The 243793-nt window shown below is 37.4% G+C and overlaps 5 protein-coding genes across 17 annotated transcripts; 2 read left to right on the top strand and 3 right to left on the bottom strand.

Moving 5' to 3' along the window:
* The first annotated feature begins 5824 nt into the window (after positions 1–5824).
* On the top strand, positions 5825–18140 carry LOC117328020. 3 transcript variants are annotated; one of them, XM_033885334.1, is made up of 6 exons: positions 5828–5985; positions 12161–12535; positions 12914–13285; positions 14190–14294; positions 15174–15264; positions 17060–18140. In XM_033885334.1, the coding sequence occupies exons 1-6, from the start codon at positions 5925–5927 to the stop codon at positions 17343–17345; spliced, it is 1290 nt and encodes a 429-aa protein (XP_033741225.1). In that variant the 5' UTR covers positions 5828–5924; the 3' UTR covers positions 17346–18140. The 3 variants fall into 3 exon arrangements, with proteins under 3 accessions (XP_033741226.1, XP_033741225.1, XP_033741224.1); XM_033885333.1 differs by having other exon boundaries at positions 5830–5985; positions 15171–15264; XM_033885335.1 differs by lacking the exon at positions 15174–15264 and having other exon boundaries at positions 5825–5985.
* Positions 18138–24338, bottom strand: LOC117328021 (small nuclear ribonucleoprotein E). The gene is made up of 5 exons (XM_033885336.1): positions 24158–24338; positions 23191–23217; positions 22761–22823; positions 21978–22056; positions 18138–18925 (listed from the first exon to the last, which is right to left on the bottom strand). The coding sequence occupies exons 1-5, from the start codon at positions 24206–24208 to the stop codon at positions 18873–18875; spliced, it is 273 nt and encodes a 90-aa protein (XP_033741227.1). The 5' UTR covers positions 24209–24338; the 3' UTR covers positions 18138–18872.
* A 3351-nt stretch (positions 24339–27689) lies between these two features.
* On the top strand, positions 27690–52998 carry LOC117328019 (calcyphosin-2-like). Of its 3 annotated transcripts, none has more exons than XM_033885330.1 (19): positions 27690–27780; positions 29441–29620; positions 29991–30055; positions 30276–30386; positions 32287–32353; positions 33248–33391; positions 33771–33899; positions 34086–34268; positions 34617–34684; positions 36190–36288; positions 39074–39148; positions 41037–41129; positions 41390–41483; positions 42829–42947; positions 45324–45427; positions 46331–46485; positions 47596–47715; positions 48081–48180; positions 50755–52998. In XM_033885330.1, exons 2-19 carry the CDS (start codon positions 29492–29494, stop codon positions 50928–50930), a joined length of 2031 nt encoding a protein of 676 aa, XP_033741221.1. In that variant the 5' UTR covers positions 27690–27780; positions 29441–29491; the 3' UTR covers positions 50931–52998. The 3 variants fall into 3 exon arrangements, with proteins under 3 accessions (XP_033741221.1, XP_033741220.1, XP_033741222.1); XM_033885329.1 differs by having other exon boundaries at positions 27690–27785; XM_033885331.1 differs by lacking the exon at positions 33248–33391 and having other exon boundaries at positions 27690–27785.
* Positions 52999–123020, bottom strand: LOC117328017 (ABC transporter F family member 4-like). 9 transcript variants are annotated; one of them, XR_004532783.1, is made up of 25 exons: positions 122657–123019; positions 120617–120985; positions 117373–117527; positions 107676–107868; positions 95313–95404; positions 92223–93542; positions 90932–90955; positions 89309–89321; positions 87698–87744; positions 87237–87293; positions 85631–85711; positions 84979–85169; positions 82989–83093; positions 80502–80640; positions 80195–80295; positions 79812–79988; positions 79349–79444; positions 70592–70609; positions 66766–67086; positions 60571–60639; positions 59748–59860; positions 58174–58276; positions 57716–57909; positions 55380–56568; positions 52999–55311 (listed from the first exon to the last, which is right to left on the bottom strand). XR_004532783.1 is itself a non-coding variant. In XM_033885326.1 (25 exons), the coding sequence occupies exons 6-25, from the start codon at positions 93193–93195 to the stop codon at positions 56505–56507; spliced, it is 2436 nt and encodes an 811-aa protein (XP_033741217.1). In that variant the 5' UTR covers positions 93196–93542; positions 95313–95404; positions 107676–107868; positions 117373–117527; positions 120617–120985; positions 122657–123018; the 3' UTR covers positions 52999–56504. The 9 variants fall into 9 exon arrangements, 8 of the variants coding, with proteins under 8 accessions (XP_033741217.1, XP_033741218.1, XP_033741215.1 ...); XM_033885326.1 differs by having other exon boundaries at positions 52999–56568; positions 92223–92708; positions 93159–93542; positions 122657–123018; XM_033885327.1 differs by having other exon boundaries at positions 52999–56568; positions 92223–92708; positions 93213–93542; positions 122657–123018.
* A 12445-nt stretch (positions 123021–135465) lies between these two features.
* On the bottom strand, positions 135466–199261 carry LOC117328016 (synaptotagmin-12-like). The gene is made up of 9 exons (XM_033885320.1): positions 199070–199261; positions 170107–170389; positions 164790–164955; positions 163866–164001; positions 161939–162068; positions 156600–156812; positions 153181–153301; positions 142239–142372; positions 135466–137296 (listed from the first exon to the last, which is right to left on the bottom strand). The coding sequence occupies exons 2-9, from the start codon at positions 170272–170274 to the stop codon at positions 137126–137128; spliced, it is 1239 nt and encodes a 412-aa protein (XP_033741211.1). The 5' UTR covers positions 170275–170389; positions 199070–199261; the 3' UTR covers positions 135466–137125.
* Between the last annotated feature and the right edge of the window lie 44532 nt (positions 199262–243793).

Below are 243793 nucleotides of genomic sequence, written 5' to 3'. Positions count from 1 at the left end.
TCAGCTATCTCTTAGAATATACCTTAAGTTCTTGATCAGCTATCTCTTAGAGTGTACCTGTAAGTCCTTGATCAGCTATCTCTTAGAATATACCTTAAGTTCTTGATCAGCTTTCTCTTAGAGTGTACCTGTAAGTTCTTGATCAGCTATCTCTTAGAATGTTCCTATAAAATCTTGATCAGCTATCTCTTAGAATGTTCCTATAAACTCTTGATCAGCTATCTCTTAGAATGTACCTGTAAGTTCTAGATCAGCTATCTCTTAGAGTGTACCTGTAAGTTCTTGATCAGCTATCTCTTAGAGTGTACCTGTAAGTCCTTGATCAGCTATCTCTTAGAATATACCTTAAGTTCTTGATCAGCTTTCTCTTAGAGTGTACCTGTAAGTTCTTGATCAGCTATCTCTTAGAATGTTCCTATAAAATCTTGATCAGCTATCTCTTAGAATGTTCCTATAAACTCTTGATCAGCTATCTCTTAGAATGTTCCTATAAACTCTTGATCAGCTATCTCTTAGAATGTTCCTATAAAATCTTGATCAGCTATCTCTTAGAATGTTCCTATAAACTCTTGATCAGCTATCTCTTAGAATGTTCCTATAAACTCTTGATCAGCTATCTCTTAGAATGTTCCTATAAACTCTTGATCAGCTATCTCTTAGAATGTACCTTAAGTTCTTGATCAGCTATCTCTTAGAGTGTACCTGTATGTTCTTGATCAGCTATCTCTTAGAGTGTACCTGTAAGTTCTTGATCAGCTATCTCTTAGAGTGTACCTGTAAGTCCTTGATCAGCTATCTCTTAGAATATACCTTAAGTTCTTGATCAGCTTTCTCTTAGAGTGTACCTGTAAGTTCTTGATCAGCTATCTCTTAGAATGTTCCTATAAAATCTTGATCAGCTATCTCTTAGAATGTTCCTATAAACTCTTGATCAGCTATCTCTTAGAATGTACTTGTAAGTTCTTGATCAGCTATCTCTTAGAGTGCACCTGTAAGTTCTTGATCAGCTATCTCTTAGAGTGAACCTGTAAGTTCTTGATCAGCTATCTCTTAGACTGTACATGTAAGTTCTTGATCAGCTATCTCTTAGAATGTACCTGTAAGTTCTTGATCAGCTATCTCTTAGAATGTACCTGTAAGTCCTTGATCAGCTATCTCTTAGAATGTACCTTAAGTTCTTGATCAGCTTTCTCTTAGAGTGTACCTGTAAGTTCTTGATCAGCTATCTCTTAGAATGTTCCTATAAAATCTTGATCAGCTATCTCTTAGAATGTTCCTATAAACTCTTGATCAGCTATCTCTTAGAATGTACTTGTAAGTTCTTGATCAGCTATCTCTTAGAGTGTACCTGTAAGTTCTTGATCAGCTATCTCTTAGACTGTACATGTAAGTTCTTGATCAGCTATCTCTTAGACTGTACATGTAAGTTCTTGATCAGCTATCTCTTAGAGTGTACCTGTAAGTTCTTGATCAGCTATCTCTTAGAATGTTCCTGTAAGTTCTTGATCAGCTATCTCTTAGAGTGTACCTGTAAGTTCTTGATCAGCTATCTCTTAGAATGTTCCTGTAAGTTCTTGATCAGCTATCTCTTAGAATGTACATGTAAGTACTTGATCAGCTATCTCTTAGAGTGTACCTGTAAGTTCTTGATCAGCTATCTCTTAGAGTGTACCTGTAAGTTCTTGATCAGCTATCTCTTAGAGTGTACCTGTAAGTTCTAGATCAGCTATCTCTTAGAGTGTACCTGTAAGTTCTTGATCAGCTATCTCCTCAGAGTGTACCCGAGCTCTCTCTGATAGTGTACTAAAGTTATCAAACCTGTAAAAGGACTAGGGCAACCAAATATTTTACTATATGTTATACTAGTGACTCCACCCTTCATTCGCTCATTTGAAGTTCAAATGATGTGAAATTTATATAATTTTCAGCTACCTGATAAATGATATCATTGTATAGGTTTGGTGGCAAATAACAGCACGTGGGCATTCGAGAGACATTAACCCTGATATTTACAGTGGCCTTTTTGCACCTATAATTCTATGTCATTCTATTTTCAGTAGGAGTGTATATTTTTGTATTTCAAGTCTAAGACATTACTCTTTATTCTCGTATATATGAAGTACCTGTTCCATATGTTAATTAGATTACTCAAGAAAACACAGTAGCTACAAAGCTGAGAAACAGATTTTCGTTAGGGACTTGGTTCAAGTGAAACAGCAGCAGTTGATTGGCTAGTATTCTCACAATATCCGGAATGTAACCATTTTGACAAGTCCTTTCAAGTAATATATGGATTGATTTTTAATGAAAGCACATATTAATTGATTCACCGAAACAGAATGTGAATCAGATTAAAAATGACAGAGATATGACAATCTTTTATCGACCACAATTCAAAAAATAACTCGAAATTGCACATAAAAGGGTTCTACTCCTTTATCTATGCACATGAAGGCTTGATTTTCGGCACATTGATAGCATGAATGGCTGGCTACAAATGTTATGCTTTTCTTTGAACTTCATTTAAGGTCACAGGGGTCAAATGCTTTTTTTTATAAATTCAAAATTCTTTCAAAAGGTTTATTTGGGTCACATTTACAAGAACCTGCTCGTATGAAGGTGTGTGCAACAATTCAAGGTCATCAAAAATAACGCAGACATGGCACTTTGAATGTTTCCCTGCTAAAATTCAAAATCTTCCAAAAATTGCAATTCAAATTATTCCTTTCATTATGTGACACATATAAACTTGATGATTAGCACATCTACAGCATGAGCTACTTCCTGGAAAAGTTATGCAAATAGTTTACCATGACCAGCAAAGTTCAAGGTCACAGAAATCAAATAACCGGTCAAAGAACGGAAGTGAAGAGGAACCATAGATATCAAAACGACAGACAGATTGGTAACATATCCTGAGATCACTTCCTGGATGTAAAGTCCATTTTTTGGGTCAAATTGACTGGAATTTAAAAAACTGCTCAAGTCCCAGATTTGGTAGAATCCAAATTTTAAAATACTCTTCATAGATGTCAAGGTCTTAAGGTAATTGATCAAAGTTGTAAATTTCATGGCCCCTAGGTTTCATGTTTCTCCCTGGAGAGGTGCTAAACTTTACTATATTTTATGTAGGAATATCAATCACAATTTAATGGAAATCATTCAAATTTGGTTAGAATTATGTGAACGGGCGAAACTATACTACACTTGATAAAGGAACTGTTTAGAAATACATTGTAAATACATAGAAGAACGTTTAAGACCTATAGGCCTCTTATTTAGCAATATAATATAAACATTTACTACTCATTCTACAGAGTATATATATGTATATGCCATATTTGAGTGATATTCACAACCACCATTTGCATTTCAAAGTCAAAATAAAAACAATGTTTATACATATCATAAAGTCAATCTGGTCAAACCAATGCTCCTATTTTATGCTTTAGACACTTGTAAGCAAAACGACATGACTATTTTGTGCAATATAAGCGATGCAAATAAGCTAATCATGTCCCCATGAAACGTGCATTTTTCGCATGTTTTCTGGAAATTTACAACCAGCTTAACAAATTACATGTCAGCGTCACGTCCCACGGTTTGCCATGGTATATACTAAAAGTTCATCATGTTACTTCTGTGAAATTGCACCATAGTAGAATTTAAAGGCTTGTAAAATATCCTTGTTTTGACTTGATTAGCTGTTTGGATGCTTCTTAAGTACTAGATCAACATTTTCCCAAGAATAAATGACAACTTGTCTTCCAAAACACTTCACTCAAACGTCTTGGGCTTGATTAGTGTAGCACTAAATCTTGCACCTATCTCGATAATCATAGCGATTACATCATCAGGCTCTGTTCCGGTATTGACAACCTTTAGTTACATATCAACAGGACTATCTGTCATTATTTATCCCGATAACAATGTGTATATACTATTTACTGGGATAGAGAATATTGTGTTTAATCTCCATTACACCTGGCTCGATTTTATCTCGATCACCACTGAAATAGATATTCGTTTTTTTGTTTTTTTTTCTCTCGTTTTGTTTGTTTGTTTTTTTGAAAATGGTTTTGCTCTAAATGGGGTCTAAAAGTGAGGAATAGTTTATGAGTTATGTTCGTTGACAATCTAGCCCGATGTGACATTAGATACAGGTTCGAATCCCGGCGCTAGGGATAACTTATTTAATAATATACAGTTAGTAGTTCGAATCCCGGCGCTAGGGATAACTTATTTAATAATATACAGTTAGTAGTTCGAATCCCGGCGCTAGGGATAACTTATTTAATAATATACAGTTAGTAGTTCGAATCCCGGCGCTAGGGATAACTTATTTAATAATATACAGTTAGTAGTTCGAATCCCGGCGCTAGGGATAACTTATTTAATAATATACAGTTAGTAGTTCGAATCCCGGCGCTAGGGATAACTTATTTAATAATATACAGTTAGTAGCTGATATGGATTCCTCCAATGAGAGGACTAATGTCGCCAAATATCAGAAGGTTCCTGCTTTAACACTGAGGACGATTGTATGTTGGCCTTTATGCTTCTAGGGCTAAGGGTGTTTTATGTTCTTTTATTCGATTGCCAATTTCAATTTGTATTAGTTTTAATAATTTGCAGAAACTACAGAGAACATTGTGTGTCTCTGATTTTTTATACAGGTATGCAATTGTTTAACTATGGTGGCATGGATCTGCCATCACATAACGAGATAATTTTGTCAACATAGTGAGATAAATATACCATATAGCGAGATAATAAAACGACATAGCGAGATAAAACAACCGACATAGCGAGATAATTTAATGCGTTTACGAAGTCGCTATCTCGACATCTCGCCGCATTAGATGCTACTACTGACATGGATTTTTTTCTTGTCAACGTCACGTGACCCCCATTCGGAAGTTCAGCACGCCAGTGCACACGAGGCTTGGACAGGGAAGCTGAACGACCCAACACCTACAACAAACAGGTAAACTGAATTTCCGAATTGAGGTCACGTGACGTTGACAAGAAAAAATCCATGTCAGTAGTAGCATCTAATGCGGCGAGATGTCGAGATAGCGACTTCATAAACGCATTAAATTATCTCGCTATGTCGGTTGTTTTATATCGCTATGTCGTTTCAATATCTCGCTATATGGTATATTTATCTCGCTATGTTGACAAAATTATCTCGTTATGTGATGGCAGATCCATGCCACCATATTTAACATATAAGTAAGAAATGGTGCATCTTCGCTAGCCAAGGCTTCTGATTACGTTACGCTTCACGAACCGTGGAGCGTAACGTAATCAGAAGCCTTGGCTAGCGAAGATGGAAATGGTGATGAAAATAGACAGATACGGCGCCTTTTACAGTACGTAACGCTGTCGAATTGAAGACATCAGTTAGCTTGTCGTGTCATTATAATGCTATATTTAAACAGCATTTCCTTTAGTTTTGCGAGTAAGTGTATTATGTAACCTGTTACTATATTGTGGGTAGTGTATTTGTCGTCCCCGCGGCTACAACAGGATATGTTAGTCTATTGAACAAGATAACGTGTCAAATTATTCGGAATGGCAAACTGAAAAGTTGTATAAAGCACAAAGATACAAAAATAAACACTAAATCAGTACAATATACATAGTAATACGCCATACATGGCATTCACCGTCTGGTAAATGACACTTCTATAACTATCGTAACCAGCGACCTTTATCACTAATTTGCCTGTTGTTGGTTAGTACAGTAACGACTGGTACCCGGTTGATAATCCTGATCTATATCTCCAGTGCACAACGAAAACCCCCGTGGAGAGACCCGGGTGTAAGCCAGCTGATAACCTATTACGTTGGTGACAATGGCTGGATCCCGTGGAGAGACCCGGGTGTAAGCCAGCTGATAACCTATTACGTTGGTGACAATGGCTGGATACAAGGATGTAGTGTTGGTTACCCTCTTGTATTTTGTGATCACATCCGCAGGCAAGTAATCCTTTTTGTTTTATCTGTGGATAATGCATACTGTTTAAAAACTGTCAGATATATATCGTGTATGTTTTGCGTAGAAGTGTTGAAATCGACGGTTCGTCAAATTATTTTTCTGCTACCAGACTCGCAACACCAATAATCTATTTTTTATGTGCCGTCATAACTTTGTGACGTCATCTATACATTGACGTCAACAATGAAATAGGCTGCAAACTTTACATTAATTTCCGTTTGATACGAAATCACTGTCCTATTTGTGTCAATATATGTACACACTTGTTCCGATATGATTTGTTGGAGTTCATCCAGCTAGTTTAATCGTAATCAGCATTGAATAAAGACAACATGTAAATAATCGGCATAGATAGTAATGATTATCTATTTCAAAGAGCCATCATTCTCATTTGTAACGAGGGCATCACTGACCTTCCTGTTTCAATTTGGCCTCGGAAATGTAATCATTGCTTCAGTCAAGAAGACTTCTCTCTATTTACGTCACTTATTAGGTAATACCACATTAACGAATACGAACGGGAATCGGTAATACAACGACGCTCCCTAGTGTACAATTAGAAGACCTCACAGACAATCCTGTTAGCGGTTGATTTGCCTCGTTGACTTGTGATAGCTATTTTACTAGTTAAATAAAAATATAAACCCAGGAAGATATATGAATGATATGATGCGCATTTTCAAACCAGAAATGAATGCAAATCATCCAAGAAAGGTAAGATTTCTAATCAAATGTAAAGAGACGATTTTTTTTCCGCGCTCATACGAGAGAACCACGCCAACTTATACAAGTTTTTAATAACCCCATGACCCAGATATACTTCAGACCGAATATTTCTCCGCAGAATTATGTCCCTAGTAGAGTACATTCTACCTCTACTGTATGATTCGTAAGTGGAGTCTATATACGTTCTCCTCTCATGTTGTCTCCCTCGACATGGTCTCACTTCTGGCCCTAGCTGAGCGATCATTTTAATGTATTCTATCCTCTGACTGAGACTAACCAAAAGCCTGGGAAATAAAATAGGTACGACTCCCCACTTGATGTTCTGCTTTAAGACGCCTTGAGGAGTCGAAGACTGATTCGCCAATAGTCTGAGTTTCTTCTGATCCGATAGTTGCAAGCCAAGCCATTATCTCCAAAATATCCGCCGGTCTGGTCAGTCGGGTTTCTTCGCACGTTGTTAGTTGCGTCATCCTATCTTGTCCGGATGTGGTATTTCAGTGTGATGACACTATAAAAGTGTCCATAAATGACCACATAATTCGTGGACACTGTTCCAAATAACTTTGTGTGCGTTCATGGTGTTGGGAACCACGTCATTCGCTCCGTTTTCCCCAGCGATGCCTCAGGTCACATAAATCGTGATGAAGCCATGAAAACACAAGAGAACAGATAATTATTTTTGTAATTAAGATATTGATATATGGACACAGAGGCTTCAAGATTGTGTTGATAAGGAATCTTCATAAACTTCTCTACTAAATTAATATTATTTCTTCTGTTGAACTATGTCTGATGGCAGAATATTGGGCCTCTGTTACTCAAGAAGGCTTGAGATAAATAGGTTAGCATTCAAAGCTAACATAAATTTACATTTTTATGGTTAATTCGCTTGATATTCATCCAAATATACTATATCGAGGTTCATCACTTCCCTGAAAGGGCTGCGCCTTCAAGAAAATGATAGTGTTACTAAGTGAACCAGGAAGTCCTCCACAGGTAAGTTTGTTATCAGCCTGGACCACGGCATCATCAGACGATAACTCGCTACAACACGTGTCCACAAGGATCTCGGAATCTATTATGACTGGGTGTTTGTTTGAGCTCCTCCTGATGTTTGAAGTTTTATCGCATAAGCTCACACCACCAAAAATGCCGGTGTTCAACACATTTATCATTTTCCTTTCACTAGCTTTAACATAGACAAAATCCCCCTCCACCTTTTCAATTACATATCAGACATGATTTCCTCACAAAAACCTTATAGATCACGGGAATTTTATTTATTATTATCGTTATTCTCTCTCTTTTTTCCCCCCTTTTTTTTTTGCTGTATTTTTGGGTAAAAAGCTTTCGATTCCGAGAAATCAATTTTTGTATCTTTATTACTTCTCCAATTGATTTTAAAATAAGGTACAGTCAAATTGGAATACATTACAGTACATAATGCATGTATATGACAGATGCAATTTGTTTGTAATGTATCAATATTTACACCTGTCTATAATGTATACAGAGTGCTTCCATACGAAAACCCAATAGGGTCATTTTGAAATGTAAACTAAAAAAAATATATCTCGTTAAAACGCGATAGTTATCTCATTAAAACGCGATAACTATATCATTAAAACGCGTAAGTATAATTTTATCTAATTAAAACGCAATAACTACCGCGTTAAAACGCGATCATTATCTCGTTAAAACGAGTTAGTTATCTCGTTAAAACGCGATAATTATCTCGTTAAAACGAGTTAGTTATCTCGTTAAAACGCGATAATTATCTTGTTAAAACGAGTTAGTTATCTCGTTAAAACGCGATAGATATCATGTTAATACACGATAATTTTCTAGCTAAAACACGTTAGTTATATCGTCCAAACGTCATTAATACAGCTGAAGGTTAGATGTAGTCACGAAATCTTTGATTTTGTTTGTGAAGAATCTTTCTGAAGAAGGTAGTTAGAAAATGGAGAAGGAGAAGGCAAGTCACTGTCTCTTTATTCTGTCTCTAACACTGATATGCTGATGCTTACTTCATGTTAGCAAAAACATGTACGCTAGTGCCTTGTTTTGAAAGAGGGACAACGCATGACGTCATGCTTGTCAACACAGGTAAAACAGGTAACTTCCATATCCATCCAAAAGAGTTTATCATTGTGGTAGCACTTTTAGTAAAGTGATTGAAAATAACGTCAGGGCTTTTCACTGAAACAAATTCAAAATGCATGAAATTGTGAGAGAGTGACACAAGGCCATATTGTTATCTGAAAGCAAACCCCGGCTAGTCCAGCTCCAATATCCTCGCTGGTATGTGTCTGTCAGCAAGGAGAGAGTTTAGGTCGCTAAAGGTTAGTTTAAACAGCCTTAGTGAGATAAGGGCATACATTAATGTGTCAGGTGGTTTTAATACTTCACTTAGAATAATCAGTTTTATGTGGCTGCATATTGTTTCCAGTGGCGTAGGAAGTCGTCAAAAAGTGGGGGGACAACATTTTTTTTAACCTTAAATTTTACACACTAAACAAATCGTATGCCATCTCCGCAAAATTAGCCAATAATTATCATTTCAACATCCCGTGATAGTTTTGATAATTTATGTAGTACAAAATAAGTTATTTACGCAAATCAGAATATATATATTAAATATAGCAAAACATAATCACCAGGCCCGCCCAGGGCGGGGGGGTCCAGTAATTTAGTAATAATGCGAGCGCCGTAGGCGCGAGACGATTTTTTTTTTGCGGGGTCCGAGGGGCCGCCCAGCGGGTCCAGGGCAGCGCCCTGATATGGGGTCAAGGGGGTCTAAGCCCTCCGCGGAAAATGAATATAGTACATTTCCAATAATTCGGGATCAGGCGCGGATCCAGGAGTTTTCGAAAGGGGGGTCCAGTAATTAAGTGATCATGCGAGCGCCGTAGGCGCGAGCCGATTTTTTTTTACTTTTTGCGAGAGGTCTGGGGGCCGCCCAGCGGGTCCCAGGGTGGCGAAGCCCCCCTGTAGATCTGCAATCGAAAGGGGGGCCAGTAATTTAGTGATAAAGCGAGCGCCGTAGGCGCGATCCGATTTTTTTTTGTGTATTTCCTCGTACCTGTCGGTAATAAGTATCACTCTATTCACGTTAAAACCGCGCATTCTTCTTCATGTTGTGTTTCTGTCTTTTTTCTCATTATGAACTCAATTAACTTCACAAATTATTATCAACTTATTGAATCTATGTGATGAAGTTGAGCAAAATTTCTTATAAAGATATAAATATTGACTTACCAGGCTGTTGCACAGGTCTGAGGATTGATATACTAGTATAAAAGTCGGAATGTTCCGGATGTACAAGATAAAGTTTTTATCGTTGCCTTCAAGAAAACATTATCGGTTCGGAAATATACAGATATTTATCGAAATGAATATATAAATTCGCGTTTTATCCCCTTTTTTTAGATTTTGGATGTCAAAAAGTGGGGGGGGCAAAAAGATATGTTTGCCCCCCCACTGAAAAAAGTGGGGGGGGGGGGGGCAATTGCCCCCCCTGCCCCCCCGCTTCCTACGCCACTGGTTTCACCCTCGATACCCAGGGGTTGCGTCAACCTTCGCTTCCTACACTCCTGGAATATGTCATGGCAAAAACTGAAGGCACGCTCAGGTGAAAAAAAAACCTAACCAATCGCTAGGCTGCATGTCTGTCCTTTGAAGAATACAAAGGACCCGACACTGACTTCAAAGCCTGTCATTTTTTACCGTTATGTGACCACGAGATGCTTTTGGTGTACATCAAATCAACAGGTGTAGGCCATATGGAATTATTTACAAACACTAGGTCTGCTTGGCAACCATGTTGTTTTTAACATCGACATGTTTAACGAGATAACTAACTCGTTTTAACGGGATAGATAACGCGTTTTAACTAGATAATTATCGCGTTTTAACGAGATACATATTTTTATTTTGCTTTTCAAAATGAACCGAATAGGCTTTCGTACTTCCATACTATCACTCTATTAAACATATGTTTGATTATTAATGGAAAAAATACTGAAATGTTCAGTGAATTTTGGAGTTTGCTTACTATACTGACAAAGCAGGAAAGATAATTACATGTAATTCTTGTATTGTTCTTATATTTTCTAATCGTGCACTATTGTTTTACAAGTTCACTGTCATTATGTTTGAATTCTTATTATTTTTCTTACTCGGAAAATTGACGTGCAAGCAACTGCATAATTCTGTCAATAATACCTAACCAACTGTCATCAATACCTCAATTAGTTCAGGGTACAGACACCGTCGACCTCTATTAGTTCAGGGTACAGACACCGTCAACCTCTATTAGTTCAGGGTACAGACACCGTCAACCTCTATTAGTTCAGGGTACAGACACCGTCAACTTCTATTAGTTCAGGGTACAGACACCGTCAACCTCTATTAGTTCAGGTTAAAGACGTCGTCAACCTCTATTAGTTCAGGGTACAGACACCGTCAACTTCTATTAGTTCAGGGTACAGACACCGTCAACCTCTATTAGTTCAGGGTACAGACACCGTCAACCTCTATTAGTTCAGGGTACAGACACCGTCACCTTCTATTAGTTCAGGGTACAGACACCGTCAACCTCTATTAGTTCAGGGTACAGACACCGTCAACCTCTATTAGTTCAGGGTACAGACACCGTCAAACTCTATTAGTTCAGGGTACAGACACCGTCAACCTCTATTAGTTCAGGGTACAGACGCCGTCAACCTCTATAAGTTCAGGTTACAGACACCGTCGACCTCTATTAGTTCAGGTTAAAGACGTCGTCAACCTCTATTAGTTCAGGGTACAGACACCGTCAACCTCTATTAGTTCAGGTTAAAGACGCCGTCAACCTCTATAAGTTCAGGGTACAGACACCGTCAACCTCTATTACTTCAGGTTAAAGACGTCGTCAACCTCTATTAGTTCAGGGTACAGACACCGTCAACCTCTATTAGTTCAGGGTACAGACGCCGTCAACCTCTATTAGTTCAGGGTACACAATTCCGTAATTACAATTGATTTTTGTATACACTATTTCATCATTACAGTTGATTTTTGTATACACTTTATACCATCATTACAGTTGATTTTTGTATACACTATTTCATCATTACAGTTGATTTTTGTATACACTATATACCATCATTGCAGTTGATTTTTGTATACACTATTTCATCATTACAGTTGATTTTTGTATACACTTTATTCCATCATTTCCGTTGATTTTTGTATACACTATTTCATCATTACAGTTGATTTTTGTATACACTATTTCATCATTACAGTTGATTTTTGTATACACTATTCCGTTATTACAGTAGATCTTTGTACAATTTTCCGTCATTTTGTATACACTATTCCATCATTGCAGACGTGTTTGTACATTTTTCATCATTATTTTTGGATTACATACTTTCGTTACAGATGACAAAACCAGTACTAACAACTATGAAATCCAAGCATGTTACTCCAAGAGGTTCTTTCCCAAGTGTAATGATGGTGAAAGGATGGCTCTCCTTGATGTAAGGTATGGGGTGAAAACTCAATCAGCTGTTTGTCCATCCATTAAAACCAAAAGAGCAGAACAGAATCAATCATGTTGTTTATTTCAAAAAGGTGACTGTTTAGTGCCAATGACAAAATACGCCGTCATACATCAATATTATGCTGCCTTTTCTGGCTATACAGTACCACTATCTCAGCCCAAGGTAGTCTGGCGGCGAATTGAAAATGACGACAACTGTACAGTTGGTAGAGCATTCTCTAATTTCCTGTCCATGAAATACCAATGTATTTCAGGTAAGTGATACTGTTTGTCTACCTATACCAGTTTCCTATATATGCTCTATGTAACTTCTCATGAGAAGGTTCCATATGGTTCCCGTGCAATCTGTACCATTGTCACCGGCAACCTGTAACAAACTTTAGGACAACACCGTACATAAAACATATATGCACGATCTTAACTTTGTGTTACAACTCAACTGAAATCGAATTAGAGCCTGTATTTTTACTTCACAAAGTAACTGATATTTCGTTATGTTGATGAACACAAGTTCAAGGTATCTTTGCATACCAGTAAATGAAATAGAAAACATAGGCGTTACACAAATTCCTAACCCACAGTCTAGTTTGTTGTATTCTGCATTGTTATGTAGAAATTATGTCCAATTACAGATGACACGCTGATCATCATGGCGGATTCTGCTTCTCGGTCTGGTCAACTCATCTCCACAATGTACCCAATTATAGGAGGAGAGGATGCTCGCGAGTACAGTACATGTACCGTCACTGGCGGCCAGTCAGGACTCGATGTCTATGCTCTGGACATACGTCTTGAATGTTATACTGGGTATGAGAATGTAACTTGCATCGGCAACCATACGTTAACATTTACGGACGGAGAACAGACTAAAAAGTTAGTCAGTGAGACTAACACAGTGCTAGGCCAACGTCACTTGATCTTTAGCACAAATGAAGCAAGTATGACATTCACCTTTCAACGTGATGATGGGTCTCGTCCACAAATGGTTTGGTTTGAGGTTCAAAGTAAGTACTTGTACATAATCATATTATCAATTTTATAATTTTAAGCGTTTTCATTAAAGCCACATGATATGGCGTCATCTAGTATCAAAGTCTTTTCATTATGTTTATCTTTTAAAGGAATTATCAGATTTTGATGAAACGTGTAGACTTATTACCCAACCCCCCTCGGTCAAGTTTGATTATCGTCATATTCCGTGCATATTTAATGAGGCTGTTGTGATCCGATTGGCTGTTTGCTTACCGCGTATCTTTTGAAGGAGTTATCATATTTTGATGAAACCTGCTTGGTAACCCCTTCGCTCCACTTTTAATGAGGCTGCTGTGATCTGATTGGCTAATTGCTTTCCGCATGATGTCTTTAGAAGGAATTATCAGATTCTGATGAAACGTGTTTGGTAGACTTATTACCTAGCTAAACCCCTCGCTCAAGTTTGATTATCGTAATATTCGGTGCATATATAATGAGGCTGTTGTGATCTGATTGGATAATTGCTTTCCGCATGATATCTTTTGAAGGAATTATCAGATTTTGATGAAACTTGTTTGGTAGACTTATTACCTAACCCCCTCGCTCAAGTTTGATTATCGGTATATTCCTTACATATTTAAACCATATTTAGTTAGAACTATCTAGTAGAAAGAAAGGGAGTAATTGAATTGTTTCTAATCATGTTGATTACTGCCAGTGGAACTTGATGACTGAACACAAATACATGCTATGATTCAAAATGTTATGTCTATGTGTTTCATGTTTTTTATGCATGTTGCCCACTTTAATTTCATGTTAAATAATATTTGCACGGACGGGGAATATTGACGACTACATCCTTGTTTACGTTTCTTGTAACTTTTTGTGTTGTGGATTTTCTGAAATATTCACCCTAAAAGAAAATAACTGCCACAGGTAGGAAAGCTGCTGCGACAATAACTGTCCGCTGTAACGAACCTGAAGTAATTACACCCGGAGATCAGACTACAAGCAACACAACATCAACAGCAAACGAACCAGGTAACACCAGTGATACAGCATTCCTTATAAAACATGTACAAACGAGAATATATGCCAAGATATACCCAATGAAAATAACTTTGAAAGTTTTGATTTCATAGAAAGAACTTCCGTTACAAACCTAATAATAACTAAGATGAATTCAACCCATATAGCGTGTCTCGCCTATCCCGATTTGTCAGCATTATTGTAGGCTTAAAATTCACACAAATTTCTGTATCCCCCCCCCCCACACACACACACACAAAGCAAATGCTCTGTTCATAAAGTTCATAAAGTAATATACAAAATAAAATTTACGTGGGTTTCGTCCAGATGCTCATATACCCGGTAACAATGCAACAAAATACCAGGATTGGTTGGAATAGCACCGACATTTTTAGAGAAAACTTATATAAACACACACTCAAAAGGAAGTTCATATTCCGAGCATCCCTGAGTTCCAGTCAGTGGACCAAACATTTTGGATGATATTCCTTAAAGTGAAGGGGGTGTCGAGGTGTGCACTGTGTGATCTAACTATATACCTAGTGTGGTTAAAATTGAACTTCCACTTTTTAAGAAATGGAGAACATTCAGTAAAATGTTGATGACGCTGTCGGGAAAGTAACTGTACACCAGTCTCTCATCCATGATTTTTTATATTTTGTTTTTTTTTGGTCATGGGTAGAATTTGGCTTAAAATAAACATATTGAACAAAAAAAAATGCATCAACAGTTACAGGTAATATTTTTGGGGGGATCATCCTTCACATAATCATAATTTTCTGAAAATCTAGTTCACATGATATCTTTTGTGTTGATCATCAGAACACTTCACATAGTCTTGTAAATATATTCTTTTTCCAACAGTTGATTAAGTTTCTTTTTTTTCAGAAGTTGACAGTCTTCCGATTATCATTGGAGTAGTCATTGGGGTTGTTGTTCTCCTTGTTGTAGTCATCGTCATCTTCAGATGGTACAGAAGAAGGTATCTTATGATTATCACACCTCACATACATGTACACAGTATGAACATATATAATGCTACATAAGTGATTTCAATGAAAATGAAATTCAAATATTTGCATGCCACATATGGTATTTCATTAGCACTAGCTGCAGAACTAAATTTATCTCCACGTAGAAATTATTCTGAGGGTATACTGTATAGTTCAGGAAATATTTACACTGCATAAATAACTAGTGTCATCTGATATTGACTAGGTGTATGTCGTGTGACTGGATTTGTTCCTATTCTGGTCAGAGATGCATGTAGTACGAGATTAAGGGTGGTGTAACTGGATTTGTTACTGTTCGGGTCAGAGATAGTATGTGACTTGGTGTGGTGTAACTGGATTTGTTACTGTTCGGGCCAGAGATAGTACGTGACTGGGTGTGGTGTAACTGTTCGGGCCAGAGATAGTATGTGACTGGGTGTGGTGTAACTGTTCGGGCCAGAGATAGTACGTGACTTGGTGTGGTGTAACTGGATTTGTTCCTGTTCGGGCCAGAGATAGTACGTGACTTGGTGTGGTGTAACTGGATTTGTTCCTGTTCGGGCCAGAGATAGTACGTGACTTGGTGTGGTGGTAAACTGGATTTGTTCCTGTTCGGGCCAGAGATAGTACGTGACTTGGTGTGGTGTAACTGGATTTGTTCCTGTTCGGGCCAGAGATAGTACGTGACTTGGTGTGGTGTAACTGGATTTGTTCCTGTTCGGGCCAGAGATAGTACGTGACTTGATGTGGTGTAACTGGATTTGTTCCTGTTCGGGCCAGAGATAGTACGTGACTTGGTGTGGTGTAACTGGATTTGTTCCTGTTCGGGCCAGAGATAGTACGTGACTTGGTGTGGTGTAACTGGATTTGTTACTGTTCGGGCCAGAGATAGTACGTGACTTGGTGTGGTGTAACTGGATTTGTTACTGTTCGGGCCAGAGATAGTACGTGACTTGGTGTGGTGTAACTGGATTTGTTACTGTTCGGGCCAGAGATAGTATGTGACTTGGTGTGGTGTAACTTGATTTGTTACTGTTCGGGCCAGAGATAGTATGTGACTTGGTGTGGTGTAACTTGATTTGTTACTGTTCGGGCCAGAGATAGTACGTGACTTGGTGTGGTGTAACTGGATTTGTTCCTGTTCGGGCCAGAGATAGTACGTGACTTGGTGTGGTGTAACTGGATTTGTTCCTGTTCGGGCCAGAGATAGTACGTGACTTGGTGTGGTGTAACTGGATGTGTTCCTGTTAGGGCCAGAGATAGTATGTGACTTGGTGTGGTGTAACTGGATGTGTTCCTGTTAGGGCCAGAGATAGTACGTGACTTGGTGTGGTGTAACTTGATTTGTTACTGTTCGGGCCGGAGATAGTACGTGACTTGGTGTGGTGTAACTGGATTTGTTCCTGTTCAGGCCAGAGATAGTACGTGACTTGGTGTGGTGTAACTGGATTTGTTCCTGTTCAGGCCAGAGATAGTATGTGACTTGGTGTGGTGTAACTTGATTTGTTACTGTTCGGGCCGGAGATAGTACGTGACTTGGTGTGGTGTAACTGGATTTGTTACTGTTCAGGCCAGAGATAGTACGTGACTTGGTGTGGTTTTACTGGATTTGTTCCTGTTAGGGCCAGAGATAGTATGTGTTCCTTTTCAGGTCAAAGGTAGCATGTGTCTTGCTGTGGTATAACTATCTAATAACTGGATGTTTATGTTCACGTCTCAATACTGGATTTGTTCATGTTCAGGTCTACAATAGGTGTTGTTTAACTAGATTTGTTCTTGTTCTAGGTCAGAAAAGGCAGAGGCAGACGCACTTGCTGACTATAGAAGGAGAATCGACCAAAAGAACTCTGATGTGCAGACAAAGCAAGTACGACCAAATGATCACAACAAAGCCAAACATCAGAAACCAAAAATCGAACAAAAAGCTCAACATGGCATGAATGATCAACAGAGGAGAAAAAAGTTTAACATAAATTCTCCAAAAGGTTTGGAAACGAGTATGAACGACCCTGTCTACCATGATGTCACCATCCCCAGTCAACGACTGAGAAGAGCAGAGGATAAACATTAACACTATCAGTAGTGATATATGGTTCTTCTGATACCACAATGACATAATATTTAGAATACAACAAAGGCATAATATTAGGATGCCACAATGACATAAAATTTAGGATGCCACAATGACATTTTTTCGGATGCCACATTGGCATAATATTTAGGATGCCACAGTGATATACCAATTAGGATGCCACAGTGACATAATATTAGGATGCCACAGTGACGTAATATTTAGGATACCACAACGGCATAATATTAGGATGCCACAGTGACATAATATTAGGATGCCCCAATGACATAAAATTTTGGATGCCACATTGACATATTTCGGATGCCACATTGACATAATGTTTAGGATGGCACAGTGATATACCAATTAGGATGCCACAGCGACATAATATCTAGGATGCCACAGCGACATAATATCTAGGATGCCACAGCGACATAATATCTAGGATGCCACAGCGACATAATATTTGGGATACCACAGTGACATGGAATTTAGGATGCTACTGTAACAATCTTTGTGCCATTATGGAATATTTACGATCCCAGACATGATTTTATGTTGTCAGCATATTACCATCTTTGTGATATGATCTTAAGGATGTCATAGTGAGATCATATCAGGGATGTCGTTACATAACATCGTCATTTTTTCTATATACACTGTATTTCATTCTTCGGGATTCCACTGTGACATTATGATTTGAACAATACAGTAACATGATTGATGTGGGTACCCATAACCTATATTTGTTTGCAGATCTGAACAGGTTCAAGAAATAATAAAATGAAAATATCTTTTCTCTCTTCTTTTACTTACTTCACATAACAATAGAAAACATTTCGACATCTTCACACACAAAAAAAATGTGTACAAAATAAAAACAGAAAAGACATTAAAATATTGTCAAAACTGTCATTTTGTTAATACCAGTAATAAAACAATCCAAAACGACAGAGATTCCCCTTCAGAATTTCTTTGTTTACTAATCTTGACAATTTATAGGTTCCGCCATACATGGTGAAGTATTGAAGGCAGCACAACTGATCCAGTATTAAACAGAAATTCTTGGTTTATTTTCTGGTTTATTCCCAGGTGAAGCTTCCCAAGATTCTGATATATATCTACCTCTGTAAGTAAAATAACCATAATATAAGTTCGAACACAAACTCAGTCACTGCTATTAACAATTCTGGTCCGTTCCATAACGACACTTGAACATGAAAATGAATTCAACACAGATTTAAGGTTGGTTCACATGATTTCTCAAAAATATAAAAATCATAATGTGATTTGAAGATGATGATGAGAGCTGCTGCTATGTAATGATGAGTAGTTGTGACAGGCCTTGCCATAACTTCATACACCCCACTGGGTATGGAATCTCCAGACTTCTCCGAAGGAAAAGATCTTTCTCAACTATATCAAATCCTATATCCCTCTCAATGCTTCCATTCACGGATTCACTCCCCAGTCATCCTTGTGTTCTGTTTTCAATAAATGTTTGTACGAGTCATGATTGTTGTTGTATCACTGCACTTGTTGTATCAATGTGATATTGTCTCCCTTTAGAAGGATTCGTCCTGAAATTATAAAACAATTTTTATACAATCTGTACCAAAAATTGACATTTACAAGGTAATAATCAAAATTTTAGATATAAATTCTGTGTCAAACATGAAAACCGAGGGTTGGAGCAACCATAGGCAGGGCTTTTCTGAGGGCTTTTTGGGGCCGTTAATGGGCCCATTTCCAATTGGAATTATTTCATTTAAAAGCAAAATTTCCTGTTTACTCCTGAAAAAATCTTTCTCAATTCACAAATTTTCTTCCCAAAAAGAGACAAAACGACCCCATCCCAAACCAGTGAGAAAAAGCCCTGATAGGCCAATTTGATGTGGAAATGAGATGACAAGATAAAATTCTTAATAAACAAAAAGCATTTTTTCAAAAAGAGTACATTGGGGTTGAACAATATATATGCACATTGAATGCAATATGGTGTTAATACTATTTTGCATTAAAGCCAGACCTTATGAGTTGTTATGTGGCATGCTTTAACCCATCTTCGCTAGCCAAGGCTTCTGATTACGTTACACTCCACGAACCCTTGGCGGATATAGTCGTGTTCAAACCGTCGCGCCCTGGAATCCCAGGGCACCCAATCAAATCGCGTTTTACATTCTGGCTTGGTTTCGCAGTAAACAAAAAATGCGGCACCCAGTACAGAGCTACATTGCCGACTATGTCATGGCATTTTACCTAAATACAAAAATCACAATCTTTGGGGGAACATTCGCAGTGTTTGATCAATTCATATAAGTCATTGATCACATATCTCATCGAAATGACACCAAACATCGATGTGTGTTTGTAAACATCACCGATGAAGTAACTCGGTAAGGCTTGTTTTGATTGGTCGAAAATTTCATGCGTGAAGGGTGGTAATTTCGAATCACCGCTAGAGGGCCAGAACTGACGCCTATATCCGCCAAGGGTTCGTGGAGTGTAACGTAATCAGAAGCCTTGGCTAGCGAAGATGGCTTTAACCCTCACCTGTCATTACAAACTCAATTTTCTACCAGTGATCAGAACTTATGTCTCCAACTTATTACACTGAAAGTGCAAGCTAACAATATGCCCATGGGCCATAAACTGTCACCTGAAAATATTTCTGTAAATTTGACCCTTTTTGACCCCACCCATTAGCCCCTGGGGGCCAATAATAGCCTTCAAAAAGGGTTTATAAAGCCTACCAAGTTTCAAAGAAATCTGTCAAACAATGAATGAAATCTCAAGAAAAAAGGCCATATAAAAGTAATCAGTTGGTAATCAGGCCAATTTCTGAAACAAGAGGCCCATAGGGCCGGAATCGCTCACCTGGTTGGATTTGACCAAACGTCAGAATAATTATCATGTTCAATTTGTTAAAACAAAGCTTTATTTGTCAATCTTGAACGATGCTATATATGGTTATAGTGTGGGGATCCCAACTGCTTTAAAGAAATAACGAAATCCAGACTCTCTAAGGGTCTGAATTAAAGACCTCAAGGAATGTTTTAACAACAAGATTGTGTTTAAAGAAACAAAGTCCCTTAGGGTAGGGAAAGACCCTTGGGCCTATTTTTACATCAGAATTGTGTTTATCCCTTAACGTCCAGCAATGCTATACATGGTTATGGGATGGAGGGTCACAGCACAACCATTTATGCAAAATCTGTTCCCCTTTCCCCAAGGATGCTTCTGACCAAATTGTTTTCAAATCCATTCATAACTTCATTACTAGTAGTGGTTTCTCTATTTGACTCCGCCCCTTTGGGGTCAGAGTCACCATTTATGCAAAATCTGTTTCCCTTTCTCCAAGGATGTTTCTGACCAAATTTGGTTAAAATCCACTATGTATTTTATTTATGACTAGTAGCGATTCAAAGCAAATGTTGACGGAAGGCCTGTCATGGCATAAGGTAGCACACTACAGTAGGACAGCCTGGCCATGTGCAATTTTTTTGTTAAGCAAATAACTCCTCTATTATGATATGCATAAAAAATGAAAAAATAAATGTACACTATAATTGGTATATTCAGTATGAAGTAGTACAAACAGGCTTCACATTTGTTAAAACAAAAATTAATAAATTGGTTCCGGATTTTAAAGTGTGTTTACACAGGAAATGGATGCCCACAGTAAAGGTGAGATAGCGGAAAAACTTAATTTACAACATATGTCAAAACAAGATTAATTCTGTCTTTGGGATAGAGATATTTAATTTTAAATAGGTTTCAGAAAAAAAATTGTGTAGAGAATTGTGGTATTTTGGGTCAAATATCATAATATTTTGCATTTTTTGAGCATTTTTTAAGCTGTTACCATAGTATTCACAGCTCTAAAAATCACAGAAAATATCAGTTAACTCATCCTTCAGAGCTGTATTAAAATTGCAAATGTTGTACAGATGACAAATATATATACTTTATTAGAGTTTATATGTAGGGTTAACTGGCAATGTTTACATATCTAAGACATGTGTCATATTTTTCAAAATTGGGCATTTTTACTGTACACTGCTACCTAAGCTCACCAGACCTTTGGTCTAGGTGAGCTAAAAATGGATGAGGGAGGGTACTATTTTTTTAACCATTATATATCATTGGATACAAAACAGATGCAGGCATTTTTTAAAATTTCTCATTCACATCAAAATGTAAATATAATAAATCGTTTGAAGCAAATTCTGTGTAATGGCATTCATTCAGTTTGTTGGGAAACATCCATGTTCAAACTGACATGGACCCATCTTTTATCGAAGTGTATAGTTCTGCCATTTTACAAGCTTTCAAAAATCCCACGAGTATATTCTGTGGCAGTATCATTGTTGATACTTAACAATTCTGCACACCTTGTGTACACAGATATCAAAGCCTTCTGCGTGGAGATAGTAGCGCTTGTAACTGCTTTTCGTTCAAATGCTTGAACTGGAATGCGGAACAATTTTTTTCTGGATTTTACGGGCGAACTACTATTTTTGCAAAATGCAGGGAAATAAAACTGTTTTACACTGTACTCTTTCAAAAAGATAAAAGTGCTGGAATATTCTACTTTCAGGATATACTACAACAAAGAATAAGCATCCTTACCCAGTGTTTTCCTTGTCTTTGTTTTCATGTGAACTTCTTCAGCTTCATCCAACACTAGATTCATGTATTCATCAAATCCCTGTTAAAAATACAATGCTGTATCACACAAGTGTATACAATTTCTGCATGAACTAGAACTGTGGCCAGGATGGCTGACTAATATACTTCAATACACCCTGATCTCCACTCTGCCCAAAATACACGTTGATCAAAATAAAAAGGGGCAAAATAGCAGCTCAAAATATCAATGTGCTTACTACATCATTGATGAACTAATGTAAAACTGTATGACGATTGACGAGTTGTCTAAAAAATATTCTTTTTATGACGATTGACGAGTTGTCTAAAAAATATTCTTTTTATAATCATAGTAAAAGGGCATAACTGCAATAAATAAATATGTTATGAAAATTCGAAAAATCGGAAGAGGTACCAACCTCAGTGTACCATCAGTAATAAAGTTATCCAGACAAGATTCAGTCTAGATCTACAATCATAAATAAAAGGGGGCATAATTGCCGAAGAAATATTTGCATCCAAAAAAATAAACACAGACAACCTGATTCAAGTATACCCCCACCTACTGTGTTGTTGCGGGGCATATAACAAGAAAGATTATTAATCTAATATTTGATACAATAAAGGGAGACAAGCATAATATATTATAATATCATACTCAACAGGAATGAATGCTATTTTCAATGGACAGTGTTTTATGCAATAAATAGTTTTCTGTTGATGATGTTATGACTTCATTGAGCACATCACTATCTCAATACTCACCACAATACATCCCTCTATTCTAAGGTTGGTCTGTTCATATAGCCAAACTTGAATCCGAGATCTCTGTAATGTTACAAGTGAAATGACCTGTCATATACATGCACAATGAATCTATATTGAAAAGAGAATTAAGTTGATTACATAAACAATTTACTATTATTACTACATAGCAAACTGTATAATGACTGTGTCTGTGTGGTATGCATTACTGGCAGTTCTAGGCTGTGTCATCACTTCATCCTTATAGATTGAATCAAAACATTAAGTACAGATTTGGTAAAATACTAAAAAATTAACTTGGTTATGATCGATGGGTACACACAGATTCATTGTAATACAAATGAAAAAGGAAATGATCAACTTAGACATATGTAGAAAGTTTATAATCCTTGTTAAACTGGATTTAATACAGTTCATACCAGATACTTACATTTTGCAAATATCTGAAAATCAAGTTCTGTTCAGAGTCAAGGGAAAAATAACACAAAGCATGCAGGGTTTGCTTATACTTTAAAATTACCATTTTGTTCCTTTACATGTATTCAGCATCATTGAAATGATGATGTCTTATTAAGATTTTTGTCTATTTCAGCAGTGCTATGTAGCATAGTTTAATGTAAAATAAAGCTACTCATGTTACGATAAACCTCCGATTAATTCGAACATGCAGAAAGTTCGAACAGAACACACATTTTTTTCTAGAAAAAACAATAAATTTTTACCGCATGGTACGCGAGCGCTTGAACCATTGGGCAAAAATTCCAGACATTAGACTTGAGGGCCCAACGCTGCTAATTTTACGTTATATATACATTTTTGTCTTGACAGTTTGTTTTTTGGCGATTTTGATTTCGTTTTTACTCCCTTTAAAAATCGAGAACTGTTCAAACAAATGTTGTTTATAATATAAGCAAAAGCGTGGACTGCAACAGTATTCCAAAAACAGCATCCACAGAAAAGCAACAATGCCAGAATGAGTATAATGCTCTTTCAAAAGACCAGCTAATCCGAAGGCTTATGATGTAGATAGTGTCTTTAAAGGTGGTGATCTATCTACATATATATACTCAGTATAGCAACATGGTCAGAAAATTCGAAGAGACGATATTAGAAACGAAGCGAAGAAACTGACCACAAATCACTATACAAACGAATACAAAATGTAGATCTCACAGAGAAGTATGTCTAAAGAATGTCTTGACTGATTTCAAAGAAATGTACAGTATCTGAGAATGGTAATACGTGATATTGGCGGAATAACCACAACACGAACACCCCCCCCCCCCCCCCCCCCTTTAATTTCCATCAGAACACGTGAGTAAAATCAAAATGTGCACGCAATGATATCATACTAGTTATTAAAATGCATATCAATTAAGCATATATTCAAAGGATACAATGGGTTGCACCATCACTTTCTGTACTTTAGGTCCGCCTTTGTACGCCATGGTTGGTAATGTGTGTTGGATAATGATAAACAATACAAAACGTTGAAGAAGCGAAGCCGGGAAAATGGCGGAACCTTTGTTGTTCTCGCGAGATCGTGATTATAAGCAATGGCCCATTAGCAGGTAAAATATATCCGGATTAATGACCAGTAAGTTGATAAAATTTGTATTGCAATTTAAATTGTAAAATAAATAAAGAGTACAGTAAGTGTCTTCTGTCTAAATATGTATGATATGGTGTGTCAAATTGTAAAATAATACACATCGTAGGTCAGGCCCCCAACACGGTTGACATAGGACGGTATGGGGCGCCGTTTTACTATTTATATCCATTTGGTGATATCACCTATTCAAATGAGTGATATCACTTAAGAACTTTTTAAAGTGATATCACCTATTCGAATAGGTGATATCACTGATTGAATAGGTGATATCACCAAATGGGAATAAATAGTAAAACGGCGCCCCATAGGACCGTGGGTTGAGAATTCGTCCCTATCACGGGGACTTGAGAATTGGTTATAATCTACATTTATTTGGACCTTCCCTAGTGTATATAGCACATTTTGAGACGTTTTGGGTTGGCAAGATAAAAAATGACACCCCGGTGTTCATATATGGGGGTGTCATGGACATACGACATTTAGATTTTGAATGTTTTGAACTAGACATATGACATTTAGATTTTGAATGTTGTGTTACTGGACATACGACATATGACTGTTAGATTTTGAATGTTGTGTTACTGGACATATGCCATTTAGATTTTTGAATGTTATTATGTAACTGGACATTCGACATATGACAGTTAGATTTTGTATGTTATGTAACTGAGCATTCGACATATGACATTTAGACTTTGAATGTTGTGTTACTGGACATATGCCATTTAGATTTTGAATGTTATTATGTAACTGGACATTCGACATATGACATTTAGATTTTTGAATGTTATTATGTAACTGGACATTCGACATATGACAGTTAGATTTTGAATGTTGTGTTACTGGACATACGACATATGACATTTAGACTTTGAATGTTGTGTAGCACGACATATGACATTTAGATTTTGAATGTTATGTAACTGGACATTCGACATATGACATTTAGATTTTGCGTAACTGGACATATGACATTTTGATTTTGAATGTCGTTTGACTGGACATACGGCATATGTCATTTAGATTTTGAATGTTGTGTGACTGGACATACGACATATGTCATTTAGATTTTGAATGTAGTTTGACTGGACATACGGCTATGTCATTTAGATTTTGAATGTTGTGTGACTGGACATACGACATATGACATTTAGATTTTGAATGTAGTTTGACTTGACATACGGCATATGTCATTTAGATTTCAAATTTTGTGCAGCTCGACTTTCAACATTCAAAGGTAATCACTGGCCAACGGGGGAACTTTTGGATGTCGTGTGGCTCCACATACGACATTTCGTATTTTTTGACAATGGGGGACATCAATGGCCACATTAAGGGGGGCCTTGCTGATCTGTCAGTGTTCTAGTTACATTTTCTTAAATAGGACTCCCTTGTAACATGGAGGGTCTATGGAAGGTTAATCCAGGCAGACAAGGATATAAGACCAGCTACACATACTGTACTATAACTGATTATCATGTCCCTGTGAATTCAAGGCCATTTTCAGAAGCCTTGGCTCGCGAAGATGATCATGGTCAACTTGGTTGGAATCACGTAATCAAGCTTTACTGGTAGTTTGAAACGCGCAAAATTTCTGTCTGCATATCACGCTCCACTCGCTGGGAATCACGTGATCACGCTTCATTCTTGAAGTTTTGCCGCGCGAAACTGCATTTCCTTGTTTATGATGTTTTTAAAGAAATAATAATCTGATATCAGACACATTATTATACATTGCAAATATTTCGAATTCTAGTTTGATATCAAAGAATGAAAATTATTGATATCAGAAAATAATGAATAAACCAGACTTCTAGTGATTATCAATGTGAAATAACGAATGGAGGACCACATTGGACTATTAGAAATTGCAGAAGTCTGTACATACATGGCATGTCAGTACACGTACACGACCACGTGACGTCATTGGAATATCGTTGACGTATACAATATATCTGGGGACCAATCATATAGCTCCAAGGTCACAAACAACGGGAGTTTACCACAAACAATACGGGAGCTTCGAGATAGTGAAAACGACGTAAAATTACGTGGTTTGAGTACGATTCTACCGGATTGTCTCACCTTCTGCTGATTGTGACGTCATATTTTGGAGGGAATATCATAAACAAACCGCGTAATTTAACGTCATTTTCGCTATCTTGAAACTCCCGTATTAAACCAAGCCCAAACATCCTATGGCCACATGGAGTAACAATATCAAAATTATCAAGATTATATGACGAACGGACAAATCATTACTATACGACAGTATATGTAGAGCTTCAATGCCTACTCGATCAGAGGAGGGCACTTACAGTGAGAGAGGCGATCAAAGATCCCATGCATTTTTTAAGCTTGTGTTGAACAGTCAATTTTCAACAGACCATCCGTGGAAAATTTACCTTTTAAGCTGTCATTTTTCCAACAACACGACTCATTTACAGCGGCATTTAGGGTCCATATTCAACGTCGAAAACTGATCTAGGATTAATTTTCAACGAGGATCCATTTTCAACGATGCATCGGCCATATAACCTTAGACCCGAGGTGCGTGGTTCGACGTACACTCCATAACCCCCTGTCGGTTTTTGTCTCGGAAAGCTGAGAATTGGACTGGTCTGTATTGTCATGGCTGTGTTCTTTGGCAAGAAACTTGACCCTAATTGCTCAGAAATGCACACGACGGGCCTCCCGTATGTTGATCACTGAGGTAGGCACCAACTACTACAAGGGAAGGAACCCCTCCTCAAATAAACACTGGCTGTTCACGGGGCGATAAACCCAGCAAACAAACAAACGTGTACAAGAAAACTGACATTAAATGAAAATATATAAAAATATATTTATTAAAATGTTACCCTAAACTAAATATAAAATTACTGAAATCTTCTAACAAATGAGTCACTTTGCGAGCATCACTGTTCTTTGTGCCTATAACGATTAAAAAAAATCCTTTAAGAAAATTAGGATTAACAAATCAACAAATCGACGTTTCGTTCATTTTAGTCACTCATTTATGTAAATTTGCTCTCAAAATGAATAGACAATTATTCTTGTTGTCATTATAATAATTCCGAAATTATCCATTTCCGTAATAAGCTTGTATTACTATAACCAATATTAAACTTCCGGTTATTCTGCACATTTATTTATTTTCTTGCATCCATTTTTCACATTGACTGATTATTCAACGGTTTTATATCATCTAGAATATGAACATATTTTTCTGTATTTTTGTTGATGAATAGAGATAATTTTATATATTTAAAATTTTTTTTATATCTTCATTATACTGTGAGCCTGTTTTGCATACCGTTGTTTACTTCCGGTAATGGACGACGAAAAAAGTTAAAGACGCCGACTGCATAGAGACTGAAGAGATTTCAGTATTTGGCTGCATAACAGGTTTGGTGTGTTTCAACTTAGAAAAATCTTAATGATCCTTTTTAATTGATTTGCTTAATATTCAATACACTAAAGTTACAGCTATAGAAACTTAAGATTTAGTAAACACCAGATACCACAGGCACAACACCAGCTCGGCAATAGACGATCCACAAACTACACTCAACCCTGACTCCGTCTCACTCAAGAAGCCTCATCATGATTACGCCACTCTTAAGAGAGATACTGAACAATTTTATCATTATTTTAATCAGTGTAAATAAGTCTGGAAGTGTACATACCTGTATAGACTTTTAATTACCCTCAATTACATACGCTACATAAGCTGTAGTGGTGCCTCGCAAAGTCAACGAGGGAATCTACCAAAGAACCTGAACCTGAATGGCAAGCACTACACACACGCCTATACACAGGAATCATTCCACCCCTCCCCCCCTTTTTTTTTTTTTTTTTACAAAATTGTACACCAAATCGTAGATATGACAAGGTAACACCATGGAATCTCTTTCCAACAACAGCAGTACAATGCACAATACTAAAGGAATTCAAGACACACATACCATATACATTAATACAACCCTAGCTAGAAGCCCTCATCACACAATAAAACATACAGCTGTTTTTATCTGTACCCCGCCCAAATTAAAAAAATACTGTAAATAACCCCCTTCCGCCTCTGTTCAGGACCCCGAGGGCATAAGTATCAACGTTGATGGAGCCCATGTAAGCTAAAAATGAAGTATTCTGACAAAGTCTGCAGGTGGAGCAAAACTAAGTGACTGATCAAGTTGTGTCAGATGACAGATCAATAGTGCTAAACACTTACCTAACAGCATTGTTTGGTCAGTGAATGCTACTGTATCTGCAATAGCATTGGTTTTGCAGGAGTCCTTGGTATGATGACCATCTACGATTTTTGTTGAGTAACATTCGAAGTCTTTCATAATATCTCCACAAGTATCTCAAACACTTGTGATGCCTCCTTAAACAAAGGATAAACATTTTGCATTAATTTTCATAACTGATCGTGTGATTTTCTTGGAATCCCACAACTAATATCACTTAACATGATTTAACATCATTCTCCAGTCATTCTAAATTGACTTTCTCCTGTCATTCTAAATTGACTGGACTGCACCGATACATGTATATGTGTTAGTCAGGAACTGGGTCCTGAACAATTATTTGGCTATATATATATATACATATACCCATTTTCCTGTTATTTTTAATTGTGTGATATTTCATTAGGTACTGTATGCAGTCTGTTAAAGTAACATACCGAGCGGTACTCCAAAAAGAGACCATGATAAGGCTTCAAAAATCTTTTTGCATCTTTGACAATTTTTTTTAGCCAATGATGATGGTCAGTGTAAGCAGACTATATATATCTCAGCAAGAATTAAAAGTTAATTGGAATAAGTAACCTGTTTGAAAGATAACCTCACTATTTGCTGTGCGATTGAGCTCTTATGAAAAGCCTACATTTTACACAATACAAAAATTAGATACTTTCAAATATTAATTGTGACAGTTGTAATTTATCAATATGCATAAAAAAATAACATGCATGTTGAGACATCATTCATTTCAATTTTGGTAAATATGTACAATAAATGTTCTATATACTCATACTAAAATAACACAATTAATATTTCAGACTATGAAGTGTATTGAGATGGAGTAAAGCTACAAGTTAAGAACTGAAACCATGAATTCTATTTTGGGCGGATCACCTGCTCCTGTCGCATATGAACGGAATATACCAGGGAGTGCAAGACGACCGTCCAGTGGCAGACCTCCCAGTGCTAAACCCAACACCTCACGCAACCCAATCACAGTAAAAAATTAGCTCTTTACCTCACACAAGTCACTTCAACATATAGCAATAAATATGTATAAAGCAACCTATACAAATTAAAAAGTAAATATAGTCCATAATTACCTATTTTGTATTGTTGGTTTAGGCCTGTTACTCCTTCATTATATATTTTCTTTGAATTCATAAAATATAAGATTTCATATCACCTTGTTCTGTGATCATTAATGTCGTGTTAAAATTCAGATACATGATCAACTCAGTACACATGATCCTTTCATGTGATTGATATTTAATTATTGTAAATTTGTTTATGCATGTCCAATTATACAATTTTCAGTTGTTACTCAACAGATGACTAGATGAAATATCTACATGTGATGTTTTTAAGGGAGAGGTGCATGAGAATCGGCCCGTATCAAGACAAGTATCCAGACCAGAAAGTCGTCCACAAGGGTGTGTAGCTGTGTTATTTTAACCAGACCTTGAGTCTTCAGGGACATGGGTTGAATCTGATTTAATTACACCACTTACAGTTAAATGTAACACAAACAATGATGTATCAGTAGTTGTTTTGTTGGACACTTATTTAAATGTAGCCTATAAATGAAACATATCATTTCCTTAATCATCAAGGTTAAATAAATTTCCTTTTCCAAAACAAATTTTGTTTCAGTGTTCCAGCTTTGAATTTGAATTGCTTCACAAGAGATGCTGAGGTGACTCGTCCAATTCGTGTGGATGACTATGCCTTAGACACACCAGGTTCTGCTGGCACTTCTGTTAGGTACGGATAAATGGTCAGAATGCATGTTGTTTATAAACTTCGTTGTTACCTGATATTTCAGAAATCATAAAATTAAAACACATTTATACCGTAAATGTTTGTGTATAGTGCACACTTTTTTCAGAAATTGACAAATGAAAAAAAATCCACTGCACACTATATGCAGGAACAAGCCTTTGCCAATCAGATCCATGGATGTCATGAATATGATTTGAGATTTGTAATCGTTTCCCTCAACAGTAGGATTATGATTTAATACTTCAATATATAAAGCATTTAGTAAGTAAATATTGAACAAATAATCAAGGAAATGAATAGTTATTTTGATGTTTAATTCCTTGAAATTGTATATCTATCAGCAATTATGTGGATTTATCTCAGTCGATTGTGAGCCACACATGTTCCGCACACATACGATCTCACTTGAGCAAGTTGCTGTATTCGGGTCCAAAATGATGTATAATGACTCAATAAACATCAAACAAAACTTTAAATGATATGTCAGTACTAAGTTAATTCATCACTCTTATAAATCACCTCGTAAATCCAGAGCTTTGCAAGAAACTGATAACAGTTAACTGTAACAGCACGCATGCACAATTCAGCAAGGATAACACTAATGCCTTGATCTCGTGCAGCAGTCACTGATGTACTGGCCCTATAAATTACGATCTGACTGAAAACTGCTCTAATTCATCGTTTGCACTATAAAATTTAGCCAGTCGACATGTTTATTTCATTGATATAAAAGTAGTGACCAGCACACAGACAGCAGAATTGTTTCTGTATACAAAATGGCTGCCAGTGTTATATAAAGTAGCCTAAAGTACTCAACTTACTAGTCAATCTTGTTATAACTGGGTTTAATTAGCTTTGTATATACCATGTATAAATACCACAAATGATCATACTTGCCTGCAAATCACAAGGTAATTGAGGGTAGGATTAATTATTTTGTTTGTACAAACATCATAAATGAGACTGCTCCAATAGGCAATCTCACGGGCCTATCGGGATATAATGTAAATAACCTATCAATCCAATGTGTCAAATCTGACCGGTGATTCCAATTAAATGTTATAATGTAGCTTTGGTAACTTACAGATTCCTACCTGTTATGCTGTAGAATTCAGCTACCAGGCAGTTACTAAACAAAAAAGATTTGAACCTCAATAAATTACCTGCGCACTTTACAAGAGTGCACACTAAACGGGAATATTTACGGTAGTAGTAGTTCTTAGGTTTTGTAATACATTGGAATTAAAAAGGAAGAATTTTACAAAAATGTAGATTGGACCTCAAAGGAATTTCCAACAAAAAACACAATATAAACAAATGACTTCATTGTTTATGTTGAATTCCTTGTTTACAGACAAGAATCTGTTAGGATAATAAGGAGTTAAACATGCATAATAAGTTTGATGATGATGGTTATCATAGTAAATGTATCTAAAGAATCGCCTGGTCTTTTAAAGAAGGTGGACTGAATGGACATTCTCAGGGTATGCGACAGATACATTGATATAACCTCCCAACATTTACATTAGGATAGCATCAAACTACTGTTGTTTTCTTTCGTTTCCGATTATAAACCTAAACAAAAGTAAGTCCTCACTCCCTGGGTGAGGGTTATTTCTGTAACTTGTTGCTTCAAAAATTCAAAAGATGACAAACTCATCCAACACATGTACATGTTTACACCGTAATGATTTATGGATTTCAATTCTGTTGATTTCATTACGATTTTATCAACTAAATGAACAGGATTAACTCAGAGATGGGCTTCTAGAAATAAAACTCCAAAAAAGCACAGAGTAGATTATGGAACAGCCAAATAGGTAGTGTTTGTTGTTGATAAGGTTATCTCTGATGTTGACATATTTTGTAATTTACCATTTAGTTGGGGCACACCATGTGGAACAGACAGAAGTGAGTTCAAGTCTGCCCGAGCACAGCATCAGTACGATGTAAGTACAATAGTCACACATATTAGTCCATACCTACATCAGGATGTATAACATCCTCAAGCCTTTGTTGATTTTGAAGCTTAAGAAGAAGAATTTTAATCTCACATAAATGTAAAGTGTATGTATTTTTTATCTTGTAATTATCACCATGGTTGTGAGAACCATTAATGATTGTAACCAGATCTATATTTGTAGTCTGATCAATCTCCATTATATATGTATGACTCCACAATCATTTATATCTGTCATTATAAAATTATCACAATGTCAGTATTAAGTATCATGATCTAAATTAGGAAAATGAAGGTGACTTTCAGCAGAAGTGAGAACTGTTTTAGAATGAAAAACTTATCTAAAGGTAATGCGATGGATATAAAATCAAGTGAAATCCATTTATAACTTTTCCGCTGTATCAAGTTAAAGGTATTATTGCATTTAAAATGACAATGGCCATAAAATGTTTTCTAAATATCAGGTTTAGATAACTTGGCCGAGATCAGATAATTCCTCTGATTGATATGGTGTCAACAACTTACATAACCTTACTACATAACCTTACTACATAACCTTACTACATAACCTTACTAGTGTGTAACATAACCTTACTACATAACCTTACTACATAACCTTACTACATAACCTTACTAAAACATTTCGTTTGGTCTAACAACTGCATACACACAAACTTAATGTGTAAGTTTATTAAAAATAACAAACATTAGCTGATTTACAAGTTACATGGAAATAGTTAGTATTAATAAATTACCAACAACTTAGAAAACACAAATCTCTAATACACTTAGCTGTACACATAACTTACCCTGTAACATCACATTTAACACTCAGAATATAAAAACATAAACCATCTTACTAATATTCTAACCTGCCTTACAGTCCTGGGGGCGGGGTGAGGCAGCATCTAGGGGGCAGGGCAATGGGAGGAGCAGTCGACCTGAGGACGTCCCAGAACTTAAGCTGGGAGAAGATCTACAACCAAGGTCAAAGGTCAAGACACCTAAACCTAAGACACCCAAAGAGGTACCCACATGATTCTATCATACCGACAAATTGACAGATATCAGGAAAATGATGTTAGTGTGTTAGATTGATTAACAGATTGATACTTGAACTAACTGGTAATAGAAATTAACATTCACAGGACATATGTACTAATATACTGTTCTACCTCATTGATTTACACAAATTTCTGTTTCATAGAGATAGTACACTATATATTTAAAAAAAAAATTCCAGCTTAAGATTGTTTTGTTATTTTTCCTACCACTTTTTGTGTTATACCAGTTTTAATCCGTTCTTTAACTTAGTGGATGAATGATAATTAAAATTTTATGTAAAATCATGTATATTCTGAGGCTGACCTGTACACTAGTATGTCAGTTTGGCATTGTTGCTTCAGCCATCTGCCTGGGACAAAGTTCCACTTCCAGACGAGTTGCCTCCTCCCTCCGCCAAACACCAACAGATGTATAAACAGTACGAGAATGAGATGAAACACTCCTACAGGACTAAAGGTTACGTGACAGAGGTATGTTTAATCGTAGCAGAATCTTCTTCGTAAAGTGACAAACAGCAAAATGGAAACAGATTAATTTATTATTGTTTTTTATTTTGTTTTTAATTTTGACATATGTATAACTTAATTTCCATCAAAGCAGGAAAGTGCTACAGGAGGAAGCTGTCCGGTATTGTCTACGGATTCTTTTTTTTCCAGGAAGATGTAGACAGAGAAGTTGCAGTGATGAAACATGCCCGTCCAGTAACGTATGGTGATGTACGAGATGAGGTGGATCGGGAGGATTTAGGGGATAGCGCCGACGAAGACGATGTCATTGATTATCAGTGGGCAAGTCAGAAATCCTACTCCACGAAACAAATCCTGAAGAAGATGGATGCGGTTAGTATTCGAATGTAATACAGATTTATCTATAGATAATAGTAAAGTGAGGTAAATGTCTGATTCCATAGCTTTTTGTTTACTCACTTTTGAAATAGACATCCGCAATATCATTTGAGATTTGTTTTTTCTGTCAGCTGTTACAAACTTAACCTTTTAAATACTGGTACATGAACATAAACATACAACCTCATCATTTAGGAAAACTGCAGTTATTAAGTTTGAAGGTTCATACTACTAATATCAAAATAGTGAACATTTATTGAATATTTGACATCTGTTATGAAAATTGATAAAAAAAATCTGTTATTGGAGACTTTAAGGAAAGTTTGTGATAATATTTTTTAGGAGGAGATGCTGGAATTCAACAAAAAGCAGAAGTTGATTGAGACAGTCATGGTAGATCAGCTGTCAAGGTAGTGTTAATTAACCTGTGTTGATGGACTAACATATATGGTATCAGTGTTTTACCTGTATTGATGGACTGACATTGTACCTATGTTTTACCTGTGTTGATGACTAACATATATGGTACCAATGTTTTACCTGTGTTGATGGACTGACATATATGGTATCAGTGTTTTACCTGTGTTGATGGACTGACATTGTACCTATGTTTTACCTGTGTTGATGGACTGACATACAAGGTACCAGTGTTTTACCTGTGTTGATGACTGACATATATGGTATCAGTGTTTTACCTGTGTTGATGGACTGACATTGTACCTATGTTTTACCTGTGTTGATGGACTGACATGGTACCTATGTTTTACCTGTGTTGATGACTGACATATATGGTACCAGTGTTTTACCTGTGTTGATGGACAGACATATATGGTACCAATGTTTTACCTGTGTTGATGGACTGACATATATGGTATCAGTGTTTTACCTGTGTTGATGGACTGACATTGTACCTATGTTTTACCTGTGTTGATGGACTGACATACAAGGTACCAGTGTTTTACCTGTGTTGATGACTGACATATATGGTACCTATGTTTTACCTGTGTTGATGGACTGACATGGTACCTATATTTTACCTGTGTTGATGGACTGACATATATGGTACCAGTGTTTTACCTGTGTTGATGGACTGACATATATGGTATCAGTGTTTTACCTGTGTTGATGGACTGACATATATGGTATCAGTGTTTTACCTGTGTTGATGGACAGACATATATGGTTGCCAGACTGTTTTACCTGTGTTGATGGACAGACATATATGGTACCAGTGTTTTACCTGTGTTGATGGACAGACATATATTTTACCAGTGTTTTACCTGTGTTGATGGACAGACATATATGGTACCAATGTTTTACCTGTGTTGATGGACAGACATATATGGTACCAGTGATGTCTTCTGCTCTGTTTCAGTTTTGAAAACGGGATGTTTCCCCTAGCTAAAGCGGGATGTTTCCCCTAGCTAAATCGGAATGTTTCCCTTAGCTAAATCAGGATGTTTTCCCTAGCTAAAACGGGATGTTTCCCATGGCTAAAAAGGGTGTTATGTTACCAAAATGAAGAAAATAACAAGAATATCTTCCAGTATTACAGAAAATATTACTATACTTTCCCAATCTAAGCAGGCACAGACTGTTGTAAAGTTCATGTAGAAATAAACTGGTACTGGACAGGTTTTACTGAATACCAAGTTGTTAGAGACTGTCCAGACAACCTTCTTGTGATTATTGGGTTTTTCCTGTAACAGAATGTAATATTACTATTTGGTCAGATTTTGTAACAGAAATGTCGTATTTTCCTATTGGATTGATTAAAAAATTAATGCATTTATTTTCCTGGAACAATACATCTGAAAAAATCTCTTATTACAAACACCTGTCATAACAATGCTGTTATAATCTAAAAATGAAAAATATTATTTTGAGTGATGTGTTGTGATTGTTTTATCTACAGGGCTGTGATCAGTGACCCAGATCAGAACACCAGGAGTTCCAGCAGGATGGCTGACACCCGTCGAGCTCGGGGGTCCAACAGGTCTTTACATGACTCGAAGTAGGTCCACTCACTTTTTATACTGCTGTCAAATTTGGAGTATTATGGTATGGCGTTGTTTGGCGTAAACTTTCATTTGTTCGGTGATCTCCTACATTTTTCACCAATCCCTTTCAAACTTGGTATATATTATGATCCTGATATGCAGTTGTGTCTTCCTGGAAAGAATTTTGATTTGGCTGTTTTGGGAAAGTTATTCCCATTTGTTCCTTTCAGTATTCAATTTTTTCCCCTGGTAATGAGGCCTGTTAATATTGTAATAGTTCAGTATGGCTAACATCCTGTTAATATTGTAATAGTTCAGTATGGCTAACATCCTGTTAATATTGTAACAGTTCAGTATGACTAACATCCTGTTAATATTGTAACAGTTCAGTATGACTAACATCCTGTTATTAGGCCTGTTAATATTGTAATAGTTCAGTATGGCTAACATCCTGTTATTAGGCCTGTTAATATTGTAACAGTTCAGTATGGCTAACATCCTGTTAATATTGTAACAGTTCAGTATGGCTGACGTCCTGTTAATATTGTAATAGTTCAGTATGGCTGACGTCCTGTTAATATTGTAATAGTTCAGTATGACTGACGTCCTGTTAATATTGTAATAGTTCAGTATGACTAACATCCTGTTAATATTGTAATAGTTCAGTATGGCTAACATCCTGTTAATATTGTAACAGATCAGTATGGCTAACATCCTGTTAATATTGTAACAGTTCAGTTTGACTGACGTCCTGTTAATGTTGTAATAGTTCAGTATGACTGACGTCCTGTTAATATTGTAATAGTTCAGTATGACTGACGTCCTGTTAATATTGTAATAGTTCAGTATGACTGACGTCTTGTTAATATTGTAACAGTTCAGTATGACTAACATCCTGTTAATATTGTAATAGTTCAGTATGGCTGACATCCTGTTAATATTGTAATAGTTCAGTATGACTGACGTCCTGTTAATATTGTAATAGTTCAGTATGACTGACGTCCTGTTAATATTGTAATAGTTCAGTATGGCTGACATCCTGTTAATATTGTAACAGTTCAGTATGACTAACATCCTGTTAATATTGTAATAGTTCAGTATGGCTGACATCCTGTTAATATTGTAACAGTTCAGTTTGACTAACATCCTGTTAATATTGTAATAGTTCAGTATGACTGACGTCCTGTTAATATTGTAATAGTTCAGTATGACTGACGTCCTGTTAATATTGTAATAGTTCAGTATGACTGACGTCTTGTTAATATTGTAATAGTTCAGTATGACTGACGTCCTGTTAATATTGTAACAGTTCAGTATGACTAACATCCTGTTAATATTGTAATAGTTCAGTATGACTGACGTCCTGTTAATATTGTAATAGTTCAGTATGACTGACATCCTGTTAATATTGTAACAGTTCAGTATGGCTAACATCCTGTTAATATTGTAATAGTTCAGTATGACTAACATCCTGTTAATATTGTAATAGTTCAGTATGACTAACATCCTGTTAATATTGTAATAGTTCAGTATGACTGACGTCCTGTTAATATTGTAATAGTTCAGTATGACTAACATCCTGTTAATATTGTAATAGTTCAGTATGACTAACATCCTGTTAATATTGTAATAGTTCAGTATGACTAACATCCTGTTAATATTGTAATAGTTCAGTATGACTAACATCCTGTTAATATTGTAATAGTTCAGTATGACTAACATCCTGTTAATATTGTAATAGTTCAGTATGACTAACATCCTGTTAATATTGTAATAGTTCAGTATGACTGACGTCCTGTTAATATTGTAATAGTTCAGTATGACTAACATCCTGTTAATATTGTAACAGTTCAGTATGACTGACATCCTGTTAATATTGTAACAGTTCAGTATGACTGACGTCCTGTTAATATTGTAATAGTTCAGTATGACTGACGTCCTGTTAATATTGTAATAGTTCAGTATGACTGACGTCCTGTTAATATTGTAATAGTTCAGTATGGCTGACGTCCTGTTAATATTGTAACAGTTCAGTATGGCTGACATCCTGTTAATATTGTAACAGTTCAGTATGACTGACGTCCTGTTAATATTGTAATAGTTCAGTATGACTGACGTCCTGTTAATATTGTAATAGTTCAGTATGACTGACGTCCTGTTAATATTGTAATAGTTCAGTATGGCTGACGTCCTGTTAATATTGTAATAGTTCAGTATGGCTGACGTCCTGTTAATATTGTAATAGTTAAGTATGACTAACATCCTGTTAATATTGTAATAGTTCAGTATGACTGACGTCCTGTTAATATTGTAATAGTTCAGTATGGCTAACATCCTGTTAATATTGTAATAGTTCAGTATGACTAACGTCCTGTTAATATTGTAACAGTTCAGTATGGCTGACGTCCTGTTAATATTGTAATAGTTCAGTATGGCTGACATCCTGTTAATATTGTAATAGTTCAGTATGACTAACATCCTGTTAATATTGTAATAGTTCAGTATGACTAACATCCTGTTAATATTGTAATAGTTCAGTATGGCTAACATCCTGTTAATATTGTAATAGTTCAGTATGACTAACATCCTGTTAATATTGTAATAGTTCAGTATGGCTGACGTCCTGTTAATATTGTAATAGTTCAATATGACTGACGTCCTGTTATTAGACCTGTTAATATTGTAATACTTCAGTATGGCTAACATCCTCATATTATGCTTTAAGCAACAGACAAATTATTTATATGAACATACCTCATTCCACATGATTGTAAATTTGTGAATATTTTTGTGTTTCAGAGTGAAAACCAAAAATACAGCCACGGAAAAACTTTTGTCCCAGAGAATTCGCTTTGGTGCTAGGGTGGTTACCAGGTAGGTTACATGTAGTAGCCAGGTAGGGTGGTTACCAGGGAGGGTGGTTACCAGGTAGGTTAGTTGCCAGGTAGGGTAGTTACCAGAGAGGGTGGTTACCAGGGAGGGTGGTTACCAGGTAGGGTGGCTACCAGGTAGGGTGGCTACCAGGTAGGGTGGTTACTAGGTAGGGTGGTTACCAGGTAAGGTGGTTACCAGGCAGGGTGGTTACCAGGCTGGGTGGTTACCAGGATGGGGTGGTTACCAGGTAGGATGGTTACCAGGTAGGGTGGTTACCAGGTAGGGTGGTTACCAGGCAGGGTGGTTACCAGGAAGGGTGGTTACCAGGCAGGGTGGTTACCAGGTAGGGTGGTTACCAGGTAGGGTGGTTACCTTGGAGGGTGGTTACCAGTAGGGTGGTTACCAGGTAGGGTGGTTACCAGGGAGGGTGGTTACCAGGCATGGTGGTTACAGGGAGGGTGGTTACCAGGCAGGGTGGTTACCAGGTAGGGTGGTTACCAGGTAGGGTTGTTACCAGGCAGGGTGGTTACCAGGTAGGGTGGTTACCAGGTAGGGTGGTTACCAGGTAGGGTGGTTACCAGGGAGGGTGGTTACCTTGGAGGGTGGTTACCAGGTAGGGTGGTTACCAGGGAGGGTGGTTACCAGGCATGGTGGTTACAGGGAGGGTGGTTACCAGGCAGGGTGGTTACCAGGTAGGGTGGTTACCAGGTAGGGTGGTTACCAGGTAGGGTGGTTACCAGGTAGGGTTGTTACCTGATAGAGGTGGTTACCAGGTAGGGTGGTTACCTTGGAGGGTGGTTACCAGGTAGGGTGGTTACCTTGGAGGGTGGTTACCAGTAGGGTGGCTACCAGGTAGGGTGGTTACCAGGGAGGGTGGTTACCAGGCAGGGTGGTTACCATGACGGTGGTTACCAGGCAGGGTGGTTACCAGGTAGGGTGGTTACTCGGTAGGGTGGTTACCAGGTAGGGTGGTTACCAGGTAGGGTGGTTACCAGGTAGGGTGGTTACCTTGGAGGGTGGTTACCAGTAGGGTGGTTACCAGGGAGGGTGGTTACCAGGCAGGGTGGTTACCAGGCAGGGTGGTTACCAGGCAGGGTGGTTACCAGGGAGGGTGGTTACCAGGTAGGGTGGTTACCAGGTAGGGTGGTTACCAGGTAGGGTGGTTACCAGGGAGGGTGGTTACCAGGGAGGGTGGTTACCAGGTAGGTTAGTAGCCAGGTAGGGTGGTTACCAGGGAGGGTGGTTACCAGGTAGAATGGTTACCTTGGAGGGTGGTTACCAGGGAGGGTGGTTACCTGATAGAGGTTGTTACTGGGTAGTAGTTGTTACTGGGTAGTAGTTGTTACTGGGTAGTAGTTTAAAGGTAGTTGTTAATACAGTTACACAATAATGAAAGTAAGATTGGTCATTTAAATTTAGATGTTTCATCTACATATATTCACATTTTTATCATCCCCCGCATTCACCGAAATGGATATCAATATGCATTCAGCATCTGTCCGGTTGTCAGGCTTCTTTTTTTCTTCAAACTTAATAACAAAGTTAAATGCCTTAAGGGCTTTTAAATTACCAGACGTTATTTGGCTGGGTTATGGCCAAATATTTTCTGAAAATCTTCAAACTTTAGTAACGTAATTCATGGTAGAGTTTGGTAATGATAGATGAGACGAGAAGTCTTGCAATGGTGTCCTAATATGCGAGGAAAGTTGGGGGAAATAAATTCCACATATTTGCTTGTTTGAAATTGTGATAAAAAAGGATATCGAAAGATAATATATTTATTTTTAAACTTGATACTGTGGTGCTAATCATTGTTTGACATTCAATTGTTAGTACTCATGTATATTTAAACATCAGCTATCTTAATGTTTATGTTTCACTGTTTTAGGAATGGGCATGATGCAATGAGAGAACTGACTGGATTTTACTTCAGCTCTGATAATACATTAACGATATATGAGTTCAGACAGTTTGGTAAAAGGTGAACATGATTTTATTCACTCATAATATTATACATAAAAACCTTTACAGTGTATTTGGTATTCCTGGTAATTATTGCATAACAAAAATATTTTGAATTATTATTGAGTTGCTCTGGATGATACTGTATTTCATATTGAAAACACATGTCATAATAAAGTTATAAATGAATGTTACAGTATCATAAAAAATATTTCACTTTGTAATTTTCCTTAGTTTAATTGGCTTTCACTCAGAAGTATTTATCTTTGTAACTTCCAGTGCAAAGGCTTTGCCATTCATCGTTCGAGGTAAATACTGCCATGTACACGGGCCACGGAAGGATGAGCCGTATACTTTAGCAGACATTTCACAGGTATACTTAAAAATCATTCATTATTGTATCAAATATTGACGAAAATTTCAAAACAGAAATTATTTTGAATTCATAAAAAGATGGTGTTAAATGGTATTCACAATATATATCATGAGCATGTCTGATTTGTTCATATTTTCATAAGTGCGTAGCATGAGTAACAATATACATATATACGATATATATAGTACATTTCGAATAAGGCCTAAAACTGCTTTTATCAAAATTTTCTTTACCTGCCTCTTGGAAAGAATGTAGCTAGACCAATGCGTCGAAATGACAAGTGAATGAGTCAGCTGATCGGGATAAGTGTGTATTTCAAAATATTCATACATTGAAAAATATACTTCCACATTAAAAAATATATTAACAGTAATAAACAACACTGATGAACTCCAGTTGGTGTTTATCAATTCCTAAAGCACAATATGTTATTCACTATTTACATAAATAGTGTAGTTGGATGTAGATATTTAATGATAATAAAACACAGTCCATCTGGTATTACTGCTCCCATGCCAAAGTGACTGATGGAAATTAGTTCTGGCCAAACCTTATATTGTCACTGCTCATTACTGCAGTGAAAATATAAATTTGTTTTACCTTGTTTCTTATGATGACAGTATCTCATAGAGTGTCAAAACAATTTGTTTGGTTTTTGTCATTGTCACTAGGTACTTGCGATGAAATACAGTGTATTGTAATTTTAAAAACATTTTTTAAAAACAATGTTTGAAATGTTTAAAAGTCATATGCTAACAAAAAATTCTTTTTAGATTGGCTCAGAGATGAGATATTTGATCACTATTTTTAGGAAAAGTTTAAGTTGTCAGATTTCTTGTGCTGTAGATATTCCAGGTATTTCATCAAACATGTTACATTTTATGGCTTCCCTTTGTATTCTTCAGATAAACTTCTTAAATATTTTGACTATAAAAACTTTTATATAATCAATTTTCTAAGAGTGTAATATTGTAGGGTATTCAATTAATCTTGCCTTAGTTAAGTAATCTCATGACTAGTTCAGTTAACTAAACAATATAGTGCTGATTTAATATTAATCAAAAATCTTGTCTACATGTCAATATAATCTATTCTGATTTAAAAATTATAGATCAAATAAGGTTTATCTAGATTTATCACAGCACTATTTATTCTTGTTTTATTTGTAAAGAAATTTTTTTTTCACTCACTTCCAAAGATATAGGAAACAAAACACTGTAGACAGTTTACCATGTGTACGAAGTACCCACTTAAATTTACTATTGGTATCTGACAGAACACCTCAGGACCTTCTGTATTATTAACAGCCCAGATAATTTTCCTGTCATTACTTTATTGCCAGGGTTCCACGCTAATAATCCCTTCTGAAGGCCAACACTCCTTACCAGACACACTGAAGAGACAGGATCTGATTTATTTCACCCTGACAGACGTGGAGGAAGAGGACAAACAAAATGCTCTGTAGGTCTAATGTTACTGTGTCTGGCAGGTATTATGAGTTAACAGTCTGGTATCTCCCAGGTATTATGAGTTAACAGTCTGGTATCTCCCAGGTATTATGAGTTAACGGTCTGGTATCTCCCAAGTATTATGAGTTAACAGTCTGGTATCTCCCAAGTATTATGAGTTAACAGTCTGGTATCTCCCAAGTATTATGAGTTTACAGTCTGGTATCTCCCAAGTATTATGAGTTAACAGTCTGGTATCTCCCAGGTATTATGAGTTAACAGTCTGGTATCTCCCAAGTATTATGAGTTAACAGTCTGGTATCTCCCAGGTATTATGAGTTAACAGTCTGGTATCTCCCAGGTATTATGAGTTAACAGTCTGGTATCTCCCAGGTATTATGAGTTAACAATCTCCTATCTCCCAGGTATTATGAGTTAACAGTCTGGTATCTCCCAGGTATTATGAGTTAACAGTCTGGTATCTCCCAGGTATTATGAGTTAACAGTCTGGTATCTCCCAAGTATTATGAGTTAACAGTCTGGTATCTCCCAGGTATTATGAGTTAACAATCTCCTATCTCCCAGGTATTATGAGTTAACAGTCTGGTATCTCCCAGGTATTATGAGTTTACAGTCTGGTATCTCCCAGGTATTATGAGTTAACAGTCTGGTATCTCCCAGGTATTATGAGTTAACAGTCTGGTATCTCCCAGGTATTATGAGTTAACAGTCTGGTATCTCCCAGGTATTATGAGTTAACAGTCTGGTATCTCCCAGGTATTATGAGTTAACAGTCTGGTATCTCCCAGGTATTATGAGTTAACAGTCTGTTATCTCCCAAGTGTTATGAGTTAACAGTCTGGTATCTCCCAGGCATTATGAGTTAACAGTCTGGTATCTCCCAGGTATTATGAGTTAACAGTCTGGTATCTCCCAGGTATTATGAGTTAACAGTCTGGTATCTCCCAGGTATTATGAGTTAACAGTCTAGTATCTCCCAGGTATTATGAGTTTACAGTCTGGTATCTCCCAGGTATTATGAGTTAACGGTCTGGTATCTCCCAAGTATTATGAGTTAACAGTCTGGTATCTCCCAAGTATTATGAGTTAACAGTCTGGTATCTCCCAAGTATTATGAGTTTACAGTCTGGTATCTCCCAAGTATTATGAGTTAACAGTCTGGTATCTCCCAGGTATTATGAGTTAACAGTCTGGTATCTCCCAAGTATTATGAGTTAACAGTCTGGTATCTCCCAGGTATTATGAGTTAACAGTCTGGTATCTCCCAAGTATTATGAGTTAACAGTCTGGTATCTCCCAGGTATTATGAGTTAACAGTCTGGTATCTCCCAGGTATTATGAGTTAACAGTCTGGTATCTCCCAAGTATTATGAGTTAACAGTCTGGTATCTCCCAGGTATTATGAGTTAACAATCTCCTATCTCCCAGGTATTATGAGTTAACAGTCTGGTATCTCCCAGGTATTATGAGTTTACAGTCTGGTATCTCCCAGGTATTATGAGTTAACAGTCTGGTATCTCCCAGGTATTATGAGTTAACAGTCTGGTATCTCCCAGGTATTATGAGTTAACAGTCTGGTATCTCCCAGGTATTATGAGTTAACAGTCTGGTATCTCCCAGGTATTATGAGTTAACAGTCTCCTATCTCCCATGTATTATGAGTTAACAGTCTGGTATCTCCCAGGTATTATGAGTTAACAGTCTGGTATCTCCCAGGTATTATGAGTTAACAGTCTGGTATCTCCCAGGTATTATGAGTTAACAATCTCCTATCTCCCAGGTATTATGAGTTAACAGTCTGGTATCTCCCAGGTATTATGAGTTAACAGTCTCCTATCTCCCATGTATTATGAGTTAACAGTCTGGTATCTCCCAGGTATTATGAGTTAACAGTCTGGTATCTCCCAGGTATTATGAGTTAACAGTCTCCTATCTCCCATGTATTATGAGTTTACAGTCTGGTATCTCCCATGTATTATGAGTTAACAGTCTGGTATCTCCCAGGTATTATGAGTTAACAGTCTGGTATCTCCCAGGTATTATGAGTTAACAGTCTGGTATCTCCCAGGTATTATGAGTTAACAGTCTGGTATCTCCCAGGTATTATGAGTTAACAGTCTGGCATCTCCCAGGTATTATGAGTTAACAGTCTCCTATCTCCCAGGTATTATGAGTTAACAGTCTGGTATCTCCCAGGTATTATGAGTTAACAGTCTGGTATCTCCCAGGTATTATGAGTTAACAGTCTGTTATCTCCCATGTATTATGAATTAACAGGTGATTTTCTTTATTAATATATATCCAGGAAATACTTTGATTACTTTGGTGTAGATTCTAGAAACTGTAATGAATTTTATTTTGCTTTCAGTTTAAGTGATGTTCGGCCTTCAGCAAGAATGGATGCCTATGCTAAGCTCCATATACAGAACAAACATGAGTACGAAGATCGTATCTTCTTGTCAACTCTCCAAGGTGAGGAGGCATTGTCCACAAAATATCTGTTGTTATTGAAGACTTAGTTGTTTGTGTTATATGTCATCAATACATGTTTTTTTCCCTTTTAGTCTTTCACTTAATACACGGAATAAACAAAAACTTTCCAGTCAAAATTGAATTGTAATTTCATATACAACGTGATATTCTTTGTGAAATGACTAATTAGATCACCGGCTGTGAGTAACTGTGAGCTAATGCTGTACCCACGATGTCGGTGTCCCACCCCACATTAAAGTTTTTGGAAAGCTTGTAAGTCCAAAAGTATACACCTCACACTAATTAGATCACCGGCTGTGAGTAACTGTGAGCTAATGCTGTACCCACGATGTCGGTGTCCCACCCCACATTAAAGTTTTTGGAAAGCTTGTAAGTCCAAAAGTATACACCTCACACCCTTCTTATTTGGTTTATACATTCAGTAGAGGTCCAAGAGTGTTGTTATAGCAAACACATGCAGAAAAAAAAGTGTTTTCTTTTTCTATTTTACCATTTTGTGGACTTGAGTTTTTTGGCACCAGAACCCACTTTAAAGATTTTGGGGTAAGTTTTTGGTAAGCTTGTAAGTCCACACCCTTCTAATTTGGTTTATACATCCATTAGAGGTCTAGGAGTGATATTATGTGACATGCAATTTCAAAATGACATGCTTATACATACATAAAAAATGACTGCATAGTGTGATTGCTGCTGCCAGTGAGCTTTGCAATTATTGATTGCACTTGTATTCTTTCTCAGTGCATGGATAGACCACATTTTTAGTGTCCAAATTTGTCCAAGTGATTTGTTCAAATACATACCATGTCATTATGGGAGCCTTTGTTAAAATATCTAAAAAATATCTATAGACAGTCACATTAAATACCATCAATGTTTTAATAGCTGAAGTGAGGAAAAAGCTGAAAAAGAGAGGTGTTAGGACGATGACAGGCCTCGGGCGACACTACAGAAAGGTTGACAAGAGGGGTACAGGAGTACTCTACAAGTACGAACTAGAAGAGGGCATCATCAAGTTCCGTATAGACCTTACACCTGATGTATGTATGAATGATATTAAGTGTTTTGTTGTTCTATCTCCATTGTTAGCCTGTTATCTGTTCAGTTTTCCCTGTCTGAACTATCTCCATTGTTAGCCTGTTATCTGTTCAGTTTTCCCTGTCTGAACTATCTCCATTGATAACCTGTTATCTGTTCAGTTTTACCTGTCTGAACTATCTCCATTGATAGCCTGTTATCTGTTCAGTTTTCCCTGTCTGAACTATCTCCATTGATAACCTGTTATCTGTTCAGTTTTACCTGTCTGAACTATCTCCATTGATAACCTGTTATCTGTTCAGTTTTACCTGTCTGAACTATCTCCATTGATAACAAGTTATCTGTTCAGCTTTACCTGTCTGAACTCTCTCCATTGATAACTTGTTATCTGTTCAGCTTTACCTGTCTGAACTAACTCCATTGATAACCTGTTATCTGTTCAGTTATACCTGTCTGAACTATCTCCATTGATAACCTGTTATCTGTTTTATTTTCCCTGTCTGATCTCAATTGAGAGTGTGTGTTTGCTGCAACTGAAACAATGTTAACCCAGACAAGTTAAGGTTTAAAATTAAAAAATGATCACTGTTACAACAATGCCTAGCCTTTTCTTAGCAGCATCCCACATGAAAATGAAGGTGAATAAGTTAAGAATTTCAGTGAAAAAAGTAAATGCACTTGAAAAATATCTTGAAATTTTGTTCCCACTGTAAACACTCTTGATAGAATATTAACATTTATTACATTTTTACCAGTGAAATATCAAAAATTATTCATTCTATAAAAGTGATATTTTTCATATGATATTTTTCACATTCTTCAAAATATATTGTTAGATCATTTTACAAAAAAATGTCGTAATATTTAACTGTTTTTGCCAGATAAATACTGATATCCTCAGTGAAAAAAGTGCTAAAAAAATTGTAGTTTTTACAAGAACTTGTTAAGTGTTGATTTAATGTCTGAAAATGTAAGGTCAGATAATACCCTGTTAATGGCAAATTCAGTAGAAGAGTAGTTTTTTATGTTGGTTTATTTCTGATTATTAAATCGTGTGACTTTACACTAATAAATAATAAGGTATTCATATCAATGTTTCCATTAATATCCAGCAACTTGATGGCGTGTTCGAGATTTTGGATCCAGAGGAGCGAGGAGAGCTCGACTATACAGTTTATATCCATGGTGTAATCGGCACAATGAACGAGTATCGCAAGGCCCTTGTCAGGAAGGTATGTGATTATTTCATTGTATGGAAAATACAAAGATAACAATAAAAGAAGTGTTGTCTTAGCAGCGATTTGCTTGGACAGTCTTAGAAGAATTATTGTTATTTATTTCAGTATTTCACTCTTGTCCAGGGATCTTCTGACTTTTTGATTTCTTCTTATGCAGTATTTGGAGAGAGCCGTATCATCTTGTTACATTTTCCTAGTGGTCACATTTTATTACATGAATCTATATCTCTTCTACATTGTTAAATTTTAACTGTGTAGAGGTGGATAGTAAACGTATTCAAGATACTTTCTGTAATGAATTTTTTCTATAGAAATGTAGCTACAAAATTTTGAAAATTTTTCAACATATTTTTTGTCAGGCTTTTAGGAAAATTGATGCAGGTAAAAGAGGTAGGATCACTCTAAATGAGATCAAGAAATTTTTCAACTCAAGTTTCCGGCCACATCTACACCCAGCAAGTAAGTACCAAATTCCCAGGGGTTCTCTACATTACAGAGATCTGACCTTTGTTGATAATCCTGATAAAACATTGTAAATGACAATAAATATAGAGATTTGCAGATGGTCATTATACATGGCTGGTACTCAAATTCCACAGTGATGGGGTCTGTGTTGGTATTAGTCTGTTTGTCTCTCACCCACAAACTGTCCACACAATTCCCCTAAACTACATGGTCGATTTTAAGTTCATATGCATAATCAGTATACTGTGTAGCTATGCATCTCATTTTTCATCAGATTGTCATGGTTACAAAACTGTGCAAACTAGTATTAAGCCCATAATATCTGTAATAAAGTGATTTTCTTCAAACATGGAATGCAGGTGTAATAAGGGATGACTTATAAATCAATTTATTTTATAATAATACACACATTAAGTGATAGAAAACCAACACATAGTCCGCAGTGTTCACCCAATGTAAAAACAATCTGTTACTACGCTTCACTACATCGCCTGTAAAAGACATCTACATTATTTTGATCTATGTAATAAACTTCGTATTTCGATCTATACAATATAAACTTTGTATTTTGATCTATATAATATAAACTTCTTATTTTGATCTTTTCGTAGTGGACAGACAGTGATAGAGTAGAAATTGTTGCTATGTCGTGTTCTATAACATTTCATGTAGGGGAACATAATTGTTATTGTGAAGGACCTCGTAGGTGACTGATGGTAAATGTTTTGTTGTTGTGAAGGACCTAGTAGGTGACTGATGGTAAATGTTTTGTTGTGAAGGACCTAGTAGGTGACTGATGGTAAATGTTTTGTTGTTGTGAAGGACCTAGTAGGTGACTGATGGTAAATATTTTGTTGTTGTGAAGGACCTAGTAGGTGACTGATGGTATATGTTTTGTTGTGAAGGACCTAGTAGGTGACTGATGGTAAATGTTTTGTTGTTGTGAAGGACCTAGTAGGTGACTGATAGTAAATGTTTTGTTGTTGTGAAGGACCTAGTAGGTGACTGATGGTAAATGTTTTGTTGTTGTGAAGGACCTAGTAGGTGACTCATGGTAAATGTTTTGTTGTTGTGAAGGACCTAGTAGGTGACTGATGGTAAATATTTTGTTGTTGTGAAGGACCTAGTAGGTGACTGATGGTAAATGTTTTGTTGTGAAGGACCTAGTAGGTGACTGGTGGTAAATGTTTTGTTGTTGTGAAGGACCTAGTAGGTGACTGATGGTAAATGTTTTGTTGTGAAGGACCTAGTAGGTGACTGATAGTAAATGTTTTGTTGTGAAGGACCTAGTAGGTGACTGATGGTAAATGTTTTGTTGTTGTGAAGGACCTAGTAGGTGACTGATGGTAAATGTTTTGTTGTTGTGAAGGACCTAGTAGGTGACTGATGGTAAATGTTTTGTTGTGAAGGACCTAGTAGGTGACTCATGGTAAATGTTTTGTTGTTGTGAAGGACCTAGTAGGTGACTCATGGTAAATGTTTTGTTGTGAAGGACCTAGTAGGTGACTGATGGTAAATGTTTTGTTGTGAAGGACCTAGTAGGTGACTGATGGTAAATGTTTTGTTGTGAAGGACCTAGTAGGTGACTCATGGTAAATGTTTTGTTGTTGTGAAGGACCTAGTTGGTGACTGATGGTAAATGTTTTGTTGTGAAGGACCTAGTAGGTGACTCATGGTAAATGTTTTGTTGTTGTGAAGGACCTAGTAGGTGACTGATTGTAAATGTTTTGTTGTGAAGGACCTAGTTGGTGACTCATGGTAAATGTTTTGTTTTGAAGGACCTAGTAGGTGATTGATGGTAAATGTTTTGTTGTGAAGGACCTAGTAGGTGACTCATAGTAAATGTTTTGTTGTGAAGGACCTAGTAGGTGACTCATGGTAAATGTTTTGTTGTTGTGAAGGACCTAGTTGGTGACTGATGGTAAATGCTTTGTTGTGAAGGACCTAGTAGGTGACTCATGCTAAATGTTTTGTTGTTGTGAAGGACCTAGTAGGTGACTCATGGTAAATGTTTTGTTGTTGTGAAGGACCTAGTAGATGACTCATAGTAAATGTTTTGTTGTTGTGAAGGACCTAGTAGGTGACTGATGGTAAATGTTTTGTTGTTGTGAAGGACCTAGTAGGTGACTCATGGTAAATGTTTTGTTGTTGTGAAGGACCTAGTAGGTGACTCATAGTAAATGTTTTGTTGTTGTGAAGGACCTTGTAGGTGACTCATAGTAAATGTTTTGTTGTTGTGAAGGACCTAGTAGGTGACTCATAGTAAATGTTTTGTTGTGAAGGACCTAGTTGGTGACTGATGGTAAATGTTTTGTTGTGAAGGACCTAGTAGGTGACTCATAGTAAATGTTTTGTTGTTGTGAAGGACCTAGTAGGTGACTCATAGTAAATGTTTTGTTGTGAAGGACCTAGTTGGTGACTGATGGTAAATGTTTTGTTGTGAAGGACCTAGTAGGTGACTCGTGGTAAATGTTTTGTTGTGAAGGACCTAGTAGGTGTCTCATGGTAAATGTTTTGTTGTGAAGGACCTAGTAGGTGACTGATGGTAAATGTTTTGTATATTTTCAGTCTCGGGTGATCCATCTAAAAGTGCACTTCATGCCTTCATTGAAAATGTACAGGAGAGTTCAAGCCAGGAGGAAGTCACCTACGAGGAATTTGAGGATTACTACGAAGGTCTCAGTATAGCTGTGGATAGTGATGATGACTTCGCCAACATTCTCCGCAACACATGGAGTATATAAACTGTCACTGGAAATTAAGATTTAAGATATTGCATATGTTTATTCGGCGAGATCGTAATCATATTTTCTTTCATCTTGTGTAGATTTTGCTTTTAAATGTTGGTAACATTAACAATCGTTAAGAGATGTTTAGCCACAACATTACCAGAGCATCTTTAACTGATGACATTAGATATAAGATTATTTTTCACTGGAGACAATTTAGATGTACCTAATGAATATATTATTTTTGTCATCAATGTCTGAACATTTGAGGTGATATTCTCATTCAGAATTGGTATTCAGACAGTTTAGCTTCGTGTCTGACATAAGTACAGTCATGATATGGTGGGTTTTTTATCATCTGTAAAATGTCGTCTTTATATTAGGCTATTGGTTCTACTGGTGCTGAAACAATAGGTTTTTTAACCATTGTACAATGCTTATTAATTATTCAGGTTTTTTTTTAATGCAAGTCATTTCAAAATTGTTAAATGAAGCTTGATAATCTTCAGTATATTTTCTTATTGTTTTACTCCAGACTGTATAGAACCTAGAAATGTGTAGTTATGTGGGAGGTACATTAGTATGATGCTTTTAATCAAATACACCAAACCATCAACTTTTTTTATCTGTATGGACCAAATCTCTTCATAAGAACTTCTGTTTATAGAGTATCATTTATATGTTGGATGTTGAAATGAAACCAGAAGGTATTAAATTCCTATTAAGCTTCATAGAAATTAGGAAGTTGTAGAATACTGTAATATCTTGTGATTTTATTGATATTTTATGTGAACTACATTGTTTGTATTTACATTCCGAGAGTTAATTTTGATGAAACTATCTTGCTTGTGTTTATTTTAGGCTTGAGAAGGGGGCTGTGTTGGTTGAGTGGTAAAGGTATCCTAACACTTTATCACTAGCCCTCCACCTCTGGGTCACAAGTTTGAAACCCATGTGGGGCAATTGTCTGGTACTGACCGTAGGCCGATATTATTTCTCCGCGTACTCCGGATTTCCTCCATCTTCAAAGCCTAGCACGTCAATATAGGCTTGGATTCACTGTAATGAATATATCCGTTCAGATAATATTACACATTCCTCCCTAAGGCTGCGATTCCTGCTATTTATAGGCCTGATATGGCCGACCTTTCACAGGGATTTTTTACGCTGAATGGTATACAAAGGCCCATTTTTTGCCTTCGTCTCAGATTTTATTTAAACTCTATGTTTTGTAATGTGTATAAATGTGTCGTGATGGTATACTGATATGTAATTAATCTGTGCACTTCTAAGTATGGAATATTGGCCTTCTACAGCTTTTCACATCTGATGTGCTCTTTATATATCATAAAGTATACGGCTAACCTCATGATGATATTTAAGGCTGTACCATGTTGTTTAACATTTACTTGATTATGATACATTGTACCCATCCCGAGATGATCCTCTGTGTACATGTCTCTGGTTAGCAGACTCTTATCAAAACCAGGGTTGGACTAACAAATGTTGTCTTACCTTGCTGTTGGAAAATTATAGGTGGGGTGAATTGTCCTACACAGTTAATTTGTCTGCAATTTGAATAGGGTAAATGTTTTCATTGAAGACAGATCATTGTAAGCTAGTCCGAGTTTAGTAGTGAGCAGTGTTTGTATTGTAAACTGTCAGGTACATCACAATAAGTTTTTGACATTCCAGAACCCATCTATTAAGTAATATATATATCCTGTACAAATAAGATACAGTTTCTCTGCTCAGGAGTGTGATGTCAATATGTTGTGTTACTTTTGTGTCAGAAAAGGTAACTTATTGGCTAAATATGGAGAAGTGATGAAACAACACTCAACTGTTCCTTTGAACTGATGGCTGTTTATCCTTTTATCATTTGGTTGCAGAGAGCTGATGACATGAGAAGCATTTCGTTATGTACTAAACCGGTAAATTTACCGGTATGTATACTGTAAACTTAATCCTTATCAGCTTTCAGCATGATAACTGCAAAAATAAGATCACCACTAAAACATGTGCGTTTACAGTATATATACAAGTAACATAAAGCTCAATTAGAATAAACAATAACCCAGTATTCTAGTTGTATTGTTCTTTATTTACCAGTATTTTATGACCTAGTTAATAGATAACAGTGCAGTGTATACATGAAGCAGGAAACTGGAGTGTATCTGAGCATTGATGGACGGACAGGTGCCACACTGTACAGAGGTGTGGCGACACCTACAAGGCAAGGGCACATAATCCAGGAAAAAGTCTACCATAACATGATACAACAAAAGCATTTTAAGATTTATTATAGCTAATCAATCAAATATATAATAAATCAGTAAAACCTGGTGATGGCTGATTTGATTGTTGATTTCACCAGGGAATGGTCTTGTTGAATGAAGAACTAGTTCATAACAATATTTTTAAAGGACATACCTGACAAAGTTTTAAAATTACAAGTCTGACACAATACTGGTGTTTGAGATAGGAAATCTTATAAAAGTGCCATTGATTGCACATCTATAACTACATGTTCTAGTGAGAATAATGTTAAAATCACTATTGCACAATGGTTAATTTATTAACAGTAAAATAAAGGAACAATGGTTACAGTAAAGTGTGCTCTATCGCAGATATCCCAAGACCCACGGAATTCAAAAGTGTTAAAAGAATAAATATAAGAAAAAATGAAAATTTTGTAAGATATCGAAGCTTATAAAAATAATTAGCAAATGTATGAATATATTAAGCATATTCAAAAATATAAGTCAATTTGATAGCTATAACACAATATATATATTATAACAAATGAAACAAATTGCCCAACAGGCCTGAATCACTCGCCTGATCGTCAGCTTATGATGGCCTTGACCTCAAACTGATACAATTGTAAAATCAATATCGTAACACTGGGGCTTCGATATTCGGTAACAATTTCACATTTGACCCATATGACTTCAAGTATAAGTAAATCAATGCCTTTCATTCGAACAAATCGGCCCTTGTTCCTCTCTGACCCAATATCATTACCCTGGGCCTAATGAGAATATATGAAGTGGTTGAAAGATTTTAGCCACCTGAGTCCTGTGACCCTGAATGTAGGTCAAGGCACCATTTTGGACAAGTTTGTTGTTCAGTAGAACTTCATCCTAATATCATGACAATGAACCTCTTTGTTATCGATAAGTCATTTAAATGAAAACATTGATGCCAGACAAATGACTCCACATCATGGCATAAGTTTATTATCGCCCCTTAGGCAGGTGAGCTAAATATACATACATTTAGTGCATTTAATACATTTTCACCTTGTATACTTTATATAACCTAATTGCTATTTCTACAGGTAACAATATAAGTTTAATATTTACATATATATAAGTAAAGACTAACATAAAGTTGTAAATAAATAAATAAATATACTGTAACAGTTACTCTTTACCTTGAATATTGTACATACACTCATTTTAATCACAAGTATGTAAAAGTTTTACACAGATGAGACAATTTGATTCAATTTACTACATGTATTGGTTGCTTTTAATTATGGTCTTTCTTCAAATTTCCAAAATGTAAAATTAATTTTAAACACAATTTATTAACATTTTCATAAAAGAGTTAATTAACTTTTATGATAACTCTAGCATTATGACATCAATTCAGAATTTTTCTTGTGCAATAATTTGCATCAAGTACAGTGACCCATCTGAAGATTCCTTACCAGGGTCTAGTCCTGACAGAATGAAAGTGACTATTGATTGTAATATTAGACCCTTGGATAGGACTAGAAGTAGCTACAGAGGGCATACATGGCTGGAAAACATTAAGCTAGCATGCAGTTAGACATACAAAGCTCTATTTCTGTTCTCTAAAAATAAAATAACTCGTCACTGACAGGTCTGCAATGGCCTTGTTGCTTGGCAATATATCCACATATTCATCAAAAAGCCCATATAGCTGATGTCAACACTAAACATTTGGACTTCAAAAACTATCTCAAAGAAGTAAATATAATTTCAAATCACAATTTACTATGATATGACTCTTGTTTTCATCCACATTATTTTGTGGGTTAATGGAAATGACAATACTGGTATAAAACTCATTTGTCAGGTTTGATTGCACCAAAATCACCTTGATCTCTGACTTAGTGACCTTGATTTTTTGTCAGTGTCAGTTGTCTTGTTTAATTCCAACTATCTTTGCATCATTACTAAATGTCATAACAGAATGTTATATCAAGGAAAAAATACAAAATGTGACCTTTGAATAAGTGACCTTGACCTTAGATCAGTTGAATCCTTGTTCAATTCTGACCAACTTTGCTTCATAATGTCATAGCAAAATGTTCATCAGTGAAAATGTACAAAATTTGACCCTCACCTCTGGATCTAATGACCTTGAATGACCTTTTCTGAACACAGTGAAAATGTACAAAATTTGACCTTCACCTCTGGATCTAATGACATTTTATGACCTTCTCCAAATGTGTATTTTTGTGAACTGAACATCTGTGCACAGAAAAAGTGATTACTATTTGGCACCTGTAGCTACAATATCCCAATATGCCAATGGGGCCATAATAACTGTTTAAAAAATACAAAAAACAAAAATAAATCTTTAAATATCACAGATAGCATGAATCAACATAGAGGGCTGTGCACCTCTTACAGATTTATATAGATTCTAAATGGATGTATGACAAAAACTGCACTAACAAACTCTATTGCATAGTAATTCACATACCCTTGATTATCCCACTGATACAATGTTATCTGACTGAACATAAACCACAGTGGTCCCACTGTATATCGAAACCTTAGTAAAGACGACACCTGTGTATTCAGTGACAAGTAGACTTTACAATAAGGCAAAATTAATTAAAAGCAGAACATTCCCTGAGTCTTGTTGAACTGGACAGAGGACCATATTGTCATAAACAAAACCGTTTCTGAAATCGTGGCTAGATGATAACTAACATGAGAATGAACTAACCTAGTCATGTACTGCAGACAGTTACATCAATCTATTACGATTATCTCGGAACATAAAAACAAAAATTCTTAACAAATCCAATAATATTTGCAATTAACAAGGGCAAACTATGAGATATAATTCAGAAACCAAATGTACAAGGTAGTACCAACCCATTTGGTAAAGATATCAGTCATAATTAAATACCGAAACACCCTAATTTATGTATCTATATATAAAGGTAGTGGACATATGATTACACAGTGAAGACATATATTGTTTACATGTTCCTGGCAGATATTTAAATATATGGATGTTCGGTCTAAACTTGTTATAACATCCACTGTGTAGTGACCCAGAAAGGAAATAATGGTGGGTGGTACAGATTACTATAGTAGTTCTTCCCTACTTTTCTGTGTCCTGTTTTCATCTTTACTTGAAATGGTCCTTGGAAGATTTGACGGATTCTTACTTACATTTTCATATCAATACCCGAGATATTGAAAATTATTTTTATAATCTAGAAAAATATTTTCTTCATGTAATTCAACACAACATTAATTACTGACAATGTACATAGTGATAGAGGAGGCACTAAGTGTTGATAAGACCAGGTCATCATCTCTTGCCCTTTGGTTTGGGGCGCTTCTTCTTCTTATCATCTGGCTCCCCTCCTATTGGTCTGTAAGACAATTGATTTCATGTTAAGTCACTGGATAGGAGAGAAGCAATTGTTGTTTTTATTATACAAATGACTCTGGTTCCTGAAACAGACATACATAACAGACCTGAATCAAACCAATTAGAAAATGTAACATTATATCTTAATACACTTCTGTATCGAACCAATTAGAAAATGTAACATTATACCTTAATACACTTCTGTATCGAACCAATTAGAAAATGTAACATTATACCTTAATACACTTCTGTATCGAACCAATTAGAAATGTAACATTATACCTTAATACACTTCTGTATCGAACCAATTAGAAAATGTAACATTATACCTTAATACACTTCTGTATGTACATGTACAAGTGTATAACACTATGATCAATGGTATAATTTAGTAAAATGCCTCCTTAAATTATTAAGAGAGACCCTTGTAATCAATACCTAGCAAATAAGCTATGAGACAAAAAAGGAATCACAATCATTAATTAGTCACCTTAAATTAACCTGCTATCCTAAGACATACATGTACTTGCATTAGACAATTGCTTTGTTGTACATGACATATATCTCAGATAGTGTGACCTTCACTGACCTCTACAGAATGTATCCTGCAACCTAGTCTATAAGCTATATCTCCTATCTGTGACAAGCTTCACTGTCTCTTGGCTCCTAAAGATATGTGACCTTCACTGTCTCTTGACCTCTAAAGATATGCGACCTTCACTGTCTCTTGACCCCTAAAGATATGCGACCCTCACTGTCTCTTGACCCCTAAAGATATGCGACCTTCACTGTCTCATGACCCCTAAAGATATGCGACCTTCACTGTCTCTTGACCCCTAAAGATATTCGACCTTCACTGTCTCTTGACCCCTAAAGATATTCGACCTTCACTGTCACTTGACCTCTAAAGATATGCGACCTTCACTGTCACTTGACCTCTAAAGATATGCGACCTTCACTGTCACTTGACCCCTAAAGATATGCGACTTTCAATGTCACTTGACCCCTAAAGATATGCGACCTTCACTGTCTCTTTATCCCTATAGATATGAGACCTTCACTGTCACTTGACCCCTAAAGATATGCGACCTTCACTGTCACTTGACCCCTAAAGATAGTATATCTCCCAATCTCTGACTAGTACCTACATGTTATAGGTCTCTAGGGGCCACTGTATGAAGTAGGACCAGACCCAGGGCTGTGTGATTCCTTGCGCATGTTTGAGTCGAGTCATGTTGGAGCGGGCCTCAAGGTTTCGTTCACGTCGTGCCAAAGCTATCTCCCGTCGGTGAGCAAGTTCCTTCTGCATCTGTTCCCGGGCCTCACTTTCAATTCTTTGTAACTGTTGGTAAAGAAACCAAACATGGAGATTATATCTAATTTACTAGGATAATCCTAAAACTATGTAGTCTAGTTTACACAAAGAATTCTGTATTATCACTTACAGTTCATATTCCTCATGATGTTGATATTATACATTCCTAGTAATATATGACTTTGTATGTTTGTTCCGGCTAAGTGATGAGTGTTGATGTAGTAGTTCTTTATTGATAAGTATTACATGTATAAGGAATCAACATCTTATTAACCCTGTTAAACATCTTACTTCTGCCAATCTTCTCTTTTCCTCCTGTAGTTTCCGATCCTCTTCCTCTGCCCGCTTTAATCTTTCTGCTTCCAATCGCTTCTCTTCTTCAATGATGGCTTGCCTGAAAAACACAAATGTATTCCTTTAATTGTATACATGCAGAACTATTGTCACATGGTCTCACTGTCTACCCCGAGTATACATAATTACCTGTAGTCACATGGTCTCACTGTCTACAGCGAGTGTACAGAATTACCTGTAGTCACATGCTCTCATTGTCTACAGTGAGTGTACAGAATTACCTGTAGTCACATGGTCTCACTGTCTACAGCGAGTGTACAGAATTACCTGTAGTCACATGGTCTCTCTGTCTACAGTGAGTGTACAGAAGTACCTGTAGTCACATGGTCTGACTGTCTACGGTGAGTGTACAGAATTACCTGTAGACAAATGGTCTGACTGTCTACAGTGAGTGTACAGAATTACCTGTAGTCACATGCTCTCATTGTCTACAGTGAGTGGACAGAATTACCTGTAGTCACATGGTCTGACTGTCTACCGCGAGTGTACAGAATTACCTGTAGTCACATGGTCTCACTGTCTACAGTGAGTGTACATAATTACCTGTAGTCACATGGTCTCACTGTCTACAGTGAGTGGACAGAATTACCTGTAGTCACATGGTCTGACTGTCTACCGCGAGTGTACAGAATTACCTGTAGTCACATGGTCTGACTGTCTACAGTGAGTGTACATAATTACCTGTAGTCACATGGTCTCACTGTCTACAGGAAGTGTACAGAATTACCTGTAGTCACATGGTCTCACTGTCTATAGTGAGTGTACATAATTACCTGCAGTCACATGGTCTAACTGTCTACAGTGAGTGTACAGAATTACCTGTAGTCACATAGTCTCACTGTCTACCGCAAGTGTACAGAATTACCTGTAGTCACATGGTCTCTCTGTCTACAGTGAATGTACAGAAGTACTTGTAGTCACATGGTCTGACTGTCTACGGTGAGTGTACATAATTACCTGTAGTCACATGGTCTCTCTGTCTACAGTGAATGTACAGAAGTACTTGTAGTCACATGGTCTGACTGTCTACGGTGAGTGTACATAATTACCTGTAGTCACATGGTCTCACTGTCTACAGTAAGTGTACAGAATTACCTGTAGTCACATGGTCTCACTGTCTACAGTGAGTGGACAGAATTACCTGTAGTAACATGGTCTCACTGTCTACAGTAAAAGTACAGAATTACCTGTAGTCACATGGTCTCACTGTTAAGAGTGAGCGTACAGAATTACCTGTAGTCACATGGTCTCACTGTCTACAGTGAGTGTACAGAATTACCTGTAGTCACATGGTCTCACTGTTAAGAGTGAGCGTACAGAATTACCTGTAGTCACATGGTCTCACTGTCTACAGTGAGTGTACAGAATTACCTGTAGTCACATGGTCTCACTGTCAAGAGTGAGTGTACAGAATTACCTGTAGTCACATGGTCTCACTGTCTATCTACAAATCTAATTTTTTATTACCTCATCATATTTTTTGAGCACATCCAATATACAATTTATAGTACCTTTTTCTCTCCTGTTCCTCCTCTATCAATCTTTTCTGTTCCTCTATTTGTCTTTTCTTGCGTGTAGCTTCCTCTCTCTCATCAATCAGTCGCTGCATTGCTTCCTCCTCTGCCTGACATATGGATGAGATTAATTGGAATGAGGAGAATGTCTGTATAACTTCCATGACTGTTTACAATTCAACTTTCACACATATTTCATTTGAACATTTCAGCAAGTGCAATCAAAGATTGCAAAGTGCACCGGTAGCAGCCATCACCAAATGCTTATACTAAAATTTCAGAGAAAACTTTTTAGAAAAAAAATTCTCATTGCATAAGTTAATGCATTTGATACACAATTACTTGAATATGTAGACTTTATTCAAATTCTGAGAGTAATCTAAATTTTTTTAGATTTAATGTCCCACAATTGAATCCAAAATGTGTGAAAATTCAGAAAAAATTCCAAATATTGCCAAAAATCAATATTGTCCTTTTATCGTATCTAGACTGACCTATGATGATAGCTGACATTGAAAAAAAACTTACCTAAAATTAAAAGTTTCTTTTCTTGAAAAAAAAGAGTAAATTTTGCTGTAACATCAGTCCTAGACCTCCAATGAATATATATATATAACAAATTTGAAAGGTGTGGGTTGTATACTAATTGATTTATAATATAAGCTTTTCACAAAAAGTTTTAAGTGGGGTGGGAAACCAGGTTGCCGATGAGGAGGATGGGGCAACAGCATTTAAAAGTTCAGTGATCTAATAAAATCACTTTCACAATCAAAGAACATCTTAGTAAAAAGAAATTTTGTAAACATCTGTATTGTCCTACCTGTCTCTCCAGCTCCCGGAGTTTCTCTTCTTCCTCCTCTGCAAGCCTTTCAGCCTCTCTCATCTCCTCCTGTAGTTAAACATTCTTGTATGAAATCAATATTCAAAATCTGGCCAACCCTCTCAACCTTGGAAGTCAAATTCCAAATTCTGCCAACAGATCTAAGCATAGCCTAATGTCTACAACAGGGGAAACAGGTATAATAGTATTCTTATAAAGGGAAGGAGATGACAAAATCAATTTCTGACTAATTATCTGTTGTCTTTAAACTAGAAGAGATGATTCAATGCTTTGTTAAGATAATGACATGGTTACAGAAGACTGGCTATCAGATAGCACATAATTCTCGCCTGTAAATCTTCTCCACTCTGTTATTACTGTACAGTAAAAAAATACTGACACATCAAACAGGGCCCTGTGTCCTTCTCTAAACCTGAACTAAAACAGAGTTTTACTTAATAAAAACAACTTTTCCCTGAAGAACTTTTAATAGACTCTATTGCATGTCTGTATATAACAGTGTAGCATCATGCAAAATTTCAGAAAACTGGCCTTCTGGATTCTGATATAACTTCTGGAAATGAAAGCGTTGATAGACAGACATACATATAAAACATCTTGAAGAGTCTCCTGTAGTTGGCAATATAATTTTTTACAGTACTTAATAGTCCATTATAACTATGGCTGGAACACAAGAGACATCATATAGTCATAGAATAAGCTCAACACACTGTCTCTATCACAATGACAATTTGACACTTTCTTCATTATGTCAGTTGAAACAATTTCTAATTCAATAAAATCCTATGAATATTGACATTTGTTTACAATTAGCTTTTTGAAGCTAAAGTGATCACTAGAGCTTTAACTTTATGATCAATATAAAACAAGATCAAAGCTACAGAGACACATCTTGTGTAGAATAATTGACATAATATCCGGTGCAGTCATCACAAACGGTCCACATAACTACTGCTATACCAGAATACTCATTTGTCACAAGAAAATATCAATACCAATTCTCCAACACACACGCAACCCTATAACAATCAGTAGACAAGGGGATTTACTGACAAAACAGACATAAGATTTGACGGGTCATAGAGGGACTCTCAAGGATAATGATGGACACATGGACGGGTCATAGAGGGACTCTCAAGGATAATGACGGACACATGAACAAAGTAGTGGTGTCAGTAAACACACAAGGATAATGACAGACACATGGACAGACTAGTGGTGTCAGTAAACACACAAGGATAATGACAGACACAAGGACAGACTAGTGGTGTCAGTAAACATGTACACAGTGATGACAGACAGATGGACAGACTAGTGGTGTCAGTAAACATACAAGGATAATGACAGACACATGGACAGACAAGTGGTGTCAGTAAACACACAAGGATAATGACAGACACATGGACAGACAAGTGGTGTCAGTAAACATACAAGGATAATGACAGACACATGGACAGACTAGTGGTGTCAGTAAACACACAAGGATAATGATGGACAGACAAGCGGTGTCATTATACATACAGTGATAATGACGGACAGACTATATAGCTAGTGGTGTCAGAATACATACAGCGGTTATCATGGACAGATGGACAGACAAGCGGTGTCATTATACATACAGTGATAATGACGGACAGACAAGTGGTGTCAGTAAACATACAGTGATAATGATGGACAGACGGACAGACAAGTGGTGTCAGTCAGTAAACATACAGTGATAATGATGGACAGACGGACAGACAAGTGGTGTCAGTCAGTAAACATACAGTGATAATGACGGACAGATTAGTGGTGTCAGAATACATACAGCGGTAATGACGGACAGACCAGTGGTGTCAGTAAACATACAGTGATAATGACGGACAGACGGACAGACAAGTGGTGTCAGTCAGTAAACATACAGTGATAATGACGGACAGACGGACAGATTAGTGGTGTCAGAATACATACAGCGGTAATGACGGACAGACCAGTGGTGTTAGAATATGATAATGAAGGCCTATATCTGATGCTTTGTCAAACACATATATTGTTGATTTATGATAATAATAATGAGTGTTTATTCAAAGAGAAATTAAACCAGTGCATGATACGATTGTCACATATACAGAGATAAGAAGTGTATGTGCCAGAAAATCTTGGTCTCTTACCTCTAGACGTTCCTGAGCTAATCTCTCTTCTTCCTCCTGTTTCAGTTCCTCTTCCTCTCGTTGACGTTTCCTAACATTGGCATCTTCAATCTTCTCCAACATCTCCAGCTCCTTGTTTTTTGCGTCCTCCATCAGTTTCCTCTCCTTTTCTCGTCGTTCTATTGCTAGCTGTTTTTTTCTTTCAAGATCAGCCTTCCGCCGATTATCACGCTCTTCCCTTTGTGTCTTCCTTGATTCAGCGAGTGCATTTCGCACTTCATCCTCTGCTTGTTGCATCTCATCTGCCTCCCTCTCCAATCTTTCCATCTCAAGCTCAAGCTCCTGTACAATTTTCATTATCAAAATTATGTTTCATGTAAGTAATAAATTACTGTTCATACAATAAATTAATATTTCATTCATTTATAAATGATTCATAAACTCAAACATTTAAATAAAATCAATTGATCATTACGACTTTTGTGTATCTCATCAATCCAGTGAAGCATGATATTCTCAGTTAATTAATGATAAATATAAACAAGAGATCCCAGAGGGATCTTGGCGCCCACCATTGAACGATCTTTATAGGTTCCATATCAGATTGATCTTTTCTCTATTTTTCCCTTCCTTTTACTAATCTTTGTAAATTGAGAAACATCCCTCTAGTACTTTTCAAACAAGGGGAAGCTATATATGAAATTTGAGAAAGATCCCTTCAGTACTTTCTGAGAAATAGCGATAACAATCTTCAATTGTCAAAATCAAAGATGGCTGCCTGTCGGCCATGTTGTTTTCCAATTGGTCTCAAAATGCAATATGCATAACTAGGCACCAAGGGGAACCTACATATGAAATTTGAGAAAGATCCCTTCAGTACTTTCTGAGAAATAGCGATAACAAACTTCAATTGTCAAAATCCAAGATGGCTGCCTGTTGGCCATGTTGTTTTCCGATTGGTCTCAAAATGCAATATGCATAACTAGGCACCAAGGGGAACCTACATATGAAATTTGAGAAAGATCCCTTCAGTACTTTCTGAGGATTAGCGATAACAAGAATTGTTTACGGACGGACGGACGGACCACGGACCACGGACGCAGGGCAATTTGAATAGCCCACCATCTGATGATGGTGGGCTAATAAAATGTTGGACACATGTGAAACCAGTGAAATATGAAACAAGAGGCCCATGGGGCCTGTATCGCTCACCTGGTTGGATTAGACCAAATGTCGAAATAATGTTCATATTCAAATTGTTTTATTTGTAAAACTCTAACAATGCTATATATGGTTATAGTGTGGGAATCCGAACTGCTTTGAAGATTAATGAAGTCCAGACTCTCTAAGGTCTGAAAGACCTCAAGAATTGTTTATAGAACATGCATTCATCACTTTATGACTAGTAGCGATTTAAAGGAATTACCTCTATTTCCCCTATGGGCCCCACCCCTTTGGCCCCTCAGGGGTCAGAAACACCATTTATGCAAAATCTGTTCCTCTTCCCCAATTTCACCTATTGGGCCCGCCCCTTTGGCCATTCTGGGGTCAGAGTCACCATTTATGCAAAATCTGTTCCCCTGTTTCTGACCAAATTGGGTTCAAATCCATTCATAACTTGATGACTAGTAGCGTTTCAAAGGCATTACCTCTATTTCCCCCACTGGGCCCCGCCCTTTTGGCCCCTTTTGGGTCAGAGCCACCATTTATGCAAAATCTGTTCCCCTTCCCCCAAGGATGTTTCTGACCAAATTGGGTTCAAATCCCTTCACAACTTTATGACTAGTAGAGATTTAGAGGAATTACTTCTATTTCCCATATTTGGCCCCGCCCCTTTGGCCCCTCGGGGGTCAGAATCACCATTTATGCAAAATCTGTTCCCCTTTCCCCAAGGATGTTTCTGACCAAATTGGGTTCAAATCCATTCATTACTGTATGACAAGTAGCGATTTAAAGGAATTACCTTAATTTCCCCTATTGGGCCCCCCCCCCTTTGGTCCCTTTGGGGTCAGAGCCACCATTTATGCAAAATCTCTTCCCCTTCCCCCAAGGATGTTTCTGACCAAATTGGGTTGAAATCCATTCATAACTTTATGACTAGTAGCGATTTAAAGGAATTACCTTAATTTCCCCTATTGGGCCCCGCCCCTTTGGCCCCTCGGGGGTCAGAGCCACCATTTATGCAAAATATTTTCCCCTTCCCCCAAGGATGTTTCTGACCAAATTGGGTTCAAATCCATTCATAACTTTATGACTAGTAGAGATTTAGAGGAATTACCTCTATTTCCCATATTTGGCCCCGCCCCTTTGGCCCCTCGGGGGTCAGAATCAGCATTTATGCATAATCTGTTCCCCTTCCCCCAAGGATGTTTCTGACCAAATTGGGTTCAAATCCATTAAGGATAATGACGGACACATGAACAACGTAGTGGTGTCAGTAAACAAACAAGGATAATGATAGACACAAGGACAGACTAGTGGTGTCAGTAAACACACAAGGATAATGACAGACACATGGACAGACTAGTGATGTCAGTAAACAAACAAGTATAATGACGGACACAAGGACAGACTAGTGGTGTCAGTAAACACACAAGGATAATGACAGACACATGAACAACGTAGTGGTGTCAGTAAACAAACAAGGATAATGATAGACACAAGGACAGACTAGTGGTGTCAGTAAACACACAAGGATAATGACAGACACAAGGACAGACTAGTGGTGTCAGTAAACACACAAGTATAATGACAGACACAAGGACAGACTAGTGATGTCAGTAAACACACAAGGATAATGACAGACACAAGGACAGACTAGTGGTGTCAGTAAACACACAAGGATAATGACAGACACATGGACAGACTAGTGATGTCAGTAAACACACAAGTATAATGACGGACACAAGGACAGACTAGTGGTGTCAGTAAACACACAAGGATAATGACAGACACATGGACAGACTAGTGGTGTCAGTAAACACACAAGTATAATGACAGACACAAGGACAGACTAGTGGTGTCAGTAAACACACAAGTATAATGACAGACACAAGGACAGACAAGTGGTGTCAGTAAACACACAAAGATAATGACAGACACAAGGACAGACTAGTGGAGTCAGTAAACACACAAGGATAATGACAGACACATGGACAGACTAGTGATGTCAGTAAACACACAAGTATAATGACAGACACATGGACAGACTAGTGGTGTCAGTAAACACACAAAGATAATGACAGACACAAGGACAGACTAGTGGAGTCAGTAAACACACAAGGATAATGACAGACACATGGACAAACTAGTAATGTCAGTAAACATTTACACAGTGATGACAGACAGATGGACAGACAAGTGGTGTCAGTAAACATACAAGGATAATGACAGACACATGGACAGACTAGTGGTGTCAGTAAACACACAAGGATAATGATGGACAGACAAGCGGTGTCATTATACATACAGTGATAATGACGGACAGACTATATAGCTAGTGGTGTCAGAATACATACAGCGGTTATCATGGACAGATGGACAGACAAGCGGTGTCATTATACATACAGTGATAATGACGGACAGACAAGTGGTGTCAGTAAACATACAGTGATAATGATGGACAGACGGACAGACAAGTGGTGTCAGTCAGTAAACATACAGTGATAATGACGGACAGATTAGTGGTGTCAGAATACATACAGCGGTAATGACGGACAGACCAGTGGTGTCAGTAAACATACAGTGATAATGACGGACAGACGGACAGACAAGTGGTGTCAGTCAGTAAACATACAGTGATAATGACGGACAGACGGACAGATTAGTGGTGTCAGAATACATACAGCGGTAATGACGGACAGACCAGTGGTGTTAGAATATGATAATGAAGGCCTATATCTGATGCTTTGTCAAACACATATATTGTTGATTTATGATAATAATAATGAGTGTTTATTCAAAGAGAAATTAAACCAGTGCATGATACGATTGTCACATATACAGAGATAAGAAGTGTATGTGCCAGAAAATCTTGGTCTCTTACCTCTAGACGTTCCTGAGCTAATCTCTCTTCTTCCTCCTGTTTCAGTTCCTCTTCCTCTCGTTGACGTTTCCTAACATTGGCATCTTCAATCTTCTCCAACATCTCCAGCTCCTTGTTTTTTGCGTCCTCCATCAGTTTCCTCTCCTTTTCTCGTCGTTCTATTGCTAGCTGTTTTTTTCTTTCAAGATCAGCCTTCCGCCGATTATCACGCTCTTCCCTTTGTGTCTTCCTTGATTCAGCGAGTGCATTTCGCACTTCATCCTCTGCTTGTTGCATCTCATCTGCCTCCCTCTCCAATCTTTCCATCTCAAGCTCAAGCTCCTGTACAATTTTCATTATCAAAATTATGTTTCATGTAAGTAATAAATTACTGTTCATACAATAAATTAATATTTCATTCATTTATAAATGATTCATAAACTCAAACATTTAAATAAAATCAATTGATCATTACGACTTTTGTGTATCTCATCAATCTAGTGAAGCATGATATTCTCAGTTAATTAATGATAAATATAAACAAGAGATCCCAGAGGGATCTTGGCGCCCACCATTGAAGGATCTTTATAGGTTCCATATCAGATTGATCTTTTCTCTATTTTTCCCTTCCTTTTACTAATCTTTGTAAATTGAGAAACATCCCTCTAGTACTTTTCAAACAAGGGGAAGCTATATATGAAATTTGAGAAAGATCCCTTCAGTACTTTCTGAGAAATAGCGATAACAATCTTCAATTGTCAAAATCAAAGATGGCTGCCTGTCGGCCATGTTGTTTTCCAATTGGTCTCAAAATGCAATATGCATAACTAGGCACCAAGGGGAACCTACATATGAAATTTGAGAAAGATCCCTTCAGTACTTTCTGAGAAATAGCGATAACAAACTTCAATTGTCAAAATCAAAGATGGCTGCCTGTCGGCCATGTTGTTTTCGGATTGGTCTCAAAATACAATATGCATAACTAGGCACCAAGGGGAACCTACATATGGAATTTGAGAAAGATCCCTTCAGTACTTTCTCAGAAATAACGATAACAAACTTCAATTGTCAAAATCCAAGATGGCTGCCTGTCGGCCATGTTGTTTTCCGATTGGTCTCAAAATGCAATATGCATAACGAGGCACCAAGGGGAACCTACATATGAAATTTGAGAAAGATCCCTTCAGTACTTTCTGAGGATTAGCGATAACAAGAACTGTTTACGGACGGACGGACGGACGGACGGACGGACCACGGACCACGGACCACAGACGCAGGGCAATTTGAATAGCCCACCATCTGATGATGGTGGGCTAATAAAATGTTGGACACCTGTGAAACCAGTGAAATATGAAAAAATTATTCATTCTATAAATGTGATATTTTTCACTTCGTCTGATTTGACCAATCAGAACACTACTTACAACCGCCAATGGGGAAAATTAAGATCTGCATATAGCTCTCTGTCATGTTATATGATGTCCTAATGCGAGATAGAATACGTAACGTCATGATTTGGTGTACGTTTGTGAGCCATTGACAGAGGATCGCAATGAATTCTCTGAGAGATTCAACTGCCCTGGTATATTTTGCTATAAAATGTAAATCCATCAGGATTTCCATGTATATACAACATGATGTACAAATCCATCAGGATTTCCATGTATATACAACAGGATGTACAAATCCATCAGGATTTCCATGTCTATACAACATGATGTACAAATCCATCAGTATTTCCATGTATATACAACATGTTGTACAAATCCATCAGTATTTCCATGTATATACAACAGGATGTACAAATCCATCAGTATTTCCATGTATATACAACATGATGTACAAATCCATCAGGATTTCCATGTATATACAACATGATGTACAGATCCATCAGTATTTCCATGTATATACAACAGGATGTACAAATCCATCTGAATTTCCATGTCTATACAACATGATGTACAAATCCATCTGAATTTCCATGTCTATATAACAGGATGTACAAATCCATCAGTATTTCCATGTATATACAACAGGATGTACAAATCCATCAGGATTTCCATGAAAAAAACAACATGATGTACAAATCCATCAGGATTTCCCTGTATATAACAAGGATGTACAAATCCATCAGGATTTCCATGTTAAAACAACATGTTGTACAAATCCATCAGTATTTCCATGTATATACAACATGATGTACAAATCCATCAGAATTTCCATGTATATACAACATGATGTACAAATCCATCAGAATTTCCATGTCTATACAACATGTTGTACAAATCCATCAGTATTTCCATGTATATACAACAGGATGTACAAATCCATCAGTATTTCCATGTATATACAACAGGATGTACAAATCCATCAGGATTTCCATGTATATACAACAGGATGTACAAATCCATCAGTATTTCCATGTATATACAACAGGATGTACAAATCCATCAGGATTTCCATGTATATACAACATGATGTACAAATCCATCAGTATTTCCATGTATATACAACAGGATGTACAAATCCATCAGTATTTCCATGTATATACAACAGGATGTACAAATCCATCAGGATTTCCATGTATATACAACATGATGTACAAATCCATCAGGATTTCCATGTATATACAACATGATGTACAAATCCATCAGTATTCCATGTATATACAACATGATGTACAAATCCAACAGGATTTCCATGTATATACAACATGATGTACAAATCCATCAGGATTTCCATGTATATACAACATGATGTACAAATCCATCAGTATTTCCATGTATATACAACATGATGTACAAATCCATCAGTATTTCCATGTATATACAATAGGATGTACAACAAATTCACCAGTTCTTGCATGGTTAATAATCAGACTTTATGAGCTTTGAGGAATAAGAATTCGAACATAATTTGGTGAATTATTAGTGTGTTTTGATGTGCATAATCATTTCCAACAGCAAACTTTATATCACATATTGTAACCTTCTATATATCAATGTCAGGAGTGAAGAAATTGACTCACATCATGTGTGTATTTTAACACAAACATACAGGTGAAGTATGACAAGGTGAAAATGTCAGTGTGTCGCACAGGGAAAAAAACATGACGGTTAATAAATATGGCCGTTGTATAACTTCGAATTTCAGACCTAGCTGCCTGTTGCTAGCTATAACAAATCACATTCTATTTAAAACATCCTTGAACTTTGAAATTCTTTTGAAAAAATATTGAAAAAATATTAAATTTTTCATAGTACAATGTATGTACTATTGTGATACAGATTTATCACATACTTCAGGTATTCTTCTAATACCATGAATGTCTAGTGAACTAAGAAGGGGAATCCATCTTATATTAACAATAAAACCATGAGTTTTATTTTTATTACAGAAATGACAACATGCCTCTGATACCAATTGTATATCTATTGATCACAACTTATCACTTTTCATTGTAGGTCATATGACACTACATTACTTAATGAGTAAATCATAAGAGAATGGCTCATACAAATCTCATCATTGGCTCCAGCGATCCCATGCATAAGTTCAGTAAATTACTGTATTAATTTTTGATTAAAACACGACCATATTTGTGCATGTATAATTACAAATTTGTCATATCTTAGCTAGAAAAATGTACAGAATACAATATGCACAAATTTTACAATTAAATTGTATCAATCACTAAATCGTGTAATAAAGCCAGGAGGTGACATCAATAGGTAAACAACATCCTATTCAGTGATCAACGTAAATATTTTGGATAAAATTACAGTGTTAATTGCAAACAATCAAACATTAATTAGCTGGAAGACAAACAACACACATATATACATACCACATTGTCAATAGTCAGCTGATTCATACAAATTAAATAGAGTTAGTTTTAAATGTTGTTGGACACTTCTTTATTCCTGATTTCTATCATTACACCTGTAGTTATCCTGTATAACAGTCATTACACCTGTAGTTATCCTGTATAAGTCATTACACCTGTAGTTATCCTGTATAACAGTCATTACACCTGTAGTTATCATGTATAACAGTCATCACACCTGTAGTTATCCTGTATAACAGTCATTACACCTGTAGTTATCCTGTATAAGTCATTACACCTGTAGTTATCATGTATAACAGTCATTACACCTGTAGTTATCCTGTATAACAGTCATTACACCTGTAGTTATCATGTATAACAGTCATTACACCTGTAGTTATCCTGTATAAGTCATTACACCTGTAGTTATCCTGTATAAGTCATTACACCTGTAGTTATCATGTATAACAGTCATTACAACTGTAGTTATCCTGTATGACAGTCATTACACCTGTAGTTATCCTGTATAACAGTCATTACACCTGTAGTTATCCTGTATAACAGTCATTACACCTGTAGTTATCCTGTATAACAGTCATTACACCTGTAGTTATTCTGTATAAGTCATTACACCTGTAGTTATCCTGTATAACAGTCATTACACCTGTAGTTATCCTGTATAACAGTCATTACACCTGTAGTTATCATGTATAACAGTCATTACACCTGTAGTTATCCTGTATAAGTCATTACACCTGTAGTTATCATGTATAACAGTCATTACACCTGTAGTTATCCTGTATAACAGTCATTACACCTGTAGTTATCCTGTATAAGTCATTACACATGTAGTTATCCTGTATAAGTCATTACACCTGTAGTTATCCTGTATAAGTCATTACACCTGTAGTTATCCTGTATAACAGTCATCACACCTGTAGTTATCATCACACCTGTAGTTATCATGTATAACAGTCATTACACCTGTAGTTATCCTGTATAACAGTCATTACACCTGTAGTTATCCTGTATAACAGTCATTACACCTGTAGTTATCCTGTATAAGTCATTACACCTGTAGTTATCCTGTATAACAGTCATTACACCAGTAGTTATCCTGTATTAGTCATTACACCTGTAGTTATCCTGTATAACAGTCATTACACCTGTAGTTATCCTGTATTAGTCATTACACCTGTAGTTATCCTGTATTAGTCATTACACCTGTAGTTATCCTGTATAAGTCATTACACCTGTAGTTATCCAGTATAAGTATTTACACCTGTAGTTATCCAGTATAAGTATTTACACCTGTAGTTATCCAGTATAAGTATTTACACCTGTAGTTATCCAGTATAAGTATTTACACCTGTAGTTATCCAGTGTAGAGACCAACCAACCAATTGTTTTCCCATAGACCTTATTGTTAACGTTTTGGATTATTTCATTCAAATTCTTGAATTGAATATGACGATTATGGTTTATAACAAAAGTTTAGGGTCTGATATAACACCTAATCAAAAAAGAAAGTTGGGTCCTTCAGCTCAAATTTTCTCCAGGGTAGCCATTTTGAAAATAGGTGAATTTCGCAGTAAAAATTCTCAAAAATCTTAAATGTTTACCTGTTTACTATTATTACGTGAACTTTTGGGAAAAAAACCAATCGGACTTAAGAAATTTATATCAACATTTCTTATTGATAGTTACCGATCAGGCTACATATCTATTTTCTCACTTCATAACATACTGGCCAATCAGTGGCTGCCAGACATTTTATCCTTGGCTCAACGTTCTATACACAGGGGCTGTTTCAAAAATATATTTTTTCAATTGGTTGGTTGTTCCCTATAAGTATTTACACCTGTAGTTATCCAGTATAAGTATTTACACCTGTAGTTATCCAGTATAAGTATTTACACCTGTAGTTATCCAGTATAAGTATTTACACCTGTAGTTATCCAGTTTAAGTATTTACACCTGTATTTATCGTTTATCACAGTGTTCTTAAATTCAACATTTGACTAGGACACTGACCTTCAGCCTCAGTTGATGAACAGATTACAGTAGGGAACTAGAACTGTAAGCCAATCGAATGGTTAACTAAATACTCTTCCTATCCCTCATTTGATGATGTTCTTAATAATAGGCATTCATAAGTTACACCACTTGATCCAAGTTTGAACAAACATTCTGAGAGTATTGCTAGAGCGATTGATCTCAGGACAGATGTCAGCCAATAAACATACGTGTATAATGACATGGTTTCCATGGTAACCAAAATTTAAAAAAAAAAAGAAAGAAAATGCAAGCACATCTAACAAACATTCATGTTTATTTTCATTGAAATTGGTTAAATATGTTTGGAGGAGTAGTATGAACAGAATATGTCTCACTAAGAGGAATCAAGGGCCATAACTCTGGTAACAAACTTGATTGGAGACACAAGAACATGCCATGATTAACATGTGTGTAAAGTTTCATTGAAATCCATGCATAATGCTATGAGGAGTAGGTGTTAAAATATTGTGTCTACAGACAGACAGACATGCTGATTCCAGTACCATACCCCAACCCTGCTGTTTAATTGATGTCTGTAAACTTTCAACCAAATGGCATTTGACCTCGAGACTACTGAGACTTATTTTGTATCCAATACCTAAATGAACTTTTCATACATTACTTTGAATGAACACAAATAAAAAAAAACTAATTGACACTGGAAAATGAAAAAAATGTGTAACAGACAATGAACCAGAATAAAATTTCAATATATCATCTTATTGGGAAAATTCAGCTATAAACTGAGGTCTCACTCAAATTCTATACACCCTAGAAATACCAAGTTATATTATACAGATAATTCTATAATCTTGGTTATTTTTATCATCTGTGGCCAATCACATATCACGTTCTTGTGACACAATAAAGACATTTTGAAAATAAATATATGTTTGTTTAGACAAATATGACTACACCAAACACAATTCCTTTCACATAAATATTAATTTACACATTTTTTAAGTAAGTGAGTTAAATTGAACATGGTTTTGATCAGTTTCCACTTCAGGTTATTTACAAAGTTGATAAATAAATGAGCAACTTAAGTTGAAAAGCTTAATAAACCACACATACAATTTCAGCAAACTGCAAACAGACTTGGTTTCCTCAGTAATATAGATTACTTTTAGTAGCAGCAAGAATTTCACTGTTAAAGCGAAAACGTCAGATCAACATGCTACATACCTAATGCTCTCACACATTTACTGCAATACTCAGAAACCTGTATTCAACAGCATTTGATTAACTAGAAAATTCATTGGATCATCAACTTGATGATATCAGGACCAATTACAGAGAAATCAAATTGAATAATGCAAACACCATATATAATTACAGTAAAAACTTGTGACAGCTAGTTTATAACTTCTGTTGACAATGACTACCCACCATTCCCCTAGGTCAGACCTCTGTTGACAAAGACTACCCACCATTCCCCTTGGTCAGACCTCTACTGACAAAGACTACCCACCATTCCCCTAGGTCAGACCTCTGTTGACAAAGACTTCCCACCATTCCCCTAGGTCAGACCTCTGTTGGCAAAGACTACCTACCATCCCCCTAGGTCAGACCTCTACTGACAAAGACTACCCTCCATTCCCCTTGGTCAGACCTCTGTTGACAAAGACTACCCACCATTCCCCTACGTCAGACCTACTGACAAAGACCTCCAACCATTCCCCTAGGTCAGACCTCTGTTGACAAAGACTACCCACCATTCCCCTACGTCAGACCTCTGTTGACAAAGACTATCCACCATTCCCCTTGGTCAGACCTCTGTTGACAAAGACTTCCCACCATTCCCCTAGGTCAGACCTCTGTTGGCAAAGACTACCTACCATCCCCCTAGGTCAGACCTCTACTGACAAAGACTACCCTCCATTCCCCTTGGTCAGACCTCTGTTGACAAAGACTACCCACCATTCCCCTACGTCAGACCTACTGACAAAGACCTCCAACCATTCCCCTAGGTCAGACCTCTGTTGACAAAGACTACCCAGCATTCCCCTAGGTCAGAACTCTGTTGACAAAGACTACCCACCATTCCCCTAGGTCAGACCTCTACTGACAAAGACTACCCAGCATTCCCCTAGGTCAGAACTCTGTTGACAAAGACTACCCACCATTCCCCTAGGTCAGACCTCTACTGACAAAGACTACCCAGCATTCCCCTTGGTCAGACCTCTGTTGACAAAGACTACCCACCATCCCCTAGGTCAGACCTCTGTTGACAAAGACTACCCAGCATTCCCCTTGGTCAGACCTCTGTTGACAACTGACAAAGTCTTCCCACCATTCCCCTTGGTCAGACCTCTACTGACAAAGGCTACCCACCATTTCCCTAGGTCAGAACTCTGTTGACAAAGACTACCCAGCATTCCCCTTGGTCAGACCTCTGTTGACAACTGACAAAGTCTTCCCATCATTCCCCTTGGTCAGACCTCTGTTGACAAAGACAACCACTATTCCCCTTGGTCAGACCTCTGTTGACAAAGACTATCCACCACCCCACCCCCTAGGTCAGACCTCTGTTGACAAAGACTACCACTATTCCCCTAGGTCAGACCTCTGTTGACAAAGACTACCCACCATCCCCCTAGGTTAGACCTTTACTGACAAAGACTTCCCACCATTCCCTAGGTCAGACCTCTGTTGACAAAGACTACCCACCATTCCCCTTGGTCAGACCTCTGTTGACAAAGACTACCACTATTCCCCTAGGTCAGACCTCTGTTGACAAAGACTACCCACCATTCCCCTAGGTCAGACCTACTGACAAAGACTACCCACCATTCCCCTTGGTCAGACCTCTGTTGACAAAGACTACCCACCATTCCCCTGTGTCAGACCTACTGACAAAGACTACCCACCATTCCCCTAGGTCAGACCTCTGTTGACAAAGACTAACCACTATTCCCCTAGGTCAGACCGCTGTTGACAAAGACTATCTGCCATTCCCCTAGGTCAGACCTCTACTGACAAAGACCATCCACCATCCCCTAGGTCAGACCTCTGTTGACAAAGACTACCCACCATTCCCCTTGGTCAGACTTCTACTGACAAAGACTATCCACCATCCCCTAGGTCAGACCTCTGTTGACAAAGACTATCCACCATTCCCCTAGGTCAGACCTCTGTTGACAAAGACTACCCACCATTCCCCTAGGTCAGACCTACTGACAAAGACTACCCACCATTCCCCTTGGTCAGACCTCTGTTGACAAAGACTACCCACCATTCCCCTGTGTCAGACCTACTGACAAAGACTACCCACCATTCCCCTAGGTCAGACCTCTGTTGACAAAGACTAACCACCATTCCCCTAGGTCAGACCGCTGTTGACAAAGACTACCCACCATTCCCCTACGTCAGATCTCTGTTGACAAAGACTATCTGCCATTCCCCTAGGTCAGACTTCTACTGACAAAGACTATCCACCATCCCCTAGGTCAGACCTCTGTTGACAAAGACTACCCACCATTCCCCTTGGTCAGACTTCTACTGACAAAGACTATCCACCATCCCCTAGGTCAGACCTCTGTTGACAAAGACTACCCACCATTCCCCTAGGTCAGACCTCTGTTGACAAAGACTACCCTCCATTCCCCTTGGTCAGACCTCTACTGACAAAGAATATCAACCATTCCCCTAGGTCAGACCTCTGTTGACAAAGACTACCCACCATTCCCCTAGGTCAGACCTCTACTGACAAAGACTATCCACCATCCCCTAGGTCAGACCTCTGTTGACAAAGACTACCCACCATCTCCCTAGGTTAGATCTCTACTGACAAAGACTTCCCACCATTCCCCTAGGTCAGACCTCTGTTGACAAAGACTACCCACCATCCCCCTAGGTTAGACCTCTGTTGACAAAGACTACCCACCATTCCCCTGTGTCAGACCTACTGACAAAGACTACCCACCATTCTCCTAGGTCAGACCTCTGTTGACAAAGACTACCCACCATTCCCCTAGGTCAGACCTCTGTTGACAAAGACTACCCACCATTCCCCTAGGTCAGACCTCTGTTGACAAAGACTACCCACCATTCCCCTGTGTCAGACCTACTGACAAAGACTACCCACCATTCTCCTAGGTCACACTTCTGTTGACAAAGACTACCCACCATTCCCCTACTTCAGACCTCTGTTGACAAAGACTATCTGCCATTCCCCTACGTCAGACCTCTGTTGACAAAGACTATCAACCATTCTCCTAGGTCAGACCTCTACTGACAAAGACTACCCACCAATGCCCTTGGTGAGACCTCTACTGACAAAGACTATCCATCATCCCCTAGGTCAGACCTCTGTTGACAAAGACTATCCACCACCCCACCCCCTAGGTCAGACCTCTACTGACAAAGACTATCCACCATTCCCCTAGGTCAGACCTCTGTTGACAAAGACTACCCACCATTCCCCTAGGTCAGACCTCTACTGACAAAGACTATCCACCATCCCCTAGGTCAGACCTCTGTTGACAAAGACTATCAACCATTCCCCTAGGTCAGACCTCTGTTGACAAAGACTACCCACCATTCCCCTAGGTCAGACCTCTGTTGACAAAGACTACCCACCATTCCCCTAGGTCAGACCTCTGTTGACAAAGACTACCCACCATTCCCCTAGGTCAGACCTCTACTGACAAAGACTATCAACCATTCCCCTAGGTCAGACCTCTGTTGACAAAGACTACCCACCATTCCCCTAGGTCAGACCTCTACTGACAAAGACTATCCACCATCCCCTAGGTCAGACCTCTGTTGACAAAGACTACCCACCATCCCCCTAGGTTAGACCTCTACTGACAAAGACTTCCCACCATTCCCCTAGGTCAGACCTCTACTGACAAAGACTACCCACCATTCTCCTAGGTCAGACCTCTACTGACAAAGACTACCCTCCATTCCCCTAGGTCAGACCTCTGTTGACAAAGACTACCTACCATTCCCCTAGGTCAGACCTCTACTGACAAAGACTACCCACCATTCCCCTAGGTCAGACCTCTACTGACAAAGACTACCCACCATTCTCCTAGGTCAGACCTCTGTTGACAAAGACTACCCACCATTCCCCTAGGTCAGACCTCTACTGACAAAGACTATCCACCATCCCCTAGGTCAGACCTCTGTTGACAAAGACTACCCACCATCTCCCTAGGTTAGATCTCTACTGACAAAGACTTCCCACCATTCCCCTAGGTCAGACCTCTGTTGACAAAGACTACCCACCATCCCCCTAGGTTAGACCTCTGTTGACAAAGACTACCCACCATTCCCCTGTGTCAGACCTACTGACAAAGACTACCCACCATTCTCCTAGGTCACACCTCTGTTGACAAAGACTACCCACCATTCCCCTAGGTCAGACCTCTGTTGACAAAGACTACCCACCATTCCCCTAGGTCAGACCTCTGTTGACAAAGACTACCCACCATTCCCCTGTGTCAGACCTACTGACAAAGACTACCCACCATTCTCCTAGGTCACACTTCTGTTGACAAAGACTACCCACCATTCCCCTACTTCAGACCTCTGTTGACAAAGACTATCTGCCATTCCCCTACGTCAGACCTCTGTTGACAAAGACTATCAACCATTCTCCTAGGTCAGACCTCTACTGACAAAGACTACCCACCAATGCCCTTGGTGAGACCTCTACTGACAAAGACTATCCATCATCCCCTAGGTCAGACCTCTGTTGACAAAGACTATCCACCACCCCACCCCCTAGGTCAGACCTCTACTGACAAAGACTATCCACCATTCCCCTAGGTCAGACCTCTGTTGACAAAGACTACCCACCATTCCCCTAGGTCAGACCTCTACTGACAAAGACTATCCACCATCCCCTAGGTCAGACCTCTGTTGACAAAGACTATCAACCATTCCCCTAGGTCAGACCTCTGTTGACAAAGACTATCCACCATCCCCTAGGTCAGACCTCTGTTGACAAAGACTACCCACCATTCCCCTAGGTCAGACCTCTGTTGACAAAGACTACCCACCATTCCCCTAGGTCAGACCTCTACTGACAAAGACTATCAACCATTCCCCTAGGTCAGACCTCTGTTGACAAAGACTACCCACCATTCCCCTAGGTCAGACCTCTACTGACAAAGACTATCCACCATCCCCTAGGTCAGACCTCTGTTGACAAAGACTACCCACCATCCCCCTAGGTTAGACCTCTACTGACAAAGACTTCCCACCATTCCCCTAGGTCAGACCTCTACTGACAAAGACTACCCACCATTCTCCTAGGTCAGACCTCTACTGACAAAGACTACCCTCCATTCCCCTAGGTCAGACCTCTGTTGACAAAGACTACCTACCATTCCCCTAGGTCAGACCTCTACTGACAAAGACTACCCACCATTCCCCTAGGTCAGACCTCTACTGACAAAGACTACCCACCATTCTCCTAGGTCAGACCTCTGTTGACAAAGACTACCCACCATCCCCCTAGGTTAGACCTCTACTGACAAAGACTACCCTCCATTCCCCTACGTCAGACCTCTGTTGACAAAGACTACCCACAATTCCCCTTGGTCAGACTTCTGTTGACAAAGACTACCCACCATTCCCCTACGTCAGACCTACTGACAAAGACTACCCACCATTCCCCTACGTCAGACCTACTGACAAAGACTAACCCATATTATCTGTTGATCTATGACCTATGATAGATCACCACTGACAACAAAGACTACATACCTTTCCTTTGTCACGTGCTTCTTTCTCCTTGGCCTGTCTCAATGCCCTTTGTTTATCTATCTTTGCTTGCAGTGCCTTGGCCTCTTCCAACCTTTGCTGTTGAAAAATAAAACATGTTACATGTAACAGTTTTGTACTTATTATATGTATACCCATTATATATACATCATAACTGAGGCCATTTATACCTATTATATATACATCAAAACAGAGGTCATTGGACTTTCTATTTTGTCTTTCTGTAAAACAATACAGAGTATATATATATTACAAAACATTAATGCCTTGGTAGTAACATTCAACAATTCATTCTTAATAATAATGGTAGATACTATGTAAAAAACATAATCACTTCCAGAAACAAAGCCTTTACCAAAATCACAGTAACAGTCCTATAACTAACACTTACTTCTGGGTAGAAAATTATGACTTTACCACAACATTCATTAACAATAGAACTTACCTCTTTTTCAAGCCTTCTCATTTCTTTTAGTTTTTCTTTCTCTGTGTCCACCACTATTTTCTCAACATTTTTCTTCCCTCCTTTCTTTCCTACTGGCTTTTTGACAGGTTTTTCCTCTTTGGGTGGCTGTGGGTTGTCTGCTCTCTCCATCATCTCCTTGGCATCTGCTATTTTCTCCTGATGCCAAAAAGCCACAACAAGCAATGAAGATTTAAAAGTTTAGAAATGCTCTGTTATTAATACTCCTGTATCATTTAATGCTGGTATATGGGTTGACCCATGGTTATTGACATACTGATTGTGAAGACTTAAGTTCAATAGAGAGGAGCAGAACTTTTTTCCGATACTCTCTACATGTATGATATACTTGTCTCTGTACTTACCAGTACTTTTTTCTGTGCCAGTTCTAGTTCCTTGTCTGTAAGTCCAGCCTCACCCTCCTCCAGTACTGTCCCTGACATGGTGTTGTCCACTATCTGTGACACTGAAAGTACAAAGTAGGGTCAAACAAAAATTTAAAACCTTTCAGATGTTAGTTCTTACTTTACATAAATTTCATTGGTATTATGATCACCAATTTATTTTGCTGACACAAGTTATTCTTGTGTAATGCTACAAATGTCACTGTCTGATGAAGATAATATATACGCCAGTAAAACACAACACTTTTGTATCGATTAAAACACTTACTCTCCACCATTTGTTTCTCCAAGGCTTCCTTGGAATCTTCCTCACGCCGAGCTGCCTCCTCAGAAATAAACTCTGGAATAATGGTCTCTTCCTTCTGAGCTGCAACCTTGACAGTCTTGTACACAGTAATCTCATGTTCCTAACACAAAATATAATACAAAGACTACATTCCTTTCCTTTGTCACATGCTGGATGGGATACACAAAGTGATCATTACTGTTTAACTCCCTTTACCTAAGTGGGAGGATACACAAAGTGATCATTACTGTTTATCTCCCTTTACTAAGTGGGAGGATTATTGTTTATCTCCCTTTACTAAGTGGGAGGATTATTGTTTATCTCCCTTTACTAAGTGGGAGGATACACAAAGTAATCATTACTGTTTATCTCCCTTTACTAAGTGGGAGGATGACTGTTTATCTCCCTTTACTAAGTGGGAGGATACACAAAGTGATCATTACTGTTTATCTCCCTTTACTAAGTGGGAGGATTACTGTTGATCTCCCTTTACTAAGTGGGAGGATTACTGTTTATCTCCCTTTACTAAGTGGGAGGATACACAAAGTGATCATTACTGTTTATCTCCCTTTACTAAGTGGGAGTAATGTTTATCTCCCTTTACTAAGTGGGATGATTACTGTTTATCTCCCTTTACTAAGTGGGATGATTACTGTTTATCTCCCTTTACTAAGTGGGAGGATACACAAAGTGATCATTACTGTTTATCTCCCTTTACTAAGTGGGAGGATTACTGTTGATCTCCCTTTACTAAGTGGGAGGATTACTGTTTATCTCCCTTTACTAAGTGGGAGGATACACAAAGTGATCATTACTGTTTATCTCCCTTTACTAAGTGGGAGTACTGTTTATCTCCCTTTACTAAGTGGGATGATTACTGTTTATCTCCCTTTACTAAGTGGGAGGATACACAAAGTGATCATTACTGTTTATCTCCCTTTACCTAAGTGGGAGGATACACAAAGTGATCATTACTGTTTATCTCCCTTTACTAAGTGGGAGGATACACAAAGTGATCATTACTGTTTATCTCCCTTTACTAAGTGGGAGTATTACTGCTTATCTCCCTTTACTAAGTGGGAGGATACACAAAGTGATCATTACTGTTTATCTCCCTTTACTAAGTGGGAGGATGACTGTTTATCTCCCTTTACTAAGTGGGAGGATACACAAAGTGATCATTACTGTTTATCTCCCTTTACTAAGTGGGAGGATGACTGTTTATCTCCCTTTACTAAGTGGGAGTACTGTTTATCTCCCTTTACGAAGTGGGAGGATTACTGTTTATCTCCCTTTACTAAGTGGGAGGATACACAAAGTGATCATTACTGTTTATCTCCCTTTACTAAGTGGGAGGATGACTGTTTATCTCCCTTTACTAAGTGGGAGGATACACAAAGTGATCATTACTGTTTATCTCCCTTTACTAAGTGGGAGGATTACTGTTTATCTCCCTTTACTAAGTGGGAGGATACACAAAGTGATCATTACTGTTTATCTCCCCTTACTAAGTGGGAGGATACACAAAGTGATCATTACTGTTTATCTCCCTTTACTAAGTGGGAGGATTACTGTTTATCTCCCCTTACTAAGTGGGAGGATTACTGTTTATCTCCCTTTACTAAGTGGGAAGATATCTTTTTATCTCCCTTTACTAAGTGGGAGGATACACAAAGTGATCATTACTGTTTATCTCTCTTTACTAAGTGGGAAGATATAGAGGATATCTAACAGTGTCTTCAGTAATACCAAATATATTTCACGAGTGGCGCAGCACGAGTGAAAAATATCAAAATATTAGCCACACGAGTGAAATATATTTGGTATTACTGAAGACAGTTAGATATTCTGTTTATTACATTTTTTATCAATGAAAAACCTACCCTGTATGCTAACTAGGCCTAATGTAAACAAAAAAAGTAGTTCCCCCTGTCCAGGTGCTGACATATATGTCGTCCTTTCTGATTGGTCAATTATTTTGGTATTTTCTAATCATTAATTTGATTGGTCAAATCAGCAAAAGTGATATTTTTCACTAGTGAAAAATATCACTTTTATAGAATGAATAATTTTTGTTTTTCAGTGATCGTTACTGTTTATCTCCCTTTACTAAGTGGGAGGATTACTGTTTATATCCCTTTACTAAGTGGGAGGTATTAATACACAATATATATATTATATTTTAATGAAAGATAATTTAAGCTGCAATGTCATTGAATTTTATGTACCATCTATTGTACAGTTAGTTATTAATACAGTAAAAAGAATTTAGAAATAATGAACACCTGTACAAAAATATATCTATCATAGGACCAGTGTATTGGTCCCAAAAATTTGCTATTCTCCAAAATTTAAGCAAATCAGGATGTGTATAGCTACAGTGTACAGATAAGTCGCTTTACATGTCTTACCAGTAATAACTTCCATACTCCTATAATTTACAATTACAAGTGTGGTAAGGGACCTTACCTTCGGTTTCTCCTCCTCGTCCGGCTGTACAGAAGAGATGTCAATTGCCTTGGTAACATCTTTCTTAGCCTTCTTACCTCGAGGTAAGTGGCCCCGGCGTTGTTGCTATAACAGAAAAAATAAACTTGATTGTATTAAAAAAGCTTGTGTAAGATTTCTTTGAAATGATTTGATTTGCTGTCATTCTGGTAAGTATTATATTATGTATATGATATCATCTACAATCATAATACAACAATATTAAATATACTATTATTACATTATTTGTAATTAAAAATGTACATGTATGTCAATCTTGACTTACTGAATGTCATCCATTTCCAAATAACACAATAATTATACAATGCACAAGGGAATCATCAAAGGGACATAACTCCCAGAAATGAAATGAAAACTAAACCACAAACTACCATAGGAACAGATTATGTGAACATCCTCCTAGCACACAGTGTATAAGAATATCATAGCAATATGGTGTTAAAGTTTAGTATTCAAGTTTGGGAGCAAGTAGCCTCCTTACTAACCCCCTTCCTGTCCCCTTCAGAAGGTTTAGCTTTGGTTTCCTTACTTACCCCATTCTTTCCCTCTTCAGGAAGTGTAGGTTTGGTTTCCTTACTAACCCCCCTCCTGTCCCCTTCAGGGGGTTTAGGTTTGGTGTCCTCCTTACTAACCCCCTTCCTTCCCCCTTCAGGAGGTTTAGGTTTGGTGTCCTCCTTACTTACCCCCTTCCTTCCCCCTTCAGGAGGTTTAGGCTTGGTGTCCACCTTACTTACCCCCTTCCTTCCCCCTTCAGGAGGTTTAGGCTTGGTCTCCACCTTACTTACCCCCTTTTTTCCCCCTTCAGGAGGTTTAGGCTTGGTCTCCACCTTACTTACCCCCTTCCTTCCCCTTCATGGGGTTTAGGTTTGGTGTCCTCCTTACTAACCCCCCTCCTGTCCCCTTCAGGGGGTTTAGGTTTGGTGTCCTCCTTACTAACCCCCTTCCTTCCCCCTTCAGGAGGTTTAGGTTTGGTGTCCTCCTTACTTACCCCCTTCCTTCCCCCTTCAGGAAGTATAGGTTTGGTCTCCACCTTACTTACCCCCTTCTTTCCCCCTTCAGGAGGTTTAGGTTTGGTGTCCTCCTTACTTACCCCCTTCTTTCCCCCTTCAGGAGGTTCAGGTTTGGTGTCCTCCTTACTTACCCCCTTCTTTCCCCTTTCAGGAGGTTTAGGCTTGGTCTCCACCTTACTTACCCCCTTCCTTCCCCCTTCAGGAGGTTTAGGCTTGGTCTCCACCTTACTTACCCCCTTCCTTCCATCTTCAGGAGGTTAAGGCTTGGTCTCCACCTTACTAACCCCCTTCCTTCCCCCTTCAGGAGGTTTAGGCTTGGTCTCCATCTTACTTACCCCCTTCTTTCCCCCTTCAGGAGGTTTAGGCTTGGTCTCCACCTTACTTACCCCCTTCCTTCCCCTTCAGGGGGTTTAGGTTTGGTGTCCTCCTTACTAACCCCCTTCCTTCCCCTTCAGGGGGTTTAGGTTTGGTGTCCTCCTTACTTACCCCCTTCCTTCCCCTTCAGGAGGTTTAGGTTTGGTTTCCTTACTTACCCCCTTCCTTCCCCCTTCAGGAAGTATAGGTTTGGTCTCCACCTTACTTACCCCCTTCTTTCCCCCTTCAGGAGGTTTAGGTTTGGTGTCCTCCTTACTTACCCCCTTCTTTCCCCCTTCAGGAGGTTTAGGTTTGGTGTCCTCCTTACTTACCCCCTTCTTTCCCCCTTCAGGAAGTGTAGGTTTGGTGTCCTCCTTACTTACCCCCTTCCTTCCCCCTTCAGGAGGTTTAGGCTTGGTCTCCACCTTACTTACCCCCTTCCTTCCCCCTTCAGGAGGTTTAGGCTTGGTCTCCACCTTACTTACCCCCTTCCTTCCCCCTTCAGGAGGTTTAGGCTTGGTCTCCACCTTACTTACCCCCTTCCTTCCCCCTTCAGGAGGTTTAGGCTTGGTCTCCACCTTACTTACCCCCTTCCTTCCCCCTTCAGGAGGTTTAGGCTTGGTCTCCTCCTTATTGCCCACAGCTAGGCCAGCAGTATCAGGTATCTTATGTTCCACTTTCTGCTCAATTTTCTTGTCTTGTTTTTGTGTCCCAGTTTGCTCCACATTTTGCTCCTGTGGTCCAGTGGTCTTTGGTGACACTATTATAGGTTCTTCTGCTGCAAGTAAGCAAGTTATGTATGTATATAGTAAGGTAAAACATATATCATTATCATATGACATTACCGTCAATTTATAAAACTACCAGTATGTAAAATGTACTTACAATAATTGTTAAAAAAACCTTTTTATGTCAGAGCAAGAATTCTGTACAATACAATAAATTATTAATTCCTAATTAATTTACTGTCAGGGCTCAGTTATTCAAAGCCAAAATCATTAACAATTATTTTTTTCTAAATAAAGATTTTTTTTTGATTTCTGATATTGGGATTGTAATTTTCTATTCCATTACACATTTTTCACATTTTTGAAAGTATATATTATATGTATAAGTTTTGTGTTAACTTGCTGTTAAGTTTTAAATGTGACTTTATAGAACAACTAGGGCTATTTAATATTTCTAATTTGGAAGTGAAACTAAATCTGTGGAAATATATAGCCAGATACGTGTACATACCTAGAGGTAGCTGTCCTGTTTTTTGAGAGGCTGGCCTAGAGCTGGTCCTCGACACTGGTCGAGATGAACGAGGGGTAGCTACTACAAAAGTAAGTTGGTATGTTAACTTTTTTTAAAGATGGCAAAATGCAAATCAGTTAGTTTCTTAGAAATCTGCCTCCTATCAGATGTGACAAAGAAATCTTACCATCTGCCCTGGTTGTATCCTATCCACAGTTATCTCCTCTGGTTGTATCCTGTCCACAGAGTTATCTCCCCTGGTTATCATGTCTACAGTGTATATTTATCTCATTTAGATCCTTTCTACATAGTTATCTCCCCTGATGATGCAGTCTACAGTGTAGATTTATTTTATTTAGATCCTGTCTACAGAGTTATCTCCCCTGGTGATACAGTCTACAGTGTGGATTTATCTTATTTAGATTATGTCTACATAGTTATCTCCCCTGGTGACACAGTCTACAGTGTATATTTATCTTCCTGTAGATCGTTTCTACAGAGTTATCTTCCCTGATGATGCAGTCTACAGTGTATATTTATCTTATTTAGATTCTGTCTACAGAGTTATCTCCCCTGATGATGCAGTTTACAGTGTGGATTTATCTTATTTAGATTATGTCTACAGAGTTATCTTCCCTTGTGATGCAGTCTACAGTGTAGATTAACATTCATGTAGATTCTGTTGACAGAGTTATCTCCCCTGGTGATGCAGTCTACAGTGTATATTTATATTCATGTAGATTCTGTCTACAGAGTTATCTCCCCTGGTGATACAGTCTACAGTGTAGATTTATTTTATTTAGATCCTGTCTACAGAGTTATCTCCCCTGGTGATACAGTCTACAGTGTAGATTTATTTTATTTAGATTATGTCTACAGAGTTATCTCCCCTGGTGACACAGTCTACAGTGTAGATTTATCTTCCTGTAGATCGTTTCTACAGAGTTATCTCCCCTGGTGATACAGTCTACAGTGTAGATTTATTTTATTTAGATCCTGTCTACAGAGTTTTCTCCCCTTGTGATACAGTCTACAGTGTAGATTTATTTTATTTAGATCCTGTCTACAGAGTTATCTCCCCTGGTGATACAGTCTACAGTGTAGATTTATTTTATTTAGATTCTGTCTACAGAGTTTTCTCCCCTGGTGATACAGTCTACAGTATAGAATAATATTCATGTAGATTCTGTTGACAGAGTTATCTCCCCTTGTGATGTAGTCTACAGTGTAGATTTATCTTCCTGTAGATCCTGACTACAGAGTTATCTACCCTGGTGATGCACTCTACAGTGTAGATTTATCTTCATGTAGATCCTGTATACAGGGTTATCTCCTCTGTGACACAGTCTTGACACAATGTAGATTTACCTCCCAGTAGATTCTGTCTACAGTTATCTGCCCTGATTATCCTATCTAGATTTACCTTTATCAAATCTTCTAATCTTCTTGACAAGATTTCTGTCCTTAATATTCTACTGCAGAACATTAAAAAAATAAATCTTGTGCATAATTGCTCTCCTCTAAATGACCTACAAAATTTATGCATACAGCAGGAATAATATTAAATGCTGGGAATTTTATCGCCCAGGAAAATGTTCTAACATACCTGGAATTGGGGGTACATTGTCTTGAATCACAAATCCTTCTCCACTGGCCAAGGAACCTGTGCATTGAGGTTTATTTATAATTTTTTTTATTTTTTTATTTTTTTTTTTATCTCAATCATAATCAAATCCTATCAGACAGCTTTTTACTAAGCTACATGCTGGGCACATATGGTTACTTTATTCATGCTACCTAGAAACGATCATTTAAAAATAGAATATTGTATTGAAATCAGATATAAGATCAACGAGATGAGACAGTCATTGTCAGGAAAGAATGTAGTTATTAAATAAGTCACATACTGGTAAAAATGTCATAAGTAGACACAAGATATTTTTCCAATTCTGAGGATGATAGCATGACTTTGTATTAATTCAACCAGCTATCTTAATTAGCCCTCTGTTTTAAACATGAATGAGACCACTGAAAAACTATTTTATGGGTGGCAAAGGTCACACTCACCTGTGTACTGGGGTTGAAGTGGTTGTGCTACACCATCCACAGGTAAACTGAAAGTAATTAAACAAGTGTATGGTAATTCTGAAAAGTCAATTAACAAAAAATCCTTTGCATACAAAAATAAACTTATTATTAGTAAGCAAAAATCAAACTTGAAATAGATTAATATCAAAATAATGCCATTTTTATTAAAAACAAGAGGCCCATGGGGCCTGTATCGCTCACCTGGTTGGATTAGACAAAATGTCAAAATAATGTTCATGTTCATGTTCAATTCGTTTTATTTGTCAATCTCAAACAATGCTATATATGGTTATGGTGTGGGGATCCGAACTGCTTTAAAGAAATAACGAAGTCAAGACCTCAAGAATTGTTTTTAGAACATCCATTCATAACTTTATTACTAGTAGCGATTTAAAAAATTACCTCTATTTCCCCTATGGGCCCCACCCCTTTGGCCCCTCAGGGGTCAGAAACACCATTTATGCAAAATCTATTCCTCTTCCCCCAATGATGTTTCTGACCAAATTTGGTTCAAATCCATTCATAACTTTATGACTAGTAGCAATTTGAAGGAATTACCTCTTTTTCCCCTATGGGGCCCTGCCCCTTTGGCCCCTCAGGGGTCAGAGTCACCATTTATGCACAATCTGTTCCGCTTCCCCCAATGATGTTTTTGACCAAATTGTGTTCAAATCCATTCATAACTTTATGACTAGTAGCGATTTGAAGGAATTACTTCTTTTCCCCCTATGGGGCCCCGGCCATTTGGCCCGTCAGGGGTCAGAGTCACCATTTATGCAAAATCTGTTTCCCTTCCCCTAAGACTGTATCTGACCAAATTGGGTTCAAATCCATTCATAACTTTATGACTAGTAGCGATTTAAAGGAATTACCTCAATTTCCCCTATGGGGCCCCACCCCTTTGGCCCCCCCTGGGGTCAGAGTCACCAACTATGCAAAATCTGTTCACCTTCCCCAAAGGATGTTTCTGACCAAATTGGGTTCAAATCCATTCATAACTTTATGACTAGTAGCGATTTAAAGGAATTGCCTCAATTTCCCCTATTGGGCCCCGCCCCTCAGGCCCCTTGGGGGTCAGAGTCACCATTTATGCAAAAGCTGATCCCCTTCCGCCAAGGATGTTTCTGACCAAATTTGGTCAAAATCCAATAAGAACTTTAAATTTCTGCCTAGTAGCGATTTGAAGCAAATGTTGACGGATGACGGACGCCGCACCATGGCATAAGCTCACCGGACCTTCGGTCCAGGTGAGCTAAAAACCACGAACAAGACTTGTATATGTTAAGTGAAACAGTTCTTTTTCTATGAGAAAATAAACAATTTATTATGTAATAAGATTAGAAATTTCTAATACATAATGTAGATTGACATCAAGGGCAATAACTCTTTCACATCTGTGCAATAGGCCTGTTGTGTATGTTTGTCCAGGTATTTAATGACACACAAGTCTCAAATTTTATTTTATTTTAAGTTTTAAGAAAGTTTAAGGTTTAATCTGGTAATGTTGCTATAAACGTATCAGTATGTTGTGGTACTACCTAGAATACCGAGCATCAAACTCAAGATTTGATTTCATATTAGATCACTTACCTTGCTGTCTCACCTGTGGATAGATAAACAAAGTTTATTATACTAATAATTAATGGTTTAAATACAACAGAATTTCCAACAGGCAGGTAGGAATATATGGAGTCTATATTATACAATAATTGACCTGTTCAAGAGTTTCTTCTTCGAGGCTGCAGGCCGAGGTGAAGAAACTCTTGATCAGGTCCGTATAGTCTTGGTTACACCGAACACAAAAGGCAATAAATGTTTTGTGATATGGCCTACAAAAACAAATGAATAAAAAAAAATCCAAAGGTTCCTGACCAAATCATGTTTATACTAAAGTTTTCAAAGTCGGCATGCAGACTGACATTTGGCACTTTAATATGGCCGGAATAGTTTTGTTGCACCTGAAGTATTTTTTCGGGTGATCAACAAGTCTTTTTTCTTCAAAAAATCTTGTAATTACTCTTCGTTTATTGTAGCAAAATGTTGTGGTAACTTGTCTGCCATATTGTAAACAAAGTGATGCCAAACAATTGTTTGTTTCCAGCATTTTGATTGCCTGCATGCAATACAGTTGTCTAAAGTAACATGTCACGTGATTGGTGGCAAAGATTGCTGATCTGTTCGTGTTATAAATAGCAAGAACATGTCCGAAAAGCCTGGGCAATTTTCCACCTCAGCTATTTTTTGCACAAAAAGGTCTACTCACTGATAGATCCTTGTGAGGAAAACAGGAAAATGGTCAATGACAGTTAAGGAGATTAACACTCCAGCCATATTGCAAAACAAGACATCACATTATGTTACAATAACAGATGAGCAGCTTATACAGTGTTTATGTACTAGTATCAGTATATATACAGTGTTTATGTACCAGTATCAGTATATATACAGTATTTATGTACTAGTATCAGTATATATACAGTGTTTATGTACCAGTATCAGTATATATACAGTATTTATGTACTAGTATCAGTATATATACAGTGTTTATGTACTAGTATCAGTACATATACAGTGTTTAGTATCAATATTTATGTACTAGTATCAGTATATATACAGTATTTAGTATCAGTATTTATGTACTAGTATCAGTATATATACAGTGTTTATGTACTAGTATCAGTATATATACAGTGTTTATGTACTAGTATCAGTATATATACAGTGTTTATGTACTAGTATCAGTATATATACAGTGTTTATGTACTAGTATCAGTATATATACAGTGTTTATGTACTAGTTTCAGTATATATACAGTATTTATGTACTAGTATCAGTATATATACAGTATTTATGTACCAGTATCAATATATATACAGTATTTATGTACTAGTTTCAGTATATATACAGTATTTATGTACCAGTATCAGTATATATATATACAGTATTTATGTACTAGTTTCAGTATATATACAGTATTTATGTACCAGTATCAATATATATATATATACAGATATACAGAGTTTATGTACTAGTTTCAGTATATTTATACAGAGTTTATGTACTAGTATCAGTATATATACAGTATTTATGTACTAGTATCAGTATATATACAGTATTTATGTACCAGTATCAGTATATATATATATACAGAGTTTATGTACTATTATCAGTATATATACAGTTTTTATTTACCAATAGAATGAGTGTCTTACCATTGTTTGTATCCCCAGTGTCGTCTGGAATGATCAGGAGATGAAATATAAAGAAGATTAATTAATATATAAAGCTGTTACAATGTGTTAAAACACAGTTCTCCTCTGGTATTGGCCAATATTTCTGATGGAACTCCATAGTGTAAATTACTAGTTTTTGTCCCTTTAAAACCTTGATTTAATAATTTTGATTTATAGAAAATTATACCAAACATGAATTTCAGCAAACAACTCAAACAAATACGTCAGGATTAATATAATTAGGAACTGATGTTTATTACTTCAACATATTCTTCCAGACATGCGTGGCATGCAGATATAACTTACACATGATTGAATCTGAATGGGCAATTTAATATGTATCAATTTCAAATCTGGATTTAAATTGTGATGGTTAGCATTGTTATTTTTATTCAGTATAAACTTAATGTACCAGAAACAGTCAGAACACCACTGTAAATATCCTGAGCAGATCAATCATTAACACATTCATCTATAACCCCTTGAATTACTCCAATAAAAAAGAAATAAATCTTGATTTCTTGCAATACACAAACAAATTAACATGCGTTCATGCCTGTACACAAACACAATATTTAGGTGATTGGATTTCCTGCTACAATTTTGTTTAGGGGATGTGGACAAAGGACTAACTTTAAAGCTATAGGGAGGTGTTATGCTCAGGGAGAGTTCTAATCTGACAACACTATGCAAAACAAGCTGGAATAAAACTCAATCATGCTCAAAAATATTCATGCAGATTGGGAACTTGTTTGGTTGTATCCGGCATTAAACAAACATTTTTTATTTACACTCAAAACCAACAAGGTAAACATGATATGTACTTTATTCACTTGTACTTGTCTGGTACACATTAGGGGACGTCTACACCTGTATTTCAGATATCTAAAAACTATATAATAATACCTTTATAAACATGGACTGTGAAACATGAATTATTCACATAATTATATCAACATAACACCATTACCACTTATTTTCAGTTTAAAGATTTTTAGTTCATACCACTATATTAGTTCTTAAACCAAATACCCATATTTCAACATCTCCAACAAAACAGCTGGATCGCCAACAGAACAGCTAGAATGTAATGAATTAAGTGCAAAATGTTACTCTACAGATATGAATTATGAAGAAAAGGGAAAATGCTGATTCCTCCCAACTTTTCACATTTTTTTTACCAATTGGGGATTCTATGAAAGATTTGTTGCACGAGTTATTTCACATATGATGTACCAGACTGCCTACACATGTTGATCGAGTGACCTACCTTGCGCTGGCAACACAATGTCCTGTTCTACTAGGACAGAGGAAGCTATGCTGGCTACATCCTCTACATCTCCAGCAACCTTTGTTTCAATAGCAATCAAAGTCTCTGTATCTTTGACCTCAATCTCATGTGAAGACATCTGTATGTCTGCATTACTTTTTGCTGATGACTGTCTTGAAGAAAGTTTCACAGGAGTGGCTTCCCTTTTTGGTGACTTCCTGCCTGAAGACACCCTCTTGGCTGAAGACTGCCTACTTCCTCCCTTGGTTGGCGTGGTGACAGATCTCGGAGAGCCTTTGCCCCTACTTGAACTCCTTGTTTGAGGCAGGGATCCATCTGATGATTTTGCGACATTTTCTCCGGCAATAAGACTTATTTCAGTTGGAATTTTGACAGAATTTTCTCCATCAATATTGTTTCTATCAGTGTCTTGGTGGGAGTTGGTCTCTGACCCAGCCATGTTTGGGGCCTCCTCTGGTATGGGGCCTGCAATAAGGGTATTGATGTCAACTTTGATGGTAACAGGTTCTGTGGTGTCCTCACTGACCCCAGTGATACTGGACTCCACATCACCCCCATCATCAGCAACCGACAGCCTGTCTATACCAGGGCCTGCCGAGGAAAGTTTCTTGTCCTCCGAGAGTTGAGGATGTTCTAAAGGAGAAGCATTGTCCACCGCCACCTTGAGATCACACGAGAGAGATTGTTCAGGATATGGGGAGGGGGAGGAACTGTCATGCTGCTCAAACTGTGTAGATTTGTCATGCTGCATGGTTGGGAAAGGAGAGACAACAGATACAACACCATCACCATCCACAACATCTACACTACCATCCACACCACCATTACCCGCAGTATACAACATTTCTATGTCAGAGCCATCACTACCCTCTGACAGATGTTCTAACCCAACACCATTTTTATCATGCCCATCACCTTCCTCGTCCCGTGAGTGACCTTCACCTGGTTCCATCTCTGAGTGACCTTCACCTTGTTCCTTCAATAAGTGACTGTGTCCCTGCTCCGTTGAGTAATTGTCATCACCAAGGTTAGATGGGATGGAGACATCTGGGGCCTCGGATGTACCTGTGAGGTACGTCCCTACAGAACTACCTCTCCAACCTTGGTTAAGGTCACTTGGCTCCTCCTCAATGCTTCCTGTGATTGAGGATGGGCCCAAGCGCTGTGTCCTTGACCTCTGGGGTGATGCTGATCCAGTTCTAACAGAACCATCTTGTGGTGGTGACCTTCGTGTGACCTTGGCACTGATGGTTGGATGTGTACTGGTGCTCTGTTCATCATCCAACTCGCTACCATCAGCTGAAAAAAAGGTTATTAATGATTTCACAATGACAACATTTACATATATATATATAAAGATAAAATACATTAAATGCACTTTGTAAAAATGTCACAGGTAAACAATGGAGAGATTTCTGTTGATAAAGATTTTATATCAGACTGCCACAACACATTGATCGCCACGCCGTGATTATCCTTTTTCCTCATAGTAACAAAATTTGTATGGAATTTCATACAGAACATTCTCCACTCAAACATGACTTTTATTATGGTAAACTATGTTAGAAAAAGTGATTGATAATTAGTTATCTAACAATAACATATTTGTAAAATAACAACATATATAGATTTCAAAACCTTATAACCCTTACCTTAATATATGAGATAATTAGTTAAAACCTTATAACCCTTACCTTAATATATGAGATAATTAGTTAAAACCTTATAACCCTTACCTGATATATGAGATAATTATAGTTAAAACCTTATAACCCTTACCTGATATATGAGATAATTAGTTTTACACTAGTATAAAGGGTATTGAATCTCGTATGTATTGTAACTATACCAATATCATACAGATGGGTCGATCATTTGTCATGCAAGCAAAATGGTGATATTATCAATAATAATAATAATAATGTTCAATAAAAATGATATGGCACATTAACAATAAACATGCAAAAAACCTTCAGGAATGTAAATGTGACCTGACTCATGCTGTTGTACACAATCTATAGTCTCCTGAGAAGGTGTGTCTTAATTTAGTCAATTGTAATTTTGTAAAAGAAAAGCATTGACGATTCACTTATATGCATGTTACTTTGGTTATATAATAAATAGCCAAAGGCCTGTTTATATCTATAGGACTTGTTCAATAAACGTTACCTGCCAATTTACGTTAGATCCGCTATACGATAAACACTTCGAGAAACAGCATGGGCTAGTATTATAGCCTATAGAATGGTGCTGCTTCATCTAGTTAGCCTTTATAAAAGTGCATTGCTATTTTTAAACCCATCAGAGAGGATCTTTTCTAGTCAACATTTTTGGCACAATATTATAAGTTCAATGTAGTAGGCCTTGTGAGGGATATAGGATAGATTGTCACTGCTTATCAATGCAACTGGAACATTTTTTACCTGAGGTCCCGTACCTCATGGGTATTGGATGAATTTGGTTTCATGAAAATACAGATTGGAACAACATACTGATGTTAAAAAAGATAACGACAAACAAATTGCTTGTGTGATAGATCATTTACATAGACTGTACATTGTAAGTGTGCCTATCAGTTTAACATGTCTCTACTACATGACATTTTCTGGCAATTTCCGACATGGACATAACACAAGTAAGTAACATGTGAATAGGCGGAGTCGTGTATTGGCGCTAAACATGTAACTCAATTAAGGAGGTTTTCCTGTAAGTTAATAAAGTCAGTATCTATCTTTCTTTAATTATTTCTTATGAATGGCAAAATTCGTAAAACAGCTGAAATAAGAGATCTCACTTTTGGCTTGAGATGTAGATAGTAAAATTATATGGAATGTTATTTTTTGTCAGAACCTAACACTGTTTCTGGTTTATGGAATCAATCTTTTACTACCAACAGTAGTCCATCAGGATTTATACCATTTAACAGGACCCTAGTTCACCTCAGTTCATCAATACATCATTTCTATTGACCTTTTTATTGGGGTGAGATACTTAATTAATAGGTTGATTTGGTTAGGAGGAGGTTGATCGGGGTTAGGAGGGGGTCATGTGAGATATCGACTAACTTACCTATAGAAGGTTGTCTGTATGTGTTGAGAGACTTTAGTGAAGCTGTCAGTTTTCGTGCCGATAAGATGGACCTGGGTGTAGTAGTACCAGACCTACAACAAAAACAATACAAATCAAGTTTTTAAGTAGAGGTCATCCACATTATTACAATATTTCATTTCCTTGTTTCTACCAGTTGAATCCATTACTTTTCTTATAAAGTGTTTTTTTGTCTCTTTTTTTATATAACACTACATAAATTTGTTGGAAGTATTTATGTTTTGTTTTTACAAAATTTTCTAGCTGTCTTTCAATGTTTGTACATTCTACAGTACTACCATTGAGTGAAAATCACACTATATAACTATACACTAGCAAATGATTATATATATATATACTAGCGGAAAAATGAAACACAAGTTTATTTTCAATAGTTATCATTTTACATGATTCTTTAATGATGTGTTCATGGTGTGGGTTCTCGATTATTTCATCATTACTGAATACATTTTAATGATTTTTGTTGTCCTATCAGACGGTGTTTGTATGAATACCGTTAAAACAAGGCTACCCAACGCCATTTCCTGATCCAAATCAGTAGTGCGTGTGCCCACCCCTGGTATCAGTCGCTTCTCTTACTCTCCTTTATATTGACCCCATCAAGTTGTTTATAGCCCTTTGAGGGATATCATTCCACTGCTGAATAAGGGCCTGCGTGAGTTGAGAGATGTTATATGGGACGTTGAAGCGCTTCCTAAACCTACTATCTAGCTTGTCCCTCAAATGTTCAACTGAGGACCATGGACTCTTTGGTGGCCGATCAAGATCTGGGACATTGTTTTGAGCCAGAAAGTCACAACAAGCCCTAGTAACATATGGCCTCATGCTGTCCTGCTACAACATAAGTTAATGTGGCAGAACATGTGGTCTCAAGACCCAATCCCGATATCTTACTGCTGTAAGATTACTATGGATAACCACAAGTTGTTTTATCATGCCTTGCGATATCCCTGCCCATACCATAACGGACCTTCCTCCGAAATTATGTTGCTTTCAGAATATCGCTCATCACAATGTCAGCAGACTTGTTGTCGGCCATCTGACCTGTAAAACTTAAAGCGAGACTCATCTGTGAACAATTCATGTCTCCAATGGGCCAAACAAAACTGATTAATGGATGTGCAAGCTAGGAGCCACTGAATTCGATGTTGGCGTCGTCTCTGCTTAAGTGGCGGACCAACATAAGGACGTCTTGGTCTTAAATGAAACTCCTGCATCCTATTCTTAAATTCTTGGACACACTGGCCGACCATGAGTTCTGACAACTAGATGTGCCATCTCCGTCGCTGTCTGAAATTGGTTAAGTGGGTTTGAGAGACATATGTTGCTATCTTGACATTACGACATAATCCCACTATATATATATATATTCTCTCGGTACAACTACGACAGGAAATTCAAATCTATATCTTCGGATCACCTTCAGTAATTTCTTGTGTCAGGTTCTAGGTTGGAGACCACAACTGTTTCCATGGTGTAACCTGATAGGACTATATAGTCCCCAAGGGCAATATCCCATTAAACCACTGACTTCATTTATAATATAGTTACAGAAAATCAAGTCATATAAAATGGCTTTATAATAATTTCACTGCAATGGGAATAAGAAGGTATATACATATATATCTACATATGTCAGAAATGTAGAAGGAAAACATATTCTAATGTATTGGTCCCTCAAATTCAACATTTTTTTTTATATTTTCCACAAATACATGTACATGTATTATAATTTTAAACAATTTGCAAGACTGTACATGTAGAGGGTAGTCTATCTGTCATCAGCTCACAGGTAATTGTTTATTGACAATATTGATGTGGTGTGTATAGAAACAAGCCAATAATCAATTTCCTTATTCAAATTTCATCAATTTTAGTGCCACCTGATATTGAAATTATAGTAGGAAATCTATCAATCTAAATTCTCACCAGATATGCATGACAGTTATCCAATAATAATGTCTGCCAGTACATACAGCCTTCTCAACAAAAAGGTGATGAAATATACACCTAAAAAATAGGAACATTGTCTGGATTTAATGGTCCCTAAATGAGGTCTACAAGGCTATTTTCAGTTCATTATAACAGTGGGAATTGATTCTCATTATTACTTTATTTATCTCTCTACTGGGTCAATATTAGTCATACTCAACTAACTACACAGACAATGGGTAGACGCAGGAATACAAGAAAGACAACATTTCTGAGATATCATTAAAATCATTCCTCAGTTTTGAATTTCGATCATTCCTTTTCTGTTTACTTTTTGTGGAGAGGGTAAGCTGTGCTATTTTCCACAAATTGAATTTTTGTGTATTACTTTGTAATCAGATACCAAATTAACATCAGAATAAGAGGCCTTGGGTATTCAATTTATATCAACAGATTTCCCCTTATCTAATTCTATACATAACTATTATGTCAATGTAATTTACATTACAAACACAATATAGTCATCTTCTCCACAAAACTACAAGGTAAATGACATGATGTAAGAATTTATGGTTTTGTGGAGGAAGATAATTAATATATCACAATTTTGAGCAAATTAGACAACCTGCCATTTAAGAGAAGAAAAAGCACCATCATGGCCTGCAGCTTGCAGACATTTATAATACCATTACTGTAATTGGCTCTGTCTTCTGGAGAAAGTATTCTTGTGTCACCAGTAATGATGTCATCTGATTGGAAGGACATGCTTTCACTGTAACATTGGCAATGTCACAGGGCTTCTTTAGCATATCTTACATGGGGTTACAAAGGAAGTACAGTGAGTGTTAACACACAGAGGAAATCACAAAACACATCATACACATTGCCTTTCAAGCTTGAGAGTGTTCTTTGATATATATTTTATCCTTGTCTACCTCTCATTTGGGAAAGATTGTATATTTTGATAATTTCTAAATGTCATCATATTGCAAAATAGGTAAATCACTAACAGTCATTTTGACAGACATTTTTTAAAACCTATTAACTGTAATATCCAGACGAGCGGTCAGTAAGACTTTTCTAGCACCAGAGGAGGCTATAGAAAAGGATTTCAGTCTGGTAGCCAAGACATCACAAAGTCAAACATACAACGATCACAGACCTTTTAAAGAATTCATTGACAAGTATTTCTCTGTAAAATGCCACAAAGACATATGATTCTAGTGACGGGCTGTCAGCTCAGTACAATGCTCCACCTAGCATGTGTATTACTTTCTAGTTTTGTGTATTTTGTTTGATATACATTTAAATCCTCTGTACTATTGTCACCTACCCAATCTCCAAAACAGAATAAGAAATTAATTTTACAAAATAGAACCCCACACTGCTACTATTCATATGTTCCTGACTTATATCCAAAACACAAGTCTGGTACTATTAAAATCCCTGTTAAAACTAACGTTTGTAATGGTAATAGTTAGGTCTGTATGGAGTCTGGTTATAATTCTGTAAGGACAAATTTAATGGGTTTATCCTAAATACACCAATAATCTGTACTAATTACCACACCATATCTGTCTGAACTAGAATACTGACAAGTCATCAAAGGTCACACTGTGTTACTATAATCCCCAATTCATACAGTCAGAAGCCATCTGATTATTTATGACTCAAGTTAAGTAATGTACATATATGGACCTTCAAGTCTAACACTGTTCACTACCACTGTGAACTAAATCTGATAATAAATAGAACACTTTTATAGTCTGCAGGGTCTTGGCCTATTACAAGACATGGCGGCCATGTTGGATAATTATGGCATCATGATGTTCCACCCCATTCATATATTCACCCAAATGTAACACTATAGTTTGCATTTTCAGTATCTATGATTTTGACTGTAATATCTAGAGAGAACTTAACTTCATCTTAATTGTTTGAGCATAAGACTATATACATGTAGTAACCTGGAGGTAAAGGATTCAAGGATGCTGGTGAGCTAAAAACCATTCCCATCAACAGATTCTCTTAATTCCTATATATAATTGTTAATAAATCAACAGGAATCTGCACCACTGACCAGGCTATAGTTATCAACACAATGGTAAACAATAGGCACACTGAAACATCATACAGTCCCATTACTGACTCAGCTGTCATATTGACCGTTAGCGTGGAAACTGACTTTATTCTAATGGAACCAAAGCTATATTCATCAGACTATTTGTGGTCTTTTTATTTTTGTCTTATATTATATGGCTGCAGTTTGTCCTTGGTAAAAAATACAGCACAGCTGAACTTATATACACTCACTTACAAAATGTTTTAAGAAGATTACCAAACAGAGTTCATATACAGCATATACCATCAACACAGTCTTAAGAGTCCCATCAGCCATTTAATCTTCAATAACAGCTAAATACACCCCAGGCACAAAGTAATGTGCTGTCTCAGGACACCAAAGTCAGATATAATATTAATCAAAACATAACCTGGTCAAATTGGCAGTATAAGGTGTCATACCTGTTCCAGACATCATACAGGCTTTATTCAGTCAGTTACAGTATAAGATGTCATACCTGTTCCAGACATCATACAGGCTGTATTCAGTCAGTTACAATAAAAGATGTCATACCTGTTCCAGACATCATACAGGCTATATTCAGTCAGTTACAATATAAGGTGTCATACCTGTTCCAGACATCATACAGGCTGTATTCAGTCAGTTACAGTATAAGATGGCATACCTGTTCTAGACATCATACAGGCTTTATTCAGTCAGTTACAGTATAAGATGTCATACCTGTTCCAGACATCATACAGGCTGTATTCAGTCAGTTACAGTATAAGGTGTCATACCTGTTCCAGACATCATACAGGCTGTATTCAGTCAGTTACAGTATAAGGTGTCATACCTGTTCCAGACATCATACAGGCTTTATTCAGTCAGTTACAGTATAAGATGTCATACCTGTTCCAGACATCATACAGGCTGTATTCAGTCAGTTACAATATAAGATGTCATACCTGTTCCAGACATCATACAGGCTGTATTCAGTCAGTTACAATATAAGATGCCATACCTGTTCCAGACATCGTACAAGCTGTATTCAGTCAGTTACAGTATAAGGTGTCATACCTGTTCCAGACATCATACAGGCTGTATTCAGTCAGTTACAATATAAGGTGTCATACCTGTTCCAGACATCATACAGGCTGTATTCAGCCAGTTACAGTATAAAATGTCATACCTGCTCCAGGCACTAATTGTAATTAGCCTGTTACAATATAAGGTATCACACCTGTTCCAAATATCAGGCTTTATAATCAGCTGGTTATAGCTAGATACATCACACTGTAAATTGTGGATTAGGTCATGCAAGCATGCTACTGGCCCAATATACATAATTCTGGGCCTCTAAGTTAATAAGAAGATTTTAACACATCTGATGCCTTTGACATTGAAACAAGAGATCCCAGAGGGATCTTGGCGCCCACCATTGAATGATCTTTATAGGTTCCATGTCAGATTGATCTTTTCTCTACTTTTCCCTTCCTCTAAGTCTTATAATACTAATCTGTGTATATTCAGAAACAGCCCTCTAGTACTTTTCAAACAAGGGGAACCTATATATAAAATTTAAGATTTAGCGATAATGGCTGTCTGTCGGCCATGTTGTTTTCCGATTGGTCCCAAAATGCAATACCAGGGACCATGGGGAACCTACATATGAAATTTGAGAAAAATCCCTTCAGTACCTTCTGTACAATAGCGATAACAAACTTCAATTTTCAAAATACAAGATGGCTGCCTGTCAGCCAGGTTGTTTTCTGACTGGTCTCAAAATCCAATATGCATAACTAGGCACAGAGGGCAACCTACAAATGAAATTCAGAAAGATCCTTTCAGCAATTTCTGATAAATAGCGATAACAATCTTCAATTGTCAAAATCCAAGATGGCTGCCTGTCGGCCATGTTGTTTTTCGATTGGTCTCAAAATGCAATATGCATAACTACGCACTGAGGGAAACCTACATATGAAATTTGAGAAAGATCCCTTCAGTACTTTCTGAGAAATAGCGATAACAAACTTCAATTGTCAAAATCCAAGATGGCTGCCTGTCGGCCATGTTGTTTTCCGATTGGTCTCAAAATGCAATATGCATAACTAGGCACCGAGGGAAACCTACATATGAAATTTCAGAAAGATCCCTTCATAAGTTTCTGAGAAATAGCGATAACAAACTTCAATTGTCAAAATCCAAGATGGCTGCCTGTCGGCCATGTTGTTTTCCGATTAGTCTCAAAATGCAATATGCATAACTAGGCACTGAGGGGAACCTACATATGAAATTTGAGAAAGATCCCTTCATTAGTTTTTGAGAAATAGCGATAACAAACTTCAATTGTCAAAATCCAAGATGGCTGCCTATCGGCCATGTTGTTTTCCAATTGGTCTCAAAATGCAATATGCCTAACTAGGCACCAAGAGGAACCTTTATATGAAATTTGAGAAAGATCCCTTTAGTGCTTTCTCAGAAATAGCGATAACAAACTTCAATCGCAAAATCCAAGATGGCTGCCTGTCGGCCATGTTGTTTTCCAATTGGTCTCAAAATGCAATATGCCTAACTAGGCACCAAGAGGAACCTTTATATGAAATTTGAGAAAGATCCCTTTAGTGCTTTCTCAGAAATAGCGATAACAAACTTCAATTGTCAAAATCCAAGATGGCTGCCTGTCGGCCATGTTGTTTTCCGATTAGTCTCAAAATTCAATTTGCATCAGTAGGCACTGAGGGGGACCTACATATGAAATTTCAGAAAGATCCCCTTATTAGTTTCTGAGAAATAGCGATAACAAACTTCAATTATCAAAATCCAAGATGGCTGCCTGTCGGCCATGTTGTTTTCAGATTGGTCTCAAAATGCAATATGCATAACAAGGCACCAAGGGGAACCTACATATGAAATTTCAGAAAGATCCCCTCAATAGTTTCTGAGAAATAGCGATAACAAACTTCAATTGTCAAAATCCAAGATGGCTGCCTGTCGGCCATGTTGTTTTCCGATTGGTCTCAAAATGCAATATGCATAACTAGGCACCAAGGGAAACCTACATATGAAATTTCAGAAAGATCCCCTCAATAGTTTCTGAGAAATAGCGATAACAAACTTCAATTGTCAAAATCCAAGATGGCTGCCTGTCGGCCATGTTGTTTTCAGATTGGTCTCAAAATGCAATATGCATAACTAGGCACCAAGGGGAACCTAAATATGAAATTTGAGAAAGATCCCTTCAGTACTTTCTGAGAAATAGCGATAACAAGAATTGTTTACGGACGGAGGGACGGACGGACGACGGACCACGGACGCAGGGCGATTTGAATAGCCCACCATCTGATGATGGTGGGCTAAAAAGGTCAAAGTCATTCATTTGAGCAGTTTTAATAGTCCTTTATCCCAGCATACTAATTGCCCAATATCAAGACTCTGAGCCTCTTGGGTATTAAGAAAATGCCATTTAAATGTTTCAATATATTTGGCTCTTGTGACCTTAAAAATAGGTCAACATCATCCATAAGAATAAATTGGTAGCCCTTCATCCCTACATACTACTGCACATGGTCCAATTTCATGACTCCGGGGCTCTCATATATGGTAAATGACAAGAAATCAATTTTAACATATTTGAACCCTGTACCCTGTAACATTGAAAGTAGGTCATGGTCATTCATTTGAGGAAATTTGTTGGCCCTTAAATTCATACCAGCATGCTACTAACCCAATATCATGACTCCGGGCCTCTTGGTTATTGAGAAGAAGTCAAAAACATACACACCACACAGATGCCAGATAAAAAATTGATCGCAAATTTACATATCTCAATTGTTATATAGCTCCTGGTATTGGTGTTCCTTGACAAATACCCAAGAACTAAGTACATGGCACTGTTTGTCAAAGAATTTATCATGTGTACACTGTGTGACAGGCAAGGAATCAGACAAACTTTTAAATCAAAAGTAAATGGGAGTTAGAGCCAACGTCGGTGAGGTTATGTATTATGTATTAACGAGTCGACACAGTGAAAAATAGATCAGGTATAGTTGAATTGTTGTATTAGTGGAATTCTGAGTTCTTATTTTGGGTCCTGCTAGACTGGATACCCGAAAGTAAGCAAGGTAACTGAAGTAAAGAAACAGGGTCAATTACAACAGGCAAAGTGGACCTCCAGGGTTCATTTATTATTGTTGACTAGTTTTGCCAGTACAGTAGGCTTCATCAGGACAAAGCAGAGAAAATGTGTACCCCCTATGTACCCCTAAAGCACTATTCTTTTAAATTCTTAGTTATGTGATATGTAAAAGAACTTTCTAATTCATAACATCCATCAAACTCATCCCTGTTTCTACCTCCCTCAGGACTTATTTCATAAATCTTATACATCTAGGAGTATTCTATATGGCGACTTGTGCAGTATGAGTATTAAATGTATTTTCATGCTACTAAGCCTTTATTTTGAAGGTGTACTGCAATGACTCCTCTATGTTTGTTCTGTCATATAATACATATTTGTAAAGAAAACAGCTTAAACCATTTTATCATATGATTAATCAATATTTCATGACATAAAAGGCAATGTATATTCAAACTTTTTAAAATTGTTTGAAAATGAAATCTTTTTCAATACCTATCGCTTCCAGGCCGTGATCGATGAGAAATCGAAAAGGTTGGATGACTTTATCAATACCTGCCAGCCTCGATAATACTGGCAAAGTGTTATAGATCGGCGTTAGAAAACTAATCACTCTAGCCATTATTGTCGTCTACAATCCTATTTACTGATAAGGCACAGGCCATGTATCAAATGTCAGGAACAGGTATGCAGTGGGTGGTTGACAGGTATTTCTATAAGAGCAGGTGTTACCTGTGTAAGTACCAGGTAAACCAACAAACTCTATAGGTAAGAATAGCTCTACTTACTCAAAGTTACTTTGTTCTTGTATCTTGTATCATCTTACGTTATCCAGTGATAAAAACTAAACCAAATACATTTTTTATAAAAAGACTGGTGACTGGGATTGGATCTAAAAAAGAACTAGTAAGTACAAATGTAGTTTGGATCCATAAGACACTGGGGCCCTTACAATGAATCACTAATCTGGCAATTTCAGATCAAGGTTAAACAAAATTAACTTCATAATTAATCATCTTAATTGGGACATCCCAAAACAGTGGTAATGATTGGGAATGACAACATACACTCACCTTAAAACTGGGTATGGTAATGTCAACCTCAGTCCTTAGAAAAACTGTCCATAATATAGAAATATGCTCGTGTCCTATACTGTACCTATGTAGAACTTCGGCCATTTTTACTGATACCTATCTGATATAAAGTGTTTAGGACAGGGGAATGAACTTCGGCCATTTTTACTGATACCTATCTGATATAAAGTGTTTAGGACAGGTGATTGAACTTCAGCCATTTTTACTGATACCTGTCTGATATAAAGTGTTTAGGACAGGAGAATGAACTTCAGCCATTTTTACTGATACCTGTCTGATATAAAGTGTTTAGGACAGGAGAATGAACTTCGGCCATTTTTACTGATACCTGTCTGATATAAAGTGTTTAGGACATGAGAATGAGTTACAAAGTAATTAAGTTATTGTGACTGCTCTAGCAATTTAAGGTCAACATTTTGCCATCTTTCAAATCAAGGAACTGTATTAAGGACGCCATGATGGAGCCCACCATGTTTTATACAGTGCCTGTAATTTGACCTAACAATTCACTGTATTAAATTGTTTTAGCACAACACTATTTACTCTACATATCCCACATATAACCTGGTTGTCTCTGGTTGGGTTTATCGCCCAATGAACAGTCAGGGTCATTTTGAGGCAGGGTCTCCTTGTAGTAGTTGGTGTCTATCTCAATAACAACATAGGGCTGAGGTTATGAACATCATTGCTGAATTAACTGACAGAGCTATCATAGAAGGTATGTGTTAAATATTGCTTAAAATAATACTGGTGAATTGATCTAGTTGAAGATCCTTGACCATTACCGAAAGAGCCACTGAATACGAGCCTTACAAGTATTGTGTACCCTTAATATTGGCTCTACATATCTCTCTTCATTGTCGTATACCTGATCACCTAGCTTACTTATAAAAGATGTAGGATTTCCTCAGCTGTCAATCAATAGATCCTTATCTCACTAACCTTACAGTGTAGGTATTAAAACATAAAACAGACATAAAACAGGTAGATATTGAGCACTATTAAACATCTGACTGTCATATTAAAAGGCCTGCAATATTTATGACCCTGTACAAAGTGTATATAGCTTTGTTATTCAACTCAAAATAACTTTTTTTATTTCTCTTAACAGCAACACAATTAATTATGAAACAATATCTCCAAATTATTCCTAGCATGTGATATATGATGATGCAAAATATTTTGACAAACTGTTGTCTGAAAACATTTGCCTGTACAGGCAAGTTTAATACTTTTCAATATCAAACATGTATTAAATTCATGGACATTCCTACATGTATATTATCTCTGTAATGAATCTCAGTCTCTAACATATACATGTAGCAGACAAGATCACTTTCCTACAAGTTGACATCATGTTCAAGAAGCAAACAAACCTGTTTCTATTATCTACATTTAATAATACCAGGTACTGATTCATCATTTCTTTGAATTATTTTATATACATTGTCGATTAAATGTACTGGTTTGGGATGGTGCCTTTTTCGCTCATTTTGGGAAGAACATTCATTAATTTGGTGAATTGAGACAGAAACTGCAAACTTTGGGACTTTGGCTACTTGCTGTCCTTTTGCAACATAAGGTTACTGTGACGTTATCTCCAATAAGCCAAATGAAACCAATTAGGTGTGTGTGCAAGCAACCACTGCATTGGACTTGTCTCTGCGTAAGTGTTGGACCAACAAAGGGACGTAGTGGCCTTAAATGAAACTCCTGTAATCGATTCCTAACTGTTCTTGGACACATTGGCGGACCATGAGTGCCGACAACTTGATGTGCCATTTCCATCAAACTCCAAAATCAGTTATGGAGGTGCGAGAGACATGCCTCTATCTTGATGTCGAGACATAATGGGCGGGCATCCACACCTGGGACGGTCACCCAACCTCCCGGTGACTCTGAGACTCCCAACTAAACAGGATATTGTTGTCTCAGGAACACCATATTGCTGGGCTACAAGACGATGGAAATGCCCCTGCATTATCGGAGCAATGGCCCTATCCCTACCGACTTCACTCAATTGGTGCATTTTGCTGTACAATCTCCTCAAAAAGAAATGTTGTGTAACTGATGTGTACTGTTCCAATGTTCAATTTGTAATGATTAACCAGCACATATGGTACAAGAGTACCTTGTAATGCAATTTCTTGAAAAAACTGCCAAAAGCATGTAGCGTCAAGCGGGGTCACATTCAACTGAATTTTAACTGAAGAAAATTTTCACGGTGAACGGAAGTAGCTTAGTGTGAAATTTAATTGAATTTAGACCACATGTCTAAAAGTTATTTGAGAAAAACCGAACGTGCCTTTTTTTTTGCAAGTACATGAGTCACCTGATTTTAAAGATATAACTTTATCATCAATGCAGGTACACTTTGAAATACAAAATTTAAATCTCTATTTAGCTCAAACTGACTGGCAGCCAACTATCCGCCCTTCCTTCTAACCTATCAACATTACCTCAGCTGTCACTTCCTCACCTGCCTATATGTAAAGGTGACGTAGCAGAGAGAACTGCACAAACCAAACATTATATACATACATTCATTTCAACATTAAAAAGTAGGTAGGAAGATTATAAAATCACTTTCAATTTAATGACTATTTAATCTACATTTAATGTCAAATTCAACCATGTTATACATTATATCATACTTACTGACAGGTTAAACATTACACCATACTTACTGATCACCTTATACATTACATCAAACTTATCGACCCTCCCTATTAAGGTAGGGGACTTGTGATTTTGGACTCTAAATTTAGACATTAAATCTTTTTTATTGTTTTTAATTTCAAAAACGTTACAAGCTTAACAGATAGATCACTTAACATGTGGTGAAAGCACTGATCTGTCAGGAAGAGGTCTACAAATGTAGTTTTTTTCTGAGACTGGAAATTTTAGACATGGGCATGTGGAAATGCCAAGAATTCAGTAAGTAGGTTGGATGGATACAAGTTCCACAATACCAATTGAATTCTCTAGAAAAACAGCAGACATCTTCGGCAGTTTGATCTCCTGATTTAAACCCATATTTCACAAAATTCAGCGATTTTTGAAATTTTATAGGAGGTGATTAGGAGAAAAGGAAAACTCACGCTGGTGATCCAGGTCTAGTTGAACCACGAGAACTCGGCCTGGTAAACTTGTTCTGCGTTAGATTTGTCTATTATTGGTGCCCCTTCTGTAGTAGAGTAAGACATCGGCCACCTGTTGTCCTGAAGACCCTGGAGAAGGGCCCGTAACTCCATTGTCTCTCGGCTCCGTGGAAGATACGTGGCACCATGATGACTATTGTGAGCAGAAAGAAAATCATACATCATTTATGTTGTGATGGTAAATGTCTTACAATCTGAATGAGTTATTACAAATGGTTATGAATTCATTTCAGCAGTGGAATATTGTCTAATGTCATTACAGACAAGGTAATACATGTACAATTTTGGTTTCACTGTAATCAAAGGTATAATTTGTATTGCCTGTTGATCCACCACCTGAAAAGTGAGTAGAATGTGTAATTATCAATTTGAAATTACATAAAATCATTTTGTAAAGATTTAATCAATAACATAAATGTCTGTGACTTAACTCGCCATCCTATAATTCCTTTATTTCCTAAGAGTCCACTTAGTACATGTTTTATAAACCATATACAACATGTATATGAAAACTTTGAAATGCTTTCATCAGGAATAAGTTACTGATACAATTTATTGTTCAAATTGATACAGACAGTCTACTGTATCATATCCACTTCTACTGATCACCAATGATATGTTCTTTTAGACAGTTTTTTGTGTGAGACAAAAATGACCAAATCTTCTTTGTAATCAAATTAGATACCTATGGAAAATTGAACATTGTGATGGACAGAGCCACAATATACAATGACATCAATTTGAAATGGATTACAATTCTTCAAAATTTTATTTAACTTAGAGAAAACTTTATTTCCTTTGAATCAATAACTGTCATCAGTGTTAAACGAGCCAACAGATTATACAATTTCACACCAAACTGATGAATCTCATTCCAAACATGTGCATACTTTTTACTCCTTGTGAGATGTTCAAATATCTTTTTTTGTGTGATAGAAATGGTGTACAATCTATTACCTACCATAATGTTCTGATAGTATACTCATGGCTTGTTCATCATGTAAATATATTACCTACTGGTCTCGGTCTAAGTCAACAAATCTATTCCATGGACTGGGAGTTAATCAAACACTTGAAAGAAATCGTGGAACATGTACCAAGGTAGTATACTATAAGTCATAAGGATAGAAGCCATATATATATATATATATACTGGTACTCAAGCTAACAAAGAAAAATCTTCAGCCTTGTGGTAAAAAATCAATGTCTGCAATACAATGTTCATTACGGTTCAAATAATTAAAGTCAACACCCGGTACCGGAGAAAAGAGTATGCTGGTCCTTTATATGTGAACACCTTGGTCAAAGAGCAATTGGAGGTTATAGGGTATATAACACCTCTATACTGTACAGTAGAGGTTAGGGAATATAACACCTCTATACTGTACAGTAGAGGTTAGGGTATATAACACCTCTATACTGTACAGTAGAGGTTAGGGTATATTACACCTCTATACTGTACAGTAGAGGTTAGGGAAATAACACCTCCATACTGGACAGTAGAGGTTAGGGTACATAACACCTCTATACTGTACAGTAGAGGTTAGGGTATATAACACCTCTATACTGTACAGTAGAGGTTAGGGTATATTACACCTCTATACTGTACAGTAGAGGTTAGGGTATATTACACCTCTATACTGTACAGTAGAGGTTAGGGTATATTACACCTCTATACTGTACAGTAGAGGTTAGGGTATATAACACCTCTATACTGTACAGTAGAGGTTAGGGTATATTACACCTCTATACCGTAGAGTAGAGGTTAGGGTATATAACACCTCTATACTGTACAGTAGAGGTTAGGATATATTACACCTCTATACTGTACAGTAGAGGTTAGGGTATATTACACCTCTATACTGTACAGTAGAGGTTAGGGTATATAACACCTCTATACTGTACAGTAGAGGTTAGGGTATATAACACCTCTATACTGTACAGTAGAGGTTAGGGTGTATTACACCACTATACTGTACAGTAGAGGTTAGGGTGTATTACACCTCTATACTGTACAGTAGAGGTTAGGGTATATTACACCTCTGTACTGTACAGTAGAGGTTAGGGTGTATTACACCTCTATACTGTACAGTAGAGGTTAGGGCATATTACACCTCTGTACTGTACAGTAGAGGTTAGGGTATATTACACCTCTATACTGTACAGTAGAGGTTAGGGTATATAACACCTCTATACTGTACAGTAGAGGTTAGGGTATATTACACCTCTATACTGTACAGTAGAGGTTAGGGTATATTACACCTCTATACTGTACAGTAGAGGTTAGGGTATATTACACCTCTATACTGTACAGTAGAGGTTAGGGTATATTACACCTCTATACTGTACAGTAGAGGTTGGGGTATATAACACCTCTATACTGTACAGTAGAGGTTAGGGTATATAACACCTCTATACTGTACAGTAGAGGTTAGGGTATATTACACCTCTATACTGTACAGTAGAGGTTAGGGTATATTACACCTATATACTGTACAGTAGAGGTTAGGGTATATTACACCTTTATACTGTACAGTAGAGGTTAGGGTATATTACACCTATATACTGTACAGTAGAGGTTGGGGTATATAACACCTTTATACTGTACAGTAGAGGTTAGGGTATATTACACCTATATACTGTACAGTAGAGGTTAGGGTATATTACACCTTTATACTGTACAGTAGAGGTTAGGGTATATTACACCTATATACTGTACAGTAGAGGTTGGGGTATATAACACCTCTATACTGTACAGTAGAGGTTAGGGTATATAACACCTCTATACTGTACAGTAGAGGTTAGGGTATATTACACCTATATACTGTACAGTAGAGGTTAAGTTATATAACACCTTTATACTGTACAGTAGAGGTTAGGGTATATTACACCTCTATACTGTACAGTAGAGGTTAGGGTATATAACACCTCTATATTGTACAGTAGAGGTTAGGGTGTATTACACCTCTATACTGTACAGTAGATGTTAAGGTTTATAACACCTCTATACTGTACAGTAGAGGTTAGGGTATATAACACCTCTATACTGTACAGTAGAGGTTAGGATATATTACACCTCTATACTGTACAGTAGAGGTTAGGGTATATTACACCTCTATACTGTACAGTAGAGATTAGGGTATATTACACCTCTGTACTGTACAGTAGAGGTTAGGGTATATAACACCTCTATACTGTACAGTAGAGGTTAGGGTATATTACACCTCTATACTGTACAGTAGAGGTTAGGGTATATCACACCTCTATACTGTACAGTAGAGGTTAGGGTATATTACACCTCTATACTGTACAGTAGAGGTTAGGGTATATAACACCTCTATACTGTACAGTAGAGGTTAGGGTATATAACACCTCTATACTGTACAGTAGAGGTTAGGGTATATTACACCTCTATACTGTACAGTAGAGGTTAGGGTATATAACACCTCTATACTGTACAGTAGAGGTTAGGGTATATTACACCACTATACTGTACAGTAGAGGTTAGGGTATATTACACCTCTATACTGTACAGTAGAGGTTAGGGTATATAACACCTCTATACTGTACAGTGGAGGTTAGGGTATATTACACCTCTATACTGTACAGTAGAGGTTAGGGTATATAACACCTCTATACTGTACAGTAGAGGTTAGGGTATATAACACCTCTATACTGTACAGTAGAGGTTAGGGTATATTACACCTCTATACTGTACAGTAGAGGTTAGGGTATATTACACCTCTATATACTGTACAGTAGAGGTTTTGGGTATATAACACCTCTATACTGTACAGTAGAGGTTAGGGTATAGTACACCTCTATACTGTACAGTAGAGGTTAGGGTGTATACCACCTCTATACTGTACAGTAGAGGTTAGGGTATATTACACCTCTATACTATACAGTAGAGGTTAGGGTATATTACACCTCTATACTGTACAGTAGAGGTTAGGGTGTATTACACCTCTATACTGTACAGTAGAGGTTACTGTACATGTTGAACGACCTGGTCACCTATGATCGACCCAGTCCAGTTCCACTATATTCTTTCCTCCCTTCTAAAGTCTTTGACCCTGAACACCTAACAACTCACAACCCAGGTTCAAGTGTACCCTTGTTAGGTATTAATCTCACTTTAAACAAAGTTTGGTCAGAGGCACCAATGTAAGAGGAGTGGAAAAATGCATTTTAAAAATTCTTAAACAAAGTCCAGGCATACTTCACTATTACATAATTTATATACCTGAGTAAATATTTCCATAACATTAACTTTAATATGGCATCATTCAGGGTGTACTATATACACAGGCAGGGTATTTACATTAATACTTATAGTCGTAATAACAACCTCCTGTCCTGGCTTGATTTCTAAACGGATATTTAACTTTGAATGTAATTTGTGTTGTGTTAAAATTGCCACCAGTATATATATATATACTCTGTAGTATTCAGTATATATTTATATATCTTAGTGAATGACAGTTGCTGGTATATATGTACAGCAAACATAAATCAAAATTTTTGCATTAATAAAATGTCACAAACATCTTTTCTGATCTTGTGTGATGACTCTAATCTGCCCATATAGAAGTGTGTGTTATATATGCTTTTCTCTCTATTACCTGGCACACCACATCCTCCACCACATAATGATCATGAGGACATGTACATTTGATGCCCCCCTCTACTGGTATATATTTTCCCAATGACATATGACCACTTTTCAAATTTCTCGCATTTTCAGTATGATAAAGTGCAAGTTAACTTAAAATCTTATTCTAGAGACTGACATATTTACTTTATATTACTCTCCAGATACATTTCAAAATTTTTAAAAACAATACCTGTGCATAACAGCTGTATATAACAATCTCAAGAAAAAAGACAATTTTTACCTGACTAAAATACAGACTTATCTAATAAGGTTTACTTGTGATCCAACTTTTCAGATCAAAGTCGAAACTTTATTCTTAAGAATCTCATGTTTAACTTGGAATATGACTATCTCCTCTTGTACAATAAATACATCTTTAACAGGGATTTATAGGGTTAGTATCAATTTAAATTTCAGTGTCTGTTTTAATCATTCCAGGGTTTATCCAGGTTTTAGTGAGGGAAATCGAAATCATTCCAGGGTTTATTTAGGTTTAGTGATCAGGGAAATAGTAATCATTTCAGGGTTTATCTAGGTTTTAGTAAGGGAAATAGTAGGGCTGTGTCATATGTTATCATTACACGTTAAGGAATTAAATATGAGATTTTCTTGTGGAATTGCATCGGACGAGAAAATCTGTGGATTTCATTATCATGGTGAATAGAAACTTTAGAAAGCACTGTCATAATAGGTCAATACCAAATATAACACATATAAGGTAATATATTGTGATAAAAGATTGATAACATATACAGTGGAGATTGATAATTTCTTATATTTCACTGATAAAAATGCAATATATTACTTAACCTTTTGAAAGTGTTGCAAAGAATCATTGTCCTTTAATTAGCATCACGTTCACTAGAGAATTTCCTTTGCTTTATATAATTAAAAGAAGACTTCAGTGTAAGACAAAGTTTTCCAGCACAAAAATGTTTTCCTTTGTGTTTTACCCAAACTTTAAACAGTTGCTGACACATGATACTGTTGGCCAGAGTTGTTTATCGTCATCAGGACCTATCAGTAGATAATAATACTGAATGTATAGACCACTTGGAATCTGGTCATGACTGTCAAATGTTTAGATTGGCTGTCAAAGATACACATAGTACAACTGACTTCACATTGACTGATCATATGATTGTCCTTTTGGTTTATTTTTTATTTTTTATTTGGTTTATTTTGTTTAACGTCCTATTAACAGCCAGGGTCATTTAAGGACGTGCCAGGTTTTAGAGGTGGAGGAAGGCCGGAGAACCCTGGAGAAAAACCACCAGCCTACAGTCAGGACCAGGCAACTGCCCCACATGAGTTTTGAACTCGCGACCCAGAGGTAGAGGGCTAGTGATAAAGTGTTGGTACACCTTAACCACCGAGTTTATTAAAAAAACTGACAAAATGTCTGTTAACAGCAATATCATATCACACAGGTATTACTATATAGAACGTCTATACTGATTAGCTAAGTTGTTTTGTTCGTTCAAATTCAATGGTCTCTGGGTTTGATTAGATGACTTTTACCTACACAGCTTTATTCACATAACTTGTGGCTGGCTATAGAGCCAGCTGTCTGTACAAAGGTGTATTACACACTTCTGTCATTTGTAACACATTACTATTTACCTTCCATAACTAAGAATTACATAATTACAAAGTGCCTGTCTCATTTACCTAGTTTAAAGGCATGATTGTTGTAAACTTGGAACACTTTCAGTTGACATTAATTAAAAAACACCAGGTCCTGTACTTCAAATTAACCACATAAAGAGTACCAGACAACAATCATTTTATCTTAAAAGCTAATTTTCACAAAAGGAACAACATTTAATTACCAGGCAATGTAAATGAAGAATTCAATGGACATTTTATCAACTGAAATCTTGAAACTCTCAGGTTTTTTTTGTAAGGTCACCGCCCTATGAACATCTACTGTGTTAAATGATCCTGGGTCATTTTGAGGCAAGGGTTCCTTGTAGTGGCTACCAACTGAACGACATACGGCAGACCGTCCAATGCCAATCAGAGCAATGAGGGGAAAGTGCTTCATCCAAGGACACATCCAGAACAGCACAGACCTGTCCATTTCTCAGTTAGCTTATCAAAAAAAAAAAAAAATGAAAATTCCACTGCGTACTGAACTGCGCAACTCTGATCTCCACCTGAAGTTACGTAGACTGATGATCTAACCCATCGCAGCCCTTACCAAAGAAAATGTATGGGCTGCAAAACTCTAACAGCAGGTTTGCTATAAGACCTTATAACAGTTAAGCTTTACAGGCATCTGTTTTAAAGTTGTTCCACTAATTCCAGGTAGCCCACCAGATTCCATGATACAAGTAACCAACATTCTGACCGATTAGAATCGGGGGCATTGTTGACAATTGTGCTTAATTAGAGGCCAAACAAAAAAGCATTATGACTTAATTTAGAACAAATTTAAACATGGAAAAGCAACAATAGACATTGATTCAATCCATTTAACCCTAACAATTTCTTAACAATTCAAACAGGATATACAAATATGGAAATGAGTGAGCACTTAAACTGCCACACAAAAATCAATACACAAGTTGTACCTCTACCTGGAATAAATGTTAAGGTGAGAATATTGAAAAGTTGGAGTGTTTAGGTGGTATCTGACAGTCACTGACACACCAATCAATTATACATAGAGGCTAGGAAAACCTTTCTGTTCTCCTAATCAATTAGTCAGCTTAGCTCCTCATGTACATAGGTACGGATACCCTTCAAACGGGTTTCCTGGCTTTGATTGACAAGTGTAACAGTTCTGTGTAGATGCACTTTTGTCAGGATTGTGAGAGGCGTACATGTTTGTATATCTCTCTTACAATATTCAAGTGCTGCACAACTGTTTTAGAAATAGAATAAAACGGATGACCTGTTTAAATTTGAGATCTGGTAGAAATAAACATAAAGTACCAGGCATTGAAAAAGAAATGGAGCTAATTGTAAAAACTTAACCAAAAAGCATTGACTCAGATAATACAAGTCACAGCGACCTACATGTTAATTTAATATACTGATGTAGTATACGTAGTCCTTAAATTGATCCCACATTACATAAAATTCCATGACAGTCAGAATTCATATATTACAGTGACAGATCTTAAGAGTTAAAATATGTTTTGAAAATCTTGACAAGATTAATTGTTGCAAAAATGTGCAAAACAATCTATTACTTTGTAAACATATGTATATAGCTATCTGAAGTTGTATTGCAGTCAATATATAAACGGTTAAGAGGGGGTGTTGAAAGTTAAGAATGACTTTTTGTTGATCAGTTAGGTTGTTGGTCAATATGACATTCAGGTTAAACATTCCAACCTCCAATTAAAGGTATATACCCCATCAATAAATTATCAAACACGAGTCGTGTGAAGATAAATTTTACATGATTGGGTTAACGTTGACATCTGCTGATATCTACTTCCTGAGAGATTATTTTTAACTTAAAAAAATCTGTTAAAGTTCTGACAGTATAAATATATTATATACAGTCTGATGAACAGCCAGGTGTCGGATCAAACAACGACTTCCAAATGTACCCCCATATGGAAGTTTCCCAGTACAGCTTTTACGTGACTGAAGTACATGTTACACATTTCAGATTTATCCAATATTCATAAAGACTTTCTCCAATTCATATTCACCACCAGGACTTTGACAAAACACCTGTAAAGTTACAACTAAATTATTGATCTATATAGAGCAGACACTGGAATCAGACCATGACATAAATTCATTAATTCAGGAATATTGTACATTGAATTCATTTCTCAAGAGCCTATTTTCCTAAACCAATGATATCAACCATTGTTTGCTTTGTTGCTATGCCATCCTAAACATCACAGAGGATGCACCTTTATCAATAATCTGACCTGGTTGTGTATTCATACGCAGGTTTGTACATATACAGATATCCGGCTCGTGTTTAGCTCACCGAGTAAATATCTGTAACGGGTATCAAGTGTTTGCCCACAAGAATCCTGAGTAGCAGTATACGACCCCTTAGACACTTGTGTCTGTCGCTTATCAATAAATCAAGACCTTGGGTAAGAAAGCGTGAACCTAACACAGAACACCGATCAAGTACCGATCAAATGACGACCAGGGTGCAATTCTCAGAGGAATTTTCCAGTCATTGCTGTTTGATAAGTTTCAGAGACAGTTATCTATTGCGTCAATATATATGACAGTATTTTATTAGAATCTTATAGCTGTAAAGTATCAATACAATGACCTGGAAATGCCCGTGATAAAATATATAAGGTTTTCAAACCGTGAAAAATAATCATATAAGTTGAAGTTGGCAACCAAAGAATGAATATGACATCTCTAGAAAACTCCCATCATTGATTACTTAAGTTTGCCTCAATTTCAGTATAGATTGAGTAGACAGTGTAATACACGAAAAATGTTTTAATAGTCACACCCTTATATTAAATAATATTGTCCACAACAGATGTAAATTCAACAAATCAATTACATATAAATAAAATGTCAATCAAAGGCACAAAATATAATCTTGTGGATAGGTTTGACTTCCTGTGTCCGAATAATCAATATTTGTAATGACAGAATTACATGTACATTGTATATATAATTAGCTTTCTGTTTTTATATTTCAAATATAGTAATATTGTCCTCAGTCCCTATAGTTTAGAACCCCACTCCCCTCCTCTAAAAACATCAAATTGCAATAATTCAGCAACAATTTGAGGACAGTAATAATGTTTTCACTTTTGTATGAAATGTTAAAGACAATGTGACATTAAGTAAAATGTACATCCTTTAAATCTATATACATTGTATATGCAGGATTACATTTAACTGATCCCCTATAAATAAAGTATATGATAATTAAGGTTTACAAAACAAATGAAGTTATGCATAAGTTTAAAAAAATGAATAGCAGTCACAGAAATACTATAATGATGTAGAGAAATTGATTTAACTGACCTTGAATGATACTTGAGGTCACGCAAGTATGAAGACAGCTCACTACCCGGGCGAACTCTACTGTCCACATCCTGATCATCTAGTGAGTGAATGAAGTTCAGCACCATCTTGTTTTTTTCATCAGCAATACTTGCGTTTTCTCTGTCATACTCTTCCTGTAAATATAAATCATGGTTAATCATATAAGTCTGATTTTGCAAACAATCTGTACCACAAGTTGATAAAATCACATGGTATTCAATTGCATTGAATATACATGTACATTATGTAACTACACAAGGGTTTGAATATATGTATAAGAATATAAACAATACCAACACATTAATTTTATACTCAGTGATAAGTAAAACATAGAAATATGATGTTCACATTGATGAGGTATTATCATTTTCATATATTGCCTTCAGGTCCAATAAATCTCCATTACCTTCCAAATGTGTATGTTTCACATGTTAATCTCCATTACCTTCCAAATGTGTATGTTTGACATGTTAATCTCCATTACCTTCCAAATGTGTATGTTTCACATGTTAATTAATCTTCATCATGACAGGTTTGGAAATTAAATGTTATGATATGACTTTGATCAAACATTTACCAGGGTACATGTGATCAAATTCTTACCTCTCTATATAATATTCATTTTCCATTAATAAATCCAAATTTCTATGAAAGTATTACCAAGGATCATATGCAAAATAAAAAAATTATCAATCAACTGCCCCATAAGAAGCGAATATATAACATCTTACATTTACATATTTAGAATAATGCATCTTACACATTTTACCAATTATGTTATTCTAATAATGCAAAAATGCTACTGATCTTTTGATCTATAATTATGCACATCCGTAAAACTTTTACAGCCTAGTAAGTATGATAAGTGAAGAGTGAGTGTCTCGTAAGTAGGACAGGGGAAGAGCGAGTGTCTCGTAAGTCTAACAGTAGACTGGAGGTAAGGGTGGGTGAGAGGACAGGGGAAGAGCGAGTGTCTCATAAGTCTAATAGTAGACTGGAGGTAAGGGTGGGTGAGAGGACAGGGGAAGAGCGAGTGTCTTGTAAGTCTAATAGTAGACTGGATGTAAGGGTGGGTGAGAGGACAGGGGAAGAGCGAGTGTCTCATAAGTCTAATAGTAGACTGGAGGTAAGGGTGGGTGAGAGGACAGGGGAGGGGTGAGTGTCTCGTAAGTCTAATAGTAGACTGGATGTAAGGGTGGGTGAGAGGACAGGGGAAGAGTGAGTGTCTCGTAAGTCTAATAGTAGACTGGATGTAAGGGTGGGTGAGAGGACAGGGGAAGAGCGAGTGTCTCGTAAGTCTAATAGTAGACTGGATGTAAGGGTGAGTGAGAGGACAGGGGAAGAGCGAGTATCTCGTAAGTCTAATAGTAGACTTGATGTAAGGGGGGGTGAGAGGACAGGGGAAGAGCGAGTGTCTCGTAAGTCTTGTTGTAGACTGGGTGTAAGGGTTGGTTAGAGGACAGGGGAAGAGTGAGTGTCTCGTAAGTCTAATAGTAGACTGGAAGTAAGGGTGGGTGAGAAGACAGGGGAAGAGTGAGTGTCTCGTAAGTCTAATAGTAGACTTGATGTAAGGGGGGGTGAGAGGACAGGGGAAGAGCGAGTGTCTCGTAAGTCTTGTTGTAGACTGGGTGTAAGGGTTGGTTAGAGGACAGGGGAAGCGTGAGTGTCTCGTAAGTCTAATAGTAGACTGGATGTAAGGGGGGGTGAGAGGACAGGGGAAGAGCGAGTGTCTCGTAAGTCTTGTTGTAGACTGGGTGTAAGGGTTGGTTAGAGGACAGGGGAAGAGTGAGTGTCTCGTAAGTCTAATAGTAGACTGGAAGTAAGGGTGGGTGAGAAGACAGGGGAAGAGTGAGTGTCTCGTAAGTCTAATAGTAGACTTGATGTAAGGGGGGGTGAGAGGACAGGGGAAGAGCGAGTGTCTCGTAAGTCTTGTTGTAGACTGGGTGTAAGGGTTGGTTAGAGGACAGGGGAAGCGTGAGTGTCTCGTAAGTCTAATAGTAGACTGGATGTAAGGGTTGGTTAGAGGACAGGGGAAGCGTGAGTGTCTCATAAGTCTAATAGTAGACTGGATGTAAGGGTGGGTGAGAGGACAGGGGAAGAGTGAGTGTTTTGTAAGTCTGTCTAAGTAGACTGGATGTAAGGGTGGGTGAGAGGGCACAGAAAGAGCGAGTGTCTCGTAAGTCTAATCGTAGACTGGAGGTAAGGGTGGGTGATCAGTCTGATTTTAAAAATTGTAATACCTTTTACACATGACATTTCGATAAACTAATTTGAATTGAATAGAATTAAAACCAAGTATTAATGTGATACTAGATTAGGATGTCACCAACTAGAAAAGGCTTTTGTTTGATTGTTCAAAGTTAATTTTTCAGGTTTAGTCCACAACCTGAATCTATATATACATACTTGCTAGGTTTTTATTTTGCATGGGCGAATCAAGGGTTTTTAAGTGAAACATTTCCAACTTCAGAACCTTTATAGTAGAGGTCTTTTGATATCAGAAAGAGACTATTACGTAAAACTGTTTACAGACTAATGCTAATCCAATTTTGATTTCTGGGATGAATAATATTGTGTATCAGAGCAGCTTACAAATGTTGTGAATTGCCAGTACTGTATCCTAATTATAACCTTCACAGTACAAATAAGTGTCAAACCTTGACAGATTGCCATTATTAATTTGAGTAATTTAATACTTTTATCCCCACACTCGTGTGGTACGCCTGAAGTCTTCCGGAGGGACAACGCCATTTATTACTAAGTTTTAATTAGAATATCTGGTAGTTATTGCTAAATGATTACCATTTGATAGTTAATTTTACTACTAGAATTTTATGTTTATTCGAGTCATCTCTTGATCAGAGTGAAGGAAAAACTTTGGAAAGAAAACCTGAACCCTTTAAACAGAAAAGTTTTACATGAGTTAAGATATTCCTCCTATAATAATGCTTCATTCGTGATAATTACTGTTTTTATGTAAGGGTATATAATTAGCTATTCCTATAAAAATGCTTTGTTTGTCATAATTACTGTTTTATGTAAGGGTTTAGCTATTCCTATAATAATGCTTCGTTCATGGTAATTAAGAGTTTACCTATATTTCTATAATAACGCTTCATTTGTAGTAATTACTGTTTTATGTAAGGGTTTAGCTATTCCAATAATAATGCTTTGTTTGTGGTAATTACTGTTTTAATTAAACTTAAAATTATACAATGATTACCTGGTCTCCGTACCGCAGCACTGACAATGACAGTCTATCCAGGGTACCTAGGGCTGAACAAGTTTCTATAGCATTAAATTTTTTAGACAGTGCTGATTTTTGTCTGGAAGAAGATCGGGACATTGGTGCTGACCCAGCATTGTCTACTTCTTCTTGTGATGAAAACAAAATCAATGCTCCCTTACGGGTGGTGAACGTTTTAGGGATGTTGAGTTTCCCATCGGAGCGCGGAGTGAGGGTACATGTTAGAGGCTGTTCCTTCCCTGAACGCATAGACATCGTAGTAGGGGCCCTGGATCCCAGCCCAACTGTGATGCCATGTCTGTGGGCACTTTCTCCGGGATCTATACATGGTAGAGACTCAGTATCCTACAAGGGAATACAATTAACAATGAGCAATATCAAATAGATTAAAACAATATTTTGTTAGATTTTTCTTATATATTTTATCTAAATATATATATACCAGTCAGAGTACTTGAAACTATATCAAAGAAAATACAAAAACAAGAATCATTAACAAGACGTGGTTTTGTCTGATAAAGAAGTATATGTGTACACACAGCTAGCGGAACATTTGATGTGTATAATCTTATTAAGTTGCTATCCAAAGCACAAGAGATATTCAGTATATGGTTTGATATCTTTAATACACATTACAAGAACAAGTGTTTCATGAGGAACTCACAGTACCTTAATTTTTCCTGTGATACAGATCTAGAGTTGAAACAGAAATTATTGACTAATGCTACTCACTGAATACAGTGAATTTTAATATGAAAACAAATTTAACTTTATCAGATTATTTAAAGGTTTTGTAATTAACTTTTTACATTTTTTTTCTTTTTTTGTTTTGACACTTGAAATTGAGAATCAATAACAAACATTCATTATTTGTACTGCATTCTATTTGACACGAAAGTGTCATATGCTAGGAGTCTAATATATATTGAAGCAATTAAGTCATATCATATTTTTGGTACTAAGTTAACCTTTTTGAGCCAACATTTCCAGGTTTTCCATGATTTTGTACAAATTTTTAAATTATTTACACTGTACATACGAGTAAATAAGGTATACATACCTGTGCTAAATTCTGAAAACAACATGATTTACCTGGTATATGGATATTTTAGCGATCCAGCACTGATGTGGTTCCATTTAAATTTTAGTGCATGTGATGAAATTCATTATCTAATCATAATATTAATGAATGAAAAATATCTTTAACTGTTAATATTTCATATGGAGGTTTTCAAGTGCCAACATTGGGGTTTTGTTGTGCCAGTTTAATATATATATGTATAATTCGAATTTCCATTTTTTAGGTATTAATTTTTTAAAAAGACAGTTTTGTCAAAAAGTGTTATCTTCCGAAAGAATGTTTTGCAATGGATCCGGAGTTTGGGATATATGTTAAATTGGGGATTCAATAAAATACAAACAACTCTGCTAAGAACTATATATACATGTATATGTATATACTGTATAAAGAAAAAATAACAGTTTTGATATATAATTACCTTATTCAGTTTTAAAAATGCTTTATTGTGATCCATTCTTGTCAAAAAACATCCACAACTTGAGCTGAGAAGTTATATCAATTATAATGGCAAGGTAGTTTCTTAAATCATGATTAGTTTCCACAGTTATAATGTCAAGCTAACTTTATTTATGAGAAAATATCAATTTTCCATGTGTGTAATCATTTGGATGCTTTTTTAGCGAATCAATTTGGTAAGTGAAAGAAGTTGTTTTTTAGATCAATGGTCTCAGTACTAGTGCATGTGTATGAAATTTAAATGATAAAATATATGGAACTATATACATGTATAACAGTTAACTAGCATTGAAAAAACATCCTATTTTTCTTTAAATATCTCAATATGATATCCAAGCTGTTTTAAAGAATATTGAAACTCCCATTTTAGTTAACTTCAATTCTTGCAAACATACATATTTAAAAGTCAGACATAACTTATGTAATAGTATATATCACCTGTTTGTCTATACACGTTTGTGACCAGCTTAGATACTCACTATATCATCATTATAACGATCATACAGCTCCCCGGACCAGGTTCCATAGCCTCTGGATAACGAGCTTAACATTATCACAATCAGGCCTGTAACTAAATTTTTCCTTTTTGAAATAAACAAATTAACTATTTTAAATAAGTTATTCTAAATCGTTTAGTTTCCATGTAGTTTGTTAACACTTGTTGATCGCACTTTTCTCCGTTGTGGTCCGTATATTACATGCTTATCAACTTTTTCCTGACAAAATAATGACGGGAATTAAAGTTTTTATACATCCCTCGTGTGTCCATCTTTACAATGCTGTTGCACGCGAAACACTATCACCACTGACTGACAGCTTCATTCATTATTTACTGCTGATAGGGAAACAAATATAGACGAGTCTAATGCCAAAGATATGAAGGTAAATACAAACAAGAGTGAAAGAAGTTTGTTTGAAAAAAATAATGTCACAGATGAAATCACACGTATGTAAATAAATAAATCAGTGTATTAGTTTGTAATGAAGATTATTTGTTTTGATTTTAACAATCTAAATGAATTTTGCAATGAGAAAATATATTTATTTTCCCGTCACTTTTTCCGGCAATGGACTCGTCTACTTTCACCTTTGAGACATGCGCACAAACAAGCACCTGCAACTTCCTCTACTTCCGTCAACGCCAACACCGGTAAAATGGTAAGTAGTTGCACTAAAATGAATGTAAATATTTAGCATACCGTTGTTTTTATCTCTTAATAGGAACATGTTCTCTTAAGAAGTAACAATGCAACCAGTTTCTACTTTAATATTTACGTTTTCTTATTTAACGAAGAGTTATAAAATTGCTAAATCCCTATCTGATCTGACGTCGTATCGTCGGTAGCCACGTTGCAGGAGGACTGAAAATCAGACTACACTTTATATGTATATAAACGGTTAATGTAATTAAGCACTATTTTGATCTTCGATTGTATAATGAACAACAGCGATAGCAAATATAGCCGAAGTTATTATTAGTAAAGGTTATAGTTTGTTTTCCGACTAGTACAGTTATTATTTGTGATGCCTGATGGCTGTCCGTGATGCAGGGGGAGTAACTCACAAGTAATTATATAAAATATATAAATATGAATAGGTCAATTACGTGGATGATACTAACATGATAGTGATGTCAATGCTATAACAATTCATTTTTGTTAATTATTAAGCTAGCCTACTTGTATAACATAGAGGCGAACACTTGAGGAGATTCTATTGTACTGTAAAGCTGCATACTGTTATAGATCTACCAAAATATGAATCAGTTGATTCTATGAGAGTGTGTTAATTTTCCTGGGTGTTTGGGGAAATCTAATTGACCAAATTGGGGAAATATTAACTGGTATTAATTGTTTCATGATTGGTACATATGCTTATAATAAGAAGGAGTAACAAAAAATATCCTGTCTAGATCTGTGCTGGGGATCTAAGAATCGTAAACGAGGGTCTATAGGGGCAGGATAAAACACCTAGATGGGACTAAATGGGTGTTCTGGGGTTAATAAATATCTCATTTATCCATATATGTAAGGTAGGTGTTATGCCATACCAAATTTTATTGTATTTGCACCAAAATCTTAGCGACGCCAAACGATGTCGGAGAATTCTACGTTTTCATATAGTAGTGCGCTCTGGCCCTACACCAGACATGGTGTTAGGGCCAGAGGAAACTCGGGCTATGGAATATTAACACGATCAGGCACATATCTATATACGGTAAACCTCCGATTAGTTCGAACACGCTGATAGTTCGAACACACATTTTTTTCTTGAATAACAATATTTTTTAGCTAGTAATAGTTCGAAATCTGGTTGTTTGTAACTGACAGTATTTCGGATAGTTCGAACTTGTCAAATGAAGAACATAAAGTAAGATTTTTTCGGCAAACTCCATTGAAAGCTCGCGACGACCCGGCCCCAACGACCGGCCCAGAAAAAATGCCAAGACTTAAATTTGATCAACAGGCACGTTAAAGTTATTAGATTGTATGCGTGATCATTAGAATGCGTCTGTGATTTAATATATGCCACATATTTTAGCGTTAATACACCACGCACGAGACAGCTGATTGCAAATTTAGGCCCGACTATGTATAAATAACATGCGATATTTGTATTCACGCTTTATGGCAAACTAAGAAAATCATCCGTGTATTTTCAAATATAACTAGCGTTAACTTAGCATTATGATTATTTTATTGTGACTGGAATTCTCTTAATTATTGCCAATCACTCTTAATTATTGCCAATCAAGGTATTACCTGAAAACCTGCGACCTCACGCTAGGTAAGCAGGCCACGCGAGATGTCGCTTGCGGTAAAGTTGAAAGGATAGGCTGCCCGGTCGTGCTGAGTGAAGTGATAAGCATTCATATCCAGTCAAAACAATCTACAGGTGTCCCAATTAGTGATGGATAATTTTGCAGGCATCAAATATGTTTGGTAGATAATACGACTGGCCATATTTAAAAGCGGACATGTTGATGTTCTGGCCTAATTTTATCAACATATATCGCCTATTTTTACAGTAGTGCTTTCGTAAATGCAACAGGTTATGTAGACTATGCTTCGATGTATTAAAGACACCATTTATTACAATAATAAGCGATAGTTTCTGATTCAGATAAGAAAATATAACCATGTAGAGATTATACTGTACAAATGTTAAACTTTTGTGTCACAAATGAAACGTGTGCTGTACTGTTTTGGGGCCTATAGCTACGCATTGCCCGAGCGGCTTCGCGCAATAATCATCATAATTATCGCGAAATGAAGAATGTTTAATGATCAATTAATACTATCATTATACTTATTTATAAATGTGCCATTGTTCAGACCGCTGTTGTTACGTATCAGATTTACAATGGATGTGTCTCTGCCAAGATTTTCGCCGATATCGGCTTGGATAGTTCAAATTCGCACTTAATTTTGTTTGAACTAACCAGTGGTTTACCGTACATCCCTGGCATGATTCAGAAATAAATGCCATTTGTGAAAATCAAAACATCCAAGCTACCCTTCATTAAATGTAGCCAGAATTTCATCTGGCCATTGCACCCCAGAGGAAGCTTGGGGCTACATCAAATAACGAACACTATTGATTTTTTTAAACTTATCTTTGGTTTATTCAACAGATAGAGCATGTTTAAGAACTAGGTCCTTGAGGGTCAGCATGATTAATGAAATTCACTCAATAAAAGATTATTAATCTTGCCTATTTAGGATAAGGAATGATAGTTTGGAAGATGTACAACAAAAACATTAATTGATGTAAAGCTTGAATAAAGATGGCCAAGTTTCTGTAAGCCTTTCCATTTGTGAAGGTTTAGTTTCCAAACCATGTTGCAAAACCTACATAACACATAATTTCTGGTATGTCAAATATATAAAGTAATGTGTTACACTAATATTTATACACAATTTCATATGCTACTCAGTTTGAATTGTCTTATAAATATTTTTGCACAAATTGCCCTAAAATTGCTTGATGCTATTTTCAACAAATCTGCACATTAGGATATGCATGGTCAGATTGTAAGTTTAATTTGGCATGATACATGCATATCCAATATGATGCCATTTTAATTTAAGTTCACCCTAATTGATGACGGTAACATTTTTACAAAAAGACCATTATGATATAGTCTGAGGTGTTGTAATTATATAATCTGGGGATGGGATATAGCGGGGAGCGATCATCATAATGCCTCTCTCAGTGGTAGATATTATCATCATGTGTAGGTTTATTTCCTTGATATGCCACTCCTATCAATTTATATGTATGTAGTGTTTTATTTCTTGAAAAATGATCACTTTAAAACTTTAATTATATGTTGTTATTTTAGACGTTTGAACTGGAATCCATGGCTCGCTATGTGAGTCCCATCAACCCTGCTGTGTTTCCCCACCTGACAGTGGTCCTCCTGGGCATTGGGATCTTCTTCATGGCATGGTTCTTTGTGTATCCTTTAATGCTTGGTCAAAGTTATTGTATATATTATAACAAAAGTGTCATCAGGAATACATACGTGTCAGAACAGTTAAAGGTAACCTGGGTAGATAATATGTTTTTGTAGCTGAAGAAAATAGATAATATATATAGAAGATAAAACATGTTTGATGTCTCAAAAAGCAGTGTTTTGAAGCTTGTAATTTCCATCAAGATATTTGATGTTTGTGTTTGGTTGAAGTCTAAATCTGTATATGTTTAATGTAGCATACAACAGTGGTAATACTATTTCCCATATATCTATAGCAACGATTGAAATGCCATTTTCCCATAAAATTCATATTTTGTAAATCTGGTTCACCAATGTGATTATATACAAAGATTTTGAATTGCAGACTAAGGTGTTAAGTATTTTTTCATGTTTATTTAGTTTTGTACAAAAGTAGTGGTTTAATATTTATCTTTATGGACAAAGATCCTTTTTGTAGAATGTTACTTTTACGTACAAGTTGTACAGTCAAATGGTGATCAACCATTTGTTAAAAAAGATGTCAAAGGTTGATAATAAATTAAAGTGTCAAATGAACATGTAATCTTCATAGAAACAATGGATTTTGTGACATTTTTCTTAACCACACCTAGCTATGAAGTGACATCTAACAAGTTCACAAGAGACCTGTATAAGGAGCTGCTGGTGTCTTTAGTAGCCTCAGTGTTTATGGGATTCGGTGTCTTATTCCTCCTACTATGGGTTGGAATATTCATATAGCATTTACTAAAGGTAACTACCAATTATCACCCTCTTAGTACAGACTGCTTTATATTGATCATTTCATGGCGAGGTTTTCATAGTATTGCTTAACGACATTGTGAACCAGAAATTAGTACATTCACTCAATTGTTTTCAAAACGCTGAATATAAATGACTGTGGAATAGGTGATTTATAATTCCTTAGCAAGTCATCAGGAATTGAAACATTTTGTTAATATAGACAAGAAGCTATATGGATATACACTCGTTATCTTTAAATAAATTATTTAGTTATCTGAAACAAAATATATTCCACTGTCTTTTTCCACTTTATAGAAGTTATCCCCCTTTGTCCTTACAGAATCTACAAGTGCAGACAAAGATGTATGGAAGGCTGTGTTGAAGTTATCTCCCTTCTCCGATGATTGACAACACAGACGTGTATGGGTGGCTGGGTGTACGAGTATGGACAGAGACATTTGTTGGTCACAGTGTGTTCTCATTGTGCATGTTTCATTGTAAATAAATTAAAACATTTTTAGTCCAAACATTTAGTTTGTTCTGCTGTCATGAAATCAAAATTTTAGTAAGGGTGGTCAGGAGGCACAGAGGTAAAACTCCTGCCTTTCATCTAAGCAGTCAGTGTTTTATTCCACGACGTGAAAAGGTATGGGGTCACCTGCCCGACCACGTGGGCTTCCTCTGGGCCAGCAAGAGTGATTGACATAAGTTTAGAATTAAGTGTATTAGTAACAAGCTTTGTTTATGAAGGCACATCACAAATTATGTTACTATTTTAAATGTGGCATTAGCATTCCAGATCATATTGATTGCAATGGTTGTTTTTAGTTAACGGTCGAGGACATACCTGCAGATATTCTTTTGCCTACCAGACTAGTACCTAAAATACCGCGGATATTTCAAACAGGAAGGAAGATGGAAGTGCTTGCAAATCAGTCGCATACAATTGCATGATATTCTTCAAAAGGTTTAAAATGTGCTCTTAATCTCAAACCCTGCGTTGTTATTTTTTCTTCAGTAGTCAATAGCTGTCGCTGAGATCGTAATAACTGGAACAATTCCTTGAATATCAAATCAACTGGGACATGTGAACACTGTAGGTAGGGGAAGCAGAGATGTATCTAGAAATGGGAAGTTAACTTAGAAATTGAATCATACAGCATTTTCAAGACAATATACAAAACCATGCTGGGGCTTTGACAATTGAAATAATGTGGAAATTATGGCACCAAGAGGCGAAGTCTTTCTTAGACTGGGTGTAGAAATGTCTTTCTAATAAACAAGGAAACACGGACCCCGGTAGAACGAATGATAACAATCCACAGTTGGTGTTAAGACGTATAAGAGTATACCGTGTTGGTATAATAATAGACATGTATATGGAGTCGGGGAGGGAGACATATATCTAAACCCAAAATGAGAGCGAAGACGGGATTTTTCTTAAGAAAAGAAGAACACATTACCGAGAAACACTGGTGATGCTATGTAAAGATTTGGGTGTTGACGGTAAGTAAGACACCAACAAGTGGTTATCATAGAAATGAGACTTGGGACGTCTTCTTTTCGGAAACACGTTTAGTACTACATTCTGTATGTTATATAATCCGTGAGAGAACGTGTAATAGGAGGGAGAGTGTTACCTTATCCTTGGTCACCTTACTCGGTTCTACCCAGAGACATATACCAGTGGCGTAGGAAGTCGTCAAAAAGTGGAGGGGCAAAATTTTTTTTTAACCTTAAATTTTACGAACTAAACAGTTAACCTACACAATTGTCGGAAGAAACCGTAATGAGGTTTCAAACCATTGTACACGGACAGTTTCCTTAAAGTTTTCCATATATATATTTTTTTCATTTTGGAGATAATATATGATTTATTTTTTATGTATTATACTGTGTGCCATCAAAGTACAATGTTGTCAGTAGCAATGACACGATGAGTGTATTCCATTAGACTAATTAAAACATTGTATAATCTTTTTTTTCATTAATTGAAAACAAAGTCTTGTATTGATTTACAGAATACCACTTTCAGAAAGGTTAGCGAGGCAAGCGGATCGATATCGTTGAAAATATTACTATTCAAACAAAAAATAACAATAAGAGAGAATGTATATATTAAAAAAAAAAAAAAAACAACAACCTGAAAGTCTACCGAAATATGTCATGCCTCTAGAGTAGTACAATACGACAGGTTGGTTTAGACTTCGTTATATACTCGGATCAAACGAACATGTAGCCATTGTCACACGCGATATAGATAATTGGGAAAGCCACACGGAAACTCTAACCCTTAGGAAACTGATGATCTCACGAATTCCCCAACAGGGAGATGTCGACATGCTGATTTTACATTTACTGCCGAATATCGCCAACTTGACATCCCGTGCGATAATCGAAAGTCATCTACATGGTGCTTCTAATAAAATTGTTAATATGATTTTCTTTAAATAGTCGTGTAGATGGTACAGACCTGTCGACTCTGTAACCAGATTAGTTCTAGGAACAATAACGTTTATGTATGACTACATCAAGGGAAATACTGTTCTCGTTTTTGCCGAAGAATTTTAATGCACACAGAACGAATTTCAATCATGCTTTAAACGACCAAAGTTACGCAATGAAGTATTAGTATAATATTTTGATAGACCTATATGATCAATTAATGTAATATAAAGAAAATATCAGGTACGGCGTCAATCTCAATGTTTATATACGATTTAAGAGTATACGGGTTTGGTTGTGGTTGATAGAATACTTATAGTATATTTTTCTAACAAGAGTACATATTTATGGTATAAACTAGCTAACCATTGAAGGTCATGATATAAAACCCCACTATAACCTGGTATAAACCAGCTAACCATTGAAGGTCATAATGTAAAACCCCACTATAACCTGGTATAAACTAGCTAACCATTGAAGTAATAATATAAAACCCCACTATAACCTGGTATAAACTAGCTAACCATTGAAGATCATAATATAAAACCCCACTATAACCTGGTATAAACTAGCTAACCATTGAAGGTCATGATATAAAACCCAACTATAACCTGGTATTAACTAGCTAACCATTGAAGGTCATAATATAAAACCCCACTATAACCTGGTATAAACTAGCTAACCATTGGAGATCATAATATAAAACCCCACTATAACCCGGTATAAACTAGCTAACCATTGAAGGTCATAATATAAAACCCCACTATAACCTGGTATAAACTAGCTAACCATTGAAGATCATAATATAAAACCCCACTATAACCTGGTATAAACTGGCTAACCATTGAAGGTCATAATATAAAACCCCACTATAACCAGGTATAAACTAGCTAACTATTGAAGGTCATAATATAAAACCTCACTATAACCTGGTATAAACTAGCTAATTATTGAAGGTCATGATATAAAACCTCACTAAAACCAGGTATAAACTAGCTAACTATTGAAGGTCATAATATAAAACCCCACTATAACCTGGTATAAACTATCTAACCATTGAAGGTCATAATGTAAAACCCCACTATAACCTGGTATAAACTAGCTAACCATTGAAGGTCATAATATAAAACCTCACTATAAACTGGCTAACTATTGAAGGTCATAATATAAATCCCCACTATAACCTGGTCTAAACTAGCTAACCATTGAAGGTCATGATATAAAACCACACTATAACCTGGTATAAAATGGCTAATCATTCACTTTAAATTAGGATTACCTTCTTATACATCGATTGATGTTTGTATGACGAAACAGGACTTGAAACACTAGCTAACCGTAGAAAAAAGAGGAAACTATAGCTGTTGTATACGATGCATAATAAATTAAGTCCTGATTATCTAAATACCCTTTTACCACCTTTAATTGGAGAAAATATATAAGCTCTACGTAACATGAATGACTATAGAATTCCGCGATTCAGGCTCTCTCTTACTAACTCGTCTTTTATACCGTCTACCCTTCATTGTTGGAATAATTTAGATAATTCAGTTCGGTCCTTGCCGTCCTTGCATTCGTTTGAATTATCATTATCGAAAAATGTCCAGTCACGTCCTCCAGCGCTTTTTAGAGTAATCCTTGTAGAAAGCGCAGCTTGTATTTGTGGTCATCCTTGTGAGAATGCCTTTCACTATTTTATGGAATGTAACCGTTTTACTAACGAAAGGCATATTCTGTTGCAAAACCTAAATAATCTGAATGTTACAATAAGTTTAGAAGTTACGTTAAATGGAAACTCACAACTTTCCGTTGACCTTAATAGAAATATCTTTAGATATGTGCAATGTTTTATCAAATCCAGTAATAGGTTTTGAATTTTGAAATTTGATCAGTTGATTTAGTAAACCGTATATATATCATTTTGGTCATTATCCATGTAAATGTATCTATGTCTTGTAATACACTGTATATATGTTGGGAGAAGGCGCTGATAAGTTGTTGTAACTTGTGCCTAATCCCGTGTCTATGTTTAGACAATAAATATGTTTAAATTAAGGTCTTAATATAAAACCCCACTATAACCTGGTATAAACTAGCTAACCATTGAAGGTCATAATATAAAACCTCACTATAACCTGGTATTAACTGGCTAACCATTGAAGTACTAATATAAAACCCCACAAAACCTGGTATAAACTAGCTAACCATTGGAGGTCATAATATAAAACCCCACTATAACCTGGTATAAACTAGCTAACCATTGGAGGTCATAATATAAAACCCCACTATAACCTGGTATTAACTAGCTAACTATTGAAGGTCACGATATAAAACCCCACTATAACCTGGTCTAAACTGGCTAACCATTGAAGGTCATAATATAAAACCCCACTATAACCTGGTATAAACTAGCTAACTATTGAAGTAATAATATAAAACCACACTATAACCTGGTATAAACTAGCTAACCATTGAAGGTCATAATATAAAACCTCACTATAACCTGGTATAAACTAGCTAACCATTGAAGGTCATAATATAAAACCCACTATAACCTGTTATTAACTAGCTAACCATTGAAGGTCATAATATAAAACCCCACTATAACCAGGTATAAACTAGCTAACTATTGAAGGTCATAATATAAAACCTCACTATAACCTGGTATAAACTAGCTAATTATTGAAGGTCATGATATAAAACCTCACTAAAACCAGGTATAAACTAGCTAACTATTGAAGGTCATAATATAAAACCCCACTATAACCTGGTATAAACTATCTAACCATTGAAGGTCATAATGTAAAACCCCACTATAACCTGGTATAAACTAGCTAACCATTGAAGGTCATAATATAAAACCTCACTATAACCTGGTATAAACTGGCTAACTATTGAAGGTCATAATATAAATCCCCACTATAACCTGGTCTAAACTAGCTAACCATTGAAGGTCATGATATAAAACCACACTATAACCTGGTATAAAATGGCTAATCATTCACTTTAAATTAGGATTACCTTCTTATACATCGATTGATGTTTGTATGACGAAACAGGACTTGAAACACTAGCTAACCGTAGAAAAAAGAGGAAACTATAGCTGTTGTATACGATGCATAATAAATTAAGTCCTGATTATCTAAATACCCTTTTACCACCTTTAATTGGAGAAAATATATAAGCTCTACGTAACATGAATGACTATGGAATTCCGCGATTCAGGCTCTCTCTTACTAACTCGTCTTTTATACCGTCTACCCTTCATTGTTGGAATAATTTAGATAATTCAGTTCGGTCCTTGCCGTCCTTGCATTCGTTTGAATTATCATTATCGAAAAATGTCCAGTCACGTCCTCCAGCGCTTTTTAGAGTAATCCTTGTAGAAAGCGCAGCTTGTATTTGTGGTCATCCTTGTGAGAATGCCTTTCACTATTTTATGGAATGTAACCGTTTTACTAACGAAAGGCATATTCTGTTGCAAAACCTAAATAATCTGAATGTTACAATAAGTTTAGAAGTTACGTTAAATGGAAACTCACAACTTTCCGTTGACCTTAATAGAAATATCTTTAGATATGTGCAATGTTTTATCAAATCCAGTAATAGGTTTTGAATTTTGAAATTTGATCAGTTGATTTAGTAAACCGTATATATATCATTTTGGTCATTATCCATGTAAATGTATCTATGTCTTGTAATACACTGTATATATGTTGGGAGAAGGCGCTGATAAGTTGTTGTAACTTGTGCCTAATCCCGTGTCTATGTTTAGACAATAAATATGTTTAAATTAAGGTCTTAATATAAAACCCCACTATAACCTGGTATAAACTAGCTAACCATTGAAGGTCATAATATAAAACCTCACTATAACCTGGTATTAACTGGCTAACCATTGAAGTACTAATATAAAACCCCACAAAACCTGGTATAAACTAGCTAACCATTGGAGGTCATAATATAAAACCCCACTATAACCTGGTATAAACTAGCTAACCATTGGAGGTCATAATATAAAACCCCACTATAACCTGGTATTAACTAGCTAACTATTGAAGGTCACGATATAAAACCCCACTATAACCTGGTCTAAACTGGCTAACCATTGAAGGTCATAATATAAAACCCCACTATAACCTGGTATAAACTAGCTAACTATTGAAGTAATAATATAAAACCACACTATAACCTGGTATAAACTAGCTAACCATTGAAGGTCATAATATAAAACCTCACTATAACCTGGTATAAACTAGCTAACCATTGAAGGTCATAATATAAAACCCACTATAACCTGTTATTAACTAGCTAACCATTGAAGGTCATAATATAAAACCCCACAAAACCTGGTATAAACTAGCTAACCATTGGAGGTCATAATATAAAACCCCACTATAACCTGGTATAAACTAGCTAACCATTGGAGGTCATAATATAAAACCCCACTATAACCTGGTATTAACTAGCTAACTATTGAAGGTCACGATATAAAACCCCACTATAACCTGGTCTAAACTGGCTAACCATTGAAGGTCATAATATAAAACCCCACTATAACCTGGTATAAACTAGCTAACTATTGAAGTAATAATATAAAACCACACTATAACCTGGTATAAACTAGCTAACCATTGAAGGTCATAATATAAAACCTCACTATAACCTGGTATAAACTAGCTAACCATTGAAGGTCATAATATAAAACCCACTATAACCTGTTATTAACTAGCTAACCATTGAAGGTCATAATATAAAACCCCACTATAACCAGGTATAAACTAGCTAACCATTGAAGGTCATAATATAAAACCCCACTATAACCTGGTCTAAACTAGCTAACCATTGAAGGTCATAATATAAAACCCACTATAACCTGGTATAAACTAGCTAATTATTGAAGGTCATGATATAAAACCCCACTATAACCTGGTATAAACTAGCTAATTATTGAAGGTCATAATATAAAACCCCACTATAACCTGGTATAAACTAGCTAACCATTGAAGGTCATAATATAAAACCCACTATAACCTGGTATAAACTAGCTAATTATTGAAGGTCATGATATAAAACCCCACTATAACCTGGTATAAACTAGCTAACCATTGAAGGTCATAATGTAAAACCCCACTATAACCTGGTATAAACTAGCTAACCATTGAAGGTCATAATGTAAAACCCCACTATAACCTGGTATAAACTAGCTAACCATTGAAGGTCATAATGTAAAACACCACTATAACTTGGTCTAAACTAGCTAACCATTGAAGGTCATAATATAAAACCCCACTATAATTTGGTCTAAACTAGCTAACCATTGAAGGTCATAATATAAAACCACACTATAACCTGGTATAAACTGGCTAACCATTGAAGGTCATAATGTAAAACCCCACTAGAGTAAAAATGATTATCATCTCGAAACCTATTTATCCGTGTAAATGTAATGGAGATACTATTTAATAGACTCGGGTAAAACTTTTAGGACGGGAAATTGGATATAAAGTAACCTTGGTAACATAAGCACCAATTTTGACAGGTATAGCGTAGTCTTGGACGAACACACCAGATGTGATTACAAACTTATATTTCGAAAGTGCTAAAAAAGAAGCAAAGCGCTTTTTTATGTTGGTCACACTGACCTACTTTAATGACATTGGTTCCATTCAACATATAAGTTCATTCTTTCCTTCAAAAATAATTTCAAATACATATATTCCTATACACATTTACAAACAATATAATGATAAATCACAGATTTGTATTACTTAAACTTTTAAAAAGTCAACAAAACATTAATGGAAAAGAGACGAAATTCAAACAACATACCCTGAAAACAATATCAACAACAGATGTCATATCGAGACAAGTCATAGCCACACAACAATTGGTGGAGTTTATTTTGGTTAACCTGACAGGACGGTTATACCAGTAATTCCAGGAATCATAAATGCTATCCACAAGTTACCGGGAACTTTATATAAATGTTATTTACAAGCTACCAGGAACTGTATGTATCATATGTCATACACAAGTTATCAGAAACTCTAACACAATATTTTGGAGGTACAAAATGTTCCATATCGAAACAATATCCCTGTAATCACCGACTACACACGTTCGTTTGATGATCCGAGTAATTCCAGGTTTTTGCTCATGAATGAGATTAGATTTAATTAATGTTTACATATACATGTATATATATATATATATGTCAATTTTTTATCGTTCACCAACCGCATATGTCACGCCGTTCGTAGTAACAACATTGATGGCCACATTTATATTCGGAAATTTTAGCTGTGAAGAGAGAAATTTATTTTCTATTGAAAGCAATTTTGCATATCAACTTTAAACTTTTGATTATTCTACATTCAAGTTATATTGAATGATGCTCCGGAAAATACTATACAGAGGTAAACAGGCTGTAAACATAATTATGCAATATTTGGGAAAACATATATGTAAGTAAAAATCAACTACTGTACACTAAGTCAAAGTTGTAAATCTATAAGTATATATACAGAAAGAAGGGAAATAAATATAACTTGTTTACACTACTTTCCATTTGTACTGCCATTACCTGTACCACACCCTAATATGCTAGAGACTACATATGGACAAAATGAATGCTGAAATGGGCAGTATGCTCTGCAGCTTAAACACGCAATATCTTGACAAAATTGTTTTGTAGTTGAGTGGAATAATGTCCATAGCTTACAACAGTTTATGATACTGTCTGGCAGATATTGTACACAGTGTACGTAGAAACTGGTTGTCATTCTTACATACTTTCAATTGGAATGATAAACAAACATGTTATTAGTGTGTAGCACCCGTGCGAAGCAAGCTTAAATAGATGGCGGTCTATAGCATACAGCGTACGTAGCTATCATTACAGACAATGCAATGGAAGTTACTTCAAACTGAGCGACAACAGATGAAGTTATAAAGGATGTCGTGAGGGATGAAACATGATGTTTGGTTACCCAAAAAGTCATATACATGTACCAAATTGAGTACAGCTTTTCAAATTTCTAAAAAAAATGCTGAAACTAAATAGTTCATCCTAGACGTTATCAAACTCATCATGAACCAGCTCAGCAATTCCAATTTCAACTTTGGAAATTTAAAAATTAGCAAACGAGAAATACAGTCACTTTTTAAACACCATGACCAGATAGTGGATACACATTGAACGGTTTATCTTTATGAGGAAATATTGATTTTGTTTGAATTATTTCCCCGTCAGAGATAGAGTCCCTTATAACGTCAAACATCATTTTCTTAGATAATGCCACATAGCAATAGGTTTCCTCAATGACGTCATCATTTGATTCCAATGAGACAGTTCTGTACCGGAAGTGTTCGCTCCGACTATGATGTGACCGAGAGATGGCGTGCGACTCTCAGGAATTACCTCAGACACGGTAATCCGAAGCTGGACAGTCTGCAAGAACAAATAAAAATCATATAAACCTGAGTATCTCTCGGGAACTATGCTTCAGTGGACGAGCGTAACGAAGAAGTCGCATGTTTAAGAAGAGCAATCTATTATAAAAAAGAATAAATTAATAAAAGTTTGCTCTGTGCTTTTGAAATTGATACAAAGACCAGTATTACTAAAATTAAAACTACTATTCTACAGTGTACACATCATGTTACTACTATAACAAAACTACGATTCTACAGGATACACATCATGTTACTACTATAACAAAACTACGATTCTACAGGATACACATCATGTTACTATTATAACAAGAGGCCCAATGGGCCTGTATCGCTCACCTGGCTCTACAGCAACTTTGAAGTTGATTGAGGTCATTTCTACAGATACTATGCTGATTATCATAGTAAGCTAGGTTTATTCATATCAATAAATTTTCTAGTCCTTCATTCCAGCATTTTATTGGCCTAATATCTGGTCTAGGAGGCTCTTGGCTATCGCAAAATTATTGTTTACAGATTTAAGCCGATTTCACCCCTGTGACCTTAAATGTTGGTCATTAATTTGAACAAACTTTGTAGCCCTTCACCCCAGCATGCTACAGGCCCAATATCAAGTCCCTGGGCCTTTTGGTTATTAAGAAGAAGTCATTTGAAGAATATAGCCTATTTGATCAATATGACCTTGAATGAAGGTCAACGTCATTTATTTGAACAAACTTTGTAGCCCTTCACCCCAGCATGCTACAGGTCCAATATCAAGTCCCTGGGCCTCTTGGTTATTGAGAAGAAGTCGTTTGAAGATTATAGCCTATTTGACCCATGTGACCTTGAATGAAGGTCAAGGTCATTTATTTGAACAAACTTTGTAGCCCTTCACCCAAGCATGCTACAGACCCAATACCAAGTCCATGGGCCTCTTGGTTATTGAGAACAAGTTGTTTGAAGAATATAGCCTATTTGACCTTGAATGAAGGTCAAGGTCATTTATTTGAACAAACTTTGTAGCCCTTTATCCTAGCATGCTACAGGCCCAATATCAAGTCCATGGGCCTCTTGGTTATTGAGAAGAAGTTGTTTGAAGATTATAGCCTATTCGACCCATGTGACCTTTAATGAAGGTCAAGGTTATTTATTTGAACAAACTTTGTAGCCCCTCACCCAAGCATGCTACAGGCCCAATATCAAATCCCTGGGCCTCTTGGTTATTGAGAAGAAGTTGTTTGAAGAGTATAGCCTATTTGACCCATTCGACCTTAAATGAAAGTCAAGGTCATTTATTTGAACAAAATTTGTAGCCCCTCACCCCAGCATGCTACAGGACCAATATCAAGTCCATGGGCCTCTTGGTTATTGAGAAGAAGTTGTTTGAAGATTATAGCCTATTCGACCCATGTGACCTTGAATGAAGGTCAAGGTTATTTATTTGAACAAACTTTGTAGCCCCTCACCCCAGCATGCTACAGGCCCAATATCAAGTCCCTGGGCCTCTTGGTTATTGAGAAGAAGTCGTTTGAAGATTATAGCCTATTTGACCAATGTGACCTTGAATGAAGGTCAAGGTCATTTATTTGAACAAACTTTGTAGCCCCTAACTCCAGCATGCTACAGGCCCAATATCAAGTCCCTGGGCCTCTTGGTTATTGAGAAGAAGTCGTTTGAAGATTATAGCCTATTTGACCCATGTGACCTTGAATGAAGGTCAAGGTCATTTATTTGAACAAACTTTGTAGCCCTTCATCCAAGCATGCTACAGGCTTAATATGAAGTTCCAGGGCCTCTTGGTTATTGAGAAGAAGTCGTTTGAAGATTATAGCCTATTTGACCAGTGTGACCTTGAATGAAGGTCAAGGTCATTTATTTGAACAAACTTTGTAGCCCCTCACCCCAGCATGCTACAGGCCCAATATCAAGTCCATGGGCCTCTTGGTTATTGAGAAGAAGTTGTTTGAAGATTATAGCCTATTCGACCCATGTGACCTTTAATGAAGGTCAAGGTTATTTATTTGAACAAACTTGGTAGTCCTTCACCCCAGCATGCTACAGGCCCAATATCAAGTCCCTTGGCCTCTTGGTTATTGAGAAGAAGTCGTTTGAAGATTATAGCCTATTTGACCCATTTGACCTTGAATGAAGGTCAAGGTCAATTATTTGAACAAACTTGGAAGCCCTTCACCCCAGTATGCTACAGGCCCAATATGAAGTTCCTGGGCCTCTTGGTTATTGAGAAGAAGTTGTTTAAATGAAAAAGTTGACGCCGGACGGCCGGACGGACGGCCGGACAGACGGACGGCCGGACGGACGACGGACGCCGCACCATGGCATAAGCTCACTTGCCCTTCGGGCAGGTGAGCTAACAAAACTACGATTCTACAGGATACATATCATGTTACTACTATAACAAAACTACGATTCTACAGGATACACATCATGTTACTATTATAACAAAACTATGATTCTACAGGATACACATCATGTTACTACTATAACAAACTACGATTCTACAGGACACACATCACGTTACTACTATAACAAAACTACGATTCTACAGGATACACATTATGTTACTACTATAACAAAACTACGACTCTACAGGATACACATCATGTTACTACTATAACAAAACTACGATTCTACAGGATACACGTCATGTTACTACTATAACAAAACTACGATTCTACAGGATACACATCATGTTACTACTATAACAAAACTACGATTCTACAGGATACACGTTATGTTACTACTATAACAAAAACTACGATTCTACAGGATACACATCATGCTACTATTATACCAAAACTAAGATTCTACAGGATACACATCATGTTACTACTATAACAAAACTAAGATTCTACAGGATACACATGTTACTACTATAACAAAACTAAGATTCTACATGATACACATCATGTTACTACTATAACAAAACTACGATTCTACAGGATACACATCATGCTACTATTATACCAAAACTAAGATTCTACAGGATACACATCATGTTACTACTATAACAAAACTAAGATTCTACAGGATACACATGTTACTACTATAACAAAACTATGATTCTACAGGATACACATCATGTTACTATTATAACAAAACTAAGATTCTACAGGATACACATCATGTTACTACTATAACAAAACTACGATTCTACAGGATACACATCATGTTACTACTATAACAAAACTACGATTCTACAGGATACACGTCATGTTACTATTATAACAAAACTAAGATTCTACAGGATACACAACATGTTACTACTATAACAAAACTATGATTCTACAGGATACACAACATGTTACTACTATAACAAAACTACGATTCTACAGGATACACGTCATGTTACTATTATAACAAAACTAAGATTCTACAGGATAAACATCATGTTACTATTATAACAAAACTACGATTCTACAGGATACACAACATGTTACTACTATAACAAAACTATGATTCTACAGGATACACATCATGTTACTACTATAACAAACTACGATTCTACAGGATACACATCATGTTACTACAATAACAAAACTACGATTCTACAGGATACACAACATGTTACTACTATAACAAAACTACGATTCTACAGGATACATATCATGTTACTACTATAACAAAACTACGATTCTACAGGATACACATCATGTTACTACTATAACAAAACTACGATTCTACAGGATACACAACATGTTACTACTATAACAAAACTACGATTCTACAGGATACACACCATGTTACTACTATAACAAAACTAAGATTCTATTGGATACATATCATGTTACTACTATAACAAAACTACGATTCTACAGGATACATATCATGTTACTACTATAACAAAACTACGATTCTACAGGATACACACCATGTTACTACTATAACAAAACTAAGATTCTATTGGATACATATCATGTTACTACTATAACAAAACTACGATTCTACAGGATACACATCATGTTACTACTATAACAAAACTACGATTCTACAGGATACACAACATGTTACTACTATAACAAAACTAAGATTCTACAGGATACACATCATGTTACTACTATAACAAAACTACTATTCTACAGGATACACATCATGTTACTACTTTAACAAAACTACTATTCTACAGGATACACATCATGTTACTACTATAACAAAAACTACGATTCTACAGGATACACATCATGTTACTACTATAACAAAACTACTATTCTACAGGATACACATCATGTTACTACTATAACAAAACTACGATTCTACAGGATACACATCATGTTACTACTATAACAAAACTACTATTCTACAGGATACACATCATGTTACTACTATAACAAAACTAAGATTCTACAGGATACACATCATGTTACTACTATAACAAAACTACGATTCTACAGGATACATATCATGTTACTACAATAACAAAACTAAGATTCTACATGATACACATCATGTTACTACTATAACAAAACTAAGATTCTACATGATACACATCATGTTACTACAATAACAAAACTACGATTCTACAGGATACATATCATGTTACTACTATAACAAAACTACGATTCTACATGATACACATCATGTTACTATTATAACAAAACTACGATTCTACAGGATACACATCATGTTACTATTATAACAAAACTAAGATTCTACAGGATACACATCATGTTACTACTATAACAAAACTACGATTCTACAGGAAACACATGATGTTACTACTAAAACAAAACTACGATTCATCGGGATACACATCATGTTACTACTATAAAAAAAAACTACGATTCTATAGGATACACATGTTACTACTATAACAAAACTACGATTCGACAGGATACACATTATGTTACTATTATATTGTCTCAGTCACATAGATTTGGTTGGTGCACATTCTACGATCGGCTCAATTTTTTTTTTTTGTCCTGCAGTCGGGCTATACTTACAGGTAAGGCCGTGGCGGGTACGGAGAAGATCATAGCCTCGTTAAACGTCGGGTGTCGCTCTCGTCTCTTCACCGATGTCTTCTTCTTACTTACTTTCCTCCCGTTCTGGAGGAGGTAAACCTTCACAAACGTATCTGTAATAGACAGTCACACATTTATCTATAACAGACAGTCACATATTTATCTATAATAGACAGTCACATATTTATCTATAACAGACAGTCACATATTTATCTGTAACAGACAGTCACACATTTATCTATAATAGAGAGTAACACATTTATCTATAATAGACAGTCACATATTTATCTGTAACAGACAGTCACACATTTATCTATAACAGACAGTCACACATTTATCTATAATAGACAGTCACATATTTATCTATAATAGACAGTCAAACATTTATCTGTAACAGACAGTCACACATTTATCTGTAATAGGCAGTCACACATTTATCTATAACAGACAGTCACACATTTATCTGTAACAGACAGTCACATTTATCTATAATAGATAATCACATATTTATCTATAACAGACAGTCACACATTTATCTGTAATAGGCAGTCACACATTTATCTATAACAGACAGTCACACATTTATCTATAATAGACAGTCACACATTTATCTATGATAGACAGTCACAAATTTATCTGTAATAGGCAGTCACACATTTATCTATAGCAGACAGTCACACATTTATCTGTAACACACAGTCACATTTATCTATAACAGACAGTCACACATTTATCTATAATAGACAGTCACATTTATCTATAATAGACAGTCACACATTTATCTATAATAGACTGTCACACATTTATCTGTAACAGACAGTCACACATTTATCTATGGCAGACAGTCACACATTTATCTGTAACAGACAGTCACATTTATCTATAACAGACAGTCACACATTTATCTGTAACAGACAGTCACACATTTATCTATAATAGACTGTCACACATTTATCTATAATAGACAGTCACACATTTATCTGTAACAGACAGTCACACATTTATCTATAATAGACAGTCACACATTTATCTGTAACAGACAGTCACATTTATCTATAATAGACAGTCACATTTATCTATAATAGACAGTCACATTTATCTGTAACAGACAGTCACACATTTATCTATAATAGACAGTCACACATTTATCTGTAACAGACAGTCACACATTTATCTGTAATAGACAGTCACACATTTATCTGTAACAGACAGTCACATTTATCTATAACAGACAGTCACACATTTATCTATAACAGACAGTCACACATTTATCTATAATAGACTGTCACACATTTATCTATAACAGACAGTCACACATTTATCTATAACAGACAGTCACACATTTATCTATAATAGACAGTCACACATTTATCTATAACAGACAGTCACATATTTATCTATAATACAAGTGTAGACAGTTATACATTTATCTTGGCATAAAAGGTGTCGTGGCATATATATATATCATAAAAGGTGTCGTAGTTACATGCACATATCATATGAAGATTCTTCATATCATTATTATAACGACATAACAAAAACATTTTTTTGGTTGTAGGAAATATTTCCTGTATTTAGTTTAATAACCAAGCCCTGATCACTAGATTAATACTTCACACATTTGTTCATAATTTCCTAACAATAACACACACTATATTGTCTATTGAGTGTCCAGTTCTTTGTTCTTCATATTACTACACTAATGGGAATTATGTGAGAATGTGATAACTTTCTGTTTTGTTTGGTAAGGATATATTGTGACAATGCAGAGCAAATGGAGATATTTAAACTTTTAACTGCCTTCTTTAGAAAGTTATTGTCCAATTAATTTGTCTGCAATCCTGTGAGATTTATAGAACAATAACTTTTCAAAAGAGACACTTTAATACTTATTTTCCCGTTTTATATGTAAGTTTTTCTGAAAGTAAACCTGTTATTCTATAGTGAAATTAGTGATGTCAATGGGACCTGTTCTTATGACGTCAAGGGTACACGTAACAGTTGGTGGAAATAAACACAAAATCATTAATTCAATTTCACTATTCAATCAATATATTACAGCTTCATAAGTCATGACAAACGTTTATATGCTGTAAAGGGCATACATAATCAACGACCAATCGGAGACAGGTCAGTAAAGACATACATAATCAACGACCAATCGGAGACAGGTCAGTAAAGACATACATAAAATTTAAAAATGTACATAATCAACGACCAATCGGAGACAGGTCAGTAAAGACATACATAATCAACGACTAATCGGAGACAGGTCAGTAAAGACATACATAATCAACGACCATTCGGAGACAGGTCAGTAAAGACATACATAATCAACGACCATTCGGAGACAGGTCAGTAAAGACATACATAATCAACGACCAATCGGAGACAGGTCAGTAAAGACATACATAATCAACGACCAATCGGAGATAAGACAGTAAAGACATACATAATCAACGACCAATCGGAGATAAGACAGTAAAGATACGAACTCGCATTGTGATAAAAAAAATATTGAAAGACTAACCCATTAGCCCACTCGGCTATAGTAAACTTTTATAAAACGGGTGAATATTAGATATATAAAATTGTAACAGCCGTGACTCGCGACCGTGTATTATTGGCACGAGCGTGGGTTATTGGAAAATAATACATGGTTTTAAACCAATCAAAACTGGCGTTGCATAGCCAACATGGTAGAATAAGCAATAACGTTTGACATATTGTATGATAAACAATAGCGTATGACCTATTGTATGATAAACAATAGCGTATGACCTATTGTATGAGATAAAGTTTTGAAATCAATTCTAACGATTTAAACATTTTTGATGTTATCACACATTGTCTGATATTATGAAAGCGCACACACAAAATAATTAAAGATAACCAATACAGTAAATAGTGAACTCAAAGTAAGTGTACGTTCCCATGAGAGGATGACTGACATCTGTCCGAGGAGTCAGAAGGAATCTATAGTTAAAATGTATAGCATTGGGAGGCAACGATGATCACCCTACAATGGTTCTACTATAAAACAATGATCACTCCCTTCTGAGAGAAAATTCAGGAATAAGTGCTTAATAAATAGATACTCCCTCTCATGGAGTGCTCCCGTTTGTAACATTCGCGGCGATTTATTTCTTCGTACAGAGAAGTACGCGCCGACGTTGATGGCCCCGAGAGACAGTACTACGGCTACTGACATGCTTAACCTATATTAAAAGTTCGGCACGTAGTGACAGAAACGTTCTACCTTATTTGACTTGGACTTGTTTATATATTTCCTTCACCGACATCTGACAAACAGTTGATAATAACAGATAGCAGTAAACGGTGACGACGGCTGAGCAACCCCAAAACTTTATCAGGTATATATCTCCGTTATGTGTGTGCTCTGAAAGTGCCACAGATTTTTCCAGAACTACTTGAAAAGAGATGGCAAAAGAGTGTGAAAGATGGCGACACCATTCCGTGAGCCAGCTTGTCCTGTACGGAACGTAGCAGACGATTGTCATCAAACAGCGTCAACAGGAGGAAAGCTCGCCATCAATTATTCCCTGGACGACAAACAGGCGTCGTCAATAGGAAGACATATTGTAGAGTAATATAAAGACACCCGCAGAGACTTTCTAATAGTATATCAATTGCTTTGCAAGATATTGGTATGAAAGTCGACTTTATCGAAACAATTTTGATAAGTTGGCTATTATCACACAAAAAAGCAATATGGGAAAGGCAGACACGACCATGATGAAGAATTTAGACGATATAGGAACTTTGTAGGCGAAGGTATAGACCATAGCAATTCTGACGGAGATTTCAGATAATACGTTACTTTGTATACGAAGACAGAGGCCATCACAATCCGACGGAGAAGGAAGATAATATATTACTTTCTAGGCTAAGGCAGAGACCATCACAATTGTGATAGAGAAGTGACGTAACACATTAACTTCTAGACAGACATAACGACAAGTATAACAATATTATGTGTGTATACCTTGTAGACGGTTCAAATATTGCTTGGTTGGTTAAACTGTTCAGTTTAGGACTGTGTCTATTGGAATAGGACCAAATCTATAGTACCATATCACTGTTGTACTGCAGGCATATTTGAATGACGTGTCTCTCGGTCCAATATAACGACATCACCGAGATGGGTTAGTTAAAGGAGAGGAGATGGATGATAAAAACATGCCTAACGCGATCAGAAATTTATTAAATAATTATAAAAATGCCTTGTGTATGTTGAAAAAAGCATTCTCCATTCATGACGTACTTTCAGCAGCGTTTATCTCCCAGTAAAAAGGAAACTAACTCTATACCCAAGTACAATTACTGTAAAATGCAAGATGTCAGCCTACTGTCATAATGATATAGACTACAAACGTTGTAGCACAATCAAATATGGTACTCAAGAAGTTTGACAAAGATTCGTTTAAACCGATTATTCCCTTGATGAACCAAAAGGATGTGTTCACAACATAAAACCACACGATATATAGTACGGCCTTGTCTATTTTCACTATTCCATCTGTTTACATGCCAATTATAACGAATATTGTATACTGAAACCCTGCATTACAGGGCGATGGAACTGTGAATACATTATGCACACAGCGGAGCGATCATTGCTGCAATGGAAACAAACAGAATTAACGCAATACGCCCATAGAAGAAAGGATTTCAGAATTTGAAAGAATACGGCTTTCCTCTTCAGTAGCCGTCGTGAAAAACGGTGGTAAACAACACTGACGAGAGTGTTTAGAGACGCCATGCACGCAAGGCAAGAGCATATTTGACCCCGATTGTCAAGTTTTGAAAATTAGGTGCGTGCTTTGTTTATCAGAAGAAGAGATGGTTCCATAGACTTTAAATGGACCCAGTAATGGACTGAATCAGCTAATCTGGACAATACCAATATAACCAAAGTTTCTTATCAGGGAAACAATGAAATATGCATTCCGTGTAGGTTTCATTTGCGTCTGAGTGGGCCGCAAGCCAGAAACTATTGGCAGTCATGTCGGAACCGGTCAATATATCGCTCTGATCACACTGGAGGAGGTCTGAGTAGTCAAGTAAATACACGCGTCAATCCGAAAGGTAACAAAGACGTCTCACAATTATATACAAATGAAAACACTGAATATTAGTTTTTAATATTACATATTGATATCTCCTTGGTTCCACGTACAGGTGAGGCTGAGGAAGATGGACATTAAACAAAACAAACCTCAAACATTGATATCTGGCGAATTCAAATGTAGACAGGACCACAGGCGCTTGCATAGAAAATGCGATTTTCAAAAAAAAAAAAAAAATAAAAAAAAAAATGATATGACAGTGGTATGTGTAATCTGAGCTTAACAGATTACACATACCACTGTTATATCATTTTTTTTTGTTTTGAAAATCGCATTTTCTATGCAAGCGCCTGTGGACAGGACCAAGAACAAACAACAAAGCGAACAAAATATTAAATGATGGGTAAATGGAATCCTACAGAAGAGATGATAACATTAATAACATTATGACAACAGTTAACTTCCCTACTATTAGGTTAAACCCGAGGTTAATATTTCTACACCTAGCTTTCAACTCAATTTCATGAGGGAAATGTATCACAAAATCAGGATACAGGACGGAAAAACGGATAGTTAAAGGGAATATATTAAATGCACAGACATATCAATAGTTTCGAAACAATACCAAGTGAAGTTGAATGCTTAGACGTACGTGTACAGGGTAGTGTGATGGATACGTGTACAGGGTAGTGTGGTAGATACGTGTACAGGGTAGTGTGGTGGATACGTGTACAGGGTAGTGTGATGGATACGTGTACAGGGTTGTGTGGTGGATACGTGTACATGGTAGTGTGATGGATACGTGTACAGGGTTGTGTGGTAGATACGTGTACAGGGTAGTGTGATGGATACGTGTACAGGGTAGTGTGGTAGATACGTGTACAGGGTAGTGTGGTAGATACGTGTACAGGGTAGTGTGGTGGATACGTGTACAGGGTAGTGTGATGGATATGTGTACAGGGTAGTGTGGTGGATACGTGTACAGGGAAATGTGGTGGATACGTGTACAGGGTCGTGTGGTAGATACGTGTACAGGGTAGTGTGGTGGATACGTGTACAGGGTAGTGTGGTGGATACGTGTACAGGGTAGTGTGGTGGATACGTGTACAGGGTAGTGTGGTGGATACGTGTACAGGGCAGTTTGGTGGATACGTGTACAGGGTAGTGTGGTAGATACGTGTACAGGGTAGTGTGGTGGATACGTGTACAGGATAGTGTGGTGGATACGTGTACAGGGTAGTGTGGTGGATACGTGTACAGGGTAGTGTGGTGGATACGTGTACAGGGTAGTGTGGTGGATACGTGTACAGGGTAGTGTGGTGGATACGTGTACAGGGTAGTGTGGTAAATACGTGTACAGGGTAGTGTGATGGATAAGTGTACAGGGTAGTGTGGTAGATACGTGTACAGGGTAGTGTGATGGATACGTGTACAGGGTAGTGTGATGGATACGTGTACAGGGCAGTGTGGTGGATACGTGTACAGGGTAGTGTGGTAGATACGTGTACAGGGTAGTGTGGTGGATACGTGTACAGGGTAGTGTGGTAGATACGTGTACAGGGTCGTGTGGTGGATACGTGTACAGGGTAGTGTGGTAGATACGTGTACAGGGTAGTGTGATGGATACGTGTACAGGGCAGTGTGGTGGATACGTGTACAGGGTAGTGTGGTAGATACGTGTACAGGGTCGTGTGGTGGATACGTGTACAGGGTAGTGTGGTAGATACGTGTACAGGGTCGTGTGGTGGATACGTGTACAGGGTAGTGTGGTAGATACGTGTACAGGGTAGTGTGATGGATACGTGTACAGGGCAGTGTGGTGGATACGTGTACAGGGTAGTGTGGTGGATACGTGTACAGGGTAGTGTGGTAGATACGTGTACAGGGTCGTGTGGTGGATACGTGTACAGGGTAGTGTGATAGATACGTGTACAGGGTAGTGTGATGGATACGTGTACAGGGCAGTGTGGTGGATACGTGTACAGGGTAGTGTGGTAGATACGTGTACAGGGTCGTGTGGTGGATACGTGTACAGGGTAGTGTGGTAGATACGTGTACAGGGTAGTGTGATGGATACGTGTACAGGGCAGTTTGGTGGATACGTGTACAGGGTAGTGTGGTGGATACGTGTACAGGGTAGTGTGGTGGATACGTGTACAGGGTAGTGTGGTGGATACGTGTACAGGATAGTGTGGTAGATACGTGTACAGGGTAGTGTGATGGATACGTGTACAGGGTAGTGTGATGGATACGTATACAGGGTAGTGTGGTGGATACGTGTACACGGAGTAAGTCATCGTATGTGTACATGGAAAATCAAATAAGCTCATCAGCAAGCCTCAGTCACATTTACTCGAAAGCCGTTATGGTTGTACGTTCAATTTGTCAATACGTAACTCAAGCCCAATGGCTCATATGTGATATAGTGTTATCCTTTCTCTTCAGGGAATAGCAGGATACTTACTACATACACTTTCTCTCTGATCGAGATCTGAACCAGACACTGAGCGTGCTGCGAGTACATTGTCACAGTGGTACTGATTTTCCGATAGAACCGACAGTGGAAAAACGTTTCTAATACCAATTAGCTTCTACTATACATATCATAAGACTTATTATATAAATTCTAATTACTTATGACTACATGATACGTACACGATATATCCAATATACATGTACATGATATCGGACTGTGCAAAACAAAGTTCAAATGATTTATTGAAAGAAATAAGTGTTTCCTTTCATAAGCCTAATGTCCTCAGGGAGATTTTTTGTCATTTCGGTAACGCCGATAGCTTAGAACCAGCTTAAAGATGCCGAAAATTGTCGGAGATTCTGTCATGAAGATGGAACGAGAAGATGTTTTCTATGCATGAAATATTTCTAAAGGATCAAACAGGTCTTTAATTGAATTTAATTTTTGTATGAAATTATCTTCTTATATATTTTTCTTTTGAAATTGAAGCGTGATGGCCAGTAATTTAAATTCCCCTGGAAAATCCAAACTAGATTTCCAACCCACAACCGCGCCTTGATCCAATCAATACTGTATGGCTTGCGTTTCTCCATGTTTATCTTCAGACCGGAAACGACTGCAAACATTTTTAAAGTAATTAACTTAAGTAACTGCTCATCCCCGAGAGTACATGATGTATCGTCCGCAAATTGATTTATTACGTACTCAGAGTTACTTCTTTTGTAATACCAGTTACTTGTCATTAAGAGGCAAGAAGAAGATATTTTCTGTAAGAATTTAGTCGTTCCCTGACATCGTTTATGGAGATCTTCCTGTCAGAAATGCTGTTAACCGAAGTCTGTAGACCTCCGGGACTCTATGTTGAGTACTGATCCCGGGTTTTAGTATTGACCCCGGGACTCTTTGTTGAGTACTGATCCCGGCTTTTAGTATTGACCCCGGGACTCTTTGTTGAGTACTGATCCCGGGTTTTTAATATTGACCCCGGGACTCTTTGTTGAGTACTGATCCTGGCTTTTAGTATTGACCCCGGGACTCTTTGTTGAGTACTGATCCCGGCTTTTAGTATTGACCCCGGGACTCTTTGTTGAGTACTGATCCCGGGTTTTAGTATTGACCCCGGGACTCTTTGTTGAGTACTGATCCCGGGTTTTAGTATTAACCCCGGGACTCTTTGTTGAGTACTGATCCCGGGTTTTAGTATTGACCCCGGGACTCTTTGTTGGACCCCGGGACTCTTTGTTGAGTACTGATCCCGGGTTTTAGTATTGACCCCGGGACTCTTTGTTGAGTACTGATCCCGGGTTTTAGTATTGACCCCGGGACTCTTTGTTGAGTACTGATCCCGGGTTTTAGTATTGACCCCGGGACTCTTTGTTGAGTACTGATCCCGGGTTTTAGTATTGACCCCGGGACTCTTTGTTGAGTACTGATCCCGGGTTTTAGTATTGACCCCGGGACTCTTTGTTGAGTACTGATCCCGGGTTTTAGTATTGACCCCGGGACTCTTTGTTGAGTACTGATCCCGGGCTTTTAGTATTGACCCCGGGACTCTTTGTTGAGTACTGATCCCGGGTTTTAGTATTGACCCCGGGACTCTTTGTTGAGTACTGATCCCGGGTTTTAGTATTGACCCCGGGACTCTTTGTTGGACCCCGGGACTCTTTGTTGAGTACTGATCCCGGGTTTTAATATTGACCCCGGGACTCTTTGTTGAGTACTGATCCCGGGTTTTAATATTGACCCCGGGACTCTTTTTCTGTTGAGTTGTGACCCCGTAACTCTTTATCTGTTTCGTACTCAACCTTGGACTCTTTTTTTGTGTTTATTACTCAACCTGGGCTCTTTATCTGTTTATCACTCACCAAGAATACTCTTTATCTTTTTAGTACACTGCCTAGAACACTTAATCTGTTTATTACTTATATGGTACTCCTTATCTGTTGGGTACCCACCCCAGGAACTCTTTATGTGTTGAGAACTAACCTCCAGAACTCTTAAAGGACTCACACAACTTAATAATTTACTATATGTTATTACTAGTGACCCCATCCCTTTATTCGCTCGTTTGAAGTTCAAATGATGTGAAATTTATATCAAATTAAAGTTTGAAGTTTTTTCTATCAGATAAATGTTGTTATTGTATAGGTTTAATGGCATATTAGAGCACACGGGTACTCGAAAGACAGTAACCCTGACATTAACAGTACACTGGGGAACCCCCACCTGGGGAATTCCCGCCTTTTTACACCTCGAATCCTACGCCATTCTATTTTCAGTAGGAGTGTATATTTTTGATTCTCCAAACCTCAAGACCCTACACTTTATTCTCGTATATAGAAAGTACCCATTTCATATGTTATTTACTCATGAAAACAGCTACAAACCTAAGAAACACATTTTACTCAGTGATTTGGTTCGGGTGAAACACCAGCTGATTGGCTGATTTAGTTGTGGGAGTCCTTAATATGTTGAATATTAACCTCCGGAACTCTTTATCTCTTTATCTGTCGAGAACTAACCTCAAGGACTCTTTTTGTGTTTAGCACTCAACCCGGGACTCTTTTTGTGTTTAGTACTCAACCCGGGACTCTTTATCTGTCGAGAACTAAACCCCAGAACTCTTTATCTGTTGAGAACTAAACCCCAGTAACTCTTTATCTGTTGATAACTAACCCCAGGAACTCTATCTGTTGATAACTAACCCCAGGAACTCTTTATCTGTTGATAACTAACCCCAGGAACTCTTTATCTGTTGAGAACTAACCCCAGGAACTCTTTATCTGTTGATAACTAACCCCAGGAACTCTTTATCTGTTGATAACTAACCCCAGGAACTCTTTATCTGTTGATAACTAACCCCAGGAACTCTTTATCTGTTGAGAACTAAACCCCAGAACTCTTTATCTGTTGAGAACTAAACCCCAGTAACTCTTTATCTGTTGATAACTAACCCCAGGAACTCTATCTGTTGATAACTAACCCCAGGAACTCTTTATCTGTTGAGAACTAACCCCAGGAACTCTTTATCTGTTGATAACTAACCCCAGGAACTCTTTATCTGTTGATAACTAACCCCAGGAACTCTTTATCTGTTGATAACTAACCCCAGGAACTCTTTATCTGTTGATAACTAACCTCCAGAACTCTTAATAAGCTGAGTACTAACCCCAGGAACTCTTTATCTGTTGAGAACTAACCCCAGGAACTCTTTATCTGTTGAGTACTAACCTCGGTACTCTTTATCTGTTGAGTACTAACCCCCAGAACTCTTTATCTGTCGAGAACTTACCCCAGAACTCTTTATCTGTCGAGTATTAACCCCAGGAACTTTTTTTATCGTTACAGTACTTACCCCCGGAATCTTTGTTGTCACACCATTTGAGGTTCCTAGCCTTGACCACAACCACGGTTAGACGTTGAGCAGTGGGGAGATAACTCAGGGAGAACATGATGTCGCCGTATTCGGTAGGTTTCTGTACAATAGACAGTGATCAATTAGCCCTAGCTTGTCAATGCGTCTAGGTGTTAACCTTGTTTACATGGTTTTAATTTCAGATCAAAGAGGATTTAACACACGGTCTAACGTAAAAGTGTTCGTGATTGGATAAAGGGTAATCTGAATAGTAAATCCAGTGATATTAGTTTCACTACCCTACATACTGTGGGTGTTAAGTAACATGATTGATTGTGAGTATGTATTATGGTTAATCATGGACCTTGCTGTTGACATGTAATTTGTTTAGCTGTTTGTAAATTTCAACAAAACATGCAAAACAATGCAAGTTTCAGTGAGACACATTTACCTGATTTGTTTTACATATATCACACAAAATACATGTACTTTGTATGGCAAAAAGGCTGCTTTAAGGAAAACTAAGTGTTAGGTGTCATATACACTAGTGAGCATAACAGTATGGCCATTTCAGGTTTGTTTATTTATGTTACTTGTGATTCTCTGCATAAGAAACTATTAGTATCCGCAACAAATTATTGATGATTTTGAGTAATTATAGTGTAATAATGAGACACGGCTGAAATAAAAACAATTAAATCAGACAACAAATAATAATCTAGAAAGTATCGAATAACAACTTGTTACAATACCGCAAGGTTCACCACGTCATACCTCGGCATAGCCCTAGTTTTCTCTGGCCCTGTCACCATGTCTGGTGTAGGGGCCCTACACCAGACATGGTGACAGAGCCAGAGAAACCTCGGGCTAGCCTCGGCACTGTTTCAGCTCTATCACAAACGGTTGCATAATTGAAAAACATAATCAGGCAGCTGAATTTTGATGTTTTGATATTATTTCGCATTGATTAAACTGATAACCACAGACGACACATTGGTTCTACTGTTTTTATTTGTAAGTATTTTTCTCCGGCGCCACAACCCCGGTAGATACATGTATAAACCAACATCATCGTTATTGTGTTGAATCAACCATAAGGTCAGACATAAACTGACTATCTTCAGTCGGTTTCCTGAAAGCTAAGCATTACTAGCAATCCTTTGGGAGAAAAAGTTTTCAAACACGTGTAAAAAGTATAGGAAACCATGGTTACAAGATGTACTATTGGTTGAGTTAAACCACGAGGAAGCGATAGGGGAAGCTGGAGCGGCCTTTATAAATGTTGGGGAATATTGATAAGAGTAGATAGGTGATTTCTATCTTTACCACTAGGTATTTGGAATGTTATGAACTTATCGAAGGCATGTCTCTCTTGTGTAAAACAGCTAGTTATACAGTGGATCCCGCCAATCAAGCCTTTAATTATGGTTAGGAAGTGGCCTTGTGTTTTGTTTGTACATATATCAATAGGAATTTGATTGACAACAAGTATTCAACACTTTACTACATGTTTGGTGTTAGGGACGAGTAAATCCACTGATTCATGTTTGGTGCTAGGGGCTAGTTAATCTACTGATTCATGTTTGGTGCTAGGGACTAAATAATCTACTGATTCATGTTTGGTGTTAGGGACGAGTAAATCCACTGATTCATGTTTGGTGCTAGGAACCAGTAAATCCACTGATTCATGTTTGGTGCTAGGAACCAGTAAATCCACTGATTCATGTTTGGTACTAGGGACCAGAAAATCTACCGATTCATGTTTGGTGCTAGGGACCAGAAAATAATGTGATTCATGTTTGGTGCTAGGGACTAGTAAATTCACTGTTTCATGTTTGGTGTTAGGGACCAGAAAATCCTCTGATTTTCCATCGATTGGGTTTGCGTTTTATTTTCCTATTTTATGTATATTTTTCATGGATATAACATGGATTAGAATTTGTCTGTCTAATTGATCATATTCTTTGCATTAAGTAACACTGACTGTAGATGGCTTTTTTTCCCCTCCAAATTACCTGGTACTCACTTTCATATTATCCTCTTTTTATAAAAGATATTTTATGGGAAAATATTTATTGTGGAAACATCAGGAAGTTTATGCCACGTGATAGAATATATATGGTTATTAGGTGCTCAAAGTAACACGCAGCTGGCAGACATCATAACTCTATACCACTACCAAGACAGGAAGTTGTGTAATCAACAATGATTGATTACCGGAAGGTCGATTACAATGACGTCATAATTGGCTGACCAATCTCTGATAAGTAGAAATACACCTGATAATGAGAAGGCCGGAACGACACGTACGCCCACGTCATAATACGTACAAGGTAGTTACAATGGATTTCATCTCATCTAAGCAACAACAGTGCCTCATATTGTTATAAATGTACCAGTCGCCACAACCCTGCACCATGCGGTCTATAGATTACGGTTTAAACGAGGTATAGTGGTAAAGCTTTATATGGGGGTGTTTTTGATAACGAGTAAGCATAATCCACTACAGCAAGCCGTTCAACACTTCATAGATGCAATAAGGATTCCAAATGTAAAACAAATACATTCGTTCTATTTTAGGGCGTCAGAACAGAGAGTGCGTCTGATTGTTTTTCCTAATCCGTACACTCAATTATAAATCTAAATATAAACCAACCACAAACGTGTAAGACCAACACCGGCATACATAATATACTTTTCTAATTGAGATGAGGATAGATCCGCAATCGTTTGTTCTACACCATCTCTATTCGCGAAACATCAGGATTAAATTTAGCTCTTAACCGTATTATTTTGTTTAATTTATTGGTCCATGGTTAGAATCTTACAGTATGATGGCTTCATGATTCTTATCAATTGAGACGTGCTGCGTGCTGAAAAAATGTTCGAAATTGATCGAATTTCCGCGACGATTTAAGTACATTAATAATAGTTATGTAGTATTTAAATAACGTCAGTATTCGTACAGTGTATAAAACGCGCCGCTTGAGTAAGATTCATTTTCGAAAATAGCATTGAAGGTGTTGTAGAAGACAACACCCTATGGCCGTGTTTTCCTTTCACTCTTAAATGATTCGAATTAGATCAACATTTCAAAACAAAGATAACCATTGCGGAGTCACTATATAAAAAAATGCTTTGTTTAGATAATAATCGGACAACATATATACACACAGATTTAAAAAAATATCTTTCATGGAGCTGATATCGGAATTCTGTAAAGAGGCCAACGAAAAGAAACGAAAGTTTCTATAAAAGATTGAATTTGGTTGAAGGCATCATGAATCAAACATGGTCTTCACTTGTAGCGGAAAAGAATACAAATGGATATGAAAATTATCTAAAGCTGACGAAACAATTACATAGAAAGTAGAAACCAAACATATTACGGCTAAGCCGTGTTGCTGCCAATCTCTTACCTCGTCGATATCACGGAGGTTGAGCCACATTTTGATAGGGATACGAAGGTCAATGTCCCCGACTCTGATTTCCGACTCCCCTATGACCTTGTGACGAGCATACTTGTCTACGGAGAAAACCTGGAACAGAATAGTCCTGCTGTCCAAGTCCTCAGGCTCCACTCCGAACAAGAACCTTTCCTTAAATACGGGGTCTGTTGAGTTCTTCTGAATCTATTGAAAAAACCCAACTCATTAACCGTTAAATCCGGAATTCATTCATTGTACAAAATAGTACATTTATATTAAATGAAATACATATCAGCACGTCGTATTGAAATATCTACAAAAATGCAGTTTACACACTAGTAAACAACATGAAAGAAACGTTGTTTCTTATATTTACATAAAATAATCAATAATCGCCATTCATTGGACGTTATACGCACTGACGGAACAGCCAGAAATGAGTGGAATGAAAAAACAAGAAAAATCCCAAAAAACCAAGTTATTCCAATTTGGCGCGGGAAAGGCTGTCAACTACACAAACTAAACAGAATATACAGTGTAGTTTCCAGTTACATAATCTTTTATTCCATTTCCGTGAGAAAAAAAAATACAACTTCAATTCGCATTTTGTTTTGATTGATTGATTTGCTTCATAATATATAAAAAATAAATTCAGGCAATGTAAAATTCAAAAAAACAACAACAACAAAAACAACGTATTTGTGCCGAATGTTAGCCCCGACCTCACTGTCAACAATGTATTCCTACGCGCAAGACTAAAGTTTACCGAGGTGTAAACGTAAATTTCGTTGGTAAGAGGGAATACACACCGGAACTCTTGATATGTATCGATACACCACTGTGTGATCAGAGTACACTTTTCAGAGAGATTCTATAGATAGTCACGTCTGTATAAACAAAGCTTTGATGTCCAGCAAAAAGTCCAGAAACTCGTACGTCTGTTGGCAGATATATCGATACGCGTTTTTATAAAAACGTGATACCTTCATAGATAAAATATTTTTATTTTCCATTTTTAGATCACATTTATAACACGTTATTTGGTTACAGTTGAAACAACAAGTTTCTAAATATAAACATGTATAAAATTTGACATTAGCATATCCATATCAAAGGTTTGTTTTTCACGTTCAAGCTTTAAGAAAGATTCAGCGCTCTTGATATATTTGTCCATTTTGATTTCACTTTGTATGCTATTTTGGGGTGTACATAAAGAGACTTAGATATTCAATCTTTTATAGTGTTACATTTTTGTCAATGCTCCTGAACGTGATGGAACTTTTTAGGTACACTTGCATTTATAAATCTATTGCTTTATACTATAGAAATTCCTCCATTCTATGATTGTTAACCGATCAGAAACGTAAACAATATAAAACATTTATCTTACCGGTTTTAGAATACTAGTATGCATGTCAATTATGGGATGGGTGTAATGTGTAAGAATCAAATATATTAGAAAAGGCCCAACGTGAAGCGGCACGTATTATAACTGGCCTACCTTCATATGCTAATAGCAATTATTTATACTTTGAAACGGGTCTAGAGCCACTTTCGGATATAGGTAATAGAAGAAAACTACAATTACTGATTAAGCATTTTTCTTCACTGTTATCTGACGTGAAAATCGGATTTGATTCCGATAAGTTTAAATTTCCTTTTATGATTCCATCGTAATTTCTCTTTGGTAATATTTCGGCACCACTACCCCGTTTTGCTCCGAGCCAAATAGCCCGTGTTTTATCTAAATTTGCTACCAATCCACAACATTCTTCTTTATCTAAGATTTAACAAGAGGGAAATGGCCCTTAACGTTCATCTGACAACTGAATTGTTACATATAGAAAGCAAAATTACAGCGAAGTTCCCCTTTATGGGCCCACTCATTCGGGTCCCAGGGATAACACCAACCTCATTTAAATATGTTTGCCCCCCTCCCCCAATGATGCGTCACACCAAATTTAGATGTAATCCACCCAATGGTGAAGGAGGAGTAGGGTTTTAAAGCAAAAATCTACATGGATTCTCCTTTTAGGGCCCCGTCACTTTGACCCCAGGACCAGGCTCATTTATACAATGTATAAAATATGATAGCTCTCCCCAATGATGTGTTTACACCAAATTTGGTTGTAATCCATTTTGGCGTTAGGGAGATTAGCGTTTTGAAAGTAAAAGTCTAGCGGGTCAGATGACCAAAGCAGTGTTAAAGATTTAGGTTTATCATTAAACTAGTGTTGTCTGCATATTGACTGAGAAGACATCAATCTTTTTTAATTTTTTTTTTATCCCACATCATCTTCGAACTGCCAGAATGAATATATTGAGACAGAGTCGCCTTTGCGAACATCTTTCTCTCTGAAATGTGACCGTTATTCATATTACAACTAGTTATATCATTATGAAAAAGTTTTGACCCAAGGAAAGCTGGAGTCTTTTCAATCGAACACCATTCAAGAAAATCAAAGACCTTTTCAAAATATCTTAGCATTAAAAGAGCAGGTATGTTATCTTCGACTGTTTTTTTCAAATTCAATCTTAAATTAATCTAGAGCATAACCAAATACATATATATCTTCAATTAAACCTTTGAGTGAATGACTATTTAAAGCAGGTTTTATTTGCTATGGCTGCAGAGGCCCTGTCAGAATAACCACACTTTGCCTGGTGTAAACTAACTATAATAGGAGGCTTCTCGATGTTAAGAAATAACTATTGTTACAGTATAATATCGATAGGTTCTCCACCCATCAAAATATTACATAGCAGGTTAAAACTCGGTTTATATATCTATCATACGATACATTATTAAAGTAAAGACATGTTCTACTTAACAAACACGTTGACAGGTTTATCATTGGTATGATCTCTATCCGAGCTTATGGAATAAATCACAATATAACTTTACGGATATGGTAGTGGATGTCAGATTGATGTACCATTGTATGTTACCATATATACCATAGCACTGGCAGTTTACGGATATGGAAGTGGATCTATTTAAAGAACATTAGTAGTTTCCTTACGAGTTTGTAAGCAGTTGACTTATCATTGCTGGCATCTATACTGATGAGCGCACCCGATGTGTCAGCACGCCCACAAAGTTATATACAAACATTTATTAATCAATCACTGGAATTAATCAATGTTGGATTCACTGAAATTAACATCAGAAACGCATTACATACTCGTCATATAAAGCCCGAACATGCCGGTATTGAATGGAGAAATTTGCCAGGAATATCGTCTGATGAGAAGATAGCTTTATACATGCATTTAATTGAATCTGTTTCCATTATGGAGCTAGACTTGGAACGGAGTACTTGTCAGTAACATCAATTACAGAAGGTCCTTCAGAAGCACCAAATGCCTAACACAGTTACAAAAGTAATATAACGAAAATACAACCTGTTCTACAGGAAACAGTACAAATATCTAAAAATCAGAAAACCTGATATGAAATAAATTCCTCGTTACTGGAATCGACCACTAGTATTGATCAGTGTGAGGAACCTTATATTGGCTATCAGCTAACATTAAAGAACATTTTACCGAAGGATGAAGGATTGAGATAGAACACTACAGCTCTGTTTCCCTGGTGTGTATGCAGCCTTGCAGTCGAACCCGTCTATAAGAGTCGTATAGTTTTTTTGCATAATTCATGGCGATGTTTACAAGCGTTCAGCATCACCACGGGCCCGCGGCGTCTACTTTCGTGGATGTCTAGATGGCCAGGATTTAATTACCTCAGTTTTGGTTTATTTTGCATTTAAATTGAATAGAAATGTTATTGAAATTATCACGTGAACTACTTGTAATATCCATGAATACATAAACAAAGGAGAGTTGTGATAAAGCCACATGTCAGTGGAATATATGTTCAGGAAGTGTTTGACAAATAATGTTTTGGAAACGTTTTAAACACGATAGAAATACACGTATTATATATATACCGATTACAATGTCAGTTCCATCAAACACGACACCTGGAAAATGTGTGCAAAAATAAGGTAAATCAAGTAAGATGACAGCACAAAGTAAATTAGGGAATTCTGCTTTATTTGTTGGAGAGTATGATGAATTCATATATTCGATTGTTTCAATTGAACCAAATCCCCGAGAAATGTTTAAGAAAATCTCATAATGAAACTCGCCATGATTGTTGTAATATGTGACAAACATATGTACGCAAACATGTTGATCTCCCAGTCAGATACATGTAAGCATGTATGCTATTTCCATGTATGTATTTTATCAGACTTATTTACACATGTATGCTATTTTCATGTATGTATTTTATCAGACTTATTTACACATGTATGTATTTTCATGTATGTATTTTATCAGACTATATTTACACTTGTATGTATTTTATCAGACTATATTTACACTTGCCAAGCTTTGTAACTAGTTGTTAACAATACAAGATGTATTTGTTTACCAGTTTTGCATGGAAACATTGACCTTTGAACTTGTGTATGAAAATGTTAGAGTACAGGAACTTTTACCAAATACATGGCCTTGTTTATAAACTTTTTAATGTACAAACACGGTGTTTTTTATAATACAGAAAAAAGTGAATATTTAAATATTTTTTTTTAAATAATATTCTTAGATGTTTGTGTTGTTAATGGTTATTCCTCACGTAAAAACAGAACTATTTGCCATCGCGCTAGAAAGTTTCAACTTGAAGTAAAGAGTCATCTTTGGCTGCTTTAACTGTTGTGATTTCTCCCATCAGTAACCGACTTTTATGGGATTACGATGTAATTTATAAATGAGGATTGATATACATAAAAAGTATAATAGAAACTTTGATGCTGTCAAATGATAATGTATTTTTTTGATATTGTTGTTGTCAATCTTTTCTGATGCTAACGGTACCTTAGAAACAAATATACAAGGACGTACGGAATGACCAGGAGAACGATAACCAAGGCAGGGGCTATGATGGACAATTGTACTAGTGATCAGTACTAACTTCTGCCGTTGGCGTAGGAAAAGATCACCCACATTATGTTAAAATGTTTATTCAATGTCTGTCTGTCTGTCTGTCTGTCTGTTTGTCTCTCTCTCTCGCTTGACTTGTAAGAGTGGATGTATGAGAGTGTGAGACAATGTATTTTATGCCATCTTGTTTTTTGTGTGTATATGTACCAATGTTATATTGTATGGAAAGGGCTTTGAATAAGTTTATATAACTTTTGAGATTTCAAAGACTTTAAAGATTTCAGTTAATGATTTTTACATATTACCATATTTGGTTATTATACGGGTAACGTATCAGCTCGTAAAGCTACCCCGACCAGAGTAAGCCTGTCGTAACCTTATACCTTTGTTTGTAACTTGGCGTCTGTGTCTGGCTGCATGATTCCCCGGATGTAGGTGTCCAGTGTTCCTGAGTACTGGTTTGCTGTCAGGTCACGTGCTTGTATGATGCTGACCACGAGCTCGGATACCTCTCTGTTTAATACATAGATAAAAATAGGAAATCAGTTGAATCGTTTCGATATTTCCTGAATTTCACACAACTTTATACAATAACTGTCATACTTTGTACGAACATAATTATTGCCTATTAAAAGACTGTTAATCAGTAATAACATTTATAAACAATCGATACCCCTATACTTAATACGTGATGATGATACGATATATCGGAATTTTATATGGTTACCAAGACGACTTACTCCAGCAGTATTTTGTGGGGATATTTTTCGAAATAGGAGAGATTATGTTTGTCTTGGTTTCCATTCTGTAATACGAAGATGATTAATGTATAGTGATTTTACTTAAGTGTTGAATAGGCGATTTGAATCCACGACAAACGACAAAGAAAGACTGAAGAAGATAAAAGGATCATTTTAAATACTTTTTTATATCGCTGAAAGTTTGTAATCGAAGTCATAAAATAGGATAATTTTATTTTTTTGTAGGAAAATAACATCTGATGAATATTATTTGGGCTGTTTTCGAATAGAGTAAATGGTGCAAATAATGCCTCCGTAGTTAAATTAATTTCGGAGTAATAACATTGCATGTATCAGCAGTACTACATATTTCATAATAATAGTTCATACTTTGCCTTCTCTAGTTAACTAGAGAACATCCATAGTATAATTACAGAAGACACCAACCATTTAGAACATTTATCTTACTATAGTGATAACTAATATCATCACCTAATCCTCAGCAAATATTTCTGTAACATGTAACAAAGAGTTGAAATCTCATTTAAAACAAACATGTATACGGACACAGATCTGCGATTAATTGCCCTGATACATTTATGATTATATAGTGATTTTGTGTCCGCACTGCATTTACCACGTGATACATTGTACCACGTGACCCGGTAAGACACGGCGACATCCCCTGGTTTGCTACTGCTATCAGTACGAAGCGTAATTGCTTCCTGGAAGACACTCCTATTAAACAACTCTTATATCGGTATGTCTGGATGATGTATAGCAATTATTGACAGCGCACGAAACGTCCACTCCTCCGATAAAACCTGATATTGTACAATGATATATTAATCTGATCTTAGAACGCAAGGATGAGTCCTGATGTTATCATGCCATTCTTCATATACATGAATCTTCCTGTTGTATACATGGTATGAACAATTAAGCATTATGATCTTTAGAACCTATATGACATAGTTAAGAATCAGTTTCATATTACAAATAGTTAGATTCCGTCTTTTCATGACTGATTAACGTAGGCTGATAATAGTTATGAAATGGTGCACAGGAGAAGACAATTATTAATTTTGAACTTAAGAATGTTGTAAAAGGTTACTGTGCATTCAATTATCAATAATCGGCCCTTTGGTGAGGTTCGTCCTCTGTCAATATTTAATTACGCCAGGTCGGTATAACACCGTATTGACCACGCTAAATGTCCATAATTGATAATTGTTATGAAGCCATGCATTATTGTTATCCATTTGTTGATGTTCATCTGCACTGTACTGTTTACGAGAATAAACGATTGTTATTGCCATTGAAGGGTTTTGTAATTTAACAGGGAAAAAATCGAAATACAAGAGTAATTTCCCAAAACTCGTACGGGAAAGAAACCACTCTCTTTTAAACAGTTCTTAGTAATAAAGATCACTTTCTCATTCCGTTCTATCGTAAAATTAGCAGATTTAGATTTTCAATTGGTCTACATGAATAATTCATGATTATAACGTTTGTAATTGTAGATAGATCAACATGTCCACTGTCTGTGTGATAAAGAACCCTGACCAACCTGTCGTATTCTAATGCGAATTCCAGTTGGCCAATCTTGGGCATGTCCGGCTGCATCTCCAGTACCGAGGAGTCTGAGGCTACACTGTCACATGACTCTGCTCTCCGTATTGTATGGGGAATCTCTACTTCTGAGGCTTCAACATAAAACAGACAAAACAACCGTAGCAAAATACTAGTCCTCAAACGCAAAAGAAGGGAGACTTTGTAACATATTTTAACCCCATAAAGAAGTGTTCCCTTTGTGATTGGAGGTATATGTTTTATGTAGTATCTCAGATAACATTTCCGATCGGCGTTTTTGTGCCTAGTACGTTCTTTTGAAATGACATCCCGAAGCAAAGCAATGTGATCTTGTTACAAAAGTTGATAAGAAAACCTAATAAAATCAGATAGGATACCGTTGATTACATTATGTGTTGGCCATAGCCTTGTGATTTATATCCCTAGTCATTATTTTGCGTTAGAAGGTAGATGATTGCTGGAAGACCAGCAGTCCCAGAAGATGATCGAAACTTGGTAGCTGGTGTTTCTTCTGGAATGGTTTACAAGAAACACTAGATGTTTTTCCCTTTGTAACAACAAGTAAATGTTTAATGTGATGGCTTTATATATAATAACATTCTATATTTTGGTGTTTCTGATGCTTACTTTTTGTTACATCTGTATTTTTCTTCAATTATATTTCTCAAAATTTCAGATATTTAGGAGACATACGACATAAAAATGTCCGTCCATGATTAATCACGTATATTTGGTAAGTATATAGTATGTGTATATACTTTCAGAAATTGGCATAATACATAAGCCTAAATTTAGTTTATTGAATTAATTGAATATCTAAAACTACCAAACACGGCTTAGGGAAGCATTACGAATACTTTAAGCTCTTTTGACAAATGGAGTTACTCATCCTACCACTTACCGACGGACACAGGGCTGCTTCTTGCACTTTCTTCTTGTCGCGGAGGAGAATAACTGCGAGGTGGTGAGTAGGTTTCTGTTTGTGCGTAGTTTGGGTCAGATTGGATGGTATCGTACTGTACAAACTTCCCGCTGGTGTCCAAAACAAAGTCCGACTCGGAGTTGACCTGTGTAGCAGCAAGTAAGAAAAGTAACTAATATACATATGTAACATTCCTTAGTTTACGGAGGGGTCGTCCGTTCATTACAACGGGGATATCAAACTGTATCAAATATCGCTATATATACAATAAATGAACAGTTTATACTATTATCAGGGATAATGTCAGACTTTGTCTTTCTGTTTGATTGTGTAGTGAACTGGGGAGAAACACACTTTGTCCTGATATAGATGTAAATATGTCTGTTAATTGCCAATTAGTGTAATTCTCCAGCGACGACTACTATTCAATACCTGTGCAGGGAATTTCACAATGATCGTGAGGAATTAGGTGGTTGCAACGGTTTTTTTTAATTTTTTTGTAATTCATTGTTTCATAAATTATTTGTAGAAGTTTTGTTACACATTATGCTACAATACAAATAGATTTCGAAATGAAGACCACAGTACTTTCCTCTCCCCCAGATTCACTCACACTAAAATTCATGGATATGTAACAAATACACTCATTAAAATAATTAAAATATCGATTGGGGGCGTTTGATTATACAAATATGTAAGAGTCACTGGAATAAAAATAAACCCCGTGTAATATCAAATTCAATCGTAAATAAATATCCAAGCTATAAATGACGTGATTCCCAAGTGAATTATACTAAACTCATTTTAGTGTTAATGGATGACGCTCATATTACACAGATAATGTGATATCACTGGCGATAAGAGTAGATGTTTATATGGAGAGTGTGCTTAAATGTTTCCTATTGAATACCAAATAAATGTTACGGGTATGGTAGGACATATTGGTATAAATAACGCCTGCGTTGGTGACAACATGGAAATATCTGGATTTGTCATTGCCTCTCATCCAATCCAAGTAATACCATGTTATCAAAATAAAAAAAACAACAACTGGGAGAGTAAAACCGAAACATGAAAGAGACTCAAGAATATACACAGGACCTGTCGCAATACCAATTATGGCGACCGTAAATTATCTCCACATTTATTAACCTGTATATCCTGAAACGCCGCATTGTACATAAGCAAATGTATCTATATAGATCACTTAATATCGGATCAACTATTACACGTACTTTGTATACCATCAATAGGGAAGGCAAGAATGTAAAAGTTAAAACAGAAGAGAGTTTTTGGAAGTTCAGAACTTGCGTCAAGTGTGACGAAGAGATGAACAGGAGTGCATGGCGAATAATATCTACATGTTATACCGCGGTGTGCATGGTGAATAATATCTACATGTTATACCGCGGTGTGCATGGTGAATAATATCTACATGTTATACCGCGGTGTGCATGCTGAATAATATCTACTTATTATACCGCGGTATTTCTATTTCAGAGCAAGGGGTGACTCCTCAACAAAGACGAGACTAACACAGCTATAATCCTATCCTAGGGCGCTCCTGGACCCAGTTTTACTGAAGGCCGTACACGCAGATATAAACCTAGACGTAGACGTTAGTTCGGTTTACGATTTTATTTACGATTAATCTGTAACCGATAATAAGGCCAGTGTTGTCCTGGTTGTCAAAAGTCTGACTTCTCTCTCGGAATATGCGATTTCTTCTTTGCTTTGTGCGATATTTACGAATGCCATCTTGTTTTAAGATAAATAACGTTTAATTTTACGGCCAGTTGAGAGCAGACTTACGTATATATTGAGACGTAATTTTCGCGGGACGACAGTTATAACCTCGTGGTCTGTACATGTATACACATTGTATACGAATAAGAGTACTGCGGTATCCGATGACAATTACGTATTGTAAATCCTGTCTGAGGCAGCAAGACGAGTCGCATTGGGAATACTCTCAAATCATTTTCTTGCTATCATACTATAGTAATGGAACAACTAAAAGCAGGAAAACACACAGTAGCAGCTATCAAACACAATAATTACAATTGCGCATGCTACAAAACACGCAACCGTTGATAGCATGTGCGATTAAACAAAGCATGTTTGCTTTATCTAGAGACCTACTTAAGTAGATATTGACGTGTACGAGTTTGAAAAAGAAACTAAATGGCACCACGACGCCATTTCTATCTTAGAATTGTGTCTGACACATTCTGTAACTTCTGATACAAACAGCCAACTCTTCTTTCAGGACTACTGTGTTGCATGCAGCAAAGTTATGAGACTAGTGTCAACGTGTAAGTTCGTGGAGATATGTACGGTATAGGCATGCTATCACAAGTAAGGCCAATTCAATTAGCGTTGTTGTCGAGTATCTGGTTAACATAGACTCATATATAGGACGAAGAGTTATCACAGTAACAGCTTATGGCCCCAGGGACTCGCCCTAGCTGACCAAGTTTACATAGCAAGATGATATCGTTTAATTTGTTTGCCCGGGAATGGTTTTACGCCTGAATATTTTTAGTAGTAAGAACACCACACAAAATGCCAAAAGACGAACTATCAATCAAGGAATACTTGTAGATATAAATATCACAAAGTCAGGAAATCCCTTAACTACTGCAAAGAGAAAAAGGCACACACACCTAGAATGGAGATCTAGATATACGGAGAGATTGATCTCAAATGGTTCGGCTCACACTAGATAATAAGAGAAGCTCAGACATATAGACTACCGCTGTCGGTTGTTAGGATTTGAAACTACACCTTCTCTTCATTGCAGAGCTAACAGGACTATCGCAGGTGAAGTTACGCGCTTTATCAAATGTTAACACTTGTAAAGTAATAGTCTCAATCACGTGATATCGCACAAATAGAAAAAAGTAATATTGCCAATACCAAGTTGGTGTTATCAATTTGAACTTTTATGCCGTTTCCATACACTGCTTTCACGTATCGCCGACAATTAAGAAACAAATAAAATAAACTTTCTTTTAAAGGAGAAATGAAACTATGAAATATCCTTACACCCGGAACTTGATATCTATGACAAAGATAGTATAACCAACGTTGAGAGCATATAATTTTCAAACCAAGATCATTAGTGTTGAACAAACCAAAATTTCGATAAAACATGCATCTACAGATTACGATTCAGGTGTTTGCGTTATCAAGGAACGATTCGTTACCATGGATGCCATACTCTATATGCATAGTATCGATGAATATTGATTATATGTGTGATGTAATGACAGAGATGAGAACAAAACTACGCGGTAAATACTGCGTGCCCCCATTCTAACGTAACACCACCATTACACGGGACATCTACATATGGCTATCGTCGCACGTAACACATCACAAATGACCATTGTTACAATTGTCATCAATGTCACACGTGATCGTTACACTTACCCGTAACAAACGCAACACGTAACCATCGTCACGCGTGCATGTTACCAATGAAACGTCACGCGTACCTGTACATGTAACCAATGCAACACGTAACCATAGTCGCACGTGATTACTGTGTTGCGTACACACCGGAACAGTACTCAGACTATCGTTCCTTACCACGGAATGACAACAGCATGCTCGTAAGCAGGAGACATTCAAACATGTTGTTGAAATATGCGTAAACTGCGTTGTCTTGTTATTGATCTGGGTGCATGTCACCTGCTGCTGTCAGGCAACGTATCACTGCCAATACTGTCACCGACATTCCACTATGATCCTATCATGGAAGCTTAAGATGTATTGAGATTACTTTCGTGATCAGCAAATCAAGTTAAACATTTGAAACCTTTATAAAAACAGTCACATCATTAATGTCGGACTAAAACTGAAATTCTAAACACGTCAAAAGATGACAGAACTCAAAGCACTCTTCTAGAAATTTTATACTTAAAAATGATAATTGTATGTCCCCAAGCTACTCGTGAATATTAACTTTATCTACAATCATAATTCTTTTTTTTTAAATTATATATATTTTGTGCTTGATGTGTTTTTAAAGAAAGAATATGATAAACAGTTAGTTAATCAGTGATTTCAGCCGTTCTAAAATTGATTCCTACTGTATGACATATTTAAAATGAGTTTACAATGTGTCTGTTTAATAGCTTTATCCATAGAGTCAAACTTACCATGTATATATCACACTGGTTCTAACAGATAAATACAGATATACATCACACTGAGTCTAACAGATAAATACCATATATACATCACACTGGGTCTAACAGATAAATACCAGATATACATCACACTGGGTCTAACAGATAAATACCAGATATACATCACACTGGGTCTAACAGATAAATACCAGATATACATCACACTGGGTCTAACAGATAAATACCAGATATACATCACACTGGGTCTAACAGATAAATACCAGATATACATCACACTGGGTCTAACAGATAAACACCAGATATATATCACACTGGGTCTAACAGATAAACACCAGATATATATCACACTGGGTCTAACAGATAAATACCAGATATACATCACACTGGGTCTAACAGATAAATACCAGATATACATCACACTGGGTCTAACAGATAAATACCATATATATATCACACTGAGTCTAACAGATAAATTCCAGATATATATCACACTGGGTCTAACAGATAAATACCAGATATATATCACACTGGGTCTAACAGATAAATACCAGATATACATCACACTGGGTCTAACAGATAAATACCATATATATATCACACTGAGTCTAACAGATAAATTCCAGATACATATCACACTGAGTCTAACAGATAAATACCAGATATATATCACACTGTGTCTAACAGATAAATACCAGATATATATCACACTGGGTCTAACAGATAAATACCAGATATATATCACACTGGGTCTAACAGATAAATACCAGATATATATCACACGGGGTCTAACAGATAAATACCAGATATATATCACACTGAGTCTAACAGATAAATACCAGATATATATCACACTGGGTCTAACAGATAAATACCAGATATATATCACACGGGGTCTAACAGATAAATACCAGATATATATCACACGGGGTCTAACAGATACAGTTCAGATTTACATCACACTGGGTCTAACAAATAAGGTTCTGCTATTTTATATGTACCATGTATCATCTATACATTGTACTACATTGTAGGTCTACAAACGTAGTTATACTTACCGTGTATATTTGTACTATGTCTACCATTTTAGTTATAATTATCATGTACATTTGTACTAGATCTACCCTTTAAGTTATAATTACCATGTATCCGTTGTACTGTTCATGCTGAGTTAATACTGCTTTCTCTTCCCCCGTGGCAAAACAGGACGTGAAATTGTAAATCCCGAAAAGACGAATTAAAATAGCGATCACCACCGCCGCCACCATGCAAATCCCGAGAACCAGAAGGGCTATCCCTACGTCACTCATTTCGCCATGGAAAGGAAGACGTCAGGTGGTAATGTTTGCTGGATTTTCTCAGAAAAAAACTCTTACTGTATTACTTGAATTTCTCAACTGGGATACTGATGGGTCATGGTGTAATCTGAAAAACATAAACAAGAAATGACCATTACCACCTACTACACTATTGTAACCTTAATGAATTTATTGGTAAGCCATCAATGCTGATTCGCGGAAAATTCTACAATTGCCTATGGCGGTTATACACATTCATGTCAACATAACGGGGTTATACATGGCGTTAATGCTACCATTAATCTAAGTAAATATCAGAAATATGATAATGTGTATCTCTCAAAAACAACACATTATCTCATCTATGAAGATAAAACGTAGAAATCAATAGCGAACTTCAACGTTAATTAATGCTCTAATCTACCTCGTGGGACCAACAATTGAAATGTCACGGTGCGGCGTTGGCATGGCTGTATAATGGGGTCGTGTTAATTACAATAAAAGAACAAACACCATGAGGTGCATGTTTAATGAGAAACGGGTTCATACGTTATCAAGGGAAAACACCATGACTAGTTTATAATGCTGAGGTGACATGGTACCTAACAAGTTAGTCAGCTGTATGTAGATAGTAGTAGTTATAATCAACATCATAACCTTGGTGTTCCCACCAACATGAAATCCATGACATACCGTTAACGTACATTTTTAGCAGAAATCCTATTTAAACGCTTTTCGCGTTGGAAGCATAGCACTTAATCATGATGGCGCTAATTGTAATTTCTATATCTATTTAATGGGAAGAATGTAAGTGTGTGCTAATTCATCATTTCGCTAATCTGTGAAAATATTGAAATTCGCCGAGGTTTGAGAGCAGTTTACAGTGTCGTATGATATGTGGTATATGTTAACTATACTGATTAATCTAAATTGTTATATGACTGTGATTTTTGCTGTTTCTGATTGGTGGAGACCTCTCCAACAGGTCTTGACGAAATACAGTATCAACCTGAATCAGCTGCTGTTTCCTCGGAACCAAGTCCATAAAAATGGGATTCTGAGGTTTGTAGATATTTTCTTGAGTAATTAGCATATGACATATGTACTTTTTATTTTTGAGAAGAAAGCATATAGACTAGCGCAGGCCAATCCTTTTATAATAAACGTATATATAAACATAGGTATATATCATAAATAAAAAGCTTGTTGCAAAATTGTATGAAATGATTTGATCAAAGACATCGAAGACACCATGAAATTAGTAATATTACATTCGGGTCTCTATGTATGCTAGGGGGCAAACGTGTATAATACTCATCGTTGTTGGTATAACGTCGATCAGGGATCCAACGCCATTAACGCATCATCGTAATGATATTACGGTTATACACACGGCGACAACAGTATATATAGATTGCCTAAACATATTTCATGCTTCTTAAAATCAAGTAAGAGGGCTGGGCACAAGTTAACTTATACAAGCCCTCTCTTATAGACTGCTATAAGACGAGGCAGTGTAGAATATGGTCACCGCAAAATGAACGTGGTCACAATAAATAGATAACGATACTACAACTTCGGAATATTACAGCACTACGTCTGCTTTTCTATGTTATATACGTGTATATATCTTATACTTTAAGTAACACCATACAAACACAAGGGTTATATTTATGTTACAAGTAATAGTACTAGAACGTCATGTATTTTAAAAGATTTAACACGCGATGGCATGATGATGCAACATTGCATGTAGTGCAAGCATCCGCGACCTTGAAAAAAATGTTGCCGGAAGAAACGAATTTTTTCCGAATACCAAGTAATATCATAATTATGTTTTATATAAATAAAAGTTTTCTATTGTTCCACGTACTATCGTTTAAACTGAAAAGCACGGTTTACCTGTTTAAAGAATGGCCCACTCATTGAAGATAAAGGCGGGAAATTTGAATTCCGTTAAGGAATTAGGGTATTTGGTTAAATTGCTCAATGATACATATAAGCATTGCGCTGTTTTTGGTTGGAATTTATGAAGAATGTGAATGTCAGTGGACGAAGGTGAAATGCAACATGAAGCGCGTTATCATACCGTATATTATCGTTTGTTCTGACCATACAATTAACCTTTAACCTTGGCTAAATACAACACAAGGTTGCTTCTTTTATCTAACATACTAATTTCATATATCCAACTGCTCCACCAGCCAATCGGAAAGACTCGTACAAACAATGACATCAGTTTTGTATTACGGGATGAAATGAAAACAACTTCACCCAACAGAAATGTTGCTGTAAACAGGATTAATGTATATATATGTAAATCAAACGAGACGAAAAGTGACAAATGCATGTACTGGCCTTTAGAACAAGCCCGAATACATTTGGTCAATCACGATATGTTCAGAAACAACGTGAGATAAATATTGTAACCGATGTTAGTATGGACACTTAATTACTCTATAAGTGTACTTGAGAGGCTAATGGTGGTGTTTACCTAACACCACCAGACTGCTCTGTCAGCATCGACAGCCCGGCGCTGCCTATATACCACATATCGATCCATACCCTCGTAGAAGGATATATACTCGGGTTTTCCTCAGCTTGTTTTACGATTTTATTGTCATCAATCTTAATTAGGATATCTAATTATCCATCCTACCCTGTCGTGTTTGACACCAGAATCTAATTCCACATGTCACACGACATTCGCCACTGTCAGACCGATAAGGTTGCATCTTATTGATGAGGCCAGTCATCCACGGCACATGTAAGTACTTCACACATGCTATGGTGTCCCGAAATCATCTCTCAAAGTAGAGTAGTTCGACAATACATTTTTAAAATGTTTCTTCAACTAGTTCTATTTTGGATGGAAGAAAACTTCAGAGTGATTGCAGTTTTCTCCCTTCCAAGCTGTAGGAGATTGAAAACAAATTTTCTGCCAGCGCTTGGTGAAGTCGGTTACGAGAATACTTTATCAAGCAGCCAGGTGCTTCTACAACACTTATGAAATTACTGATCAAATCAATGGTCATAAAATTGGCAGAACGTTCATTCATCTCTTGTGATGGAGACCGTAATTCATAAGCAATACCGATAGACAAGTTTGACAATATGCTAAAACTGATTGTAGAAAGTGGCACGGTATACAAGGCAAAGGAGATTACGCATAGGAATTGAAACGTGTAGATCTCAATAATTCGCCACACATAACACCGGCACTAAACAAACATATAATATTCTATTCACGGTGAAAAGAGTCACCCCGTTATGAAGAGAAGCATATTTATCAAATAAAATTTGACCCGATCGACCGTTAAATACTGAAACATTTACGAAATTACCAAGTTCGTCAACGTCGTCTGCTACCCCATCTTACCGATCAGAAATGGAATCTGTTTCAAACGAAATGTCCTTGGAAACGTCGCCATCTATTGACAGAAAGACTTTCATTTTGAAATAAAAATAAATATTTTCCAAAAATGTAAATTCAGTCGCTGGAAACAACCATTTCCGTGGAAACGCTGGGGTCTCTTGATGCAATCCATTTGAAACCCGCCTTATCACTTCTAAATCATACATCAATTCGCGATAACGACTTTTATTCCAAGTCATCAAAATAGTAAGATGTAATTATTAAAAATTCACGATAAAATTACACTCTATATAATAAATAAAGAGTTCAATTTGTGTTCAAACCATTTTATGTACTCGTTGCTTATGATAAACGATGAACTATATTAGTTTACCGGAAATACCGGCTGTTCTGGGAATTGAACTTGCTGGCCGATTGGTAAGCGCCAAATTGAAACGTCCTAATTGTGTTAAATTAAGAAAAATAAGTCAAAATGTAAATATAAGCATTGAACTGTTACTAGATGTTAATATACAGTCGATATGATTACAATTCGGTGCGACATTCTATTTATCTGTCAACCAGATTCATATCGACTGTTTACTAGCATCTGGTAATAGTTCACTGCATTAATACACGATTTATATTAATCCGATCTCAATCACAAAGTATCCTTAACTATAATAGCGTCGGTGTTTTTGAATTTGTTCGGGGAAGAATGAGAATGCATTTGTCAATATTGACATACTCATATAAGACAACGCTATCTGAAATTGTGACGCCACTGTTGGGCAAGGAAACTGCGAGACACAAAGTCGCTTTGTATGATAGTTATCATTCGTACAAGAGTATCCAGCGTTTGTTTGAGCTGTACATGATATTTCTCGGTGAATTAACGATTTACAAGATGTTTGGCCTTCCCTGAAGCTTTAACGACCATGCCAGATACATCTAGAGCATATTTAGGTTTAGTCATATTCTCAAAATGAGAACTAGGATGTGGACAATGGAGCCATCGCACCAACAAACGAGCACTGTGCACATTTAATTTCATATCATAAAAGGCAACAGAATATATCTCTATGATGCCGACCTTACAACGTCACTACTTTTCCACTTACCTACATCTTTCGTGTGTTCTTAGCACGTGTATCAATGGAAATCGTAATGTCGGGAACAATCCGTTGTACATCGAATCAACTTTTGCGTTAAAACATGAGAGTATGATGCATTTCCTATTGGGAAAACTGATTAAGATCAATTGTGAATTTGGAGACTATTCTGTCCGACGATGTCAGATTCGATTGCGGGAGGATGAGGCACAGACGCCATCGATTTGTATGAGTGAGTGATGAACTGATATATGGGAAGCCGTTGATTAAAGTTATTTATCAGACTTAACAAATTCAGAAAGGCAACATCATCTGCGCGCCGTAAACATGACAGAGGAGACAAATCGTCAAATGGAAAAGATCGAAGACCGGGAACAATACGTTTTCAGACGTCTTATTCCCCTCAACTGTTAAAGATAATTTATATCGAGTAAAGAAAGCCGCATAAGTTTACCTGTCTGAATGTCTTTTTTTTACCTTATAGTTGTCGACGTCTTTCAAAATTTTCGTGGACATGCATTTCGGGATATGCTGTGTACATCATGCAACTGTACTTCACGTACAGACGTCATTTTATCACCAGCTGTCTGTCGTCCATGTCTCCATCTATATAGGCTTCTCTGACTCGTCATCTATATGGCAGAAAAAGGTACCCGAGCACTACAAACTATTTATAAATCGCCTTTTAGTTGTAGACATCCACCATCGATTTTCAATTATGAGGAAGTTCTAATAAACACTGGTAGATTGGCGCGTTATCACGCTTTCTTCCAGGGCGTAGGTGGATAATCCGTACGCGACGTTTTTTTATTCCTAGCTTGACATTTCCAGGAACTTTATATTTCCTATACCTGATACAGTTCTTATATATATATATCTACTCAAAATTCAACTTAATTTGGTATTTCGGATTGGTACAACTTAAATATCACAAGGCCTTGCTACTGCTTTGCCAATGACAACCGTTTTTAGGTTTGAGGGAACACAATAGGAAAACTGTATCTCTTGACGCTTGTTATTCCTTGTTATATACTTATATTCCGAATAATTTGACATCGGTATCTATTTCAAAAGTCGAGTAAAATGACCTTTTGTTGTCTCCCCTTCAATAACACAGCACGACCTTATATCATCTCCCCTCTATAACGCAGGACGACGTTATATCATCTCCCCTCCAATAACACAGGACGACCTTATACCATCTCCCCTCCAATAACACAGGACGACCTTATATAATCTCCTCTCTATAACACAGGACGACCTTATATCATCTCCCCTCTATCACACAGGACGACCTTATATAATCTCCCCTCCAATAACACAGGACGACCTTATATCATCTCCCCTCTATAACACAGGACGACCTTATATCATCTCCCCTCTATAACACAGGACGACCTTATACCATCTCCCCTCCAATAACACAGGACGACCTTATAACATCTCCCCTCCAATAACACAGGACGACCTTATAACATCTCCCCTCCAATAACACAGGACGACCTTATATCATCTCCCCTCTATAACACAGGACGACCTTATATCATCTCCCCTCCAATAACACAGGACGACCTTATATCATCTCCCCTCTATAACACAGGACGACCTTATATCATCTCCCCTCCAATAACACAGGACGACCTTATAAAATATCCCCTCCAATAACACAGGACGACCTTATATCATCTCCCCTCTATAACACAGGACGACCTTATATCATCTCCTCTCTATAACACAGGACGACCTTATATCATCTCCCCTCCAATAACACAGGACGACCTTATATCACCTCCCCTCTATAACACAGGACGACCTTATATCATCTCCCCTCTATAACACAGGACGACCTTATATCATCTCCCCTCCAATAACACAGGACGACCTTATATCATCTCCCCTCCAATAACACAGGACGACCTTATATAATCTCCCCTCTATAACACAGGACGACCTTATATCATCTCCCCTCTATAACACAGGACGACCTTATATCATCTCCCCTCTATAACACAGGACGACCTTATATCATCTCCTCTCCAATAACACAGGACGACCTTATATCATCTCCCCTCTATAACACAGGACGACCTTATATCATCTCCCCTCCAATAACACAGGACGACCTTATATCATCTCCCCTCCAATAACACAGGACGACCTTATATCATCTCCCCTCTAATAACACAGGACGACCTTATATAATCTCCCCTCCAAATAACCAGGACGACCTTATATCATCCTCCCCTCTATAACACAGGACGACCTTATATCATCTCCCCTCCTAATAACACAGGACGACCTTATATAACTCCCCTCTATAACACAGGACGACCTTATATCATCTCCCCTCTATAACACAGGACGACCTTATATCATCTCCCCTCCAATAACACAGGACGACCTTATATCATCTCCCCTCTATAACACAGGACGACCTTATATAATCTCCCCTCTATAACACAGGACGACCTTATATAATCTCCCCTCTATAACACAGGACGACCTTATATCATCTCCCCTCTATAACACAGGACGACCTTATATCATCTCCCCTCTATAACACAGGACGACCTTATATCATCTCCCCTCTATAACACAGGACGACCTTATATCATCTCCCCTCTATAACACAGGACGACCTTATATCATCTCCCCTCTATAACACAGGACGACCTTATATCATCTCCCCTCTATAACACAGGACGACCTTATATCATCTCCCCTCTATAACACAGGACGACCTTATATCATCTCCCCTCTATAACACAGGACGACCTTATATCATCTCCCCTCTATAACACAGGACGACCTTATATCATCTCCCCTCTATAACACAGGACGACCTTATATAATCTCCCCTCTATAACACAGGACGACCTTATATCATCTCCCCTCTATAACACAGGACGACCTTATATCATCTCCCCTCTATAACACAGGACGACCTTATATCATCTCCCCTCTATAACACAGGACGACCTTATATCATCTCCCCTCTATAACACAGGACGACCTTATATCATCTCCCCTCTATAACACAGGACGACCTTATATCATCTCCCCTCCAATAACACAGGACGACCTTATATCATCTCCCCTCCAATAACACAGGACGACCTTATACCATCTCCCCTCCAATAACACAGGACGACCTTATATAATCTCCCCTCTATAACACAGGACGACCTTATATAACCTCCCCTCTATAACACAGGACGACCTTATATCATCTCCCCTCCAATAACACAGGACGACCTTATATCATCTCCCCTCCAATAACACAGGACGACCTTATATCATCTCCTCTCTAAAACACAGGACGACCTTGTATCATCTCCCCTCCAATAACACAGGACGACCTTATATCATCTCCTCTCTATAACACAGGACGACCTTATATCATCTCCTCTCTATAACACAGGACGACCTTATATCATCTCCTCTCTATAACACAGGACGACCTTATATCATCTCCCCTCCAATAACACAGGACGACCTTATATCATCTCCCCTCTATAACACAGGACGACCTTATATCATCTCCTCTCTATAACACAGGACGACCTTATATCATCTCCCCTCCAATAACACAGGACGACCTTATATCATCTCCTCTCTATAACACAGGACGACCTTATATCATCTCCCCTCCAATAACACAGGACGACCTTATATCATCTCCCCTCTATAACACAGGACGACCTTATATCATCTCCTCTCTATAACACAGGACGACCTTATATCATCTCCCCTCCAATAACACAGGACGGCCTTATATCATCTCCCCTCTATAACACAGGACGACCTTATATCATCTCCCCTCTATAACACAGGACGACCTTATATAATCTCCTCTCTATAACACAGGACGACCTTATATCATCTCCCCTCCAATAACACAGGACGACCTTATATCATCTCCCCTCCAATAACACAGGACGACCTTATATAACCTCCCCTCTATAACACAGGACGACCTTATATCATCTCCCCTCTATAACACAGGACGACCTTATATCATCTCCCCTCCAATAACACAGGACGACCTTATATCATCTCCCCTCCAATAACACAGGACGACCTTATATCATCTCCCCTCTATAACACAGGACGACCTTATATCATCTCCCCTCTATAACACAGGACGACCTTATATCATCCCCCCTCTAATAACACAGGACGACCTTATATCATCTCCCCTCCAATAACACTGGACGACCTTATATCATCTCCCCTCCAATAACACTGGACGACCTTATATAATCTCCCCTCTATAACATAGGACGAACTTATATAACCTCCCCTCTATAACACAGGACGACCTTATATAATCTCCCCTCCAATAACACAGGACGACCTTATATTATCTCCCCTCTATAACACAGGACGACCTTATATAACCTCCCCTCTATAACACAGGACGACCTTATATCATCTCCCCTCCAATAACACAGGACGACCTTATATCATCTCCCCTCTATAACACAGGACGACCTTATATCATCTCCCCTCCAATAACACAGGACGACCTTATATCATCTCCCCACCAATAACACTGGACGACCTTATATCATCTCCCCTCCAATAACACAGGACGACCTTATACCATCTCCCCTCTAATAACACAGGACGACCTTATAACATCTCCCCTCCAATAACACAGGACGACCTTATATTATCTCCCCTCTATAACATAGGACGAACTTATATAACCTCCCCTCTATAACACTGGACGACCTTATATCATCTCCCCTCCAATAACACAGGACGACCTTATATCATCTCCCCTCTATAACACAGGACGACCTTATATCATCTCCCCTCTATAACACAGGACGACCTTATATCATCTCCTCTCTATAACATAGGACGACCTTATATCATCTCCCCTCCAATAACACAGGACGACCTTATATCATCTCCCCACCAATAACACTGGACGACCTTATATCATCTCCTCTCTATAACACAGGACGACCTTATATCATCTCCCCTCCAATAACACAGGACGACCTTATATCATCTCCCCTCCAATAACACAGGACGACCTTATATCATCTCCCCTCTAATAACACAGGACGACCTTATATCATCTCCCCTCTATAACACAGGACGACCTTATATCATCTCCCCTCTATAACACAGGACGACCTTATATCATCTCCCCTCCAATAACACAGGACGACCTTATATCATCTCCCCTCCAATAACACAGGACGACCTTATATCATCTCCCCTCCAATAACACAGGACGACCTTATATCATCTCCCCTCCAATAACACAGGACGACCTTATATCATCTCCCCTCCAATAACACAGGACGACCTTATATAACCTCCCCTCTATAACACAGGACGACCTTATATCATCTCCCCTCTATAACACAGGACGACCTTATATCATCCCCCCTCTAATAACACAGGACGACCTTATATAATCTTCCCGCACATTACACATAACGTTCTTACGTTAAGAATATATTTACACTCACATTCAACGTTCAAATTATTTCATCTACTGCTTGGTTTCAAAATAACGTTAATTAATTAACCCCCTTCATACATGTGTTGACTTGTGTTGTTGTGGTGCACTAAGTTTTGCCATAACGTCTTATTTTGCATTTATTATATTATCTTTCATTGTAATTACTTTATTCTGTTTGTAAAATATTTTCAAAGAGGAAAGAAAGATGATAATAGTATATCTGCAAGTAATGAATATCGTGTCCTGTAAAGGCAATGGTATTTAACGATGATATGTTAAGGAAAATAAACATTTTAAACTAATAGGTTCAGGTTAATTGGTAGGCGACACCTTTGACTGGACATCGATATTTTTTGTTGACGGGGTTTATCGCCCCCTTCAACAGCCAGGCTTGTTTTGAGTCGGGCTCTCCTTGTAGTAGTTGGTGACTATCTCACTGAACAACACACAGGAGCCTTTCGCATGTCATCCAGAGCAATTGGGGTAAAGTGTCTTGTCCAAGAACTCAACTACGACAACACAGACTGGTCGTTTTTCAGCTTCCCGAGAAACACATACCGATACAGACGTGTTTCTCGGGAAGCTGAAAAACGGACACCGATACAGCTACATGTATATACACTGTGGATAGTGACGACCTGAACTATACATAATCACCTATCATTAGGATTGTTTAAGTTTCTGTAGTGTTGATGACATGTAAATAATCTATACCACCATAATAGGCATGGCGTATTTGTTACTGCCATATTCTAAGTTTAGTTAAGCACATGACCTGAATAAGTATCAATAGGTAAACATGACTATTATGATGCCAGATGGCTCAAACTTATTATTCATATTATGTATCTTACACTTGAATGTTGAGAATTAACTATTCAGAGCCAGAGTAGCGAATCTGTCCAAAACACGCCCTTTACCCAACACACATCATTATATCAGCGCTACGGTCATTCCTAACGGTTACCTAATTCGAATAAAGCATAAATACTGTCTCTTATCTAAAACAGGAAATCAAATACCATGTTTTCGTATGTTATGCTTTGATATATATGGTGGCATATTTCTGCCATCGTGTTATTTTAGGTCGCATTACGGTAACACGACTTGTCGATATAATTATGTCGACAAGTCGTGTTATTATGACGACATGTCGCGATAATTTATCACGACCGGTTAAGTTAGGTTATCGTGGATCTCGACCTAAAATGTGCTTTCCCCCAGATATATCATCTACTAACGTTGTCGAGATAAGTTATAAATAGACATCCAGCCGTCTCGGGCTTTAAATATTCTAAATGTATCCGACAAAAACAAATTTGTGTGATTGATTTGCAGATACTCCATATATATTTTAAAGGTTAAAAATAGCTTTGAATTAATACTGATGACTTTCAAGTTTCTTTAAAACAATTAACAAGTTATTGATTTCCACAGGCACTTAACTTAAATGTCATAAGGCCCTCCCAAAAATATTTCTGTTTAGGGTCACAAGAGCCGAAAAATAGGGTAGTTTTTTTTTTATATAACACGATGGCAGAAATATGCCACCAAAGATATCTACCAAAGAATCATTTTCTATTTCAGCGCAACTGCTGTGTATACAGCACGAAGATAGAACTTCGATATAGGACTAAAATAGATATCTCATTTATCCAAAAATGTAAGGTAGGTGTTATGTCACGCCCGATTTTATTTTATCTGCACCCAAATCTTAGTGACACCAAACGGTGTCGGATAATTCCACGTTTTCATATAGTAGTGCGCTCTGGCCCTACACCAGTCATGGTGCCAGGGCCAGAGGAAACTCGGGCTAGCTCTTCCAAAAAATAAAAAAAAATAGAGAAACATTTAAATAGTGGTATATTTTATAAAACAAAATGGTAAACGTAAGCGGTGAAGGTTATAATATTCAATATGTACGCATTCTATTACAAGTTATTGTGAGATTTCAAACTCGGTGGATCTGTTCGCATGAAGGCGAACATCTGTTATACGCGTGGTCCAGTACAACAACGACCAAACAGCTCGTCACACCCTGTACGTCTCCGACAAATTCACACACTCTTTGATGTTGTGCCATGTAAAATGTATTCCAGTTCAAATTGAAAGCCTGCTATGCCGTAGATATGTATCAGATTGTAGTTACCTTTATCTTCCTGACGCCTTATGTAACCCTAGTCTATACTGGTTTTATCCATTACCATCCATTACATGTCTCGTAGGTCAATACTGGCCGGGCAGTACTTAATACAAAGATTTCATGTATTGAATGTGTGGCACGTAAACACAATATTTATTATTATTATTTATAAGGTAGAATGTCAAATCAGTAACACTAATCAGAATTATATGATGTACATCCAGTATTTTGGATTTCACAGTGACGTCACTAAGGAAACGCTTTAATGTCTTTTTCTCCCGTCACACGGGAACTGTCGACGTCACCAGAGAAATTGTGTGAACTGTTTTGTTCCCCAACCTCGTTCTTATTTTTAAAGTTTTAGAGAGTAAAAGTTTTTTGTGGGCTGGCAATTTAGCTTCAGCGCTTTGGCAATCATCCAGATACTGGTACTTATTTATAGGTGTAAAACTACCAGCTCATATCCGATATCAGTTTCCAGTTACCTGGACTATGCTCAATTTAACTCAGTTACTGACACCAAATATAGCGGTACAAGTGTAAATTAGCAGAAAATTTCCATACAATCCAACTGATAAACACACCAAACACAACTGTTGATTGTAATAACCAATGATATGAATAATTAACACACCCCGGATACCTTAGTACACGTGTACTAGGCGTATACTGAATACGACACATAGTAATAAAATGGATATTTTCCAGGAGTCATTGCCTTGTTGTGAACTTATTGTTCCTGGTGGACATTCATATTCCTCTCTCCTGGTTAGCCTGTAACAACACTCAATACTGTTCTAAGAAGCGACCTATGCGGAACCTAATTGAGAACATTGTGTTTAGTGTGGTTCTTCCGTGAAACAAACACTGATGAAAAATTCAGTTTTGCAACCGTAATAATACTTTGGACTTGTTTCTTTACTCTACAGCCTATTTTAGTGATATCTTTCTGAATCATCATTCTGTATATCACTTTACATCGCAAGGACGTTACCTTTTGTCTCTTAGTTGACACCGTTGTTAGGTACATGCACAGGGGCTTGGCACGATTTTCCAAATGATAGTCTATATATATATGTATATACATATATATAGACTATCATTTGGAAAATCGTGCCAAGCCCCTGTGGGTACATGTAGCAGTGTACAGTAAAAATGCCCAATTCTGAAAAATATGGCACATGTTTTAGATATGTAAACATTGCCAGTTAACCTTACATATTACCTCTAATAAAGTATATATATTTGTAATCTGTACAACATTTTCAATTTTAATACAGCTCTGAAGGATAAGTAAACTTATATTTTCTGTGATTTTTAGAGCTGTGAATACCATGGTAACAGTTTAAAAAATGCTCAAAAATTGCAAAATATTATGATATTTGACCCAAAATGACACAATTCTCTACACAATTGTTTTTCTGAAACCTATTTAAAATTAAATATCTCTATCCCAAAGACAGAATTAATCTTGTTTTGACATATGTTGCAAATTAAGTTTTCCTGCTATCTTACCTTTTCAGTGGGCTTCCATTTTTTGCTGTAGGCAAAACTAAATTTCCTGTGTAGACACACTTTAGGAAAATCCGGAAATTTAAAACCCGGAACCAATTTATTAATTTTTGTTTTAACAAATGTGAAGCCTGTATGTACTACTTCATACTGAATATACCAATTATAGTGTACATTTTTTTTTTTTTAATTTTAAAAAAAAAATCGCCCATGACCAGCCTGTCCTACTGTAGTGTGCTACCTTAGCCTGAAGTAGCTAATAAAGTAGATAATCCAGGTGCATCTTGGAGTAGGTAATTCGGGCACATCTTGGATAAGCTAAAAGATGCACATATTGGAGTAGCTATACAGGCGCATCATGGAGAAGCTAATACAGGTGTGTCTTGGGAGTAGCTAAATACAGGCGCATATGGAAGCTAATAAATGCGCTTTTTAGGGTAGCTTGATTAGATAGAGACGCATCTTTGAGCTAATAGGGGCGCGCATGAAGTCCAATGGATCATTACAATATTAGGTTTTATATTCTTAACTCTACACATTTTTAAGTTGGGGAAAGATTGTGTTGACATTTACTTCTGCTTTCTCGGATATCACAAAGATTTGTTTAAATAACGAGCGCCTTGAACACTTCTTGCTTTGCCCGAAAGAACACCAATTCTTTATTTGCACAACGTTGTGTCTCCTTGTCTTATGTCCTTGAAGGAAGAACAAGGTGCGATCTCCGATCCTTCTAGAGTCAAACTATACGCATTTTTGTTGAGTCGTTTTTAGTAAATACAGAGTTCATTCTCCTTATTTGCCATGGAAAAAGGACCTCGATCTCCCCAGTAACTGTGTCGCTGCCATTTTTGTTCTATAAATATTTAAACAAAGCCATTTATTAACTTTCCTTCCTTTCCTTCGGAGCCACGAGAGAATGTCACCTTACAGTAAATGACTTTTGTCTATCTAGTTCGCCTCCAATTCGTCCTTTGTCTGCTATAACGGGAGAGTAATTGATGGCGGTCGCTAACAGGTGTTGATGTCCTAGAAAGGACAAAGGTGGTCACTGGTTAGTAGTCAAATGATTGTTTCCTTATCTGGTCAGAGCTGAATTACCCCTATCTATGTAACGATACAGCCTATACCGACGATCATTAGGACTGACGAGACCCACTAATTAACGGACGATTATAAGGACTGACGAGACCTACTAATTAACGGACGATTCGTATTCGCTGACATCAGTAATTGAAGGGACGCGTTATCAGGATATGTCTTCATTATATCTAACTATACGTCCTATATGATGATCAGTGAAACCCTGCCAATTATACGTCACTTATTGTAACCTTGTTACCAAGCTCTCGACCCTACAGCCTACCTGGACATTATATAGGTCAACAATGTTATCATAGGCGGCAGTGACTATACGTCTATATTACTGTAGAACTAGAAAGAGATTGGTCAAAAGAAGGCCCAGTCACTAGTAGTCAGTAGATTATGTTGACACTATTTTATAATGGTTAGACTGTTTTTATAAGTGTTGATATTATTTTATAATGGTTAGACTGTTTTTATAAGTGTTGATATTATTTTATAATGGTTAGACTGTTTTTATAAGTGTTGATATTATTTTATAATGGTTAGACTGTTTTTATAAGTGTTGATATTATTTTATAATGGTTAGACTATTTTATAATGGTTGATATTATTTTATAATGGTTAGACTATTTTATAATGGTTGATATTATTTTATAATGGTTAGACTATTTTATAATGGTTGATATTATTTTATAATGGTTAGACTGATTTTACAATGGTTGACATTATTTTATAATGGTTAGACTGATTTTACAATGGTTGATATTATTTTATAATGGTTAGACTGATTTTACAATGGTTGACATTATTTTATAATGGTTAGACTGTTTTTATATTTGTCAGGTGTAGTGATGAGAAGCCTAAACAAAGAACGAGCAAGGTGTGTTTTGTCTGACAAGTATTTGTCGAGTTGATGACGTCACACATACACGGACAGATTCGAATTAGGTAGTTTGTAACCGCGTTACATGTTTTGAATTAATAACCAGCTGTATTTGGTAGTGGTCATTGTCATTGTCATTGTTATTGTCATTGTCATTGACATTCAGCACTACTACTGTATATGCAGTATCCACACTCGAATCAACGTTTAACGCTAAAATGACCCTGGCTGTTAATAGGACATTAAACAAAATAAACCAAACCAAACCAAACCAAACCGTTTAACCCCACTAACTTGATTATTCCACATTCAAACCACCTTTTAATCTCACTAAATTGATTATTCCACACTCGAAACACCATTTAACATCACTAAATTGATTATTCCACACTCGAAACACCATTTAACATCACTAAATTGATTATTCCACACTCGAACCGCCGTTTAACATCACTAAATTGATTATTCCACACTCGAACCGCCGTTTAACCTCACTAAATTGATTATATCGCAGTCGAACCGCCGTTTAACCTCACTAAATTGATTATTCCACACTCGAACCAACTTTTAACCTATCTAAATTGATTTGGTAACAATACGAATACTTTAAAACAAATGTAAACGAACACATTTTAGTAGTACATGTAATTTATTTTCGCATTGAAAGCATTTTGCGTAATTATAGATTCGATAGATGCAGTTTCTGTAGAAGCGACCAAATTATACTGCATGTCTATATCGTACGTAAACATTGTTTTAATATCAACAGTTACCAATTACAGCTCCCGTTAGATATCGTCATGGTATTTTACTGTTTGATTTCCTGATTTTATTTTGTAATCTTTTCAGCAACATGACTTGTATCTCGTCTTTTCCACTAATGTCTGTTACAGTTGGCTGACGGCATTAATATATATGTTTATGTCTGCCTGTAATCCATAATTAAATACCTCAAATGCATTCCAAGCTTCACAAAAATTACATGTCAGAACTCGCTAAGGAAAACGTAAATCGATCATTTATGTTGAATGTATATCAAAATGTCCTTCAATTGGCCACGACATTAGTGATCGACAGAAATCTCACTATCGCCGGGAAAAGCCAGACAAATTTTCAATGCCGTTCGTGACAGCGCATACAGTTGGATTTAAATTCGACAAGGCCTTAGCAATCATATAGAGGCGAAACTTCACGACTGTCATTAGGCAAATGTCACATAGAAAACCATCTTTGATAACCATTTTGGTGTAGATTGTCTGGTAGATGCGGTATTAACTGTTGCGGACACGCGCTGATCTGTCAGGCAGCGACTAGTATCGTCTTGTCAGACATATTATGGTATTAGTGCTCCAGGGAGTAAAATACAAATGCGAGACTGGTGCGTTGTACCCTCGGGTCAACTCGAAGAATTGGTCTGAGGCAAGTACACAGACATTAGTTGGACCAGCACATCACCACCAGGGAATATCAGACAATACAGAACATTTCTTTGCTATACTTTGGACACCCTCTTTCATCTTTGTTCAGACACATGTTTCGCCATATATATAACATAGAACGGGATAGAACACTGTAGAACGGGATAGAACAGAACAGAACGGGAAAGAACAGCACAGAACGGGATATAACAGCATAGAACGGGATAGAACAACACAGAACGGGCTAGAACAGCACAGAACGGGATCGAACAGCACAGAACGGAAAAGAACAGTATTGAACGGGATAGAACAGCACAGAACGGTATATAACACGGTAGAACGGGATAAAACAGCACAGAACAGAGAAAAGAAGAGTACAAAATGTAAAAAACAGATCAGAACAGAGAAAAGTATAAAAGAATCATAGCAGAAAAAAGAAAAGTACAGTACTGTAAAAAAAAAAAAGACACCACAAACAATAGAAAATTATGGAACAGAGAATAGAACAGCGTAGAACAGATGATAGAAGAGCGTAGAACATATAATAGAATAGCGTAGAATAGATAATAGAATAGCGTAGAACATCTAATAGAATAGCGTAGAATAGATAATAGAACAGCGTAGAAGAGAAAATAGAACAGTGTAGAGCAATGAATATAATAGCGTAGAATAGATAATAGAATAGCGTAGAACATATAATATAATAGCGTAGAATAGATAATAGAACAGCGTAGAAGAGAAAATAGAACAGAATAGAGCAATGAATAGAATAGCGTAGAATAGATAATAGAATAGCGTAGAACATATAATAGAACAACGTAGAACAGATGATAGAAGAGCGTAGAACATATAATAGAACAACGTAGAATAGATAATAGAATAGAGTAGAACATATAATAGAACAGCGTAGAATAGATAATAGAACAGCGTAGAAGAGAAAATAGAGCAGCGTAGAATAAAGAATATAACAACGTAGAACAAAGAATAGAACAAAGTAGAACACAGAATAGAACAACGTAGAACAAAGAATATAACAGCGTAGAACAAAGAATAGAACAACGTTGAACAAAGAATAGAACAGCGTAGAACAAAGAATAGAACAACGTAGAACAAAGAATAGAACAACGTAGAACAAAGAATATAACAGCGTAGAACAAACAATAGAACAGCGTAGAACAAACAATAGAACAGCGTAGAACAAACAATAGAACGTAGAACAAAGAATAGAACAGCATAGAACAAAGAATAGAACAACGTAGAACAAATAATAGAACGTAGAACAAAGAATATAATTTGTTTGTTTTTGTTTAACGTCCTATTAACAGCCAGGGTCATTTAAGGACGTGCCAGGTTTTGGAGGTGGGGGAAAGCCAGAGTACCCGGAGAAAAACCACCGGCCTACAGTCAGTACCTAGCAACTGTCCCACGTAGGTTTCGAACTCGCAACCCAGAGGTGGAGGGCTAGTGATAAAGTGTCTGGACACCTTAACCACTCGGCCACCGCGGCCCCTCAAAGAATAGAATAACGAAGAACAAAGAATAGAACAGCCCAGAACAAAGAATAGAACAATACAGTACAAAGAATAGAACAATACAGAACAAAGAATAGAACAGCTTAGAACAATTAGTAGCTGTACGACGCAGTAATATCACGGGAAACTATGGAGGAAGTAGATGCCACAGATCAGGTGACACCTACACGCTGCCGTTGAAAGCTTGCAATGTATATGATCTGTTTATGTCACATGTAATGCATTGCTCTATAACAAAGACGCCACCGGTATCCCCAGGCGGGCGGCACTAGAGTGCAGAGTCCGAGAGGGAACCAAGGCGTCATTGTTTTTGTAAACAAGTCCAATTTTGTTTTCAAGTATGTGAGATGATTGGTAGTACAATGTGATTTCATGTCATGTATAAAATATGATACATATACTTACATGCGAACATTCAAAAATAAAATATGATAAAAAAAAACAAAAAAAAAACAAGTCCAATTTTGAATGTCCGATAAACTTGTTATGTTCGTGCATTGTCAGATGAAATCCATTTTATCAACGACGGCAATTTCTTAAAATCTCCGTTTTATTTTGGTTCAATGAGTAGACATGGACCGAAAACCTGACAGAAACAATCCCGAAAGTTTAAGGTGTTTAAGAAAACGGTAAACAAAGATGTACATGTCTTTATTATCTTATTTTCATATATTATCAAGGGACACTAAATGTGTACATCGTGTTCCCTGGCTGCAATGAAAACCAATCGTCCATGTCGTGTTCCCAAGGCCGCATTACGGTATTTTCATTTGAAACAATATGCCACAAGGAACTGAACTTCATTTAAGGATTGAATCTTGATTTGGTCGATTTCATGGGGTCATGAATTTAGTTGCTCTTGAGACAAATTTTATATATTTCAATTGTTTTTTTTTCGAATAAAAAAGTCGGTCTAGATATTAATGTCCCGAAGCTTGTGCAAGTCCAAATGCGGAAAAGCCCGAGGAGTTCCGGATTGTGCATGTCTAGTCGGTCGAGTAAAATAGTCCGCATTTTTAGGATTAAAAACAGCATTATTTTATCAAAATAGAAGTATCTAGCATATCTGGTCTTTCATAAAATACAAGAATACATTATAAATTTGATAATTTTAATAATTAATCCATGTTTATGACAACAATGTAGAAAAAGAGAAATCGTTCCGCGGAAAGATTTTAACCATGTATTCATACGCACTGATCAGTGTTAATCTGGTCAAATTCATGAGCAAATGAAACAGATTAAGTTTGGTAGTTTCATTGAGTCCAACTTGAGTAGAAATTGAAATATTATTTCATGTAAGGGATTAGTTCAGTAATAAATCTTCCTGATCCGAGCACAGTAGCAAAATCGGAACATTCATTTGCTGTGAATAATGCTACTTTTCTTATTGCTCAAAAGTAAATAAGTTTTTATTGATTATCAAACAGCAGATTTACTATTGTGTCACCAAGTGAAAATATAGTTTTTAATTTATTACACGTATCAAAAATCTGTTAACACTGAAATCTCGCAGGATCATGTGTCCTGGCGATGGCGGCCATTTTCAAAACTATGTGGAAAACGGGATTGCAAAGAATGTGGACATGGATGGGTCGAAAAGATTTTCGTTTTCCGTACATGCCAAGTTTTTATGTTGAAATTGCCACAAGGCAGCTTTTAAGGCGATATTAACATCAGAACCCTTCAGATTACCAGGCAGGCATGAATGGTCTTCATCAGCTTGTATATTTTACAGAGAATTTTTACTAGTAGTATATTTAGAAATATGTAAATATGTTTCTATAATTTCCCACGTTAAAAAATATTGTTCTTACTCGCTTTCGCATCATCATAGTATACCTAATGCGTGTAAACGTTTCAATACCATACTCTCGTTAAATAATATGCGGTTGCTCGGGCCATGGCTTCTCACTCACTAGTATTATATACAATATTTAGTTACAAACTAAGAAACATTTTAAGGCCATGAACGATGAGTTATTCTGTATATGCTGTAGTTAACTTTAAAAAAGTAGAAAACTAAGCATTTGAATTTAAAACATTCGATCCGGTAGAAGTTTGAATTACGATGGTTGACTTTGTTTTAACGAAACCTCGCATTTGACGCTTGTTTTAATCTCATTATTGTTTTGGGAAAGTGTATACTGTACGGGGAAAGTGATGGAATAAACAACAAGTATTGAATTAGGCAATGAATTAAAGCACCATACAGGACTTGATCCCTAGTGACGTTCCTGTATCATTCACAAGATATTTCATGTCTTTCACAGTTAATTTACCATGTACGCATAATTCATATCGACAGTAGGTCATCAATTCCTTCCATTAATACCAGCTAGTAGCTATATCATAAATCTAGCACTGATGTGCTGGTTTCTCATCTCACAAACCAAACCAATCGACATTAAGTGATTAATGAGTTGGACTGAATTGATGTTTTATATGTTTTATGGCAGGAGTATAGGTTACTGCACGTGGGGCATATTGATCATAACTCATGTTCCACATATACAATCGTCATATGTCAAACTGAAAACAAGTGTATGACACGTACCTATAATAAAGGGGCGACAGAATGGGACAGTGACCTCTCGCACGTGAAAAATCATTTTTAATTGGGTCATTATTTTTATTCAATGCAATAACAAATCATCGAGTAATAAATTAACATATTTTTCATTGACCAACACACATATGTACCAGGCCGAATGTCCGGTAGCATACAGCTGTAGAAATCATTAGTTTTTATCGTGCGTATGAGCGGCAAGAGTTGATTTCCGGCCAAAGAGATCATTTTGATTTGTCAATCCCGACTAGCGGTAAAACAATCTCTTTTTTTTTTCTGCTAACCGGAAGCGGATGTAGCATGTCCTCTATTCATTTCCTCACGCCAACACAATAACATATCGTGCTTAATCAACCGGCAACATTTTCTTTCGGTTAATTGTGGATTCTGCTTTGGGGGTCGACAGGAAAAGAAAGATAGACGAGGTTTTATTTATGTCGCGTAGAGAGTTAACAATATATATATAGTATGATCGATTAGGAGGTCCGCCCACACTACTTTACCTAGCCTTTTAAGCGACAGTATACGTGGCTCTGTCACAGTCAGGCAGAACATCGCTACTTTGACATGATTTGATCAATAATTTACCTGGTAGAGTTACTCTTGGAAACCAGCAGTGATGATGGCGGGGGCAAGGTACAGATACTTGAACGCTGGTTATTATTGACACAGCTTCAAGGACTGGTATGTTTTCGACACGGTCTGTGTGTACTTTACTGAACGAGGAAAGTATTGATGATAAAAGTCACGTAAATATTTAACAATTAGTGTGAACTGAGAACGGGATTAGACACCGGATTAAATAAACCGCTGTGACCAATACCTAGGTATAATACTATCCCTGGGCAGCTGGACTTCATTTACATTAAAACATCCGTCATGGATGACACATGTCAGTGAAGTCATCTATACACACACAATCAATCAGCAATAACCATTCTACTCCTAAAACTAAGAAGCGTTTATACAAAGACAAACAAGAATATTAAAATACAAACTGAGAGTTAGTTAAAGTAGAGAGTTAGATAAAGTAGAGAGTTCGATAAAGTAGAGAGTTAGATAAAGTAGAGAGTTAGATAAAGTAGAGAGTTAGATAAAGTAGAGAGTTAGATAGAGTTACATTCAGTAGAGAGTTAGATACAGTAGAGAGTTAGATAAAGTAGAGAGTTAGATACAGTAGAGAGTTAGATACAGTAGATAGTTAGGTACAGTAGAGTTAGATACAGTAGATAGTTAGATACAGTAGAGTTAGATACAGTAGAGAGTTGGATAGAGTAGAGAGTTAGATACAGTAGAGTTAGTTACAGTAGAATTAGATACAGTAGAGAATTAGATACAGTAGAGAGTAAGATACAGTAGAGATTTAGATACAGTAGAGCGTTAGACACAGTAGAGAGTTAGACACAGTAGAGAGTTAGACACAGTAGAGAGTTAGATACAGTAGAGAGTTAGATACAGTAGAGTTAGATACAGTAAAATTAGATACAGTGAATAGTTAGATACAGTAGAGATAGATACAGTAGATAGTTAGATACAGTAGAGTTAGATACAGTGGAGAGTTAGATACTGTAGAAAGTTATATACAGTAGAGTAAGATTTAGTAGAGTAAGATACAGTAGAGAGTTAGATACAGTAAATAGTTAGATACAGTAGAGAGTTAGATACAGTAGAGAGTTAGATACAGTAGAGAGTTAGATACAGTAGAGTTAGTTAAAGTAGAGAGTTAGATACAGTAGAGAGTTAGATACAGTAGAGAGTTAGATACAGCAGAGAGTTAGATACAGTACAGAGTTAGATACAGTAGAGAGTTAGATACAGTAGAGAGTTAGATACAGTAGAGAGTTAGATACAGTAGAGTTAGTTAAAGTAGAGAGTTAGATACAGTAGAGTGAGATACAGTAGAGAGTTAGATACAGTAGAGAATTAGATACAGTAAAGAGTGAGATACAGTAGAGTTAGATACAGTAGAGAGTTAGATACAGTAAAGAGTGAGATACAGTAGAGTTAGATACAGTAGAGAGTTAAATACAGTAGAGAGTTAGATACAGTAGAGAGTTAGACACAGTAGATAGTTAGGTACAGTAGAGTTAGATACAGTAGATAGTTAGATACAGTAGATAGTTAGATACAGTAGATAGTTAGGTACAGTAGAGTTAGATACAGTAGAGAGTTGGATAGAGTAGAGAGTTAGATACAGTAGAGTTAGATACAGTAAAGAGTTAGACACAGTAGAGAGTTAGACACAGTAGAGAGTTAGATACAGTAGAGAGTTAGATACAATAGAGAGTTAGACACAGTAGAGAGTTAGATACAGTAGAGAGTTAGATACAGTAGAGTTAGATACAGTAAAATTAGATACAGTGAATAGTTAGATACAGTAGAGATAGATACAGTAGATAGTTAGATACAGTAGAGTTAGATACAGTAGCGAGTTGGATACAGTAGATAATTAGATGCAGTAGAGAGTAAGATACAGCAGAGAGTAAGATACAGTAGAGAGTTAGATACAGTAGATAGTTAGGTACAGTAGAGTTAGATACAGTAGAGAATTAGATACAGTAGAGAGTTAGATACAGTAGAGAGTTAGATACAGTAGAGAGTTAGATACAGTAGAGAGTTAGATACAGTAGAGAATTAGATGCAGTAGAGAGTAAGATACAGTAGACAGTTAGATACAGTAGAGAATTAGATACAGTAGAGAATTAGATGCAGTAGAGAGTTAGATACAGTAGAGAGTTAGATACAGTAGAGAATTAGGTACAGTAGCGAGTTAGATACAGTAGAGCTAGATACAGTAGATAGTTAGATACAGTAGATAGTTAGATACAGTAGAGTTAGATACAGTAGAGAGTTAGATACAGTAGATAGTTAGATACATTAGAGAGTTAGATACAGTAGAGAGTTAGATACAGTAGAGAGTTAGATACAGTAGAGAGTTAGACACAGTAGAGAGTTAGATACAGTAGAGAGTTAGATACAATAGAGAGTTAGACACAGTAGAGAGTTAGATACAGTAGAGAGTTAGATACAGTAGAGTTAGATACAGTAAAATTAGATACAGTGAATAGTTAGATACAGTAGAGATAGATACAGTAGATAGTTAGATACAGTAGAGTTAGATACAGTAGCGAGTTGGATACAGTAGATAATTAGATGCAGTAGAGAGTAAGATACAGCAGAGAGTAAGATACAGTAGAGAGTTAGATACAGTAGATAGTTAGGTACAGTAGAGTTAGATACAGTAGAGAATTAGATACAGTAGAGAGTTAGATACAGTAGAGAGTTAGATACATTAGAGAGTTAGATACAGTAGAGAGTTAGATACAGTAGAGAGTTAGATACAGTAGAGAATTAGATGCAGTAGAGAGTAAGATACAGTAGAGAGTTAGATACAGTAGAGAATTAGATACAGTAGCGAGTTAGATACAGTAGAGCTAGATACAGTAGATAGTTAGATACAGTAGATAGTTAGATACAGTAGATAGTTAGATACAGTAGAGTTAGATACAGTAGAGAGTTAGATACAGTAGAGAGTTAGATACATTAGAGAGTTAGATACAGTAGAGAGTTAGATACAGTAGAGAGTAAGATATAGTAGAGAGTTAGATACAGTAGAGAGTTAGATACAGTAGAGAGTTAAATACAGTAGAGAATTAGATGCAGTAGAGAGTAAGATACAGTAGAGAGTTAGATACAGTAGAGAATTAGATACAGTAGAGAATTAGATGCAGTAGAGAGTTAGATACAGTAGAGAGTTAGATACAGCAGAGAATTATATACAGTAGCGAGTTAGATACAGTAGAGCTAGATACAGTAGATAGTTAGATACAGTAGAGAGTTAGATACAGTAGAGAGTTAGATACAGTAGAGTTAGATGCAGTAGAGTTAGATACAGTAGAGTTAGATACAGTAGAGAGTTAGATGCAGTAGAGAGTTGGATACAGTAGAGAGTTAGATACAGTAGAGAGTTAGATACAGTAGAGTTATATACAGTAGCGAGTTAGATACAGTAGAGAATTAGATGCAGTAGATAGTTAGATACAGTAGAGCTAGATACAGTAGATAGTTAGATACCGCAGAGAGTAAGATACAGTAGAACCAAACATTAGTTTAATATTACGTCCTTCTAGGACTCGTCAGTGATGCTAGGGACATCATACGACTGTTTCGTCTTTCAGTAATTCTGGGGACATTACACGGCTGTTTCGTTCATCTAGAACTCATCAGTGATGCAAGAGACATCACGCAGCTGTTTTGTCCTTCTAAGACTCGTCAGTGATGCAGCGATGCCTCGTCCGGCTATATCGTTCTTCACGGACTCTTCCCTGGGGCTTTATACAGCTGTTTCGTCTTTCTAGAACTCGCACGTGCCACTAGGGACATCACACAGCTCTTTTGTCCTTCTAGAACTCGTCAGTTATGCTAGGGACACCATACAGCTGTTCCGTCCTTCTAGGACTCGTTATTGATGCTAGGGACATCATACAGCTGTTTCGTCCTTCAAGGACTTGTCAGTGTTGTTAGGGACACCATACAGTTGTTCCGTCCTTCTAGGACTCATTATTGATGCTAGGGACATCATACAGCTGTTTCGTCCTTCAAGGACTTGTCAGTGTTGTAAGGGACACCATACAGCTGTGCCGTCATCTAGGGCTCGTTATTGATGATATGAACATCATACAGCTGTTTCATTCTTCAAGGACTTGTCAGTTATGCTAAGGACACCATACAGCTGTTTCGACCTTTAAGGACTTGTCAGTGTTGTTAGGGTCATCATACAGGTGTTTCGTCCTTTTAGGACTCGTTAGTGATGCTAAGGCCACCATACAGCTGTTTCGTCCTTTTAGGACTCGTTAGTTATGCTAAGGACACCATACAGCTGTTTCGTCCTTTTAGGACTCTTTAGTTATGCTAAAGACACCATACAGCTGTTTCGTCCTTTTAGGGCTCGTTAGTTATGCCAAAGACACCATACAGCTGTTTCGTCCTTTTAAGACTCGTTAGTTATATGCTAAGGACAGCATACAGCTGTTTCGTCCTTTTAGGACTCGTTAGTTAGACTAATGTTTCCTTTCTTCGCGGTAATTCACTTAATGCTACATGTATGATGTTTTACAGGTTGGACAGTATGAATGTGACTTTGGTATATTATCAAAGGGTGCATAAGGCCAAATGAAATTATTTTGGACTGTTCAGCACCAATAATACCGTGGTCAGGTCGTGGGTACCTTTTACAAATTCCTTTACACAAATGATACAGTATCTGAAGAAACGACACGTGCTCACTGTTAACTCTGACATGTCCTACTAATTTGCATCATCAATATTTCATACCAGTTCATAGATCACGCCCGTGTTAGTGATATTGATGCTCGGTTTGGCTCCGTGTTGAATACCGTCTTAAGACATTCTTTATAACGCAGGCATTTAACTGGTTACAGAACTTAGGTGAACCAGAATGTTTTCTTGAAATACACCAATAGTTGTTAACAGTACATAGAAAACCCCTGTGAAGGTCAGTATATGGACCATTGTGTACGGAGATAAACGCTGCCAACAATACATCCCTGATGGTGGCCATTGATCGGAGGATGAAGTATCCATGTGATATGTCCCTTGGGCTGCCTGGCATGCATATGGCCATACATTGTATCACATGACGATATCACGGTGGTTACGCATACTCATATTATTAAAAGTCGTGGGATTTCGATATTCAGGGTAAAGCGATCTTTTAAACTATTAGTTGATTTCTATGGTCCAAAATTACCGCTGATAAGTGTTTTAAGCTTACGTTGATGACTATTTTTTCCATGGACCACTGACGTTGTGACACACCTGTTTGTGGACCATACACGTCGTCTCTCGTACCTGTCAGTGTGTGTGGACAATGAAGTCCCTGACATGTATATGTGTGGACAATGGAGTACCGGACATGTGTGTTGACCAATCGCGTGTCCGGTAAACCTGTGTGTGGCCCAATCGCGTGACCGGTACACCTGTGTGTGGATCACTGAGTCACTGACACACATGTGTGTGGACCAATCGAGTCCCTGACATACCTGTGTGTGGACCACTGGAGTCCATGACACATCTGTGCGTGGATCACTCGAGTCCCTGACACACCTGTTTGTGGATCGGATCACTCGAGTCTCTGACACACCTGTGCGTTGATCACTCGAGTCCCTGACACACCTGTGTGTGGACCACTAGAGACCCATGACACACCTGTGTGTGGACCACTAGAGACCCGTGACACACCTGTGTGTGTACCACTCGAGTCACTGACACACCTGTGTGGACCACTCGAGTCCCTGACACACCTGTGTGTGGATCACTCGAGTCCCTGACACACCTGTTTGTGGACAACTCGAGTCCCTGACACACCTGTGTGTGGATCACTCGAGTCCCTGACACACCTGTGTGGATTACTCGAGTCTCTGACACACCTGTGCGTTGATCACTCGAGTCCCTGACACACCTGTGTGTGGACCACTCGAGACCCATGACACACCTTTGTGTGGACCACTCGAGTCCATGACACACCTGTGTGTGGACTACTCGAGACCCATGACACACCTGTGTGCGGACTACTCGAGTCCCTGACACACCTGTGTGTGGATCACTCGAGTCCATGACACACCTGTGTGTGGATCACTCGAGTCCCTGACACACCTGTGTGCGGACTACTCGAGTCCCTGACACACCTGTGTGTGGATCACTCGAGTCCATGACACACCTGTGTGTGGATCACTCGAGTCCCTGACACATCTGTGTGTGGACCACTCGAGACCCCTGACACACCTTTGTGTGGACCACTCGAGTCCATGACACACCTGTGTGTGGACTACTCGAGACCCATGACACACCTGTGTGCGGACTACTCGAGTCCCTGACACACCTGTGTGTGGATCACTCGAGTCCATGACACACCTGTGTGTGGATCACTCGAGTCCCTGACACACCTGTGTGCGGACTACTCGAGTCCCTGACACACCTGTGTGTGGATCACTCGAGTCCATGACACACCTGTGTGTGGATCACTCGAGTCCCTGACACATCTGTGTGTGGACCACTCGAGACCCCTGACACACCTGTGCGTGGATCACTCGAGTCCCTGACACACCTGTGTGTGGACCACTCGAGACCCCTGACACACCTGTGTGCGGACTACTCGAGTGTCCGTGGGCCAGTCACGTCCACCAGCGTATGCCAAAGAGTATTATTACATAAGGGCTGGTGTACAAACAATCAATAGAATTGAACACAGATGTCATGTTCATTCCCGTCGTAAAGGTAGGCTATCGAATGGAAGTGTAATTAAATATTAAAGTACATTCTGGTCTACTGGTCCAGAACTATACCCCACGGCATCGTTTACAGGGAAGCCTGTATCGCAGTACTACAAATGTGGCTATGGTCATGTTTTCTTTCCTAAACCTGGTTAAACAAACCATCATTTGAACATTTTTTGATATATGTAGGCATTGTTGAATATCAAACTGCAATCATATTATAAATTAACAATAAGTACATTACAATGGTATTAGCAGGTTTCAAGATCAACTTTATAAAAGCAAGTGCAAGCTCATGGCATATTCTTTTTCAAGCTGGTGTCCTATTGTAAATTTTGACAGTGTGCAACAGCACACACACACAAACACACATACAATACACGCATATGCAAACACTTTCGTGCACAAACGCATTCTTACCTTTTCTTGGACCTATAATCCCGAGTCTGTTCTCTACTCCCAGCTTTCGGAATGTGTGACTATTACGACGCTGTCTGAGTTCACATAGTAATAATAATCCTTAGTTTCACTGTCCTGTGGCTTCCGAAAGCGATAAGCTGTACACAAGCCAACCGTCTGCTTCCCAAAGCGACTAATTCTACCAAACAGGATCCAAGCCTGCCTCACTTCGGGTTCAGCGTCGATCGATATCGCTCGGAGATTTCCGAGTTTCCCGTCAGCTCCAGCTCTAGTCACTAGAACGATGATGGGGCGATGTTTTTATGTCTTGTGAGACAGTTAATTCATCAGATGTGTGTTTGTTGCTATATCATAAATCTTCGAAATCTATACTTAATCGTTATATTTAAATATTGGAAAAACATACAGGCAACATTCGCCATCACAACAAACCATTTCTTTCCGGTGAAATGCTTGATTTGTCATATCTCAGTTTTAATATAACATATTCTCTAATGCCGATGGTTGGTTGAGAGGCTGCATTCCGAATGATTCAATTCGCGAAGACGGCGGAAATGACAAACGTCATGCTCCTAAATGTTTTTTTGAACAGGAACTTTTATCAACAGTTAAGATAGCGTCTTTCTTCAATTCAGCAGAATACCTGGCTTCTGTATTCGATTGTTAAGTGGGCTTACACACATCCAAACAAATATATCCCATTCAGACTAGGCAAACTCCAAGAAGTCATGGTCACGGACACTTCTTAATGGAATAAAAATGCATGTCCAGAAACATCTAAAATGGAATAAAATAGAAACAGATAGTGTCTATAAGGAATTTAATAACAACCATGTTGTTTAAAATCATGATAGAATTTCTTGTATCTTGTAAATGTTGTATGTCGGAGATTGTGTCGTGAATACGTAGTGTTGTAGGTCGAAGGTTGTGTCGTTAGGACGTAGTGTTGTAGGTCGGAGGTTGTGTCGTTAGGACGTAGTGTTGTAGGTCGGAGGTTGTGTCGTTAGGACGTAGTGTTGTAGGTCGGAGGTTGTGTCGTAAGGATGTAGTGTTGTAGGTCGGAGGTTGTGTCGTTAGGACGTAGTGTTGTAGGTCGGAGGTTGTGTCGTTAGGATGTAGTGTTGTAGGTCGGAGGTTGTGTCGTTAGGACGTAGTGTTGTAGGTCGGAGGTTGTGTCGTTAGGACGTAGTGTTGTAGGTCGGAGGTTGTGTCGTTAGGACGTAGTGATGTAGGTCGGAGGTTGTGACGTTAGGATGTAGTGTTGTAGGTCGGAGGTTGTGTCGTTAGGATGTAGTGTTGTAGGTCGGAGGTTGTGTCGTTAGGACGTAGTGTTGTAGGTCGGAGGTTGTGTCGTAAGGACGTAGTGTTGTAGGTCGGAGGTTGTGTCTTGATGATGCAGTGGTTTAGGTCGGAGGTTGTGTCGTTAGGACGTAGTGTTGTAGGTCGGAGGTTGTCGTTAGGACGTAGTGTTGTAGGTCGGAGGTTGTGTCGTTAGGATGTAGTGTTGTAGGTTGGAGGTTGTGTCGTTAGGACGTAGTGTTGTAGGTTGGAGGTTGTGTCGTTAGGACGTAGTGTTGTAGGTCGGAGGTTGTGTCGTTAGGACGTAGTGATGTAGGTCGGAGGTTGTGTCGTTAGGACGTAGTGTTGTAGGTCGGAGGTTGTGTCGTTAGGACGTAGTGATGTAGGTCGGAGGTTGTGTCGTTAGGACGTAGTGTTGTAGGTTGGAGGTTGTGTCGTTAGGACGTAGTGTTGTAGGTCGGAGGTTGTGTCGTTAGGACGTAGTGTTGTAGGTCGGAGGTTGTGTCGTTAGGACGTAGTGATGTTGGTCGGAGGTTGTGTCGTTAGGACGTAGTGTTGTAGGTTGGAGGTTGTGTCGTTAGGATGTAGTGTTGTAGGTCGGAGGTTGTGTCGTAAGGATGTAGTGTTGTAGGTCGGAGGTTGTGTCGTTAGGACGTAGTGTTGTAGGTCGGAGGTTGTGTCGTTAGGACGTAGTGTTGTAGGTCGGAGGTTGTGTCGTTAGGACGTAGTGTTGTAGGTCGGAGGTTGTGTCGTTAGGACGTAGTGATGTAGGTCGGAGGTTGTGTCGTTAGGATGTAGTGTTGTAGGTTGGAGGTTGTGTCGTTATGACGTAGTGATGTAGGTCGGAGGTTGTGTCGTTAGGATGTAGTGTTGTAGGTTGGAGGTTGTGTCGTTAGGATGTAGTGTTGTAGGTCGGAGGTTGTGTCTTGAGGATGTAGTGTTGTAGGTCGGAGGTTGTGTCGTTAGGACGTAGTGTTGTAGGTCGGAGGTTGTGTCGTTAGGATGTAGTGTTGTAGGTCGGAGGTTGTGTCGTTAGGACGTAGTGTTGTAGGTCGGAGGTTGTGTCGTTAGGACGTAGTGTTGTAGGTCGGAGGTTGTGTCGTTAGGACGTAGTGATGTAGGTCGGAGGTTGTGACGTTAGGATGTAGTGTTGTAGGTCGGAGGTTGTGTCGTTAGGATGTAGTGTTGTAGGTTGGAGGTTGTGTCGTTAGGACGTAGTGTTGTAGGTCGGAGGTTGTGTCGTAAGGACGTAGTGTTGTAGGTCGGAGGTTGTGTCTTGATGATGCAGTGGTTTAGGTCGGAGGTTGTGTCGTTAGGACGTAGTGTTGTAGGTCGGAGGTTGTCGTTAGGACGTAGTGTTGTAGGTCGGAGGTTGTGTCGTTAGGATGTAGTGTTGTAGGTTGGAGGTTGTGTCGTTAGGACGTAGTGTTGTAGGTTGGAGGTTGTGTCGTTAGGACGTAGTGTTGTAGGTCGGAGGTTGTGTCGTTAGGACGTAGTGATGTAGGTCGGAGGTTGTGTCGTTAGGACGTAGTGTTGTAGGTCGGAGGTTGTGTCGTTAGGACGTAGTGATGTAGGTCGGAGGTTGTGTCGTTAGGACGTAGTGTTGTAGGTTGGAGGTTGTGTCGTTAGGACGTAGTGTTGTAGGTCGGAGGTTGTGTCGTTAGGACGTAGTGTTGTAGGTCGGAGGTTGTGTCGTTAGGACGTAGTGATGTAGGTCGGAGGTTGTGTCGTTAGGACGTAGTGTTGTAGGTTGGAGGTTGTGTCGTTAGGATGTAGTGTTGTAGGTCGGAGGTTGTGTCTTGAGGATGTAGTGTTGTAGGTCGGAGGTTGTGTCGTTAGGACGTAGTGTTGTAGGTCGGAGGTTGTGTCGTTAGGACGTAGTGTTGTAGGTCGGAGGTTGTGTCGTTAGGACGTAGTGTTGTAGGTCGGAGGTTGTGTCGTTAGGACGTAGTGTTGTAGGTCGGAGGTTGTGTCGTTAGGATGTAGTGTTGTAGGTTGGAGGTTGTGTCGTTATGACGTAGTGATGTAGGTCGGAGGTTGTGTCGTTAGGATGTAGTGTTGTAGGTTGGAGGTTGTGTCGTTAGGATGTAGTGTTGTAGGTCGGAGGTTGTGTCGTAAGGACGTAGTGTTGTAGGTCGGAGGTTGTGTCGTTAGGACGTAGTGATGTAGGTCGGAGGTTGTGACGTTAGGATGTAGTGTTGTAGGTCGGAGGTTGTGTCGTTAGGATGTAGTGTTGTAGGTTGGAGGTTGTGTCGTTAGGACGTAGTGTTGTAGGTCGGAGGTTGTGTCGTAAGGACGTAGTGTTGTAGGTCGGAGGTTGTGTCTTGATGATGCAGTGGTTTAGGTCGGAGGTTGTGTCGTTAGGACGTAGTGTTGTAGGTCGGAGGTTGTCGTTAGGACGTAGTGTTGTAGGTCGGAGGTTGTGTCGTTAGGATGTAGTGTTGTAGGTTGGAGGTTGTGTCGTTAGGACGTAGTGTTGTAGGTTGGAGGTTGTGTCGTTAGGACGTAGTGTTGTAGGTCGGAGGTTGTGTCGTTAGGACGTAGTGATGTAGGTCGGAGGTTGTGTCGTTAGGACGTAGTGTTGTAGGTCGGAGGTTGTGTCGTTAGGACGTAGTGATGTAGGTCGGAGGTTGTGTCGTTAGGACGTAGTGTTGTAGGTTGGAGGTTGTGTCGTTAGGACGTAGTGTTGTAGGTCGGAGGTTGTGTCGTTAGGACGTAGTGTTGTAGGTCGGAGGTTGTGTCGTTAGGACGTAGTGATGTTGGTCGGAGGTTGTGTCGTTAGGACATAGTGTTGTAGGTTGGAGGTTGTGTCGTTAGGATGTAGTGTTGTAGGTCGGAGGTTGTGTCGTAAGGATGTAGTGTTGTAGGTCGGAGGTTGTGTCGTTAGGACGTAGTGTTGTAGGTCGGAGGTTGTGTCGTTAGGACGTAGTGTTGTAGGTCGGAGGTTGTGTCGTTAGGACGTAGTGTTGTAGGTCGGAGGTTGTGTCGTTAGGACGTAGTGATGTAGGTCGGAGGTTGTGTCGTTAGGATGTAGTGTTGTAGGTTGGAGGTTGTGTCGTTATGACGTAGTGATGTAGGTCGGAGGTTGTGTCGTTAGGATGTAGTGTTGTAGGTTGGAGGTTGTGTCGTTAGGATGTAGTGTTGTAGGTCGGAGGTTGTGTCGTAAGGACGTAGTGTTGTAGGTCGGAGGTTGTGTCGTTAGGACGTAGTGATGTAGGTCGGAGGTTGTGTCGTTAGGATGTAGTGTTGTAGGTTGGAGGTTGTGTCGTTAGGACGTAGTGTTGGAGGTCGGAGGTTGTGTCGTTAGGACGTAGTGTTGTAGGTCGGAGGTTGTGTCTTGAGGATTTAGTTTTGTAGGTCGGAGGTTGTGTCTTGATGATGCAGTGGTTTAGGTCGGAGGTTGTGTCTTGATGATGTAGTGTTGTAGGTCGGAGGTTGTGTCGTTAGGACGTAGTTTTGTAGGTCGGAGGTTGTGTCGTTAGGACGTAGTGTTGTAGGTCGGAGGTTGTGTCGTTAGAATGTAGTGTTGTAGGTCGGAGGTTGTGTCGTAAGGACGTAGTGTTGTAGGTCGGAGGTTGTGTCGTTAGAACGTAGTGTTGTAGGTCGGAGGTTGTGTCGTTAGGATGTAGTGTTGTAGGTCGGAGGTTGTGTCGTTAGGACGTAGTGTTGTAGGTCGGAGGTTGTGTCGTTAGGACGTAATGATGTAGGTCGGAGGTTGTGTCGTTAGGACGTAGTGTTGTAAGTCGGAGGTTGTGTCGTTAGGATGTAGTGATGTAGGTCGGAGGTTGTGTCGTTAGAATGTAGTGTTGTAGGTCGGAGGTTGTGTCGTTAGGATGTAGTGTTGTAGGTCGGAGGTTGTGTCGTTAGAATGTAGTGTTGTAGGTCGGAGGTTGTGTCGTAAGGATGTAGTGTTGTAGGTCGGAGGTTGTGTCGTTAGGATGTAGTGTTGTAGGTCGGAGGTTGTGTCGTTAGGACGTAGTGTTGTAGGTTGGAGGTTGTGTCGTAAGGACGTAGTGTTGTAGGTCGGAGGTTGTGTCGTAAGGATGTAATGGTTTAGGTCGGAGGTTGTGTCGTAAGGATGTAATGGTTTAGGTCGGAGGTTGTGTCTTGATGATGTAGTGGTGTAGGTAGGAGGTTGTGTCTTGATGATGTAGTGATTTTGGTAGGAGGTTGTGTCTCGAGGTTGTAGTGGTGTAGGTAGGAGGTTGTGTCTTGACGATGTAGTGGTTTAGGTCCGACGTTGTGTCTTGAGAATGCACTGGTTTAGGTCGGATGTTGTGTCTCGAGGTTGTACTGGTTTAGGTAAGATGTTGTGTCTTGAGGATGCACTGGTTTAGGTAGGAGGTTGTGTCTTGATGATGTAGTGGTTTAGATCGGATGTTGTTACTTGAGGACGCAGAGGTTGGATGCCGTGCTTTGAGGTTGTGGTCTGATGGGTCGTAAGCAATGAAAGAAAATAACATTTTGTTTTGTTTACGCAGTCTATAAAGTATTTGTTGCTGACGAGGTAAGCTGTGGATTAAGTAGCATAAAGGAAACGGGAGAACACAGATTGCTGACACAAAGGACATAGACGTTTGTTAATTTTTGCTAATTATAGGAAAATATTATGTTAATACTGAAATATAAATGCTGAAATGTGATAAAGAAAACCAGCAGTGCTGCAGAATCCATCCTCTTTTTAGAGTGCTGCTGATTAACACATCCCGATGTCAACCATAATCAATATCCGCCATTAAAACTGGAACTGCATGTACAACATGGATAAGAATCTCCTTACAACCAGAAATTGTTTCAAAAAGTCGACCGTGTACCTTTAACTTCAGACTGTGTAAAGATATTAGCAAGAGAAACTGAATATGATAAATCAATAACCAATAAAACCACTAATTGGAATCGAAAATAAAGTTCAACAAAATGATTTAATGGTATATCTTATTTATGGTGATTAATTATATATCATTAGTAAATAGCCCTATATACCACGACCACAACAACACTGAATCGTTTAGGATTATCAGAGTGCTTTTTCTCATTAAGAGTTTTACATCCTTATATGGCGCTTTTGGTATCGCAAATGGCCGTCGTTTACTGTACAAAAGCGAAACTATGTAATTACACATTGCCGCGAAACGGGATTTGCTAATTAGCCCCTTAATATGAGCCCTTGCCGTTGTATTCACATTTAAAGTGGTAAAATGTCTGTTCCGTGTCTGACAAATTTCACTTATAATCCTATGTTGATTTCATATATTGATATTTTCTTCATTGTTTTCATATATTGTTTTCATTATGCATGTAGCATGTAACTTACGACAACTGATGCTTTATCTTATTCACTTGATGTATCATGTTTTGCTAACATGTATCAGATACTAGCGGGCTGAAGTTAGCGGCGGATTCGTTATTCGTTATTGGGGATTCGAATAACAAATCCGCTGCAGCGGTGGATTGGGGATTCAGTTACATATAACTGAATCCCCAATCCACCGCTGAAGCGGATTTGTTATTTGAATCCCAACGTCAAAATGTCAATAAAAAGAAATATCATTTCAACATAAAAAAACTGAATCCCAAATCCGCTGCTGGCAGCGGATTCGTTATTCGAATCCCCAATAACATATTATAAGAAAATACTTATATGTAACTGAATCCCCAATCCACTGCTGAAGCGGATTTATTATTTGAATCCCAACGTCAAAATGTCAATAAAAAGAAATATCATTTAAACATAAAAAACTGAATCCCCGATAACGAAATACGAATCCGCTGCTAACTTCAGCCCAGATACTAGCCCGATGGACACACGTCTACAGACAGCTTGTGTCAGATCTCGATTAACAGGTACATTTTCAATTGAAGCAGGAAGGTAGACACACCAAGAATTCCTAGAAGAAGAAAGGTCGCGAAAAGAGCTGTTTAAGGAATTGGAGAGGGAACGGACTGAGATACAGAAAGATCGGAAACAGCTACAGAAAAAGATCGAAGATCTTCAATGGAGATCAATGACAAATAATCTCATATTCACTGGCCTGTTTGACGAACAGCAGGAATACACTGAAGCAAAGCTCAGGCAATTCCTTTTTGAACAGTTAGGTATCAACTGGCACATCCAATTTGGAAATGTACACCGGTTCCAGAAACATGTTCATGGCAAAAGAAGACCTATTGTCGCTAGGTTCATTTACAACAAAGACAGACAAGAGGTCAGAGATCGGGCGCATCATCTACGCAATACGAGTTTCGGTATACCTGAACAGCTACAAGAGACTATGGAAGACAGAAGGGAAGGCTTGTTACCAATTCTCAGGCAGTTAAGAGCAGATGGTAAACGTGCTAAACTCGTCCGAGATAAGTTTATTGTAAATGGGCGTTTATATGTTCCGGGCGAAGCAGTTCCAGAGCCGCTCGACCTCAGATCGCGAACGCGTGTTTGATGACAGACAGTACAGTGACGTCGTTGGCAGCAAAAGACGACGACAATCGTCTGGCAATTCTGTCAAAAAGGCCCACCACCGGCGAGAGCACGGGTAGTATCGCCGGTACATGCTCAACCGCAACAGATTCGTGAAATCACCTACTAGGATAGAGGGGAGAGTACCATCTCGATCTTATCATGGAATGTGAACAGATGTCTGTCTGACAAGCTTAAAGACGATGAATTTGTAAACATACTGAAAAAACATGATATCATGTTTGTATGAATGTTGGTTGAAAGAAAACGATGACATTAGCCTTGTTGATTAAAGTTCCAACCCGGTATCTAGAATACGAGGTAAAGGTGGAGGCATAGTTGTTTATATTAAAGATGCCTTGAACAATACATGTACAGTAGAGAATGTAATACATGACCATACGATAGTAATTAGGGTACACAAGGAACTATTCAGTGATGATAAAGGTTATTATATCATTTGTAATTATATCCCTCCGTATAATAGCAATTATTACGACTTAAATAATGTGGATGTATTTCAAGATTTATCAGAATGTGTCGCGAGGTACAAAGATTTCGGTTATAGTTGTGGGAGACATGAATAGTAGAACAGGTCAAAGTGAAGATTTTATACAGAATGATTGTTTAGGCGAGTTTCCTGCATGCAATTTATTATATGTGTTTGAGTATATTCCAGACACTACTTTACAAGCTCGATGCAGCGAGGATACGGTTGTTAATCATTTTGGAAGGAAACTATTAGATCTATGTACAGCAAGTGGGCTCAGAATTATAAATGGAAGACACCCTGATGACCCAAATGGTAGTGTGACATTTTTTAATAGTTTAGGTTCTAGCCTTATAGATTATGTGCTGGTGAATGAGTCGAAGCATGACTGTATATCCAAGTTTAAAAGTGGAGAATTTAATGAGTTTTCAGATCATTCGCCAATCATTTTTAATATCAAATCAAAAATTTGGAATGATGACAATATGAATGAGGTATCTGGTTCGAATGATTTGAATGTCAAATGGAATAAAGATAATGAGGATATTATCAAGGAAAAGCTACGTATAAATATGCCGTTACTAGAACAGATTTGCAATGATGATGGTGTTGCTGTAGATACATTGTTAGTCAACTTACTGAACGAGTTAGTCAGATAATTTCTCCGTATTGCGATGTCAATCATACGGCATCTGTCAATGATCGGAATTCGAAACAGAAACCTCGTAGATGTATAAACATTGATAAACCTTGGTTTTCGGAAGAGTGTAAATTGAAGTATAGAGCTTATAAAACGGCTCTTTTTAAGTTAATATATATTATGTAAATCTAGACAAAATCATACTAAACTTATTGTCAAGAAAAAATGTTACAAGAAAATTGAAATTAGACTGAAGAAAGATTACAAGAATCACAAAGGGAATTTAATGAACTTTCTAAGAAAACATAATCCGAAAAAGTTTTATAAACTTTTTAAGAGGAAAAACAAGCAAACCAATTGCAAAATAACAAATGAAGATTTCTACAATCACTTTAGAAAGTTATCCCCAGTAAGTGTACGGGAAAATGAAGAAGTTAAAGAGTTTTTACGGGAATATGATGAAAGTAATACCACAATATCGTACGAAGAATTGGACAGGAACATAACTAAAAGAAAGGTCAAAAGTGCAATAGATAATCCTTAAACATAACAAGGCATGTGGATAGGATGGTTTGCATAATGAAATTTTTATGGTAGGTAAAGAATTTTTCACTCCATGTCTGACTGCTCTATTTAATCGTATTTTTGATTCCGGTAAATTCCCTTCCTCGTGGAGTATTGGCACGTGTATTCCGGTCTTTAAAAAGGGGGACAGAGAGAACCCGGATAATGATCGTGGTATTACCTTAGTCAGTTGTCTTGGGAAAATATTCACTTCAGTGCTAAATGAAAGGCTTGTCGTAGTTGATAGAATGTATAATAAATTAACCGACGCGCAATTCGGATTCCGGAAAAGTCAGTCGACTGTAGACGCTATTTTTGCTTTGCAATGTTTGATCGATCGGACGCTTAGAAAAAGGAAACGCTTATATTGTTGTTTCATTGATTATAAAAAGACTTTTGATTTTATTAACAGACAGAATTTGTGGTTCAAATTAATTAAAGAGGGGAATGAAGGAAAAATGCTGAAAGTTATAAGAAGCCTTTATGATAACGTAAGATGTGTGAAACATAATGGTTTATCTGAATTTTATAAGGTCAATTGTGGATTATTCCAAGGTGAAATTTTGTCACCGATACTTTTTACATTATATGTTAATGACTTAGATATGACCTTTATAAATGATAGTTGTCCGTCAATAGAGATTAGAACCATAAATATATTCTTACTCATGTATGCGGATGATATGGTTTTGATATCTGAGACGCCCGAAGATCTCCAAATCTTATTGAATTCTTCACAAGAGTATACCAAGAAATGGGTTTTAACGGTGAATGTGGAGAAAACTAAAATTATCATTTTTAGAAATGGAGGATGCATTAGAAATAATGAGAAATGGTTTTATAATAATGAAAAAATAGAGATAGTAAATGAATTCAATTACCTAGGTTTACTGTTGAATTATAATGGCAAATTCTTTAAGACTCAAAAACATATCTCAGAACAAGGAAAGAAAGCTTTATTCGCTATATTGAATGTATGTAAAAGTAATTATTTTAATATTAAACTTGTTTAGCAGTCTTTGATACTTATGTGAGTAGTGTGTTGAACTATGGGTGTGAAATATGGGGTTTCCATAAAGCAGATGACATTGAAAAGTTACATATCAGTTTTTTGAAACGACTACTAGGTGTGAAGAAAAACACAACAAATGCTATGGTTTATACTGAAATCGGGAGAGTTTCTTTATCAGTGATTAGGAAAGTTAGAATATTTAAGTACTGGATGAAGCTGAAAAATACTGATAATTGCATTTTAAAAGAATGTCTTATAGAGATGGAAGAAAACAATCATAGTTGGATTGTACAGTTGAAACAGGAATTAAACAATTGTGGGATAGGTTATATATAATTTGGAATTTGTACAAAATTTTGACATTGAGTTATTCAAGATAAAAATAAAGGATATTTTCCGTCAGGAGTGTATTGCTCTGATAAACAATTCATCTAAAGGAGATTTATATAAACATCTTATCACTTCCTCTTACTGTCAGTCATATTTGAATAAGCCATTAGACACTAACATACAGAGAAATGTAACTATGATTCGGTTATCTGCACATGACTTGAATATAGAAAGAGGAAGATACAGACATTAAGTTAGAAACCAGAGGATATGTACATTTTGCAATGATAATGATATTGAGGACGAATTTCACTTTTTGATAAAATGTAGTGTTTATGCAGATTTACGAGCAAAATATCTTAAACCTTATTATGTAAAGAATCCAAGTATGTACAAACTGATTCAATTATTAAGCACATAAAATATGAAAGAAGTATATACTCTTGGAAAATATATTGGTTTAGCTATGTATAGAAGAAAGTTGTTGTCAGCTTAAGTCCATAATTTCATATACTCTCTCTCTCTCTATAATACTATGTCAATCATTATGTTGGTATGAATGTATATGGTGTGCATGTGAATTAGTGAAATCTGATTGAAATCATAACTATGTACTATGTATCAACGATAATCCACGGGATTAGATATGATTTCAATTAGATTTACTGTTGTATGAAAAGTTAATGTGTTCGTGTATGTAAATATTGTATTATGTTTTATGTAATTGTGATGAGTTAAAAAACTTAAGCAAATAAAGAATCTGAATCTGAATCTGGAAATTATGGCAAGCCAAGTTGTCATTATTCAGAAAGCAGTGTTGATCCAGTACTTAACCAAGTTAGATAGTTTATATATTTATATGACATATTGTATCTATAAACTATATCGTATAAAAGCTATGATATTTTATATAAATAGATATAAGATATCTCATATTTGTTTTCTTTATATCTTATCATATAAGATATCTTATAATCTTTATAGAATATTAAATCAATTTTCATTATAAGATATCTTATCTATTATATAGAATATCTATCTCATAAAAGATGCATCATATTCGATATATTATACAATATATAAGATATCTATCAAAGAAAAAAAATATGGGATATCTCATAAAGAACGAGATTCTGGCGAGACCGACAAAGAAAGGATGTTTTTAAATTACTGCTCGCAAGACGAGTTACGGGATCGCGGAGAATCGGGCGACGACTTACAGATTTGGGCAGAATCAAGATAGAATAGGACATTTATAGTGGTGAATATGTATTTATTTTGATTGCAAATAGACATGATTTTCAAAGTACCATGACAATTACACAAAAAAAAAAAAAAAATAAAATGTAAAAAAAATGTAAAAAAAAAAAAAAATACACGAACACATTAACTTTTCATACAACAGTAAATCTAAATCTAAACACTTTTAGGGCCAATTCTAACAAAAATAATAATAATAAAAAAGATATATACAAATGTTCTTAGCTGGAGTTTTAAAAGAAAATTAACAGAACCGGACACATAATTGTACCCAACCGTTATCACTGTGTGCTACTATAGAGCTGGTACATGTATCTGAGGTGAAATGAAACCACAATTATATCCGCAAACACTTTAACATGACTTGCCATAGGACAGGTCGCTGTGAAATAGAAATGTTTTGGTCATGATGTAGTTTTTCACTGACGATCGATCGTTTAGGCCGTGTATAGCGGAGATCAGAGGGACAGTATTTTTGGAACAAGTTTCTTTGGGGGCCGACTCTTAAAAGGATTTATCTACACATTTATATAGAGCGAATCTCTTATAAAGGCATATCTCTTGATGTGATCTTAGTGACAAAGGAGCAGTCGAAGTCACTCTCTATATCGGCGTAAGGTTTACTGGTACCCATCGATATGTGTCCTCTCTATCATATTAATAAGTTGTTATAAGTAATTAAGGAAACATATACATCATGTGTATTGCAATATAAGTTTCTGCAGCATTTCACTGCTATTTGTAACTATAAAAGTGTAATAATTTATATATTATATCTGTCCATCCTGTCATGTCAAAGAATTTCTTTATAAATGTACCTCATGTAACACATTGTCATGTGTCTGAGTGTAAATAAAATCTGAAAAATCTGAAGTCAGACAAACAAGATAAACCAATTTAGTAACGGGTAAAATCCTATTTCGATAGAGGAAGGCTTTGATTTAAAATTACACAAAAGTTTCATTTCACTCATTAGCTTGACGCATTGGTTTTTAATATTGACAAAATAGAGGCTTTGTTTTAAGTTACCGGGCAGTAGTCGAAATGAACAAGTCCAACTTGCCTCAGAGCAATTGTCACTTTATCAAAGATGAACAATTACACGATTAGTTATGTATATTTATTGTAAGTATGTATTATTGACTTCATAAAAATATGCTGTAATTTTTAGCTCGATCAAATCGATCAAAGTAATTAATGTTATAAGGATGTTTCGTTTCTAAATATATTTATCGGACAACAATAGCAGATTAAAACAACAAACAAACAAACGTAGGTACGTTTACACTGGTAATTGAGTGGACAAGGTCAGTGAAGTACAGAGGCGGTTGTGACAGAGTCCTCTCTCCTTTACGAACAACAAACAACTTTGTCTAATACGCAAGCGGAGAATTTACCGTTAATTTCTTTGCACTAAAAGGTTTCATTAATGTTAAATCATTAGAGGATTTAATTGTCAATAGAAGCCGTTGGAACCAAGATGAAGCCATGATAGTTTGCCTGACAAACAATCAGTGTATACACAGGCTATACACGAGTCCGCAGTGATGTCCCTGTAGTGCAGCGTAAATCACGTGCTGACTGGTCCGGTGGGACGGAAACCGGACATATTTCCAAGGGAACGTCAAAGATGCAACATTTCTGTACATGATCAAGGTTATCCAACAGGATGTACACGATATAGTGCTTTTGTCACTTTAAATACTCACAGGAACCATTCAATACTGACTAAAGTATCATTCTAAGAAAATCGTATAACAGCCCTCCTAGTCGATCAGTTAGACAATGGTCTCATTCCGGTGAACAGGTGTCATTTCAATATTAGATGCATTGATTTCTGCTGTCATCCTGGGAAATACAATTTATAAATAAAACATTTATAAAGTGTCACAAAATGTCATGTTTTGTTTGACATTCATATGGTATTGAGGATTAATGTGATAGTGCTTTGAACATTAACCAAACATGACTTCAATTAGAAAGTGTTGATTTCTCTTTAATGACCACCATGAACAGCAATAAAGGAGCAGACTGTTTTAATGACTGTATCGTAGGGCGGCCATTGTGTCAGTACGTTTTAAATAACAGGCTGTTCAAATGTTTACTCTGGAGTTTCCAGAAGAATCATGTTGAATGCTCTGACAGATAGTACCTGTCAGCCCGTTAGATGTTGAGACAGAGCGTATTGTGGGTTCAGGTGGAAGCTGTCGAGTGTTTAATGTTTAGATGTAGCTTGCAATTGTAGACTGTTCAGAGAGAACCTGTTGATGGTTCAGATGGAAGCTGTCGAGTGGTTGGTGTTTAGATGTAGACTGTTCAGAGAGAACCTGTTGATGGTTCAGATGGAAGCTGTCGTGTGGTTGATGGTAAGATAAAGCTTGTTGACTGTTCAGAGATAATATGTCGATGGTTCAGATGGACAGGTTTTGACTGTTCAGATGGATTCCGTTGATTGCTCAGAGGAAGCCTCGAAAAGCAGGTATAGAAATAGACGTTCACTAAATGCTACATTATACACTTTTTATATTACTAAACGTTTTACACTTGCAATATCTTACACATGCGTTGCATTGTCTCTACATGAATTAAACCAAATACACGTTTTGTAAATTATCGATGTTTCTACCACAATACCCCGTGTTATTCAACTCTCAGACCATCAGTTAATCATTACAGCTGTTGATTAACAATCTGTTTATACCACACGTGGTATAAACTCTGTACGCATTTCGATTGGCTAACACGGTGAACTTTGACCCAAGCTGCAATTGTTATTGACGTCATAAATAATCTAATGACGTCACATCACCGGGTCCCGGACGTCACAGTACACTTTATTTGCATACACGAAATTATACTTGGCCACGTTTCCCTTTGATTCAAGCCGATATTATTGTGGTAGAAACAGGTCACACGACTCGAACTTGTTGGATATGGAATTTATTTCACACTCGTAAGTTATTTTTTAAAAGTTGCAAAAAACACTCGCTAAAGCTCGTGTCTTTTGTAACTTAAAAAAAAAAAAACTTACTCGTGTGAAATAAATTCCATATCCAACAACCACTCGTTGTGTAACCTCTATATATGTAATACTGGAAATATTGAGGTTTAAATCCATGGAAGAATTTTGTTTTAAGTACGGAATTCTATTCAGCCTCACAGCCTTAACGTGAAATACCTCCGATTCAAAATAGACCAAGCAAATTGTCCGTTATACAAGAAACAATCCACCAAAACATAGAGGTCAGTGATGATAAACAAGAAAACGAAAGAAATGATTCCGAAGCATTTCCATATAAATCCACTCTCACAAAATATAACTATCACTCGTTTAGATTGTCAACAACTCAGTAAAGACATACAGGTAGGTAAGCCTTATCGCGAATAGAGAGAGGATGATATATCTGTATATACAAAGAGGTCCATCTAACAGTTTAAACATAAATAAGGACAACCGCATCAACAAACAATGTCACATAGTCACAACTATGAACACTCAGGATTTCTAGGATCCGGAGTCGGATAGAAGGACTCGCACAGTTAATCAGCCAATCAGCTGGTGTTTCTCAGTCCCCGAAGAAAATGCGTTTCTTGGGATTGTAGCTGTTTTCCTGAATAAATAACATATGAAATGGATACTTTCTATTTACAAGAATAAAGAGTAGGTTTTTGAGAATTAGAAAATCAGAAATATATTCACTGCTACTAAAAGCAGATTGACGTAAGATTCCAGGTGTAAAAGGGCAGGAATTCCCCAGTTGGGGGTTCCCCAGTGCACTATATATGTCAGGGTTAATGCTTTTTAAATGCCCGTGTGCTATTATTTGCCATTAATATACAATAACACCATTTATCAGGTAGAAAAAACTTCAAACTTTAATTTCATATAAATTTCACATCATCTGAACTTCAAATGAGCGACTGAAGGGATGGAGTCACTAGTAATAACATAAAGTAAAGCATTAAGTTGTGTGAGCCCTAGAAAGTCCGTACGCCAGTTATATTTGGTTTTATTAAAACCCCACCATTATGGCCATTTGCATGCCTTTCATTGTAATGTATCATACATTTGAGATATGATTGATTTTTTTCCCTTTAATTGTGATTTACCATAAAACTCCTTTTTAGTTGCCTCATGATTTTGTTAGCTCCATGTTTTGAGGTTTGTTGTTTTCATCTTCCTCACTATATTACTCATTTAAATGGCAATATTCCCCGGATAACCAGGAGTTACATTTCCCCCTTTATAGAGTATTTCTGTAGTATGAACTGGTCCAGTATCCGTCTTTATGATTTCTACATAATTTAGAATAATATGAGTCTATACACATCTAAATAATAAATGGTGTGTATCTTCGTTTTCTGTTTTACGGAAATGGCATTTACCGTCAGAGTTCCCGAATTCAATAATTTTTCATTTCTGCACATAATAGTTGATGTTAATAACACTTCCATTGATATTCCTAAATTTTAAGATATCTTTAAAAAAACCCATCTTTGCCGTAAAATTATATCATTCTATGAAAATTATTTATGTTCTCGTTTAATTTCATACTTTAGTGTCAGTTTCTTATGTTCGATAGGTTTTGTTGTTTAATCAAGAACATTTCATGTCTTAACATGGGTAAACAGTACCGCATTAATATTTTCTTCCTGTCATAAGATTCTTATATATTTTCCAGTAAAGCAGATTTAAGTCTTGCCAATTCAGATATATATTTTTTGGGGGGGAACGGACTACATTTCGCTACCATTTTCAGCTGCCCATACCATGTAAAGGGACTGTTTTCAGCAGTGTTAATTTTGCATAAAAGCCTACCCCTTCCTATTTCTTTATTAGTTCTGCTACTATATTTTATTGTTCAATCATTTATTTTTAACAATTAGTACATCTAAAACTTATAATTTTGGTTTACATGTTTTCCGTTATGGTTGTAGTTTTTAACGTTTAAGTCTAAGGGTTAAGAATGAAAAAAAATCATCTCTAAGTTATATTTTTAATAATTATTTTTTGTTTTCTTTCCTATTATATCTAACAAATATCATGTCTAATGATATACTACAAACAAACTGTATATTGAGTAAAACTGCAGATGTAGTGATACATTCTTTAGAATTTGAAGCCTAGAACATAAGAATTCCATAAACTATAAGGAGGCAATACTTTATATTATATTCGTGCAAAAAATAGTTAACGACAGGTAAGGCTACATACTAATTTTGCCATATGAATGAGTTTGTATTTGAGTATTGAGTATAGTGCCCCCCCCCCCCCCCCCCCCAACCGTCGTATTCAAAGCCCAAAACATAATATATATACAGATCAAAATCAATGTTTGATTTGCTGCTCAACATTATATGCGCTCCTGTCTAGTCTAGTCTTAGTTGTGTTATTTATTGAAAGTAATTGTTAAAAGATGAAAAATAAATGTGTTTGGATAACGTTATGAGCTAGTGTACAACAAAAGTTAAAAGTGGAAGTATAAGAAATGTATTTTTTTTTTATTTTTCAATCGCATTTATTAGGGGATGACGTCCAAACTATGCCAATAACCAGGAAGAAATCAACCACCACAACATATTGTCGTTGCTGGCAGCTCAGTATATACATATTGGATCATGTTCAAACAAAACATGTTGTCTGTGTCTCAACACATTTATTCCAACATGGACAAAATCCCTGTTGCTTAAACGTGGAAGACTCTACCTGGTTTACCTGTACAAACTATGGTGTCCCGTAATAAATATGATGTCCTGTACAAACTATGGTGTCCTGTACAAATTATGATGTCCTGTACAAACTATGGTGTCCTGTACAAACTATGGTGTCCTGTACAAACTATGGTGTCCTGTACAAACTATGGTGTCCTGTACAAACAATGGGGTCCTGTACAAACAATGGTGTCCTGTACAAACTATGGTGTCCTGTACAAACTATGATGTCCTGTACAAACAATTGTGTCCTGTACAAACAATGGTGTTATGTACAAACAATGGTGTCCTGTACAAACAATGGTGTTATGTACAAACTATGGTGTCCTGTACAAACAATGGTGTCCTGTACAAACTATGGTGTTAGGTACAAACAATGGTGTCCTGTACAAACAATGGTGTCCTGTACAAACTATGGTGTCCTGTACAAACTATGGTGTCCTGTACAAACTATGGTGTCCTGTACAAACAATGGGGTCCTGTACAAACAATGGTGTCCTGTACAAATTATGGTGTCCTGTACAAACAATGGTGTCCTGTACAAACAATGGTGTCCTGTACAAACTTTGGTGTCCTGTACAAACTTTGGTGTACTGTACAAACTTTGGTGTCCTGTACAAACTTTGGTGTACTGTACAAACTATGGTGTCCTGTACAAACTATGGTGTCCTGTACAAACTATGGTGTACTGTACAAACTTTGGAGTCCTGTACAAACTTTGGTGTACTGTACAAACTATGGTGTCCTGTACAAACTATGGTGTCCTGTACAAACTTTGGTGTACTGTACAAACTATGGTGTCCTGTACAAACAATGGTGTCCTGTACAAATTATGGTGTCCTGTACAAACAATGGTGTCCTGTACAAGCAATGGTGTCCTGTACAAACAATGGGGTCCTGTACAAACTATGGTGTCCTGTACAAACCATGGTGTCCTGTACAAACAATGGTGTCCTGTACAAACAATGGTGTTAGGTACAAACAATGGGGTCCTGTACAAACTATGATGTCCTGTACAAACTATGGTGTCCTGTACAAACTATGGTGTCCTGTACAAACTATGGGTCCTGTACAAACTATGGTGTCCTGTACAAACTTTGGTGTCCTGTACAAACAATGGTGTTATGTACAAACAATGGGGTCCTGTACAAACAATGGTGTCCTGTACAAATTATGGTGTCCTGTACAAACAATGGTGTCCTGTACAAACAATGGGGTCCTGTACAAACTATGGTGTCCTGTACAAACAATGATGTCATGTACAAACTATGGTGTCCTGTACAAACAATGGTGTCCTGTACAAACTATGGTGTCCTGTACAAACAATGGTGTCCTGTACAAACTATGGTGTCCTGTACAAACTATTGTGTCCTGTACAAACAATAGTGTCCTGTACAAACAATGGTGTCCTGTACAAACTATGGTGTCCTGTACAAACAATGGTGTCCTGTACAAACAATGGTGTCCTGTACAAACTATGGTGTCCTGTACAAACAATGGTGTCCTGTACAAACTATGGTGTCCTGTACAAACTATGGTGTCCTGTACATCTTGCGTTTGCTCCAGTCACCTTATGGACAAGGTTGTGAATCATTAGATTCTCAGTTACCTACAAAATCGACTGATATACGCATTGACTTGTTTAAAGTGTCGCATATTCTTTCACTGAACTAGTCATCATTTGTACATAGTTTTTCCTCTCTATAAGGTTCTGATTGTAAAACCTGAACACGTTGGTCCCAAAATTCCTCAAAAATCCACTCGTACTGTGTCTCGTTTTTTTCTTCTGGTATATACAAGAAGACCACACACGATGCTCTATGACTGTTTATGGTAGAACTGAAAATACTATCTGGATTTAGTGGTCTTCCGTGTTAGGTATCTCCAACTCTAGTGGATCTAAAACCTTCACTTCAAAGTGCACGCATTACACGAATACATAGTACTACTGTTTCCTGGTCGAGATCAAATTGACAACCATTTAACAAGTACATTGTACTTAGACACAACGATGTTTTTTTAGAAACATTCTTTGAGGAAAAGGTCACTGACATACTAGATGGTACGCAAACATATACAAAAGAGAGCTGATCATAAGCTCAGAGAATATCCTACTGTGGTCAGAAGAAGCGTAATTACCTAAATTCATGAGCATCGCTCTGCCTGATGGCTACATTCTAGACACAGTAGGACTATTCTCTGGAAGTTGAAATGATGGGTCAATAACAAAAAACATCATGGAAAAACTTACGTGACTGGAACCTAAGGTAGTCGTTTTCTGTGACCTTGTTGGAGGTATCAGGTCTCAATGCTAGTATGCCTTCATATCTAAAGACTTGTCAGGGTCAACATTTAGACAAGCAAGCAAACCTTGAACTGTCACTAAATCGCGATGGATCGTAGAGTCATATCGTGTTCATTTAAAGCACTGGACGTGTTTTTGAACGCAGTCAATATCAAACAGTTTTATTGATGTTATAAGGCTCTATATAGAGTTGTGACTATCTGTATGAATGGGACTCGAGGACCAATCTACCAGAGATCGTAAGAAAGAGGCAACAGGGACAGGATAATGGCGGAACAAATGAAGGTTCGACTGACTAAAGCAAACTGTTTGACTCGGAGAGTGAAAGCAAAACCGGGTCTCTCTAGACGGACTAAGTCCAAATTTGTCAAGATGGTGCATCTTCCCTTACCTTTCCCTTGCATCACTGAACATTTGAGTGATGATGGAAACTATGAGATGTGAGTTTAATAGCACTCGCCAGACCTCATCCGATGCCAGATGTGGTCTCGACCCAAGAGCCAGACCAAATAATATGTTTGGATTCAGTTCAGCGTGTGACCCCATGACGAAACTCTAATTAAATACTACTACTGCCAAAGCCCTGTCGGTCAAACGAACCATGGGAATGTGTGCGCACACATCCAGTATACTACATTACCTTGTTTATTATAAAAAGGTATGCAATCCTAAATCATTACAACCACAAGCAAAGAAATTCAGACAAAGCTTGAAATAAAATGAATTAATTTGTAGAATAGAACCTATGTCGATCATTTGTTTTGAACATAACTTAAACTCTTGCATCCCCAATTTTTGTCAACAGTTCTGACTAAAACTAAATCTTTACATTTGTTTTGTCTGTAATAATCTCGAATTTCATGATAGAAACATAATTTTACGATATGTTGATGCCTTGAATGTGAACTCGTCGTTGTGCTTAATTGCATTTGGTTATCATTTGTAAATGTAACAATTTTGTTTGAAATTCATTTTCTGGTTGGCGTCACTTTAATGCATCATAAAAACGCAAACTCAGTGTTCAAATAAATTTTACTTGCCAACGTTGTTGTAACAACGGTAGGAGCAACACACCACCAAAAGAATATTCAAAACAGACGAGGATATTTTAGACACTTAATACTATTTTCAGTTTGTAAAACATTTCTATGATAATCGAGTCGCCTAATGCATTTAGTTATTTTATTTCGTAAATCAATGTTGTAAATCGGAATGGAGTGGTATTCCTTATACATGTATTAATTTGCTTAGGAAAGTTATTTTATTGTTTTAAGGAGCATTCAGTACTGATGGGAGATGTTTTAAATGACGGGATATGAGCGCATGATAAACCTGTCTGGTTCTGCCAACATAATACAATGTGTCCACGCAGCGTAAAATACACAAACAGCCGTCCTGGAGCAAAACAATCCATTAGGTTTTATCATTTGAGTATACTAAAACCTTTCCGTCGATTGCGTAACGTTGTAGGACTTCTTATAAACCACATTAACGAGGTATACACTCGGGTTGACGTGAAAACCGCATCAGTGTAGGGAGTCAGGTTGTGTAGAGGTCAGGTGGTGTAGAGGTCAGGTAGTGTAGAGGTCAGGTGGTGTAGAAGTCAGGTGGTGTAGAGGTAAGGTGGTGTAGCAGTGAGGCGGTGTAGAGGTCAGGTGGTGTAGAGGTCAGGTGGTGTAAATGTCAGGTGGTGTAGAGGTCAGGTGGTGTAGATGTCAGGTGGTGTAGTAGTCAGGCGGGGTAGAGGTTAGGTGGTGTAGAATAGTGGTGGTGTAGAGGTCAGGTGGTGTAGAAGTGTGGTGGTATAGAGGTCAAGTGGTGTAGATGTCAGATGGTGTAGATGTCAGGTGGTGTAGATGTCAGGTGGTGCAGAGGTCAAGTGGTGTAGATGTCAGGTGGTGTATATGTCAGGTGGTATAGAGGTCAAGTGGTGTAGATGTCAGGTGGTGTAGATGTCAGGTGGTGTAGAGGTCAGGTGGTGTAGAGGTCAGGCGGTGTAGAGGTAAGGTGATGTAGATGTCAGGTGGTGTAGATGTCAGGTGGTGTAGAGGTCAAGTGGTGTAGATGTCAGGTGGTGTAGAAGTCAGGTGGTGTAGAGGTCAGGTGGTGTAGAAGTCAGGCGGTGTAGAGGTCAGGCGGTGTAGAGGTCAGGTGGTGTAGAGGTCAGGTGGTGTAGAGGTCAGGCGGTGAAGAGGTCAGGTGGTGTAGAAGTCAGATGGTGTAGAGGTCAGAGGTCAGGTGGTGTAGATGTCAGGTGGTGTAGAAGTCAGGTGGTGTAGAGGTCAGGCGGTGAAGAGGTCAGGTGGTGTAGAAGTCAGATGGTGTAGAGGTCAGAGGTCAGGTGGTGTAGATGTCAGGTGGTGTAGAAGTTTGGCGATGTAGAGGTCAGGCGGTGTAGAGGTCAGGTGGTGTAGAGGTCAGGCGGTGTAGAGGTCAGGTGGTGTAGAGGTCAGATGATGTAGAAGTCAGGTGGTGTAGAGGTAAGGTGATGTAGAAGTTGGGCGATGTAGACAATATTTACTCCTGGATGTACATAGCACGTATCGGTTAATAATTAGTAATGTCAGGAATATCAAAACAAAAACACACCATTCTAACAAACACTTTCAATATATAATTCAATTAAAAGTTCAATTTTGGGTTAAGCATTATTTTTACGACATTTTAAAGAAAATGTATATCATGTTTAGTGTGAGAGAGAGTTTAATTCGAGAGAAAGGGCCATAGTATATTATTATGTTTGAGTGAGAAGGGACATAGTATATTATTATTAAAGATAACAGAACCACAAACTGCGATTAAGGCCACGGCTTTATTTGATGTACCGCCCCATCAATGGGTGTAATTGGCAACATCATAACAATAATTCTTTTCAATATGTAAATAATTCCATAGGGATGAATGAGGATACCAGCATTCTCTCTATTAACGTTATCACATTATTAACGCTATGCAAAAAATATCCTTCCAATGTTTTAAAATAAATTGATTGAAGAAATTCAATGAATACTATTCATTTAGATTAATTAATTCCAAAATTCCATGAATGAATTATATTCACATTTATCATTTAACCTTCAATTTCGAAAATTGTAGATACTTAGCAATTAACTGAATCACAATTTCCTTTCAAATAAACTCAAACAATGTCAATACGGCACTATCAATGAGTGCAAACGATGTCAATAAAGCACTATCAAAGAGTGCAAATAATATCAATAAAGCACTATCAATGAGTGCAGAAAAATGTCAATAAAGCACTATCAATAAGTGCAACCAATGTCAATAAGCACTATCAATAAGTGCAACCAATGTCAATAAGCACTATCAATAAGTGCAACCAATGTCAATAAAGCACTATCAATGAGTGCAGACAATACACGTTTACCGAGGTTCCGCCATATGAACCTGGAGGCAGGCACATTAGAAATGTCATGCCGGAAGGTTCACCGCGACACAAGTGGGGGAGAGAACCACGAAAAACTAAGCTGTGCCTAACTAATGCTACAAATATATTATGGGTAAACACCAGGACCCATATTCGTAAACACTTCAATTGCACCCTGAATATTATTCAAAAATACATTGTTTCCCAAATCACTCAAGTGTACCCCATCACTTAAAACATATCTGTGGTATTCAATACTATTTCTGGGTAGGTTACGTAACAACCTCCAAGTACCCTTAATGCCGTATTGGCTCCTGCACGATTAACCCTTAATCCAACTCTATTATTGTCATCAGAACCAAATTCACTTCTCCAATTAAAACGAGGCAATATCTGCGACCAAATTAAGCGAGTATCGGGTAACAACTCTTTGATAAACCCCAACGTCCCTTTCACAAGTTCACATATTTCAGACAGAGAACCACCTTGACCAATGTCATTAGCTCCACAGTGTATCAGTAGAACATCTGGGGTGCCATGTAACTTCTGAAGTTCCTCTACGTGAAACACAACATTATCCAGAGACATACCACCCTGTCCTCGCCAAAAAATACTATAACCTCTACTATGGACATAGTATATTATTATGTGTAGTTTGAGAGAGAAGACACATAGTATATTTTTATGTTTAGTCTGAGAGAGAAGGGACATAGTATAGTATTATGTTAGGTTGTAGAGGGACATAAGAGCGAACATTTCCATTCGGTAGCTATAATGTAAGTGATACTTTATTTATAGAACTATAAAAAACCTATAAAACCAAATATTGTGATAATTTACAATGACAACGTATGAATCTATAGACTTTGTCTATGGTATGCCGTGAACGGCAAGGTGTGTCTACGGTCAAACTGACACTGCGTAAAACACGTCCGTATAGTAACACCTTGGCATTGTAGACTCACGATTATTACATAATATATCTGCAATTGTTTTTATGTCTAAAGTACGTATTACAGCCATCAATCATCTTACACAGAACAACTAGTACATACATATAAACGTGACATATCGTCGGCTCACTCGCATTTATTGATAAAATTAATTGATTATTCTTAGCACACCATGTTCACTTCAAACAGAACCCCCAAGGAGAGATTGTCTACATGTTACAGTACTAGATGTAGTCTAACCCTTTTTATCATTGGCCAAAGCCTGTTCCAGGTGACGATCAAAGGACACATATCTGAAGCACTACCAATCATCCAGTGACATATCTACGCAAGAAATATGTCTTTCAGCGATTTAAATAGCAAACGAAAGTAAAACAAGATAAATACTGGATGCGGGAGAAGTTCTATAATTAGCCAATTGTTGTTTCCGAAGAAGATAAAAGCACAAAGAGATGACATAATACCACTCAACAAGCGGTATCTATATAAGCAATACATAATCAAAAGAAACAGAGAGTTTTGTCTCCAAAACTTTCGGTAATTAGATTTTATGTGCTTTGAAGGCGAGGTTATTCTAGTTTTAATGAACAACAAATGCCTTTATACAAAGGATGGCATTTCTTCACACAATAATACCATATGTAGCACTATAGCAAAACGAGCCAAAATGGAGGCTGTTATGGAAAACCTTTACACAAATATCATTTCCTCAACTCATGAATAAACTGAATGTCACACTCAGAGGTCACTTGTTCTGCATTATTTCACGGTAGGATGGCGTACATCTACATCACACTCAGAGGTCACTCGCTCTGCAGTACTTAATGTAGGGATGGGGTACATCTACGTCACACTCAGAGGTCACTCGTTCTGCATTAGTTCTCGGTAGGATGGCGTACATCTACGTCACACTCAGAGGTCTCTCTTTCTGCAGTGCGTTACGGTTGGATGGCGTACATCTACGTCACACTCAGAGGTCACTCGCTCTGCAGTGCGTTACGGTTGGATGGCGTACATCTACGTCACACCCAGAGGTCACTCGCTCTGTAGTGCGTTACGGTTGGATGGCGTACATCTACGTCACACCCAGAGGTCACTCATTCTGCAGTTCTTTACGGTATAATGAATACGGGGGCCTTAATAATGTGATCTCAAACACCGCATTAACAGGATACATTGGAAAAACCAACCCTGACCTGAAGAAGGTCCCACATTAGTAGCCTATTACGACATACAGTGGGATACACCAGGCGTATCCCTTCTCCTCTCCTACACAGATTCAATTTAAAGAGAGATTGGAATCAATATGCCACACTTGTATTGTATATATTAGTTTGTGGTTATGAACCGAAGTTTGATAACCGTCTCCTGACAGAGAGTGTTATTGAATAAAGAAAAGAAGACAAGCCCTATATTAATCTCCATGGTGACGGTCTCTAGAGACTGTGTCATAAGGAAAAGAACGTAGTGCTGGTGTTACCCAGTATGTCTTGTTAAACATCCTACCACTAGACTTATCAGAAAATCATTAAGTATCCATATATCCAATTAGGTGGCTGTTCATTGTATAAAGACGACCGGCCGGACCTATAACCTGGTCTACATACGTCAACCCTACACTCTACAGTCTCCTAGCTCGCTTCCATCCCGGCCAACAGGAGTGATTAATATAAGTTGATATAACTTGTTTTGCAAATAATGTAAAATGAATAAGGTTTATGTTATATAAAAGCCAGAGGGTAAATGATAGAATAACACAGGGTTTTAACCAATAAAATTTATATAATGAGGACTGAGACTGAATTTAGCGGGATATCGACACTGACCGAAAAAGTTAAGCGCGATATCGAATATTGACACAAAGCAAAAGAGTTTAGCGGGATATCGAATATTGACACTAACCGAAAGAGTTCAAGGAGATATCGAATATTGACACTTACCAAAAGAGTTTAGCGGAATATTGACCAGTGTTGTGTATCCATTAGGGACTGCTTTTTTCAAGATTATAGACCGAGGTGATCACAATAAGAGGCTGTCAACTTTTAGATACAACATCACTTATTTACACTCTGACCGAGTCAAGTATAAAATCTAACTCAGAAATAGTTAAAATTTATGTTACAACATTTTACATCTGTTATAATTCATAAACACATAAACACAAAGTTGGGTCAACAGGGTCAAGCTGATCGAAACAGCTTAATACATATCTTCATTGTCAGACAAACCTCCCAGAATGTATAGCACGCCGGCGAATTATCTCCATATATAGCGTGTGAGCAATATCTACCTGTATGTACCCAGTGACACTTGCTGTACACCTGTCCTCGCACGGGCACACCGTAACGCATGATTAGTTAGCTACTACAATTGTTAATGTATAGTGGGACGTCAATAGACTTGACGCATTTCGAGTGGAAACGTTGATAAAAGCTTTGTTTCAATATGGGTAAAAACCAGAGAGAAAATATACGTTAAAAAGAAAAACACTCTGAACGAAAATACCAGTGACGACGGTTATGATCTGAATACAACTATCGAGAGTGACGACAACACTTACCAATCAGCAGAGCTTATTAGTTCAATCATAAGACCTGCCAATGGAGTAATATGTGACAGCCCTCCGAGGATACAGGGACATCCGAGTCTTGTTACGTCGATGCCTATCTCTACAAATGATGATTTTAACAGCAAAATCGACGTGATCTTATAGAAACTAGAATAGCTTGATACCACCGAACAACAAGTAACTGGTATGCCAATAGGGTCACAAACCTTGAAGAAAAATATTGGAAGTAGAGAAAAGGCCATCTGAGTTGGAAAACAATGTCAATTTTTTATCTGATAAATCAGACGACATTGCCTCAGGAAATTCTGGCCCCGAACACGAATCTCAGCAGGTGATAGAGTCAACGAAACGTGAAATTGACGAAATAAGGAATGATAGAGACCAGTATCGCGAGGCAGTATTAGACTTACAGTGTCGATGAAGAACAATCTTGTGTTTCTTGGGCTTAGTGTTGAACATCGAGATGAAAAACGGAGATTCTACTCAAAGATTTCCTATACTATCAAATGGGAATACAAAAGAACAAAGTTTGGAGACGTTCCTCCTTTTGGAAGATTCACCATAGGACACAATCGACCCATTGTTGTGAGATGTCTTTACTACCAAGTCCTTCCACTTTGTAAAGAACCTTTCCTTCCGGCTGAAAGGGACACATTATATGTCATCAGGGAGCAATATCCCTCTGTGATAAAGGATCGCAGGAGGCAACTGTATCCTTCGATGAGAGATGCAGACAAGCGAATCAACATGTTCGACTAGTGGGGGGCATTTTGTATGTAGTTGGCTTATTGTATCAGGTCAACGCCAAAGACGTCATACTCCTGCCACCGAGAGCTGCGAACCATCGCGGCGTGGGTGTTTCGTCAAATCTACTCAAAAGTATTCGTCACCGTCGATATGTCTGCTTCAAACGACAGCCCTCAAAGCTTCCTGGACATTCTATACCAACATGATAATTTGTATCTATCAGAATGCTGATATCGAGCACTGACGATATCAGTCTACACAACAACTGTGCTCACACTTTCCCTAGAATAAAAACAAAAAACAAAAAACAATCTTTCTTCAGAAATTCGAACTGTTGAAACTATTCACGAATGTATTTTCTGGTTAGAATTTAATGTTGCATCAGATCCTGTGTCCCTATGCTTCTGTTACTTTCCTCCGGAAAACCATAATCATAATCGTGATATTGATCTCTTCCAAGAACTGGAAGATTCAATAAGCCGTTATAAAGATAATGGAAACACGAATGTCACGAGCTACGCCCCCCCAATCGTAGCCAGACATACCCACAGTTTAAACCGCTGAGCAACATCCACGTTCTAAAAAGACCGTCATCTGTGTTATTGTGTTATATATCTAATTATAAGTACAAGGATCATATGCACATTTGAATTTCCTGTCGTAGTTGTAATGTGATGAATATTCATAATTTGTGTACAATTTGCATCAATGTATGTACATATACATTGCGATATATGTATTCATATGATCTAATTGACGACTTTCACTATGATCATTTCAGTATATCAGGCTGACTATCAATTCGCCATTGAAACTGGCTAGGCGTTTGTGTGCCGTAGGTCGTGATTTCGAGGGCCGGTCAGGGCACGAATATCTAATTATTAGCACAATGTATCATATGCACTATGTGATGGTGATCTGAAGGTACAGATTTGGATTTCTTGCCGTAGTTGTACTGTGATGAATATATATATATATATATAATTAATCAGTAACGACAGTGGAGACAATTATATTGTCAAATTTCCAGGCAATCTGTCCATTTATCAAGATACAAATACATTACAAACGATCACAATATAAATAGAACATCGAATAGTTACAAAAATGATCTAGATAAACAACGAACAATTTCGATACGTTTGTGTTAATGATCCCCTCGGTCGATAATTAATTCGCCTAAGGCCTATTGTAATTAATTACAAAACATCTTAGGTGGTTTAAAGATGGTAGAAATACTCAAATTAAAGTTTAAAAGGAATCACAACGCTAATTGAATCGATGCGATAACATCCCGTGCTTTTTTTCTCCGCAGTTTGTTTGTTGCTTCACACACAATGCACGAACGAAACAACCATAACAACAAAAAGACAAAGGAGACACGAAACTAAGGAAAGGAAGAACCATCAGAACAAAATGACGGTGGAGGCACCAAAGGAAAGGAAGAACCATCAAAACAAAATGACTGCGGAGGCACCAAAGGTAGGGAAGAACCATCAGAACAAATCGACTGTGGAGACACCAAAGGAAAGGAAGAACCATCGAAATAAAAGGACTGTGGAGACGCCATGGTAGGGAAGAACCATAAGAACAAAACGATTGTGGAGGCACCAAAGGAAAGGAAGAACCATCAGAACAAAACGACTGTGGAGGCACCAAAGGAAAGGAAGAACCATCAGAACAAAACGACTGTGGAGACACCACAGGAAAGGAAGAACCATCAGAACAAGCGGACGGTGGAGACACCAAAGGTAGGGAAGAACCATCAGAACAAAATGACTGTGGAGGCACCAAAGGAAAGGAAGAACCATCAGAACAAAACGACTGTGGAGGCACCAAAGGAAAGGAAGAACCATCAGAACAAAACGACTGTGGAGGCACCATAGGTAGGGAAGAACCATCAGAACAAAACGACTGTGGAGGCACCAAAGGAAAGGAAGAACCATCAGAACAAAACGACTGTGGAGACACCAAAGGTAGGGAAGAACCATCAGAACAAGCGGACGGTGGAGACACCAAAGGTAGGGAAGAACCATCAGAACAAAACGACTGTGGAGGCACCAAAGGAAAGGAAGAACCATCAGAACAAAACGACTGTGGAGGCACCAAAGGAAAGGAAGAACCATCAGAACAAAACGACTGTGGAGGCACCAAAGGTAGGGAAGAACCATCAGAACAAAACGACTGTTGAGGCACCAAAGGAAAGGAAGAACCATCAGAACAAAACGACTGTGGAGACACCACAGGAAAGGAAGAACCATCAGAACAAGCGGACGGTGGAGACACCAAAGGTAGGGAAGAACCATCAGAACAAAATGACTGTGGAGGCACCAAAGGAAAGGAAGAACCATCAGAACAAAACGACTGTGGAGGCACCAAAGGAAAGGAAGAACCATCAGAACAAAACGACTGTGGAGGCACCAAAGGTAGGGAAGAACCATCAGAACAAAACGACTGTGGAGGCACCAAAGGAAAGGAAGAACCATCAGAACAAAACGACTGTGGAGACACCAAAGGTAGGGAAGAACCATCAGAACAAGCGGACGTTGGAGACACCAAAGGTAGGGAAGAACCATCAGAACAAAACGACTGTGGAGGCACCAAAGGAAAGGAAGAACCATCAGAACAAAACGACTGTGGAGGCACCAAAGGAAAGGAAGAACCATCAGAACAAAACGACTGTGGAGGCACCAAAGGTAGGGAAGAACCATCAGAACAAAACGACTGTGGAGGCACCAAAGGAAAGGAAGAACCATCAGAACAAAACGACTGTGGAGACACCAAAGGTAGGGAAGAACCATCAGAACAAAACGACTGTGGAGACACCAAAGGTAGGGAAGAACCATCAGAACAAGCGGACGATGGAGACACCAAAGGTAGGGAAGAACCATCAGAACAAAACGACTGTGGAGACACCAAAGGAAAGGAAGAACCACCAGAACAAGGAAGATATAATGCTTTGCTTCAATAAAAAATTCATTCAGAATCTGGTCCGAGTCATGATTTTTCTCCCTTTTTAGTTTAAAAACTGCTACTTCGATTTCAGAAAGTGAGATATCATATTCTAATTCTTCCAATATTACGTCATTAACAAAATCCAGAGTGTCCAGCGTCAATATTTATTGTTGTTAAGATCATTTTCAACTGAAAATTTGTAGGAAAATTCTATACGTGCGTTGCATCAATAGCAAATTATTTTATTTATCTGCAGATTTTCTGTCAGCATGCTTCTAGACGTATCGATTAATGAAAAACCGTGTTCATATACGGAAGCTAAATCATAAGCTTTTCTTAAAATAAAAACAAATTGTATTTCTAAAATGGTTGGTTGATTGACTAGTATCAGCGATTCAAACAAGGTACATATATATAGTTATGTCGAACTCAAATTGCAATATGATTTCCTCTCTTGAGTTATCTCCGGGGATCAGACATTGTGTATTGGGGTGATAATGGTATTAGGCATGTTTCGTAATATGTATATGACTTGATTACTGAGTGAGTATGCCAGGAGGTATCGCGAGAGTTACTGCCATGCTATACGATCGATCATGGAAAGGTAATTATCACTAAACAGGTCATGGTAATCTTATTAATCAAACTGAGATAGGATTATACAATATCTGCAGAACAACCATACTTTATGATATCAATAACATGATAAAATCCGTTTGCTGTCAGCAAGAGAACGGGGCAGGTGCGTACGATATCCGTGCGGGAGGAAGGAAAGACCGACCTCAGGAGGAAGGACATATTATGGCCGAACCCAGGACTTCCTATAGAGTCCACAAGGATATCCAAATACTGGACTTACTGTAAAAGGAAGGAAGTAGTCTATATGATTAAACACTGGGCATATCCCAAACTGTAACATACATAGGACTGACCACAACATATGACAATAAGCATGACTCATAACGATTGGAAAATAGAATACATGTACTTTCAAACACAGGACTACAGTCTTAATGAAAGGCAGTGTATTTTTTCAGAAACCAAGGAGGACAGGGAAAGTAAGACAAGACAATAAGTGGTAAATCCTAGGATTATGGACAAATAATAGGAAAATATTTGGAGTTTTTAATATTGCCTTTCGAGTATGCAATGACATGGTTTAACATCCAATATGATAATATTACATTAAACTGGAATATCACGAGGTCATTAACCGAAAGGAAATCCGAACGTTACAATGCACAAAGTTACATTGCCTATACTTTATCTAAGAACTTGTAATGAATGAATGATGATTAAATAAAAAAGAAAATATCGGAATCTTCTCTGTCATTTGACCCGTTGGAGTACTGGCTTGACAACGTTCGATTCAGCATGAACATTCATAATTTAATTGACAATCAAATTGCTTGTTATCAATGAAATTCCTCTTCAAGTGGACAATTGTAACGGTATAACATGTTTGTGCCCCTGTGTCACGTGGTTTGTATTCTGCTACACAAATCCAAAGAACATTTTGTGCAAATGTACCCATGGGATCGATCAGAGCTATGCGAAGATATATCACGTTGGTACCGACGATATTGACACAATGTGATGTGAAAAAGTATGGAGCCCGGTTTTTCTCCCATAGTTAGACCCATCACGCGGTTACTGTACGTCCGGGTCAACAACGTTTGATATTATATAATTGAAATAACTTATTTCGCGTTTGCTGTTGATATATATTTTACATTTACACTTTGTAAATCAGAAATATGAATCCATCATACATGTTCTTTCATTGTAATTTTCCTCATATATATTTTGCATACAAAACATTCGATGTTCCGGTAACTCCGCAGCTGTTTGGTGTCGTGAAATGTGAGCTTATCTGGTATCTGCTGTCAATCCAATATTAAGTTCCTTTCTATCACTACACTTCGAGGAAACAGATCGTTAAAAATCTCAGTAACACAGAAAGAAGCCTTCTTCTGCGGATATGGTGCCATGCGACATTTCGCCGTTTTATAGATTAGATGCGGCACGAGCAAACGAATGTCAAAACATTGCATGATTTTTTCCTTCTCTTCGATTAGAGGGTTAATTACTGTTGCCGCAACCTTAGAAACAACACAAAGTCGCTTTTTTTCACGAGGCAGGAGGATTCAGATTATCCTTGGATGTCTCATCGGCTATATTCGGTACTCCACTGGCCACATGGTTTATGTGATGGATATCTGACCAACTCCTCAGGTTAGCACACTCCTGAGCATCTCGATTCAAACGACCACCGCTAGATCTGATGAACAATCTTCAACACAGCTTTCGCAGCCGTGCAAATCTGTCATATCCACACAGAGAAAAACGATCTACAACGGTCAGTATCCATCATATTCCAGGTAAACCAAAGGACACTTGGGGATTTATCGACCGTTGCCCTCACCCTCGTGGTTCCTGACGCAAGACTTGCAATGTGAAACGGGATTTTCTAGGAGGTGTTTCTGTATTATAGGCCACACATCAGGCTACAAGACACCAATTGACTGAGGTAGACATTGATCTCCTGTTGTAAAAGACCGACATAACTCCCGCCGTGCATTGGACTAACACCGAGGCACATCCGGTTGATGCGTCTGTGCCTTTATTGCATAGAGGAAGATGTTATCTCCAGCTAAGTGATGAACGCCATTAATAAGATGATCCCCAGTCCCACAAGGAACTGGCAGCAACGATACACGGTTCATACCCAAGCAAACCAATGGACACACTGCAAGACTGCCAAATAGGAAGATAGCTAACAAGTGCAGCATAGCTTCGACCTCCGCACTGACCCTGAAGACATAAAGCTACGGATTCCAAATCAATTATGGAAAACAACCGCAAGCCGACCATCCCTTCCCCATCACCATTGAGCAAAGTCTATTCCCCAAATGATAGAGTCGCAATAGCCTCAAACAGGACTGCATACTATGCGACCAACATCATGCCCCCATAATGGATCCAGTGACTCTCCGATCATCCGACTAAGTTTAAAACCAATCCGTAACCAGGACACCGTAACAAATCTTCAGCCATGAATGCTATCCCGCGGAATCGGCTGCCGACCACACCAATGATACTACATGAAACTGAATAGTGAATGCCAAAAGAGACCTGTGAGGAGCAAAACAAGTTCCCCAAAGCCTCTAGATGACTGCTACATCGAGCCCCTTTCATTAAAACTAATCAATTAGCCGGCGAACTCAGTGGTTGGATTCGTCAACATTTCACTCTCCACAAGCACTGCTCTCCCCACATGCTTGCCAGTGGATGAGATGCACAGGCCGGCGCCCACCATTCAACCGAACAACATTAGCCGACCGACACTCGTGTCTAAAAATCTGGACCATTGAGCAGTCCGACGCAGCACGTCGACAGCAATTACAGGAACTTCCTAACAACAGGAACCCCGGCGGTGGGTTGTATCCTAACCTCGGCCATCAAGGATAGACGCTTTCCCCCTCTTCACTGCCTAGCTGAATTGGAAAAGGAACCTCAGCCTCAACCTCTGTATGCTTAATTGCATCACCACGAGGGAACGGGGCATTTGCTTCGTAGAGTTCTGATAAGGAACACAATCATCTAATGTAGGGTAGGTACCTAGAGAGGACCTCCTGTACTTAACCATCACCCTATGGTTGCTAATATCAGTAACGATATCTGTCAGCGTATCTCCCGTTTATTGATCCCCGTCAATGTTACCAAGCACCCTGACGCAAGATATGGACACACAACAAGACGTGTTAAAATCGAACGGATTCGTTAACACTGCTGAGTACTAAAAATATATAGCACTTTCAGTTCACCACCCTGCGACGTGGGGGCCGCGGTGGTCGAGTGGTTAAGGTGTCCTGACACTTTAACACTAGCCCTCCACCTCTGGGTTGCGAGTTCGAAACCTATGTGGGGCAGTTGCCAGGTACTGACCGTAGGCCGGTGGCTTTTCTCCGGGTACTCCGGCTTTCCTCCACCTCCAAAACCTGTCACATCCTTAAATGACCCTGGCTGTTAATAGGACGTTAAACAAAAACAAACCAAAAAACCCTGCGACGTGTGTCTATAAATAACTACCACTACTTATATGCACACTGTACATCGTTGTAAAGGTATAGTGTATACAACGGTATACATTGCTACCCGTTTACTTATGACACCAATGTTGTGGAGGACGACCGTATACGGTATATACTAGCGGAAAAAAAAAGAAACCAAGCTCGGTTTCTAACATAATTTTCAGACACGTGGTCTAAATTCAATTAAAATGCACACTGAGCTAACTATGTTCACTGTGAAAATGTTTTTCATTTAAAATTCAGTCGACCGTGATCCAGCTCGACGTTGCATGCTTTCAGCATATTTTTATAAGAAAGCGTGCATCCGGGGTACTCTTGCACCATATGTGCTGGTATATCATTACAAATCGAACATTGGAACAGTAACCGATTTCAGACGGCGACAGAGATGGCACGTCATGTTGTCGGCACTCATGGTCGGCCAATGTGTCCAAGAAAGGTTAGGAGTCGGTTGCGGGAGTTTTATTTAAGGCTACGACGTCCCTATGTTCCTATGTTGGTCGGCCACTTACGTAGAGGCGACGCCAACGTCGAATTCAGTGACTGCCTGTACATGTACCTGATCGGTTTAGTTTGGCTTATTGGAGACGCTTTACGTTATCTGACGAGTCGCGTTTTACGCTTTACAGGTCAGATGGACGACAACGTGTCTATCGACGTCGTGGTGAGCGATATACTGACGCTTGCGTAACGGAAAGCGACAGATTCGGGGAGGGTCTGTGATGGTATGGACAGGGATATCTCAATGCGCAAAACATCTCTCGTGGTTATCGATAATAATCTTACAGCAGTAAGATGTCGGAATTATGTCTTGAGACCACACGTTCTTCCTCTTATCCCTCAACAACGCAACCTTACGTTACAGCAGGACAATGCGAGGCCACATGTTGCTAGGGTTTGTCGCGACTTTCTTGTTGAAATAAGCTAGACAGGAGAGCAAGTGTAGGCTACGATCACGCTGGCGCAGATACGTACATGTATTTACGTCAACATACAAGCTTGACCAGGCCTAGACCACACCGGTTGTAGTCACGCACGGCCGAACATCCCCTCCAGGACAAGCTGTCATAAACACCTCGCATTTAAAACCTTACCATGTGACACGGTTGACTAGTGAATGACGTAATTACCGTGAGACACATTTCCTAGACTTGTGAATGAAGTACGTTGTCACGAGAGACAGGTTGACTAGTGAACGACGTGCGTTACCATGACACACGGTGGACTAGTGAGCGACGAACGTCACCATGACACACGGTGGACTAGTGAACGACGTACGTTACCATGACACACGGTGGACTAGTGAACGACGTACGTTGCCATGATACACGGTGAACTAGTGAACGACGTACGTTGCCATGATACACGGTGAACTAGTGAACGACGTACGTTACCATGATACACGGCCGACTAGTGAATGGCCTACGTTACCATGATATACACAGAACTAGTGAATGACGTACGTTACCATGATATACAGCAGACTGGCGAATGACGTAGGTGTCCATGATACACGGCGACTTGCGAATGCCGTACATTACAATAAGATAATGCGGACGACTAGTGACAGACGTACGTGACCATGATAGACTAGTTCTGTTTACAAGCGGCAATTACTTGAAAAATTGCGGGTGAACAGGTGGTATATAGCGGTATACACTTTCCTTTCACCTAGGCGACAGGGTTTTTATTTCTGAACAGATGTGAATAGATATGGGGTCACCTACCCGACCATGCGGGTTTCCTCCGGGTATTCCGGTTTCCTTCCACAGTAAGACCCATCGCGCGCTTTCAGCGTGGTTAATATAAGTTGCTTTAACTTATTTCGGATTTTTTGTAAAATTGATTTAGTTGATATATATATTTCCATAACGGAACATAAGTATCCAAAGAAACACTAATTTGTATCGAATATCCCTTTAAGATTATACACTGGTCCAAGTTTATACGAGTTGTTTCCCTTCTTTTATTAAAAACATTCGAATATTTAAATTCAATTCGTGTCAGGAGAACAGCTATGTATTTGTACATAAAATCTTTCGTACATTTAACGTGCAAACGGTTGGCAGTATGAGAGTTTGTCATCTACATTTAGATGTTCTATGCGGGATTAGTTTTTGTTTTTTAAACTGATTTGACGAACGGTAATGCCGTGTTTAGAGAGTGTAGCAAATCAAAATGAGTAATCTCCCCTCTGTCATATACCGTTGGGCGAGTCCTCCAATCAACATTGTGAGACATTAGACGGTCATCTTTGAGACATCAGACAGTCATCTAGACCAATGTCGTAAAGGTTATATAACCTTGTGCATGGAGTATAGTTGAGATCAATATACTATTATCACCTACTACTATAAATAATTACCTTTTCCTGTGGAATAGTTACAAACTATTCAACAGTAAATTCCAGCAACTATTCCACGGTTGAAGGAGAAGGCAATTTATAAATAAAGGACAAACAGAACAGTTAACTGTTTTAACTCAAAACATATCTAAAATGGAAAAAATAACACTTATTGGTCCGTATTAATCGGTAAGAGAAAGCACATTTGATAAACCCATGAAAGGTAGATAATTATATTATCAATACAGCATTTTGCCATTCATTCTTAAGTCATCAGTTAACATCATGGAAGGGCCCATATGGTGCCTCATCAGAATTTCACAGAAATTTTCAAATCTCCAGCCTGGATATTTATTTCTTTACCTGAATCCTTTATAGAATCATTAACACTTTCATCGACTGCAAGAAGTCACTGACTTTCTCTTAACTGATTTTGGCTTGTACGTTTTTATACCCCGTAGCAGGTGACCAGTGTCTTTATTTTTCATTAACAAGTTGTTCACCTATACCTGCTTCAAAAATCTTGTTGCAGCAGTTGCTCTTAGACTATGGTTGGTGTAAAAACCTTGGAGCCTGCTTCTTTACACATCATACTAATTGTATTGCTCAAAATGTTAACACAAACTGAAACATCAGCGTATCAGCAGTTTGTGATACTAAAGAAGTCTAAGGTATAATACTTTCCCATTTTATTTATAAAATAATGTAATTGGGGGAAGTATAATGTATGTAGAATTTCTATGTTTGATGTATTTTGTATGAAAATTCTTAGTTCATTGTAAGATGGGCATTGAAATTTAAGTCTTATATATAATCCATATCGAAATAGGAGATTGTTTGTTTGTTTGTTTTTTCACTTTAAGCCCTACGGCTCATAAGGATACATATACATAATAACATAATATATAATCAATCATATGCAATTCTATCATCAAATAATAAATATGATCTTGTACATTGCATGGACAATATAGATGTTCGAAAACAATTATAGGTACGAGATAAAGAAATTTATAAACATGGGCGGCTCTAAAGTGACACATGCAATTTTAAACATAAATACTAATTCATAATTGATGGTGAATAATTGAAGAATCGGCAGCAATTCTGAAAAAGGGGCTAAGTAAAATATATTAGCAAAAAAATAGTAGGGTCTATATGTCAAGTGGTGCTGTCAGAGGATGGACTATACAGCAAATGCAGGAGACGGAAAATGTACTAATGTAATATAACATAAATAAGTAAATGAGATCAAATTAAACTAAGAATGAATTCTGGACCGTGATAACAAGCTTGATTGTAAATACTTTCCGAGATTACATAAATCTTTTCTGTTACGTACAGATAAAAGCTGGACAAGTTTGAATGAAGAGATGAAGGTGTAGTAAGGTTAATATGAAGAAATATCAAACTTCTAGTAGTATATACTAGTACCTTAGGCTCAGGTACTGTTCATAGATCTTTAATGGACATATGTCTGGTTGTTCTGGGTCTTCATAAGCACGTGTCTGTTTGGGTGTCAGTTTACGATGATTGAGACCACCGGTATTAGCTTAAGATACATTCTGTGCTCTTGTCCAGCTCTGAGGGCAAAATTAAGCCCTAAAGTATAGAGCAGGATGTCTAATAAGAGACCAACCAACCAATTGTTTTCCCATAGACTTTAGTGTTAACGTTTTGGATTATTTCATTCAAATTCTTGAATTGAATATGACGATTATGGTTTATAACAAAAGTTTAGGGTCTGATATAACACCTAATCAAAAAAAAAAAGTCGGGTCCTTCAGCTCAAATTTTCTCCAGGGTAGCCATTTTGAAAATAGGTGAATTTCGCAGTAAAAATTCTCAAAAATCTTAAATGTTTACCTGTTTACTATTATTACGTGAACTTTTGGGAAAAAAACCAATCGGACTTACGAAATTTTCTTATTGATAGTTACGTATCAGGCTACATATCTATTTTCTCGCTTCATAACATACTGGCCAATCAGTGGCTGCCAGACATTTTATCCTTGGCTCAACTTTCTATACACAGGGGCTGTTTCAAAATTTTTCCAATTGGTTGGTTGTTCCCTATAGTTTTGTGGTGTGTCTGTTCCCAGAATTCCAAGGGACCACAACTTATTTCCCTCTTGAAACGAAATAACAACGACTTGACGTTTCTGCATTCCAATGCCCAGTCTGACAAAAATGTTCATCTTAGCATCCAAAAGTCCTGGTCACCCTTGAAGGTCTTCTCCGTCAAAAGTTTTACATTTCGACGCTTTTCAAGATGATATTTAATCCCCGCAATAATTTCATATAATTCCTTGATACTCAGTTTCATCTTTCTTGTGAATTCTGTGATGATTTTTTCCAAATTGATAGCAAGATCTTTCTCGTACATGAATGATAGTTCCCCTTTCACATATCATATATATATATATATGTACCTGTTATGGCTTTTTGCGAAATCATTAAGAAGGTTTTCTAAGGGTTGATAATTTGTTTTGCCCTTTTTTCCTCATCTTCTTGCGTTGCCTGAATGAGTTCATTTTCTGAATCGATCCCACTCGATATATCAAAAACAAAAATATCACTTTTGAGGTCAAATTTCGTGTTAGGTATTGTATGTGTGATAAAAATAAAATCATTATCATTAGTACTGCAGTCCTCCATGTTGAAGAGTGAAAACTGACCTAAGTAAATGTTTCAATAGTAGCACCATAGTACCCATGAAACATCCACATTTCTTGCAAGGTGTGATGCATACTTTTTAGTTAGGTAATATATAATCATAAGTAAGTCAAAATGATTTGGAGCTTTGAATTAAAACCATGTGTCCTCTTACTGTACAGTAAGCATGTCAGGATCAGGACACTTCCTCTCAGACATGCAAATAAAAAAAAAGTTACATCCCTTTGGTATTTTATTTTGTCTTCAGAATATTTCTGTATAATTTTTGATAATTAAGGATGGTATTTCTTATTGATAAATCTCGGAGAAATAATACATATTTACTTAAGGAACTTAATGGTCTTTATCTTTATTAAGCTTTTTTCTAAATAAATAATTCGAATTGAATGTATCATCGATATAACTCCCGAATCCTCATTTAAAAAATTATTTTGTTTAAATTTGTACTTCCAAAAACTGCCTTCACCCAAGGCCATTATCATGGACCTCGGCCTAGTAACATTACAGGTAAGACATCGGCTGATTAATAACACTATTATCAAGACAATCATTTCTGACAGAACGTCGCTAGCTGTATAGGTCCGCGGGCTTCTGTTGAATCGTTCGCAATTTCTGACTAGCCAAGAAGAACTTGAAAGCAGATGTAGGATGATGAAATGTTGAGGTATATGGCTTTTTTGGGTATAATTGGCAATGCCTATATATATTCATTATTTAGTGCTTGCTATCACCATGGTTACATCGAACATAATACATTGTAGGTAATTAAAATAGCTATATTCCCATTTGCTCTGTATTTCCACTACATAACTTTACCAAACAAAGCAAATCGCCTTTATGTCGCATTGCTCGTTTCGTCTGCAATCCTGTGAGAATAATCTTAGGAATGAGGTTTATTTTTTTTAACATTCGTGAGGTCATAACAACATATTATATATGTATAAGGACCCAATAATTTTTTTTACATTTTTTCATGTTTAACCTGGGAATGACGTTTTCGCGGGAAATTGTCGGATAGTTCTTTGGACGGTCTTAGTGACCGTCCTAACAACAACACAAACAAAATTTAGTTCCATCTACAATACACGCGACAATAGTAGTACTCACTGTGATGAGGTTAATGTTGATATGAAAACATACATGGTTTTTATTATAGTGAGGTTCCCCAACAAGTGACGGCCGTTGTTTATCATTCGTTAATTTGGAAAAGAAAAGACACTAGCGTGTTTTACCATCCTATAAAACTATCTCATGAATTCGAACAGAACACTCGCCGGTAAAAGTCCGTGGTCAAAAGTCAGAATTGTTGAAGATCTGAGACGACCGATCGAAGGCTTTGAAAGTGGTTACACACTGAAATTTGAAGATGAAAATAACCTTGATTTAACGTCGTTTACAATGTCAACAATCCACAAAAGCCCTGTAGAACTTTTGTTCCTGGCGACGCCACGGGGGAAATCCAACGTGTCATCGATGGAGAAACAACTAATCCAACAGTCATCATTCCCTGCCGCCAGCACGTCTCAAACCCATGTCCTGGTGAGAATGGTGTGGAGCTCAATAACGACTGCACTCACTACAGCACTCTACTCTCAGCGCATAAGCGATGACGGTTACGAGGTGTGTAAACAATTCACCACATGGTATATCAATTGTCAAACGGGGGTAGTTATGGGATTGAATAGTTCAGACCAAGCTAGATTGTCCTGGTTATCCTTCTGGACTGCCACACTTTTTACCCTAGACAATACAGTTTGATTATGTTAAAACCTCTCTATGTTTTCATATAATTAAATTTGACAAAATTACAATTATGTGTTAAAAGATAAAACACATACCCTGATGATAAAATGTGAGAACCGTAGTTGTTCATAGTTGCAATTAAGACTGGCAAATTTCCCACTGATTACGGGGCATCTCTAATTCGGTGCTCCACTCTCTATATCTAAATAAGCGCAGTAGTACATGGTTGGTTCGCATTTTGTTTTTTGATGTGTATTGTATACTTATAAATTGTGACGAAACTTGGCTGATTTGAAGGAAATTAAATGAAGATAAATCCAAAGAACGTGTAGCCATATTTTTTTTCCAATTATCTTTTTTAAGTTTCTGTACAAGATAACTTATGAACTACTGCAAATTTATTTCGTTTTCATAACCTCACACATCAATATCTACAACTAAATATATTTTGATAAACCTCGGTCAAGGTTAATGGTCAAACTTCACGTTTCGTCTCATGTGAAAAGATATGTCTTGACCTTGATGAAGTTTGATATCTATAAACAGGAACATATAGTGGCTGTAAAACGTCTGTAAGCATTTGTCATTCTATTTGAATTGCACCCTGGCTGTAATTGAAAGAATGTAGGTCCTCCTTCTTCATACACACTCGAAATTGGAGCTTGAACGTAGCAGACTTTGTAATCTGACAAAAACATGCAGTTGTGAGTAAAACCCCATATATAGGAATGATTTTCCCTTTCACCAGCGGTCGACTAGACAATCCTAGTATACTTGTTTATGTGTGGGCGATGGCTAAGGATATTGGTAGAGATCAGATACCAGATATAGTAGTGTGGTTACTGAATACATCATTTCTGAGAGTATCAACCCTTGACCAGAGGGAGTTCGATTACTCCTTTGTGAAAAAATGAATAAATAAAAAATAAGAAAATACGTACCGACTCTGCTAACCTATCCTGAGATATAGTTTTCTTTCGTGCAGGGCGTCTTTAGTAAGAGTTTAACTACTTCACGAGACGGAATTATGAATTCTTAAGGATGTCACGATCACAATTTTGCTATCAGATGGGGCCAACTTCTGCCCCTAAGTACCATTATTTCATACGGAATATGTAGAACTCGAATTTCTCCAGATGAATAAGATATCAGGAATACTATTATACAAAAAAAAATGTATCTCCCCCCCCCCCACCCTGATTTGTACCAAAATGACTACAGCCAGTCTGATCAGCATGGCATTGCTACAGAATCGTTGGCTAAGGCCATTTTACGACGGTTCCTTCTTGAATAAAGTCAATTTAGGAGTTATCAGTCTGATTTATTGGCTTATCCATTTCTTGCAATGACACTATCAATACACTAATTATTCCTGCATTAATCCATAGAGGATCTGTTTTCACTTCATATAAGATCTCACGAAACGAGAAATTTATATTTTTTGAGCTTTGGCGATTTGTTTGTTTGTTGTTTGTTTTTGTTTAACGTCCTATTAACAGCCAGGGTCATTTAATGACGTGCCAGGTTTTGGAGGTGGAGGAAAGCCGGGGTACCCGGAGAAAAACCACCGGCCTACGGTCAGTACCTGGCAACTGCCCCACGTAGGTTTCGAACTCGCAACCCAGAGGTGGAGGGCTAGTGTTAAAGTGTCGGGACACCTTAACCACTCGGCCACCACGGCCCATTCATGTCGCTCTGCTGCATTGGCGAGCAAACATTTAAAACCTCGAGACAAATTTCGTAAAATATGACGAGAAATGGAATCAAATTGAAGATACAAAATTTAGTTTTATCCAATAAGTCAAAGAATTATTTATTTTTTTTTCGTTTTGCGATTTTCGTGACGTAGCGTCGTTTTTCATGTTATGACGTCAAAACCAATTTTTGATCGGCACAAGTACACTTGTGGCATATGCAAAAATAATTCACGGAGGAAAGCACTGGATAACAGTCCGACTATGTGATAAAATAATGTATCAAATGACTAGCCTTGTAATGTAATAAAACCTTGTGAATTGATTATCTTGAAGAACAATGGTAGCCTTTCCATCAAAACTTAATGTTATTCCCTTAAACCCTACTAGGTTTGATAAAAGATTACAAACGTTTCGTTTAGTTCCCGCAACTTGAGAATTCGTTACCAGTCATAGTTCTTTTGAAAACAAAAGCGTTAATAGTTGAGAATTTCCAAAATGGCTGAATGTCTGAATTCTTTACAGGGTAAGATTGTGATATAAAAGCCAGAATATCCGAGAAAAAAACCTCATGTGGTTTTGAAGGATATGGATATATATATATTCTACCTTCATAATCACAAAATATAGTAAAAAACCATCGGCAAGCCTGGGGTTTATCGCATTTTGTGTTACATCGGGTAGAATATCTACATACTTAAACATACTTAAATATGAAAGTCTTATAAAATACTGTATCCGTATTGAATTCTATTTAAAGATGCGTGCTAATCAGTGATGATATTAAAGGACAGGAACACCTTCTATTTGGTTTGTTAGCAAATAGACAAAAAGAGTGGAGACAGTCTGGCATGTTTTTTTTATATGTTACGGATAAATTGAAAACACTGATATACCAACATGATATCTTACGAACTAGTTAAAAACTGCATAATTCCCCTCATGGAAAGGATTGGTAAATTCGTCCATCAATCTCAAATGATTTATGAAGAAAAATAATGCATGTCGACGGAGACTGTGTTTTCAAGATACTTACCATACGCACAGCTCTCCACATACACCATTATGGAAAATACTATGTGACTGATTTCGGTCATGTCGCTCTGCTGCATTGGCGCCTTTGCTAAGCAAAGGGCGGCAGTGCGCTACGCGAAGAATGACAATGCGCTATGTTAAGAGAAGAACGACAGTGTGCCAGGCGAAGAGCGACAGTGCGCATAGCGAAAAGTGACAGTTCGCAACGCAAAGGGAATAGCGATGTTGCCAAACAAGGAGCGACAGTATGCCATGCGAAGGGCGACAATGCTCCATATGACCGAAATGAACGCCCTGTCGTATTTTGGCAAGGCTCCTTTGTAGCGTGTGTGGGGTACTTTTGTCGCTGTGCGCACTGTCCCTAATTATGTTAGCGTGGCATCCTTATATATTGTTCTAGATTTTATAAAATGTAGGGAAGTGAAATATCCTTAACTAACTTCTATTTATATATTTGTTT

The sequence above is a fragment of the Pecten maximus genome, chromosome 5 (assembly GCF_902652985.1).
Source record: "Pecten maximus chromosome 5, xPecMax1.1, whole genome shotgun sequence".
In the NCBI taxonomy this organism is placed as follows: Eukaryota; Metazoa; Mollusca; class Bivalvia; order Pectinida; family Pectinidae; genus Pecten; species Pecten maximus.
Note: the sequence above shows the minus strand (reverse complement) of the source record. Positions and strands in the feature narration are given on the sequence as shown.

What these genes read in the sequence shown, in the direction of transcription:
- LOC117328020 (XM_033885333.1), top strand. Translation starts at nt 5,925, where the DNA reads ATGGCTGGATACAAGGATGTAGTGTTGGTTACCCTCTTGTATTTTGTG. An exon ending in GAAATACCAATGTATTTCAG is followed by an intron (nt 12,536 to 12,913) that starts GTAAGTGATACT and finishes GTCCAATTACAG; the next exon opens with ATGACACGCTGATCATCATG. An exon ending in ATCAACAGCAAACGAACCAG is followed by an intron (nt 14,295 to 15,170) that starts GTAACACCAGTG and finishes CTTTTTTTTCAG; the next exon opens with AAGTTGACAGTCTTCCGATT.
- LOC117328021 (XM_033885336.1), bottom strand. Translation starts at nt 24,208, where the DNA reads ATGGCGTACAAAGGCGGACCTAAAGTACAGAAAGTGATGGTGCAACCC. An exon ending in TTTTCAGATATTTGCAAAAT is followed by an intron (nt 22,824 to 23,190) that starts GTAAGTATCTGG and finishes GTAACATTACAG; the next exon opens with AGATCTCGGATTCAAGTTTG. An exon ending in AAAGACAAGGAAAACACTGG is followed by an intron (nt 18,926 to 21,977) that starts GTAAGGATGCTT and finishes TTATAATTTCAG; the next exon opens with GACGAATCCTTCTAAAGGGA.
- LOC117328019 (XM_033885330.1), top strand. Translation starts at nt 29,492, where the DNA reads ATGAATTCTATTTTGGGCGGATCACCTGCTCCTGTCGCATATGAACGG. An exon ending in CCTCACGCAACCCAATCACA is followed by an intron (nt 29,621 to 29,990) that starts GTAAAAAATTAG and finishes GATGTTTTTAAG; the next exon opens with GGAGAGGTGCATGAGAATCG. An exon ending in CTTCTTGTCAACTCTCCAAG is followed by an intron (nt 45,428 to 46,330) that starts GTGAGGAGGCAT and finishes ATGTTTTAATAG; the next exon opens with CTGAAGTGAGGAAAAAGCTG.
- LOC117328017 (XM_033885321.1), bottom strand. Translation starts at nt 93,195, where the DNA reads ATGGAACCAGGTGAAGGTCACTCACGGGACGAGGAAGGTGATGGGCAT. An exon ending in TGAGAAGGCTTGAAAAAGAG is followed by an intron (nt 79,445 to 79,811) that starts GTAAGTTCTATT and finishes ATTTTTCAACAG; the next exon opens with CAAAGGTTGGAAGAGGCCAA. An exon ending in TCCGGGAGCTGGAGAGACAG is followed by an intron (nt 59,861 to 60,570) that starts GTAGGACAATAC and finishes TCCATATGTCAG; the next exon opens with GCAGAGGAGGAAGCAATGCA.
- LOC117328016 (XM_033885320.1), bottom strand. Translation starts at nt 170,274, where the DNA reads ATGAGTGACGTAGGGATAGCCCTTCTGGTTCTCGGGATTTGCATGGTG. An exon ending in ACCTCCGTGATATCGACGAG is followed by an intron (nt 153,302 to 156,599) that starts GTAAGAGATTGG and finishes TCTATTGTACAG; the next exon opens with AAACCTACCGAATACGGCGA. An exon ending in TGACAACAAAGATTCCGGGG is followed by an intron (nt 142,373 to 153,180) that starts GTAAGTACTGTA and finishes TGTCTATTACAG; the next exon opens with ATACGTTTGTGAAGGTTTAC.